Here is a 263793-nt window from a genome sequence, read left to right as displayed (position 1 = left end):
AGACATGATAGAACTCACAAGAAGGTTCATGGTTAGTCAATACTGAACAAGTATCAGAACCTGTGTCTTTTCAAAATAACAGAATGCCACTCTAACTGAAAGTCCTCTTCCAATTCCTTTCTTGTGAATCGTTTCAAATATTGAAAAGAAAACCTCCAAAAACCAGTGCAATAGCTGCCACAAGACAGAATAATTAGTGGTAAGAGCCAAGCTAGTGGCCCAAGTAATAACAGCTCTGTGTTCTGACATTGGAGAAATAACTTTGGGCAAGGGATGCAGCTGGCCTCTTTATAAACTAGTTTATGAACTCCGCACTTGGTGTTACATTGTCAGGAGGAGAAAGAAGGACTTCAAATTGCTTCAGAAGGAAACAGATCAATGCTGAGTCCCTGGGAATGGTATTTGATTTGCTGCATCTTCACAAAAAGAAATGCCCACGTGAAGAGTTGTTATCCCTGGGTATTGAAAGGACTTCTTAGGCAGAACTCACACAGCTGAAGAGCAAGCTTGAATGCTTGAGCAAGCTGCCATCAAGCAAATGTTGGAGAGGATGTAAAGCAAATGTGGCATTTTATCACCTCCTGGCATGACCACAACCCTCCTAGCCAATGAACACATTTCAGTCTGCTGCTTTATATTAATAGGAGGAACAAATGATTTGACCTATTGCTATTAAAGCAAGACTCCAACGAAACAGCATGTTCAGTCATGGGCATAAGCAAGGCTCTGCATATACCTCCTGTTGTGTTAGTTTGGGTTCTTCAAGAAGTAGATGCCAAAATGGGACTGGACATGAAAGAGATTTATTGGGGAAAATGTCCATGAGGGAAAATGGAAAGGAAGCAGGTGAAGGCTGAGAAAGCTGTCATAACACAATGCAGGTCTGACACTTTTGAAGGAGGATTTAGGTGAAATGTCCTCAACTGCCATGCAGTCTAAGGAAGTTTCCATCAGGCTGTCAGGAAGTCCTTGAGCCAAAGTTGCCCACCAGAGGAGTTATACATCTTGCAGTAATAGGACTATATCTGTGTCCCAGCTGTGCTTGACTATTGGCTGAGAACAGCCCAGAGAAAGCATGGAGAAATGACAACTAAGGCAGCCTATGGAGACTGTGGGCCACTGTGAGCCAGAGTTTATCTAGGATATGATTTATTAACTGCCCCACTTAGGCCCTCTCTCTAACAAGGGGCCAGGGTCTCTGGGTAGCATTGTCAACTCAGACCATATGTCTAATTGTCCTCAAAATGTCTAGATCTGCCACTTTCCCCACTCTACAGTCATTCAAGCAAATGGCCCCAGGATCCTTCAGGAAAGAGCTAGAGAAATCATCATGCTGAATACTTACCATGGTCAAACGGTTCTAGATCTGAAAATTGACTCAGATCTGGAAACTTCGAAAAAGACTGGGACTTTTTCAGAGGTGAGCACATTTAGCCTCTTTCTTCTGCATTTCTGCCATGTTGTTCTTGTTGATGATGATGGCCTTAGGTAGCATCCTTGCTGGTTGCTCATGTATTTTGCCCTAGAAATGCCAAGTTATTTACCAGCTGCCCCTGTGGCTGCCTCTCAGACCTTGCCATGGTCACTGTGGCTTGCTGGCTTCCAGGGATTAAGCACTGTACCCTGAACTTCACGATTCCATCAAGACCATGGAGATTAGTAAGCCCATCTCTGTGGCCATCTCTCTTGCCATCATTCTTGGCCTGCATAGGAACCAGTACCCAAATTCTTGGTGATGTTGGCACTCATCTTGCCGGCACTTTCCTGATGACTTTGGTGAAAGCTGTGACCTTTTTATCCTCCCAAGGAACAAGTCATTTGGTAGGTTGTCTGCACATAACTCACACCTATACACATTCCAGCAAACCTGCCTCCTTCAGCCTCTTTATTCCTTCCCCAACCTACTACCAGGATAGCTCAGACATTTGACTTTGTTCAACATTGATAATTATTTTCTGTAGGATTCTATGAGCTATACTAGCTATACTAGCCATGAATTTGCTCCTGGGGTTCTAACCAGTCTTGTCTGTGCCCCAAGAAAGTCAATGAATTTCTCTGCTCAGCTAGTCTTATATTTTGACCCCTCGATTAAATATATTCAAAGCTCAACCCCAGGAATATTTCTCTGGCTCCTGACAGTAACTTCTAGCTAATTCTTGCCACTTTTTTGGGATATAATGATTTTGCTCTCTCATTAGACTCAGCATGTCCCCAACCAGATTATGATTAGACTTGGCCTTAGTTATCAGCCTGACAGTCAAAGTGTGGAGGCAGCTTTTAGGAGGGGGAGGCTGGTTGCCTTGTGAAGGAAGGGCCTCAGCAGGCACTGTCAGCACAGAGAATGGATCATCTCTGCGAGTTCAGGAGGGATATCTGCAGAGCCAACATTCTCAAGAGCACCCATTGAGATGGTCTCATCCCACATTTCAGGGTCTCAGGTTTTCCCATCAAGGATCTGACCTTAGCAAGAAAAGACCTACCTTGATTGAGCATTCAAACACCTCTGGAGCTTGCATGTCTGACTGTTTCAGAGCTTCAGTCTGATGCTCAGCTGTGTCCACTCCTCCCACAAAGGAGATAAAGAACTCTTTTGTAAAGTATCAAGGAAGCATTCTAGCACTCACACTTAATGTTTAACTCCCTGTTAATGGCCTTCAATTTCTCATCCCCTTGCAGGGCATCAATGCAACTTAGCAGCTAACGCTTCTGTCTTTGTAGGCATTATCCCCTATGTCTTTCAACTACCTGAGCCATCACGCTTGCAAGGGAATTCCTCTCCAACAGGTGGTCTTCTCATATCACTTCAGTGAAACTTTTAGCGACTGGGCCACCTCCTTGTGCCAGACACTAGCCATGCCCTGCAATCCACTCAGAATGACATGCCATTGCCCGTCAGGCAGGGAGACAGTCCCAGAACCCCATCTTACTGCCTGTTTCTTGAGATTACTCCTGGTGCCACTTGCGTCAGTTCAGATTTGCCAACAAGCAGATATCAAGACAGGATTAAATGTGCAAGAGATTTATTGGGAAAAATGACTATGAGGAAAATGGGGGTGGTCGGAGGGCAGGCAGAGAAGGCAGGGAAAGTTATCAGACTGAAGGACAGGTCTTATCTGCCAGGTGAAGGAGAGAGGGAAAGAAGGGGATTTAAGAGGGAAGTCTCAGATCAGACTGCAGTGCAGCTCTGAAAAACTTCAACCAGGCCAACAGGGAGTCTCAAGCCAAAGTAGCCCATCATTAGTCATTGCCTGAGGTCAGTCATTGGCTGGAGCAGTCCATGGAAAATGAGGCTCTGTATGAAGTCGGTGATGGATTCAGAGAGAAGGCTTTAGTCATTGAGCTTCTCTGCAGCATCAACTCTGAATAGTACATCGTGGATGATCACCAAACCTATCTGCTACAGAGATTTAATAGAAAACATAGGAAAGTTCCAGGATCAAGCAGAAAACCAGGGGACAACCAGAACTAAAACCAGGCAAAGAAGATACTGGTTCTCATTAAAGGGACTGCTAAAAACATCTACCCCTTGTGGTAGGCAGAGTTCTAAGATGACTCATTCTTGTGTAATCTTCTCCCCCTGAGTGTAGGTGGAACCTGTGAATATGATATCACTCCTTGTGACTAAGTTGCATTATATGGCAAAAGGCATTCTTGCAGATGCAATTAAGGTTACCAGTAGACTCCGGGTTAATCGAAAGGGAGATATCTGAGTGGGCCTAACCTAATCATTGTCCAGGTGGGCCAGAGAATTTTCTTAGTCTGTAGCAGAGGAGAGAGTAATTCAAGGTATGAAGGAGATTCATCCACTGTGATGATGTGAGCAGTCTTGTGACAAGGTCCGTGGTAAGGAACTGCAAGTAGCCTCCAGTAGCTGAGAACAGCCTCCAGTAGGCAGCCCGAAAATGGGGACTTCAGTCCTACGCCACAAAGAACTGAATTCTATCAACAACCTGCGTGAACTTAGATGCAGATTCTTCCCCAGAGCCTCAGGGGAGATTGCAACCACCTTGAGATACCTTGAATGTGAGACCCTGGGCAGAGAAGCCAGTGAAGCCACACTGAACTTCTAATCTAAGAAACTATGGGATAATAAGTTGGTATTGTTTTAGGGCACTATGTTTATGGTAGTTTGTTACAGAGGAGTGGAAAATTAATACACCCCTTCTTCATTCCTCCCCCAAACACACCAATTAGTTATGTAGGATGATTGAATAAATAAGACAGACAGAGAGATAGACTGTGCATGTGACAATGCTCTCAAAAGCTTGTGTCCTCAAATAAATAGCTCAAGCTGTCTTAGAACCTAGTTTCTTCTCCTTATTCCTCTTTTTCTTCTTCTTCCTCTTCTTTTTCTTCCATCTTCTTCCATCTTCTTCCTTCTTCTTCCTTCTTCTTCTTCTTCCATCTTCTTCTTCCTTCTTCCTTCTTCTTTCTTCTTTATTCTTCTTTCAGACAGAGTCTTGCTCTGTTGCCCAGGCTGGAGTACAATGGCACAATCTTGGCTCACTGCAATCTCTGCCTCTTGGGTTCAAGTGATTCTCATGCCTCAGCCTCCCAAGTAGCTGGAACAACAGGCATGCATGATCAAGCCTGGCTAATTTTTGTATTTTTAGTAGAGATGGGTTTTTGTCATGTTGGCCAGGCTGGTCTCAAACCCGTGGCCTCCAGCAATTCACCCACCTTGGCCTCCTGAAGTGTTGGGATTACAGGTGTGAGCCACCATGCACAGCCCCTAGATTTTTTTATATGCAAAAGGTGAGTATGAACCAAAGCAAAAGAATCTATCTTAATAACTCCCCTCTATATATTTTTCCAATTCTAAGATCACTAAGACTCTGCTATTCTCATGATGGCATAACTTAATATATCCCATTTATTATTTTATGATTTATGAATCCCCCTTTCCTAATGTGTATTCATAACAAAAATCACCTTTCTTAACTTTTTATCTTTGTACCTAGCATATGTATCATTTCATTTAAAACTCACCAAAATCCTGTAATGAATAAATCCCATAAGAGAAAAGCCATTCATTCTTACTCTTTAACTCATTTGTTCACAAATATTTATTGAGCATTTACTATGTGCTGGATACTGTTCTAGGCCATAGGGATACAACAGTAAATAAGGTTTTTAAACAATCTTTTCACTTCCATGAAGATTATTCTAGCAGGAGAGCCAGACAATAAATGAATAAACAAGTAAATGAATAACACAGTTTCAGAATTAATTAATGCTAAGAGGGGAATAAAAGAAGATAATAGGATAGTGAGTGACCGAGGTAGAGGATGGCTCCTTTAGGCAGCGAGAGACTTGATTCATGAAAAGATACTATGACCCAAAGTCCCAAGGAAACTGCATTCCAAACAGAAGCTATCACAAGGACACGTGTGAAGACCTGCAGCAGGAAAGGGCCAGGCACACTCACAAACCAGGACCAACGTAACACTTAGGCTCAGAGGAGCTGAAGAAGTTACCCAGGGTTATTCAGCCAGTAATTTGTAAAACTGGGATTCAAATGTAGGTCTAGGTCCTGCATTCAAATACAGGGATATCTGTGGGATAGGTCCTGATCCTGGGGTAAAACCCACAAAGCTCTTCAGCAATGGTTTGTATATTAGTCTGTCTTCATGCTGTTAATAAAGACATACCAGAGACTGGGTAATTTATAAAGGAAAGAGATTTAATGGACTCACAGTTTCACATGACTGGGGAGGCGTCACAGTCATGGCAGAAGGCAAAGGAGAAGCAAAGTCACATCTTACATGGTGGTAGGCAAAAGAGCTTGTGCAGGGGAACTCCCATTTATAAAACCATTGGATCTCATGAGACTTATTCACTGTCACGAGAATAGCACAGGAAACACCCGCCCGCATGATTCAATTAACTCACACCAGGTCCCTCCATGACATATGGGAATTATGGGAGCTACAGTTCAAGATGAGATTTGGTGGTGACACAGCCAAACCATATCAGTGGGAAACTATGGTCCACAGACCAGACTCAGCCCACCAACTGGGCTTGTATGGCCCACGTGCTAAGAATGGCTTTTCTATTTTAACAACGGTTGAGAAAGTCAAAAAAAAAAACAATATTACATGACTTGTGAAAATTATATGAAATTCAAATTTTAACATTCATAAATAAAGTTTTATTGGTACATAGCCACACCCCTCTGTTCAGGAATTGTCTATGGTGACTTTTGGGATGCAACCTCAGAATAGAATAGTTATGATGGAGGCCATAGGATCCATAAAGCCTAATATATTTGTTCCTGGCTCATTACAGAAAAAGTCTGAAGACCCCCTGCTCTGTATCCCCTTATCACACCACCTAAATGAGTAGGAAATATTGTTCACAGTGAATCACTATGGCTTCTGCCATAAAACCTAATGGAAGGAGGTCTAGAAGCCAAGTTTTCCCACTGCTGGAGCTTACAGGCAGGTAAGAGTAGCTGAAGATCAATAAAAAGGGTTCCTCTCTCTTTGTTCTGTGTTTAGGGTTATTTATGCTACTTTGATTATTATTACTGTATCTTCAGACCCAAAGATGAAATTAGGAGAAGAGAGAAGTAGGATCACAGAACTAGAGAATAAAATGCACAAGATAAAAAGAGACGTGATCACACTTCAGAAACGGGGGGAGACGAGGCACAATGTGAGCACAAGGAAGAGAGTTAGAAAACAGCATTTTCAATGATTCCTTGGGGACCCTCTGAGAGATGTGAAATCACACAAATGGCAGGGGATCCCGCCCTCACTACTCATTACTAGTTAGCCCAATCATTTTAATGACACTAAGCCCCAATTTTCTCAACTGTAATATCTTAAAGGAGGGGTCATTCCTATAAGGTGAGGTGCTCCTACTATTTATTGTCAAAACACCCTATACATTTACAGGATGGCACATTTAAGTAGATATCCATGTGCCTATTTTCCTCACCAGCTCTGTGTGCTCACCCGGAAAACCCAGCACTTTACCTAGTATCTGCTCATCGGTAGGCAGGTGATAAATATTAGCTGAATGAATACATAAATAACTGAAGGCTATGACAAATTACATGTGTGTGAAATTAGATGTAAGTGAAAGTACCTAGTCCAGGACCTAGAACATTCAAAAACCCTAAGAAATAACTTCTTTCATCTATGAAGAAGCAAAATCAACTTGTTCCTCCATTTGCTAGCTGTTGCAATTTCACAAGCTTGTCATGCTAAATACCAAAATGCCACCTGCTGAAGTTTCATAAACCCGAGGGAAAAGGATAGAGTCAAAAGCTGTTTCCTTGATAAATTACCCTGGGTGTTTCTTTCAAAAGCTGTTTGCAGATGACATAATCATACACAAAAATAGACTTGTATTCTTGGGCTACCATTCTCAGATACAATCACTTATTTCCTGGAGAAAATCGAAGAGGGAAAATATGTGCCATTCTTTACTGCAATTCCTCATGGAGAACAGACAGTCTCCTTTTTGTTGTTGTTGTTTTTTTTATTTTTAACGATAAAGATGTTGAACACAATGATCAAAAATCTGTAGCTTGCAGTGTCGTCTCAGTGTAGGGCAGCTGAAAGTATAAGTGCAGCCACTAAACGATATTTCAAAATAACTCCTTTTCTTCGTGTGCATTTCCAGACCCCCTGTAGACCGTGGCGAACTTCTTTAAAATCCCCCTCTACCTCCTTGTATCCACATTCTTTTCCAATTGCAGCTGCTCCCACAGCCTACATGGCTGAGACAGGAGGTATGTGGTTTGTGCTTGGTTTAAAGGACACAAGAAGGTCCTGAACGACTAGGGACTTATCTTCCCATTTACCCACTGGGAGACATTGGGAAGCTACATAACTTTCCCAAACCCCAGTTTTCTCATCTACAAAATGGGGGTGGCAGTAGCACAGAACTCTTGTAAGAAAGATGCATTAATAAAAAATGTATATAAAGCACTTAATACATGGCACTCACTAACTAGGGGCTTATCATTGTCATTACAAGTTATATTAATGATGTGATTTTAGAAGCAGTCTCATGTCCTCCAGAAATTGCTATCATTGATTGAGAGCTTATGATGTGCTAAGCACTGTTCTAAGTGGTTTTTTTTTTTTTCTTCTTCCATTTTCTGGGTTATCCTTACAATAGCCCTAAGAGAGAAGAAGGCTTATAAATCCCTCTTTACAGATAAGGAAACTTGCCCAACGTTACTCCATGGGTGTCCAGAAAGCAGAGCTGGGATTTGAACCAGGCTGCCTGGCTCCAGAATGTGACCATTAGCCTGGACAGCTCACCTTTGAATCACTGTGATGATTTCACAATCCAGACACATTCACAGAGACACAAACATCCAATCAGGAAGGAAAGAATGTTCTAGCAGTAATAACAGATTTCCTTTTCAAGTTTTTACAGTATTTTTCTCTGATTTCCAAGAAAGTTAGCTCCTCTCCTTTGACAATTTGGTCACATTTCATACATTTTTAATAAATGGTCACTTTACATAAAGAGGAAAAAAGAATTATTACAAATTACTTTGTGTATTCCAACATAATACAATTAAGTAAAAACCAAATGCTAAGAAAAGGCACAGAATGAAACACTGAAAGAAAATACTTCAAAAGTTGATAATAATCATCTTTTAAAAGTGATTCTTGATCTACTTCTCTTTGCAAATTGTCTGTCTTTTCCTATATATACATCATTTTTTTGCAGGAAAAATATTATTTCATAGAATGAATATCACGCATTTTATCAGTTTTTTTGCAGAAACCAGCATTTCCCTTATCTGCTGAACTATACAGCAGAGGCCAATTGTGCTTGTTTAAACACTTCGAAGTTCCCTTAAACACATAAGAAAGTAACATTTTTTCCTATTTAAATTCAATAGGCTATTCTCTTCCACTTTTCATACGTGCTAGTTTAAGCCTAACATTTAGAAACTGCTTAAAACCGATTCTGTCTCAGGACATAGGCGTGGGCAAGGACTTCATGTCTAAAACACCAAAAGCAATGGCTACAAAAGCCAAAATTGACAAATGGGATCTAATTAAACTAAAGAGCTTCTGCACAGCAAAAGAAACTACCATCAGAGTGAACAGGCAACCTGCAGAATGGGAGAAAATTTCTGCAACCTACTCATCTGACAAAGGGCTAATATCCAGAATCTACAATGAACTCAAACAAATTTACAAGAAAAAAACAAACAACCCCATCAAAAAGTGGGCAAAGGACATGAACAGACACTTCTCAAAAGAAGACATTTATGCAGCCAAAAAACACATGAAAAAATGCTCATCATCACTGGCCATCAGAGAAACGCAAATCAAAACCACAATGAGATACCATCTCACACCAGTTAGAATGGCCATCATTAAAAAGTCAGGAAGCAACAGGTGCTGGAGAGGATGTGGAGAAATAGGAACACTTTTACACTGTTGGTGGGACTGTAAACTAGTTCAACCATAGTGGAAGTCAGTGTGGCGATTCCTCAGGGATTTAGAACTAGAAATACCATTTGACCCAGCCATCCCATTACTGGGTATATACCCAAAGGACTATAAATCATGCTGCTATAAAGACACTTGCACACATATGTTTGTTGTGGCACTATTCACAATAGCAAAGACTTGGAACCAAGCCAAATGTCCAACAAGGATAGCCTGGATTAAGAAAATGTGGCACATATACAACATGGAATACTATGCAGCCATAAAAATGATGAGTTCATGTCCTTTGTAGAGACATGGATGAAACTGGAAAACATCATTCTCAGTAAACTATCGCAAGGACAAAAAACCAAACACTGCATGTTCTCACTCATAGGTGGGAATTGAACAATGAGAACTCATGGACACAGGAAGGGGAACATCACACTCCAGGGACTGTTGTGGGTTGGGGGGAGGGGGGAGGGACAGCATTAGGAGATATACCTAATGCTAAATGACGAGTTAATGGATGCAACAAACCAACACGGCACATGGATACATATGTAGCAAACCTGTACATTGTGCACATGTACCCTAAAACCTAAAGTATAATAATAAAAATAAATAAATAAATAAATAAATAAATATTTTATACTGAAATCAGAGAAAAAAAATTACTTGTGAAGATATCTGGAGCTAAAATTTTCTTCAAATGCAAGATTTTGTTTTTTGTTAGAAGAATAATTTTTTCACTGTATTAATTTTCACTGTATCAATTAACACACGGCACTTCAGACTTCTTCTTCTTATGTCAGTATGATAATTCATGTATTTTATAAAGTGTTATACATTTCTTCTAAGATGTAAAATTAGTAATTATAAAATTATATATATTTTCTCTCTATTACCTTTTAATGTCCATCATAAGATCTGTATTAATGCCCCCTCTTTTACTTGTAATATTGATAATTCTACCAACAATCCTTGAACTTGAATGGGACAGAAAAAACTCAAATGAAATTGCAATTCGAAATAATCACTGTGACTTTTTTGTTAAGTCTGCCAGGATTTTATCAGTTTTATGAACCTTTTCAAATAACTTGCTTTTAGTTTTATTGATGTTTCTCTTAAGATTTTTCTTTTATTATTTTCAGCTTTTATGTCTATTTATTCCATATTTTATTTTAGGTTTAATTTACTCCTCTTTTCCCAGCATCTAGTGATGAAAACTTTGTCCATTGATCATAAAGACTTGAAGCTCTAAAAATTTCTTTAAGCATCACACAAATTCTGATTATGTTCATATGAAGTTCCAAATATTTTTATATCCTTGTAATTTATCTATTCAGCTATTCATGATCATATGGAATGGTATTAAACAGTTTTTGACTATTTGAAAAAAAAAAAAAACCATTTCTGTGAATGGAAGCCTGCCAAAAAATAAAAGTTTATTTTCTGTCTGATTTTATGCCACTGGGCTATTTTGCCCTCTCTTGTCCAGGTATTCTACAAAATTTTTTCATATGTTTACTAACTATTACCATGGTGCTAAATTCTATAAAAACATCAAACTGATAATAAAGACAAATAAACTACATTAAATATCATTCTGCATCAGACCTAAAAGCTGGCCAACTCACGGCACTTCCAAAGCTTTAAACAATCATTTTCTAAAATGTGCCAAGCACAGTGCTAGGTACTTTCTCAAACAGTTAATATTCTGAGAAGCCTGTTGTATTAGTCAGGGTTCTCCAGACAAATAGAACCAACAGGATACATGGAAGGAGAGAGAAATTTGTTTTAAGGAATTGACCCACACAATTGTAGGGGTACAAGTTCAAAATCTGCAGGGTAGGCTAGCAGGCTGGAGACCCAGGAAGAGTTGCAGTTTGAGTCCAAAAGCAGCCTACTGGCAGAATTCCTTCTTGCACAGGGGAAGGCCAGTCTCCAGTCTCCATTCGATCAAGGCCTCCAACTGATGGGATGATGAGGTCCACTCACATCATGGAGGGTAATCTGCTTTACTCAAAGTCCACCAATTTAAACGTTAATCTCACCCGAAATAACAACTTCATAGGAACACCCAGAATAATGTTAAACCAGATAGCTGGGCACCATGGCCCACCCAAGTTGGACACATAAAATTAATCATCACAGCTGTGACGCCAGCCAAGGTTAATAAATGAGCCTCAAAGCAACTTCACCTCTCCTTACTAAACTCTCATACAGTTGCCGTTTGTTAATATTTTCAAGAGCCCCTGTTTAATCTGTTTTTCTCAGAATAAAATTCCTGAATGTAAAATTCAAGCATTTGAAAAGAAAGCTGTCAACAGTAAAATACAGAAAAATCTCATTAGCTAAATTAATTCTGCCCAAGATCAGTCATTTTTTTAGAATCCTGAATTATTAGATATTCAAAGATATACTAGATTATTAAGTACTGCTACATGTTTTAGCTAAAACAGAATCACTGCAAATTAGCAAGCCAATGTCCTTCTTTCTGAATCTGTTTTAATAATCAGATTTAAATGATCAGTAAATAGCACATTGATTATTGATATGGAAATAGACACCAAATGAATTTTTAAATAATGTGTTCTTGGGGGAGGTCAAGCCTGGCTCATGCAGTCTGGCGTTTGTTATTAATGAATGTAATTTATCAAGCCCAAGTCTGGCTTGGAGTAAATTCTGCATTAATGATGTCCAAATTATTGTGGTTCTTCTAAGTAGTTATTCAAAACGGCAGTGTTTGTCTAACAATTTCACAAGGCTTTGGGTTTTTTGGTTTTTTTTTTTTTTTACTTTTTAAGACACAATACTTTCCATTAATGTAATTCCAGAGAAGAGGTTGGAAAATGTCCCTTGTCTTCCACAGTGAGAGATGCTGCTTTTAATGTGGTCAATAGAAGCCTGGAAAGGAGTAATATTTCAGAAGAACATATAAGCGAATGCCTAGCACAGGCCCTGAATAAATGCCTGCTGGATCGGACTCTGAGTCTCATACAAGGCCAAGCTGAGGAACAATTTGCAGGTCGATTCAAGTGCAATACTGTTTCCTGATGGGCTCCAGAGAGACAGGACACATTAGGTAGGTTTATCAACTGTGGAGTGAAGAGTTATTCCAACAATAAAACTAGATTGATGGAGTCTCCTTCTAATTCGTTACTAAAATTCCAAAATTCTTCCACAAACATGACTTTGTTCATGTGTAGTTTTGAGGTCTCCCTTTTTTATCATCAGAGAGATAGTCAAAAAATTTTTTGAAATCCTCTAGTGCATTTTACATAGGGGACCTGTCCAGTCTTACTGCTGCTTCTCTTTGACGTGTCACCGTGCTTACTGCTTCTATCTGATGGCCACTCATCTTCCATTTAAGATTCTGTTTTTTAAAAAGCTACAAATTAGCCAGGCACAGTGGCTTACACCTGTAATCCCAGCACTTTGGGAGGCCAAGGCAAGTGGATCACTTCAGCTCAGGAGTGAACAACATGGTGGGCAACATGGTGAAACTCTATCTCTACAAAAAATGCTTCCATCTTAAATGGAAGATGAATGGCCATCAGATAGAAGCAGTAAGCATGGTGACACGTCAAAGAGAAGCAGCAGTAAGACTGGACAGGTCCCCTATGTAAAATGCACTAGAAGATTCCAAAAACTTTTTTATTTGACTATCTCTCTGATGATAAAAAAGGGAGACCTCAAAACTACACATGAACAAAGTCATGTCTGTGGAAGAATTAGCTGGGCATGATGGCACATGCCTATAGTCTCAGCTACTCAGGAGGCTGAGGTGGGAGGATCACTTGAGCCCTGGAAGTCAAGGCGGCAGTGAGTCAAGATCACACCACTGCACTCCAGCCTGGGTGATAGAGTGAGACTCTGTCTCAAAAATAAATAAATAAATACTTCTCCAAATAAATTGCATGTAACACAATCTTTGTAGGTGATTAAGCTCATTGCAATTTCAGCATACCCATTCTTCATCCTTTTTGCCTGTAGCCACATTATTTGATGATTCACCTTGCATCCTCCCCATAACTTGTGTTGGATGAGAACCTGGGATTCTGGTTGCTAAGAGAAGAATCTAGAAAAACTGAAGGTGTGGCTTGAAACCCTCTGCAGTGATTCCACCTCTGGATAGGGATCAAAGCTGAACACCTTTGAACATATGGACCAGACATTTATATTTGTTCAGAAAGGTCCCAAAATTCAGGAGCAAGTATTTCCTGGGTCCCTCTGAGGTGAGGAGCAGAAACCTCAATAAGCCTTAATAAGTGGGTTTGGAGGCCAGGAAAGCTTGGTTTCCAGCACTTGCTTTGGCACTTAGCAGAACAGGTTTCTTTTTTTTTTCTTTTAAGATGAAGTCTCACTCTGTTGCCCAGGTTGGAGTGCAGTGGCGTGATCTCTGCTCACTGAAACCTCCGCCTCCCAGGTTCAAGCACTTCTCCTACCTCAGCCTCCCAAGTAGCTAGGATTACAGGTGTTTGCCACCACACCTGGCTGTTTTTTTGTTTTTGTTTTTGTTTTTTTCAGTAGAGACAGGGTTTCGCCATGTTGGCCAGGCTGGTCTTGAACTCCTGACCTCAGGTGATCCACCTACCTCGGCCTCCCAAAATGCTGGGATTACAGACATGAGCTACCATGCCCAGCCCAGACAAGGTTTCTTAAGCAAATTGGAGCCTCAGTTTCATCACTTGTAAAATAGGGATAACTAATTCCACATGCCTCAAAGACATAACTAGAAATAACGTGAACAAGTCACTGAGCACAGTGGCCCTCACGTAGTAGGCACTCTGTAAACGCTGGCTTCTAAATATGAGAGAAAGAAAGCAGGTTGGCTATAGAATTGAGATAGTTTGAAACAATGACTATAGGTCTAGATATCAAAAAGAAAATAAATAATTTATTTCCCATATAGACACAGCTTTTTCATAAGAAGTTTAACACATGCACTTCTGGTTTTAATAAAGAGGAGAAAAATGGCTATTCAAACTACATGCCCATGAAGTCAGCTCTGCTCAGCTTAGTCCCAGCCATGATGACTCAGAAAGGCCAGGGCCCCTCAGGGGGCTTTCTGCACAAGGAGCATGGAGAAAGATGCACATGTTCTCCCAGGCAGGGGACAGAGGGGTCTTGGAGATCCCTGTTAATGCTGGCGGCCAAGGCTCAGTTCTTCACGGTTTTCTTTCAGGGCACCCACCTCTCTACTTTAACTGATGTTCCTTCACTCCACAAGGGATTGCTAAAGAGCCCTAGCAACTCAGTACCATGTAACACTAAAAGACTTCCAGCAAGAGAGCTAAGAACATTAACGACCATGCCTACTTGAGCCTCTGCTGATCACAGGGATAGACACACCTGCCCACCTACTTCTGACATCATAGATAAAAGAATCATCTGGCAAAGGAACTCCCAAGAGGGAAGTTTCCTGCACACTCTCAAATGCTGGACGGTTGATTATGCAGAGGTGAATGCTGAAATTTGTTTGATATATTTATGGCACCTACTTGTGTGATGCCTTCAAAGAATGCGATGAGCAAATTGCCACAGGCTTCCTCAAAAATGCATGATGGACCCAGTAAATAATTTTATATTTCTTTGACATGTATTGGCTTCCCAGAGGCTTACAGTATACGAAAGACAGGCCACCTGAATTTGAAACAGTATCCTATTGACATAGTTTGAGTTATTGCTTAAAAATAGTTTTAGCCATGTGCTATCCCCCCAGTGCAAGTCAAATAAAAGAAATGGGTATGGAGGAACTACACACCTGGATTTTGGCAAGTGCTTGAGGATTGATGGAGACAAATACCCATTTCTTCCTTGTGAGACAGAGAAGCAGCATTGCAGAAGGGAACTGCTCTTCCAGAAGTCTGACCTTCCATCTTGTAAGAAGGGTCCCACTGCTCTAAAGGTTTAATGGCATCCAATTCATTTAGGGTGAATTTAACACACTGTATTAGCCACTACATAAAGGCCCTACTTTGATATAGGTGATGGTTATGCAATGGATGAGTAACATCACTTCAGAACACACATCAAGTTTTTCCATTGGAACCACCTGCACCAATAGTTAACATAAAATTCTGAAAAGGAAGCACCAGGCTGAGGCATAGATGTGCTTCCTCTTGACATCTTGTACCAATATGCTACGACCAATTGAGGAAGCCGTACCTCATCTTCAAATGGCTGAGCTGTCTACTGCAGATCTTAAAAAACACTATTTGTAATTGTAACCAGATTGTCCCCCCACCAAACACACCATAGAATCTGGTAATAAAGGTAACGTTCTTCTATAAAACAACGGTTTCATAAAATGATCAGAGCCTGGCTCAGGGTCCTAAACACTTACCTACTCCTTAAAGTGTTGAATTAGATTAAAGTGCTATGGGGACATAACTGATGTAATGTTTCAAAATCATAAATGCAGGAGGAGGGATTTTAAAGCTGGATCATGGAGAGAATGGAATAATGCAATAAAAGCTGGCTCAAATGCTGAGTCTGTGATACTTGATTTATTGTTTTAATATAATGCTGTAAAGGCCATGCTTGAATATACAGCAGTATTTTATTTATCTAATAGTTGTGATCCTAACGATGGGTGTTTAACAACGGCTTTAGACTGAGATGGTGGCACACACAGATGAAGCTGGTTTCAGGATGCTCCCCAAGAAAGGTAACACAGCAGGAGGGAGGAGAGATTAAGAGGCTGTGTTTCAGGGGTACCTGAAAGGCCCTCTGAAAATATAATTCCTCACCCCTCCAGCATAGCTCCACAGCATTAAGAACTGCCCCAGCCCTACAAAGCTCAGCAAATTGGACATAAGATGAAGGCCCTGGAGAAAAATCACAGCACACAGGACTGAACTGAACTGACGACTCTGGGTCCTCTCTGAAGCTACCTCCCCACCAGTGGGGGAAAGAGGGTCACAGGAACGGAGGAAGAGATCAGCACCTACGGGTGCCCTGTCTCCCTGAAGACCCAGCTTCCCATTCCTGAAATATGCCAGAGACAATGCTATGAACCACAAAGCTGAAGTTCAACTTCATTCTGGGGATATTTTCAAGTTGTTCTATATTGAGAAATTAGGAATTAGGCTTGATACATTGAGTGACATCCTTCTTTTTTACAAAAATCAAAATCTACCATCCATGAGCTGTTTCCACCATCAGCCTGACCAATGGTGGGGTCCTTCACTGCTTCCTTAGCAGCATAACACAGTGGCTAGGAGAAGTTCTGGGTCCAAACCCTCTTCTATTCCCTACAAGTCTTGTGACCTCATGCTGATTAGTGGCAACTCTCTAAGCCTTAGCGTCTTCATCCTTACAATGAGATTAAGAATAGTACCCACTTCGTGGAGGATTAAATAAAATATTATATATAAGTAGCAATGTTGGAACAAGAGTGGCTCAGGATTTATAATCAACATTCAATGCTTTGCTTTAAAATCGATTCGGTGGGAGAAATTTTTGCTTTGCACTTGGTAGAAGTCCTGTCTGAAGTATGGCTCACAACTCAAGGGCCTCAGATAATAAAAAGTCCTCCAGTCACACCTCAAATGCAGCCTCAACTCAGAAATGTAAAGGACCTTTCCAGCAAATAATCACATATGACTTGACTTCAAATCTTCTCCCTTCCCCAAGCCAGGATCCATTCCATGGTGAACCTGATTTTTCTAGAAGGTCCTCTTGGGCAGAGCCCTTTCAAAATGACCCCAGACACAACATTCCAGCCACAATACGCACTTCTAACTCAACGTTCATATACTCTGACCTGCTTCCCCACTTCCTCCTCCCTCACTGCTCTCCTTCCCTCTTCCTTCACACTCTTCCTTTTCAGACCCAATCTCAATGTGCCCTCAAAATGTCAGCACATAACCCTCCAGGTCGTCTCACTGAAGTTAGAGGAGGAGAGGAGGGGAAGGAATTTGGCAGCGGCTCTTCACAAAGAAATCCTTTTCACAAATCCATTCTTTCTATTCTTTTATATCTTCTTGGTGGCTTTTCATGCCTTGTAACCCCTGTTCCTTTGAAAATCTGCCATTTGTTTTGGGATCTCCTTTAGAATTTCATATCTACAGTATCCTGCTACTGCTGTTGAAATTTTCAGTTTACCTCCTATCACATGTGCACAGAGTAATTAGCACATGTCTGGCATACAGTAAGCTTCTAATAAATTCCAGAGTTATAAATAATATTAGTAAATCAATGAGTACTTAGTTTAAAAAGACTATTTTTAAATATATCAATAAATCCAGAGTAATCATGTCAATACTAAATGACAGTACATAGAAAGCATAATAATGTCAAGTTTTAAACACTAATCAGGGCATGTCTTCTCCTTGCTTAAAGCCCTCCAATGGCTTCCCACTGCACTTAGAATGAAAATCTCCTCCTTGTCATTCTCACCCTGGCCCCTGCTCACTTCTCCTACCAGTCACTTTTTCCTGTATTTCCTCTAACCTCATTGGGCTTTTTATATTGTTATTTCTCCAACACCTCAAGCTCTTGCCCATCTCTGGGTCTTTGCCCTCCCTGCTCCCACTCACTTAAACACTCCTCCCTGATCTTTGCTCTCACTTAGATCCCAGCCCAGAGAGGTCCAACCTGACCACCCAGTTGGAATAGATTTTGATGCCCCAACCCAATCCCAGGTACACACAACCTCATTCTTTTGAAACATTCTCTTCATAGTATGTATGACAATCTGAAAAATCTTCTCAATTTTTCTGTTTGCTAATGTTATGGACTGAATGTTCATGCCTCCCTCAAATTCATATGTTGAAGCCCTAACCACCAATATGATGGTATTTTGAGGTAGAGCCTTTGGGAGATAATTAGGGTTCTATGAGGTCATGATGGTGGGGCCCTTATAATGGGATTAGTGTCCTTATAAAGAGTAGAGGAAGAAAGGCGAGAGCTTTCTCTCTCTCCACCTGCCACATGAGACCACAGCAAGCAGGTAGCTGTCTACAATCTACAAGCCTGAAAGAGAGACCTCACCAGGAGCTAAATCTGCTGGTGCCTTGATGTTGGAATTCCCAGGCTCCAGATTTTTGAGAAATAAATGTTTGGTTTTTAAGCAACCCAGTATTTAGTATTTTATTATAACAGCCTGAGCTGACGTAAGCAGGTTATTATCTGTCTCTTTTTCTCCCTCAGACAATGAGTGCATCCTCTATAATATCTATCTAAAGAAAAACTCCTTCTCAAATGTGTAGTAATCTCCTAAGCATATTAGATATGATAAGATGATAATTGTAACTATTAACATATACTGAGTACTTACATGAGAGGCATAATGATCTTATGGGTATTAACCCCATTTAACACAACCCTACTAAGAAGATATTATTATGCCCATTTTCTCCTGAGAAAACTAAGGCACAAAAAAGGTTAAGTAAACTAGGCCAAGGTCATATAGCCAGTAAGTTGTGGCATCAGAATTTGAACACAGAGGGTCTTGCCTCAGAACCTGGACTCATAACCACCATGCAGCCTACCATCTTGTATTTCCAACACTCTCTGAGCACAGCAGAGCTTCTGCCAATGGAAAGCCCATTGTCTCTAACTACCCAGGCATAATCACCTCTTGCCACTCTACCCTCTCCCTGCCTTTACAAATTTGCAGCAAAGCTACAGATTTAAGACTGAATTTTTACATAAATGCACAGAGTAGTCATAAATCTATAAATTTAAGACTCTAAATTTTTACCATTCCAATTCCTTTTAGCTTAATCATCATTTTATGATGTTCCTCTGAAATATCTCTATCAACATCTGCTTGGCACTGGCTTAAATGCTAGACTACAAAATCTGCTAATTGCTTACTTGTGGAATCATTCACACATGTGTTGCTCACCCATGGGATGTGACTTCTGTACCAAGTCAACATGAACTTCTCTTGCTTTCTTTGTCCTTTCTTTCCTCTTACTATACTTTTCTTTTTATTTTTTTTTTTAGAGACATGAAGGGGAGACAAGGACAGAACCGTAGGAGGTGGGCTCCAAAACATTTATTTCTGAGCCTTCTAAAAATAATAATAAACAGCACTTATTAAGGACTTCTTGAAGAGATACAGTATAGTGTATTGGTTAAAACTATGGGCTGTGGAGACAGACATACTTTGAACACTCACTTGAGACCTTGAGCTTGTTACTTCTCCTCTCAGTGCCTCGGCTTCCTCATCTGAAAAATGAAGATACATTCATACTAGAATATTTGAATATTAAGTGAGTACATATATATATATATATATATATATATATACACACACACACACATATATACTATTTAGAACAGTGCTGGCATAAAAATATTATATAAATGTGATGGCTCTGCCAGGTTGGAGCAAAAGATTGCAAAAAAGGGGATGCCAGAAGAAGGGGTGTCAAAATAATTGCACTGAGAGAGGGGGTCAATTAACCTCTGGACCAGTACAAAGTGTATGAAACATAATCCTAAGAAAATGCATTTATAGCCACGCATGGTGTAGTCCCAGCTACTCAGGAGGCTGAGGCAGGAGAATCACTTGAACCTGGGAGGTAGAGGTCGCAGTGAGCTGAGATTGTACAACTGCACTCCAGCGTAGGTGACACAGTGAGACTCTGTCAAAAAACATGCAATTATAGATAAAAAGATTTGCCTAGTTGAAATGAAACATCACAGTGCGGGGCACAGAGAAAGAGAAGTACAGCATTTTCATTTTGAGGTGGTACAATATTCCTATTGTCTCCCAATTACAATCATGGATTCTAAGTGTCCATAGGTTGTTGCTATTACGCATATAGCCAATACAGGAATCACGCTCTACCATGGCTGACACAAGGTCCCAGCTTTTGCCTGAACAACTCGGGCCATGTGGTAGGCTGAATAATGAGCCCTCCTGAAGTCCATGTCTGAATCTCCAGAACCTGTGAACGTTGCCTCAAATGGCAAAAGGCACTTTGTAAATGCAATTAAGTTAAGAATTTTAGAGACAGAGAATAGCCTGGATTATACAAGTGAATCTAAATGAATTACAAGTGTATTAATCTCACGCTGATATAAGGACATACCTGAGACTGGGTAATTTATAAAGGAAAGAAGTTTAATTGACTCACAGTTCCACAGGGCTGGGGAGGACTCGGGAAACAATCATGGTGGAAAGGGAAGCAAACATATCCCTTCTTCACATGGTGGCAGGAGAGAGAAATGAGTGCAAGGGCAAGGAAACTAGAGCCCCCAGAAGGAATGATCCCTGTCGATGTCTTGAATTTAGTCCAGTGAGACCAATTTTGAACTTCTAGCCTCCAGGACTTCAGGAGAATAAATCTGCATTAAATCACTAAGTTTGTGGTAATGCATTACTACAGCAAGAGAAAATTCATACACACCAAAACTCCGTTGTGATTGCTGTTGACACAGTGGTCCTCCAACTGTGCACCTTAGATATGGTTATGCCTCATAACCTAGATATTCAATAGCTAAATTTGAACCATGAATAAAGTTATTGTAGGAAAAAATATAGTAGCTATCAGTTTTTGAGAACATATTACCATTATATTTTTCCATGTATCATCTCATTAAATTTAATCCTCACAACAATTCTCTTATGATAGGTGAGCAGACAGGTTTAAAGAGGCTGAATAATTTGTTCAAAGTCAGAAAGCTAACTAAGTAGCCAAACGGGGGTTCAGTCCCAATTTGAGTCCAAAAATAATGACATTGAATTTAACATATAAAAATATATCAAATTTGAGTTTTCTCCCAGTGGTTTTTCTTATATTTGGAAGGGTCTACTATCATTTGTTTGCCAGCATAGGCTAGTGGCCATAGAAATGAATGAGAAACAACAAACAATACTAACAGAAAAATTCAAAATTGTCAATGCCTATGATCAAACCCCTTCTTTAAAAACACTCAGGATTTGGATTTGTAATTGTGATGTTATATTGTTTTGTAGAACATGCCATTCAGTTATATTCATATTTCTAAGGGTAGTAAACTTGAAACAATTAAATATAGAGTGTCTTTTGAGGTTGCCTCTTATGTGTCTGTTATTATTATCAGATGCCAGGCCATGATAAGCATTTAATTTTCACAACTATCCTGTGATACTGGTAATTTTTATTTTTGCATTTTACAAATAAAAAAATTAAGAACATTTAAATAATTTGCCTAAGGTCACCCAGTTTATGAGCAGCAGAGACAGGGCTGGAACTAACGGCAGTCTGATTTCAAAAACTATGCTTTTCTGCACCCCACTGAGAGGAGAATGCCCAAACTTTAACCCCCCCACCGCCACCAAAGCATCATGCAGAACATTCCATTCCATCCATACACAACCTTTATGACCCCTTTTGAAGTAACATAACAACCTATTTTATGGAGAGCATGGAGAAAGGCTCTCCATAAAAAGGCAAAAGAAGAGAACCATTTGGTTAAATTTTGTGATGTTGTGCAAAGAACACAGTATCTTCTAGATATGAGATATCTAAATGGCTAAAATGTTGTCCAATTGTATTGAACCCAAGTGTGTTTATATGTGACCTCAACTCCCTTCCTTGGATCTGTCTTCTGGAGTCACAGAGAACAAGTGTACTCTCCTTTCATCCAACAGGCCTTTTATGTCTTCCCAAGTTTATGTTTGTTTCTGAGCTAAACGTATTCCTGTTCTTCAATTGCCCTTGATGTGACGTTTGTTTTAGGATATGCCAGAATCAGAGATGACTCCCTAACTGATTTTAGTTGTGTCATCTCAGCAAGATGAAAGCCTCAGGACATGGAGAGAGTGAGAAGGAGACAGGTCAGAGATCTTGTTTTTGGTTTTATTTTCCTTTAGTTATACTATTCAAGGTAGTGCAAGGTAATATTTAGCTCTTCCAGCTCCTGCTTCTAGCCCTGGGCTGGAAGTGGCCGAAGGAGTGATTCGTTGAATGAAGGGGAGTCATGGCCTCCTAAACTGACACTGATCACTTACACATAGGGGATGACACAGAGGGGTGTCACACCCCACAGCCAATTTGGTGGGCATGACCAGGAAACAGATTTAATATGAGGAGGAGTACCTTGAAACGTTTCTACCTCATTTAAGTCATTAACATTTATGTCTAGTGTTCCAAATGCTAAGTATGTGGGAGTTATTTATATCCTACTGCTCAAGGTCGTGGCCGAGGTCTGATTGCAAAACTTCAAAAAATTGCAACTTCAGGAATAAAGGGTTAAGGGGCAGATCTTCACAAACTCCACAGAAGCCAGCGAGCACAGTACCCGGGCAAACAAGTGCTACTTAGCATGGAACTGCCATAATCTTCCTGTGGGAAAAGGCACACAAACCTCATCATGAGTCCCCTAAGCACACAGACAACGGTCATACTCAGTTAAATCAATTTGTTCCCATGAAAAAGGAAAGATCATTCATTTTTATTGAGCCTCAGTGGGGCCTTCAGGCCTCCCAAAGGAATCTGACCCTATGATCCACTGTAGCCGTTTCTGTCTTCACCATTTTGGTTCTCTTCTAGTTAATTCCACTTAGAATGGCCTGATCACAAAAGCAATAAAGTCAATATATTTATTATAAAATAATAAATGACTAACAGCACACCCTTTCCCAGGAAAGACAGCACAACAGAAAGACATCCCCCTCAAAGTCCCGTAAAACATATTTGTGCTAAAAGGGAGAAAAGGCCATTCTATGGCTCTGTATTTTACCACAAAATAGCCTATTTAAACACATCTGGGCCCAGGATGAAGAATAACACTCTTCGAGCCAGTCATAAGGCTCCTGATGAGAAATTCAGGACTTCTGAGAATATGCTTTGGGTTCCTGGTGGATTTTGGTGCCCTTACCCCTTCCGACCACATGATGGCGCTCTGTGCTCCGGTGGAGCAAGTAGAGTCAGGAAAGCAGGGTTCAGAGTCAGCCTCCGCTTATTTTCAATCTGGGATTTGGCACAAACTCTTTACCCTTCTGAGCTTTGATGACATCATCTGTGGAAGGGTTATTATTATTCCTCAGGATAATAGTTACCTACCGCGGCTGTTGTGAGAATAATGAGGTAACCACTAGGACGCACAGCATAGCTCGTGAAACAGGACCAAGGAGCTGCTTCCACTCTGTCTTCCACGGGCCCTTCCAGTTCATGCCACGGGACTGGATTTTTCTTGTCCCTGGATCCGATTAGAGCAAGTTTTATAACTCTTATGGATACTTTCAAGTAATCAAAGAAGGCTTGATTCGGAAATTCCTATCTTCTATCCAATGGAATAAATAAAACTTTCCGTTTTTCCGTTCTCACTCGGAGCCTCTCCATGCTCACCGCTGGCCCAAGCAGGCTGGCTGCCTGCCCAGGAGAAAGTGGTGTCTGACCTCTCTTTCTCCACCTTGCACATTCATCCTTTCTCCTCAAACTTGTTAATCGTGGTTTCTTACCCTTCTGGATCAGAAAGCATGGAGACGAGAGTAGAAAAGGGGTCTCCTCTCAGGATGATGGGGGCATGCACCCTCAGGTTCTCTCCCCGGCTGCTCCTTGAGTTTCTGAGACGTGCTCCCTCACCCAGTCGCTTGGCTTTTTTTTTCTTTTTTTCCTCTAGTTTCACTGACTTGGGCAAATGCTTCTCTTCTGCCTGACACTTTGGGATCCTTCTTCAGCTCTGTAAACCTGGAACCCCGCCCCCTCTCCTAAGGAGGCTGCCATCTTGCTCAGGATCTAAGATGTCCAGCACTGGCTCAGACATGGCCTCCATCTTCTCCATGGAACCCACTTGCTTTGCCTGGAGAAACGCCGGGAGTGTAGCCCATCCCAAGGCAGCAACATCTCTTCTTCACTCCATTCTCTTAGCAACCACACAGCCTCCTTCACTCTGGATTTCTGGAGCTGAGTCAAGTGCTGGTCTGTGGAGCCCACCAAACAGCCAGAGACACATGCTAGGTTCTCTGGGTAGTTTCCTCACACCCCTCAACATGGACCCGAGGTGAAGGAACCCACTCTTCAACTTACGGGAGAGATTCGCCATAAAACCGCCACCTTTTTGTCCATCTTTCTAACCTACTAGAGGCTGGAGGTCAGTGCTCGGGTATGGGGCAATATCCAGTTTTGGCTCAGCTCCTTTTGCAAGTCTCAGTTGTGGTTTTGCACCTCACTTTGGACTGTAGGCTCTGTTAACTTGAGTGCACAGCTGAAAATGTGAAATTATAAAATAATAAATGACTAATGGCATGCCCTTTCCTAGGAAAGATAGCACAACAGAAAGACATCCCCTCAAACAAAGTCTCCTAAAACATATTTTAGGGGACTGGAAGACCCTCGCGTTAATATCTCTTTACCATAATAGTAGCAATGGTAATAGTGGCAGCGAGTGTTTATCTGTCATTCAGACACATCGGGCACTGTACTGAGTGGTTTATGGGCATTTTCTTATTGAATCCTCACTACAATCCTCTGAGGAAACTCTGATGGTTGCATTTAACGCAGGAGGAAACTGAGGCTCAAGGAAGGTCTTGATTAAGCTTGGGTCACAGACTTCACAAGGGGCAATAGTAGGATAAGAAAGTAGGTTAGTCTGATTCTAAGGCCAGCGTCAGAATCTCTGTCCACACACCAGAATGCTTGTGCAACCATCAAATCAGTCATTTATTTGATAGGCTATGAAAAAGCCTTTTGTAAAACTATAAAGTATTCTTCAATTATTTATATTGTTATTGTAGTTATAAAAAAAATCATTTTTATTATTCCATTCCATTAGTATGGCTTTAGGCTGCTTATATAAGATACATTAAACACGCTAAAAAGATTTAAATTGAGGCTGGGGATTGGGAGGTGACAGAGTAAGTGTTACAGTGGCCATTAAAATGTCTTAAACATTAAGGTACCTAAAAATGTAATATTTAACTGAATTAAGATCGCCAAATTAAATTGGCTGTTTTCCCAAGCGTGATCTCTGGTAAATGCCACTTGATTGAATAGGGAACCAAATGGACAGAATTGTAGACAATGCAATGATGTTCAAGCCCTCCCGCTACCCACCACCACCCTCATTAGGTACAAGTAGCTTTACCAATTGCTCAGAAAACAGAACATCCCTGCTTTGCTTTAGAGTCATACAAATATCAGGAATGTTTGCATACGTTTCCCCACCACTTACAAGGATTTAAAGAGAAACTTTTCCATAAGAACATAACATGGATGAAACCAGTCATATTATTAACAGGTAACATGTAATGAAATGTTACTCTGTGCCAGGCACTGGGTTGAGTACTCCACAAGAATGACTTATTTTATTTTATTAATTTATTTTTTTTTGAGACAGAGTCTCACTCCGTTGCCCAGGCTGGAGTGCAGTCACTCAGCTCACTGCAACCTCCCAGGTTCAAGCAATTCACTTGTCTCAGCCTCCTGAGTAGCTGGGACTACAGTTGCCTGCCATCATGCCCAGCTAATTTTTGTATTTTTAATACAGATGAGGTTTCACCTTGTTGGTCAGGCTGGTCTTGAACTCCTGACCTCAGGTGATCCACCCACCTTGGCCTCCCAAAGTGCTGGGATTACAGGCATGAGCCACCACGCCCGGCCTAGAATAACTTATTTTAACAACATTTTTTTTTTTGAGACAGAGTCTCACTCTGTTGCCCAGATTGGAGTAAAGTGGTGCAATCTGTGCTCACTGCAACCTTCACCTCCCAGGTTCAAGCGATTCTCCTGCCTCAGCCTTCCCAGTAGCTGGGACTACAGGCACGTGCCACCATGCCTGGCTAATTTTTGTATCTTCAAGAGAGACAGGGTTTCACCATGTTGGTCAGGCTGATCTCGAACTCCTGACCTCAAGTGATCCGCCTTCCTAGGCCTCGCAAAGTGCTGGGATCACAGGCATGAGCCACTGCACCTGGCTTTTCAACAACACTTTGAAATAACAACACTAAATCTTCTGATTTACAGAGGGGGCTTAGGACAGTCACTGTGGTAGGAAGAATAATTCCCCCCAAAGATGTCCAAGTCCTAATCCCTGGAACCTATAAATATGTTTCTTACATGGCAAAAACACTTTGCAGATGTGATTATATTTAGCCTCTTGACATGGGAATATTATACTGTATTATACAGATGGGCCCAATGTAATCATAAGGATCCTTAAAAGATAGAAGAGGGAGGAAGAGAGACAAAAGAGGGAAGAAGGTCAGAGTAGAATTCAGAGAGAGATTTGAAGGTATTACACTGCTGGCTCTGAAGACAGAGAAAGGGACCATGAGCCAAGAAATGCAGGTGGCCTCAAAAAGCTGGAAAAGGCAAGGAAACAAGATTCTCCGTTAGAACCTCCATAAGGAATACATCTCTTCTGACACCTTGATTTCAGCCCAGTAGAACACCTAGAACTGTAAGACACTAAATTTCTTGATGTTTTAAGCCACTATATGTGCGTAATTTGTTACAGTCGCAATAGGAAACTAATAGTCACCATGCATTAGTAAATGGTGGAGGTTGGATTTGAACATGGTGTGTCTGACTCCAAATTGCATCCCATGTTTACCAGTGTTTTGGGTTGAATTGTGCCCCCATTAAGTATTGGCCCCTTAGTCCCCAATATCTGTAAATGTGATCTTATTTGGAAATAGAGTCTTCACAGATTATCAAGATAAGATGAGGTACATCTTAATCCACTGTGATTGGTGTCATTATAAAAGGGGGAAATTTGGACACAGACTGGCACAGCGAGAAGACATTGTGATGAGACACAGAGAGAAGGTGGCCATCTACAGCTAAGGAATGACTGAGACTCCCAGAAAGTTAGGAAAGATGTCTGATTACATCCTCAGCCTTTAGAGGGAGCATGGCTCCACCAACTCCTTGATTTCAAATTTCTGGCCTCCAGAACAGAGACAATAAAATTCAGTTGTTCTAAGTCACCCAGTTTGTGGTTTGTTGCAAAAGCCCTAGCAAACTAATATACCCACTCAGTGAAGTAACCTCATAGCTGCTTGAGTCTACAATCTTGGATAGACACTCTGCACATCTAATATTAAGATGTCTTAGTTTGTTTTTGCTACTGTAACAAAATACCTGAGACTGAGTAATTTATAAGTAATAGAACTCTATTTCTCACAGTCCTCGAGGCTGGGAAGTCCAAGATCAAGAAGTTGCAGATTTAGTGTCTGTTGAGAGCCTGGTCTCTACCTCCAGGATGGCACCTTGAACACCATGCATGTCCTCACAAGGCAAAGAGACGGAAGGGCAAAAAGCCTATGCTACTTCCCTCCAGCCCTTTTATAAGGCACCAAACCATTCATGAGGGATTTGATTTAATCACATCCCAAAAGCCGCACCTCTTAATACCACCACAATGGGGATTAATTTTCAATATGAGTTTATAAAGAGATGCCATCACTCAAACCACAGCAGGAGGCTTTTAGTAATCAATTAAAAACTACATTCCCTTACATCCATGTGGGTTTTTTTTTATAGAACACTTTTTACAAATATTAACTTATCTTATTCATACCACGTTCATGTAAGCAAGCCAAGGATCATCTCTCCAGAGTGGTTCTATGGTATGGTAGTCCTGTGGTATGTATATAGTGGTTTCACACACCAGTCTTAGGCTATGTCCAAATTCTGCCCCCATCAGTGGCTCAGGAAAGTTACCAACTTTCTACATGATTCAGTTTCTTCATCTGAGTAATAAGAGTATTAATAATAATAGTACCTACCTCATAATTTAACCTACCTCATAATTGAGAGGGTTACATTAGATAGCACTGGCTAGGTGTGGTGGTTCACGCCTGTAATCTCAGCAGTCTGGGAGGCCAAGGCGGGCAGATCACATGAGGTCAGAAGTTTGAGACCAGCCTGACCAACATGGTGAAACCTCATCTCTACTAAAAATACAAAAATTAGCCAGGCGTGGTGGCACATGCCTGTAATCCCAGCTACTGAGGAGGCTACGGCAGGAGAATCACTTGAACCCAGGAGGCAGAGGTTGCAGTGAGCTGAGATGGAGCCAATGCACTCCAGCCTGGGTGACAGAGCGAGACTCTGTCAAGAAAGAAAGAAAGAAGGAGAGAAAGAGAGAAAGAGAGAGAGAGGGAGAGAGGGAGGGAGGGAGGGAAGCAATTAGATAACACATATGAAGTGCTTAGCCTAGCCCATTGTATGCCTGCAGAAGACCCTATTTTATAGATAGAAAAACTGAAGTTCAGAGAAGTCAAGTGATTCACCTAAGGACATATGACTACTAAGCATAACCAGGACTAAAACCCAAGTCTTCTAAATCCCAGGACCACACTCTTCACTGTAATATCTTGTCTCTCCCTTTCCTTTCATAATCATGATTCTTTCATTTTCTGGGTTTAAATCAAGCTGAACCTTTTTGTCCTTTAAGCAATTATAAATGTAATTCCTCTTGCCATGCCCACCCCAGTCATTCAGTAAAGATTACAATTTCTATAAACCACAAAGTCTTCTTGTCCAAATTCTTTTATGAGAACCTTTATCCCAAGAAGTAACTCATCTTACTGCCTAACAGCAAAGCAGTTCTGTCAAGATAATGCCTTCCCTAACTAAAACACCAAGGACGTTTAAAGACAGAAGACACAGCAGCCCCCACCAGCAGCCACCAAACTGCTGACTCCCCCAAGTCTACTGTGTTTTGTTCCTGGGTTATCTTTGCTTAGTGAGACAGACCCTAATAGCTTACAGTGTTTTTAAATAAGTAAACCGAGTGCCCTGTAGATTGCAAAGCTGCCTTGGGACCTCACTTCCGCCTCATTATATTTGTTGCATTTATCCAACCATCTCGGAAAGTAGTTCTCCTTAAAATTATGGGATGCAGAATAAAAAACCCAACAGGATTTAATGACCATTTTTCAGTGTCTTATTCCTTAAAGGAACTTGGCTTTTTCAGCATTTTTGCAATCATTCGAACTAGGAGGAGATTGAAAAGGTAGAGCAAGTTTTGTTTTACTAAAAAAACTACCACAAACCATCCATCAATGTTAAACTATTGATAGGGAGAATGGAGAAGGGATGGACAACCATGAGTGAGGAGGTTTGGAGAATATTAAAAAAGACAATCTCTCAGTCTAACAAAATACAATTAACTGAATTTCGTGAAGGCTTCTATAAAAAATACACAAAGAATCAATATTAGGCATAAAACCCAAAAGTGGGTTGTTATCTCTAAACCAGAAAAAGCATTTCATTAGTCTGAAGGATTTTATACACCCATTGGGAAAATTGCTTTTTCTTCACACCCCTCTTTTGCTCACTACAGAAACTCAGTTGAAAAGTCAATCATCAAAGTCACTTAGCAAATGTCAAAAGGTGCTGCCTCTTTCTAAATATATTTGCTTCCTGGTGGAAAATTCAGGCCCTAGAAACCCTGGCACCTTTCCTCCATGTTGGCTCACAATTTTCCATCATTGTGCTATTTTTACTCTTTATGGTTTGTTGTTGTTGTTGTTGTTTGTCTATTTTTGTTGTTGTTGGAAACAGAAAGCCCATTTTATAAGATTGTGGGCAACAGCTTTTCTCTTTAACATTTCAGTGTTCTTTCACAGTCACTGCACCAGTGAGAGCACCCGTTGCCCAGGTTATAAGCAAGCATCACACTCCAAACCCACTCATGGCAGCAAGAAAGGCCTTCTCACATTTTATCCTTGGACATGCCTGTTGCTTAATTTACACTCTGCCCGGTAACAATGGTGGTTTCATTTATGATTTTACCAACCACAGATCAACAAGGCATACCCCCTCCTTCCTCAACTCGCTAAAACACAAGTCGAGCAGATACACACAGTGCACAAAGGCCCCGGGAGCAGAATTTGAAGATCAGGCACAAACAGTTGAAGTGGGAGCTTACAGAAGCATCTGATAACCTCAAGTCACAAATGACTGAACTGGAAAGAGCATGATGTAAGACTACTGTCTGGGTGCCAAACCAGACTTCTAGTAAACAGTAGCCACAGTAAAATGGCAATTTACTGGACCTCTGATGTGCATTTGATATATGCTTTACCACTCTACCTCTGGATTCTTTTTTTTACTGGCTAGCTATGTAAGCTGGGGCAGACTGCCTCTTTTTGAACATAGGGTTGTGAAATTCACATGTGATATATCTGAACATGCTTTATTAACCAAGTACTTTAAAAAGGAAAGAATTACCTTGCCAAATCTAGGAGGGTGACTTGTGCTGCTGGTTGTCCAGTCTGAGTGTATATCCAATTATCTAACTAATAAATTAACCAGATTGACTGTCTACAATTTCTCATTTACTCTATCTTGGCTATGGGGATGTGTCCTAAAGATGACAGATGGTGACAATAGCAGACAGCTGCAGTGGGGACCTGGTTCCCTTGTGAACATGGCTGGCTTCAGTCTTCTCTGAATAATCCTTAAACTTGGAAAGTCGACACTATTGCTTTCCAGTCCAAACTTTTTGGCTGTTTGTAGATCACCCAGCTATTTTCAAAAGAACTTTCCATAATCAATAGGATAGATATCTCAACCTTGAAAGGACTTGTGAAGCATTTACTTTGTACTAAGGTGTGCACTTCATATATGAGTCATGATATATTCCACTAGAGTGCAACCTCCATCAAATTCTTGTTCTGCGTTCCCAACAGCTCACACATGACCTGCACTCAGTAAAAACATAATTATTTAACATATTGCACCCATGAAATATCAAAAATTGGGGGTTGTCACTAATATTAAATTATAGAAGAAGAAACTGCCGACTGCCTATAACTGAGTGAAAATCGTGATAGAAGGATAATTAGTAGGATCACCACCGTGTGGCTGATGATTTAGATTAGAGCCATTTAATAAGTCAACATTCCCTGCCCTTTGAAGAATGCAGTTTTAGTTTAGCCAGGCAAAAGCTGAGATAGGCCAAAAAGCGGTGATGGTAGACAACAAAGGACTTTCAGCTGTACATTAAACCTGCTTAAATCACATACGATTTAAGTAACGATAGTAAGAATGACAGTATGATACTGTACACAATAGTATTCAGAATTCTATATTAGTTTTATATACACCTATATATAGAGAGATATATATTCTATAGTTTATAATTCTTTAATAATATATTTGTATCCATAAAATCTTTTGAGTTCCAATCTCCACTCAGTATAATAAATCCTGTTTTCTGTGCCTGAGAATGTGGGATAGTTTAATCGTAGTCATGCTGCCATCTAGTGGACATATCTTAGACCTGAGGGTCTTCTATCTTCTGGAAATTGTCAGGAAAGAATTAGAAGTTTTAAGGTTCATGTCTGACATCTATTTTTCTGTAGGAGACTAATTTTTTGAATAGCTCTATAGATTTCTCTTAGCTTAGATCAGAGTATTTTTCACACTATTCCTCCTGTCTTAATAGAAAGATATTTTCAAATGTGTCAGTCACACTCAGTGAGCTGGAAGAGAATTTCTGTTTTTCTGCTTTTGTCTAAAAATGAGAAGAGTGTGACAAGAGAAAATGTGTCCCCCTGGAAAAAAGTGCCATCAGACCAGCAATAGCCTGCCTCCTTTTTTTAGATCCATGCTGCATATCTTTGAGGGACGAGGCCTCAAACAAACACACTGACAGGTCACTTCCTTTTATTTTTTTCTTTTTGTTGTTTTCCTGAGATGATTATGAACACCCCTGTGTGACAAACACACTCCTATTTGGACAGGGACATTTTACTTTAGTCCTTCACCAGCAAGTGCGACAGAGGAAGGACAAAGCAAAGAATCTGGCTTCTTTCTCAGCTGTGAGGCCTGAATAAATCATTTCTTTTCTCTGACCTCGGTTTCTCCCTCTGCTCAATGAATAGCGGCATTAGGCAATCTTTAAAGCACTTCCTTGACCAAAAGCACATTAAGATATATTCTATGTGAGTTAATCACCCTATAAACAAAGCCCGCCCTATGCAAAGCACGTACAAACAAAACACAATTGCAAGATTTCCCTCACTTTACCCTTCTCTGTTGGTTATCAGGTCCTCAATGCCATCTGAAAAGTCTCGGAGAGAAGGGTTGCCTCTGTCTATTCAGTGGGCAGTTGACAGGTAGGATTCATAATTCTGAGCCCTTCCTTCACTGGAGGGCATGGATCTTAATTTTGGAGGGCACATTGGAATCACCTGGAGAGCTTTTAAAATACTGACGTTTGGGATCCACCCAGGTTTAATTGGTAGGTGGTGTTTCTGGGACTCTTAAGTAGTCTTAAAGTTCTCCAAGTGATTGCAATTTGCAGTAAAGCTTGAGGCCCACTGGTCTAGAGAAAATAAAACACGGAGGCCTTGGATAATGAAATAAGTCTTTCCAGGGAAAAGCAGGAGAGCAAGGCACCTGCACCAAGTCGCTCATCCTCATATGACCCACTTCTGGCTCCTTTAACCCTTTTGCTTCCACGGGTAAATTTCAAACACTGTTACTTGGTTGCTTAATCTATCTGCATGTGCTCCAATAACTCATTTTTTGCTAAAGGAGGAAAAATAGAAGCTAAAGGGAATATTAAATTCTCCTTGCTAAAGGCTTTTTAAGTGCCATAGATATTTTAAAGAGAAAAGGGAATTTAGAGATCATCTATTCCAAGTCCTTGATTTGACAGGCAAAGACATAAGCCAGGAAAGATCAATAGCTGGATATGGGCTATGATATGCTCTGTATAATCAGGACTCCTTGCTACCACTTTTATGTACATCATATCATTAACTCTTCACTATACTCTTACAAGATGGCCATTTTACAACCATGTGGAGATTTCATGAGATTAAGCCAACATTGGTAACTTGAAACCTGAACTTGAATCTAGGCCCTTCCAGCTCCTCTGTACATGCAAAGTCCTGGTCCCACAGGTCATGGATGGCCAGGTGAGACCAGAAGACTACAAGCTTACAAAATAGCTATCATTTTTTGAGAACGTACTAGATACCAGACTTGAGCTAAGCACTTTGCATGCATTATCTCATTTAACCCAAACAATAATATTCATAGGATTAATTAACCTACCTACTTTTACACACAAGCAATCTGCAGCCCAGAGAAGTAATTTGCCCAAGATCAGAGAGCTAACAAGAAACAGAGCTGAGGGCCCGTTCAGCCTTCAAAGCCCATGGAGGAATTTTCCCTTATATTATATGACTCATTCCTAACACAGCGAAGCCCATAAGGAGTATCAGTAACACAAAAGTTTGGTAAAGTTTTCTTCCTCATTTAGCAGTGCAAGCATGCCTAAATACTTCATTTGGATAATTTATATTAGTGGAAAGTGCTTAAAACCAGATTACACTTTTCACTTTGCCTATCTCTAAAATGCATTTAATAGGCCACAGGTAAACTATGTGATACTTATTAAAATGTACTTTTAGTGCATTCTAAATAGCTGTGATAGCTCCACTGTGAATTTTAAATTTGCACTGCATTTATTTTTACCCTGGAAATACAATTTATATGATTCTTCTCTAATATAGTTCTTGCCTGATTTGTATTTGATGGCTCAGTCTCAGCAACTGATACATACTAATGATGACATATACTACAGTGGACTAGGGAAAGGGTAGTGTCGATCCCCTCCAAAGAGAATGTGGGGTGTGACAAGATTAATTCACTTCTGCAAAGCCTTTTAAGACTCAGGAAAACACTGTACTAGTGTTTTGTTGTTTGGCACTTCAGAAACTTACATGAAGATAGAATATGTCTTATACAACTAGCGTCCTAGTACTTTTATGTAAACCAAGTTGCTTTATTAAATTACACTTTTAATGCCCTAAGTGAAAATCCTATTAAAAGGGCCAGATATCCCAAGCCATTGCATAAAACCACACACTTACCTCTCACCATTTTGTCTGCTAGAATTAGATTGAAGTGTCTCTGACAAAGGAAGAGATGAAAAGTTGTCATAAAATGGCAACTGGAGAGGAATAAAGGCAAAGGAACAATCTGGATTATTTGCTTTGTTGAGAGTGGAGGACAGCTATGGTTGGATATAAATCTATTAGCCTTAGGCATGTGTGTTTTACCAAGAGTTAATGGAGCTTGCAGAATGTGTAACCGGCGTCACCATGCCCTTTATGATCTAGATAAGATTGGCTCTAACTCCCATTTCATCTCAACTCCCCCCACAAGATTTCTGTGTATTCATGCCTTTCTACCGCCTCTGATTTAGAATCCTGCTTCTGCAAAATTCACTCTATTTCTGTATTATCTCCTCATCCATTCCCTGTTCTGCACTGCAGCGACCCTCCTAAGGAGAAGCTCAGGTCTCTCCATCTACACAAACCATTCTCTGTCTCTCTGTTTCTGTCTCTGTCTCTTTCTGTGTGTCTCCCTCTCTCACACACACACATATACATATTCACCACATGTACACACACATGCTTACATTCACACACATCCATGCACACATACGTGCACACATACACATGCACATCACTTACAGAAGCCGCGCATTTGGGTGAGCAATGTACTTGACTGAGAATTTCAGAAAACCGCAAGAGGTGGAAGAGTTATATGACTAAAATGCAGGTCCTTCAAATTGACCATTTATCATCTCCAGGCACATTCCTTGGCCCTCCTTTCCACTAACAGGAGCACTTCACTAGCCCCTGGCCACCACACTAGCTCCTCTCTCTTTTCTCCTTGTTCCTAAGCCTCAAGATCTAATGCACAACAATTTTGAAATTCCTTTGGTTGTCTTAACTCCTGCAAGCCCTCAGTTCTCCCCATCACATCCCCAAATGACTTGTCAAGATCGTTTCCTAAAATAGTTCCCATCTTGAGAATAATTCTGGTAGCAGGTGTGAAAATAGTACATTATTCTACCACCTACAATACTCTTTCTTCCCTACCTACTTTTTTTGCGACTAGATATCTAGTAGCTAGGACAATAAACAAATGCTATACTCTGATTTGATGAAGCCCAGTAACAAAAATAGTCATTAAATAATTTTAAAAGCAATCCATCTTTATGAGCATCTCCCTAATCTAAATACTTTCCTGGCCTGAGCTGTGTTGAACACACACAAGGCATACTTGTATATTCTTTGGCTCGGAACCCAAACCACCTAGAGGCCCCATCAATTCTGCGGCCCTCAGTTGTACTCAGGGACAGCCGACCATCCACCAACTGCAAGATTTGAAGCCTAGAACACAGATAGATGTTCAATAATCCAAGAAGACTGTTGACAGGAGGTGCCAAGAGCATAAGTACATGTCAAAACAGGGGCCTGCCAAAAACTGTCCTTGGCGGGAACTGGAGAAAGCCAAGCCAAATGATGGGGATTTCAAGATAATTCAGCAGAAGTGGCATGGAGGGAACAGCTGGAGTGTCACTTTCAAACTTTCGTCTCTCACACCAACACCCAAATCGAATAGGGCAGGAAAAAATAGAACAAAGGCATCAGCAGATGCAAGCCCAAAGAGCTAAATGTCATCTTTGCTGTGGCAAAAAGGGAAGAGAGGAAGGAGGGGATGGATTTCCTGGATCCATAATCTTAAACATGGGGCCAATTCTGGGTTAAAAACACTCAAGGTGATGCACAAAAAAAGCCTGCTGCCTCCATCACCACCGTCTTCTGCTTTGATCTTTCCTTGGCCAGGTCATTCTCTCTCGCCTCTGCCCACTCTCCTCTCACCCCACATTTGCCCATAAATACACACACTCACACACTCAGGGAAGACCAGTCCCATAACTTTTACCTCCATATGAAAGCCAGGATGCTTCCTACACCTCTCAGGCGTACCTGTGCTTTTACCCTGCGAGAGGAAAAATGCCATATTGGCAGAGACTTCAAGATTTCATCCCACCTGCCCAGGGAATAGGGTAAAGGGGTGTGCAGGTTTGTGATGTGCCCACGTTTTTCTCAGTAAATGTTCTTGTTCATTCTAAAAATCATCCTGTGACTCTGCCGGCTTCCTTTTTCAGTACAAAGGGAGAAACTTAGCCAAGGATTATGAGCAATTTGGGAGGTATCATTTCCCTGCCAAGTTGCCAAGTCACAAAGGAAATGCAACTTGTCTAGTGACAAGGCATCTGGAAAGAGTGATGGCTTGGGAGATCTCTGAAAGCAGTGGCTGGAAACTGCAGAGGGAAATGAAACGCATATTCCTGGAGGAAACCTTCAGAGCTCTCCTGCTGAGCTCTAGCGTCCACTCACAGAAAGCCCAGTGCAAGGTCTGAGAAGTAGACATTCTCAGCCCTCATCCTGGTCACCTCACTGGTAGCATTAGATGCCCCAATAAGCTCTTCCCCTCGATTCCTCCTCCTTTGCCTCTCTTCTACCATCATGACCACCTCTCTCTGTTTCCTCTCCCTGACCTCTAAACACCAGAACATCCCAGGGCTCAATCCTTGGGGCTCTCTTCTACATCAAATTTCATCCATACTTCCAAGAACCATCCATAGGCTGATAGCACTCAAATTTGTAATACCAAAGAGACTCCTTACCTTAATCTCAAATTAGGATATCCAACTGCCTACTCAGCATATTATTTGGATGTCTAATAGGCATCTTAGACTTCACATGTCCCAAACAGAACCCTTGGTCTCTGCCCAAAGCATGCTCCTCCTTGCTCTTGTACATCTCAGTAGATGGAAAAGCCATTCTTCCAACTGCTCAGGCTAAAATCTCAGAGTCATCCTTGAACTTAGCTCTTTCTCATATACCTTATATCTGGACCATCAGCAAAGCCTGCTGGTTCTACCATCTAAATTGTATCTAGAATCCAACCACTTTTTACCACTCATTCATCACTACCATTTTGGCACCAACCACCATCTCTTGGCAAGCGGATCATTGCAGTCACCTCCCAGCTCGTCTCCAAGTGTCCATACCTTCTGCAGTGTGCTCCACACAGCAGCCACATCTTCTGTGAGTCAAATCAAACCACTTCCCTGTTCAAAACCTTCCAAGGATTTCTTATCTTACTCAGCATAAATTCCTACACAATCTGGCCCTTGCTATTCATCATTGTCTTTTTTTTATTCTTAGCACTTAGTCATATCTGCCATATTATGTATCTGTTGTATAGTCCAGAACAGGAGTCAGCACACTGCAGCCCCTAAGCTCAGCACCTGTGTTATAAATAAAATTCTACTGGAAGACATACATGCCGCTTAACAAAGACTGTCTCCCTGGCCAAACTTCAGTTTCTTCTGAGCCCACTTCTCAACCAGGGCTTAACCTTAGCCTGCCTCCCTGCCCTCAGCCCCCAGAGCCCAGTTTTAGTAAGAATCCTGCTAAGTCAGTTTAACAAAAATCCTCCCATCCTTGATACCTGGTCAAATTCCTCACCCTTCACCCTTGATATCTAAGTCCTAAGAATTCTGTTCTGTTAGGTTTGTTTAGCAAGAATCCTTCTTCCCCTGATGTCTAATCAAGTTTCTCTTAGTGATTTTCCATCCCCTAACCCCTCATTGTGCTATATTTGGAACTGAGCAAAATAGGGACTTCTTATACTGAAGTCTCTCTCACTTACTACAGTAGCTTGAATAAAATCTGTCTTGCCATTTTTAACAAGCATGCAGTGCAAGATTTTTCTCTTGCACCACTCATTTGCAGATTGTCTCTCTCTGCATTAGGGCTATAATGGCAGAGTTGAGTAGCTGCAACACAGATTGTATGGCCAGTAAAATCTAAAATATTTACTATCTGGTATTTACAGAAAAAGTTGGCCAATTGATCCCTGTTCTCAAATGTAAATTCCATGAAAACAGGGACTTCAGAAATGTTCAATAAATATTTGTTAAACAAATAATAAATGAATATGAGATAAAAGTACAAAATAGTGACTGGATTTCTAACAAAAGTGTTAGAATTTGACATCCAACTGAATGTCCTGCAAAATACAAGGATTGTAATAATAATAATAATAAGGTAATGGAATGGTTTTCGTTGAAAATGGATTAAACACTTTTGATGCCACAAATGATTTCTGCCTTCTAAGGGAGGAGGTTTGAATTTATTTGCAGGGAAGACCATATCTTGGTTTAGGAAAACTACCCACATAAGCAGTTTCCACGTGTTACCCCCGGGGAAGAGCTGTGTGGAGGAACTGGAACGCTGAAGTTCCAGACTGTTTCATTTAATAATGCACATAGGGGGTTTTTTTCAGCAGAGCTACAGGCTCTAAATTAAGGAAAGGAAAAAAATAAGAACCACAAAACCGCCCACAAACTCTTGCTTCTCTCTGGGTGCTAAGGGAAGTGTGTTCTGAGCCTAAGGAAGGAAGCTGCCTGGGGTCTTCCCAGTGCTGGACGAGGAGCTGTCCTTCACTTGTGGCGTCTGGTCTGGAGGTAGGCAGGGAAGTGGACCTAAGACAGACTGCATGAGATAGTCCTAAGCTTTGGAGTTTGTGTATAGTGACTAGTGGAGGCTTTAAGTTGTTCTCTGTGGTTTTGGGGTCTGTAAAGTGCTACTAGGAATTACAGGACAAACTTGGTCCAGGCTAGAGATGAAAGGACAAAGGGGAGAATGCAGCTCATGCTCACCCCGAAGCCAGAATGGGTGTACTGGAGAGGGACATGAGCACAGGGCAGGCTTGCTCCTGGAGAGGCACCCCCTGAAACCCACCAGGAAGTGGGGCAGCAGTGTGGGCATGTCACAGGCAGGCTGGAGAACAATAGAGAGAACTGGTCTTGAGCACAGTTGAGAGACAGCCCTTCAGACAACTCTTAGAATTTCTCTGGGGACTGGAATTCTACAGTCAAGACAGTGTGGAGCTTACAATATGGATACTTAGAAAAGTGATCTTATTTTGGATCATAGCCTACTGAAACTAGGACATTTAGCTTACAATAAAGCTAGCAATTTAAAGAACATTATTTTAATGACCTGGATTAAGTGTTCATTTATCCATTCAATTAATAAATATTGATTGAGTGCCTGCCACACACCAATCACTGGGCTGGGGATGGAGAGCTAGTGAGGAGCCCAAGAGACATGGCTGTGTTCTGGGGAGCATACAGTCTAATGCAGGAGGCAGACAGTAAGCCAGAGTTACACAAGTATTTATGCATGTGTGATAAATGCTGCAAAAGAGAAACACAGGGTGGGAGGCACATGGGTGGATGGATGGATGAATGAACAGGCTTTCCAACTTTCCTATAATCCTAAGTTCATCCAAATGGTTATTGTTTCAGGGACACGTCTCATCCTAGCTGCTTGGATGGGTAATTCCATCGTACACTCTTGGCGAATCTCCTTCCCTTAGTCAGATCCTGCCTCTTCCACACCATCGCTATGCCTCATACCTGCAGTAAGGAGGGAGCTGTCACTTCTCAACCTCATTCACCAGACTGGTGACTCCCAGGGAACTTTCTAAAAATGGGGAGGTGACCAGCCTCCCAGCAGCCTTCCATGAGGGCACAGTTCTGTGGGCTCCTGGATTGTTTATAGACATACCTGATGTGGTTTCGATGTTTGCCCCCTCCAAATCTCATGTTGAAATGTGATCCCCAATGTTGGAGGTGGGGCTTAGTGGGAGGTATTAGGGTCATGGCTTGGTGCCACCCTGATGGTAATGAGTGAGTTCTTGCTCTGAGTTCATGTGAAACAAGTTGTTTAAAAGACCCCGGCACCTCTCCCCACCTCCTCTTGCTCCATCTCTTGCCATGTGACATGCTGGCTCCCCCATCACCTTTGACTATGATTGGAAGCTTCCTGAGGTCTCACCAGGAGCAAATGCCAGCACAATACTTCCTATAAGTCCTGCAGAACTATGAGCCAACTAAACCTTTTTTCTGTATAAATTACCCAACCTCAGGTATTTCTTTACAGCAGCACAAGAATGGCCTAATACAATACCCAAAGAAGCTGATTCTCTGGTGGTCTCACTCATTGGTATAAAAATAAAATGGTCTTACTTTCCCCAGTGACTTTCCTGCAGCAAAAAGTCTGCTCTGCAAACATCTCCCTACTGGAAGAAAGGGGATTTTAGTAATATCTCAACCCAGTTCCATCACTTCTTGGTCACTTTCAATGATTAAAACAGTGTAATTCCAGTTCTTAAAGACCTGTCTTCATTGCAGCTTTGCAAACTCATGTTTGATTCAAATCCCTCCCCACAGGCAGACTAGACTTGGGACAGAGGGACTTGGCCCACTCTCTCTCCCTTTCTGTTTCTGGTTCTCACAGCTGTGGTGCTGGGGCAGGAGGATGGAGAGTGTTGGCCTGGATTCCAACTCTCGAGCTGTCTCTGGTCAAGCTGCCAGTTCCATTTTGTTGGTTGCCTCTATTTGTTTGTTTACCCCTGTCTGGACATCAGTCCACTTTATGTGTAAGGGATTCAAATGGGCCCTCGGGAACACATTTGTGGATTCTCAGAGGGAGAGGGGTCTGCAGAGCCTCCTTGCTGCACAGTTCCCCTGACATAAGCCCTGCTGGATTTGTGCTTCCCTACCTCCTCAGCAACCCCAGAGACCTCAGGGACCCCTCTCCCAGGCAACTCTTTTTGGGGGAGACCTATAAGACAGATAGCTGCACCTCCTGGGCATCCACTAGAACCACAGGATGCTCACAGGTCCTGACCATGCCTGCGTGCAACGTAAACAGCTTCTCCAGGGCCATGTCTGGGCTCCATCTTCTCTCTCCAGTCCCTGCCTCTACACTCCAGAAGCTTCGTGCTTGGGTGAGGAGACAACAGGTGACACCTAGTTCCCAAGCTAGTGTAGTTAAGAATGGTTCAGGCACCCTCTGTGGATTTGGAGCCTCCCACCCTTATTTCGAGGAGGAGAGAAAAGGAATAGTCACTTTTCATCAATAATACCTTCCCCATCAGAGGCTACTTTTCTCTCCATGAGGGAGATCAGCCGTCTTTCACCTGGAGAGAATTATGGCAACAGGGATAGGGCCAGTTCTCTAACTGGTGTATCTCATAAAAACACGCCTAAATGGGACAGGTCCAACTGCTGACACTTCTTTGAACTCAGGACATCGGGTGCTTAGCACCTTTGGGTCTCAGCTGTGGGGCTTTGCAGGCAATTGTAGGGGCAAGTAGCCCCACTTCACATGTTACCCCAGCCTGTTACACTATTCTTTTTTTTTTTAGAAGGAGTTTTCCAGGCTGGAGTGCAATGGCATGATCTCTGCTCACTACAACCTCTGCCTCCCAGGTTCAAGCAATTCTCCTGCCTCACCCTCCCAAGTAGCTGGGATTACAGGCGCCCGCCACCACGCCTGGCTAATTTTTGTATTTTTAGTAGAGACGGGGTTTCACCATTTTGGCCAGGCAAGTCTCAAACTCCTGACCTCAGGTGATCTGCCCTCCTTGGCCTCCCAAAGTGTTGGGATTACAGGCGTAAGCCACCTTGCCTGGCTTTGTTACACTGTTCCTAACAGGTTAAGACCAAACCAGATGGGAGTATTAAAATTCAAAAACATTACACTGAAAATCTGGGTAAAGCCAACAGGAGGCCCCTGTGTGTCTCTGGTTGGAGCTCTCAAAGGTCCATGACATTTCACTGGGTAATAAAAGAGGACAACTCAGGTCTGTCAGCAGCTGAACCACATTCTCACTGTGACAGAATGAAAGTGCCCCCTCCTCCAATTCCTTTTTTCTTTTTTTTTTTTTAGATGGAGTCTTGCTCTGTCACCAGGCTGGAGTGCAGTGGCACAATCTCGGCTTACTGCAACTTCCGCCTCTCTGGTTCAAGCAATTCTCCTGCCTCAGCCTCCCAAGTAACTGGGACTACAGGCGCCCCCCACCATGCCTGGCTAATTTTTGTATTTTTAGTAGAAACCGGGTTTCACCATGTTGGCCAGGATGGTCTCGATCTCTTGACCTCATGATCCGCCCGCCTTGGACTCCCAAAGTACTGGGATTACAGGCACGAGCCACTGCACCCGGCCCCCTCCCCCAATTCTTATACTGAAACCCTAACCCCCCAGTGTGATGGTATTTGGAAGCAGGGCCTTTGAGAGGCGATTAGGACTAGCTGAGGCCATGTGGGTAGGACCTCATGGTGGGATTAGTGCCCTTATAAGAAGAGACACCAGAGAGCTTGCTCTCTCTGTTCAGCTTGTGAGGATGCAGGGAGAAGGCAGTTTTCTACAAGCCAGCAAGACAGCCCACGCCAGACACAGGAGCTGCCAGTGCCTCCATAGAGGACTTCCCCGTTCCAGTGCTGTAAGAAATAAACGTCTCTTGTTTAAGCCACCTTGTGTATGGCATTTTGTTATAGCAGCCCAAACGGACTAAGACACTAGCAGATCAGGAAATGAATGTCATCTTGGGCTGCACTGGCAGAGATGCCGGATATGAGGGCCTTGTCTCCCTGCCCTTTGTGCCAGCAGCACCATACATTTGACATCCCAGAGCAAGCCAGGCACTGGAGAATCAGAGGTGGATGCTGCGCCCATCCCCCCTTGAGTGACTGTTGGTTTAAGGAAGGAGATAGATCTGGGAACAAATCCTCACACCGCAGGGGGAATGAGCAGCAACAGAGCAAACAGCTCTCTTCAGAGAACTGGAAACACAGAGGCATGACATTTTTCCTGTCTTTTGAAGACAAATTAGATCAAAAGGACAATGTTAGGGGAGGGGTGAGGAGAGACTACATTAGTTCTTCAAACAAGACTATAAATGGAGGTGTCTGATTTATTTTTATATCACTAGTACCTAAGAGCCCCTAAAATCGCCTGTCAGAGAGAATACAGACTTCTCCCCACATAGTCCTGAGCAGTGGCCTTTATCTATTTGAAGGACTTTGGAGTGGGATAAGAATTAGACCTTCTCAGAGTTGATTCTGATCTGGAATCAGAATTAGTTGATGAAAGTTTTATAAAAGCATATTTTGGGCTCAAAACAAATGCTTCCTAATGATTATAACTATATAGTCAGCTTTCTATATGGTTATAATCATTAGGAAGCATTTGTTATCTCTCTTTAGCTTCTGTCTGAGGGATGCTTCATTCATCTTCTGGATGAGGACAGACACCTATCAGGAGAGCAGTCAGACAGGAGCTAAACCATCACCCATGAGAGATGCAGAAGCAGGGGTTCCCCCTCATCCAGGCTTCAAGTCAACTTTCAAGTTACTCAAAGGTTTCCTAATTCTGTTTTGAAGAGGGGACCATTCATTTGGATTGCTCATTTCCAACGTGCTTATTAAACAATAATCTCCGTAGAGCCCACAGGTCATCAGAACAAGAAAAGCCTGCCAAAGAGGACTGTTTATAAAAGGATCTCATATGCCAAATCATCCATTTGTTGTTTGGACCTATGGTCAAAGGATTGGAATTCTTGCTCTGGGACTCTGGGGATGGAGTTAAGAGGGTTGCTGTCAAAAAATATAAAGTTAAAATTAAAAGCTTCTTATTTTTATGTGATTAATGATAAAGAGAGGCACTTTCTTTCTTCAAAACTTCTTAACTTTCCATGTGGTTGCCATGGTAATCTGAGCTGGTGCCTGACTCCCACTAGGAGAGCCCAGGCTCCCTGCCATAGTGCAGTGAGTTTCCAGGCTTGGCTGACACTCTCAGCTTCTCTTCAGGGACCTGGGAGCCCTGTCTGCCAGTGGAGGCTGTATCTTACTTTAGTCCAAATAATAAAAGGAGAGAATTCCAACCCTGGCCTTTTGTCTTTTAAATAACTTTTAAAATAGCTTTTTAGAAATGCTACATTACACATCGTAAACACACGTACTTATACATATACAAATACAGGACAGTGCAAATAATGTAAAATCACTTGAAATTCCATTCAAAGAGGACCTCTGTTAGGATTCTGAACACACTTATTTATGTGTGCGTGCTCATACATACACTGCTTTCTATATCAAATAGGATCATACTGTATTTGATCTTTTGAAACTATATTACTCAACATTGCTATGGTCATTAATCGTTAGCAATAAACATAATAAAAATTAATATTCATTGAAAGTTAAAAAGAAAATATTGTATTACTTCATTTAATTCACATAATACTCCAGCCAAGTAAGTTACTATCTGTTATGATTATGCCTATTTTACTGTTACTATCTCTGGTTTACAAATAGCAAAAGTGATGCATTAAAAGATTAATTCCCAAGATCACACAGCTACTAAGTGGTAGAATCAACTGCACTCTGCTTCCAAAGTTTATGTACTTAACTGACCCATGATACCATCTCTGAACGCTACTTTTCTTCAAAGGCAGTATAATATTTTGTGGTGTACATGTGCTATAATTTATTTACTCAGTCCCTTTTTGATAAGCAATTAGATTGGTTGCAAAACTTTGCAACTACAACCAATATTCTCATAGATATGCTTGCATATACCTCCTCTCAACCTGATGGGGTTATCTCCTTCCTTAGCAGACACTCCTTGTAGTGGGATTATTCAATCAGAGGCTGGCACCCTGCCAGGCTTTACAAAGGTTGTCTGACTTTACAGTGGTATGAAAGTGCCTGATCTTCTGCATCTTGGACAATACCAGATTTGTTGTTGCTGATTTCAGTTGCAGTTCTTGCACTATGTACATGCTAGTTTGCACAATTATGGGAAGTAGAGTAAATTAGCTCCTTCAGCACCTGTCCTAACCTCCTATTTCAGAAGAGGTAAAACCCACATTTTCCAGACTCCCTTGCAGCTAACATTTCAAATGTGATGTCATTCCACCACTTGGACATGATGGCAGGAGGCTTGAGAGAGTCAGTCCATGAGGCACATACGTTATTCACTTTTGCTGCTGTGGAGTCAGAGGGCTTGGTGTGGTCCAGGATCCAACAGTTCTGGCCACAACTTCCTGATCTGTGGCTTACAGCTGTGGGTCTGTGACCCAATGACCAGCAGAAGAGATCACAGCCTCTTCAGCAGCCTTCTGGGTGAACCAGAGAAGCAGTTGGGTTGGCAAGCCAGTTTGAAAATTTTCTCCTTTGGCCCTTACAATGATTTAATAATCGCCTAATTCTGTACATTAAATTCTTTCCTGCATAAAGAACCAGAGTGGATCCCATAATCCATAACTGAACCCTGAACACTAAATGTTAAACCATGCTAAACATATCTTATGAATATTTTCCAGGTTTGTCTCTATCAATACTGTTTTCACTGCTTCTCTGCCATTTAAATAATTGTTTGTAGTAATATTTTGAAACTCTTTATGGTTCCTGGTTTATAGCATTCCTGAAAAAACTTGTAATTCCCAAGTTTACAAAAGCACTGTTTTCTCTTATTACTATTATTACTTACTAATTGCAATCTGCATGCACTGGAGAATAAGACAGCTACCATAATCAACAGTCTCGCTTATTTTTTATTTATTTATTTAAACTTTTAAGTTCAGTGTTACATGTGCAGGTTTGTTACATAGGTAAACGCGTGTCACAGGGGTTTGTTGTACAGATTATTTCATTACCCAGGTATTAAACCTAGTATCTGTTAGTTATTTTTCCTGATCCACTTCCTCCTCCCTCCTCTACCCTCAGGTAGGCCCCAGCATTTATTGTTCCCCACTGGGTGTCCCTGTATTCTCATCATTTACCTCCTACTTATAAATGAAAACATGTGGTATTTGGTTTTCTGTCCCTGCATTAGATTGCTAAGGATAATGGTCTCCAGCTTCATTCATGTTCCTGCAAAGAACATGATATTGTTCTTTTCATGGCTGCATAGTATTCTGTGGTGTATATGTACCACAATTTTTAATCCAGTCTACCATTGATGGGCATTTAGGTTAATTCCATGTCTTTGCTATTGTGAATATTGCTTTGTGAATAGCAAAGACATGGAATCATGTGCTGCAATAAACGTGTATATGCATGCATCTTTATGATAGAATGATTTATATTCCTTTGGGTATGTACCCAGGAATGGGATTGCGAGGTCAAATGGTAGTTCTGTTTTCAGCTCTTTGAGGAATTGCCACACTGCTTTCCACAGTGGCTGAACCAATTTATACTCCCACCATCAGTGTGTAAGTGTTCCTTTTTCACTACAACCTCTCCAGCATCTGTTATTTTTTGACTTTTTAATAATAGCCATTCTGACTGGTGTGAGAGGGTATCTCTTTGTGGTTTTGATTTGCATTTCTCTAATGATCAGTGATCTTGAGCATTTTTTCATATGCTTGTTGGCTGCATGTGTGTCTTCTTTTGAAAAGTATCTGTTTATGTCCCTCACCCACTTTTTAATGGGGTTGTTCTGTCTTGTAAATTTGCTTAAATTCCTTATAGATGCTAGATGTTAGACCTTTGTCAGATGCATAATTTGCAAAAATTTTCTTCCATCTTGTAGGTTGTCTGTTTACCATGTTGATAGTTTCTTTTGCTGTGCAGAAGCTCTTTAGTTTTATTAGATCCCAATGGTCAATTTTTGCTTTTGTTGCAATTGCTTGTGGCATCTTCATCACAAAATATTTGCCTATTGCTATTTCAGAATGGTATTGCCTTCCAGAGTTTGCCTTCAGGGCTTTTATAGTTTTGGGTTTTACATTTTAGTCTTTAATCCATCTTGATCTGATTTTTGTATTTGGTGTAAGGAAGGGGCCCAGTTTCAATCTTCTATATGTGGCTAGCCAGTTATCCCAGCACCATTTATTGTATAGGGATTCCTTTCCTCATCGCTTGTTTTTGTCAAGTTTTTTGATGATCAGATGGTTGTAGGTGTGCAGCCTTATTTCTGGGCTTTCTATTTTGTTCCATTGGTCTATGTGTCTGTTTTTGTACTGGTACCATGCTATTTTGATTACTGCAGCTTTGTAGTATAGTTGGAAGTTGGGTAGTGTGATTTGTTCATTTTCTTAGGATTGCCTTGTCTATTCAGGCTGTTTTTTGGTTCCATATGAATTCTAAAATATTTTTTCTAGTTCTGTGAAGAATGTCAATGGTAGTTTGATAGGAGTAGCATTGATCAATAAATTGCTTTGGGCATTTTAATAATGTTGATTCTTCCTATCCATGAGCCTGGAATGTTTTTCCATTTGTTTGCGTCATCTCTGATTTCTTTGAGCAGTGTTTTGTAATTCTCATCGTAGACATCTTTCACCTCGCTGGTTAGCTGTATTCCTAGGTATTTTATTCTTTTCGTGGCAATCCTGGATGAGATTGCATTCCTGATTTTGCTCTCACCTTGGCAGTTGTTGATGTATAAAGATGCTAGCATTTTTTACATTGATTTTGTATTGTGAGACTTTGCTGAAGTTGTTTATCAGGTTAAGGAGGTTTTGGGCCAAGATTATGGGGCATTCTAGATAGAATCATGTCGTCTGCAAACAGTGATAGTTTGACTTCCTCTCTCTCTATTTGAGTGCCCTTTATTTCTTTCTCTTGCCTGATTTCTCTGGCCAGGATTTCTAATACTATATTGAATAGGAGTGGTAAGAGAGGGCATCCTTGTCTTGCACCAGTTTTCAAAGGGGATGCTTCCAGCTTTTGCCTATTTATTGTAATGTTGGTTGTGGGTTTTTAATAGATGGCTCTTATTATTTTGAGGACTGTTTCTTCAATTCTTAGTTTATTGAAAGTTTTTAACATGAAGGGGTGTTGAATTTTATCTAAAGCCTTTTCTGCATCTACTGAGATAATCATGTGGCTTTTGTCTTTACTTCTATTTATGTAATGAATCACATTTATTGATTTGCATATGTTGAACCAACCTTGCATCCTAGGGCTAAAGCCTACTTGATCGTGGTGGATAAGCTTTTTTTGATGTGCTGCTGAATTTGGTTTGCCAGTATTTTGTTGGAAGATTTTTGCATCAATGTTCATCAAGGATATTGGCCTGAAGTTTTCTTTCTTTGTTGTATCTCTTCCAGATTTTTGTATCAGGATGATGCTGGCCTCATAGAATGAATTCGGGAGGAGTCCCTGCTCCTTAATTTTTTGGAATAGTTTCAATAGGAATGGTACCAGCTCTTCTCTGTACATCTGGTAGAATTTGACTTTGAATCTATCTGGTCCTGGGCTATTTTTGGTTGGCAGGCTGTTTATTACTGATTTAATTTCAGAGCTTGTTACTGGTCTGTTCAGGGATTCAATTTCTTCCCAGTTCCACAAGCAGATTTCCACGATTGATCCATCTTTGAATTGTTAAAATTCTCACTTGGCTGTGGTGCTATCCTTTTATTCATTGCTAGGTTGTTTTTGCTTGTACTTTATTTGGGATTTTCATATCAATATTCTCATAAAAGATTGTTTTTAAGTGCCACTCTCACTCATCTTTTATACTAATGTTATGCTTGCTTCATAAAGATAATTCAGAAGGTTCACTTTCTGTGTTCTGAAATACTTTTAAACTGCCTAGGAGCCATCTGACCCTTCATAATTTAAAATTATCCAACCAGAAACTGTTTGTGCCTGATTTTTTATGATAACTGGCTCAATTTCTTCTGCAATAATTGGTCAGATTCATTTTTTCAGTTCTTTTTGAGACCTTTTTTTATTAAGGCCTTTTTAAAGAAAAGCATTCATTTATCCTAATTTTTCTGTTTCTTGACAGATTATCTGTGTTTGGATCTACTGATTACAGAAAATCTATAACATTTTTCTAGTTCATACTGGTTTCATTTTTATTCTTTCCTTGTTTATTCATTGATTTTTAATTAAAAAGACAAATCATTATTGTATACATCTCACTCTCTGCTCATCATAGAAACTTTACCTTACCTGTCCTCCTGACTTCAATCTAATGCACAGCCTTTAATGGTAATTAGAAATGCCATCGAGCAGAAGCAGAAGCCCTAATGCTTGATGACACAAGATACAGAACAGGAGAAAAAGGCAAATAAAAATCATGATTTTGGGACAGGGAGCTTGTTAGGCTACAAGAATGGCTCCCAACTCTGACTACACAATTAAATTCACCTGGGGAGCTTCTAAAATAAATATGAATGTCTTGACCCCTCACCAAACTAATCAACTCAGACTCTTTGGCAGAACCCAGGAATCAAAATTTTAAGCCTCCTCAGATTATTCTAACACACATCCAGAGTTGAAAACAACTAGGTTCTGGAAATACAACAGGACGGGGAAAAACAAAGCCTTCAGAGGAATATGGCCACATGGTCTCCAGCCCACACCCACCATTCAAAGACAAGGGCCCTAAGCTATGCCTGACCCACAAGCCTGCTTTGGGGATTCTATTCCAGACACAAGGACTTGGATCTCTCTGTAGGGGCCTAAGATACAAGGTCACACCATCATCACTTCCAAAGACAGGCTTATGACATTAGAAATACCTTAGGAACAACAACAGCAAATAACAAAAACATGTACACGGAAATAGACAAACTCTCTCCCAGTAGATATAGAAAAGCAGGGTCAGGGCCGAGAAACCACAGAAAGGAAATCCCTGCAGCTCTCTGCTCTACTCTGTTCTACACAGAGTCACCATTTCCTTTAAAAAAACACTTAGAACCATGGAAATAAATCCTGGGATCCTGGGAGTAAGACTCAATGTCTCTCATCCATGATCGAGATTTGATAACACTTCAGGACAGCATTTTCAAATTTAATGCATGGCTCAAAAGAAAGTCTCTCAAACAAGATAGGGTGAAAACTTTATGGAATAACGCTTCTCCACTCAACCCTATCCCATCTCCCCAAAATACTCAAGAATCTTTCACTAACCTAACAGGTCAGCCTTTTCCTATCTTTTTCTTCCATTTTTTGTTAAGCTAATTAACGTATCTTTGGTGCTAGATAACCCATCAACTAGTCAGGCTTTTTACATTCTTCATAATTAATCTAAGAGTAGTTTTATTTATTTCATATGATAAACCCAAAACCTCCAGCTTCCCTAGTAATTTAGGATGGAGTCAGACAGACTAGCCCAAGTCCCAACACTCACTAGATTTTTATCTATGGGCATGTTTTCCAATTTTAGTTTCAAATATTATCTACCTCATAGGGTTGTTACAAGGATGAAATGAGATGACTCATGAAGAGTGCTTAACACCATGTCTGCCACCTCATAAACACTACATCTACTCAACCAACAGCTATTTATTTGTTGGATTATGTATTGTGCATCCAGGGGTAAGTTAGGCACTACAGATACAGTGGCGCATGAAATCAAACTTGATCCCTGCTTTCATGGAGCTTATAAACTAATTCTCAATAAATTCCCGCTGTTATTATTTCAAGATGCTAAGAATGGGAACAATCCATTCACTGCTAAAAATACATAGTTTAAGTGGTGCAGCAAGAATTCACAAACTTTTACTTGAGCATGTTGATTCCCAAATGGCAGGTATTTGTACAGTGAAGTTTCATAGGCAGAAACCATGCAGCACTGAAGGGCTGGATAACTTTGATTAAACTTGAAATAACAAGGCCTATGAGCGTGCAGATGGAGCCTACAAAGACCATCTTTCTGCTCTCAGGAAGTCTTCCCAGGCATTCCATTTCCCCTTCAGCCACTTTATCTCTCTGTGCTTTAGTTTCTCCCCTGCAAAATGAAGTAGCTGTGCCCCAGTTAGTTCTAAGATCTCTGCCAGCTCTCACACTTCTCAATAATTTAAATTCTGTGGTTTTTGTTTGTTCCCTAAAAGCAATGATGATTCAGGTCTGCCAGCTTTAGTGTATTAATATTAACAACAACTAGGCAAAATGCTTGTCCACTGATTGAGATTTTAAATAACATTAACAAAAATAGCACCCTATGGCAGGGGCTGCTAGTTGCCTACCCCAACATCCATTTTCCTCTCCCTCCTTAGTAACTGAGCCCAAGTTTTATTTGAAGTGTTGATGTGCCCAGCTGAAAAGCCATATTTCTCAGCCTCCCATGTGACTTTCTGGCTAGAATTCTACTAAGTTCTGGTCAATGACATATAAATTGGTCTTTCCCAGCAAGTCTCCTTAAATGGGAAGGGTCAAGTCCTTTTCCCCTAATGAGCAGCAATTTAAAAAATAAATATGTTGAAGGTAAAATGCTACTGAAACATGCAAAAGAGAAATGTTCAAAAGTCAGTATTTGTTTTAAAAATTTAGTTAAATATCACTATAACCCGGCAAGCCATAAGCATCTTCTTTAGACAACTAAATTAATGGATCTTTACACCTTTTACACTGCTAGGGAAAAAACGTCATCAGTTAGAATAATTGTAAGTTTTTTATTCAACATTCATTCAACAAATATTTATGATCATTGAAGATTTCCGAAGCATTCTTCTACCCTCTACAAAAACAGCCAAAAATTCCTGTGCTCTAAGATAGTTATATTTTTTATCATAAAATGTAATGCAGTGCTCCAAATAGATTTTACCTTTCATTTAAGAATTTCAAGATGAATCTGTAGTAGTCAGAGTTCTAGGATAAAGGCATCTGTAGTAGTCAGGGTTCGCCAGACAAAACAGAACCAACAGGGGGTGTGTGTGTGTGTGTGTGTGTGTGTGTGTGTGTGTGTGTGTGTGTGTAGAGAGAGAGAGAGAGAGATTTACTTTAAGAAATTGGCTCATAGAATCGTAAAGGCGTAGTGATATGGTTTGGCTGTGTTCCCACCAAAATCTCATCTTGAACTGTAGCTCCCATAATTCCCACATCGTGGGAGGGACCCGGTGGAAGGTAGTAGAATCATGGGGGTGGGTATTGCCCATGCTGTTTTCATGATACTGAATAAGTCTCATGAGATCTGATGGTTTCATAAATAGGAGTTCCCCTGCACACGCTCTCTTCCCTGCCACCACGTAAGACATGACTTTGCTTCACCTTTGCCTTCTGCCATGATTGTGAGGCCTTTCCAGCCACGTGGAACTGTGAGTCAATTAAACCTCTTTCCTTTATAAATTACCTGGTCTCGGGCATGTCTTTATTAGCAGCGTGAAAACAGACAAATGCACGTAGCAAATTCAAAATCTACAGGGTAGGCCAGCAGGCTGGACATCAGATTGCAGTCCAAATCCAAAAACTGTCTGCTTGCAGAATTCCTCCATAGAGAAGTCAGTCTTTTTCTATTAAAGCCTCCAACTGATTGGAGGAGGTCCACCCACAATATGAAGAGTAATCTGCTTTACCCAAAGTCTACTGATTTAAATATTCATCTTAAAAAGACACCTTCACAGAAACATCTATGATAATTGTCTAAATATCTGAGTACTGTGGCTTAGGCAAGTTGACACAAGATTAACCATCACATCATCTTAGTTTTATTTGCAAACCTTAATTATTTGCAAACATAATCACAAGCTATGTAACAGGAAGGAAACTTCTTGAGGCTCTGTGGCCTGGACCTACAAGAGGAAAAGAGGACTCTCAGTCACTTTTGGGTTACTATAAAGGAATATGTGAGGCTGGATAATTCAGAAAGAAAAGAGATTTGGCCCATGGTTCTGCAGGCTGTACAAGAATCATGGCACGGTCATCTGCTCTGCTTCTAGTAAGGGCTTTTATGATGTGTGAAAAGATGGTGAAGAAGGTCCAAGGGGAAGTGGGTACATGTGAAGAGAGATCAAACCTGAGGGGCATCCTGACTTATAAAAACCCAAATGAAGCCATTTCTTGGGAACCAATCAGTCTCACATGAGGAAGAACTCACTCACTACTGCAAGAACAGCACCAAGCCATCCCTGATGGATCCCCCACTCATGACCCAAATACCTCCCACTAGGCCTCACCTCCCAACACTGCCAAACTAGTGGTCGAATTTCAATGTGAGCTTTGGTGAAGACAAATAAACCATAACCAAACTATAGCAGGGGCTTCACCTGAGAAAGTGACCTTCAACTCACTCAGTCTTGCAGTAAATTTTCAAATTATTCTGGGCTTGTTACTAGTTCCACCTAAGGAGTAGTCAAGCATATAGCTAGTCTCCAGAGTCATTAGAAACAGGGAGGTGAGGAGAGACACCTTGAGACCTTCCATTTGCAAAATTCCTGACCATATTCCCACCACTATCAGATCGTATCATAAGTAGTTAAGAACCCTTGTGAATCTTCAGGGCCAGAAATTGTGCAATGCTACCTAGGGGGATGCCACTGGGATCCCCACACTGAAGTCCCATCTATACACCAGTAAGTTATTATTTACCTACATTAAAGGAACTTGTATCCTCTCCCTGTGTCTAGTAGGGTCTCTAATTGAGTGGCAGACAGCCTGTTTATCAAACAGAGTAGTAAATGCATTGTAATGAAATCAGAGATGCCAAAGCCTATGCTGATTTCCAAAGGACAAGGGACCACCTCACATATAAAATCTTTAATATGGTCTTAAATACTACCCACATCCTGTTAAATATATACCACACAATGCAAAAACATTACTTAGTGCAATCTGTTAAACAGATGCAGAAAGTAATAAACTGTCTCTTCAATATAATTTTCAAATCACTTAATTCTATATTTCTCTCCCCTAGTGAATGTGAAAACTATAAATAACCTGGTGGAACAAAATCACTTCAAATATCTTGTCCAACAATCACTCACAATCCCTCAAAGTGTTTGCATTTTTCCTAGTTGAATAGCAATTATCAATTCTATGGAGCATCAAGTTCAGTTTTATTGGAGAAGGAAGAAGATGGAGGAGGAGACAGAGGAGAAGGAGTGGGAGGAAACACTTCAGAACAATTTCAAATTATCTATGGACTTAAACAGAAGAGCTGTTTTCAGTATAATATGATCAAACTATAATACTCCTGACAAAAAAAGCCAGGCATTCTTTCAAGTGAATGTAAAATACTAATGAAACAGAAGAAAAATCAAGTATAAGGAAGAAATCTACCTATGAGCAAAGACTGTAGAACACTGTGATTTCTAAATCATGCCTTCGTGATTTGGAGCGGTGTAAATCACATCACAATGCTTGGACCCCCCCGGCCCCCATAGTTTAAAATACTACCAATAGACCTGTGAGGATAATAAAAGATGGTCCTTTTTAAGCAGGTCACATGTATAGAGGAAAGGAATCTGCCATAAAGCGCATATATATACGTATATATATACGTATATATATGTATGTGTATATATATACACATATATATGTATGTATATATACATATATACATATATGTATGTATATATAGGTATGTATATATATACATACATATGTATATACACACATATATACATATATGTATATACACACATATATACATATATGTATATACACACATATATACATATATGTATATATACACATATATACATATATGTATATATACATATATATGTATATATGTATGTACATATATACATATATGTATGTATATATACATATATGTATATATGTATGTACATATATACATATATGTATGTATATATACATATATATCTATGTACATATACATATATATGTATGTATATATATACGTGTGTGTGTGTGTGTGTGTGTATATATATATATATATGTATAATGAAGTTAAATCCATTTGCAAAATAATTTCATTTGTTGAAGCCATTTGGCCAAGGTGTAAACATACAAGGCACTGTCTGGTCATCTTCCAGTGTGGGAAACAATAGGCAGCAAATCTTACTAAGAAAAAACCTCTTCTGGTAAGCAACTCTAGCCTAGTTAAATATTTGAATTAAATTCCAAAAATACAAATGTTTAAATCAGCATTACAGAGTAAGAGCTGGAAGGTGTCTCAGTGATTATCCAGCCTAATTTCTTTGTTTTACAGAAAGAGCAGCTTCAGTGATTCAACCAAAGGCAGATAAATAAGCAGCAGGTCTGGCATTCAACCTAGATCTTAGGACTCAAGTTCAGTACTTTTACCATAGTGCTTTTCCAGGTGTTGCTGTTGGTGTGTAAAGTAACTTTGGCCACTTACAAAGTGGTTTCACTTAGAGGCTCTGATGAGTCTACTTAATTAATATAATTCATGGTTACTGGTAGCCATCTACCAGTATAGCCTGTCTAATCAAACCTGATCAAAAATCAAGTCCTTGATGACCACCTATTAATACGTGTGCAGCAACTCAGGGAATGTAGAAGTATAAGATATTCTTTATATCCAAATACTTCAAAGCTACTTGAGATTAAGCTAACAGCTGAAACAGGGTCTAAATCATGATGATGAATATGTGGTGCAAATCACAGATGATCCTCGACGTACCATCATAAGCTGAAAAATCCATCATAAGCTGAAATATCAAGTTGAAAATGCATTTAATACACCTAACCTACTGAATGAACATCATAGCTTAGCCTAGCCTACCTTAAATGTGCTAAGAATAGTTACATTAGCCTGTAGTTGGGCAAAATCATTTCTAAAAACACAGGCAACACAGCACACTATAGAATATCTGTTGTTCACCCTCAGGATCACATGGCTGATAGGAGATACTGCTTGCTGCCACTGCCCAGTGTCAGGAGAGAGTATTGTACCATATATCACTAGCCCAGGAAAAGGTCAAAATTTGAAGTATAGTTTCTACTGAATGTGTATCATTTTTGCAGCATCATAAAGTTGAAAAATCATTAAGTTGAACCATCATAAGTTGGGGATTATCTGTCTTAGTGTCAAAATATTGCAGAAAAGGACACCATCTCTACAAAAAAAAAAAATTAAAAATTAGCCAGGTGTGGTGGCACATGCATGTAATTCCTAGCTACTCAGGAGGCTGAGGCAGGATAACTGCTTGAGCCTAGGGATTCGAGGCTGCAGTGAGCTATGATAGTGCCATTCCACTCCAGCCTAGGTGACAGAGTGAGACTCTGTCTCTAAAAAATAAAAAAATCAAAAAAAGCTCATGATGGCCAGATATTCAAGTAAATGAATGGAGAGTTCCATTTCCAGCCTTGAGAGAATAAAAACTAAAACTGAACCAGTCCTCCCACTGTAAACAACAGTTTCAGAGAGTAGACAGCAGGAAGCCCAGAACTGTGATCAGAGAAAAACAGAGAAATCAATGAGGTGCATTTTGTGATCTCCCATTTCTGTCTGGAGCCACTTACCAGATTCCAGGGCAGAGAGGGGAAATACAGAGGATATGGGTCTGTGCAGCTGTGGAGATAAAGATCAGAGTTCAAAGAGGCTGCAGCACCTGAAATTTGCAGTGCAGAGTATCTGAGAGAAGGGTGCTATGCAGAAAAAGAGGTTCAGAAATCTCAGAGGGAGTCTATTTGTGTCTTTAGCTCTAAACTAAGCTAAACATTCACAGTGTGAAAGCCCTTGGGCCAGACAAAGAATAATCAGGAAAGTGTTAGCTGAACAACTATCAAAATTATCACAGGGCTAGAAGATATTTAAGATGTGAACAAATATAGTGGAGAGAACTCATTCAGCTCCCAGGAAATTCCATGCCTTAAGAACAGGGCTAGACTAGAGCTAGAATGCCCCAAGAGAATCAGCCTCTCAGATTGAACCTGAACAGGGAAATAGAAAACACGCATTTTCTGTATTTGGAGATCTTAACTCTTCTCACTCAGTAATTAACAGTAAACGTAGAGAGAAAATCAGTAAGTCATAGACATCAACACAATCAACTAACATGACCTAATTAATATTTGTAAAACATTACAGCCAGTCACTGCAGAAGGCAAATTATTTTCAAGGGTACACTAAGATAAACTGGGTCATAAAACAAGTCTAAATACATTTAAGATAGCTGAAATGAAACACAACATATTTTCTAATCACAACAGAATTAAGTTTAAATATGAGTGACAAAAAGTTATCTGGAAAATCTTCAAATACTTAGAAATTAAACACTGAACTTCTACAATAATTAACACAAAGGTCAAAAAAGTATAAGATAACTTAGAAAACATTCTGAACTGAATGAAAATGAAAACATGGATATTGAAATATGTGAGATGCAACTAAATAAATGTTTAAATTTTAGTGTTAAATGCTTACATATTTAAAAAAAGATGATCTAAAATCAAAGATCTAAGCTTGCATCTTAAGAAGCTAGAATAAGAGTAAATTTAATCTGAAAGTAGACTAAATAATAAAGGTACAAGCAGCAATTAGTGAAACAGAAAAAAATCTAAGAAATTTAGAACTGGTTCTTTGAAAGATAAATAAAATTGACAAAGTATTAATTAGACCAACAAAGATAAAAAGAAAGCACAAATTGGCCATATCAAGAATGTCTTATTGATATTAAAATAAGGGAATATTTTAAACAATGTTATGCCAATAAATTAGACAATTTAGATGAAGTTGACAAATTCCTTAAAAGACAAATTGTCAAAACTGACATAAGAAATAGAAAAATTGGTCGGGCGCAGTGACTCACGCCTGTAATCCCAGCACTTTGGGAGGCCAAGGAGGGTGGATCACGAGGTCAGGAGATTGAGACCATCCTGGCCAACACGGTGAAACTCCGTCTCTACTAAAAATACAAAAATTAGCTGGGCATGGTGGCGCGCGCCTGTAATCCCAGCTACTTGGGAGGCTGAGGCAGGAGAATCACTTGAACCTGGGAGGCAAAGGTTGCAGTGAGCCAAGACTGCACCACTGCACTCCAGCCTGGCAACAGAGTGAGACTCTATCTCAAAAAAAAAGAAAAAAAAAAGAAAAATTGGAATAGCCCTGTATCTGTTAAAGCTTCTCAGCCTCAAACCCACTCGTTTGACCTGCTTTATGATACTGGAGCTGGGTCCTGCCAACATTTCTCCTGTGTCAGATGGCATACTTAAGCTTTATCAGTGGAGGTTATAAAGGGACACTGCAGGAGGAAGTAGCTTCTCTTCTCTGTCCCAGTGTGCTTTTTCCTTCCTGCTTCTGTGGCATGTGGCTACTAGCAAGCAGCATTTGGGACACCCAGTGAAGCATCTCTTCCAGTAGGAGTTGGAACAACCAGTGGTACTTACTCTGCAGGGATTTTCACCAACAACCCTGCAGGTGGTTTCCCAGAAAGTTTCATCAGCACCACAAAGGGTGGCTTCCTAGTGAGTTTCAGTAGCACCTTAGGAGGAGCTTCCCAATGAGTCTGACACATACCCTAGAAGACAGTTTCCCACTTGCCAGCACCAGCACACAGCATCTCAGCAAACTCTAGGCCATTCCAGGGTCATGCTATATCAACACTATATCATCTGCAGTGAGATCTGAGCCTCAGCCATGTAAAGAGGATCTCTTCCGAGTTTGTTCCCGCTGTGAGTACTCTGCCCCAGCCTAGGAAGTGGCTGGTCTCTACATCTGCTCTTCCTGTATTCTTTGGAGTTCTCTCTACCCCTTAGTTGCTAATCTCATTACCAGTTAATAATTCTTAACATTAGATTGGTCCTGGCATGGTTTCTGTCTCCTGACTGGACCCTGACTGATAAAACTGATTAATTCTAAGATTTAAGAACCTCACAAACTTTCAGAGAATAAAGAAGGAGGCAGCATTCCCAAACTGAATTTATGAGGTATCACCCTGCCACCAAACCAGATAAAGACATTAGGAGAAAATAAAACTAGATCGATATTCCACAGGAACACAGACACGAATACTTTTGGCCAAATATTGGCAGATTGAATTCACCAGTACATAAACAGAGTAATAAACCCCACTTGGTCATGACATATCTCACAAATGCAAAGTTGCTTTAATATTTGAAAATCAAACCATGTGATATATCACATTAACAGAATAAAGAAGAAAGATAGTGTAACTATCTCATTAGATGTAGAAAAAAAGCATTTAACAAATTCAGTACTCATTCATAAGCAAGCAGGAAGTAGAAAAAAAAATCCCTAAAGGGAATCTAAAAAAGAAAAAAAAAAGAAAACTCTAGAACTAACTTCACACTTAATGGTGAAAGAGACTCTTCCTAAGATGAGGAACAAGGCTGATACATCTGCTCTTACCACTTCTCAACATTGCACTTGAAGTCCTGGTCAGTGCAATAAGGCAACAAAAGCATCAGAAACACAGCAGAAATATTGAAAAGGAAGAAGCAGAATTGTCTATATTCACAGATGACATAATTATATATGTAGAAAATTGTAAAGAATTTACCCAAAAAAAGCTAAACTAAAAAGTGAATTTAGCAAGGCAGCAGGACTACAGTTCAATATACAAATATACAAAAACCAACTGTATTTCTATGCATGAGTAACAAATAATAAACACTATTTACAATAGTACCAAAAACAAACTATTTAAGGATACATTTAATAAAAAACATCTTCAAGATCTGTATGCTGAAAACTACAGAAACTACTGAGAGAAATTACAGACTTAATATATGAAAAGGTGTCACTGCTCGTCAGCAAATGCCAAAGAACTGAAGTCATAGTCTCTCAGACCACAGTGCAATCAAATTAGAGCTCAGGATTATGAAACTCACTCAAAACCACACAATTACATGGAAATTGAACAACCTGCTCCTGAATGACTCCTAGGTAAATAATGTAATTAAGGCAAAAATCAAGAAGTTCTTTGAAACCAATGAGAACGAAGAGAACATACCAGAATCTCAGGGACACAGCTAAAGCAGTGTTAAGAGGGAAATGTATACCACTAAATGCCCACATCAGAAAGTGAGAAAGATCTCAAATTGACACTCTAGCATCACAATTAAAAGAGCTAGAGAAGCAAGAGCAAACTAATCCAAAAATTAGCAGAAGACAAGAAATGACATCAGAGAAGAATTGAAGGAGATAGAGACACGAAAAGCCCTACAAAAAAACCAATGAATCGAGGAGCTATTTTTTTGAAAAAATTAACAAAATGGATAGACCACTAGCTAGCCTAATAAAGAAGAGGGAAGAATCAAACAGACACAATAAAAAATGATAAAAGGGTATCACCACTGACCCCGCAGAAATAAAAAATACCATCACAGAATACTACAAACATTTCTATGCAAATATAAACTAGAAAATCTAGAAGAAACAGATAAATTTCTGGACACATATACCCTCCCAAGACTAAACTAGGAGGAAGTCAAATCCCTGAATAGACCAATAACAAGTTCTGAAATTGAGGCAGTAATTAATAGCCTACCAACAAAAAAAGCCCAGGACAAGATGGATTCACAGCCAAATTCTACCAGAGGTATAAAGAGGAGCTGGTATCATTCCTTCTGAAACTATTCCAAACAATTGAAAAGGAGAGACTCCTCCCTAACTCACTGTACAATGCATCATCCTGATACCAAAAACTGGGAGGAGACATAACAAAAAAAGAAAACTTCAGGCCAATAATCCTGATGAACATCAACATGAAAATCCTCGATAAAATACTGGCAAACCGAATCCAGCAGCACATCTAAAAATTCATCCACCACAATCAAGTTGGCTTCATCCCTGGGATGCGAGGCTGGTTCAACCTATGCAAATCAATAAACATAATCCATCACATAAACAGAACCAAAGACAAAAACCACATGACAATAGATGCAGAAAAGGACTTTGACAAAATTCAACATCCCTTTATGTTAAAAACTGTCAATAAACTAGGTATTGATGGAACATATCTCAAAATAAGAACAGCTATTTATGACAAACCCACAGCCAATATCATATTAAATGGGAAAAAGCTGAAAGCATTCCCTTTGAAAACCGGCACCAAGGCAAGGATACCTTCTCTCAACACTCCCATTCAACATAGTATCAGAAGTTCTGGCCAGGGCAATCAGGCAAGAGAAAGAAATAAAGCATATTCAGATAGGAAGAGAGGAAGTCTAATTGTCTCTGTTTGCAGATAACATGATTCTAAATTTAGAAAACCCCATCATCTCAGTCCAAAAACTCCTTAAGCTGATAAGCAACTTCAGCAAAGTCTCAGGATACAAAATAAATGTGGAAAAATCACAAGCATTCCTTTACACCAACAATAGACAAGCAGAGAGCCAAATCATGAATGAACTCTCATTCACAATTGCTACACAGAGAATAAAATACCTACGAATACAGCTAACAAGGGATGTGAAGGACCTCTTCAAGGACAACTACAAACCACTGCTCAAGGAAATAAGAGAGGACACAAACAAATGGAAAAACATTCCATCCTCATGGATGGGAAGAATCAATATCATGAAGATGGCCATACTGCCCAAAGTAATTTATAGACTCAGTGCTATTCCCATCAAACTACCCTTGACATTTTTCACAGAATTAGAAAAAACTACTTTAAATTTCATATGAAATCAAAGAAGACCCCGTATAGCCAAGAAAATCCTAAGCAAAAAGAACAAAGCTGGAAGCATCATGTCAAAGTATACCACAAGGCTACAGTAACCAAAACAACATGGTACTGGTACCAAAACAGACATATAGACCAATGGAACAGCACAGAGACTTCAGAAATAACACCACACATCTACAATCATCTGCTCTTCGACAAACCTGACAAAAAAGAGCAGTGGGAAAAGGATCTCCTATTCAATAAATGGTGCTGGGAAAACTGGCTAGCCATATGCAGAAAACTGAAACTGGACCCCTTCCTTACACCTTATAGAAAAATTAACTCAAGATGAATTAAAGACTTAAATGTAAAACCCAAACCATAAAAACCCTAGAAGAAAATCTAGGCAATACCACCGAGGACATACGCATGGGCAAAGACTTCATGATGAAAATGCCAAAAGCAATTGCAAAACAGCCAAAATTGACAAACGGGATCTAATTAAACTAAAGAGCTTCTGCACAGCAAAAGAAACTATCATCACAGTGAACAGGCAACCTACAGAATGAGAGAACATTTTTGCAGTCTACCCATCTGACAAAGGTCTAATATCCAGAATTTACAAAGTACTTAAATGTACAAGAAAAAAACAACTCCATCAAAAAGTGGGCAAAGAATATGAACAGACACTACTCAAAAGAAGACATTTACGCACCCAGCACACATGGAAAAAAAGCTCAACATCACTAATCATTAGAGAAATGCAGATCAAAACCACAATGAGATACCATCTCATGCCGGTCAGAATGGCAATTATTAAAAAGTCAAGAAAGAACAGATGCAGGTGAGGCTGCGGAGAAATAGAAGTGCTTTTACACTGTTGGTGGGAATGTAAATTAGTTCAACCATTGTGGAAGACAGTGTGGTGATTCCTCAAGGATCTAGAACCAGAAATACCATTTGACCCAGCAATCCCATTACTGGGTATACACCCAAAGGAATATAAATCATTCTGCTATAAAGACACATGCACACACAAGTTTATTGCAGCACCATTTACAATAGCAAAGTTATGGAACCAACCCAAATACCCATCAACCATAGACTAGATAAAGAAAACATGATACATATACACCATAGAATACTATGCAGCCACAAAAAAGAATAAGATCATTTCCTTTGCAGGGACATGGATGAAGCTGGAAGCCATTATCCTCAGCAAACTAATACAGGAAGAGAAAACCAAACACTGCATGTTCTCACTCATAAGTGGGAGTTGAACAATGAGAACACATGGACACAGGGAGGGGAACAACACATACCAGGGCCTGTTGCGGGGTGGGGGGCGAGGGGAGGGAACTTAAAAGGATGGGTCAATAGGTGCAGCAAACCACCATGGCACACGTATACCTATGTAACAAACCTGCACCTTCTGCACATGTATCCTGGAACTTAAAGTAAAATAAAATTTTTAAAAAAGGTGTAACTGCTCATGGATTCGAAGGGTCCATATTAGTTAGATATCAGTTATTTCCAGATTTATCTATAATTTAAATGCAATCACAATGAAAATTCCATCAGGCTCTTTGTAGAAATAGAGAAAATAATTTTCAAAACTTAAAAAAAAAAAAAAAAACGTATCTGGAAGACGCAAAGAGCTCTTAAAACTCAATGGAAAAGACAACAGAATTTTTTAGATGAGCAAAAGATTTGAATAGATATTACATAAAACAAAGTACATAAATGCCCATTAAGTCCATGACATCTGCTCAATAGCTTTAGTCATGAGAGAAATGTACATACTACACACCCACAATTAAGGGTTAAAATTAAAAAGAATGAAAACATGAAGCACTGACAAGAATGCAGAGTAACTGGAACTTTTAAACCTTGTTGATGGAAGTGTAAAACCATACAATCATTTTGGAAAGCAGTTTGGTAGTTTCTTATAAAGTTAAACATACAATTAACGTAAGACCCAGGAATTTCACTCCTCAGTATTCATCCAGAAGAAATAAACATATATTTGACACAAAGACTGTAAGTGTAGACAGTTTTAATTGTAGTATCAGAAACTGGTGGGGAGGAAACAAATTGTGATATATTCATATAATGGAAAACTCTTCAGAAATAAGAAGGAACAAACCACTGAATCACACAACATGGACAAATCTCAAATCATTATGCTGACAGAAAGAAACCAACCATTCATAAGAATACATAGTACATGATGCCACTTTCATGATGTTCTGGAACAAAGAAAACTAACCTATAGTGATAGAATTCATATCAATGGCTGCCAACAATTGGGAGTGAAAGGAACTGACTGGGCAGGTATATAAGAGAACTTTCTGGGGTGATGGAAATATTCTGAAGCTCGACTGGAGTGTTGGTTACATGGGTATATCCATTTATCAAAACTCACTAAATTGTATATTTAAAGTAGGAACATTTTATTGTAAATAAATTACACCTCTATAAAAATATTTAAAAAATATTAGATACGTCAGCTGGAAATCACTTGGTTTTAAAGAAAAATTTTCTCTGTAATCTTATTTATTCTAGTACTTATCTTCTTGTCTTCAAAAGCAATGCAAAACTTCACTGTAGCTAAGCCTATGTTAGACTCTTACAAATTCCTAAATAGTAGAATTAGTTCAATGAGTAATTCTTATAAATAATTCTAGATTTACTTTACCCACATGAATAACTGATTTGCTACTTAGAGCCACATTAATGCTTAGTATAAATCATACAACATGATAAACATGCTCATGTATATTTAAATATAAACATATTTGGACTTTAAAAAGTAAGTACATCTTAGGAGATGATCCAATTCTGGGAGTTAGCAAATGGCTAAGTGCTCCCCTCCTTCCACACATAAGGAGAGAAAAGCATTCATCAGCTGTGTGAGTCTGTTACCAGTGCCACATGTGAGGACAGACCACAGCACAGTGAGATGAGGCAGAAGAAACGGCTACAACAGCATTGGCTAGATCAGGTTTTCTTCCTTCTTCCAGCCACCTGGAAAAACGTTCACAGAGAGTTATAGTGGTTACAAGACCAAAACTTGGAATCAAAAAAATTAAATAATGCAAATAACCCAATTAATCTGCTAATATCTATTACTGCAGAAATAGTGTTAGAGGTAGTTTATTAAAGAGGCATTTTTTAAATCATCCCACTCATCATATCCTGCATTTCAAAAGTATCATCTTAAAAAGGAAAATAAAAAAATACTTTTTAGAGCATAAAGCATAACAGGTTGAAGTGGTTTTCAAAAAGCCACTTCCAGTGTTCTTCAGCTTTCTATTATGGCAGCATCATCTTGTGATGAAGACACTGGCTCACGTGGACACATGGTCAGCATGCATAAATACATCTCAGTGATGATCAAGTTACTGCCATCTACAGGACCGCTTGCAAATAAGATGAAGAGAGCTACCTCAGTGTTAGCAGCAAGGCTTCGAGGTCTGTACTACTCAAACCACTCCTAAGGGTATGGCCAATGCACAGTTTGAATGTTAGGGAACACACCAGATAATGTTAAAGATTCACCAGTTTTCCCCTTGGAATTAATTCTATTGAAATCTTCCACAGGATAAATTAAAAATAAATTTCTCTCCCCTTTTACTCTTCATTATTTTTAGCCTCGAAAGGTTCATATACCGTTCCAATGAAACAAGAATTGGCTCTGAACCAAAACCAAAAAGAAGGGAAGAAAATCCAGAGTATTCTATGATGCCCTGTAAGTATTAGCGTGTGGCTTCCACAAGAAAGTTGTCAAACTGTGCAAATTCAAAGGAGTGAGTTCCAATTGCAGCCCAGCCATTCTTTGGAAAATTCACAGGGATGTCTGTCCACAGAGACTTGTCATTCAGCATACCAGAGGCGAAATGACCCTAGAGTAGAAAGAAACACATTCCTTGAAACCATATGAAAATGGTCCTCTGAAGTCTGTTTCTTGATATGTATGGCCCACTACTTAGTGGAGCAAATGTACTACTCATTCAAGACTTAACCACAGCAAAACACAATTCCACAAGTTTGAGCAAATTTTAAAACACAGAAAAAAACTCTAGGAAGAAATTCTTATCTACCTACTTAAATTGTTCCCAACGTACAAGGAATATCTCAATATTTCCTGTGCTCCACCAAAATTTAAAACCAACAAAATGCAAAACTTTTCATGCATTATTATAAAGTTTTAGAAAAAAGCTGATTAAAATTTAAAAAATGTTATTTATAAGTAGTCACATGTACAAGTGGTGTGGCTAACAGCCACCAGCTCTTCAGACATGACTGCTGAAGTCAAAACATCTGCTTCTACCTCATTGCTTCTTTAAGGTTTTCATTAAGGAGCCTCTGCCCAGCCAGAAGAAAAATAATTAACCTTAGTTTTTGTGTTTTGTTGCCATGAATAGAATATCACTTCAAAGCCACATGAAGCTCCTACCCTTAAGTTGGAAAAACAGCAACCATCAGTTAAAGTGATGATGGAGTAGCGTGCAGTGGGTGGAAGAAGGGAGGCAGCTATAAGGTGTGACTTACTGGTCACTGACAGTGAAAGAAAAAATTACACCTTCCTCAGAACGTTGCCATTCTACTTAGCTCAGTGCCTGGCACATGGTAAACAATAAATCTCAGCTCTTATTATCTTTATGATAGTACATTTATGAGCACATATTCACAGCATACTAACTACAGCCAATCATATAAAACTAGCTACTCTCAAAAGCTAAAGAGCTCAAAACTCAAAGCAGTGGGCCAAGAACCAGAATAAATCTGCTTTTAAGTCTTGGAAGTATAATGTAATGGGCCTTAATTTAGTTCTTTTATTTTATGCATGGAAACACTGAGGCTTAATAGATTAAAGCTCAAAGTCACAGGTTTTTACTCCCAGTCAACTAGCTCCAAATTCAGAGCAACATTCCTATTACTACAGACTTGCACAGCTATCTTCAGCTCTGGAAGTGCTTACTGAACATCTGCTGCCATCAAACATTCAATATTAACACTGAGCCAAGGGACTCAAATCACAGAACACATTAAGCACAAAACCTGTCTAACAGGACCTCATCTCTCCTGACTCCCCAGGCTTCAGCCACCCCAGCCTCCAGGCTGCTCTTCACACAATGTCAGCTACACCTGCCTTTTGCACCAGCCACTTGGTCTGCTCAAATTGTTCTTCCCAGCATTCAGGTCTGCTGGGAAGACCCACTCAGTGAGGTCTTTCCTCACCTCCCTGGTTAGAGAATCAGGGTAACAGAGCTACTTAATCTCATGACTCTATTTTTTCTTCATAATCATTTATAAACTTATTTACAAGTTTATTGTCTCAGGATAGGGCTCAGCAAACTATGACCTACATGCCAACCACCCTTTTTTTAATAAATAAAATCTTACTGAAACACAGCCACATCCATTCATCTACCTATCGTCTGTGGCTTTTTTTCTCATTACAATAGCCGAACTGGGTAGCAGCAGCAGAGACCACATGGCCCACAAAGTCTAAAATATTTACTATCTGGCCCTTTACAGAAAAAGTTGCCAACCCCTGTCCTAGAAGAATATATGCTCTAAGAGAGCAGGAATCTTGTCTGTTTCATTCACTGCTGTATCCCTAGGACTTAGTGAAGTGCATACAATAGGGGCTTAATAAAAATGTGTTGAATATAAGAATGAAACACATTTAACCCTCAAAACAACCTCACAGAAGTTATCTCCATTTTACAGATAAGGAAATGGATACTCAAAGAGGTGGAAAAACTCGCTAGAAGTCTCAGTATGTGTTAGTGAGGAAATATGAATGCTGGTCTGTCTGGTTCCAAACACTCCTACTCCTAAGAATATTAACTTGACTCATTAAGTGCTTACCACATATCAGGTACTATATATATATATATTTATTTATTTTTTTTTTCATTGAATCTTCATAAGAAAAGTGTTCTTCATGATATCATGGATGGGAAAATTGAAGCTGTGCAATATAAAATACTTGCAAGTAGAATATAGTAGACTTCAAAGTCCATTGTGCTACCCACCATGCAACAGAGCTGGGACAAGTCACCTGACAAGTGCTGAGAAGAATTCAACAGGTGGCTGATAGTCAGTAACAAAATCCTCACATTAGCTGTAATTTGGAATATGGGCAACATAGAAGATGATGTTTTGTTTTTTTATTTATGCAAAGAAGATTTATGTGTCAAATACTGTTTAATGCACTGGGAATTTAAGATGAACAAGAAAGACAAAGTCCCTGCTCTTATGGAGATTATATTCTAGTAGAAGGAGATGGACAGATATGCACACACACACAAAATGAGAGCTAAAGGATAAGTAGCATGTAAAAATTGAGCCAGGTCAAGGTGACAATGGGTGCCTGACAGACTACTTTAGTGCAGATAGTTGGAGAAGACCCTTAGAGTATGTGGCAAAAGCTGAGATTCAGGAGGAAACAGAATGCCCATAGTTGATGAAACACAAAATAACAGGAGTAGGGGAGTGAGGTGGGTGCAAGCCAGCAAAGTCCTATCCATCCTAGTACCAAGACAAGAGCCAATTTCTAAAAGTAATGAATCACATTATATTAAAGACACACCAGAAGAAACAGCTGAAATAGTGAAGAGTGGCTGTATCAGAAGTACAGAACACAGAATGGGGTCAAGAAGAAGGAACAGGATGTGAGGCAGGAGGCAGCTGTTTTCAGTAAGTCCTACTGATATTTTAACCATGTATGCAAAGTACCTGAAGAAAATTAAGAAAATTTTTAAAATCTCCTTCATGATTTCAAAAAAACTCATAAAATTACTAAAACAAACCTAATCAAAAGTTTGCAAAAATAAAACTAAAGGACATAGTGGCAAATCTTAATAAATGGTGAAATATAGCATGCTTTTGTTCCTGTGTTCTCTCATGGGGAAACACATTACTGTAAAAAAAAAATGTCATTTTTTTCCTAAATTGATGTATAAATTTAATGTAATACCAGCACCACTTTTTAAGTAATTGAAAGTTTGTTTTTTAAAAGTCAAATCGAATAATACATATAGTGGAATAGCAAAGATAATTTTGAAAAAGAAACAATGAGGAAGTTGCCCCACCAGATATCCATTCATTCATTTACCAAGTACTATTTGGACTCTTGCTCTGCCTGGCTGTCAGGCACTTTTCTAGGTGCTACAGAGCCAGCAGTGAGGAATATGGAGAAAAGCCTGTCACTAAAGGAGCTATGTGCTAGTGAAGGGAGTAGGAAAACACAAAAAAATTAACAGAATATGTGTGATGTCAGCTTGGGATAAAACCTCTGGAGAAAAATAAAGCAATAGAAAGGAGTTAGAGAGTGAGATGGGGCGCTGTTTTCTATCAAGTGGTCAGGTAAGAAAACTCTGAAGGAAGCAAGGGAGTAACTGTATCATCAAAGCTTTTAGAATGTGAACACCTATTAAAAGTGTGATTTTGGGTAATAATAGACAAACATCAATATGGAGAACAGAAAAAAGTTCAGATACAAGCATATGCACATGGGCTGATTTGTTACATCAAAAAGGTAGCCTTTAAATTATGGGTAAAAGGATAGTCTATTGTGATAAATGATGGCTATCCACTTAAAAAAAATTATATTCAATACTTCCCCTTACAACGCACAAGTAAATTTCTGATGTATTAAAGACTTACACATAAAAATAAATCCTAAACTTTGTTTAGTTTGGGGGATAAACGTTCCTAACCTTGAGAAACAAGAAGGCCTTATTTAAAACATGAAACATAAAAGCAATGAATAAAAAGTGAAATATTTGACAGTATCAAAATTTAAAACTTATAATCATCAAAAATGCCATAAGCAAAATTAAAATACACATGAGGGAAGAGCATAGTTGTGACATATGTAACAGACAATGGGTTACTATCCAGAATACATATTAAATTCACACAAATTTGTCAAAAAAAGACAACATGATAGAAAAATGAAGAAAGAAGTAAACAGAAGACTTCAGAGAAGAGAAACTACAAATAGCCAGTAAACATTAGATTTGCAAGCTCCCTAATTATCAAGGAAATACAAATCATATCTATGAGTTCGGAAAAGATCTTCAAATTCAATAATAGTGAATATTATTATAATTGCTATAAAATGACTACAATTTGGCTAGTGTGGTATAGTTAAATAATCTATGCTACATCCAAACCAAATCTTCAATATACATATTGTTAATGCTAAAAAAAAAAAAAACAGTGCTGTCATTTTTGGTGGTTAAGAGGAGAGAACAAATTCCAAAGTTATTGGGATCTGATTTTCAATTTCTACTGCACTCTAAACAAAATTGTGAGAGAGCTATCTTGGGAGAGACCAGCACATTATACACAAAAAATTTATCTGCACAGCGTCCCTTGGAAGCACTGTCGAGCACTAACTCATGATCACCCAGTGATTCTGAGGAACATTTTTATACTTCTATTATACTAAAATTAATCTGGTATTTTCTGTGACAAAAATATTCATGGAAACCAATTTCTAAAAACTATGCTTATAACTGAAAACCAAATTATTCTTAACCATCAAAAATAAACGTATATGGCTTTGCTTACATCTATAAGCTCCATGCACAGTCTTGGTTCAAGCAAACTTGAAAAAAATAGTTCAATTATTGACTCTATCAACTATGCCTCAGTTTAAAAAACAAAACAAAATTAAAAAAAAAAATAGTGACCTGATAAAGTCAACTGCTGATGGTTCTCACATAGCTTACCCTCACACACGTAACTATCCTAGGGATGAGTGGCTTCCCAGCACCAAGGCAGATTCCTTGTCTCTCTTCATTATATGTCACACTTTCCCCCTCCTATTTTATAACAGAAAATTCTAGAAAGGCACAACAAAAGAGCATTTTACCTCCAGACTCCAATCAGCAATACTTACCTTAATAGTTAACGTGAGTGTATACCATTTTTTTGCTGTAACTTCAACACGTCCTAAAGCATATATAATCCATCCAGCTGTAACACAAAAATATTATCCTAATAGATATAATTTTGAGATCTTAATCACAGAATCATATAATTCAATGGGGTTTGTGAGTGGCATCTGTATGTAGTAAAGTCAGCCTCAACAGACAGCTATGTCCCTTCATTCCCAGATCTACAACTGAGTTAAGCCAAAACATTTTCCATTTAGCCATGCATTTAATAGCATATACTGACATCATACTCTGAGCCATATACTATATGTGAGCTCACAACAGAACCAGTGAAATAAACTTAAAAGCCAGTGATAGTATGAGGTGTTAGCATCTGTAGTTCAAGTACACATTTATACATGCCTGGATTGAATATGGAAGACAAGAGAGAGAGAATATAAAATTTCCAGCCAGTCTAACTGGTCACATGGTAATAGTATTAACTTGGAGAAAATAATAAGTTAACTTTTGGAATTAGTGTTATTCGAATGCCTATGAGAACCCCAGGACAAAATTTCAAGTACGCAGTTTAAAACGGACAATAGGGACTGCAGACACAGATTTAAATTCCTAGTCCCATTTCTGCCACTAACTAGATTTGAGTCATTAGGCAAGTCAATTAACCTCACTGGTTGTCTGTTTTCGATTTCAATATCACTGAGGTAACTTCAGATTGGTAATGCCATGAATATGTAACTCTTGTTCTAATATCCTTCCTACATACTTCCTCTTTAAGTTTTATTTTATTTATGGAGTCAAAGCAAAGAGCAGCAAACTATAAAAGAGATATTTTTAAATTAAGGTAAGAGGAAAGTCAAGAGACTGAGAATCAAGAAAAGTCACTACCAGTAAGGTCTAGTTTCAAAGGAGTGGTGTGTACCAAAACCAATCTGAAGTGGACACAGTTCAATCTGAACATATTTGAAGCACCTATTCTGGATAAAATATTATCCTATCTAACACAAGGGCTGTAAAGATGACTGAGAAAAGTCAAGCTATTTTCAAGTATTAACTAATTTCAAAAATGAGATTTTTCCATTTTAAGCTGATCAATCCCCCTCCTTATATTTCTGTAAGTACAGCAGCAACATTCTTATACTCTTGCTTTTATTTATGGTGCCTCCTGAGCATTCTCTCCCTACCACCACTACCTCAGATGGTTTTGATACTATCTATGCAAATCCTATCCTCACAGCCCACTTCAACTCTACAATACCCTTAAAAGCTTTGTACAATTATTTTCCCTTCCACAGAGCTGCCCCCATCTCTAGGAATTAAATAACTTTCTATGATTATAAACTATTTGGTATTTGCTTACATCCCTTCCCAATTAGATGTCCAAACACCTTGGGTTGAACTCTTTTTATCATTCCCACAAATAACAAGTAGGTGCTCAAAGTAACATAGCCCGTAAGTCATATGCTATTAAAAAAAAGTCACTTACCTAAATCACCTGTAACCCTGTAAGATCCATTTGCAAAAATCCAGAAGAAAACTCCTCTGGCACTTCTAATCAAAATACCACCTTTGTTTACTCTTCCTGCAATGAACACACCTCCTGTGTCAGGGGTCTCTATGTAAACATCACACTTTATAGTCAGATTGGTCCTGCAAAATAAAACGGTTGATTAGTACTCTTAAAATATGCCCTTTGTAACATAGTACAGATATGTCATTTCACAGCACATGCTTCCAAACTTCTAATTGAGGTGAGAATGTGATTTGCTAAGTCTGAGCCTGTAGCAGAGATGGACTTCAAGAATCTTTATTGACAACAGTTTTAAATGTTACATGACTGAAGTCATTTCATTGCCTCTTTAAATGATTACTGGACAATAATAGTTATGATTTTTAAGTTTCCTGAGAAAATATTTTTTTCTACAATAAAACAACTTCTCATCTTAAGAATACAATATTTTAAAAAGCCACTATTGTCTATGAACACATTAAAAAGTAAAAAGTTCCACATAATTCTGAGGGAGAATGTTTATTCAAATTTCCATCAACAAAGAGAGGCAATGAAGGCAATGCTAGGAGCCTTTGGGAGAATATAAGCTATTCTGGAGCCAATTTTTACATCTAAATCTAACAAAACTTTAAAACTCCAGAAGAAAAGATCTAAAATTATTTCTCTGCAAAGACCATAGAGTTGACTCTCTAGGAGGGCTTCTCACACCTGAACAGCACTGAAGTCACCTGGAGGGCTTCTTAAACTCAGTTCACTGGCCCTACCCCACAGCGTGATTCAGTAAATCTGGGGCAGCCCGTTGAATTTGCATGTCTAACAAGTTCCCAGGTGATACTGATGCTGCTCGTCCAGGAATGCCACTTTGGGGACCATTTTACCATATGAAGTATCTGTCTATAAGGAAGCAATAAAATCCTGGTTCTAGGCTCACTGATCCACAGCAGTCTATCAAAGATGGGTAAAGATTCAGCTGTCTAGGGACTAACAGAGCTGTTACAGTGAGCTCTCCTCCAGGTTTCCTCTTACAAATGCTACCAGGTACAACACTTTCCTTCTGGGATGCTACAACCACCCCAAACCAACATGATCTCTGAAAATATTTCACTTCCTACTCAGTATCTAACTGCAAGTGGGAAGAAAAAAGAAAGCCTGCACACAACCAAGTCATAAATCAAGCAATATATCTCACATAAAACTGGAAACACCAAGAAATCCATCCCGGAAATGGGTTGGGGGGAATGAGATCTAGAATTATGTGGCTTTTACATTTCTGTGTCTTATCAGTGAATTTTGCACAGTGAAATTTTACTACATAAAGGAAAATATTACAAAAGTACCTACATCAGGTACACAGGGAGGACAATTCACACTTAATTATCTAAGCAGAGCTGGACTACTTTACGGGAAGATAAATGCTAAGCAACTCAAGCCCAGTCTCTCTTGTATGTCCTCTGATATCAGAGGGAGTTTTCTCTCCATAGATTATCACCAGCATGAAACCACTGGCAATCAACACTGGTACTTACATCCCTTACCTCCTTTCTGGTTCATCAGAATTTTGAAAGTGCTACAAATACCATCAGCACCATAAAATTATTCTATTTAGAGTTGGAATGAGAGAAGATCAAACTTTCCTTTTCTATATACCACATTCCAGAATAAGTGATTCTTGCATCAGAACTTGCCAGGCAATTTCATAGATAATGAATGAAATGGAATAAAAGTGTGGTTTATTCTTCCACAGCCACAATCTCTCAGTAGTGCTGAAAGAACAAAAACTAGCCAATATATAAGGCAAATTTGATCAAAGAGAGAGTTCAGCTGTGTGCAGGGAAAGGTAATTTTGTGATTGTCTTTAAAGGATTCCAACCAATGCTCACTATCAAGATAGAAGTAGCCAGTTATAGTACAATCTATCCCGTATAATCAAATTACTGCGCTGGTAAATTACTAAATCTAGATATAAGAGAGGAAGTTCTACTCAAAACACAACTCTAAAAACTGTGAGTAGTGTGCACACATTGAGGTCAGATTTACTAAAATAGCACTACAGATAAAGTAAACAAATTTCCCATTTCCTACCTTTAGGAAGAAGACAATTAAAATGAGGCTGTGAGATGTCCTCCAAAGAGAATGGGCTACTGAGTCATACAGACCCGGCTTCTAGCCCTGGTTCTGCCACTTACAAGTGAAATCTTGGGTAAATCTTACTCCAAAGATATAGTTTCTCAGTCTGCAAGGTGGGGACGATGATATCTCACCAGAAAGTGGTTGTGTGGGAAATCCATCAGAGTGCCTACTATTACCCAATTTTTATTCCCTCCTTTTCCCACAATAAGTGGGCACAGCAGCCAGACAACAGAAATGAACAAGGGATTTGTGTGGATCTCTGAGCAGATCTGGCTGCCTCAAATACAGGGTGGAGTACCGGAAAATAACACATAACAGATGAGACCAAATTATAAAGGGTCTTGGAAATCAAGCCTAGAAGTGGAAAACACAGGTAGCAGGAGAGAGTCACTGCATCTTCCTGAGCAGGGGAATAACATAATGAAAACAGGGCTTCAGAAAGATGAAGGCAGTCCTTTCTTGACACGCAAAATTGCGACTACCTGGTTCCTTTCCTTTCAGAATGTGTCACTCTCTTCCCTTCTACACCCTTCCGCATCCCTTGTCCCCACCTCCTTACCCACTGCAATAGATCCTACTAAAAATTGAGTAGTGCTATTTAAATTGTGAAGATTTATATGGAGATTCAAATATATGAAGATTTGGGGGAGTAAATCTTTGGATGGTGCTGTATCTCATTTCTATACTACAATTAAGGGGCTTCTCAATCTTTTTGGAGTCCCAGCCAGAAATAAGATTGAGTTTGAGTTTAGAAAGTGCCCTCTATAGTATTCAAGTGCATGGGGTATAGGGGATGTCACAGAAAAAAAAGTTTCCTATACGGTGACTTCAAAACTGGAGATCAAAACAATGAGACCCATGCCTTGGACACTTAAACCCAGCCACTGGACTTACAATAAGACCATCAGTCACAAATGAGGATGCCACGAACTCCACTGCCATAATCAGAAAATCTAAGTAAAGTGTCCACCTCAGAGACAATGGGACAAGCAGAAATTCTGCTGTGTAAAAACACAAGCCACAAATGTCATCCTAAATTAGGAAAGAATTCTTCACTGCACCTCAATAACTCTTCATAGTGTTATAAGGGTTCCAGGGGCTCTGGATAACTGAAAGTTTCTTGAGACTTACATCAGAGCTTAGGACTAGAATCAGGATTTCTAACTGGGAGTAAGGCACTTCAGGAGGGATAAACACTTTCTGCACACTCCACAGACAGGCAATTCAAGGCTCTTTTCAGAATTCTTTTCTCTTCCCTCTCCAGTTTCCAAGCTTTGGATATGGCTTTTTGGTGGCTTGGTATTATTAGTACTAGCTCTAAACATGGAATGTCTGTGTGTTTTTTTTCCCACAGTGGAATCATACTAGTTATAGGAAAAAATGAAAAAGAAACATATAAGACAGGTGGAATAAGTCAGCACATAGAAATTCTGTAACTAAACTAAAGAGGAAGGGAAAGTTTTAGTTTGGCATTATATTTGATGTGAATAATATAACTTGTCTCTTTACCAGATGACTAAATAAAAAGTTAAATTCACTAGGCAACTAAAGCGGATTTGCTTTTTACTATTGCCATCTACTGTCCCCTGGTAAATAGATTTTTTAATAAGGCTAAGACGGTGTAATTCTAAGATTGGTCCACTAGATGGCAACACCAGATCAACAAATCAACTCTCCAGCAAAACAAAAACTTAAAAATACCTCACAAATCCGTCTATATATAAACAAATGTTAAATTATAATTGGGTCCAAAAGTCCTCAGTTTTTATACTGAAATCATATTGTTCCTGTAATAATCACTATTAAATAGGGCAAAGATGAGGGAAGGACACTGGGGCAGCAAAACAATTTGCAGCTTTGTGGTCATCACCATAACATTCAACAACCCTTAATATTACATATTACACATCTATTAGGTTCTTGAACAAGGAGGACTATTGAAAACTCTTCACTTCAAAATGTACCTGACAATATTACAAGGGTATTTCAGCCAGATCCACATTGAGAACATCAATCTTACCAGTTGTAGTCTCCTATAATACTGATTGTGTTGGATGCATCGGCAGCCCACGTAATGGGTCTCTGGTTGAGAACTTGGCGTAGCGTGAAGTGATGCTCACCAGGGTCTTCAATATTTGTAAAATATTCAAATACACCAGTTTGATCGGCAAAGTTTGGAGCTTCACTAAAAAATGGGTAATCTGTTCAGAAAATAAGAAATTCTCTGTTTAGTATCAAATCCTTCAGAAGCTCTCCTTGCTGATATTTTACAGTATGTCTGAAACACTTCTGAAAGTTTTTAAATAAATAAATAAAATCTAAACCACAGTTTAGGGCCTAGGTCTAATAAAGATATGTTAATTTTTGTGTCATCATTACTAAATATCAAGATGATGAGTTCGACCTATAGATACTGCATAATATTTAATCCAGGCATCTGGTGTAGGGGAAAGGTCATGAGTTTTGAAGTAAGACCTAGATTCAAATTTGAGCTCAGTCTGTCGCCCTGGACAAGTTATTTAACTGCCCTGCATCTAAAGTTTCTTCATTTCTAGGTTTACAGGAGGACAAGAGAATTAAAGAAAAGATAACATGTACATAAGCCAGCACCTGGCAAGGGCTCAATAAGGGATAGCTTTATTATTTCTAATATCTGTCAAGCAAGGTTCCAAATCATGGGTCACAATCATCTGCCAAAAGAGCATAAGAAAGGTTTACTATATCAAGCATAAAATTTACAAATTTTCTTCTACTTCTAAACTGCAGCAAAAACCAGTTTTGGGCCTAAGTTATCAATCTCTTTTTAGTTTTACTAAATTAAATTATAGTCTTACAATAATGAATGCTGTAGAGGAGAAATTTTATATATCTTACAGCTCTTATACCTCATCATTTTCCAAGTGTTTTTGCATCCATTACCTCATTTGAGACATTTAGAACCCTAACAAGTATCTCCAGAGCCTAGCTTATAGTATTTAACTTTAGTTTTAAATTTATATTGTAGCTCATAAAGTATTACATTTTATATTTGAAGGTTTGGAATTGCCTCTTAGTCTTCAGGGTCACAAAATATTGGTCTTGGTGCTGGCAGAAGTTCGTCAATCTCATTATCTAGGCCATATCCCACACAGATTCCTCACTTACTGAAGGCAAAAGTCACCTTTGCTAACAGAACCAACCGAGCAACAGATTTTAAAGACCCTGTGTTTCACAAAATTAATGGGCTTATCTAAGAGGCCATTTCAAAGAGTTGCAGAAAAACAAACCACCAAGCTCCCCTTGAGGATCACTGTTGTCTGTGTTATAGTTGAGAGGACTCCACTACACAGTCCAAAAGGCCTTATACTCCAGCCAACTAGATCATTTCCTGAGAAAGGGAGGTGAGATCCTGTAGCAGTGACTGGGAAAGGGTGATAGGAGTGTCCATCTTTGGTGGAACAAGCAGCTCTGCAGCAAACAGGAGGTTCAAGTGATGCTCCAGCAATGCCAGTTCCCTCCCTATTACTCTCCTGCTGCTACAGATTTTAGGAGCAGATTACAAAGCCACCTGACCCTGTCTGTGAGACCCATAAACCTATAGACCACCACCAACCAGTCAAAAAATTTTGTTACTTACTCACTAGGAATATAACTACAATGACCATGTCTTCTAACTTTTTTCCAAGTGGTTTTCCTAAATCACCTATAACTAAAAACTTTTCTAACAACTTTAGGACAGATCTTCCTAGAAAACCAAGAAAGCTCAATTTAAAAAAAGCACAGGATGGTATATAATGAGTTGGATCACCCAAGGACAACATAACTGCCCATAAGCACTCAGTTCACTAGCACTGCGGAAAGACAGATATGAATGTGTCTTAACCTCCACACAGAAGGAAGATGTCAACAATGGCTAATGCGGCAGTAGCAAAGTTACAAAGTTTAAGTTTCACCAAAAACAAATTAGAATTATAACTTTCATTCTAACAATGAACTCTGTATTTTTTTCTGAAACTGACAAATACCAGGTCCTCAAATTTAGACTTACCATAAAGTAATACAAAAAATTAGCCCTCCTTTTACCACATATGAGATGTAGGAGCTAAATGAATGTGCTTTTGACAGCCACTCCATCATGCACCCAGTTTGACAGGTAGAAATCAACACACTACTGTTAAATATAGAGATCAAGTTAAGTTTTAGTGAAAAATACTCACCAACATCAAAATCATCCTTATAGGTACTTGGGAAGGGCTGGGATTTGGGAGGAAGCGGGTAGCTGCCTTTGCGACCACTGGTGAGAGTGGTGAGTGTGAACAGCTCATCTTCATGCAGGTTCAGTGTGAAACTGCCACCGCTGTCGAGGAGCTGAAAAAGAAGACACTACTGTATTCAAGACCAGGTACTACAGCTCATCTCATGTGGACAAAATAGCTTTAAAAAAATTAGCTTAAAGAAAAGTCCAAATCATTTGTCAGAACTTCCTAAACATTTGTGGAAAACTCACCAATATCAAGGCCCTTGGAATCTTTTTTTCCTAAGTATTGTAGAAAACTTTATAAAATTATGCTTTATAATTTTAAACAACCTTACTTCATGGAAGGAAGGACTAAACAATCTCAAAATCTATTTCTATTAGTCTATTCTTTTCCACTACACAGTAAGCTCCTTAAAGCTTGGATATATTCAATACATGCAACTAAGAGACCTGCTTTTTTCTCTCAGTAGTTTACTAACGTAGAAAAATCCATAAAATATCACTGTCGACCCAGCTGTTAATCACAGAAATCCTTTTACAATTAAGAGAGAAAAATCCTGCTCATTTTATGATCAATATATATTTCAACTAGCAAGTTAGGCTTATGTCACACTTACGATCTTGGCAACTTAATCTCTTTAAGCCACAATCTCCTCATCTACAAAATGAGGAAAAAATACATACCTCATAGACTGTTGTGAGGATTAAACCAGATAATGCTTTTAAAGTGCTAAGCCCAGTGTGTGACCAATGGGAAACGCTCCCAGTATCAAAGCTGTTCTATGCTAAATGTAGACCTCTGAAGACACTGGAATCCTTTGCATAATCACTGAAGGCATTAAATCTATGCCCAAAATTTGAACAGTTTTTTTCTACTTTGAATTAAAGGAGTTACTATCCTTGTTTTAATGATAAATTGATGATCAGATCTATGAAATACCTGATGTTATATTCAGGTTGAAGAATAACCCCAAATGACATTATTTTTCTTATGGGGAAAATCAATTTTATTATGCCATTCCTAGCAATTTGTTACACAAAAAGCAGGAACTTTTTTTTCAGAACTTAATATATAATAAGGTGTTTTATCACTGTTAGTGACTAGTTGATTACCAGAACATTAAGAATAACCAGAAAAAGTGGTAGACTTGTGTCAATTAAGTGAAATAATGCGCTTGTTTGGGCCAATTCGTTCTTGAAACCTTTCCCCAGAAACCACCATGGATGAAGCACTGTGGGAAGCACCTGGGATATAAAGCTAAGGCAAGGCTCAGTCTTCAAGGTGTCCAGGTGGCTCAGGAAAAGCATTTACTAGGTAAGCACATGGCCCTAGGTGAATATGAGCTAAGACTGGTGAGGAAGCTTCAGAGGAAGAGACACTTGAATTGAGTCTCAAAAGATGACAAAGATGAGGAGAAGCCATTCTAGCTGAAGAACACAGTATGTGCAAATCACAGAGGTAAATAAACAGGCATGCTATGCTTTGAAAAATGTTAAGTTTAGTCTGTGAAGAGCGGCCAGTTTAGTAGGACACACATCTAGGAAGAAGACCAGTTTTCTACCTCCTGGGAGGATAATGAGGGCCATGTGCTACACTAAGGAATGTGAACTTCTAAGAAAATAATCACTGAGGTACTCTAAGCACGGTGGTCACAAAAATCAGATCTGCATTTTTGACATTTCACTCTGTAGCAGTGTGATGGGTGACCTGGAAAGTCAGACTGGAAAAACAAGAGGCAGTTTCTGAAATCCAGGAGAGAGATAATAAAGAACTGAAACAAGAAGTAATGGTGGTAATGGAGAATAAGGAGTGAGTAAGAGAAACGTGTGGATACAATCGTCTATACTTGACCACTGGCGGGATACAGAGGGTGAATGGGAAAGACAGAGAGTCTCAAATGGGACTTAAATTTCCAACCTGGGAAGCCAGGTGATGGCATCACTATCCACCAAGGTAAACTAAATGTCTAAGAGCTAAACACATCTATAAACACACAAACTTATAAAAATAAAAATTCTTAATTAATGACATTTCTGTGCCCTTTTACTGTTTTACTGTTGGAATACCCAAAATATAAGAATTTACTTTAAAATTACCCACAGAGAATCCAGCTGCTTAAAAAGAAATCTTTCGGATGTTTTTCCAAGTTTGGTATACCATACCTGTAGCTCTGGTATTTCACTCTGTAAAGAAAAGACAAAAAAACATGGCTGAGTAATTAATCACATCCTCTTTGAGGATTTCCAAAATCAGTACCAGCAAGAATGTACCAATGACAATATTATCTCTATTTATCGGGAGAACCACCTCAAATATTAAATAATAATATTTTTAAAAATAGGAAAACATTGTTCAAGCAAATACTTTATTCTCTAAACACTAAAGAATTTTGGCAAATGATAAAAAATTACAGTGTCTTTGCTTCAAAAACATTCATTACTGTACCTGTGTAATAACTTCTAAATTAAAATAACTTTCTGGTATTAAAAAACAATTCTTATGCCATTAGTAAGCAGAAAGGGTACTGCAGTTTCTCAATTCAAACGTAACAATTCACAGAAATAGCAAGTATCTGGTACTTTTAAAAAACATTTTTGGCATAGTATACTGTAAATATCAATGCTTGAAAGTTCCCTGGACCATACAATGCTTCTACCACCAAGAACAACTTTCTTGCAAGTGACTTTTGTAAGTGTTCCTCGAAGTCACAGAGCATTTTACCTCCTACTGGCTTCTATCCTGTTAGATTAAAGCAAGTCAGAAGATAGAAGACACCAGGGCCTCTGTCAATTCATATGCAAACTGTTAAAAGTTCATAATATAAGGCTTCACTTAAGAACTACTGGCCTGTGATAGAATATATAAATTCTTAAATCAAAACCAAAATAAAGTTAAACATATTTACTTACAAAAGATCCCTTAAGAACAAAAGTGGCAAATTGTTGTGACACATTGAAATAAGGAAGAAATGGCCGTATGCACTTAGAATGTTTATGACTCTGAAAAAAAAATCACATACATTATCCAAATGATGTATAAGCTACCTTAGGGGAAAATAGTTAATGCCCAAGATTAACAGAAATTAACATACACTAGATAACAAATATGAGTTTATTTCACATTTTTAAAGACTTTTTTATAATATAATCTTTACTGAATGTGTATGGTATGTTCCTAGTCAAATGCAAAGGTCAACGGCATTTCAACTGGATCAAATTTTGAATTCATAGCTAAACTGTAGAGACATATATGGCACACAGATTTCTTGTTATAACTATTTTCCAACTAAAATACATCAAATAAAAAGCAAAAGTAAGGATGTTTTCACTGAAAAGACATCTCATCTAAATATAACTTTCGTTCTCATGTAAGAAGTAAAATATATATACATATGTATGGGTGTGTATATATATAGTATATATAGATATCAAATACACACTAAGGTCAGCTAAATATGTGTAACATAGTTCTCACATTGCCATCACTGTTTACTAAATAGTCACAACTATGGGCTGGGATCAAAAGAAGTATGAGACATAATCCCTACTTTAAGAGATTCCACAGTCACAGAATACTTACAGTACACAGTTCTATTTCAGGCTTTGCAGACAATTAAAAAATTACTTTCATAATCAGAGATTTTAATGCCCATCTCTTAGTAATTGATAGTACAACTAGATGGACAATCAGCAAGGATATAAGAGATTTGAACAACACTACCAAACAACATGCCACCTATAAATGCCTCCATCTAGCAACAGCAGGATGCACATTCTTTTCAAGCGCACATGGAACACTGACCAAACTACACAATACTCTGATCCATAAAGCAAGTCCTCATAAATACAGGAAGATTCAAGTCACACAAAGTACTTTTTTAACCACAATAGAATTAAATCAGAAATGAATAACTGAAAACCTTCTGGAAAAGTCAAAAATATTTACAAACTATCAAATTTCTAAATAATCAATAGATCAAAGGAAAAATAAAAAGAGAAATTAGAATTTTCAGCTTTATGAAAATGAAAACACAACATATCACAATTTGTGGTATGCCAATAAAGCAATACTTAGGAGGACATCTACAGCGCTAAATACCTAGATTAGAAACCAAGAAAGGATTTGAGAGTTCAGCTTCTGTCTTGAGATACTAGAAAAATAGGAGCAAATTTTAAAAGATTACAAATTGGGTTCAGTGTATACTGCTTGGGGGATGGGTGAACCAAAATCTCACAAATCACCACTGAAGAACTTATGTAACCAAATACCACTTGTTCCCCAAAAAACTGTGGAAATAAAATTTTTTTAAAAAGTAAAAATAAACATAAAGAAAAAACCAAAATAGGCAAAGAAAATAATAACGAGCAAAGAAGAATCAATTAAACAAAAACAAATTTAAAAACCACAGGAAAATAATAAAACCAAAAGCTGATTCTTCGAGAAGATCAATACAGTTGAAAAACTTCTAGCCAGACTAATAAAAAATCAGGTTAAGAGAAAACATACATTTCAACAATAAGAAAGGTGACATCAGTAGAGATTAGAGATTTACCCAGGGGGAGAGGCAAGGCATGAAACAGCTTCAAACCTTGTCTTAAAGGAATTGATATTTGACACAGAGCATAGAGAGGTTTAAGACTCATGTTGTTCTAAAAAATAATGGAGGTTTTGGTGAAAAGAAAGTAAGAGACCAGTAGCTTCACTATAGGCATAAGCTAAACCACAGCCCAGCCTAATATCCTGTTGAGAACCACCCAGCCTAGTATCCTGTTGCTCCACTAAAAATGACAGTATCATAAGACACAGCTTCTTTAATGTCCATTGCTGACCCCTGGAAAAAAATTCATTTTTATACAGTCAACATTCTTCATATCTGAAGGATGAAAAACAGCACAAAAATCTTGAAAACTATGAAGTCCCAGAATCTATTGGTTCTCCAGATCTCAGCGGTCATTTCTTAGAAACTGTATGAATAGACATGTTCATGTGAAAGATAACTTTGTACACTCTGTTTCTGAAACACAGAATATAGAATCCCAGAAGATTCACTCATCGAAACTGAGTGATGTAACTAGCTCTAATATGCAAATATGTGGATTTAAAAGCACAGTTCCACATTTAACTGAAAAGTATCAAAAGCTTCTCAGTGAAAATAAAATTATAGATGAACAGCCTAAACATCAGTCAGATATATGTGGTCAGAACTTCAACACAAATTTGTTTCAGTTAGGCCATAAATGTGCAGCTATGTTGGATTTGGTTTGTAGTACTAAACAAATTAATATAGGGCCTGAAGTGGTACAAAGAGAGTGTGTGCCAACAGAATATCATGAAATACAAAACCGGTGTTTGGGATTATTTTCCTTGAACACAGTAGATAAGCCAAGGTCTGAAGCAGCAGTTAGGAAGGTCTCCGACCTTAAAATATCAACTGATACCGAATTTCTCAGTATAATTACCTCCAGCCAGGTTGCTTTTTTAGCTCAAAAGAAAGATAAAGGGCGGAGTCCTATAAATAAAGGGAATGTAAACATGGAGACTGAACCAAAGGCAAGTTACGGGGAGATAAGAATACCTGAAGAGAATTCGATTCAACTTGATGATTTTACAGAAGCATACGAAAAACCAAGCATATTCCCTTGAACATTTTGGTCCTGTTTGTCCTAAAACAGAAAATAGCCACATTCACATAAACTCTGATAAAGGTCTTGAAGAAAATACAGGATCTCAAGAACTTTTCAGTTCTGAAGATGAACTGCCACCAAATGAGATACGTATTGAGTTGTGTAGCTCAGGAATACTGTGTTCAGAACTAAATACCTTCCACAAAAGTGCTATTAAAAGAAGCTGCACCTCTGAAGATAAAGTAGGCCAGTCTGAAGCTCTATCTAGAGTCCTTCAAGGAGCTAAGAAAATGAAGTTGATTTCTAATGCAGGAGATTCTGCTGTAGAAATGGATCAGAGGAATGTGTCTGAATTCAAGGGTATTAAAAAAGTCATTAATAAAAAACTGTGATTCTAAAAGCCAGAAGTATAATTGTTTAGTCATGGTGCTATCTCCATGCCATGTGAAGGAAATAAACATAAAATTCAGACCAAATTCTGGCTTTAAAGTGCCTTTAGCAACAGTTACAGTAATTGATCAATCAGAAACTAAGAAGGTTTTTCTGTGGAGGACTGCAGCATTTTGGGCATTTACAGTGTTTCTTGGAGATATAATTTTACTCGCAGATGTTGTTATTCATGAGGACCAATGGGTTGGCGAGACAGTACTACAATCAACATTTAGCAGTCAGTTATTAAATCTTGGGAGTTATTCATCTATTCAGCCTGAAGAATATTCCAGTGTAGTTAGTGATGTTGTACTTCAAGACTTACTGGTACATGTGTCCTCAAAACATTCCTACCTCAGAGATCTTCCTCCGAGGCAGCCTCAGAGGGTGAACAGTATAGACTTTGTAGAATTGGAGCACCTTCAGCCTGATGTATTAGTCCACACAATACTAAGAGTTGTTGATTTCACTATACTGACAGACGCAGTATACAGTTATAGAGGACAGAAGCAGAAAAAAGTTATGTTAACAGTGGAACAGGCCCAAGATCAACATTATGTGCTTGTATTATGGGGTCCTGGAGCAGCCTGGTACCCTCAACTTCAAAGGAAAAAAGGTTATATTTGGGAATTCAAATATATTTTTGTTCAGCGCAATTACATACTAGAAAACCTAAAATTGCATACAACGCCTTGGTCATCCTGTGAGTGCTTGTTTGATGATGATATAAGGGCAATTACATTTAAAGCAAAATTTCAAAAAAGTGCACCCTCCTTTGGGAAGATATCAGACTTAGCAACCCACCTATACGATAAATGTTCAGGAGTGGTTCTAATTAAAGCCCAGATTTCAGAGCTGTTATTTCCTATTACGGCAGCTCAGAAGATAGCTCTAAATGCTCACAGTTCTCTGAAGAGTATTTTTTCTTCTCTTCCCAACATCGTATATACTGGCTGCGCAAAATGTGGATTGGAACTAGAAACAGATGAGAACAGGATCTACAAACAATGTTTTAGCTGCTTGCCATTTACTATGAAGAAAATATACTATAGGCCATCCTTAATGACTGTAGTTGATGGAAGACATGATGTTTGCATCATGTAGAATCAAAGCTGATAGAGAAGATTCTTCTCAACATTTCTGCAGACTGCCTCAACAGAGTGATAGTTCCTTCCTCAGGGATCACCTATGGGATGGTCGTGGCAGACCTGTTGCACTCCTTGTTGGCAGTCAGCGCAGAACCTTGTGTATTAAAGATTCAGAGCTTTTTTGTGTTAGATGAAAACAGCTATCCATTACAACAAGATTTCTCCCTCCTGGATTTTTATCCTAACATTCTAAAGCATGGAGCCGATGCCCTTCTCTGAGGCCAGAGGAAGAAATTGCAAGCATTTCAAGGAAGAAGTACTGAAATGATTTGTCTTTTGAAGTAAATAAATGATAGGGCTTTTGCTTTGGATTTTTTATTAAATATATTTTATAAAGAGAATTGCAATTAAAACTTTTTTCTAAGAAAATCCTGTGAGGTTTAAAAAGATTATTTTTGTTTTTTGGTTTCTTCCTTTCTTCTGGAGAAATGATCTACCAGTCAAGGCAATATGTAGCAGATCCCTGGGAATTAAAGGTTTGCCCATTTGTTCACTGTATTTAGTCCCTGCTACGTTCGAGGCATTGTACTAAGTATGAGGAACCACAGGGAAGACATTCCCTCAGAAACTGCTGCAGTGCTTTCGCTTATCCCTACCTAAAAAACCGTCAATGTGAAATCATTTCCTTGATTACAACTGTACACGATAATGGATTAGTTTATATAAACCTATGTTTAGACAAGTTCAAGACAAGCGTGTCTTTCTATAAAAAGCATTGAAAACTAAGGAAATGAGATCATGTTTCAATTTATTAAAGCGGGGAAGAGCGTTCTGTGGTTAGTTCGTGTCTAGGATTTGAGTGCCTTACTGAATGTATTTACCAGCAAACACGTAGCAATCTGTTCTCTCATTGTGATTGTAGAAAAAGCTCATGTAAAATGATAGTCATTAACGAGGAAGTATAGAGTGGTACTTATTCTGTAAGTTCAGAGTATGCCGAGTGTTAACAGATTATCATATTGCCTGAAAATAAATTTATGATGACATGAAAAAAAAAAAGTGACAGTTAAAAAAAAAAAATCTCCAGTGGTCAGAAGAAAACTAAAACACTAACCTCAAACCACCCCTGAAAATGAGCTGGAATTTAATTGGATCAGTCTTTGGAACAATTTAAGTCCCCAGGGCATTGTTTAAAACAATACAGAAATCCACCAGCAATTAGTGTAACTTACAGTGAGGTGTGATCAAGGAACCAGACAGAGTTTTGGAAAAACAAATGTCATCCCAGGGTGACTGTGGATATGCCCAAAGCCACATTCTCCAAGGAGCAACATTTCAGGCTTTACAGTGTGTGGAGGGGAAGAGGGAGGGAACAGAGTTAACTAAAATACTCCAGCAAATCACTAAGTAAATAAATAAACAACAACAAGCCTCAAGGGGGAGAGGATCAATGCCCAGAGTTGCTAGTGTATATTATATATGAGTTGCTACCATATATTATATATAAGGTCCAGTTTCCAACAACACACACAAAAAAATGAGACATTCAAAGAAATAGGCATTATTTCATTCTTTCTATGGCTGAAGAGTATTTCATGGTATATATATATATACACACACACCATATATATATATACACACACACACACACACCATATATATATACATATATATACATATATATACACACACACTCCATATATATATACACACATACCATATATATATATACACCATATACACCATATATATATATATAAAAATACATACACACACACACCATATATATGGTATATATATATATTTCCTTTATCCACTCATCAGTTGATAGGCACTTAGGTTGATTCCATATGCTTCAATTGTGAATTGTGCTACACAAACATATGTGTGCAGGTGACTTTATGATACAGTGACTTCTTTTCTTTTGGGTAGATATCCAGTAGTGGGATTGCAGGAATGAACGGTAGATCAATCAGTTTAGTTCTTATCAATCTCCACATTGTTTTCCATATAGGTTGTACTAACTTACATTCTCACCAGCAGTGGATAAGCATTCTCTTTTCACCACATGTATGCCAACATCTATTGTTTTTTGATGTTTCTTAATGGCCATTCTGGCTGCGAGAAAGGTGGTATCTCATTGTGGTTCTAATTTGCATTTCCCTGATGATTAGTGACGTTGAGCATTTTTTTCATCTGTTTTTTGGCTATTGATATATCTTGTTTTAAGAAATGTCTATTCATGTCACCTGCCACTTTTTAATGGGATTTGTGTTTTTCTTGCTGGTTTGAGTTCCTTACAGATTCTGGATGCTAGTCTTTTGTCAGATGCATAATTTTTAAATGTCTTCTCCCATTCTGTAGGTTGTCTGTTTACTCCAATGATTCTTTGCTTTGCAGAAGCTTTTTAGTTTAATTAAGTCCCATTTATTTATTTTTGTTTTGTTGCATTGCTTTTCGGGTCTTAGTCATAAATTATTTGCCTAGGCCAATATACAGAAAAATTTTTCCTAGATTTTCTTCTAGAATTGTTATGGTTTCAGGTCTTAGATTGAAGCCTTTAATCCATCTTGAGTTAATTTCTGTATATGGTGAGGTGAGAGGTAGGGATGCAGTTTCATTATTCTATATGTTGCTATCAAATTTTCCCAGAACCATTTATTAAATAGGATGTCCTTTCCCCAAATTTATATTTTTGAATGCTTTGTCAAAGATCAGTTGGTTTTAAGTATTTGGCATTATTTTTGGGTCTCTATTCTGCTCTGTTGGTATATGACTGCTAGATCTGATAAATGAATTCAGTAAAGTTTCAAGTTACAAAATCAATGTACACAAATAATCTACATAAATCAGCAGCACTGCTATATACCAATAATGACAAAACTGAGAATCAAATCAATAACTCAATCTCTTTTAGAATAGCTACAAAAATATATAAGAATATACTTAACCAAGAACCAACAGTTCTAAAAGGAGAACTATTATACAAAACACTGCTGAAAGAAATAATAGATGATGCAAACAAATGGAAATACATCCCATGCTCATGGATTGGAAGAATCACTACTGCAAAAATGAGACCACAATGCCCAAAGCAATCTACATATTCAGGGTAATTCCTATCAAAATACCAATATCATCTTTCATAGAATTAGAAAAAACAATCCTAAAATTCATATGGAACCAAAAAAGAGTCCAAACAGCCAAAGCAATCCTAAACAAAAAGAACAATCTGGAGGTATCACATTATCTGACTTCAAATTATACTACAAGACTATAGTAACCGAAACAGCATGTTACTGGTTTAAAAACATATAAATTTATGTATAAAGTAACAACGTCCTATTGAGTTTGCAGCACAAAAGCAGTGTTGTGATATATGTGCTAATAATAGAACAAAAGGAGAAAGAGAACAGAGCAACAAGGGAATTCAGCATAATCTACTGGAATTCAGTTAGTTTAAATCTGAAGTGAGTCCAGTAAGTTAAGATGTATATGGTAAGCCCTAGAATAATCACTAAAAAATAACTGACAAAAATATAGTGAATAATTAATATTGTTAACACGGCCATACTACCCAAAGCAATCTACAGATTTAATGCAATCTGTATCAAAATGCCAAGGACATTCTTCACATAAATAGAAAACACAACCATAAAATTTATATAGGAACACAAAAGACCACAAACAGCCAATGCAACCCTGAGCAAGAAGAACAAAGCTGAAGGCATCACACTACCTGACTTGAACATATACTAAAAGGCTATAGTAACGATTAATAAAACAGCATGGTTTTGGCATAAAAGCAGACACACAGACCAATGGAACAGAATAGAAGGCCCAGAAATAAATTCATGCCCTATGACCAACTAATTTTCAACAAAGGTGCCAAGAAAACACACTGGGAAAAAGGACAGTCTCTTCAATAAACAGCGCTGGGAAAAATGGATAGCCACATGCAGAACAATGAAACTGGACCCCTATCTCTCACAATATACACAAGTCAACTCAAAATTGATTACATACTTAAATACAAAACCTAAAACTATGAAACTAGAAAAAAACAAAGGGAAAGTGCTTTATGACAATGAGCTGGGCAAGAATTTTTTAAATAAGACCTCAAAAGCACAGACAAAGCAAAAATAGACAAAGGGGATTACATCAAACTAAAAAGCTTTTGCACAGCAAAAGAAACAAAGTAAAACAGCCTACAAAATGGGAGGAAATATTTGCGAATTATACATGAGACAAAGGGTTAATATCTAGACTATATAAAGAACTTAAACAACAAGAACAACAACAAAATAGCCCAATTTAAAATTGGGCAAAAGACTGTAATAGACATTTCTCAGAAGACATACAAATGGCCAACGGGTACATGAAAAAATACTCAACATCACTAATCATCAGGGAAATGCAAATCAAAACCACAATGGGATACCACTTCCCTCTACTTAGAATGGCTATTACCAAAAAAAAACAAAAACAAAACAAAACAAAAAAAAACAAAAGAAAACAAGTGTTGGTGAGGATGTGGAAAAAAAGAAATACTTAATGTTGGTGGGGTTGTAAATCAGTACAGCCACTATGAAAAACAGTGTGGAGATTCCTAAAAAATTAAAAATAGGTGGGGCACATGGTGGCTCACGCCCATAATCCCAGCACTTTGGGAGGCTGAGGCGGGCAGATCACTTGAGGTCAGGAGTTTAAGACCAGCCTGGCCAACATGGTGAAACCCCGTCTCTACTAAAAATACAAAAATGAGCCAGATGTTGTGGCAGACGCCTGTAATCCCAGCCACTCAGGAGGCTGAGGCAGAAGAATCACTTGAACCCAGGGGGCAGAGGTTGCAGTGAGCCGAGATTGCACCACTGTACTCCAGCCTGGAAGTGCAGAGTAAGATTCTGCCAAAAAAAAAAAAAAAAAAAAAAAAAAAAAATTAAAAGTAGAACTACCATATGATCCAGTAATCCCACTACTGTGTATATATCCGCCCAAAATAAAATATGTATGTTGAAGAGGTATCTGCACTCCCATGTTTATTAAAACACTATTTACAATAGCCAAGATATGGAATCAACCTGAGTGTTCAACAATGAATACATGAATAAAGAAAATGTGATATATAAACACAATGGAGTATTATTAGTCATCGAATGAAATCCTGATATTTGCAACAACATGGAGAAATATGGAGGATATCATGTTAAGTGAAATAAGCCAGACACAGTAAGACAAATACCTCATGATCACACTTACATGTAGAATTAAAAAAAAAAAGAAGAGTTGATATCACAGATGCAGAGAGTGGAACAGCGGTTACCAGACACTGGGGTGGGGCTGGGAAGGGAAGGACAGGAAGAGGTCGGTTAACGGGTACAAAGTAACTATCGGACAGGAAGTATAAGTTCTGGTGTTTTATTACACACTAGGGTGAAGATGGTTAACAGTAAGGTTTTGTATATTACAAAACAGCTAGAAGAGAGGCTTTTGAATGCTTTCATCACAAAGAAATGATAAATTCATGAGGTGATGGGCATACCCTGATTTGATCATTATACCACATGTATGTATCAAAACATCAAATTGTACCCTGTGTCAATAAAAAATAAAAATATGACAAAATTGAAGTACTCACATTCCCTCACTTCAAAATTTACCAGATAGCTACAGTACTTAAGATAGTGTGGTGCTCACATTAGGACAGATATATAGGTCAAAAGAAAAAAATTGAGATTCTAGAAATAAACCCTCAAATTTATTGCCAATTGATTTTCAACAAGGGTGCCAAGACAATTCAATGAAAAAGGAACAGGCTTTTCAAAAGTTAGTGCAGGGACAACTGGATATCAAAATGCAAGAGAATCAAGTTGGACACACATATAACCCCAGTTAAGAAAGAAAATGGACCAAAAACCTAAATTTAAGATTTAAAACTCTCAAACTCTTAAAGGAATACATAAATATAAATCTTCAGAACCTTGAATTAGGCAATAGCTTCTTAGATATGACACCAAAAGCACAAGAAACAAAAGAGAAAACAAAGTGGGCTTCATCACAATTTAAAACTTTTTTTAATTCAAAGGATACCATTAAGAAAATGGAAAGACAACCCATACAAAGGGAGAAAATATCTGCGAATTATATTTCTGATAAGGAATTTTTATATAGAATAAAGAACACTTATGACTCAATAATAATAAAAACACAAATATCCCAATTTAAAAATGGGCAGAGTTTAAATAGACATTTCTCCAAAGAAGATATACTACTAGCCAATAAACACATGAAAAGATCCCAACATCATTAGTCACTAGGAAAATGCAAATTGAACTACAATAACATAGCACTTCACATTCACTAGGATGGCTATAATCAAAGGCATGGACAATAAGAACTGTTGGGGAGGATGTGGAGAATTGTAAGCTTCATAAACTGCTGGTGGCAATGTAAAATGGTGCAGTAACTTTGGAAAACAATTTGGTAGTTCCTCAAAATCCTAAAGACAAAGTTACCATGTGACCCAGCAATTCCACTCCTACATACATACCCAAGAGAACTGAAAACACGTCCACAGAAAAACTTGTACACATATGCTAATCCACACCATTAGTCATAACAGCCATGATGGGGTTCAAGACACACTCCCCCCAAATATTTTAAAGTGAAATAATTTGAGAAAAATGCAGAAGCAGGAAGTTTACTCTCTGACCTTCTCCTTTCTCCTCTGAAGCAGGTCGTAAGAGCCTCATTCAGCAGGTGCTCTCCCTATATTCCTTATCTCTGAAGACAGTTTCTGGTGAAGAAGATGAGATGCCTACTCACTCTAAGAGCCTGCAGATGAGATCCTGAGACACTGACAAAAAGCTGACAGAAAGGTAAGAATTCTCACCAAGGCCTGCTCTTCTGGATCTCTACCTGAAGTACCCGATCGAGAGAAGACAATTAAAAAAAAAAAAAACCTCCTCATCCCTTCCTCTCCAAATTCAGATTAGCAGAAGAAAAACATTTGTTTGGTTTGTGACTCTTGTATAAATTTAGTTTTGGGTACTCATTACCTGTAGATCCCTTCCCTCCCAGGGTCAGCTATTGCTTTCCTATTTGTCTCATTTTGTGTACTGAGAACCTGGCTTGACTTCCCACCTGTAAGGGATGTGTGAGCTGTCAGTTTTGTGTATGCAGGCAGCCAACTTCAAGTTGGGGGCCCCAAGAATATAACCGGACAAAAATGTGATTTGCACCCTATTTGCATCTAGTTTACCAACTATCGCCAGCTCTGACAGGGAGTGGGGAGTAGGGAGGTTATCTGGGTCTTTCTTTTGACTATCCTTGGGAGTGGTTCTAGGTCTTTGGAGGATCACTTCTCAGCCTTTTGACTATGATCAAGTGTAGATTTTGGGAGGGCTGCATCTTTTTACACCCTTTTGAGGATCCTCTTCATCCACAGTAAGACATAAAAGGCTTATTGGTTTGTGGTGTGAGTCACTTAATAGATACCTTTAGTTTAAAAAGGTCAGTACTGCCAAGAATATTTACTGTTTCTCCTGGCTCAAACCTGATAGTAGGATATTTGAAAGAATTTGTTTTTTAGGAGTCTATGGTCAGGAGTTGGCCAAACCATAGGCTGACATTCAGAACCTGATATGATACACACACACAGACACACACACACACACACACACACACTTTTTTAAGGCTACTCTGTTTTCTGTTTTGGATCTTGCTTCTCCCATGGGAACTTAGTTGCTAGAAATACTTCTTCACAAAGCCCTGCTGACTATATGCACTTCCTATTCTGTCTACCTCCTTCTTGTTGGAACTTCATTGACCTCTTTGGGAAGCCTGAGATCTCCCCACACTGGCACCTCTAAGACGTCTTCTCTCCATTAGCTTCTGCTTCTCCTTCCACGTTTTTTCACCTTCATTCTTTCATTCAGTTCCCTTGAATCCTTGATATGTCTGCTTTCAAGCCCCTACCTCCTCCCATGCCTCTGTCCACCTGTCAGACCTATTCCCTTCCTACTCAAGCCCCTCAATCACCTGAATTTTAAGCTCCTTGCCCTCAACAGACTTAAGATCTCCCCAAAACAACCTTAGGATGAAAAAGAAAAAAGCCACAGCCTCCATAAGGTTACACATCAGGGCAAGGGAAGGTCGTGAAGGTCTTCTCCACAAATATTGGTACACAGGTAACCTTAATTTTGTCCCAATTGCCAGGAACAAAGTGAAGAAAAGATAAGAGAAAATTATTTTGTACAAATCAGTGAGTTGTGTGCTATGATTTACAACTCATGGCTAAAATTTTTTAAATGAAAGCCATAAGATCTTGGCATCTGTCTGTATGCTTATGTATTTACATGTAAAACAAAAGTATTTAGTTTTGTATAATGTTATTTTTCCAATAGTAAAGAAATGAGTTAATCCAATAGCAACAACAAAAGTTTACCATGGTTTCAATGATGATGGTGAGGTTCCCTAAGCCATCAGTCAGAGCTACGTAGCTTCCTCCTCTCTCTAAATGGCCAACCGTCTTCAGGTAATACCAGCCAGGTTGAGTAAACTGAGTGGTATGAGCTATAGAAAAACAGAAAGTTCCAAATAAGACAAAAATTGTAATAACAGTATTTCTTTTGGGAAAAAAAAGCTGTATATCAATTTGAGTCTGATTGATTCAAACAAGTTATTTTCTATTTTGGAGGAATATATCTGTCAACCTCATGTTTAAATTTTTAAATAATTAATCTAGATAAATGGTACAACTGCAAGAAGATTCCTGGAATGATGGGTAAAAATAAATGAAGCTGTCAGTTCAAGAATATGATCAGTCTTTTTTTTAAGAACAAAATAGTTATTCCCCCCCAACCCTGGTTCATCACTATTTAACCCATCCTAAAATAGCTACCAAAAAAAGGTTTAAAAAGTTAATAATGAATTTCAGAAACTAACTTTATGGTTTCAAACATATTTATTTCCACCACATGTACATTTATTGGTCACCTCCTAAGCTCGTCCTGAAAATGCACTAAGCAATATACCATGTCCCAACCCTTGGAAAAGTCACAAAATTAAGAGTACATTAGTTCATCTAGATAATGTGGGGCCAACAATTTCAACATTCAAGGGTCTGATATACAAGTCTAACCTTAATTTTCTCACATAATTCTCAATATTAGAATATACAAGTCTAATATACAAGTCTAACCTTAATTTTCTCATATTTTTGGGAGGACAACTTAAGGAGTTTAGAATAATATCATGATTACATGATTAATATGATTACAAATCTGTCTTAGGAGAGCACAACTAAAAGGGAAAACCACCAAATTTAAGTTTATAATAAAAACAAATTCACTCCAAATTCATAATTCTCTTCTGAAAGCATTTTACCTTTAAAGAAATTAGCTTTTTAGAAAGATTCTTAGGATTTTAAAACAAAATGGTAATAAATGTTTAATTTTTTACAAAAAAAACTGCAGAAAAAATTTCAACACTATTCAGCAATAGATTTTGTTATTTTGTTTAAAATATAATCACTATTAGTATGGTTATATCTCTTCATGAAAAAGTGACACTATGCCATCCATCCCTGCATAATCTCAATTTCCCCTGTGACTAATGAATGATACTGTAGTAAAACTTTTGTGTTTCAATAAAAATGGATGTATTATCTATAGCCCTGTTCATTGTTTCTGAGCTACGTAAATTATGTCTTGTCTGGTAGAAATTTAATTTATTTCTTCCCTGTTGTGGGAAACCTAATTTGCCTCCATTGACAATTCATCTCCAATTCCCTTACATCACAAAAATTTGTGCTATGTTGACTTTTCATTTGAACTGTTTCTAACATCTGCCATCTGCCAGGATCCTTCGTATCATATGAGTAACATAAAATCTTCAGTATGTGCTCATTTTTAAAATCCTTATGAGCTTTACATTGTTACCTATTTTGAAATTTACCTTTTCACAACCCACATTTCACAGATTTAGGGGGCAATATAAAGCCATATTTCACATAACTTTCATATTTACTTATTCGATGATTCAATAAATACAGTATTTTTAATCATCTACCTTTGATTTTGCTAGCATATCATTCTAATTGAAACTATATTAACATAAAAGAACAAAGTGTCTTCAAAGCTAATCTTAAGACTTCTAGATACTCTATTTACAAATACATAATTTATTAGCAATTATCGTTTGTAATTACATCCTTAGATGATTATTTATTTCTGTCTCTATCCCTACACAGCTCCTCCTTTCCCTCTCTCTCCCTCCCTCTCCTACACTTTTCTAAAAGCCTGGTCTTAGAATAATCAGAGAGTAGTCTAGTTACCCAAAATATTCTTATAAAACACTAGCAAATCTTGCTTAGAGACACATACTTAAAACACGCATAGACACACAGTTTATATAATCTTCTCTAAGTGTTTTTCTGCTTTGTCTCTTAGAGAAGACTTTAGGGAGTGAGAGATGGAACTGAACTATACCTGATACCCAGACGGGAGATTCTACCACGTAGTGCCCACTCCATGGCTCCTGGGCTGTCATTAACCCGCATCTCCCATAAGGCAACTGTTCATAGTAACTAGCCACTAAATTCCATGCGATTGTGCTAAAAGATTTGTTTGATAAAAAAGAAACACCAAGACACCTTGTGATAAAAATGTAAATGTCTAAAAACCTGTAGTAAAAAGACTTTATCATAGTAATACACATATACATAAATGACAATAAAAGGATCACACAAAATAAGAAAATATAAGTTGTCTAAATTTATTCACATTTTGAAAAGTCCAGTGTTAGGTACATTTTAACATTTTTAATGATGAATCACATGATGAAAAATACAAATGTATTATGTGCAAGATTTTTACTGAACAGTGGTATAGCCAGAAGATGAATCATGTCTTACCAACACCCAACACACCACAAATTTGAGCCAAATACAAATAAAGGCTTTGTGCATACCTACTTTCCTTTCGACAGTCAGCCTTCTTAATGCCCCAGTTTCATGACATGATTTTTATGAACTTGACTCTGAACTGTTCCAAAGTTTTACAATGGAGAATTATTAGAGTCAGACTGCATGGGTTTAAACCATGGTTTCACCACTTAACCTCTCTGTAAAATGAGGATAATAATTATATCTCTCTCATGTGAGTTTGTAAGGATTAAATGTACTAATGCATATGAAGAGTATGGAACAAGGTCTGGACTGTAGTATTGCTATTAAATATGATTCCACTTCATCTATAAGTAGTAATTGGATCCGATTGCTGATCTGCTTTGTGGCCCATTCTTTCTTAGATGATCAGGCCCTAACAGTCCAGAGCAGGTGCTAAACCCTAAAACTTTGACTCTCTGCTTCTCAGGAAATCCAAGGACAAAAGGGAAGTTCTTGAACTTGGTATTGTTGGGTCCCTCACAGATTAAAAAAACAAAGCTTACCCACAGAATTTTATTTTTCCTATCAAGTCCTCCTCCAGTATAAAAAAAGAGACTGACATTCTTAGCAAATCAAAGCCTTCTAATTCTATCAATACAAAGTAGAAATAATAGTCGTAATTTTCAAAACACCTTACTGCTAGTGGATATTTTAAGTTCTTGTAATTTTGCCCATGGTTTGCAAGACATGTGGTATCCTTTCTGACTAGTGATAGATGTATAACTCAAGACAAGCTTTCTGGAGGGCATTTTGTAAAATACATACAAAATCCTTCAAAATCTATCTATTTCTGACCATTCCATTTCTAAGAATACAGCCTAAGAAAACAGTCATGGGCATGTACAAAGATATTTGTATACAATTGATCATTTCAGTTTGTACAAAGCTATTAATTAAAACAGAGACAACTTCCAATTCTAAAAGAGGAGAATATTCAATAAGCAATAATATATTTTCCACATCAGTGTTTCCCAACTTGTGTGGCATCATAATCACCTGGGGGCACTGACTAGATGGACAGAACCCCAGGAGGCTTCGCTGTAGATTCTGATTCACAATGTCTGGGCAGCTGCCAAGGAGAAGGTATCACAACAAGTGTCTCAGGTGCTTCTTAAGGTAAGTTTGGGAAATGATGCTTTATGTGACAGAATATTTTAAAATGCATTAAAAACGATGAAGTAGAAATATAGGTAAATATGAGGAAAAGTTCCTAATGTCGTGTCAAGTGAAAAGCAGTTTTTTAAACAGATTCTACAGTATGGTCTCAATTTTGTATTTAAAATGTATACATGCCAATATAAAATAGGAGGACATTCACTAAAATTGTTAAGGATGGTTAGCTCTGGATCATAAGACTGTAGGTGATTTTGCTTCTTTCTTTGTACCTATATTCAGTTTTCTAAATTCTCTGCCATGAAGATGCCTTACCCTTAAGACCAAATTAAGTTATAACCAAACTCTCCTAAGTGTCTTTTCTTTGACAAAGAGAAGAACAAACACAATATATAGCAACCCACATTAATATCACAACAAATATATAAATATTGGTTTGCTTTTGTTCTATTTATCACTGTTTAAGAAAGCTAATTGGAATCTATTCACAATTAAAGTGTTTTTCAAAGCATTTAAGAAATGCTTCCCTTAGGAACAAAAAAAGTTGTGTTCTCCCTTAAGAACATCTGTTTTTTAAACAAACAATTACACATATTAAGTGATGCCATGAGGAATCAATCAGACAGGCTGGGAAGCAGACAGTCCACAAGACAACCAGCCTGGTCTCTTCAACAGATCACTGTCATCAAAAATGAGGAATAAAGAAACTACTCTAGATTAAACGAGACTTGAAGGGCATAACTTTTAAATGCAATATGTGTGTGCTTGACTATTCCTTTTCTTAAAAAAAGCTACAAATGACATTTTTGGGGAACAATTAGGAAAATCTGAATATAGACTGAGAATTAAAAACACTCTCATGTATGAAATATGATACTGTGATCATGTAAAAGAGTATCCTTATGCTTTGGAGACACATGCTAAAATATTTAGAGATAAAGTGTCCTTACATATACTATTTACTTTATAATTATTTATTAAAAATATATGTAGCTTGTCAAAAATCAGAGAGCTGCATGTATTTTGCTACATATAAATTATACCTCAATAAATCTGACTTTATTTAATATAGACTATATTTAAATATAGAAAATTAGATATAGATTAAGTATAGGTATAAAAATAGAAGACGCTAATAAGGCAAAATGTCTACAATCATTGAATCTAGGCTGGAAGAATAAGGAATTCCATTTTTTTCTAACTCTTATGTTTTTAAATTTTTTATGATAAAAACTCTAAAAGGGTTTTTAATAACTTACGAAGTCATATAGCCATTGATATAATTCTGATTTAAAATGCGACCCCAGCAGCCTGCACCCGTGTCACTATTTAAAGTGCTAAAGTCTTCAGAAGACCAAAGCTTCTTCCCAGTCAACTTTGCATCTTTTGCTGAATGGGTTCCAGGATAATGAGCCCTAGAAAAAAAAGGTGGGAGTCAATGAAAAAAGTCACAATGTGGCACTTATATACATATATATTTGTTTAGTGTATATATATACACACATATATTTGTATACGTATATATACATATATATACACATATATTTGTATACGTATATATACATATATATACACATATATTTGTATACGTATATATACATATATATACACATATATTTGTATACGTATATATACATACATACACATATATTTGTATACGTATATATACATACATACACATATATTTGTATACGTATATATACATACATACACATATATTTGTATACGTATATATACATATATACATATATACACATATATTTGTATACGTATATATACATATATACACATATATTTGTATATATACACATATATTTGTTGAGTGTATATATATACACATATATATTTGTTGAGTCTTCTCCAAGGTTTTCAATTTTAGAACAGTTGAGTAGCTTCCAGGTAGATAATGAATGTAAGCATCTGCTTTATGCCCTTTTGTCTCAGCATGCCATTAAAATGACAGCAAAGAAAACAAAAGGAGATAAACCTACAACATCATACAGGATAGGAAGGAAAATCATCAATAGATAAGAAATTTCAATCTATTTCTGGAGCTCACAAGATGGATGGAAGTATGTTGAAGGATGGAGGGAGCAGAGAGGGCCACAGCCTAGAACACTCCAAGAGGAGAATGAAGTAAAGATAAGATTCAGACTTCCCAGCGGAAGCTAAGGAGCTTGGGGCAATAGCAAACGAGTGAGGAGGAGGCCAAAAATAAGACTAGTGAAACCTTTATATAAAGTAGTACTCTCCCCATTACTCCACTCCTGTCCTTAGAACACAGAAAGATAGCTTGGCATTTACTCTCAGGCCAAAAACAAAAAACAAAATCCACACATGGTTATTTCTTGAATAAAAAGAATAAGCTACCTTGGGAAAACTAAATTACTGTATCAGAGCAGGGCGGTTCTCAACCCAGATGATTTTTGTCCCTGGAGGGAATATTTGGCACTATCTGTAGACATTTTTTTCAACTGTCCCACCTGGGGTCGGGGATATTTGCTACTGGCATCTAGTGAAGAGAGGCCAAAAATGCTGCTAAACATCCTACAATGCACAGGACCAACCCCTACAACAAAAAAATTATCCATTGAAAATATCAATAGTGCAGCAGGTGAGAAACTGCCCCAGAAAATGAATGCCTCCTTCATTTTATCATTTGATGGGAGGGGAGTCAGTCAGTAGAAGTATAAATACATATTCATTACTGCAAGAGTAAAATACTCCCATAATGATGATTGTGGAAGACACTGATTATAGGAATAAAAACAATTAATAAATTTTAAATGTAAAATAGAAAATAGATTGACAATCCAATAAGAGAGCACACTAGCTAAATAACTGTAGGAATAAGAGCATCTACTTTTTAGTTTAAAAATTATTTACAAAAAACAATGCAAGCAAAATAATGGAGATTAAGTTATATCATAATTCTAATCTTTGTAGTTTGGTGTAGTAGTATTTATAACATCAAAAGAATGATTGTGAATACTTGTTCTACCCTTTAGTTATTTAATTCCCTTTTAGGTCACAAATCTTTAAGGAAAAAATCCTATTTGGTAATTCTTTATACCTAGTGAAGATGAATTAGGGCACAATATCAATTTGGCATCCCAGGATTTCATGAGTAAGAAAATAATATACAATATATACTGGAGAACATAAAAAGAAGTATTAGAGAAAAATGAGGTTCCACTAAGATTTTACGGAGTCACTAAACTCAAGTGAAAGCAGGCATCTATTCAATATTGCAAATCTACACCTCAAAGATACCAACAGAAATCTAGCATCTAACAGGGTTAAGCAATCATTGTTCTGGCACTATAACGCCCAACCTGAAAAATCTGGCTACTAGTCTTTTAAATAATATAAATTCAAAAAATTACATTTTAGATTTATTCTTCTATCCCACAACTCCATTCTATTTCCATGAAATTCAGCTTTGGTACCTCAGCCAAATGTTAATTTTTAATACTCATCTAGTTGTCATCCAGTTGTCTAGTTGCCAAATGCATGTTTGGTGTATTTGGTTAAAATATATTTCTATATTAAAGTAAACGCTGTAAAGTAATAGGCTAGCATGTTACCAATAATCAGTAGATGTTAGGATTCTAAGTAAATTCTATCTTTATACTTTTCTACATTTTCCAAATTTTCTATAATGAGCATATTATATTTATAAAATGAAAAAGTAACTTTATTGAAGTTATAGGAATAGGTGATATGTCCTTTATTCAGAAAATGATGAAACTGTTACTATATTCAAAACCCAAATGATTACATGATCTGAGCAAAGAAAGGCAAAACTAATACTAAAATCTGGGTCTTTCTTAATGTATAGATTTATTACTAGTGCAACAAAATGTAAAGGCTCTTTAAGAATATAAATTTTTATTGGGAAGCCAAGGCGGGCGGATCACGAGGTCAGGAGATCGAGACCATCCTGGCTAACATGGTGAAACTCCGTCTCTACTAAAAATACAAAAAAAAAAATTAGCCGGGCATGGTGGCATGTGCCTGTAGTCCTAGCTACTTGGGAGGCTGAGGCAGGAGAATGGCATGAACCTGGGAGGCAGAGCTTGCAGTGAGCCGAGATTGCACCACTGCACTCCAGCCTGGGTGACAGAGTGAGACTCCGTCTCAAAAAAAAAAAAAAAGAATATAAATTTTTAATGTATATATAAGAAGGCAAACATTCTCTATCATTTCACAGCATTATTTTTCAAACTTCAATAACAGACAAAATTAAGATCATTGAAAGTAAACCAACTTTACAGTTTATCCTAACAGAGGAACATATTTGTACTTTAAAAAATTAGAATTTCTGGCCAAGGCAGAACATGACAGCAGCCCAGTTTCTGAAGCTCCTCAGTACTCCTCCTGAAACCAAACTGACCAACCAGATGAGGGAAAGGAAAAACTCACAGGTAACACTGCCATTAAACCAGGTGACAGGGACTCTCCCCAGGAGCCTCACAGCATCAGAAATGTCCCAGGATCAGCAGATGGTATATGGAAACTGGAAGTGAAAGGGGACTGGCTGGTACTCACACAAAAGGAGTAGACCCTACCCTAAGGGGGAGCATAGAAGACCAACTCAGGAAGATGGGAACATCTTCACAGGCTTGAAGTTAGGGGTCAATGCTCAAAACAGTGAATTCATTAGGAGATCAAACCCAATACTGTAACAGTTCAAACCAGATTTGTCCGGTAGAAATATGATATGAACCACACATACAATTTTAAATTGTCTAGCAGCCACATTAAAAACCAGCAAAGGTCGCGGGCGCCTGTAGTCCCAGCTACTCGGAGAGGCTGAGGCAGGAGAATGGCGTGAACCTGGGAGGCGGAGCTTGCAGTGAGCCGAGATTGCGCCACTGCACTCCAGCCTGGGCGACAGAGCGAGACTCCGTCTCAAAAAAAAAAAAAAAAAACCAGCAAAGGTCTTTACCACAATAAAACACATAAATGGAAAAAATTTAATTGAATTTACAAGGCAGAAAAACATGGAGAACATAATTTTAATGATATATTTAACCCAATATACCCAAAATATTATCACTTAACATGTAATCAGTGTAAAACAATCGTAAATAATATTTTTATGTTCAATTTCCAAAACCCAGTGTATATTTTACACTTATAACACACCTGAACTCAAACTAGCCACATTTCAAGTGCTTCCTAAACATATGTGTCTAGTGGCTACTGTATTGAACAATACAGGTTTAAGCAATAACAATTTCAGGAGAAGGTAGCAAATAATCAGGAATGGTAGAGCTTCAACATGAAAATAAGCTGTTTGAAGTAGAATCCAAGTTGAATAAGGCAAGAACACTTTGTTTGAGGCAGAACAACTTTCAGTCAGTAAGAAGAATGGGGCCCAGCAGAAACAGACCCTAGAAAGTACTGTAACTGTAAAACAAAAATCTGCAGATATAGCACAGGCCAAGCACAACATGAATGAGGCAGGGAGGCATAGTCTTCCTATGAAGATGTGAGCCAAGAAATATCTCCTGAACAAAATTCCAATAGCCAAAAATTGGAAACAGTCTAAATGACCATTACAAAATAATACACAGATAAGTTGTGGTATGCCACATTTCGTATCCAACAACTGGATGCTAAACAATAAATATGAACTACCTCTATATATAACAACATGCATTAATCTCACAAATTTATATAATATTGGCTGAAATAACAGCTAGTATAAGATGCCATTTAAATAAAGTTTTTAAACCAGCAAAATTAGTCCATGGTGTTAGAGGTCAGATTAGTAGTTATCTTTAAGGCAAAAAGAGAGCTTAATTATTGGAAAGATTTCCAAGGAAAAATCTTTCCAAGAGGGCATATCCGTAACCAAGCTTCTTGGGCACTGATAATTTTCTGGGTGGTGGTTACATAGGTACGTTCACTTTGTGATAATTCATTAAGCTATTATCCGATGATTTTTGTACTTTTATATATGTATGTATGTATGCTGTATTTCAATTAAAAATTTTAAAGATGAATTGTTAGTGATATAGGAAATTAAAATGAGAGAATTATAGAAGAATTATTTTTAAAAACACATTTTGGAAATGAAGGCTAAACTAGAAGGAACATAAGACAGAACAGACACTGTGGAAAACACAGTGAGGAATATAGAATAGTAAGGATAAAATAATAGAAAACATAAATAAAGAGATAGAGAAAAATTCAGAGAAATACAAAATAAAGGCATATGCAAATAAGACCAAAGTATAACTAGGGCTTCTAAAAAGAAAACCAAAGTAATGGAATGGAATAATGATTTAACTTATAACTTAAGTAAACCTTATTGAAATAAGAAAATACTTAAATATAGACATTAAGAGAGCATATACTATATATCTGGAAATGGTAAAGTGTATACAACAACTAAACTTTAAAGATGAATAAAAATATTCTTTGGGCATAAAGGAATTGTGTCAAGTTACTTATAAGGAAAAGGAAATATCTCTGGAGTCAAAATTCTCAATAGCAACATTTTATATAAATAACTAATGGAGCAAATTTTATGATATATTTACACATATTTGAGGATTAAAAAAGGATTATATCCAGTTAAACTGTCCTTCAAGTATAAAGGTCATAGATAAACAACAATAAACATCTGAACACATCAAGAAATATTGTTTCCATTAGCACTTTCCGAGACATTTAATAGATAATTACACTTCTGACATCCAAGAAATTGAGGGAGAAACTTCGGCAAAAGACTTAAGGTGAGCATTTAATATGTTTAATGGTAGAGCTAGATTAAAAGAAATAGTAATTAAATTATATATAAATATTACATACTTGGCTAAAGTACAACTAATATAGCTACATGAAATAGGACAAGAGGGAAAGAAGGTGAAACGTAAACTAAGTTTGCAGATTATTTGGGAGTAAACAGTTAAAACTTGTAGCTGTCAAATCAATATAGTATAAGCTTAAGTTCACGTAAGAGTACAAAAATTAAAACTAAGATATTTCTGGTAATTAAAATTCCACAGTAGGGGAGAAAAAGGGAGGAAGAAGTTATCAAATAATTTTAGTATTGCTCATAGTAAACCAATAGACAATAACTAAACGAAGAAGAAACCAAGAGTATTAGTATGAAGCAGTTCCTCAACTTCAGCACTATTAATATTTTGGGCTGGATCATTTTTTGTTATGGGAAAACTATCCTGTGTACTAAAGGATGTTTAGAAACATTCGTGGCCTCCGTCCATCGGATTCCAGTGGCACCGCCCTACCTATTTGTGGCAATTAAAAATATTTCCAGGCATTGCCAAATGTCCCTCTGGGAGGCAAAACTATTCTCAGTTGAAAATACTCGTATAAATCAGTATAAATATAATTGATAGAACAAAAACCAAACCTTGCTAAATAACAAAAGAAACACCTCCTTAAATAAGTGCAAAGTAAACAAATCACATAGCAGAACAGCTTGTATTAGTACATGGATAGTATAAATCATTCAATAACAAAAGACAATACAGTAGTATAGAAAACACAAACATCAGTTATATTTAAAAATGAGTTTAACTCATTCATTAAAATATAAAGATTTTCAGAGGAACTTTAAAAAAGCAAAATCTAACTCTATGCTATATGCAAGCAATGCACATAAAAGAGAACGGCCTGGGCCAGGCGCGGTGGCTCACGCTTGTAATCCCAGCACTTTGGGAGGCCGAGGCGGGAGGATCATGAGGTCAGGAGATCGAGACCACGGTGAAACCCCATCTCTACTAAAAATACAAAAAAATTAGCCGGGTATGGTGGCGGGCGCCTGTAGTCCCAGCTACTCGGAGAGGCTGAGGCAGGAGAATGGCGTGAACCCAGGAGGCGGAGCTTGCAGTGAGCCGAGATTGCGCCACTGCACTCCAGCCTGGGTGACAGAGCGAGACTCCGTCTCAAAAAAAAAAAGAGAACAGCCTTGAGAGGTGAAGAATAAAAGGGCAAAAATATATTAGGCAAATCCTGATGAAAAGAAAGCACGGATCTCTTAGTCACACAGAAGGCAGAATTCAGGCCAAGAAGCTTTAAACGAGACAAAGAATGGCATGTTCTAATGATAAGAAATAAATCATAATGAAGATAAAACATTCATCAGTATTTACGTACCAAATAACAAAGCAGAAGCTTCCACGCAGCAAAAACTGCCTAAGATTGAAAGGAGAAACAGACCCTACTAACATAAGGAAACAAACACACCTGGTAGCCCTGAGTAGTTCAAGTGGACAAAATCATTAAGATACAAAATACCTGAACAATATAATCAAAAAGGTAGATGTTATAAACTCGATTCTGTATCCTAATAAAGAATACATCTTAATAAGTCAAAATATGCTCTTGAGATACTCAAGAAAAATGCGAAGGTATTTTTTCAGATTTTTTTTTAATAATCTCCTGAGAAATTTCCCCAAAAAATGTAAATAATACACTTGGTATTAAATGGCCACAATGCAATAAAATTAGAAATTAATGATAAAACAGCCCTATGAGATAAAACTAAAGCAGTACTCAGAGGAAAATTCATTACATTAAAATACCTATATCAATAAAAAATGAAGTACATATCCAAGTCCTTCATGAGGATACAGTAAAGCCCATATTTTCATTTAATATTTTTATAAGAAAATATATTTAAGATGAACACAACTTTGTTTTCCTTCAAGACTTCAACTATTTATGAACGCTTTAACAACAGCAAAACTTTCATTTTAATTTCAATGTAGAAAATGTTTAAACATAATTAAGAAATTTTATCTTTCAAAAAAAAATTAAGCCTAAATCTAACCTAACCTAAATCTAACCTAAACTACCAATTTCAAACACCATTGAAAAAGGATAGATGAGCAAGTTATATTAAACTGCAGGGGTGAAATCAGTAAAATCCAGACTGACACAAAGTTTATAAGACAAACAACCCCGTTCTTCAACAAATTAAAAGAAAGAAAAAGAGCAAGAACCTAAAGATTAGAACAGATTTAAATATCAACCAATCACAATGCATGAATTTTAAATGGATCCAGATTCAATCAAATAAAACTATAAGATAATAATGGATATTTAATATCAAAAAACTATTACGTTTTAGGTATAATAATGGTATTGTTTATGGTAAGTAGAAAAATAATCCTTATCTTTGGAGACACATACACAGTAATATTTTTATGGAAGAAATAATGTCTGGGATTTCTTTCAAAGTAATGTAGGCAGGAAGGGAAGAGGAGTAGATAGATGCATGGATGAAGAATTGGCCATGGGTTCACAGTTCAAGAGGCTGAGTGATAAGAACATAGATATTCATTGTATTATTCTGCCTATTTTTGTGTACATTCAAAATTCTTCATTAAAAAAATAAAGCACATGGAGAGATCAATCAATCTTCACACTGGATAAAGAACAAATTCTACACACATACATACACACACACACACAAACATACATATACTATTTTTCAAATGTTTATATCCTGTGTCATGGTAGAAAAAATGTAAATTCACTTTTTAAAAAAAATGAACCCAATGAGGTCAGGGCCCAGAGTGCTAAAAGGCAGAAATGGAATAAAGAGAAGGGGTCAAAACTATACTACTAAGGAGGCATGACAAAAGTTATTGTCAGTGACCATAATGAACCATTTACAAAAGTGTTCATGCAAGAACTTCCAGCCACAGAATATCTGAGAGTTCGAAACTAATTTCACAACTTTGCCTTTATAATTTCTAAAATTAAATACAGGTATTACTCTGCCCCTTAATCTAAAACAAAGCCCTGTTTTATTATTCCAAACATCAACATGCTTTTTAAAAGCTATTAATACATGTTTGTCATAGAAAGATCCTAAAATACATTTAAAAGAGAAAGTAATGAACTATGAGCCATGCATGCTTCAGGTAAGTAAATGCAGGAGAGCTACCTTCTGAGAATGTAATCAAATGGAGAGAAGGCAAGAAAAAGATAGTCAATACACAGAGCAAGCAATCAGAAACTGCTAGTTTTCCAAGTAAAACATGCCTTACCCTATAACATCAACCACCTTGAAGAGTTCGGCATCAAGGAGCACGGATGCAGAGATGGACTCCCAGAGATTATCACTTGCTATGATTTTCACTCGCTGGAGACCTTGATAGTTCAGCATTTTTCTTAATATCTTTTGGAGTAATAAACAGAACATATGAAAGGATACAAATGAATTTTTAGCTGTTGAATTTATGACCAAGATAGATAAAGTTATCTTTACAAATCAGCATTCTGGATAATAGCTTTTTTTGTTTGTTTGTTTTTCTCAGAGGCTTGCTCTGTCGCCCAGGCTGGAGTGCAGTGGCAGGATCTCGGCTCACTGCAACCTCTGCCTCCCGGGCTCAAATGATTCTCCTGCCTCAGCCTCCTGAGTAGCTGGGATTACAGGCACACGCCACCACGTCCAGCTAATTTTTGTATTTTTTAAGCAGAGACAGGGTTTCATCATATTGGCCAGGCTGGTCTTGAACTCCTGACCTCATGGACGATAATTTCAATACTATATTTTCTTAATAGAAATATCCCTCCTATGGAAAATGAAAGCATTACCATTAAGATAACCTACTGCAGTAGGAATATAAAAAGAAAAAACAACACAAGGGGTAAAATGCTTTAGAGGATTTTCACTTTGACTTTAAAATTACGTTTAACCATAGAAATACGGGGGGGGGGGGGGGAGTGAAACAAAAATAATCAAATGGTACTACCCTGAAATAACCACTATTATTTTGCTATGCATTCTTCTAGGAAGTCTCCTATGCAGACACAATAATAAAATGGGTAACATATTAGTCATACCATTTGGCAAAATGCTTTATCATTTTAAGTATTTTCCACAGTCTTCAAATATTCTGCCATTATTAAACAGGAGAGGAAATAAAATTTACCTGTAGGACTGTCTACCCACGAAAATTAAAAGTAACAAGCTAAATTCTAACAGGAAATAAATCAAACAAAGCACAAACAGTACCTACTTTAATACTCAGTACTATGCTTGGGCCCCATGAGGACTTTAAAAGAAGTATGAGATGGAGCCCTCACCCTTAGGTGGCAAACACACTCAACAGGACACCAAAACTAACAGGGCATACTAGAAAATCAAAGGGCAGGTACATATCAAAACGTATGGATTGCCTATATGTAAATGAAGAGCAGAGAAAAGCAGATATCATTTTACTCAGGATCAGGAAGATCAGATTTCCTACCATAAGCAGTTCTTGATGAATGGATACAAATAAGCCCACTACTATACCCCCAAGGACTCGGAAATCTCTGGCACATAGCAGCAGATGCTCAATACTACTGGTTGAAGAAATTAAGAAAGACCAAAGAATTTCACAAGCTCTCTCTTCACATTCCAACTTCTCTGAACTAGGGCAATTTCCAATTAATGTGCCCTTTTAGGACGCAAATAATAAAAGCTCCAATTAAATCCACGGTATACTTTTCAACAGACGGTTTCTTAAAACAGATATAGGATTTTAGGAAACAGGGTGAAAATTACAGGTGGCAGTCTAAGTTCATCTTTCAAACTGGATCAGTTGAGTCCTAGGACACCCTAGAAGTCTACAGCATGAACAGATCCTTTGTAGCAAACCGAGACCAACTCTCAAGATTCAGTAGGATTGAGAATCCCTATCCCTCTAGCAGGAGGATCAATCCTGAATCTCATCACCCTGAAGTTCTTCCTTTTCTTTGAGACAGAGTTTCACTCTTGTTGCCCAGGCTGGAGTGTAATGGCGTGATATCGGCTCACTGCAACCTCTGCCTCCCAGGATCAGCAATTCTCCTGCCTCAGCCTCTCGAGTAGCTGGGATTACAGGCATGTGGCACCATGCCTGGCTAATTTTGTATTTTTAGTAGAGACGGGGTTTCTCCACGTTGGTCAGGCTGATCTCGAACTCCTGACCTCAGGTGATCCGGCACCTTGGGCTCCCAAAGCACTGGGATTACAGGCGTGGGCCACTGCACCCGGCCTCTTTATTCTTACAGAGAAGAGGAAGAGCAACTTAGTCAAATTTGCATTTTTCACTACGGATGGATCTAGTCTTTCTAGTCCTAGTCCTAGAAAATCCCAGTAAGACTGCTTGCTTTTTTATACAGTGTATTTGAATAACATTCCAAAATTTACAAGTCTACATGCTATGATTTCTAAATAAGTTTCCATCCAAAAGTCATTATGAACAACAGCATTCTTTTGAGCAGTTTTATCCAACATATTTTCAGATTATGTTTTTGTTTTGGAAATTTCTCATCCAGAAAGAGCTTAAATAGAAGCTCTATTTATAAGATAAATGGAAATGAACTCGTTCTGGTTGAAGTGAATGTAGGTCCAAAGACCCACACTTCCATTTCCATCCACCATCCTCAGATCCTAGATGAGATTTTCCAGACACAATTTAGAAAACTTCAGAACACCACTGAAAACCACGATAAATCATACATATCAGTAGCAAAAAAAAAAAAAAGCTTTAAAGAAACAATACCCTTGTCATCTTTATATAAATTGCTCCTTTGTATTATATTTATTTCTACTATTAAAAACAAATCCTTATTCTTTCCAGGGGTCATCTTATTATCCCATAAAGAATATACATTCGTTAAGGTTATCCAATCTGAGCACCCATATTATTATTGAACTCATCATTATTGAACTCTTTGTGATAGGCATTTCTTTTTTGTTTCTTTTCTTTTCTTTTCTTTTCTTTTGAGACAGAGTCTCGCTCTTTTTGCCCAGGCTGGAGTGCTCACTGAAACCTCTGCCTCCCAGGTTCAAGTGATTTTTCTGCCTCAGCCTCCCAAGTAGATGGGATTACGGGCATCTGCCACCACACCCGGCTAATTTTTTTGTATTTTTAGCAGAGATGGGGTTTCACCATGTTGGTCAGGCTGGTCTCAAACTCCTGACTTCAGGTGATCCACCTGCCTCAGCCTCCCAAAGTGCTGGGATTACAGGTGTGAGCCACTGAGCCTGGCCTGCAATAGGCATTTCAACAAACGGAACACAGATCCCAATAAAATCTTGCTGGAAAAAAATGGCAAACACAAAGTAAAAAGTTTTTGTATCCTGAGAGATTTTACTGCAGGAAAACTCAAGGTTCAGAGAAAAGGAAATGAAGTCTGAACTGTCTGAAACACTGAAAATATGTCTTAGAGCAACAATTAGTCTTTCAAATTAGGTTAGTTGAATTAGAATGCACTGGAGTCAGCAACAGACTCTTAATAGTAAAAAAGTTAAAATAAAATAAAATAAAATATAGCCCTGTCTTATTTCATTAGTTTAAAAGAAAATTGAAACTATAATACTTTTAATGTTTCCCTCAAATGAAATGAACACAAGAGAGACATGTATAATCACAAGAAAATAAAACTTAAGCTTTGAAATGTCAAATTTAGGTATTTAAAAAGTTCATCACCTTTCACTATGAAGATGCTGTAGCAATGCCGTCCACCTGATTACAGAGTTATCCACTATACATGCACCAACTTGGCTACTGCTCTGTCCCCTTACTGCTCTTATAAGACCTGTGTTCATAGCAGGCACGACTTTCCACTTACAATCCCTGTGCTCCAATCTTATTAAAAGCTTCACTGCCCCACCTCCCCCACCCATCCTGCTCCCACCACACCCCCATCAGCATACTTCAACCTGGAATTGATCTTGAGTTACCTAGCTCTGGCTGCAATAAATCTTCTCAATCTATGCCTTCTCCACCCCTACAACTACAGATTAATTAAAATATGCCATTATTGGCTGGGCACAGTGGCTCATGCCTGTAATCCCAGCACTTTGGGAGGCCGAAGCAGGCGGACCACAAGGTCAGGAATTCAAGACCAGCCTGGCCAAGATGGTGAATCCCCGTCTCTACTAAAAATACAAAAAAAGTAGCCGGGTGTGATGGTGGGCGCCTGTAATCCCAGCTACTCAGGAGACTGAGGCAGAGAATTGCTTGAATCCAGGAGGCAGAGGTTGCAGTGAGCTGAGATGGCATCATTGCACTCCAGCCTGGGCAACAGAGTGAGCCTCTGTCAAAAAAAAAAAAAAGCCATTATTCCAGTGAATACATTAGCTTACTGATGGGGGTCAGTACCCCCACTCTTCCTCCATTGTCTAATCCATCTTTCATGACTTGTTTTCCCCCATATCCCTTTACCTCTCAATCTTCAGTTCTTTGCACATGCTATGCCCCTGCCTTAGCAACGTGGAGAGTTCCTATCCATCCCTTCTTGAAGATTCAAATTACACATCACCTCCTCTAAAAGACTTCCCTAATCAACCCAGGCAGAGGTGTCATCTCCTCTGTGCACCTTCTAAGAACCCTGTAGGTGTATTATTCCATTATTTGACACATTCCAAATTATGACACATTTTAATTGTCTATATCTGAATCTATACCACCCTCCCCAATACAAAAAACCTTTTAGGCAGAAAACAGTATTCTCTATCCTTATATTACAACCATATGCACAATGCCTGACAAACCAGTGTTGAGCAAATAAATGCTCTATATTAACTGAATGAAGAGATGAAAGAAATGTATTGAACCTTATCTACTTAAGAACATAAAACACCCAATTTAAAGAAAATTTTTTTCTATAAACACGCATGTGCAAGTATCTTTTTTGTATAATGACTTCTTTTCCTCTGGGTAGATACCCAGTAGCAGGATTGATGGATTTGTGAAAATATGGAACTAGCCCAAATACCCATCAATCAATGAGGGGATAAAGAAACTGCAGTATATGTATATGATGGAATACCACTCAGCCACAAAAAGGAATGCATTAATGGCATCTGCAGCAAGCTGGATGGGATTGGAGACTTGTTATTCTAAGTGAAGCAACTCAGGAATGGAAAACCAAACATCATATGTTCTCACTCATAAGTGGGAGCTAAGTTATGAGGATGCAAAGGCATAAGAATGATACAATGGACTTTAGGGACTCAGGGGCAAAGGATAGGAAGGAGGTGAGGGATAAAAGACTACAAATTTGGTTCAGTGTATGCTGCTCCAGTGATGGGTGCACCAAAATCTCACAAATAACCACTAAGGAACTTACTCATGCAAGCAAATACCACCTATTCTCCAAAAACCTATGGAAATAAAAAAAAAATTTAATATAAAAATTTTTTAAAACTTGAAATAAAATATTGTCCCAAAATTATATTTCTTGGAGAAAAGATACATACAAGACAAAAGGAAGTGAAAAGTAAACTAGAGAATAGCTCCACCTGAAAAGTGAAACTGTCATTTTTTTCCAATGGTAGAAGTTATTATTCTGTTTTTCCTTTCCCGGAAAATAGCAATTATAGTAGTTACCTCATAGGTAAGGCTGTGAGAATTAAATGGAGATAAATAGGAAAAGTGGCACAAAAATAACAAAATTGGCAGATGTTATTGCTACCTCTTTGCTTGTCACAAAGAGAAACACGTACTATAACACACTCCAATAGAAAACAAGAATTATAATATATGCCATAAGTTTTGACAAAAGACAAAGAAAAAGCAGCTACATTTCTTGAAGTCCTAAAAGTCTAAAATGATATAATTGTTTCATAAAATTTATCAGAATTCCAAAACTAATGAGTTTTAAAATAGAAAAATTCAACACAACTCTTTAGACAAAGGTAATTCGGGGCTCACAAAGAATTACACATGCTTTAATATCAGGAATATAAACATTGTTAAGATTTTGCTTGAATTTTATGTCACAACCAGCAAAATAAATAACTGTAGTATAAAAGATATGGTGTTTCCAACACAAATTTCCTACTAATTTCTGTGTTTGGAACCACAAGGAATTATTCACTAAAAAGTTAAAAACAGAAAGATACTAAAGTTGTACACACCTTAATATAATTGGCATTATATGACCTCTCATTCCAAATCTGCAAAACAAAAAGTCAAAAAAGTATGAATTGAAAGTTACAAAATGTCAGAAAGTAGATTATCGTTAAGACACCATTTCTCTGATCATCTTTCATATGATCTGATAAGCCATTTTTTAACTTTATGGGATATCCTGCAATAGAATTTATAGATAGTTATAAGATAGCACAACTTTTTAAAAATTAAAATATTATTTTTAAAAACCTTAAAATATTTAGTGGGTATTTTTCAAAAAGTAATTTATTCCAAAGATTTTCAACAATGGAATATTCATTAATTCATTCAACACATATTGACACTGCAATGTGTGCCAGAGACTATACTAGGCGTTGGAGAACTAATAGATAGGGAAACTGTTACAACAATTATGACAAGATCCCTATAGGCATTCCTGAAAGCCAAGTATTAATATTATACTGTATAGAAGGCATACTTTTAAGCATACACAGAGAATCACAGTAATACACTAGTCACAAAAGCAAACTCTGAATGAGGATGGATAAAAGGAACATATATACATCCATTAGGTTTAGAGTCATGACGCATGGGGTTTTAGAATTGAAAGAACTTCCGTAACTCCACAGTTGAGAAAACTGTTAATAACAAGAGATGATTCTAGAATCCAGGTGCAGGTCTTTTTACTCCAATGATACAGGAAAGAGTTTATCAGTGAAACTCCTCACCATAGCATGTTATCATGAGTCTAAACAAGATGTGAATCACCCATTACTTGTGACTGTACCATAAGAGAAAGCTATTAGACCAAACCTACATTTAGTCTCATTATGGGTTATAAATGTCCTGACATTTAAGAAAGTTCTCCGGCCAGGCGTGGTGGCTCATTCCTGTAATCCCAGCATTTTGGGAGGCCGAGGCGGGCAGATCGCGAGGTCAGGAGTTTGAGACCAGCCTGGCCAACATAGTGAAACTCCGTCTCTAATAAAAAGAAAAAAAATTAGCTGGGTGTGGTGGCAGGTGCCTGTAATCCCAGCTACTTGATGCAGGAGAATCACTTGAACCCAGGAGTCAGAGGTTGCAGTGAGCCGAGATCACAATACTGCACTCCAATCCAGGCAACAGTGCCAAAAAAAAAAAAGGAAAGTTCTCAAATGTAAACTAATTTTTCAGTCATAATTGGAAAAGGATAGCATAAACTAGTATATTCTTTCTTCTGACTTCCTCCAGCCCTTGGCTCATCCTCATGCCCTGTATCATCATGTAGTATTGCAGTTTATATGTTCCAGCGTCTACTTCTCTTACTGAACACTAGAGCTTATTAATCTTAGTAGCCCTAAAATATTACAGTCATGGTTCCTGCAACACAGTAGGAGCTCAACAATTGTTTGCTGATAATCTAAGTCATGATTGCATGAAAATGTTTCAGTATTAGTTTTAACTGATGGTATATTAATAAGCAAATGATTATGGAGACCCACTATGTGTATGTTAAGGCTCTGTGGGGTATGATGCAGCCTGAGGCATACCTCCACCTAGCCAACAGAAAAGCTGGACATGATATCATTTTTCATACTTTTTAAATCCTTAAAAGGTGCTAACTAACAGTTTGTGACAGGTGAACGCAGATTTCAGCCAGCCTGCCAAATCTGGCCCATCATCTGTAATTTTACAACTTGAGAGCTAAAACCGCTTTTAGTTTTAAATAGTTACATTTTAAATAGCTATATATTTACCTCAAGATCCTCAACATTGCCTTTTGGCCCACAAACCCAAAACTATTTATGCTCTGGCCCTTCAATAAAAAGTTTGCCAATCTTTGGCTTAAGACAACAATAGGATAAAATGAGACTAACCCATAAGCTGTAGAGGAAACACAACATTGTTGTAGGAACCAGAGAAAGTAGGGAAAGCTTTGAAGGAGAATTTGAGTTGGGTTGATCCAAAAAAAAAAAAAAAGAAAACCCAGCTCAGAGGAAGGAGGTACACACTTAGCACAGTTTTCAAAAGTGGGAACACTGGGATGGGCAAAAGGGAGCAATTCAAAGTCACCTGTACTTAGTTTGTGTTATTATCAGACACCATTAGAACAAATTAGTCTCATGACATAAAATGATTAGTCAAAAAGTACCACAGAATCAAATTATTTTTTAAATTACAAATAAATGTCCAAAACTGAATCATATTTTAAATATATTACTAACTCCAATATAATCAATGTCCAAATCATGATAACGCTTGGCGCCCACAATCCAGGTCACGACATAATAGGCAGTCAGCTGAAGATTGACATAAGGCCAGTTGAAACCTTTTCCCAGCCATCCAGGGAATGACCATGGCAACCCTGCACAGAGAAGGGAGGAGGCAAAAGTAGAGGAGGTGTAACAGTGCTGACGCTGTTGAAAATAAATTTTTTTTTAAGAAAAGCATTCAACTAGCAAAAAACCAATACAGATCTGACTAAAGGAAAGTTTATATACCATATAAAAATTACTGAAATCCTTTCCAATCTATAGACACTATAATTCCTTATTGATCCCTAGAGTCAGGTCCCATAATTTCAAATGTTCTTTCCAAGAAAAAGAAAAATAACAAATAGAAACACCTCTCTCCAAGACCCTTACCAATCGAAAGAAATGTACCATATGTTTTAACTTAACGTCTCCACTCACTGTTGGAATGTTCAATATTCAACTTCTGTTCTTTGAGGTCAAACCAAAGAATTCTAAAAGGCTTATGCCTAACTACTCCTTTGAGTTATGTATAACACAAATTTATCATTCACTTGTATATCTTCTTACAATTTAGGGTCCTTAAAATATTAATCAGGCAATCTAATTTAGCAAAACTAGTTTGTTCTTAGATCAATATAAATTACAATGACTCCATAGAGAAATATACCCTTGTTAAGTGATACACATCAAATAAGTCCATATTCTTCCAATAACCCTGATTATGTTTAAGTAAAAAAATGAGAAGAGTAGAAAAGTACTTATTACAATTCTAAATTTAACTTGCTACTAATATATTAAAATAAGCTCAACAGTTAAGCTCCTCAGCAATAAATGTATTACCAAACTAGTTCACCACTGAAAAAAATAAAAATCAAAATGATAAAATGCTCATTTTCTAAACTCAGGAGGAACACCCAAGTGTATTACGTAAGAAATGTGACATTAAAGTAATAGAATTCTTGAAAATAATGAAATGTTAAATGCAATCTGAAGGCCTACCAAGTCTTTGTTAGGACATGGTTTAGCATGCCATATTTTCTACATTTAAATGAGGTCTGACCTTGGAAGCAGTCTAGTGGATATGTGCTGAATTCAGTGATGCTTTTACTGCTTACAGCATTTCTGGAATCTCTTACAAAAGCTCATTTATAAAGAACATATTACTCCTAATTTCTGTTAACTTAGAAAATATCTTCTTCTCCTTTGATTGTTGAGAAAATTATTTTTTAAATAAATAGAAATCAGGTCTTTAAAATGAATCATTAATTTCATTTAACTTAGTTTGAATTTAAGCCTGTTTCAAAAAATCAAATTCATTTCAAATGACGAAAGTATCCCATCACTCTGGATGTTTGAAATACTTCACAGGCTCTGTATGCATTCCCACAGAACTGTGAAATGTACATAGTTCCATTTAAGCAACTAGCCAATGATCCTCCCAATAGAACATAAGCCCCACAGGTGCAGGAATTGGGGATGGGATTGGCTTCCCGAGTCCCAGAACAGTAACCAGCACATTATTGAAGTTCAAAAACTACCAAACAAACAAAAAACACTTTTGTGTGTAACTTTTCTAAAAATGGGATTTACTACTACATGCAACATACAATTTTGTAACTAGTTAGGTGTACTACTGCATGTAATATACAGTTTTGTGAATAGTATATTCACAAACACTGATGACAGATTTTGTGAAGAAAAGTAGTTTAGCATCATAGAAACATGGAATTAGGTGCTAAAACCGATTTTGCCATTTACTAACTGTCTATGACTTTAGGTCAGTAGCATAATCTTTCTAAGCTTCTACTGCTTCTTCCTGTAAAATGGAAAGAGTCATGCCTTACTCCACAGGTATTATAAGGATTCAACATAATATACAAGGGCAAAGAAAGGATCACCCCTGGCACATGCTTTGCTGCTGGTAGCATACTGGTAGTATTAATGACATTATGAGTACTTCCATATTAATAGAGATTCCAACATGATTCAGAATTTAAAAGTTAAAGGAAAAGAGACTGAAGAAGCATTGCAAACTTCATTTCTTACCAATGAGTGTAATATTGGGATTCCTCTTCTTAGCTTCCTTCATTAACCACCACTCATATCCTCGGAAATAATTCTCATCTAGTGCATAGTGCATGTGGGAGGGCTCAGTGCCATCTGAATAGAGAGCAAAAACGGAAGTAATGATCCATGAATGGTACTTCCTAGGACCATTTCACTCCCCACCCCCACCCCAGACACACACTTCAGAAAAGCAGTATTCCAGTTCTAATCCTGAAGTTGGGCAAATCATAATCTTATACAACTTAAGGATGGATGATAAAAGCGTATTATTTCATCCTTTTTTCATTATCTTAAGCATTGTAAAAGTCTTAATAAAACCACAACCTTCTATTATAAGCAGTACTGAGAGAAATGTTATCACCTCATATAACTAAAAATTCCCAGTAGTCATTCTTCTGGGCTTTTGATCTCTCTGTGGTTTTCAAATCCCCATGTCCAACTTTAAGTTCTCATTATCTCAACTTTTAGCTTATCAATGCTGGATATGAATCCTTGGGCTCGTGAGCCCTGTTCTCAGAACCCACACTTTAGCCTATAATATGTCTTGATATAGGAAGAGTTTTGAGAAAAAAAGAAGGAATGAGTATACATATCCACTCTAAAAATAACAAAATTCTATACTAACATCTGCAGTTAGTAGAGGTTACATTATCTTAGCACTGAGGTAGGTAACTGCTATCAAAGTCCTCCTATATTCCCACAGTTCACAAACATCTGCCCTTGCTAAGCAGGGCCTTTCGAGAGGCCCTTGCCCATTTCTTCTTAAAGGTAAACATCAGAATTCACAAGAACTGCCTGTTTATGTATCTCTACCTATAATTTAGCTTCAGCAAGTGAAATTAGCCCATCATTGTCAATTCTGCCTAAAAGGTTTTAACAGTAAAATGCAATAGCTTGAAGAAAGTTTCTGTTATGGGGGTTTCTTTTGTTTTTGGTTTGCACTTTTTCTTTCAACATAAACACTAATACCACCATATAGACATATCTGTCCAACAAAGAATTACTTCGAAATCACTAGGAGGAATACAAGTATGCAGGAGATACTCTAGAGTTCATTATAATGGAATCTGATCTGTAAATAATAAGCTATATCTAATCATAGAGAGAATTTTTTTTCTTCTTCCTGGAAACAAAAGGCCTATAAACTGCCAATTGATAACATGGACTACACAAAGCCTATCAAAATAGTGACAATGAAGATTGAAGATTTAGTGATTAAAGATAAGTTTTGTTTTTAAAAGAAAAAAAAGCTGTATCTCTGAAACACTGGTTACATACGTTTTTACCACATATTTTAAGTTAATAACACTTTATATGTTCTATATGAAATTAAAATCTTTCTAACTGCTCAATAAAATTCAAAACTGTCCCTATGTATGCTCTGTCCTGTATATATAGGTTTTAGAAAACTGTGGATTTGTTTACTACTTATTACTTCAACTAAATAAGCAATTTGAAGTCTGAATATTGTTTTTGATGGACCAGTCATATTCTATAAGATATTTTACAATAATTACATTTAAAAAATGAGGAACACTCTAATAAGCAACAATCAATCTCAAAAGTGTTGGTATTGTTTACACATATTCTGAAATCATAGTCCATATGGTGAGGTACAGATTAAAATGTTGATGGGAGAAATCCTATCTCCCAAATTCTCCTACCTGTTGTCTGCCCATCACCACCTATTTCCACTTTTAGAATATGCAAAGAGGCACCAAAATTCGGCTGTGTAAAGAAGTAACAGTATTAACATAGTGCTGTATTGCATGAAACTTCAAGACAATTACTAATTACTGCCTTAGGTTTTACAGACGCAAAAACAAAAGCAAAACTTCAAATAGCAATTTATTCCAAAAGTAATGTGCCATATAAATTCTATGGTGAAATTCACCGTACAATTTTTAAATATCACAGGTGCCATGAAATAATTATTTTTTCATTACCTTGAAGAGATAATCCAATATCTGAGAACGATAAGGCTCTGGATAATTTACTAGAAGTCGGGAGGTTGCCTAAAAAAAAGTTTTCAAAAGTATGAATAAAAGAAATCCAATCATGAATATTTGTCTACAGTGTTCACGCACACCACCTGGTATACACATATTTAGCCTCAGGCAAGGTCAGGCTGAGGAAAAGCACCTCACAAATTGTCTGTCTGCCCTTTCTGTGCCAATCATTGGGCAAGTAGGGCTGCTGTTTGTCTGACAGCTAAAAGGTTCTCTTCTTCTGGCATGAGGGTTAACTGGGAGGTAAGCTTGCTAACCTCATGATCACAAACTTATCTTGAAACTCAGGTTTTCTATCTTGAGACCACTTGGCAACAATATCTCAGGGCTAAAATGAGAGGGATGAATGTCAGGTAATTTTTCCCCTTAACATCTTCTGGAAAAACATTACAAGCAGTAATGCTGAAAGGAAGCACTACTTTCCCCACCCTCATAAGGATGTAAACATGCTAAGACCTGTTACTATAAAGAATAACTAGCAATAATCTCCAGACCAGGCTGTACTAAGAAAATTTAACATAAGAGTGGCATCAGAATGCATGGAAAGACAAGGGTGGACAGTGCGGGGACCAATACTGGATCACGCCTGGACCACGGCATAGAACTATTTGAAAAAAGAAACCACAAAACCAATAATTGACCCAAAATCTATCCTTTGGGAGGCAATATAAGCAAAAAATAAATAAAAAGAGGCCGGCTTTCAGCATGAAACGGTAGCCTCAGGCTTGTAAACCAGACAGTCCTAGGTTCAAACTGCTGACACTTTGCCAGGTGTATGTATGATGGTTGGGACAAAATACTTTTATGGGGTTCAACTTTCTATTTTATATTCTCATACATGCTACCACTGACATTCTGGTAAGTGCCCATATCTACTCTCTCACACCCAAAACATCCCCAGTCCCTACCAGTGGGGCAAAGACCCATGGAGCTGCTCTCTAGCCACTCTTCCCATCTACCTCAATATACCCCAAACCAAATATAGCACTTTTGCATGTATCTGCTCCTTTTCCTGAACTTGCTGTCTCAGTAACCAACATTTGCTGAAACTATAAACTTGGGCCACCTTTTGTCCAAACTTCCCATGTACCCTCAGTCTCCAAGATATCCTTAATAGCTCTCAAATCCTTCCTGTACTCTTCAACCCCACTGACTTACCTAGGCCCTCCTCACTTACGAGAACAGCATAAGTGGTCTCAGGACATCCCCTCTGCCTCTCCCTGTATTCTATCTTCCATGCTACTTACGAGAGTAACCTTCCCAAAACACAAATGTAATCACGAAACTCTTCTGTGTAAACATGCTAAGACCTTCCCTTCCTCACAAGCTTTCACGATAAAGCTCAAATTGCTCAATTTTGCACCCAAATCCCTTAATTATTTGGCTCCTAACCCTGATACTTTATCCCTTATCACTCTCACACCTTCTATCTAGATGCATCAAACAACGTTTTCTATTCTTATGCCTGGAATGCACCCCACATCCTCTCTTGGACAACTCCAATTCACCTTTCAGCTCAAATTCCACCTCTTCAAGGAAGGATGCCTTCTGGCCCTGCTCACTGATTTGACGTAAGTGCCTCTCCTTTGGCACCAGGTCCATATCTTTATTACAACACTTCGAACCCTGCACTCCTTTACTTTTCTGACTCACCTCTTAGTTCCTTAAGGACATGGACTGTATCTTATTCAAGTTTGTATCCTCATTCTTTGTTATTCAATAAACACTTATTAAATATTTTATGGGTCTTTTGTTGCACTGGTACTGGCAACATAAATAGGAGTCTTTGAGTCAAATGGAGTTTGTATCCTGATTTCATCATTAATAAGCTATGTAATCAGGCAAATTATTGTAAAGTGGGCTATCTTATTCATTCAGCTGTTGTAAGACTAAAATTAGATGTATGTAAAGGACTTGGCGCATTACCTGGCACATAGTAAGTTCTCAATAAAAGCAAGTGTTATATATACAAATTTTTTTAAGTACATATGTCTCAAAGAGCCTACAACCTAGCAGGGGCTCCGATATTAAAATAGGCACTCTTTAAATGAACACTGTACAGGCACACTAATATATCCTTGACCCTACGTAAACAATGCTTCCTGTCCTACACTACGCCATTAAAACTGTGCGTTTTGCTGTCTAGGGTTTCTTTTGCCCTCTATGCACTCCCACATTTAACAGAGAAAGTATCGGCTTTAGGCAAACACACCAATTATGCTATTGCAAACCTATAGCCACACCTAACACAACAGCATAAGTCAAAGGCAATATAACCAAATGTTAAAATGCACCATCAAGCAATAACAAATCATGGGATTACTAACCACACTGCCTGAATGAGGCCTGGAACTGTTTACAGGCCCAGAAAAAAGCCTTGGGGACATTTCATCATTCAGTGGCCTTGAAATAACTTCCTCCTCCCTAATCCCTGAAACTGGTTATTAACCAAAATTAGTAATGTGCAAGACATCATCCTAAGCACTTTAGGTCTATCCTCACGGTGCTCCTACCATGCAGGTATAACTGTATCCCAAAAAAAGAAAGTGAGGCAGAGAGGAGTTATAATAGATAACCCGCCAAGGCCATACAGTGAGGTGGCAGAACCCAGAATACACTCTTGGCAATCTTCTCTTTAGTCTACATTCTTTTTGTTTTGTTTTGGTTTTGCGTTTTTTTGTTTGTTTGTTTTTTGAACGGAGTCTCACTCTGTCGCCCAGGCTGGAGTGCAGTGGTGTGATCCCGGCTCACTGCAACCTCCGCCTCCCGGGTTCAAGCGATTCTCCTGCCTCAGCCTCCCAAGTAGCTGGGACTACAAGCGCGTGCCACCAAGACTGGCTAATTTTTTGTATTTTTAGTAAAGACGGGGTTTCACTGTGTTACACAGGATAGTCTTGATCTCCTGACCTCATGATCCCCCCGCCTCCGCCTCCCAAAGTGCTGGGATTACAGGCGTGAGCCACCGCGCCCGGCCCTACATTCTTAACTACTTACTGTACCATACTGCTTTCCCTCTCTGACATGAAGATTAAATGACAGCACTCTAAACACTTACTGCCACAACCTGGGCTACGGACCAAGGACTCCACAAAGAAGTTTAAAGTAGTATGCAAATATAATGTTGCAAGAATTTTCATTATTTAGTGAGTTCCTATGAGGAGTAATGCACTATATAGAGATACTAATAATTGTTGTATATTCTATCAGATTAGATAGGAGTTTCCTACTCTGAATTATGAAATGATTCTTCTCATCTTAGTAATTTTAAACTGGGCTTAATAAACCTAATGGAAACAAAGACTTCCACTTTTCGGTAAGCTCTTACACTAGATTTAGTATCACAAGTAAAGCTATAAAAAAGATGGGGCCTCATTTCATGAAATATTGGCTGTTTCAGGTTTAGCCCAAAAACATAAAAAGGAGAATAGTAGTAGCAAAGAATAAATGCATTAACTCATCGGCCCACAGGTTTCCCCTGAAATACACATCAGCACTGCTGGAGAGATTGCAAATTAGGGAATGAAAACATAAAAGTCAAAAAGGATCAGCTAACTCCAGGGGAAAAAAAATTTCCCCTAGCAGAAGGTTATATCACGTGGTCACACTACAGACCAGGTCATCCTTGCAGCAGGCATTCAAGCTTGTTCTGAGTTGAATGTCAGGATGCAAGCTCCATCCAACTCAACCCCAAAAATCCGAGTTCAACCTTAACCATTTTCAAGAAACATTAGCCCTAGATGTAATTTCGGATACAAAACCAAAAACAAAAACCTTCTCACCCAAAGGTCGGCCACCATGTAGCCCATGGGCCCAGAGGGAGTACCCGGTAGTTTCAGGCCGCTCGCTTATCTTCCTTTTAAAGAGACCTTGAGGCACCAGCCCTGCCTCCAAACGAAATCCTATTCGGCGCTACCCTCTCTGGAGGAGCCCATCCTTACCCTGCACTAACAACTGCCCGGACTTAACGACTCCACCACCCACCAACTCCCCCAAAAGGAAGAGACACAGCCAAAGCATCCCACTGGGGCGTTCTCTTTCGCACACGGACGCTCCTGCACTCCCTGGCCCTTTCTGGAGCGACGCTCCCCGACTGCCATCTCCGCGATGAAGACAGCCTGTGCCCCACTGCCTGGGACGAGAGTTCCAGCCCCGGCTTCTTCACTACTTAGACCTGTCACTTTACTCTCTGGACCTATACTCTCTGGACCTACGGATCCTCATTTGTTCAAACCTAACTGCCTCTCTGGTTCGTGTTAAACGAGAAAGCACCCGCCCCAGACCCGCAGCGGGCCCGCCCCAACCGCCTGATGACTGGCACCCTAGGGGAATGCGGCGGAGAGTGGAGCGGGTGGAAACGCAGGGCAACGCCGCGGGGGCTTGTGGGGCGGGCCCCACGGGGAGGGCTCTTGCCGCCCCCCGCGTATCTCCGCAGCTCGCCGCTCACCCCGCCGCCGCTGACCCCGCCGATGCCGTCGAACTCCCGGCCCAGCCCGTCGGAGTCGTCCAGCACGTACGCGCCGCCGGGCGCCAGCAGCGCACACAGCAGCAAAGGCACCACGGCGCGGCCCGCCGAACCCGCAGCGGCCGTCATAGCTTTCACTCGGCGTTGCCAGGAAGTCGAGAGTAGCCACTCAGCCATTGTGTGGGTCACATGACTCCGGCGCCCAGGGAGGCGGGTCCCGTCGCCGCCACGGTAGATACGAGCAGGAGGCCGCTGACGCTGACGCTGACGCCGCCGCCGCCATTTTGAGTGCGGGTCAAGGGCCACTGACGCAGCTGGCGGAGTGTTGAGGAAAGAAGCAGCGAGCTTTTTTTTTATCGCTCGCCTGTCTGTGGTCAGCCACGGGATTTCACTTGTACTTACTTCTGGCTTCTCTTCCGGCGTCACCTGGTGGAGCACTTTAACGCAGGGAAGGTGGATGTCCAAGGTCCGCCAAAGGAAGAGGGCCATGAGTGGCCCTACCCATGGCTCTTCCGCAGCATCTCAGGGAGTATCTACTTCGTGCGAGGACCAGGCTTGGACCCCAGGTCCCAATTCCATTGTCATCTTGGTGGAATCAGTTTGCTTTTGGAGCCTGAGTTTTCCCTTATGTGAGATGAGGCTAGAAGAGCAGCAGAGTGAGGGACTGAGAGAAAAGTTAATAAACACTCAGTACATTGAATGCATTCCACAAGTGGCAAATAGCTGAGAAGGTTCTCCAGTCTGGTAACTACCCGGCATATTCAAGGCTTTTAGTCTTGAAGGAGTTAATAATATACCACCTCAAAATATGCTGCTGTGGCATACTGACTATTTTAAATTAAAGGCACTTAAAAACAGCAGGTGCAAGATCACTCTCATGGATATTATGTGTCTTATAAGGAGGAGATGAAATTCCCATGTGAAAGATGTCTTCCCTATAAAATAACATTCTTATCTTCAAGGACAGAAAGTCGAAGTCGAGGGAAATCTGTCCAAACAAAATTTGTTAATCCCTATCTTTCTAGTCGCTTCTCCACCCCAAGCCCCTTCCCCTTATCATGTTTCACAACTTACTATTTTTTGTCCATTTCGCTCTGTAAGCAATTGGCTCGTAACTGCTGCTTTAGGTCCTTTTTTTTTTAATGAGGGCCCCCGTGCCATGTAAAATAAACAAATTTGTGTGGTTCTCTCCTGTCAGTCTATTAATATCTTAAATCAATTTAATACTAGGGCCATGCTGGGACCCTACAGGGACGAAGGTGAAATTTTGCCTCCCCTACAATTTTGTAAACTGTCTTCCACTGTCAGTTGAAGTGATTCTAGACAGGTAAATAAATTGGTAGGAAAGTTGTGAATTGCCCTGGAATTTCTGCCACATCCAGCACTGTCCTGAGATTTCTGATTTCCTTGTTGTTGAAGTAAATTAAAGAGACTCTGAAGAGCTGCAGAGAAAGATTTTCTGATCCCCAAATTTCTCTTAGCAGAAGTATGGAACGGGTTATCAATGCCTACACAAGCCCCTGAGATACCACAGTGGCAAGGAAAAGACCCAGAGACTTTAGGACCTGTGGGATTTGTCTGCAGAACCCTATTTGGAATCTGATTATTTTGCTCCTTAACCACAAACCTAAATCTAAGTTTCAAGAACTCAATTATACTTGAAGGTCAAAGCTCTGGGCAATCCAATAAATATGCACATCAGGTCCTCCGATATCCCTAGGTTCTTAATGTGCATTAGCTATGTTTGTTCTTTCTTTCTTTTTAAATTACTCTATGTCTATCCTGGTTTACTAAGGACAGTCACAACTTTTGTCTGAACATAATTATTGATAATGCTCCTTTCACCCTCAGTAGTCTTCTGGCTTGGATCAGTTAAATGTGTATGAACCACTTATTTTCTTTGGTTTCTTCTTTTCCCAGTACAACACGAATCTGAACTCTCTGCCTTGCCACTGCAACCAGTTTAAGATGCAAGTCAGTAATTTTCAGTTACGTCGATTTACAGTTACAGAATTCACTTTGATCCATTTGTTCTAACACAGTATTTTCAGCATGAGCTGGAGCTCCTGTGGATACAAGCCATAGTAACCATTCCATCAAGTGAATGTTAAGCCTCTCTTACCAGCTGTTAACAAGCACATAAGACCCACTTAATACTGTGACTAGATGGGAAATACCAAGGTGATAACGGAAGAAACTACCTTACACGTAAAACTAGGAAGTTGCATGATGATGTATGAATACCCAGCATACGCCATCCTGTAGTACATCATTATGAAACGGGTCAGTGGTCTCGTTGTCTGAGGTGTTATCCAAGCTTGTTGTCTCACAACCAAGAGAATTAAGCAGTGTGGACACCAGAGTGAGGTTGAAGAGAAAGTTTATTATATGAAAGAAGAAAGCTTCCTTTCTTTGCCACTTTGCCACTTTTACAGTTGAATCCAAAAGCTTTTATAAGAAACTCCTCTCATCTCTGTAGCTGTTTGTGTAACTTACTTGTAAAGCTATCTGTGCAACTCCCCTTATTTATGCAGCTGTGGGTATGTCCTGGGTAAGGATAAAGTTCAGCTTCTCTTGTTTGTGTAACTGTGAGTTCTAGGTAAGCACCCTCTCCACCCCCATGCAAGTTCCCACAGAGCCCACCATGTATGTGCCTGAAAAGGGGAAGAAACTTTTTCCTGGGAACCTGCTAATCACACAAAGAACAAAAGGCTTCTATGTTGGGCCTTCCTTTCTTATCAGTGCAGCTGTTGCCTGAGTTTTCCCCAGGCCATTCTATGTGTGCCTGTAGCTCGATTTTTCAGGATGTCTTTCTGTTTAAAAGAATTTTACCAAAGACCAACTTTAGCTGTCTGCCCAACTAAGTTTTCCCTTTTCTCCTCCCTCAATTGCACCTTGTAGTTGGAATGCATGCCACAAATATTTGAGCAATGTGTGAAATCTACAAAAGAGGAAACATAAACTCTAATAGAAAAGGTAGCCTCCCTTCCAGGAAGTCCCAGTAGTTCCTATTAGTTCAGTTACCAAAGAAATTGCTTACCAGATAAATATTTTTTGTTTCTAATTTCTGATCTATATTCATGAGAGCAGACATGAGGTAAGAAAGTTTCTAATAAAAGGCCAATCAATACATGCCGACAGAGATCCTTGGAGTGCTGGGCACAGCACTCAAATGTGCTCAAGATGTGAGATAAAGAAAAATGACAGTTACCCCACAAGTGATCATATGCTTAGCTTCCCTTGCGTCTGTGGATCAGGGTCAGTGAGATAAGACGGTAAGAAAGGAAGGTCCCAGTTTTCAGATTTTGAATGAGTTTAAAAAGTAATGACAGTGTTTCTCTCTCTGTCTTTTTAGTCTGAAACACTTCAAGAATTTACATGTCATCCTTGCTCAGGGGCCACACTGATCTCTGTAACATTCCAGTGTTTGTAAATGTGCTGCCAAAGGAAACACGATGATTTTTCTCTTAAATAACGGGAGTTTCTAAGTATCACAACTATACTTGAGCCACCCCAAATCTCTCCTTTTTCTAAATAAAATAATGTGATCAAAATCAAATAGTCTTTTGAGAAGGATCAGAGATCTTGCCTTTTAATGAAAATGTATTGATAAACTCTAATAGCAGTCTGGATTTTTTTCTTTTTTATTTCCCCAAGACTATCATAAAACAGTATGATAGCAGTCTGTTGTCTCACTTCAGGAAAAGGCTTTACTTTTATAAATCAGTCTACCTCCCCTTCAGTCTACCATTGATGGACATTTAGGTTGATTCCATGTTTTTGCTATTAAGCTGTCAGAAATTCCAGGGCAGAAGCCAAGCTTATTTCTTCTTTGTACGTCTTAAGCACAGTGCCCAAACTGTGCTAAGTACTCAATAAATATTAGTTGAATTGAACTAAAAGACAAATCACTGAATGGTCACATAAGGGGATACGAAGAAAGAATTATTTACAAAAGGAGTTGGAAACATTTGGTTAAAGTAGGAATCCCCTGGGACATAAGAGTGTAGAGTGTTTTCTTGAACTGTCCTGTAACATCTGCTATATTTTTTAACTTTTATTTTAGGTTCAGGGTGCATGTGCAGGTTTGTTACAAAGGTAAATTGTATGTCCTAGGGTTGATACACAGATTATTTCATTACCCAGGTAATAAGCACAGTACTCGATAGGTAGTTTTTTGATCCTCCGCCGCCCCCCACCCTCCACCCTCCACCCTTAAGTTGGCCCCAGTGCCTGTTGTTTTGTTGTTGTTTGTGTCCATATGTACTCGATGTTTAGCTCTGACTTATAAGTGAGAATATGCAGTATTTGGTTTTCTATTCCTGTGTTAGTCTTCTTAGGGTAATGCCCTCCAGCTCCATTCATGTTGCTACAAAGAACATGATCTCATTCTTTTTTTTCTTTTTTTTTTTTTGAGACAGAGTCTTGCTCTGTCATCCAAGCTAGAGTGCAGTGGTGGGATCTCGGCTCACTGCACTCTCTGCCTCCCAGGTTCAAGCGATTCTCCTGACTCAGCCTCCTGAGTAGCTGGGATTACAGGTGTGTGCCACCACACCTGGCTAATTTTTGTATTTTTAATAGAGATGGGGTTTCACCATGTTGGTCAGGCTGGTCTCGAACTCCTGACCTCGTGATCTGCCCGCCTCGGCTTTCCAAAGTGCTGGGATTACAGGCATGAGCCACAGCACCCAGCCTCTCATTCTTTTTTATAGCTGCATGGTATTCCATGTTGTATATGTGACACACTTTCTTTATCCATTGATAGACCACTGATGGAGATTTAGGTTGATTCCATGTCTTTGCTATTGCAAATAGTGCTGAAATGACCATCCACTTGCATGTGTCTTTATGGGAGAATGACTTACATTCCTTTCAGTATATATCCAACATCTGCCATTTGTCTGGTCTTTCAACTCTGGACATGTTTCTTGATGGCAACTGTTAGTTACACTGCCCTATTCAGTGACTTCTCTTTAAAATATGTTATAAGACTCTATTCATTCAATATTTTATATAAACAAAATGAAAATAAGTCAGAGGATAGAATCCACCTAATGAAATAAATTATAAATTGCTTACTGAACATTTTCTTAAGTATAACTACAAATAAAAACTTCTATAGCAAAGAGCAGTGTAGTATAGTATTTAGAATATTGGCTCTGGAGCCCCAGGTTGCCTGGCTTCAAATCTTTCTCCTATTGCTTAGTAGCAGTGTAATTTTGGTTAAGTTATGTGACTTCTTTGGGCTTCAGTTTACCCATCCATAAAATAGAGATAATGATGGCAATACATTAATGTGAACGTTGGACAAGCTAATATTTTTACAGCACTTAGAAGAGTGGCCCACACATCCTATGTGTTATATGAGTGCTTATTATATAAATAATAACATAAATGACATACCTATGTAACTATCATACAACTTTTGAGTTTACTGCTTTACCCACAATTAATTCTGCAAAAACAGATTATTCCTGTCTTTGTATTGGTCTCAATTTTTCTTTTTGCTGGGTTTCGTCCACAGTCATCCAAATCCGTGTCGTGTGTGGCTGATTCCTCATAGTGAGAGTCTTGGTGTGAAGGAGAATTCTGCCTCCTTCAGAAGTAAAAGAACCAGATCCTCTCTCTAACTGTCCCTATCAGTACAGGCTCTGACAATGACCAGGCTTTCTCAATCAGTTTCTTGAACCTGCAAATTTGACCTTGGAAGAGTAACTAGATGTATGCACAGTTGAGAAATCGCACAAGAGCCATATCAGAGTCCAGAGGAGGCAGCTGCATAGAGGCTCCATCAGAGGTGGCCTCAGATACCTAAAGCAGTGGGATCAAGCAGTGCCATTCTCACCTGAATGCTCAGACAGAGTGACCTGGCTGTCTTTTTGGTCCTTTGACTCTAGCCCATTTTACAAGTCTTATTCTGAAGTTTCTGCATCAATTTGTTCCATATCCTCATTTCTTTCTTTCTAAGTCATTCATTTTCTGCTCAGGTAACCCACAGATGGTTTCTGTTACCTGCAGCAAGGAACCCTGATAGACACCCCAGGTTATAATCCAAAGCTGATGTGATAATTGCAAAGAATTATCCGGCTCCATGTCTGCATTTCTCCACTGTAAAAACTGCCTTCACCACCTGTAGTCCTTTTGCTGGTAATTGTTACAGCATAGATTTGCTCAAATAAAGGAATTCCAGGAAATTGTACTGTCCTCCTATGCTTTACCTGTGATATTTCTACTCTTCCTTGTATTGCAAATACCCACTCTATTGCACTCCTGCCAGGAAAAAAATTTTAGAGTCCACCTAGCCCCAGGTCCCAGACATGAAGAAAATGTCAGTACGAGAGGTTCTCACCACTCAAAATATTTTTGAAACATCTATTACAATGCTCTTCAACAGAAATATACCCAGTAGTGAGATTGCTGAATCACATGGTAGTTCCATTTTTAATTTTTTGAGGAACTGCCAGTTTTCCACAATGGCTAAACTAATTTACATTCTCACCACCAGTGTGCATGGGTTCCCGTTCGTCTACATCCTTGACAACAACATCTTCCTCTTTTTGATCACAGCCATTCTAACAAGTGTGAGGTGATATCTCATTATGTTTTCAATTTGCATTTCCCTTATGATTAGTGATTTTGAGCATTTTTTAATATACCTGTTGGCCTTTTGTACGTATTCTTCTGAGAAATGTCTATTCAGCTCCTTTGCCCATTTTTAATCAGGTTACTTATTTTCTTGCTATTGAGCTGAGTTCCTTATTTATTTTAGATACTAACCCCTGAGATGTGTGGCTTGCAAATATTTTCTCTCATTGTGTAGGTTGTCTCTTCACCCTGTTGACTGTTTCTTTGGGTATGCAGAAGCTTTTTAGTTTAATGTAATTCCATTTGTCTATTTTCACTTTTGTTGCCTGTGCTTTGGGGGCCATATCCAAAACATCATTGCCCAGACCAATATCATGGAGTTTTCTTCTGTGATTTCTTCTACCAGTTTTACAGTTTCAGGTCTTACATTGAAGTCTTAACCCATTTTGAGTTAATTTTTGCATATGGTGTGAGATAAAGGTCTTATTTCATTCCCCTGGATGTGAATATCCAGTTGTCCCAACACCATTTAAGGAAGAGACTGCCTTTCCCCATGTGTTCTTGGCACCTTTATCAAAAATAATCAATTAACTGTTAATGTGTGTATTTATTTCTGAGCTTTTTATTCTGCTCCATTGATCTATGTTTCTGTTTTAATGCCAGTACTCTTTTGATTACTGTAACTTTGTAGTAGATTTTGGAGTCAAGTAGTGTGATGCCTCCAGCTTTGTTCTTTTTGCCCAAGATTGCTTTGGCAATTCGGAGTTATTTTTTATTCCATATGAATTTTATGGTTGCATTATCTGTTTCTGTGAAAAATAGCATTGGAATTTTGATAGGAATTGCATTGCATCTGTAGGACATTTTGATAATATGGACATTGTCATTTTGGACATTTTGACAATAGTAATTCTAATCCATGAGCATGGGACATATTTCCATTTATTTGTGCCTTCTTCAATTTCTTTCATCAGTGTTTTATAGTTTTCAGCATACAGGTCTTTCATGTCCTTGGTTAAATTTATTTCTACATATTTTTGTAGCTCTTATAAATGGCATTGTTTCTTTGATTTACTTTTAGGGATAGTTCATTGTTAGTGTATAGAAATGCTATTCATATGTGTGTTGATTTTGTATCCTATGACTTTACTGAATTTGTTTATTCTAATGATTTTTTGGTAGAGCCTTTATGATTTCTTATATATAAAATTATGTCATTTGCAAACAATTTAACTTCTTCCTTTTTAATTTGGATCTCTTTTATTTCTTTCTCTTGCCTAATTGCTCTGGCTAGGACTTCCAGTACTATGTTAAATACAAGTGGCAAGAGTGGACATTCTGTCTTGTTCTGATCTTAAAGGGAAAGCTTTCAACTTTTCACCATTTAATATGATGTGAGCTGTGAGTTTGTCATATATGGCCTTTATTATGTTGAGGTACATTCCTTCTACACCTAATTTGTTGAGAGTTCTTGTGAAAGGCTGTTAAATTTTGTCAAATGCTTTTTATGCATGTATTGAGATGATCAAATGGTTTTTGTCCTTCATTCTGTTAAAGTGATGTATGGTGAAAGATGCTGTTAATGTGCTATTATATTCAGTTTGCTAGTATTTTGTTGAGGATTTTTGTATCTTACGTTCATCAGAACATTCGTGTGTAACCTTTTATCTTGTAGTGTTCTTGTCTGGCTTTGGTATCTAGGTAATGCTGGCCTCATAAAATAAATTGGGAAGTATTCCCACTTCTCCAAATTTTTCAGAAGAGTTTGAGAAGGATTGGTATGACTTCTTTAAATGTTTGGTAGAATTCAGCAGTGAAGACTTCAGGTCCCGGGCTTTTCTTCAGTGGTAAAATTTTTATTACTGATCAGATTTCCTTACTTTTTATTGCTCTGTTCAGACTTTCTGTTTTTTTCATGTTTCAGTCTTGGTTAGTTGTATGTGCCTAGGAACTTCTCCATTTCTTCTAGGCTATCAAATTTCTTCTTCCTATAAGGACAGCAGTCAGATTGGATTAGGGCCTATCTTTGGGGCTTTATTTTAATTTAATTACCTCTTTAAAGGCTCTATATCCAAATGCAGCCACGTTCTGAAGTATTGAGGATTAGGGCTTCAGCATATGAATTTTGGGAAAGGACACAATTCAATTCATAACACCCGCTAAGATTTAGGGACTTTTCATGTTGCCAGGGCTGGAAGGTAGCTTGACCCTGGGTTCTCAGAACTGCTCTCTATCAATGCTGGCATCTCCTGAGACACCCCCTTTCCCTTCTGGTCTTTGGTAGTTAGCCCAGGTAGTATTAACCTGAGTTGTCCCTCATTGGTGACTACAAAGTGCCACACTGGGCCACTGAAAGTGCTGTGAGATGGGCTGAGGCTTCCCATCACTTCTTTGTGCCCCTCATTCTACTCCACCTGTGCTATATGGGCACAGAGGGACTTGATGAGTGTCTTAGTTTGTTTTGTGTTGCTATAAAACAATACCTGAGACTGAATAATTTATAAAGAAAAGAGGTTTATTTAGCTTATGATTCTGTAGGCCAAGAAATTCAAGGATGTGGTCCTGGCTTCTGGCAAGGGATTTCATGCTGCATCACAGCACGGCAAAGAAAGTCCAAAGGAAAGTGGACACATGCAAAGAGGGCTAGAGAGGTATCCAGGCTCTTATAACAGCCCACTGTCTGGAGAACTAATCCATTCCTGGGAGAACTAATCCAGAGAGAGAACTCACTACCTCAGAACAGCACCAAGCCATTAAGGAGGGATCTACCCCCATTGCCCAAACATCTCCCACTGGGCCCCACCTCCCACTACTGCCACACCGGGAATCAAATCAACACCAGCTTTGTAAAGACAAACCATAACCAACTATGACAGTGAGGTCTCTCCGGTACATACTCCTGAGTCTCTCCTTGGAAATGAGGCACAGGTTCACTCTCCTCCCCAGATCACACAACTAATCTAGGGTGTTTGTCACCCACCCCTACCTCAGGGCTTGCTTGGAAGTGAGTACAGCAATCAGGATGCAGGGCCCCTTTCTCAAGCACTGACCACATCTAACTCTTGAACATACTTCCTGTCTCACAACGGTAAACCCAACCCCCACCAAGCAGGACAATCTTTTTCAGTTTTGGGGGCTGGGAAGCTTTACTTTATTTGAACACATATTCTCCCAAGCATAGTGTCTGTGCCTCAGTCTTTTCCATGGCCTTGAATCTTTTGAAACTCAAAACTCACATTGTCTTCTTTTTTTTCCCCTGCTTGTGCCAGAAATTTCCTCAAGGCAATAAATGCAAAATGGTTCACTGATTGTGTAAGAGTAGGGCTAGAGTGAAAAGAAATGTGGCTGGGAAAATACAGCATTATTTCAAAATCTTACCCTGCCATATTTAGTTGCTGCTTTACCTAGTGAAATTACACCTAGCAGATAGTGTGGCCTCACAAAGGATCCCTTCATCAGTAGAACACACTCTTGCGCTGTCTGCCCAGTGGAGAAGTTGGAACCAGGTAGATCCACAATCTCCTCCCCATTACCCCATGAGTAGCCCAACTGGCCAGTGTTGGGTCCCCAGATTGTGACCACAGAAGACCAAATAATTGACTGGTCAGAAATGCCAACCCCCTTAAGGCAGTGTTCTGAATAACTACTAATTGTCTTCATCTCATCGTTATGTTGTTAAAATGTCACAGTGACTCAATGATTTAAAATTTCTAACCGTTCATTATAAAAGATAGCCCTATAGTTGAAAATACAGTATTGCCATATTTTCCATATTAAGAGGCAAATTTCTTAAAAGCTGGTAAATTTCTTATTGTGTAGAGTTGGCAAGGTTTTAGCATAGGTCAGCTCCAGCTTTTTCTCCTGTTTAATCAGAAGTGAAAGTTTGTGTTTCTTATGTTTCTTAACTATAACCTTTTTTTTTTTGAAAAGCAAAATACATGAATATTTGATATGGACATGAAAATACCCTTTCCCTAAAAGCAGAAGTATAGTCTATTCAGACAAAGTAAGAGATCATGAGAGTAATGAAATACCTACATAACAATGCACTTGTACCGTGAACTTAAATAAGATATATCGTGTATAGAAACCACAGATAAGCAGATGTACGAAACCAAGCAAAAATGAGAATTTTGAATTAGAGTCACGAGTAAACTGAAATCATTACTTTTCATTTTTGTAAAACTTCAAGACATTTATTATTAATTTTTTACTTTATACTTAATTTTTTTATTTCAGTAACAATATATTCTGATTTATAATTTACTATATGCTAAATTACTTTATAAACTTTCCTGTACTTTATAAATGTAAGGTATTAGTTTTATTATTCTCAAAGAAAGACCTACAACGGAAGTATTGAAAATCTTTACATTCCTGATATACCGTGATCAACTTCAATATGAAAAGCCTTGCTTATATACAGGCTAATCTTTTCTATCTCTGGGCAGGGAGAAAAAAACAACAACAAAAAACACCAACAACAACCCTTAATGTCCTTTAACAAACACAGATTCAAAATGTCCTGATTACATTTTTAAAATTAAGTCAAATGTTTTCATCCCAAATCAATTCTGTTCTTTTAAATAATATTTTCCCTTCATTTCTAATAAAAGTTTATAAGGGCAAGATTCAAAAGTGATGTTTCTGACCTTTTTATATATCAATAGTAAGAAAGTTATAGGAGCTAATTTCACTTCATATTAAACCACTTATAGATTTGGCATTAATTTTAACTTGCTAAAGTACAAGAGTTTTTATAATAACGATGTAAGTCTTTCTCAAATAAAATTTTCAAGTTTCATAAAATTATTTGTCTCAGCTAGTTAATTCAACTGGTTTTAGCCATCTCTGTTTCCAAGAGGAGAGAATCAAAGGAGAAAATAGTTCTACAATCAAATACTATATATCCAATCCCATTAGCCTCTCAAAAAAAAAAAAAAAGACTGTATGAAGTTGGCTACCTTAACCCCTGCCTTAAACAGCACAATATCCATCATTAAACCCCTCAGCCTCAATTCTCCCTTTTCTGTTTTTGTCCCAGGAACTTTATCACCCTGAATCTATCTACAATATCCTCCCCTATCTCACACATCCAAATGGTTCATTGTATTTTATCTGTACCCCTCTTGAAGTACTTCTTCATTTTGCCGTTGCATTACAATCATTATTAAACATGCCTTTCTCCTTTACTAGGTAAAAAAAAGCTCCTTTTGGTTGATAGCCAGTTCGAATACATCTCCCCGCACACTGCTGGCATGATGAGTGAATGAATGATTGAATGAATGAATGAATAAATAAATAAATAAAATATTTAACATATATTCCATTAAGTAAAGGGCATATAATATAATATCAGTACACACTTGTAATTAAGATGCAATGAGACGAGTGAGTTATAAAAATTACAGTACAGTAAACAATAAATAAAAACATCTTTAAAAGTATTTAAGAGACTTTTTTTGTTCAAACTTGGATAACGCACGTCCTTCTCATTGAGATGCTGCTTCCTCATTGGTTTGTGCTAAAATATGAGTGCAATTTCCTGTCCCCTCAGCAGTGTTGGTTTCTCTTCTTGACTTGATGCAGGCACAGATTTATCAAGCTCCTCGGTCAACGAACACATCACCAGAAGAAACATGGGTAAGTATAAGATTAAAAAATAAAATAAGATTTTGAAGTAGGTAACATGCTTTAGCATAATTGTCAGCGATGTTCGCAACATTCTACCTGGTTTAGGCTGTATAAATGTAGTAATGCAAACCATTATAAGAGAGAAAGAAATGAGGAAGACACATGGTTTCCTCTACTTTGAGCAGTGGTAAAGGGCCAAACTTTAAATTTAGAACTAATTAGGTAAAACTATAGATATAGGAAAAGGGGGTTGTTCATACTTTATTTTCTTTTCAGGAAACAGTGCTTTGGCAAACTTCATTCAGTATTTAGGAAGAAACCTACCAGCCCCTGGCTTTAGAGCTATCTGGCACCAATCCCTCATCTGTACAATGGTCCAGTAAATACTTTTTATATCCATCAGAAAAAAAGTGATATTAGGAAGGAATATTTCCAGTATTAATAAATGTCAAGTAATAATTATTAGTTAATAAGTCACTACCACAGTGCCTGAAATATATAGTAGAGTCTTAATAAGTAACTATTAAACTGATAAATGAAAGCAAGCATTTTCTGTAACACTGTAGGAAAATATTGTACTTTTGGTCATCGTCATCAATGATTTGTACTATTTTTAGAGCTGTTCAAGAATAGATGTACTTTAATATACTGTACATTGTCTTTTTTGACATCTGGTAAAAATTTAAAAATTAAAAACTCATCAAAATTTCTCAGTGCTGGTTCTAAAAATATTTTTCTCAAAATTTGATTAAAGGAGCCAAAATAATATCTGAAAAGATATATGAATACTGTAATAGGAATTATATACAGTATTCCACTAAAGTCTCAGATCTACTCAAATTAAATGAACAACTATTATCTGCAGAGCCTAGTATTATACGTGAAGTGTTACCATACAAATTACACTCTGAGCACCTCCAGCTTTTCTGCTATGCTCTGGCTAGATGGCTAAAGATGATTTCTTTTCAGGAAATGTAGGGGACAGCACACAGATTGGTGCAGACTACCAGTGTCATTAGAACAATATTACTAGCTAACGTACAGTGAATGCCTCCCATGTGCTAGGAACTTTGCTTCATATGTCATTTCATTTAACCCTTACAACAATGTTAGAAACTGGGTACTAACTTACACATGTGAAAACTGGAACTTAGGTGAAGAAACACAAATGGGCCCAGAGTGCTATTGAGAGGCATTCGAATTGTCTCCAGAGCCCACACTCATAACCACAAGCCTGCACTGCCTCTGCGTCACTACAGAGAAGAGTGCCTCTGTCTGCTTCATCAACCCATCCTGTCTTGTGGTTAAGTCGAGGCAGGAAATGCGTTTACAGCTAGAGAAATGTATTCCATTGAAAACTTTATAAACCTTTCTAAAAATCATTTTTTTCATTTAATCTATCATACCATTTTTAAAGAAAATGATGCCTATGTATTGAGTAACACGGACAAAGGAGGAAGAGGTACACGCTGCCCATTACCCAACTTTCTAGGTCCTGGTCTTAAGGGAGAATGTTTTCATGGTTCAGGTGTTCTCCCCAAGACACATGAGCCTGGTGTTGGACATGTTGTGTGTGCATCAGAGTCCCAACCGCGGGGATTCAATCCTTCCTGCATCTCAGACATTACTGTAGTGTCCTTTTCCTACTTCAATTATATCCTTTAGAAGTTTCTTTAGTGGGGATTTTGGATGTAAATGTTCTCAGTGGTAGTTTATCTGAAAATGTCATAATTCTTGCTCTGGTCCTTGAAATTTAGTTCTGTTGAGCTTGTAACTATAGGATGACATTTATTTTCTTAGCAATTTGGAACTTTTAATCTTCTGCTGTCTGTTATCGCTGTTAAGAAGTCTTTTGTCCGTCTAAATTCCATTCTTCATAGGTAGTCCATGTTTCCTCTCTGGCTGTTTTTTCCTTAATCTTTGGTGAACTGCAATTTTATTGCGATGTGTCTAAGTATAGGTTTCCATTTTTGTGTTTTTAATCCTATTTGGGATTTTCTAAGCTTCATAAATCTGCCGATTCCATGAGGATTGAAGATACGTGAGGATTCTTCATCCATCCTCAGGATTCCTTCATCAGTTCTAGAAAGCTCATTATCTTTGTGAATATTGCCGTTTCAACATTCTCTCTTTTCAATCTTTATGGAATTCCAATTATGTATATGCTACCCTTTTTGCCTTTTCTCCATATCTCTTTTATATTTTCCCATGTCTTTAATATGCTGATAATTCTGTGTTATTTCTTTATCTCTATCTTGCAATGTACTAATTTTCTCTTCAGCTGGATCTAATCGGTTGGTTAGTCCCTGTGTTTATTTTTAAGTTTAAATTATTATATTTTATATTTTTAGAAAGTCTTTTTCAATCTTTCTACAAATATGGCTTGGCATTTTTTAATCTCTTTCTTCTTACTCATGTGTTTAAATCCCTCCTTTTGTTTCTTTAAACATATTAAACATACTTATTTTGTGTTATATATATATTAATTTTATCTCTAAAGTTTAGTGGATCTGGTTTACTTTGTTGTTTCTGCTCAATCTCACACATAGTTGCTTATTTCTCTCTGTGTGTGTACGTGTGTGTGTGTGTGTGTGTGTGTGTGTGTGTGAAGGTCATATTTGTTAGAACTCTATCTGTAGGATTCTTTGAGGCCCGAGTTAAAGAGGACTTGTTCAAGGGGGAATCTGTGTCTACTTCTTCCAGGAGCCTAGAATTTATTTTTTCATATATAGTTAACCTTTATTTTTGGTGAAGGTATTTTCATAATTAGGTAAATTATTTATTTATTATTTTGTTTTTCTCAATTACATTTTATATATGAGGATAGAAATAAAATCAAATTTCTTAGGAAGGCATATGCGTTCCATCTGCAGGTAAAACAGATGTTTGTTTGTCAAGATGCTCTACATGCCATCTCACACAGCCTTTCTATTCCACTCTTTAATGTTTTCATTGCAATACAATACACATGCAGCAACATGCACATATCCTAAGTGTACAGCTTGATGCATTTCTACAAACTGAGAATGCTCATGGAACCAGCCACCCCTATCAAGAAACAGAACATTACCAAATCTCAGAAGTCCTCCTCATGCCCTCTTCCAGCAGTACCCAGCCTTTCCCCAGAGGTAGCCACTACCCAGACTCCTAACAGCATAGATTAACTTTGCCTGGTTTGTATCAGATAATACATACTCTTTTGTGTCTTTTTTTAATCGCTCAGCATTAGTGATCTCCAAACCATGTGATTGAAGCAATAATGCATGTTATTAATAATAATAATTATAATTATATAATAAATATAATAATCATTATATAATAAATAATAATATTATTAATTATAATAATGTGATTATAGCAATAATTTATTCATCTTCATTGAGGTGTAGATTTCAATGGTGTTACTATATCCCAATTTACTCATCTATTATACTGCTAGTGGGCATTCCAGTTAGGGGATATTACAAGTAGTGTTACTGTGAATAGCCTAATTCTAGCACCTGTCTTTTGGTTAACATACGTATGTATTTATGTTGAACAAATACCTAGAGGTGGAATTGCTGGATCATATGGCATGCATAAGTGCCTAATGGTTTTTTAATCAACAGCATATGAGTCAAGGTGTTCTATTTCCTTCCTAACACTTGGTATTTTGTCTTATTTTCATTTTATTTATTCTGTTGGGTGTGTAGTGGTATATCATTTTAATTTTAGTTTGAATTCCTCTGATAACTAATGAAGGTGAGCATGTAGGTTGGCCTGAAGTTTGCAGGATCAAACTAATAATGTAGACCCAGACCTAGTTTCCAAGTGAGGACCCCACAGGCCACAACTACTTAGGGTAGAATTTTTTATTGTAACTCCTCACAGAAACCAAGCAGAGGTAGGGAAATTGCCATCTTTTCTCTACTGTCTGCAAGTGTCTGTGGAATTTATTTTATTTAGTTTATTTTCTAGTTCACCCTTTCCCTGACAGCAGAGGTTCCTGGATCCCATGTGTTTGGGATGGTCAAGGACCCCTTCTTACCTGCATAGGCCCAAGTTTTGTCTCTAGTTTCTCTGATCCCTAGTGAGTTCCTCCAGATCTACATATGTCTTCAGACCATCCAGAGCTCCAGGGCTCACTCACCTCCCTGATAGCAGCTCCCACCTCCTTTCTTCCAACACAAAATTTTCCCTCCTTTGGAAGCTTCCCTATTTATTTAAAAGGCTGTTTCTCATATTTTATTCCTGTTTTTTTAGGTTGATAAAGCTAAAAGGTTTCAGGAGTTTTAGTTACCTGTTTAAGAGTGAAATATGATATATTCTCCCATATGGTTTACTCTGCTAGTAGAATTCTTGTGACTGGTGATGGCAGGTCTTTTTGTGCTCAGGATTCATCAACAGTTGGGAGGGAGTGATTCTGGTGCCCTGAATGGTGTTTCTAGAAAGCTTTCTGTGAAGGTATTTACCACGTAAATAATCTCAGCCACCAGTAGGCCTCAGCAGCAAACGGATATAGACGAAGTATTTCTCTACTCCAGTATGGAGAGAAGGATGGAACCTTTACTCTTATGTGAATCTATGACATCATAGCTTTAAAAAGACACTAACCTCTTAAACTATCAGATATAAAGGTGGAAATTAATGATTCCAAGATTTCACCCAGAATGAGAACATTCTGTCCTCTCATTTATAAAAGTATAAGAAAAATACAGTGAGTTAGTCTACAAAGGAAATAAAAAGATAAACAGAAGTAGGATTGTCTAATTGTATGCCAAGGCTTAACAAACTGCTACATTTTAAAATTCTAAAACTTTATTGTATTTCTATTATAGTATTTCTTTGGATTATAAGGTGATTTTTGAAAGTGCCATACACCTATATTGCATATGAAATTAGAAATTTGAAATCATATAACCATACAGTTGATCACACATGCAAAAGTATTTACCAATCACAGACAAATAACAGAATTTTTTATCTTTAGCTGCTAAAATGACTTTTTAACTTGAGTTTTGTGTTCTTGGGTTATGTCCATTGAGAAATATAATTCGCTGTAATCTAACATGCCTCAGGTAATTCTTACCTGATATAAGTAAAATATCTTGACTTGATTTTATTTACTGAAGTCAGTAAGATAATTTTCCCATTTTAAACACCTTCACTGTAACTTAATGCCTTTTCTTATTTTATTTTATTTTATTTTATTTTATTATTATTATACTTTAAGTTTTAGGGTGCATGTGCACAATGTGCAGGTTTGTTACATATGTATACATGTGCCATGTTGGTGTGCTGCACCCATTAACTCATCATTTAGCATTAGGTATATCTCCTAATGCTGTCCCTCCCCCATCCCCCCACCCCACAACAGTCCCCAGAGTGTGATGTTCTCCTTCCTGTGTCCATGTGTTCTCATTGTTCAATTCCCACCTATGAGTGAGAACATGCGGTGTTTGGTTTTTTTGTCCTTGCGATAGTTTACTGAGAATGAAAATTTCCAGTTTCATCCATGTCCCTACAAAGGACATGAACTCATCATTTTTTATGGCTGCATAGTATTCCATGGTGTATATGTGCCACATTTTCTTAATCCAGTCTATTGTTATTGGACATTTGGGTTGGTTCCAAGTCTTTGCTATTGTGAATAGTGCTGCAATAAACATAACGTGTGCATGTGTCTTTATAGCAGCATGATTTGTAGTCCTTTGGGTATATACCCAGTAATGGGAAGTGTGGCGATTCCTCAGGGATCTAGAACTTAATGCATTTTCAATATCTTCAGTAAATTAAACAAAAAGGGATTATTTCAAAATCATGATTGTAATGAAGTCATGCATCTTAAACATCTAAACAATTTTAATTCATCTTTCATTACAGAAGGAAAGGAATTTTAAAAGGAAATACCAATCTCCATGAAAACAAAGCCTTGTATATTCATGTTTGCACCATTCTACTGAGATTTATGAAGAAAAACAAATTGCGGACAACTCTCTATGTACACTTACAAATGCCTCAGTTGATTCTTGTGGGCTGTTTGTCAGCGTTCTGTGATAATGAACACATGGACTTCTGTTTATTAAATTCAGTTGACCCCTTTAGCCAATTGCCAGGAGCCTGGATTTTTACTTCCAACTGCTGATATCTGTAAAAATTGATCTACATCCACCCTTTAAAAGCATTGATGAATTAATTAGAACTTTAGACACCAACAAAAAATTGAAAAAGAATTCTCAGTAAAAGAGAATTCGATGTTCAAAACAAACTACAACGAGACAAGACTTTTCTGTTTACTTTCTAAGAACTAATATAATTGCTACCTTAAAAAGAAAAAAATGAACAGCACATGTATTGAAGAACAGCATGACCTGGATCACTATTTGTTTCCCATTGTTTACATCTTTGTGATTATAGTCAGCATTCCAGCCAATATTGGATCTCTGTGTGTGTCTTTCCTGCAAGCAAAGAAGGAAAGTGAACTAGGAATTTACCTCTTCAGTTTGTCACTATCAGATTTACTCTATGCATTAACTCTCCCTTTATGGATTGATTATACTTGGAATAAAGACAACTGGACTTTCTCTCCTGCCTTGTGCAAAGGGAGTGCTTTTCTCATGTACATGAATTTTTACAGCAGCACAGCATTCCTCACCTGCATTGCTGTTGATCGGTATTTGGCTGTTGTCTACCCTTTGAAGTTTTTTTTCCTAAGGACAAGAAGATTTGCACTCATGGTCAGCCTGTCCATCTGGATATTGGAAACCATCTTCAATGCTGTCATGTTGTGGGAAGATGAAACAGTTGTTGAATATTGCGATGCCAAGAAGTCTAATTTTACTTTATGCTATGACAAATACCCTTTAGAGAAATGGCAAATCAACCTCAACTTGTTCAGGACGTGTACAGGCTATGCAATACCTCTGGTCACCATCCTGATCTGCAACCGGAAAGTCTACCAAGCTGTGCGGCACAATAAAGCCACGGAAAACAAGGAAAAGAAGAGAATCATAAAACTACTTGTCAGCATCACAGTTACTTTTGTCTTATGCTTTACTCCCTTTCATGTGATGTTGCTGATTCGCTGCATTTTAGAGCATGCTGTGAACTTCGAAGACCACAGCAAGTCTGGGAAGCGAACTTACACAATGTATAGAATCACGGTTGCATTAACAAGTTTAAATTGTGTTGCTGATCCAATTCTGTACTGTTTTGTAACCGAAACAGGAAGATATGATATGTGGAATATATTAAAATTCTGCACTGGGAGGTGTAATACATCACAAAGACAAAGAAAACGCATACTTTCTGTGTCTACAAAAGATACTGTGGAATTAGAGGTCCTTGAGTAGAACCAAGGATGTTTTGAAGGGAAGGGAGGTTTAAGTTATGCATTATTATATCATCAAGATTACATTTTGAAAAGGAAATCTAGCATGTGAGGGGACTAAGTGTTCTCAGGGTGATATTTTAATCCAGTCCAATAAAAATATCTTAAAACTGCATTGTACAGTTCCCTCCCTGAGTTTTATTAAATGATGTATATTAAACAAAGATCAATATTTTCTTAATGACTCAGGGTCTTTATTGTTAATGCCAATTGTTTTTGTATCTGTGCTATAATCCCTTAGAGTCAGTAAAGTATGTAGGACTGTTTCTTCCTTTGTGTCTGGGTTTTATGATTTTTCTCACTCTTTCTTTGGACTCCAGGGTATCAGCCATCAGTTCTCCTAATTTTGTGTACCGGTCTCCAACAACCCCAGCTACTGAATACTGCTTCTAATCTCCTCATTCATTAACAAATATTTATTTTTTATCTTGTATAAAATAACTGCTTTATTGACACAAAATTTACGTAAGTTAAAATTCAACTTTGTAATGTGTACAATTCAGTGATTTTTTGTATATTCACAGAGCTGTGCAACCATCACCACACTCAAAAAATTTTCATCACCCACCAAACAAATCTTATACTCTTAGAAGTCGCTCCCTGTTCTCCCGTCCATGCCAGTTACTAATTTACTTTCTGTCTCTAAGGATTTTCATATTCTGAACATTTCATATAAACAGAATTATACAATATGTGGCCTATTGTGACGTATTTCACTTAGTATAATGGTTTAAAGTTTTATCCATGTGTAGAATGTATCAGCACTTCATTTCTTTTTATGGCCTGATAGTATTCTGTTGCATGGTTGTACTACATTTTGTTTGTCTAATCACTTGGCTTCATTAACAAATATTTATTGAATCCATTCCATACACTAGGTTTTGAGTTAAGTACTGGGGCTGTGAAAGAAATGGTCTCATGAAGCCTCATGAAGTTTACATTAGTTCAAAAGCCTAGTCACTGAGCTTGAAAGATTTCTATATAGAGGAAAAGGAAATAGGCTCTGAGTTTTATTTTGATCTCTTTTTAATTTATAACTGAGTATAACATAGCTGACATTACCAGAAGTTTAACGCATAGACAAATAAATAGTTCTATTATATCTTTCTTTTTGGACTTAGAATCTTAGAATATTTTGAGAGTTCTTTTTTTTGAGTCAGAGTCTCGCTCTGTCATCCAGGCTGGAGTGTAGTGGTGCCATCTCCACTCACTGCAACCTCCACCTCCCAGGTTCAAGCGATTCTCCTGCCTCAGCCTCCCAAGTAGCTGGGATTACAGGCACCCACCACCACGCCCAGCTAATTTTTGTATTTTTAGTAGAGACGGGGTTTCACCATATTGCACAGGCTGGTCTCGATCGAACTGCTGACCTCAACTGATCATCCTACCTAGGCCTCCCACAGTACTGAGATTACAGGCGTAAGCCACCATGCCTGGCCAAGAGAGTCTTGATACAACACATTCTTTTGAATCCTCATTGTGGAAATTGCCTAGTTGTAAGTAGACACTCAGTAAACATTTTCCTCACCAAAATATTTTTAAGGATTTTTCTACCCTTCTCCTTTTCTCTTTGCTTTCCTTTTCTTGCCTGTTCTTTCCACTCCCCCCAAAATGATCAGATAGCAAATGTCTTGATAACATGTGGTGCCCTCACATTAAAAAATAAAATATTGAACCGGGCGCGGTGGCTCATGCCTGTAATCCCAGCACTTCGGGAGGCTGAGGTGGGCAGATCACCTTAGGTCAGGAGTTGGAGACCAGGCTGACCAATATGATGAAACCCCATCTCTACTAAAAATTCAAAAATTAGCCGGGCCTGGCCTGGTGGCATGTGCCTGTAATCCCAGCTACTTGGGAGGCTGAGGCATAAGCCTGCAATGGGAAAATGGATCGAATCTGGGGTGAGGGGGAAGTGATGTGGGGGTTAAGATACCTCCTTTCTCTTCCAAAGATGCTGTTCTTACTGCATCACTCGTAGCTGGCCAGGAAAAGCCATGCAGGAGTTTTGTATGTGGCCACTAGGTGACGATCGTATTCTGTACGGGACCTCTTATTAATAGTTCACCACAGCCGCCACTCCAGGAGAGCAGAGGAACCCAGGATAATATTTTGTCAACCAAGAAACAAGAAGTACCTCCCAGGAACTGGAAATGAATGGGGAACATGCTGAAATCTCATTTGCACTATTCATTTCTCTTCTCTCTGGAAAGCTCGGCAATCATCAGGTCATTTCATTTGGCTTAAATTCCGTATGTCTTTCCAAACTTTTAAAAGTTGGTGAAAATTGTTCCGCCCATATGTAAGAGAACATAGGCTAAGTTGTCTAATTCTTGCAGGAATGTGGATATAGCATTAAAAATATGTCTTTGTATAGTTATCTTACCCATGTAAGAAAAGAGTGGCCAACTTTCATATAAATAGAAATAGAACATTTAAGCTATATGCAGTTTGCATTTTTGTCTACTATTATGAAATTATTATCTATGAAATTCAAGATGTAACTCAACATATGTATAATTTTAATTTCTAATTTATTGTTAGATCTCAGCACTTAAAAATTACATCTTGTATTTGAATTGTTTAAATCTGTTCCCTGCAAAGAACAGTAATACAATCATGTTCTAATTTACTAGCATTTGCATATCTTAGAAATATAATGGCCTGTAATTTACTTTTCTTTTGACTGTAATTTTCTGAAGCTCTTTATGAAGCACCAGTGCATTTTTATTTAAAAAATAGGTTGTGACTCCTCAAATAATGTTACAAATCGATGTTCAAAAAGCAATCCATGTACATAGCCATAAAGGGATGAGCTAGAGAGGTCTCCATATGATCATTCAGTGTGAGCTCTAGAATAAAAATATAAATTTCTTTATCTAGGAAATATGTGTTGATTGAACTTCAAATCTAACACAAGCAAGAAACCTTACTCTGCAATGACTTGATTTGCCAATACTGTTAAAAATATTAACTTCAGTTCTCAGCATTTCATTGAAAGCTCTTAGATATTTGCTTGAGCTTGTAAACATCCTTTTAAAAGAATTATTTTCAGAATTACTCTAAAATTTCTGGTATTGCCTCCAAGACTGTTGACACTAACAAAAAATTTAACTTGGAAACCTCGATTGAAAATATAGAAACAATTCTTGTTCTGATGCCCAGAAAAGACAATTTTAAGGGTATTCTCACTGGTAATCACAATTGTTTGTTGGATAAATAAATAATAAGTTAATTAATCAAACAAACTAAAAATGCTGCAATTTTACAGTTTGTCCTAACCTCAGGATTCAGTTCCTAAAACCCTTAGGGATATTTGTATTCCTGGTTGAAAAACTTTAAGCTTATATGGGAAAGTAAAGTTAAAGAGAAAGAGTCTCCCTTTAGGAAAGCCGTTATTAATAATTTTTACATTTGCTGAACTAAAATAATAGGAACAAACATTAGCAAATGACATTTTATTCATCTTAAATTAGTAGTAACAAAAATTGTCATGTTAATTTCCAGCTATCATTCCTTGCTCATGAGAAATGATTTTAGGATATCCCTTCCCTAAATTTTTAGTAAGCTGTTCATCAGTTGACTTACTTTTGTTGCAGACTACACGGTGGCATGAATCTCTGTTCATGGAATCAGTGCTGTGAGAAAACATTGCTACATTTTCTTTGTCAGCTTAATTGTAACTCCCAGCCCACATACCACCAAGCTATAGGAAATTCCATCTCAGGCATTATGGGATTGTCTTCCTCTTTTTGGTTTACACCAGAATCGGTGTAATTACATGATGCTAAGAAAATGAAAGGGGCCTTTGATTTATAGTCACCAGTGATGGTAATATTGCCTAACCTTTTAGTGGTTGCTTGATTCCTTTATGGCCTCCCTGAATCTCTTGGGGCACAGGGCAGGACTTGGTAGGAGCCCAGTTAATGGCCCAGATTCTTGTGCATCAGGTAGAGGTTCCTTCAAAATGTTGTATATCCTCATGAGAACTAAAAATAAAATCCTAAAATTCGAAGCCCCCCAAACTGACTGAAAACACCTCTCTTGGCCAGGGGACCCCAGAGAAACCTTAAAAACTGAGTTCCTAGCCATGACAGAATGGGAGCTTGTACACACCTCATTGTACTCTGTTTTACAACTTAGACACAACAACTGACCAGTGTTAATGTTAAAATGGAGATCATAAGACTGACAAAATTGACTCTTTATGGCAATAAGATACTAAATTGTAAACAAGACCTAAGGCCACGCCAAGCAAGAGTTAAGTCACGTACCCCCTGTACTTAAAGAATAAACTGTGTTCCACCTGCCACAAGATTTTTCTTTTTCTCTAGCAGCTAAACAAGCACTGGCCTCCAGATAGGAAATATTGAAACAATTACAGCTCACCAATTGCCAGATGCAGCCTGATTTCACCCCTCTGTTCCACAAGCCATCACTACAGTTGTGATGAGACAAGAGGTTGATTTTGGTAACTTTCTCTTGATGAAAGACCACCAACCGTGGACTGCTTCTGGCTGGTTTACAGAGGCTGTGCACTTGAGTGCCTCTGTGTCTCTGCTTCACCTTTTGACATACAAGGCCTAATTGCAATGCATTTATATGTTAAGTCTCCACACCAAAGTGTACAGGCAACATGCATGTTTATTCAGTGCACATGCGTTAGGATACTCTTCATGAATATTTATAGCTACTCTTATAACCTGCTAAATATGTATACTTGGCCAACCTGTTCAGCATAAATCCCTGTTCCATCCTCCCCTCCCTCAACGCACCTGCCTTCTGGCTTCTACCAGAGGCTACGTTTCCCAGCCTGTCAAAATGACCACCCTGCAGGCTGTAACCCTTTATGAGAAATCAAGTCTCCATTCTAAATGTAACATCTCATGATGTTTCAGCTGACACTTCAGAGCTGCCTCTTTTTAGGAATGCCTGACTTCCAGACCTGCGTGGTTCTTGGCTTTAGGAATGGAGCATATAGTACCTAAATAAGTCAGTCAAAGCCACAATGATTGGTTCAGTGGTGGGCATGTGACCAAACCTGCTTAGATTCTGGGACAAAGGCCCTTTCTTTTAATCTGGATGTGGTAGTATGTGAATGAGATGCCTGGAATCTTTGTGGCCATTTTGTTAACATGAAATAGCCAATGCATGGGAAAAAGGAGAGCTCAGGGAATCACACAACACTGGAGCTGTGTCCTAAAGATACAGAGAGTCTTGAATATTGCAGGTACATGAACCAAATATACTTCCTTATTATTTTAGTGTGAATCTCGTATTTTTGTTCCTTGAGTCCTAAAGGATCCTAATGGAATTTGGAACATGGAAGTGAGGGTGATGTTACAGACTCCAGACTGTTGAATAGGCAGAGCTGAAGAGTTACAGTGGAGAAGGCAATGAAGATAGAGCTAGCTTGTGATGTTAGCAGCCCATGTTAAGTGGTAGCAAAATCGCTGGTTAAACTATTTCCTGCTATATCCCGAGACTCAGATAATGTCCACCAAGAGTCAGGAATCAAGACTTTGGAACGAAAAATTCAAAATGTTGGTGGTTTTTGGCTTCTTCTTATAGTTTTCAATAAAGTCCCACAAGAGACAGATACAATAATACAATTTTTGTGAGAGCTTTGCTGTTAAATTTTCAAATCCAGAAAACACTGCTGCCCCGTGAGGCCTACACACAAAAACAGTGTGTTTTATGCTTCAGGAAAAGGGTAAATTTTAGCTAGAAAAAGCAAGTCAGCATTGTTTGTGAGTCACTAGTGAGGGAGTCTCAAAAGCCAGACATTATGGGGAAATAAAAGAACTTTTTAAACCTCTTAGGCTCCCATCTCATATCAAGAAGCAGGACTGGCTGACTTAAAATTGGAGTTTTCTGTATGCCAGGGGGTAGTGAGAACCAATCATGATGTAAACGAAGCTTCTATTATTCAGGGAAATGAAAAAGCCTGGGCTCCTGACCCCATTGGTCTAAGGGGAGGAGGCAAAGAAGAGTTAAAATGAGGACGTCAGAGACAGATGTTGATCCTCATAGCCTGAGAGCAATAGAATTTCCAGAGTGGCCAGGATGGTCAATGCCAATAATCTGCTTTTCCTGAAGATAGCTGCAAGCCTCTGAGGAAAACCCCATATTCAGCCTTATGCATGAACTTTACTGTGGTACAAAAATAGAGACTGGCATACAGTTGTGCAGGTTGAGTATTGCACAAGAAATCCATGTCTAAGAGGGCACCATTCATTTAACAGACATTGAAGATTTGCACATTTATTATGTCCATTTTAAAGCATATGGCAACAAGATGCTTGCTCTAATAAAAGCAGCACGACAACTTTCCAACATCTGGAAGGAAGGTATCATAAGGAAGACACATCTTACTTTTACAGAATGCCCAATGAGCAGCATAGCCCTGCCTCTGCCCTGTTACTACAAGGTCATGTAAGCCTCTCCAACCCCGGAACCACCATGGGAGGAGCTAGGGTAAGTGGAATATATCTGAAAGACTGAATGTTTAGCCCAGAGTAGCTGAGCTAACCTAAAAAGATAGTTTAAGCAAGAAAAGGTGGTGATATCATTAATTCGCAAGTAAAATAATTTTTAGCACCGATACCCAGTAGGTTCGTAAATCAGAAAGAAGAATAATACTAAGAAGAATAAACAGAGAAAATAAGCTACTGTTTTAGGTGTGCATGCAGTTGAGTTGTAGTGTGACCACTGTCTCTCAGATGTCCTAGCTTTGACAGGAGGTGGCCTCCCTGGAAAAGAGAAGAAAACATATCTTTTAAAAAAGGATGAGTTCATGTCCTTTGCAGGGACATAGATGAAGCTGGAAACCATCATTCTCAGCAAACTAACACAAGAACAGAAAACCAAACACTGCATGTTCTCACTCATAAGTGGGAGTTGAACAATGAGAACACATGGACACAGGGAGGGGAACATTACATACCGGGGCCTGTCGGGGGTTGGAGGGCTAGGGAAGGGATAGCATTAGGAGAAATAGCTAATGTAGATGATGGGTTGAGGGTGCAACAAACCACCATGGCATGTGTATACCTGTGTAACAAACCTGCACGTTCTGCACATGTACCCCAGAACTTAAAATATAATAATAATTTAAAAAATGATACTGTCCACCTATGATCTAGAATCCAGGTTGAATATAGGTCCAATCACCTAGTGCAATGGTTCTCAAACTTTAATGTTTATAAGAATTAACTAGGAATCTTAGTTTAAAAGATTCTTATTCAGTACATCTGAAGTGGGGCCTGAGATTCTACATTTCTAAGAAATTCTCAGGTAATGCCAGTGCTGCTTGGCCCTGGGTGTGGGTGTGGAGATACATAATTTTACAGTCTAGAGAAGAGGTTCTCAAACTTTAGCATGGATGAGAATCACCTGGAGAGCTTGTTAAGACAGAGTGCTCAGACTGTAGTCTACTCTTGTGTCATCACTGAGTCTTGGCCAATCAAAGGTGACCAACTGTTCAAACTGTGTTCAAATGATGCAAACATCAAGTAGTAACCCATCTAGTTGTTTCTGTACCTCACACCATTTTCTGTATGTCACTTTCTTTCTTCTATCTATAAATCTTCCACCATTTGGCTGTGCTGGAGTCCCTGAGCCTACTCTGGCTCAGGAGGCTGCTCAATTTGCAAATTGTTCTTTGCCCAATTAAACTCTCTTAAATTTAATTCGGCTAAAGTTTTTCTTTTAACAACAGAAAGATGAAGTAGGATGCCTTCTGATTCTACGAAGAAGGCATGAGGTACAGAAAGCGAGAGCAAGAGATAGGACAGATTTCCGGATTCGTATCAAGAGAGATCAGCAAGGAAACCCAGAAGCAGAGCAGCAGAGGGGACTCATGCCTTGTTTGGGGTTCAAGGAGGAGATCACTTTTTAGGGCACCCCTGCATTAGTAAAACTGCAAGAGAACAGAAAAATCGACATGGTGGTATACCATGGTGGTGATACTTAAGAAGAAAAGATAACTGGGAATGGTCCTCTGCTGTGGGATAGGGAAGGAATCCAAACATTGTCACTTGCTCCCAGAGGAAGAAGAGTAAGGAAGAGAGATGAGGGCCAGTGGGCCTCCCATGGATCCCTTTGGGAGGGAAACTTGACCCCATGGCAGAGGCTGCTTGGTGGACAACCAAGGCCCAGGGTGGATGGAGGAGGTAGCTGAGACCATGGGGAGCTGCTGCTCTAGCAAGAACCAAGGTAAGGGAGTATAACAGGAGGGGACACAGTAGACCCCCAGCAGGCCACCAGATCACCAATTATACTGGCTGTGGTCTCAGCAGCTTCTGTCAGGGGGATGCCTAATGGACAGACAGGACATCATCTCAAAGGCCAGAGGGGACCAGAAGACAGTATGAGGAGCAGCAGGTGGACATCCTCACAGCAAAGAGGACAGGTAAGCTTTCCTCTCCATCCAGTTGCCATCTTATGGAAGACTACATCTTGTGAGAGGCAACTCTCGTGGAAAGTGCCTTCTAGTGAGTGGCTCTCCAAGACGAGAAACAGTACTAAGAGGGGCATGGACCTTAAACTTGAGTCTTTATCCAGAAGACATAAACAAGTCTTTAAAAGACTATTTAAGCCAGCAGACATGGAGATATCTTCTATGCACAAATTTAGGGGGTTTTTTCCCCCCACCAATGGTGGGAATGAGGTTTTCAGGGCACAATGATAATAGTTTCTTTCCCACATCTAAATGTAGTGTGCAAATATGTGGCCTTTCAACTCATCAAATGCTTGGCAAATTATGCAGGATTGTGCTATTACATTGATTTTACGTAAGCCTAGTTTATTTAAGCTAGGCTTATTTTCATCAACTAAAAAACTGTGAACAGCCCAGAAACAGTGCCTTGGTCATTGGATAGTGGAACAATGAATGGATGAATAATGAGGAAATTAAGTACTGTTCAAAATTTTCCTTCATCTTTACTTTAAAACTCATTTGTTTTTCTGGCATCCTTTGATGAAAATAATTTTCATCAAATGGATGCCAGAGGAAAGTATCAAAAAGCCACAGTGCGCGAAGGAGGATATTACTTGGTGGAAACTTGGAGGGCTTGGAAGGGTTTTTTGAGTCCCTTTCAAGGACGATAGACATAAAGATGGAATGCTAACAATCACAATAACTAGCACCACATTTTACTTTTGGTAGACATTGAATATTTCTTTGGACATTTGGTGTGCTGATTAGATTTTAAGAGAGGTATCATGAAAATTATATAGTGTATTTGGTTAATTGGATTGAAGTGGGAAGATGGAATGAAATCTCCTGGGAGTTATCAATAGGGCTGACCAGGGCTGGGTAGGGCCCTTATTTGTAATGATGTCTGTCCTTTATTGGATGGACAGCAGTGCTGCGGTGAATGTGCCGGGAACAGAGAATGAGCTCACATGGAGGCATAACTTTTCCCTCAGTTCTAGCTGACCTGGAAGATTGGCTACTGTTGATCCTTCTCCATGTTCAGCTCTAGAAAGGCATTTGAAGAACATCCAGTACAAAACCCTCATTTTATAGGTGAGGGATCTAAGCCCAATTCCAAGTCTCCCAGTTCAGAAATTTTTTCTTTACTGTAGACTTTTCTGGATAAAGGTGACAACAGATCACATACACACACACACACACACATACACACACACACATACACACACACACACACACACACACACACACACACACACACACACAAAGACTATTGGTCCAGGGGAGAAAAGTGCAGGGACACTTTCAGGCATGGCTGAATTCAAATGCTCAACCTCTGTGGCCAGGAGGACATTTTCACCAACTTTCAGTTCCACCTTTTGCTATTTTATTTTGGCGTTTATATGATGTCAAAGATAGTTAACAGCATCTCCAGGCCTAGGTTCCACAGATTAGAAAATCCATAGGGAAGAGAGCCTCTTTCTTGGTATCTCTGGAAAATTTCAAGGTTCCCCTGCCCTTGTCCCTTCCCATCTTTAAACCGATCACTGTGGTTAGGGGTGTATAGTTTTCTCATAAGCCAGGGCGGGGCCCCACGCCTGCCCTGGAGAGTAGGGTCAGTCCCATCATAACAACAGAGACTGTAAGGAGAAGAGAGGATGGTTTCTCAAGGGAAAATCAAGATGCTGTTACCAAACAAAGAGAGAAAAGAGTCTGTTTCTATGACTACATCTTTCTGGGCTGTGTGGTCCAAACACACCTGTGACACCAGACATGTCCCCTACATTATTTTCCATTGAAAACAATGTTTATTTCCTTTTATACATGGTAAGAAATTGAGTTTCTTTGCATAGAGAATAGACTCCTTCAGAAATATTCATTCTGGATGGTAATGTCAGGAAGGATCCTGGCAGGCAATGGAGAGATCACTCAAATTCAGGTATTCTGAGGAAAGTTTAGTAAAGAGATAGTTACAAAGGATGGGCAGGGTACAGGGAAGCCACAAGGATGATGCGGGAACTGGGGATAAGAACATCTGGGCACCCTGAGGCCCCTGGCTCTGAGAGGGCAAGCAGAGGGGGTGGTTACCAAAGCTGGAGGCACAGAAGTCTGTCTGCAGACCCCCAGGCATAGCCAGCCTATGGCCAGGCATTAAAATGAGAACTAGGGAAAGAAACAAAAACCCACCCCTGCTTCTCCTCCCTCCCTCCAACTTGCTGCAGGAATTCCCTATTGAATGAACCACCAGGAAGCCAGTGAGAAATCTCTTTGTTGTAGGTCCTAAGATCAGCCTCCCAGAGCACAACAGGAGAAGGACAAAAAGTGGGAGCAGTTTCATCCATGTCCCTACAAAGGACACGAACTCATCATTTTTTATGGCTGCATAGTATTCCATGGTGTATACGTGCCACATTTTCTTAATCCAGTCTATTGTTGTTGGACATTTGGGTTGGTTCCAAGTCTTTGCTATTGTGAATAGTGCCGCAATAAACCTACATGGACACAGGAAGCGGAACATCACATTCCGGGTACTGTTGTGGGGTGGGGGGTGCGGGGGGCGGGGACAGCATTAGGAGATATACCTAATGCTAAATGACGAGCTAATGGGTGCAGGAAATCAACATGGCACATGGATACATATGTAACAAACCTGCACATTGTGCACATGTACCCTAAAACCTAAAGTATAATAAAAAAAAAAAAAAAGTGGGAGCAGAGAAACAAACAGGAAGTCGGTTTCTTATCTATTTTTACACTCTATTCATGGGCCCGTTCAGGGAAATATCCATAAGATGTCTAAACACATGCCCTGGTCTGATTTCCTGTGGCATTGACTGCTAAACATGTATGTTAAAAATGGTCTGTGCAAACATCAAAATACATAAGACTGTGAACATATCTAACAGCAGTATCAGTGTGGTCCCTTGAGGCTTCCTCTTTTTTTTTTTTTTTTTTTTTTGAGACGAAGTCTCATTGTCTTCCAGGCTGGAGTGCAGTGGTGCGATCTCTGCTTACTGCAAGCTCCGCCTCCCGGGTTCACGCCATTCTCCTGCCTCAGCCTCCCGAGTAGCTGGGACTACAGGCGCCCGCCAATACGCCCGGCTAATTTTTTTTTTGTATTTTTAGTAGAGACAGGGTTTCACCGTGTTAGCCAGGATGGTCTCAATCTCCTGACCTCGTGATCCACCCGCCTCTGCCTCCCAAAGTGTTGGGATTACAGGCGTGAGCCACCGCGCCCGGCCGAGGCTTCCTCTTGATTTGGAGGCATGAGGTTTGTTTGAACTTTTGTTCTTTCATTTACAGGCTACGTGACCTTTAACAAATGAGATAATCTCTCAGAGACTGTGTCCTTGTCTTTAATAGGAGGATATTTCCCCTGCCCACTGAATGGCATCTGTTATTCAGTGCAAATGAAATATTGGACATAAAAGTATTTGAGAGTGATAAAGTACTAATGTTATATTGATCTTTTCAACCTTAAAATATGAGCATAAGAAATGCAGACTAATATTTTTATGGGTATGATTTTTTGCAATGTTTATTTCAGAGTTCTATCGCGGGGAAAAGAAAGAGAGATCAGACTGTTACTGTGTCTATGTAGAAAGAAGTAGACATAAGAAACTCCATTTTGTTCTGTACTAAGAGAAATTCTTCTGCCTTGAGATGCTGTTAATCTGTAACCCCAGCCCCAACCCTGTGCTTGGAGAGACATGTGCTGTGTTGACTCAAGGTTTAATGGATCTAGGGTTGTGCAGGGTGTGCTTTGTTAAAAATGTGTTTGAAGGCAGTATGCTCGGTAAAAGTCATCGCCATTCTCTAATCTCAAGTACCCAGGGACACAATACACTGCGGAAGGCCACAGGGACCTCTGCCCAGGAAAGCCAGGTATTGTCCAAGGTTTCTCCCCATGTGATAGCCTGAGATATGGCCTCATGGGAAGGGAAAGACCTGACCGTCCCCCAGCCAGATACCCGTAAAGAGTCTGTGCTGAGGAGGATTAGTGAAAGAGGAAGGCCTCTTTGCAGTTGAGAGAAGAGGAAGGCATCTGTCTCCTGCTTATCCCTGGGAATGAAATGTCTCAATGTAAAACCTGATTATATGTTCTATTTACTTAGATAGGAGGAAACCACCTTGTAGCTGGAGGTGAGACATGCTGGCAGCAATACTGCTCTTTAATGCACCAAGATGTTTGTGGACATGCACATCAAGGTACAGTACCTTTCCTTAAACTTATTTATCACACAGAGACCTTTGCTCACATGTTTTCCTGCTGACCCTCTCCCCACTATTACCCTATTGTCCTGCCACATCCCCCTCTCCGAGATGGTAGAGATAGTGATCAATAAATACTGAGGAAACTCAGAGACCAGTGCTGGCGCCCATCCTCCGTATGCTAGGTGCTGGTCCCCTGGGCCCACTGTTCTTTCTCTATACTTTATCTCTGTGTCTTATTTCTTTTCTCAGTCTCTCGTCCCACCTGACGAAAAACACCCACAGGTGTGGAGGGGCTGGTCCCCTTCAGTTCTAAAGCCCGCTTGGCTCATTCCACATGTGGCAGTATTTTTTTATCACGTGAACGCCGAAATGGATTCGTGACAAATGAACCTCCCGTTTATTCCAGGCTTGCGTTAAGGAAATGATTTCCTATGATTCTGCTTACTGCTTAAAAAAATTAATCAAGTTTTCTGCCTGACAAGTAAGTCACTGTGTTTATTTTCTGTTCATGACTAGGCAAAAGCACATAACATCCCTGTGTGTCCAGTGAGTTACGAAAGTCCTTTAAAAGCAGTGCATTAGCCATGGATCTTCCCGCTATCTCTCCCCTGCAGTTTGCCGAGAATGTTTTCCATAATAGAACCAGGCTTATCACAATTTATTCCTGCCTTACTGACTACTAGGTCATTGCCTAGAGTTCTGAACCCCAGGTTGGAAGCTGTTAAAGTTTAATAAAAACTACTTTAGAGAAAATGGTCACTCTCCCTTCATCCTCTCTCACCTCCCTCTGGCTCCTTGACCCCCATCCCTCCGTGAAGATGCTGGTTCCTAAGGCTCTTTTAATAGATTTCCTTGTTGTCCCAGGTTTCCGGAAATTCATCAGTGATAGCGGCCATGGGTATGTTGAGAGGATACTATGTGCTGAGAACTCCACATCTGATATTTTACTTAATTTCCCCACAATATTATGAAGTAGATGTTATTTTCCCCATTGTACAATAAGAGATGGAAAGCTAGAGAGGCTAAAAGCAGAACAAGAATTTGAACCCAAATGCCTGTGACTGTAACCACCATACATATAGCCTACCTGTTTCCATGTTGTTCTAGCAGGATCCTTGTTTTCTTCCTTCTTACAGTAAAATCTGACCGATCACTGTTGAATAACGGATCTTAATTAGGTCGAGATGCGGAAGGAGTTTGCTCCTGTAATTTCAGGAGGTCTTTGCATATACCTATTATTACAAATAGATTTCGCTTTATTGGAAAAAGGCTATCAGTATTCCCTGGGGACTCTATTTTTACAGCTGAGGCTGCTGCTCTCTATCAGTCACTATGAAGTAGAAATTCTGATAATGATATCATATAAGATTCAAGGCCACTAGTGATAAATGTTCAAGAGGAGGTGTGTTCAGCTTTGTGATGCACTATTGTGATAAAAATATGGCACAGGATTTTAAAAATATGAAAATGTAAAAGGAATACGAATATGATACATGATTACAAGTCTACGTATGGAATTTAATCTATCTGTCCTAAATGCTGACTGTAAGAGGTTTAGCCCAGTGATATAAACTGTGCCTGAGAAAGGTCCCAGTCAATTTCATGCTGTTCATATGCCATTTATTTTTACTTTTTAAGTACATTGGGAAAATACATAAGAAAAAATGTACATTCATCTTTTTAATGATATTACAAAAGATGGTGAACAAGTTAATCGGAAGAAAAGAAAAACAATTCATCTAGACATTCTTGCAATGAATTTTTGCCAAATGCTTAAATTTTACTAGATGCTAGGAGAATTGGGAAGCCTTAGGTCTGACAGAGGATCCAGAGACAAAAATTACAAAGTAGCGAGTGCTACAGCAAGAGTTAAGTAAGAAGGTTGGATAAGATGTGTGCTACTAGCTCAATCTTGAAAGGGTCCAGGACACTTGCCTCTGAGACCTAAGTGGCTGAGTGGGCATTGATCAAGAGTGGGAGGTTGTTTCAGGGTCAGCACATGCAAAGGACAGGCTCCATTTTAGGAAAATGAAAGTAGTTCAGTGTTATTGAAGCTGATGGTGAGGGAGGAAGTGGCAGAAGATAAAGGCTGGAAAGAAACAAGTCAATAAGTAGCCACAAAAAAGTTTTAAGTAGATGAATGACAATCCAATTTGTGCTTTAGGAAGATTACTTTTGTCTCAGTGTCCAAAATAGGTGGAGGGAGGCAAAATGAGAAGCAGAGAGTTATTTGATGGTGGAAAGAGAGAGCTGTTCAAACAAACAGGCAAGATTCAGTGGAGACCTGAACTAGGCAGGTGGCATCTTGGGTTGCAAGAAATGGACAGATACAAAAGATATTTAGAAGGACAAGAAGGTATTTTAGTTGGATGACATACATTTCAAAGGAACAAGGAAGAAGAATGGTCTGGGAATAGTATTGGTGAGCCAGGAGTCTTCATTTGAGCGGGCTGCAGGGAAAGTTGTGTCCTCAGAAGATGCCACATTTCAGTTATGGTACAATGAGAGGGAATGTTCACTGTGGCAGTGGAATCACCAGAGGGCCACAAGTGGATCAGATTGGGAAGTGGGATAATATTTCAGCCTGAATTAGATTGTACAATCCCAGGGAGCAGGAATGAGGAACAAGGGAGTAGAATAGAGAAAGAGGGGGAGTAATATGAGGATGCATTATAGGTCTAACTGCTGCCAGGTGTGACTGATTGCTCAATCCCATAGGACCATCTTCTAAGAAGTTGTAATAATTTCATCACAGAGAAAAGTGAAGAATTTAGCCACTGGCTGCAGCCTCCAATTGGTCAAAGGTTTGTCTCACAGAGCATGAACCTCCCTGCACCTCCATATTACACATATTTGAATGCAACAAGGTTCTTATGTAAGTATCATCAGGGTGGCCCCAGGGAAGGAGGTGAGAAGTTGCAACAATGTCAGGTTGCGCTTGCATGCAAGTGATCAGAATATACCCTAAGAGCAAGTTATCTCAGTGGCAGCTTGAATGAAATCGGTGAGCCAAAGCATATAAATTAGCACATAAAAGGTGCATAATACAGTCCACCTTCTGCACTATTCAGGGCCACTATCCCCCATCATTATATCCAAATCGCATACTACAATATAGGTCCCCATTTTTGTGAGAATAAGTTGTCCTTATCTATTCTACAAGAGGGGAAGCACTCATCCAATCTGTCACAAGGTCCCCTTCAAGGGGATGGTCCACCAGAGTCTGGTGGAGGATAAGCAAGACAAACTTCTGTTCCATAGCTGGACCTGGATCTGAAGTCATAAGTAATATTTATCTCCAACCTCTTCCAGCAATTCTATATTTCCCTCACTATGGGCCAGCACGTTAGCTATCTGTGTTGGTCTCCTGGTGGGATGACACAAACATTCATCCTTGAGGGGCTTGAACCTTTGTTTTCCTTATCCTTTTTGGGCCATAGTTGTTGCAATACAATTACACATCAACTTTTGACAATACAATTATGTAGGTACAATACAAACTATGTACAAATCTGTTATCACTGGACCCAGGAGCACCAAGAGACCCTTGTGAAACCCTTGGGTTCCAGATGTGTTTCTTCTTGTCCTCACTGGGAACAGCAACTCTAGCTATTCAGCAGAGTCAGGGGCTATTGCTTTTCATGATGTGCTAACTTTTTATTCCCTGCTGGTCCATAAGCATGAGGAGTTCAACTGATATTTTCAGCTTCAAATTCAGGGGACCCTTACATTTTATCTGGCAGAATTATTCTCTTTCCCATCCACAGTCACAATTAAGATTTCTAATCCAATAGAGGCTAAAGTTGCAAGATGGAAGATGGTAAACACAAATTCTGTAAACACTTGGTTCCCAGTTTTATATAATTGAGCTACTGGGGATTCAAAACCATATATGGGTCATTGGCTTAATGTATATGCCATATCCTGGAGGATCACATTCAAACCTGCTAGATGTTGTCCCCAAGCTGGGATCTTAATGAACCTTTAATATGATTTCTACCATTCTCTTAGGATGGCTGCTTCTGGGTGATGGGGTACAAGGAACAATTATTAGATTCTGTTTCATGCACTCATTACCTTGATTCTTATAAAACAGTTCCCTTGGTGTGTAGCAATGCTGTGTGAAATATGTGTTGACAAGTCAAGCATTCTAAAAACTTTTGGATGGTAAGCCAGTGGAGGTACTACAGACAAGGAGGGCAAACCCAGGGTCTATTCACATTAAGGATCAATTCCTACGAGGACAAATTTCTGTCCTCCCCAGCCCCCAGGGTAGAAGATGTCTAATTGTAATCTACCTGATACCGAGAGACTGGCTGATCTCCTCAATCTCTGCTGTTGACAAATCGAGCATTCAAGAGTATCATTAGCTAGACTAGAAGGAGTTCATGCAAACCTTTATCTCTGCCATGAGACCACCCTTTTCTTGGGCTCACTGTCCAGCATAGAAGCAGTCAATGAGAGAGAGATGAAGTGACATACATGATGAGGTAGCCTTCCCCACTGGTTGCTGAGAGACCTGTTGGTGGTAGATGTTCTCTGGTAGGTAGTAATAGCTGCAAAATTTGTGTCCATTTTTATAGGTCAATCTATATGCCTCATCCTGTGACATCATCATTCCCCAATTTTCTAATTTGATTCCTTCCAGACTCCTCACCAGTCATTCATGTCAAGTGGATGACAAATTTACTGCTCACCACTTTCCCGCTGGCTAATTTACTTTTACCGCTGCTCTTTAGAGATACCACTGAGTGGATCTATAATATGTCAACAGTGTATTTTTGACTAGCATCTGTTGACACACTTGTGAGCCAGGCGTGAAGTTTTTTTTTCAATCTTCTATCAGTTGGTCATAGGGAATCCCCTATAAACCATAAGTGCAAGATGAGATAAAAGGTATCAGAGTGATAGAAACAGATGACATGCAAATTTGTGCCACCTCTTCGTGCAATTTACTCTTGCCTTTTGGACCTGCCTCAGTCCCATTTCCAGGCATGACATTCCATAATGTAGATTGCTGCTGTGCTAACCCAATCTATGATTTAGTGGATCTAATCATACACAGCTTGCTGTAGTTCAGATATTTGCTCCTTTCAAATCTCATCTTGAAATTTGATTTCCAGTGTTGGAGGTGGGCCCTAGTGGGAGGTATTTGGGCCACGAGGAGTGGATCCCACATGAATAGCTTGGTACCATTCTCTCATTAGTGAGTGAGCTCTTGCTCTTTTAGTTTCAATGACAGCTGCTTGTTAAAGAGTCTGGCACCTCCACTTCTCTCTCTCTCTCTCTCTCTCACTTCCTTTCTTGCCATGTGATCTCTGCACATACTGGCTCCCCTTAGCCTTCCACCATGAGTGGAAGTAGCCTGGGGCCCTCTGCAGAAACAGAAGCTAGCACCATGTTTCTTGTACAGTTTGCAGAACAGTGAGCCAAATAAACTTCTTTCCTTTATAAATTACTCAGCCTCAGGTATTCCTTTATAGCAATACTAAATGGACTCAGAAACAGCTCACACTTGGTGTCTTGTGATGTTATAACTAGACGTTCAATCTCTACAAATATCCGGTAGCAGGCCAGGAGCTGTAAAAGAAATTGCAGTCTGCAAAAGCCAGATAACTCTTTGTCAACTTTGAAGGAGATTCTCATTTCCTACAGTTCCTTCATCATGGAGAGCTCTATCAAGATTAGATCTACTGAGTTTTATAGTTCAATAGTCTGGCGCTGCAGAAGGCTCCTGCAGAGCCTTCTGTTAAATGTGGCCCAGGCAAAACTTCCATATCTCCCAGAATATAGACCAAAGCAGTATTTTTAAATGCAGTCTATTCTTCCACCAAAATTCAAAAAGGCTCACCAAGCAGTGTACCTCTTTCTTAGTGGTAGGAGTTGCAAGTAGAACAATGTGCTTATTTCTTTGGAAGAATGTCCTAGCATATTCTGGATTGCTGGATATCTACTACGTTGACCAATATCATGGGAACCTGAACTTCATTGGGTTTATCACCTACCGTCTGATATGAATGTATCTTACTGCGTCACCTAGGGTATTAACATTTCCAATAAGCATGGTATCATCAATGCAGTAGACAAGTGTGACACCATGACATTCTGCAGAAGGTTAAGGTGATGGAAATATCTAGCTATTATATTGTGACAGGGAACAGGAGAGTTAACACAACAGTGAATATGTAGAGTTGCCCCTCTAAATGTAAAGTCAAATTCCTTTTGATCATTTTTGCTGATGGAAATCTAGTCAACAAACATTTTCTGTAAAGGGTCATATAATAAATATTTTTAGCCACATGGTTCTGTTATAATTATTCAACTCTGCTTTTGTAGTCTGTGGTCATGTTTGGCCCATGAGCTGTAGTTTGCCTACCCCTGACTTAAACACAAAGTGTTTTCCAGATTAGTAGCTGCATATAAAATGCCAAAGACTGTGTTGATCTTTTTCATGAAAGGTACCACATTTTGTCTGCCATGACCCATATGTTTTTTCAGGATACAGATAAACCAACTGAATAGGGATGTGATGAGACCACCACACCTTCATCCTTTAAATCTTTAATGTGTAACAAAGATTTACACATTAAAAGAATTACACATTGTATAATTCCTTTTAGGATGCGGATTGCTTATTTTCCATATAGGGCATGGATGTGTACATAGGGGTGTGTGTGTGTGTGTGTGTGTGTGTGTGTGTGTGTGCATTTGTGTATCTGTGTATATGTAGGAGGAGAAGGAATTGCAGAAATTTCAGGGGTTTCCACAGAGCCCTTGCTACCATAATGGCCCTTAATCTACAAGTCAGAGAAACAATGGGAGGGTTCTGCCAGATGCTTAAAATAACTGTGTATTTGGAGACTAGAAAAATAACTGAGATTTTTTGTCCTTGCGATTGAACAATGAGAACACATGGACACAGAAAGGGGAACATCACACACTGGGGATTGTTGTGGGGTGGGGGGAGGGGAGATATACCTAATGCTATATAACGAATTAATGGGTGCAGCACATCAACATGGCACACGTGTACATATGTAACAAACCTGCATGTTGTGCACATGTACCCTAAAGATTAAAGTATAATCATAAAAAAAGAAAAATAACTGAGATAAACTTGAGATAACATTCCATTTATCACCTAGCTTCCATATACCTACTCTAACTGGAATTCCATGATAAAGCTTTGAGTCCACTAGCATCAGAAAACTCGGATCCCATATTTAACGGTGCTCAAAAACAAATATATGTACTTCCTTCCCCAGTGTACAATAGTCTATCAATGGCCACAGGTCCCTTTTGGGAAGGATTATAAGAAATATTTCATATTTACATATATTTTTTCAATAGCATTTCAATGTTATTCCTTAAGGGAACTCAGCCTCCCTTTCAACTAGTGGGTTCTAGGTCTACAAAATAACTTAAATTTTGAAACTGGAAGAAAGACTACAGATTTCATTGTGGTGACTGATGTTAACACTTCTATTCTGTAGTTCTCCATTTTTTAAAATAAAATAGTGCAAGTCAGCAATCCTTGTCAGCAGTCTAGCTGTCTCACACCTAAGAACACCATGGTCTATTAGCCAACACCAAAGATCCCCATTAGGGCATTTTGATTGACAGCCTGACCTTAGAGCTCATTATAGACATTATGTCCACCATGTTCCTTATAGTTCAACTATCAGAATCCCAAGCTCTGCCACTCTGGAATCCTGTCATCCCCGCTGATAATATACAGCCCAATTTTATGGCAGCATCTCCAACCCTCAGTCCTTTTACAAAGACAATTTCCATTAAACTTCTAAACAATTGTCTGTACCCTCTGACCACTGCATTCCTTATTTCTTTGGTTAATGGAAGATATTCTGTGTTCCTTCAATGAACACAGCCGGGTGATATGTTTTTAGATGTTACATAATAAATTAATTCTAACAGCCCCATCTTTATTATTCTTCTGATCCTTTCTTCAATACTATACATCAAGAAAGTCCTAGCATCTCTACCTCATTTACTGAAGGCCATCATCCTGTATAAGCTTAAAGAATCCATCCAAACAGATTTTCAGAATCATCTTGAGATATTTCCAAAGCATTGAAATCCAAGTCATGAATGAGCTCTCCCTTGTTGAAAATGCTCCCTACACAGCCTTATATGTGTCTTCCCACTCCAGGACAATGCCCTCTTAGATCTACTTCGACATGTGTTCCAGGTCCTGAAAATCCTTTTCAGTATAGACTATTCCTCCTGGGGCAGAGGTTGTACTTCCCTGATCAGACTGTGCTGAGACCTGACTCTGGTCATTGGCCTGAAACTAATGAGAATTGGATCTGGAAGAGAACTAGTACCATATTGCAAAGCACCTGCCTTAAATGGTGTCATTTCATTGCCTCCAGAAAAGGGGAGACTGTTCCCCTCAGGCAAGTTGGAATCAGTTGCTTCTGCCATCCTGGGGAGTTCAGGGACATCTTGGAGTTCAGAATTCTCAGGATAATATATCTAAATATCCCTAATACAAGTTAGGGGTCCCGCTCTTTTCCCATCAGGGCATTAACTTTGACAGATGAGATCTGTTGGGGCTATGCATTGAGTCACCTGTGCAGCTCTGCTACACTGAAAACTAGATGCTGGGCCTGCTTTTCAGCAGTCTGCAGAAAATAAGAGTCTCCTTCAAAGTTGCCATAGAACACTTCGACTTTTTAAGGGTGTCTTTACTTGGCAGTTGGCTGTCATGAGCTTCTCGTTTTCTTGTGCCAAGTCTTTCAATGCAGTTAAGAAACATCCCACTCAAAATTTTGTGTAATTATCATTGCCCTCATAACATTCAATTACAACATATCCCAGTGCCACATCTTCTGCCTGCACCTCACTCCCAATTACTCTTGGGTCAAGGGCAAATATTACATAGAGGTATGGGGTAGGAATGCAGGAAAGGAAAATGGCCATATGCAAATTGAAAACTTAGGCCTTCTGAATAAATTGGCCTAGAGGTGTATTTTGTTTGGCAGGCTCAACTTCCAGAAAAATTATGAACTTAAATATCTTTAGGCAGAGCATGCATTTTTCCCATTTGCCACAGTTCCTACCAATCACGACGGTGTTACTCCACATATTCTCCTTCCCTGCCTGACTTCTGAGGGCATTTGGGCTTAGCATCTCTGGGTGTCAGGATCACATCTGGTAAGAAAGCATAGTGGATTTAGCTAGCTGCAAATTTTCAAGAGGAGTTACTCTCAGCAGCCTCCAGATAGGAATGCCCCATGCCTCCTGAAAACAAGTGAGCAAAGGCCCAGATTCCCTGAGCGCCTTTGAGATTTCCAGCACAGGCAAGCAGGGAAGCAACAGGGCTAGTTGATTCCCAGAACCCTGGGCACATGTTAGAAACAGCAGCAATCTCTTTTTAAGAAAATGCTTAACATTTTCAGGGGATGAGAAGGCACTGAAGTATCTTTATGCAGATGAGGTTTCATCTCGGTTCTGATTAAACAAAATGATGTTGTACCTGGTTCTCTTCCCTACCATTTTTTAGTGGCCTTCAATTCAGTCATCATTTTCCCCCATTCTCAAGTGAGATAAGAGTTAGAGTTGTTATATATCATCGAAGCAGAACTTGAGGTTGATTGTCTGTGCATACTGATAATATGGTAACGCCATTCTGTTAAGTGAATGATCTAGATTTGTAAGAGATGTTGAATTTCTTAAATTCACTCTGAGATAGACAATAGATACCATAGACATTTTATTAGAAAATTTATATCATAGACATATTTATTGAGGCTCACTCTGTGCCAGGCATTGTATTGGGCTCTGTTGATGCAAAGAGAATTAAGATATGGGTTGCTGCTCTCGGGAAGTTCAGAACCTAGTAGGAAAACACATGATATCATGTGGAGTCTAAGCAGAGTGTTATGGAGACACCAAGGAGGGAGAGAAGGCTTCACTGAGGAAGTGACATTTGTCCTGAATCTTGAAGGATAACTTGCTCCTGAGGCAGAAGTGGGAAGACGGGATGGCAGTTCAGAACAGTGAGTTAGGGACAAGATGTGGGACTTCTTGTCCCTGTCTTACTGAGCTGCCTGTACCCCCATCACTCCTGTTCAGCACCTCACTTTGGTACTACTGCAGCTACCTTCATGAACAATCTCTGATAGACTCTGCCTCCCCACACCTCTGAGATGAGCAAATTGTACCAACTGCCTACAAGTAGCAAGCCAGTCACTAGTGCCCTCAACTGGGCACATGGGAGCTGGCTGAAAATCCATTCCCAGCTGTAAATTTTAAGTGTAACATTATACCAAGGACATCTATCAGTAAAGTGCCTAGACATTCCTTATTTTCCCATTTTCACGAGCTTGGAGATCAACGGGCAGGAGCAGGAATAAATTACTATGTTATCACACTTTTCTGAGCATCTGGAAGAAAAGCTGTATCTGAAGAGCTGTGGGTGACCAGAATAGCTGAGTGGGTACTTGGGTGATCAGGTGTATTATCAGTGGAATAGCTGTTTCATCTTTATGATGATTTGATAATGAATGGCATTTTCTACTTCCATTGACTCCATGTTCTCAATCAGTTATATTGTACTCTGATATGCATACAATGGGATTGCCTTGGTGCTTAAAAAATGGATGCATGGACTCCACCGTTTAAATCAGAATCTCGGAAATTGGGGCCCAGATATCTGTATTTTGAAGGCTGCTCACAAGGTTGTCATGTGCAGCCAGGGTTGCTTACCACACTTCTAGACCAACAGAGAGATAAAAGATAGGGGAGCTTACACTCCAGGAGCAAGGACCCTTATTGGCATCTTCCCACTTTATATAGATATAGCTTCCATAACAACGACATGGGAAAATGCAATCAGAATTCTTGGAGCAGCATTCCACTAGTTTGACAGAAATACAGAAATTCTTTGATAAGTTGCTGGGGGTAAGGGGTGAGTCCTCTCAGAGGCATGCTTAGGAAACAGAGTAGTTCCTAAAATCTATGCATATGACAGAGAAGAATTAGATGGCCTTTGAGAGACCCAGAAGAAAAGGCAAAAAGGAATAGGGAAAAAAAGGGCAAAGCAACCTGCTGTGAGCATCCTAATCTTCCATGGCCTGAATTCCCAGTGCTTGAGGTAAGGATTTCAGTGCTGAGGGTGACATGAGCAATGTGAAGCAGGAGCTGGAGGATCAAGATTGTCTCTGCAGATGTCTGGGTCTCAACCATGGTGATGGCTAATATGCATTGAGAGTTCTTTAGACATTCAGGAGTAGGGGGAAAGTTGAAAGATACTGTTACATTGTGACAAAAGAGAATTTGCTGATGTCGGTGGTCACCTTGGTGACAGGCTCACAGCTAGAACTGCATTTATGAGGTTCTACAGAGAGCCATTGTGACCAAAAATCCCCCTCCAGGGTGTTAAACTCCTGGAGGATACTCATAAGCCAGGACTTCCCAAGAGTGTCCCGTGGAACCTGAGTTCTAAGCAGGGTACAAGAAAAAAATCAACATGGGTTCCATGATCAAAGAAGTTTGGGAAATGGGCTAAATGAAAGGACTTCCAAGGCCTTTTATCTGCTAATGAGAAAGGTGATGTTTCTAGAGGCAAGATATAGACTGCAGCTCTCTCTGCATGCTCTCATGAAATATCTCAAAGAAACAGAATTCCTTAAGGGTCACTTTGGGAAACACTACTGCCAGTCTATGTATGAATGACTGGAGCCACATAGAATGTTTTGCAAGAAATAACCAGGAGACACAAATGTATAAGAGTACATACCAATGCATTTTAAATTTGCCCACTTTTTCAATCAAAAACAAACAAGTATAAGTTGTTTTCCCTTTCCATGTCCATTTCTAGAAACAAGCCCTGTGAAAAACAAGCTGCTGTCCCTGCTAGAGGCATCCTGCAATCCGTGGATGTTTATCACCAAGCCATTGTTAACATGAGGTAATGGCTATACAGGATTTATTTCACTCATACCTTGAAACTCAAATTCCCTGTGGAGAGTTGGAGTAACATATATGAGGACAATAGGGAGCCTGAAAGTTAAGGATTCATCCTGTTGTATTTCTCCAATGGCACATTCATGATGTGGCTCCATAGTTTAATGCAGACTGAAAAGCAGTTGGCATTTCACAGCAGGAGGTTAGAAATAGAGTGTGCTACTGGGCCAGGGTAGCTTGACTGGATAGAAGTGTGTGCCACGGATTCTGTAATGAGGTGGGAAGCAGGTGACCTGAATTTTAGTCCCAAAGATATCACACTAAACTCTTGCAATGTGACCTTAGCCAAATTCTTAGTTTTCTTATCTGTAAAATGAGGTTTAGATGGTCCTGAAACCTCCCACTCATGGTCCTCCTCCTCCTCATCTTTCCTGGCTGACTGGGATGATGACCATGAGGCGATGTTGGCAGCCAGGAGTAGAAAATGGCAGACTCCCTAGCACACCTGAATCCCTGAAAAACAATATCACTGTTGCTGCTGATTAAACCTCCTCCTTGAGAAAGGAATACATTTTTTGTAAGCTACTGGATGTTATGGGTCCCCGTGTTTGCCATCTTCCTTATTTCATATGAGAACTAGTACTGAAAAGTAAGCACTATAATATCTAAAATGGAAGGTATTAGCTTAGCATTCAGACTGAAGGCAGGAATAAAATGGTTATGAGAGGCTAGAAAGCGAAAGCCTCATGTTATCCATGGATAACTTTAAAAATTATCATCTATGATTATTTGGAAGGTAGACCAAGAACCTATTGAGTCTGTGGCTTTAGGGAAAGCAGGTGAAAAGAGTAGGAATATTAGTGTATGTCAACTGCTATTTGTTGTTTTTAATCAAGTGCTACAAGAAACAGATAAACTCGAGCAATAATTGGTTAGTTTGCCAGCGAAAGTGGAACTGGAAAAAAAATACAAAGCTTCTTGGGGCTGAAAAAACTCATGGGTTCTGTATCTCAAATACTAAAACATAAGATTTGCAGATCAAAAAAAAAAAAAGAAGAAGAAGAAGAGAGAGCGAGAGATCCAGCCAAGTGGCAAAGATAATATCAGTAAAGTTGCTTTGCCACCCAGGCTATTTTAGACTTCAATGTGGATTCCATGATGGTGGAATAGGTGGTATGATCCAGGAAGACAAATCTTAGATCAGGTCTAGAAAAGAATTTGGGAGTTATTTACAAACACATGAAACTGACTGGAAACAAGTAGGTCAGATACCTAACAAGTTTTTGAGAAAACTGTAATGCCCAAGAAACCACAAGCTTGAATCTGTAAAATTACCCTTATGTAACAGCAGAAAGTGGGCTCTGGAAGGTGTGCAACTCCTAGTAACATACTCCTCAATAGTCACCATTTAAGGGTCCATGGAGGCTAATGGACAAAAATATTTTCCAGGAGGTCAGAGCCAAGAGACAGAGGAAAATGAGGAAGAAAGTTCCTTGCAGAGAACAGACCCAGGGTCTATCAAAACATTTTCTTCCAGGGCTTGGGGATCTTTGCAATACCTACCCTACAGGATTCCATTATTGCTCTGAACCAGGGAATTCTTTAGGCATTTTTATTGTGGTTAGCCAGTCCACTTTTGTGTATTGAATAGGCAGACGGAGCAAAGATAACTGGTCTGTTAGTCCAAAGGATGCTGAACTTTAAGGAACAGTATCTGGACTTCCAGAAGAGGCCAGAGCATCATTTGGAGATCCTAGACTTTGATATCAATAAGTGGACAATTCAATAAGTGGACAAAATTTTGGGTTTTCTCCCCAGAGTAGTAGGTACGTATGTTTAATGTAAAGGATGATAGCAGCAAAAGGGGCTAACTGTGATAGAGGTTGCTAGCTATCTACTAAAAATCCATTCCCCACTTCTTTCCGGCACAGAGCTAAACTGCATTTCTCAGCCTCCCTCGCAGTGAAGTGGCCAAGTTTTCTTCAGTGAAATATGATTGCAGTGACATATGTCACCTCTACGTTTGGCCCATACAAACCTCACACTTATCCCAATATGTCCTTTCTTTCTACTGGTTGATTGGTGTGGCAAAGCTTTGTATAACTTCTAGATGCCACATATTGAGGATGGCAGAGCTATCCCCAAATGGCTCTATAGGGACCACTAAGTGACTGTGGAGGAGAGCTGACATCAATCCAAATCCTATTATAAAAACTGTTTGTTTTTAAGCCACTGGAATTCAGGTTTTATTTCAACTGCAGTTCAGAATACTCTAATACATCACTGTAAAAGTAATAATGCCTATTTATGCAGAATTTGCCAACTTTTCCAAGGAAGTCTACAGTTGATCTATTGAATCTAAGAGCTTTACACTGTCTAATCTGATCATCACTCTTGGTCAGATTAGATTACAGGGTTCCTTCTTATGACTATTTTAAATAAATACACTCAATCTCTTCTCTCTCATCCTCTCCTCTCCTCTCTTTATCTCTCTTCCCCGACTCCCCTGTTGCACTCTCCTGGCAAAACCCCAGCTCTGGTTTCATCCAACTCTACCTATGCCCACACTTACAAGCTTCCTGTGGCTAGTTTCACTTTAAACTCATAACTGCTGATGCAAAATAAATCCATAGTGCTGCCCAGTAATCTCACTACATTTCCATAGTTCATTCATTCATTCATTCATTCAGTCTCATGCACAGCTATTTCATACTTTCTCTCCACAACTGTCCAGTTCCTCCCCACTCCTCTTCTTTCTCAGCTGATGAGCTAGAATTCTACTTAAATAAGAAAAAAGAAGCAATCAGGGAGAAATTTCCATTGGTTCACAACATTTCCTCCACTGCCTACCTGCATCTGTTCCTATGTAATTTGCCATCCCTCCTGGGTGAATTGTCTGTGCTTCTTTCTAAAGCCAAAACTTCCATATGTGCACTGGGCACACTTCCTCTTATCTACTTAAGAATCCTACTCCAACAATTGTCTCCTCTTCTGCATCGTCAAAATTTCCCTCTATGCTGGATCTTTCCCTTAACACACAGAACATCTTAATATATATCCCATCTTTCAAAACATCAACAACAAAAAACCCCAAAAAAATTGACTTTGCATTATCTTGCAACTACCATCCTATTTTGTTGCTAGCTTTTTTTTTTTTTTTTTTTTTTTGAGACGGAGTCTCGCTCTGTCGCCCAGGCTGGAGTGCAGTGGCGCAATCTCGGCTCACTGCAAGCTCCGTCTCCCGGGTTCACGCCATTCTCCTGCCTCAGCCTCTCCGAGTAGCTGGGACTACAGGCGCCCGCCACCACGCCCGGCTAATTTTTTGTATTTTTTAGTAGAGACGGGGTTTCACCGTGGTCTCGATCTCCTGACCTCGTGATCCGCCCGCCTCGGCCTCCCAAAGTGCTGGGATTACAAGCGTGAGCCACCGCGCCCGGCCTGTTGCTAGCTTTTATACATATATTCCTGAAAATAACTGTCTACATTCACTGTCTTCCTTTCTCTAATTTCATTCCCTTTTGAGCCCACTCCAGGCAGGTTTTCATACTCACCATTTCACTGTGTGGACCTATGATCCCAGCTACTGGGAAGGCTGAGGCAGAAGGATCTCCTAAGCCCAAGAGCTTAAAGCTTCAATGAGCTGTGTTCGTGCCACTGCACTCCAGTCTGGACAACAGCGCGAGGCTCTGTCTCAAAAAAAATTTTTTTAAACCAACTTACATTGAGATCACCAGTGATCCTCATCTTACCAAATCTGGTGGGTAATTACTAATCTTCAACTTAGTCATCCTGTCAGTAGTATTTGATAGAGTGTATCCTTCACTTCTTGAAATACTTTTTTCTCCATGGACTATTCTTTCTTGGTTCTTTGCTTTCCTTACTGGTCTCTCCTCCTCATCTCCCCAACGCTTAAATGTTGGAGTGCCCCAAGCTCAGTTCCTTATGTTGATTCTTTCCCATCTGCACTCATTCTCCAGATGATTTTGTCAAATTTTATAGGTTTTCATACCAAATCTATGCAGATGGATCCAAAATTTCTAGTTCTAAGCCAGATGTCTCTGTTGAACTCTGGGCTTGCATATCCAACTGCCTTCTTGACATCTCTACTTGGGTGTCTCATTATTATCTTGAAGTTAACATTCCTCAAAATCAAACTCTTGATTATCTTTACCCTCAAGGTTGCTCCATAAAAGTAGCTCCACTTCTCATTTGTTTAAGCCTGAACCTTCATTATCTCCAGCTGTACTCTTTTCCTTACATCCTACAGCCAGTGCATCATCATATCCTGTTGTCTCCACCTCAAACCATATCCAGAATCTGAACACTTCTCGTGACCCCCTTACCATCACCTCCTACCTAGATTACTGCAATAGTAGCCTGTGGATAACACTATTTGTTCCCTCACTATATCCTGTGCAAATACAATTTTCATCTGGGTACTTGGTCTTCCAGAATGTATATTATATTTCCTAACATTTCCTGTAGTTTAGTGTGACCAAGAGGATGTAATCTGAAATATCTATAGAATCTTCCTTAAGAGAAAGCTCCAAGGTATCCTTTCTTCTTTTTTTTTTCATCTGTTCTTCCACCCTGTTTTTAAGTACAGAGATGACCACTCAGACCACAGGGATACATCCTTATGTTTATTCTTTTCTATTGTACTCATGGCAGTGAATTGGAAGGTCTTGGGGTCCCTGAGGACTTGGTGAAACAGATCTGTCATCTACTTTTGGATTTCGATGTCTGAATCTATAAGTAAGATAGAAACTAATTTCTACTTAAAGCCACTGTAATTTGGGTTTTCCTCTCACCACTGAACTTCAACCAAATCAATACACTTTCTAACTGGTTCTCTTCCTGCTACTTTATAAATGATTCTCCCCACAGCATCAGCAAGAGTAGACCCTTTAAGACTCAGATTGGCTCATGCTACTCTTGTCCTCAAAGCCCTCTGGTAGCTCCTCTTATTTCTCCCATTGTGCTCTCACCAAAGCCATTACTGGAAATCTCTGTTCTTCTATGCTCTGTTGCCTGCTCCTCCTCTCCTCTCATCTATGTCCACTCTTCATCCCATTCCTTCCATTCCAGGGCAATAACCTATGCACTGCCTTGCGAGCACACTCCTGCTGCAGGGCTATGTACTCCTTTCTTTTTCCTGAAAGCCTCTTGGCCCTATTATGGTATGACCCACTCACTCACTTTCCACAAGACTGTACCCAAACATTATCTTATCAAACAGGCTGTTTCCACCCACTCAGTCTAAACTATCACCACCACCATGAGAACATATTCTGTAAAAATCAGAATGCTCAGCTTCTTTAGAGAAAGCAACCACTATGACAAAACTGGGCCCAAATTCTCAAAGGGCAGCAATGGACTTGATCCAGGGAACACCAAGGTGAGGCTTAAGGCAGCTCTAGTTATTCTTTCCACATAATTTCCATCAGGACTCTGTCCTCATTCCTTGATATGGAGAATGGGTGTTGTGTTATATTTTTTTAATGTAAGCTTCTATGCAAAGTTAGCTTCGAACACCAGTACCCCATCCCATTCTCTCCATTCCTCTTCTGCCAACCCATTCCCATTCCTGCCCAGCTAGATGGCCATCTTTCTAAATGAAAAGCATAAAGTTGCTACTGCTAGAAATTGGATGGCACAGGTACTTGACAGTTTACAGTACCCCAAACTCCCTGTTTTCATGTACCTCTCTGCTTCACTAATTCATCTTTGTCTAGTTTCTAAAGGCATATGATTAGCAGATAACACATTAGGATATTTCAGTCCTCCCAGGTTCATAGGAGAAAATCGAAAGATTAAAAGGCACTTCGAGACCCCAAGGAATGACTCATCAATATGGAATTCCAGATATCAAGAGACAATCATTCCACATAGTAACTTTCTTTTTTATTATTATTATTATACTTTAAGTTTTAGGGTACTTGTGCACAACATGCAGATTTGTTACATATGTCTACATGTGCCATGTTGGTGTGCTGCACCCATTAACTTGTCATTTACATTAGGTATATCTCCTAATGCTATCCCTCCCCTCTCCCCCAACCCCACAACAGGCCCCGGTGTGTGATATTCCCCTTCCTGTGTCCATGTGTTCTCATGGTTCAATTCCCACCTATGAGTGAGAACATGCGGTGTTTGGTTTTTTGACCTTGCGATAGTTTGCTGAGAATGATGGTTTCCAGCTTCATCCATGTCCCTACAAAGGACATGAACTCATCATTTTTTATGGCTGCATAGTATTCCATGGTGTATCTGTGCCACATTTTCTTAATCCAGTCTATCATTGTTGGACATTTGGGTTGGTTCCAAGTCTTTGCTATTGTGAATAGTGCCACAATAAACATATGTGTGCATGTGTCTTTATAGCAGCATGATTTATAATCCTTTGGGTATATACCCAGTAATGGCATGGCTGGATCAAATGGTATTTCTAGCTCTAGATCCCTGAAGAATCGCCACACTGACTTTCTATACTTTCTACTCTTAAGACTGAATTCTTTCTACCAGATTATTTTACAAAGCCAAATGGCTCATTCCTGGAGAGTTGTTTCATTTGGTTCAGAATCCAAGTCTGTTTTCTTTTGAAATGTCAATACAGGCCAACCAGGTTTTGAACACGTGCAAAGATTATTGAAAACAGATTAATTTTCCTAGGCAAGGATCTAGCCTGGTACCAAGGAACTACTATTTTAAATGACTAAAAGAAGAATTACATTATTTAGCTTGCAAATACTATATTTAAAAGTTACTAAAGATATAAATTCGAACCATTGCCAGGTCAAGTGAAGTTCAAATCTGCAAAGTGAATAGCTTCTAAAAGGTTTATACAGAGCTTGGTAGTTCCCTGTTACATATTTATGTTGCATTTTTATTAAAGAAAAGTGTTGGTAAAATTAGCATGGTTCCATGTTAATTTTACTACGTCTTTATAAGTTCTCTCAAAACCAGATTCTTGGAAAATGGTAATAAAAACTGCTTTGAATGGAGTTTATGGACTTTTCTTTTTAGCAGTTTGTCCAGGATTAAGCAATTATTGTGAAAATAATCTCATCTGAATGGAGTTTGTGGACTTTTCTTTTTAGCAGTTTGTCCAGGAGTAAGCAATTTTTGTGAAATAATCTCATTAATTAATTCTTTCAGCAAAATCATGCAACAAATATTTATCTATCAATGCTAGTCACTGTTCTGTGCTCCGTGTTCACAGGGGTAAACAAAAGGGCAAAGTCTGTGCTCTTATGGAGATTATGGTCTGATTGAGAGGAGAGGTGATTAACAATTGTGTAATATGTATGGACTATGAGAACGTGTTAGCAAAGCAAACAGGGATGGAGTTTTATTCACATTTGCATCACCAGCATCTGGGGCTTGGAAAGGGGCTTAAGGGATGAATGGATTAATGACTCAATATAAACTGTACCTGCAGAATCTCTGATCAGACAGAACATCTGCTCCAAAGCCATTGAATGGACTGGGGTGGAGCATGCATGGTTTTAGCTTCATCTCCCACAACTGTGGCTTTGTTATGTGTTGGTGGCAGGTGGTTTCCAAAAGGAAAAGCTTTGGGAGATAGAAGTCCTCGTTTTGACCTCTGCCCTCCTTGTACACCAGGAGCCAGAAAAACTTCATCTCTTTTACAAGAAACATTGAGATTCCTGTAAAATTAAGAAATCATACAATTTGATGCTCTACATCATCTAAAGCAAATGAGACTTCTATTTGGAACAAAGACTACCTTGTTGGGAAATGAGTCTGCAAGCTGAAGTGTTTTCTGATAAGTTTCTTTGGTCCTTAGCTTCCTTAAAGGGGAAGTAATCATTGCCCATGGGCCCCTTTTAATTTCCCCAAGTTAGTTTATCTATTGAGTCATTTATGGTAGTTTCGAATTGCCTCATAGAACAAAGTCAGCACTTCTTGTTTACGCACGCTGTGCCACATTGGCAGAGTTATCTGGGTCTTCTCTCTCTCAACATTTCCAGAAAGATGGTATCTCTACCATCTAGACTGTGTTTACCCTGAGGAGAAACTAAGACAGACATGCCCAAAGGCTGAACTCAATATCTTTGTAGAAATTATTAAAAACAATATCACCTTTAGCCTTGTCAAGAGCCTCTAAGAAGACCTTTTCAGACCAAAGTGCCCTCAATATTAGAGCATGTAGTCACCCACCCCAGGTTGACCCCGGAAGTATGAGAGAGCTAAGGTGGGAGCCAGAGGCTGAGAGAAGAAAGGGGGTGACCTAGTTCATGCCAAATGAATCTCACAAGCAGGACTAGATTGTAAAATCAGCAAAGTCACTCACAGCTGCATTATGTCCTCCCTGAGCTCTGGGCACTTTTGCCTTTGTGACCTCCTTCCTCCAACAATTAACAATAAAAATTGTATTTTATTATAAAGACAAACATAATCATGACAGAATTTATTATTACAGATATGTTATGATTAGAGTAATTTTTGTTCTAACTTTAAGAGAAATGAAAATTAAACATTTTTGTGGGCCCCAGGCACTGTACCTCCTGTGGCTTATGGAAAAGTATGCCTTAAAGTTGGTGCCTTAGCATCTTTGCCTCCTCTTATTTTTCCTGTGCATGTCAACTGTCACTTTGCCCTTCTTTGGGACACCACTTTTTACAAATGAATGTCTCAGGTATCTAATATATTTGCGTTTCCATTGCCTCTCCTGCCCGCTGACCCCATTGAAATATTTTGGCCAGCAACAGAGTTAGGAGGGGTGTGATCCCCAATGCACTTCCCATTTCTACTTCCTCATTGCCCAGTTGGCACTAGCTTTTGCTGCCACTTCTCCACTGAAACTGCCCCTGTAAGGTCATCAGAGTCCACTAGATTGCCAAACTCATAGATGATGGGCAATCTCTATACTTTAGACCTTCCTGTTGCATTTGACACTATTCTTCATTTAACTAGTTTTTACTGAGTACCCACAATGTTTCAGGCCGTGTGCCAATTTGGGAGGCATAATTATCAAGTAATCAGACAAGATTCTGGCCCTCATAAGGCTTTTTGGCTAGTAGGAGACACAGATAAATAAACAGCAAGTACAATACATTTGGGGATACTATAGAATCACCTAATTGGAACTTGAGAAATCAAGAAATGCCTCCTGGAGGAGATTACCCTTAACCTAAGACCTGAAATATGAATAGAAGCTAGCCTGGTAAGGGGAGGAAGAGTGTCCTAGGTGGAAAAAGCAACATGCACAGAGCCCTAGTGATAAAAGGAATAGCTGCACACTCTGGTAATAGAAAGTAATTCCACATGGCTAAGGCCTAGATATATATGCATGAGAGGGGAGTTTGTGCTGGGTAATGTCATGAGCATATTGACATTATATGAAGACGGCTCTAGTGTCAGTGTAGAGAATGAATTGGGTTGGAGGCGACACTGGGGTCAGTGAGAGCCACCAGAGAGCTGCCAAAGGGATGCGGTGACTGTGATGTGGACAGGACACGGTAGGGTTCTGAACCAGGGAAGCAGCAGAGGAGAAGGAGAGAAGTGAACAGATTGAAAAGATCTGTCTTAGTAATAAATTGGATTTGGGGGTGCAGGGGAAATAGGAATCAAGGATAGCATCTGTATCTGGGCTGTTAGTGGCAAAAAAAAAAAAAAAGAATCCCTTTGCTGATTAGTCAGAAAGGAGTTTGAGAAGTTGAGTTAAGAGGCAACTCAATCTTTGGGAAAGGCAGAAAAAAAGAAAAACACCCAGTTAGGAAAGCTCACATCCAGGACCAACGTAGCCAAGAGCAAGCCTGGCTGAACACCACACCACTGAGCAGAATTATGCTTCTTGTTCGTTGGCTCCCATAATACTAGGAACTGGACACCAAAAGCTTTCCTGCAGCTACCCCAGAAGAGCCTAATTCCTCCACATTAGCCATTGTCACAAGAGGCTACTTCCCCCTCACTCAACAGCAGTCCTGTTGCTCACTTCTGCCTCCTATATTTGTGCAGGTGCAAATGCTTGACCAAACCTGGGTCCCATGTTGAGCCAAGTGGTAAAGAAGCTTGGAAAACATGGTTCCTAGCTAGTTCCTCCAGGGAGGCAACTACAGAGGAGTTGAGATGGATGCTGAATTCTTTATTGTATCAGCCATGATTGGTGGCTCTAGGGCCAGGCACATATTTTCTGGGGTTCTTCCCTGAGTCACTTCAATCATATACCATCTGGGCCATCTAAACTTGAAGCTCTCTCTGCTTCTGGCCCTATGTTAATTTTTGAATTGTCACCAAGTAGTATTTTTGAACAGAAGTTCAAGATGTTCAGACTCACTGAGTAATCCATGTTCACAAGGCTCTCAACCTCACCAGCATATGAACCTTCCACAGTTAACCTGCCCTGCATACTTTTCTATTTATTATTAAAAGTTGCACACATGCACAAAGCAGAGAGAATGGTGTGATGAGCCCCTGTGCACAGCAATGCACAGCTTTGACAATGATTTGCATTTTGCCATTCTTGGTGTCCAGCATTCTTTCTTCTGCCTAGATCCAGACTCCTTCCATGCTGGGCTTTGTTCAATCCCAGTTCTCTGTTCTGTCAACTTCATCCTCCAACTCAGAAATCCTCTCAAGCTGATGATACCATGTGTACACAAAGTCCTCCTACCCCAGCTTTTTCACAAGCAGCTGAAATACATTCTACTTTGACTGTGGCTCCCATCCTACCAACCTCATCTTTCTCATTTATTAAGTAAAGTGGTATTGTTGGACCAGATGATCCTTTTCCACAACAAAATTCTAGGATGGAGTGTGAACTTTCATTTTTTGGCTTTAGACTCAATAACAATGTTGAATGATTTTATTTGGATCCTTGAGAGTCAGGACTCATTCTTTTACAATTAAGACTCCTCCCCATCCCCTTCTTCTGGGAGCCTCTACCAACTGTGTCAAGCAGCCCCCCCACTTGGCCACGCACCCTGTGTCCACCTCTTCCACAATATTTAGTACTCTCATTTGCATTCATATTTGTTTCCCACCAAAGGCACCTGTGCAATTGTTTCCTACTACCCTGCATGCTGCTTAAGTCTGATGAAGCCATTCTTCTTTGGAGTCTGACAATAGGTAATAAGGACACATAAGGTGACTTGAGTCCCTAACTGGACTCAAAAATGAGATGGCTTTTGTTTGGGAAATGCTTTCACTTCACACCAACCAATCTACTTACAACAAATGATATATAGCAGAGAGCACGTGAGCCGGAATCCACTAATCCTATCATACACCACACCACTTAGAGCAATGGGACAGCTCTTTAAATGTGCAGCTGAAGCACCAGATTGGAGATGATACCCTGCCAAGTGGGTGCCATCCTCCAAGATGTGGTATTCTCCCTAAATCAGTGACCATTAAATGGCACCATATCCTCAGTAGCTAGAACACACAGGTTTGGGTACCAACAAAGAGAAGCAGGAATGCCCTTGCCTTACTATAACATCTGGGGAAATGTTTGCTCTTGGCCTTGGTTGCCCAGGGCAGTACTCAGTCATTATCGTATTCCTCCTTGGCTTCCTCCCTCCTCTGTGTCACTTCCTAGTACCTCGCCATACTCTCCTGACATTCCCTCCAAAATAAGCTACTTGCCCCTGAATGTATGTCTCAGAATGTGTTTTGGGGAGATCCATGCTGAGGTGTGGGGTTAATGCTAATATTCATCTCACAGATTTGTTAGGAGGAACAAATGGAGAATGTACCAAGCACCACATCTGGCTTTGAGTAAGTGCTTGGTAAATGACAGTTATCATTGTTGGTGACATCATTATCACTATTCTCTCGCAAAGAGAGCTGAGGCTGGCTTATTCAAAGTTCTAAGAGAGGCAACATTAACACACCGGCTTATTCCTTCCATATCTTCCCTCCAATAAGTAAATTATTGATCATATTAGTAGCTATCTTTTGTCTACTCTGCAGCTAGGTACTGGGCTAATTGCTTTGTATGAATTACTGCAGTACAATGTTGTCTCAATGGCCTTACCAGATTACAATAATCAGGAGTATAATTATAATCCTAATAATAATAGACAACATGTGTTGAGATTTTTCTATAAACTAGAAGAATCTTCTGAGTGTTTCACGTGTATGTAGCACTGCAGTATCTTTCGATTTTACATGTGTAGCAATAGGCTCAGAGAGGAGAAATGGTTTGCCCTTGGCCACACAACCTGGACAAGGAGGAATCTGAATCAGAACCCAGACATAACTGGCTCCAGAGAGCTTGCTCTTTTTAGAAGACCACAGTCTTATAATAACTTCTTGTGTTTCTCTAGATAGGACTGTATATTTGTGTGATTTAAACTTTTCAGGGTAATAAAACATTGTCCTTCACAGGAGCTAAAAAGAAAACTACCACTCAACATAGACAAGCAAAGTTCACAGGAAATCTGACCCTGTGACAATAATTTTAAGGAACAAGAAGGCATAAGTCACAATCCAAAATAGCAAGAATAAAGCATAGGATTCTGCTTATGCCAAAATATTCCTCTGTGATTTAAACAGATGCAGGGACTTTGTTTCAACCATAGTGGATATGGGAGGGAGAACGTCTACTGTTAACTTGGGATGTCTACAGAAGAAATGGATATCCAAGACACAAATACCTATTTTTAAACAAGTACATAAAAGACAGGGATGTGTCTATTTAATAAATTCTTATCATTTTCTACCCTTAGAAAAGTTTCACTTAATCAATAATTTATGCTAATGTGAAATCATTGTTAGAAAATTAAAATTCAGCCTTATGAAATAATCCACTGAAATCTTCCAAGTTAAGATTACACATAATACAAAAACATTCTTACTAACTACAATTAGAGGAGGAAAATGGAGTCATTTTACCAGCTCTTCAAGCTATAAAAAGTACATTTGATAGATTCTCCCTGCCCCTGTCTTATTTTCAATCATCACAATGGCTACTATTTTTCAGAGGCTTGTCGTTTGCTGAGAACTGAGTTAAGACCTTTACATTATTTCATTTAATTCCTATAATAACCCTAAGAGGAATATGCTATCATTATTTTCATTTTACACAAAAGGGAACTATGGATTAGAGAAGTTAAAATCTTGCACAACATCACTCAACTAGTATGCGGAGGAATCAAGACTCAAAATATGATTAACCAATGTTATTGACTGAAAGTATTATTCCCTCAGTGTTCTTTCTACGTAGACCCAAACATCTAAGTTCCACAATGGCTGGAATCATGGTAGACAAAAGTACAATGACAAAAGACACTGTATTACTGAGTTCTGAAAATAAAGACTCAAGGCCCTTCTAAAAGTGACATCGTAATAAATTGCTCCAAGAATTGGCTTTTCTTGGGGACATGCAAAGAGCTCACTTTTTGGCACTGTGATTTACAGATAAGTAGCCTCATTGTCAGGCTGTGACAGCCATCACAACAAGTCAAAAACACAGGCTCAAAAATGTATACTTCTCCAAAAACAGAGTCAGAATCCACACTCACAGTACAAAATTATAAACATCCTGCACCACCCAGTGACCCTAAGCCAACTTGGTGATCACAGGTGATTCTGAATTCAGTAGGAACCAAGAAGTAAACTCTATTAAATACTATAATTTCCTTAGTCCATCTGTTACATGCAAATACTAATAGTAGTTTCCAGGTTGATTGTTGAAAACCAAAATGAAAATTTGAAGAAGTAGAGGCAAGGGACATATAACGAATGTGTCTTCATCATAAAGATCTTCAATTCAGCCTGATCTATGACAATGATCTTAGATCATTATATTGAGATATAATTCACATACCATAAATTCACCCATTTAAAGTGTACAATTCAATGGTTGTTAGCATATTCTCAGAGTCGCACATCCATTACCACAATCAATTGTTGAAATTTTCACCACTCCAAAAAGAAACCCCATACCCTTTAGCAGTCACCTCCCATTCTCCACATGCCTTCAGCCCTAGGCAGTCTGCATCCCATCTATATAGATTTGCCTATTCTGGATATTTTATATAAATGGAATCATATATGTAGTATTTTGTGGCAGGCTTCTTTTACTTAGCACAATGTTTTCAACGTTCACATATGTGTTGCAGCAGGTATCACTACTTCATTCCTTTTTATAGCTGAATAACATTCCATTGTACGGATATGCCAGATTTTGTTTGTCCACTCATCAGGTGATGAACATTTCAGTTGTTTCCACCTTTTGGCTGTTAGGAATAATGCTGTAATAAACTTTTTGTGTACTAGGTTTTGTGTAAATATGTGTTTTCAGTTCTCATCAGTATATACCTAGGAGCGGAATTACTGGGTCACAAGGTAACTCTTATCTTTACCTGTTTGAGGAAACACCAAATTGTTTCACATTTCTGCCAGCAACATATTAAAGGTTCTTATTTTTGCACATCCTCATCAACATTTGTTATTATCTATCTTTTTAAATTTTATTTTTTATTTCAATATGTTTTTAAGGAACAGGTGGTGCTTGATTACATAAATACGTTCTTTAGTGGTGATTTCTGAGATTTTGGTGCACCCATCACCCAAGCAATGTACACTGTACCCAAAGTGTAGTCTTTTGTCCCTCATAGTTTAGCTCCCACTTATGAGTGAGAATATACAATGTTTGGTTTTCCATTCCTGAGTTACTTCACCTAAAATAATAATCTCCAATTCCATCCAGGTTGCTGCAAATGCCATTATTTAATTGCTTTTTATGGCTGAGTAATATTCCATGGTATGTGTGTATATATATATATCACATTTTCTTTATCCACTCATTGATTGATGGACATTTGGGCTGGTTTCATATTTTTGCAATTGCCAATTCTGTTGCTAGAAACATGTGTATGTGAGTATCTACTTCGTATAATGACTTCTTTTCCTCTGGGTAGATACCTAGCAGTGGAATTGCTGGATCAAATGGTAGATCTACTTTTAGATCTTTAAGGAATCTCCACACTGTTTTCCATAGTGGTTGTGCCAGTTTACATTCCCACCAACAGTGTAAAAGTGTTCCCTTTTTACCATATTCACGCCACCATCTATTATTTTTTGACTATGATCATTCTTGCAGGGGTAAGGTGGTATCACATTGTGGGTTTAATTTGCATTTCCCTAATAATTAGTGATGTTGAGCATTTTTCCATATGCTTGTTGCCCATTTATACATCTTATTTTGAGAACTGTCTATTCATGTCCTTAGCCCACTTTTTGATGGGATTGTTTGTTTTTTTCTTGCTGATTTGTTTGAATTCTTTGTAGATACTGGATTTTAGTCCTTTGTTGGATGTACAGATTGTCAAGATTTTCTCCCACTCTGTGGGTTTTCTGTTAACTCTGCTGATTATTTATATTGCTGTGCAGAAGCTTTTTAGTCTAATTAAGTCTGATTTTTTATTTTTGTTTTTGTTGCATTTGCTTTCTAGTACTTGGTTATGAAGTCTTTGCCTAAGCCAATGTCTAAAAGGGTTTTTCCAATGTTATCTTCTAGAATTTTTATGGTTTCGGGTCTTAGATTTAAGTCTTTGATCCATCTTGAGTTGATTTTTGGATTTTTGAATAAGGTGAGAGACGAGGATACAGTTTCATTCTTCTACACGTGGCTTGCCAGTCATCCCAGCACCATTTGTTGAATAGGGTGTTCTTTTCCAACTTTATGTTTTTGTTTCCTTTGTCAAACATCAGTCGGCTATAAATACTTGGCTTTATTTCTCAGTTCCTATTCTGTTCCATTGGTCTATGTGCCTATTTTTATGCCAGTACCATACTATTTTGGTGACTATGGCCTTATAGTACAGTTTGAAGTTGGGTAACGTAATGCCTCCAGATTTGTTCTTTTTGCTTAGTCTTGCTTGGCTATGCGGGCTCTTTTTTGGTTTTATATGAATTTTAGGATTGTTTTTTTCTAGTTCTGTGAAGAATGATGGTGGGTTTTTTGGTTTTTTTGTTTTGTTTTGTTTTTGTTTGTTTGTTTGTTTGAGACTTAGTCTTGCTCTGTTGCCAGGCTGGAGTGCAGTGGCGTGATCTCAGCTCACTGCAAGCTCCGCCTCCCGGGCTCATGCCATTCTGCTGCCTCAGCCTCCTGAGTAGCTGGGACTACAGGTGCCTGCCACCACACCTGGCTAATTTTTTTGTCTTTTTAGTGGAGACGGGGTTTCACCGTGTTAGCCAGGATGATCTTTATCCGCCCGCCTCAGCCTCCCAAAGTGTGATGGTGATATTCTGATGGGCAGTGAACTGAATTTGTAGATTGCTTTTGGCAGTATGGTCATTTTCACAATATTGATTCTACCCATCCATGGTCATGGGATATGTTTCCTTTTGTTTGTGTTGTCTATGATTTCTTTTAGCAGTGTTTTGTAGTTTTCCTTGTAGAGGTCTTTCACTTCTTGGTTAGGTATATTCCTAAGATTTTACACTTTTTGCAGCTATTGTAAAAGGAGTTGAGCTCTTGATTTGATTCTCAGCTTGGTCGCTGTTGGTGTATAGCAGAACTACTGATTTGTGTACATTAATTTTGTATCCTGAAACTTTGTTGAATTCCTTTACCAGTTCTAGGAGCTTCTTGGATGAGTCTTTAGGTTTTCTAGACACGCAATTATATAATCAGCAAACCGTGACAGTTTGAATTCCTCTTTACCAGTTTGGATGTCCTTTCTTTCTTTCTCTTGTCTTATTGCTCCAGCTAGGACTTCAAGTATCATGTTTAACAGAAGTGTAAGTGGGCATCCTTGTCATGTTCCAGTTCTCAGGGGGAATGTTTTCAACTTTTCTCCATGCAGTATGATGTTGGCTGTGGGTTTGTCATAGATGGATTTTATTACCTCAAAGTATTTCCCTTCTATGCCAGTTTCACTGAGGGTTTTAATCAAAAAGGGATGCTGCATTTTGTTAAATGTTCTTCTGCATCCATTGAGATGATCACGGGATTTTTGTTTTTAATTATGTTTATGTAGTGTACCACATTTATTGACTTGCATATGTTAAGCCATCCTTGCATCCGTGGTGTGAAACACACTTCATCATGGTGGATTATCTTTTTGATATGCTGTTGGATTCAGTTAGCTAGTAATTTGTTGAAGATTTTTGCATCTATGTTCATCAGGGATATTGGACTGTGGTTTTCTTCTTTCGTTATGTCCTTCCCTGGTTTTGGTATTAGGGTGATACTGACTTCATAAAACGATTTAGGGAGGATTCCCTCTTTCTATATCCTGTGGAATAGTGTCTATAGGATTGATATCAATTCTTCTTTGAATGTCTGATAGAATTCAGCAGTGATTTTTGTCTGGTCCTGAACTTTTTTTGGTTGGCAATTTTTTTACTACCATTTCAACCTTGCTGCTCCTTATTTGTCTGTCCAGAGTTTCTGTATCTTCATGTTTTAATCTAGGAGGGTTGTATATTTCCAGCAATTTGTCTATTTCCTCTAAGTTTTCTAGTTTATATGTGTAAAGGTGTTCATAGTAGCCTTCAATAATCTTTTGTATTGCTCTGGTATCAGTAGTAATATCTCCCTTTTCATTTCTAATTTATTTAACTCCTCTCTTCCTTTCTTGGTTAATCTCATTAATGGTCTACCAATTTTATTTATCTTTTCAAACAACCAGCTTTTTGCTTCATTTATCTTTTGTGTTTTATTGTTTGTTTGTTTGTTTCAATTTCATTTAGTTCTCCTCTGATCTTCGTTATTTCTTTTCTTCTGCTGGGTTTGGATTTGGATTTTTCTTACTTCTCCAGTTCCATGAGATGTGACCATAGATTGTCTGTTTGTGCTCTTTCAGACTTTTTGATGTAGGCATTTAATGATATGAACTTTCCTCTTGGCACTGCTTTTTCTGTATCCCTGAGGTTTTGATAGGTTGTATAACTATTCTCGTTCAGTTCAAATAATCTTTAATTTCCATCTTGATCTTATTGTTTACCCAATGATCATTCAGGAGCAGGTTATTTAATTTCCATGTATTTGCATGGTTTTGAGGGTACCTTGTAAAGTTGATTTCCAATATTATTTCACTGTGATCAGAGAGAGCACTTGATATAATTTTGATTTGCTTAAATTTGCTGAGACTTGTTTTGTGGCCTATCTTATGGTCTATCTTGGAGAATGTTCCATGTGCTGATGAATAGAATGTATATTCTGCAGTTGTTAGGTAGGATGTTATGTAATCATCTGTTAAGTACATTTGTCCTAGGGTATAGTTTAAATCAATTGTATCTTTGTTGACTTTATGTCTTGATGACCAATCTAGTGCCGTCAGTGGAGTATTGAAGTCCCCCACTGTTATTGTGTTGCTGTCTATCTCATTTCTTAGGCCTAGTAATAATTGTTTTGGAAATTTGGGGGCTCCAGTGTTAGGTGCATATATATTTAAGATTGTAATATTTTCCTGTTAGACTAGTCCTTTTATCATTATATAATGTTCCCCTTTGTCTTTTTTAACTGCTGTTGCTTTAAAGTTTGTTTTGTCTGATACAAGAATAGCTACTCCTGCTTGCTTTTGGTGTCCATTTACATGGAATATCTTTTTTATCCCCTTACCTTAAGTTTATGTGTGTCCTTATGTGTTAGGTAAGTCTCCTGAAGACAGAAGAAACTTTGTTGGAAAATTCTTACCCATTCTGCCATTCTGTATTTTTTAAGGGGAGCATTTAGGCCATTTACATTCAACATTAGTATTGAGATGTGAAGTACTATTCTATTCGTCATGTTATTTGTTGCCTGAATACCTTGTTGTTGTTTTTTCATTGTGTTATTGTTATATAGGTCCTGTGAGATTTATCCTTTAAGAAGGTTCTATTTTGGTGTAGTTTTAGGATTTGTTTCAAGATTTGCAGTTCCTTTTAGCAGTTCTTGCAGTGTTGGTTTGGTAGGGGCAAATCTCTCAGCATTTGTTTGTCTGGAAAACACTGTATCTTTCCTTCATTTATGAAGCTTAGTTTTGCTGGATACAAAATTCATGGCAGATAATTGTTTTGTTTAAGGAGGCTAAAAATATGACCCTAATTCCTTCTAGCTTATAGGGTTTCTGCTGAGAAATCTGCTGTTACACTGACAGGTTTTCCTTTACAGGTTTCCTGATGCTTTTGCCTCACAGCTCTTAACTTTAGATAACCTTCATCTTGACTTTAGGTAACCTGATGACTATGTGACTAAGCAATGATCTTTTTGTGCTGAATTTTCCAGGTGTTCTTTGAGCTTCTTGTATTTGCGTGTCCAGATCTCTAACATGGCCAGGGAAGTTTTCCTCAATTATTCCCTCAAATATGTTTTCCAAACTTTTAGATTTCTCTTCTTTCTTAGGAACACCAATTATTCTTAGATTTGGACACTTAACATAGTTGCAAACTTCTTAGAGGCTTTGTTCATTTTTAAAATTATTTTATCTTTGTCTTTGATGGATTGGGTTAATTTAAAAACCTTGTCTTCGAAGTTCTTACTTCTGCTTGTTCGATGCCATTGCTGAGACTTTCCAGTGCATTTTGCATTTCTCTAAGTGTGTCCTTGATTTCCAGAAGTGTGATTGTTTTTTATTTATGCCATCTATTTCACCAAAGATTTTTCCTTTCATATCCTGTATCATGTTTTTTATTTATTTAAGTTGTACTTCACCTTTCCCTGGTGCCTCCTTGATTAGCTTAGTAATTGATCTTCTGCATTCTTTTTCTGACAATTCACAGATTTTGTCATGGTTTGGACCCATTTTTGTTGAGCTGGTATGATCTTTTGGGGGCATTAAAGAAACTTTTTTTGTCATAGTACCAGGATTCTTTTTCTTGTTTCTTCTCATTTGGATAGACTATGTCAGAGGGAAGATCTGGGACTCAAGGGCTGCTGTTCAGATTATTTTGTCCAACAGGATGCTCCCTTGATGTAGTGCTCTCCCCCTTCCCCTAGGGATGGGGCTTCATGAGAGGTGAACTGCAGTGATTGTTTTTGCTCTTCTGGGTCTAGCCACCCAGTGGAGCTACCAGCCTCCGGGCTGGTACGGGGGAGTGTCTGCAAACAGTCCTGTGATGTGATCCATCTTCAGGTCTTGCAGCCATGGATACCACCATGTGCTCCGGTGGAGGTAGCAGGGGCGTGAAGTGAACTTCATGAGGTCCTTGGTTGTATTTTTGTTTAGTGCACTGGTTTTGTGTTGGTTGGCCTCTAGCCAGGAAGTGGTGCTTTCAAGAGCACATCACCTTCAGTACTATAGGGAGGATGCAAACTTGCCCTAGGGTCACCTGGTTAAGCATCCACATTTCTCAGGTGGTGGGCAGGGCCATAGAGCTCCCAAGAAATTATGTCCTTCATCTTTGGCAACCAAAATTGGTAGAGAAAGACCACAAGATTGGGGCAGGGATAGGCATGTCTGAGCTCAGACTCCGCTGGGGTGGGGCTTGCTGCGGCTGTGGTCGGGGGGTGGGGGTGTTGTTCCCAGGCCAATGGAGTTATGTTCCCCAGGGGATTATGGCTGCCTCTGCTGAGTCATACAGGTCCCCAGGGAAGTGGGAGAAAGCTGGTAGTCACAGACCTCACCCCACTCCCATGGAACCTGCAGTCCTATAGGCTGTATGGAGATCAATCTATACATCTACAATGAACTCATTTTTGACAAAGTCACTCATTTCTACCATGCCCCGAAATGAGGGAGCACCGAGTCTATTTCCAGGCATCCAGTGACCAGGGAAAAGAACTTGCCCCAGACCACCAGCCTCCCCACTGAGAAAGCAAGCAGACTCACGGTTTTTCGGCATCTCAGGGAGCCTGCAGTGGCGATCCAGTTTCTTCAAAGGGTCTGTAGATTATCTCAGCTTTCCTTGTAGGTTCCTTTAGTAGTCCTTGAAGCAAAAGATCACAGTGTGAGTCTCCACATGCTGGCTGCTCTTTCTGTCCAAGCAGGATCTGCAAGCTAGTCCTGCCTCCTATCCACCATCTTAAACCTATCTCTCACCACTGTTATTCAACATAGTACCAGAGGTCCTAGGTAGACCAATCAGGCAAAAGAAAGAAATAAAGGGTATCTGGATTGTAAAGGAAGTAGTCAAATTATCCTTGTTTGCAAATAATATGATGTTATATTTGAAGAAACTTTAAAACTCTACCAAAAAACTATTAGAACTGACAAATTCAGTAAAGTTGCAGGATATAAAATCAACATACAAAAATTAGTTGCATTTGGCCAGATGCGGTGGCTCACACCTGTAGTCCTAACACTTTGGGAGGCCGAGGCAGGCCAATCACCTGAGGTCAGGGGTTCGAGACCAGCCTGGCCAACATGGCAAAACCCCGTCTCTACTAGAAACACAAAAATTAGCCGGACGTGGTGGCTCATGCTTATAATCCCAGCTGCTCGAGAGGCTCAGGCAGGAGAATCTCTTGAACCCGGGAGGCAGAGGTTGCAGTGAGCCAAGATCGTGCCACTGCACTCAAGCCTGGGTGACAGAATAAGACTCTGTTAAAAAAAAAAAAATTAGTAGCATTTCCGTATGCCAATAACAAACAAGCTGATAAAGAAATGAAGAAAAAAGCTCATTTAAAATAGCTACAAATAAAATAAAATATCTGGAAATTAACTTAAAAGAAGTAAAAGATCTTTGCAATGAAAACTTTAAAATACTGATGGAAGAAATTGAAGAGGACACAAAAAAATGGAAATATATTCCATGTTCATGTATTCAAAAAATTAATATTGTTCAAATGTCCATACTACTCAAAGCAATTACAGGTTCAATGGAATCCCAATCAAAATACCAATGACACTCTTCATAGAAACAGAAAATCCTAAAATGTATACGGAATGACACAAGACCCAGAATTGCCAAAGACATCCTGAGCAAAAATAACAAAACTGAAGGAATCATATTACCTGACTTCAAATCATACTATAGACTATAGTAACCAAAACAGCATGGTTCTGGCATAAAAGCAGGCACATAGACCAGTGGAATGGAATAAAAAACCCAAAAATAAATCCATACATCTAAAATGAACTCATTTTTGACAAAGTTGCCAAGAACATGCATTAGGGAAAGGGTAGTCTGTTCAATAAATGCTGCTAGGAAAACTGGATACTCATATGCAGAAGAATAAAACCAGACCCTATGTCTCACCATATAAAAAAACCAAATCAAAATAGGTTAAAAACATAAATCTAAAACCTGAGACTATGAAATGACTAAAAACAAACACTGAGGAACCTTTCTGGGGACATCGGTCTGAGCAAAGATTTCTTAGGTAATACTGCACAAGCACAGGCAACCGAAGCAAAAATGGATAAACAGGATCACATCAAGTTAAAAAGCTTCTACACGGCAAAGGAGACAATCAACAAAGTGAAGAGACAACCCACAGAATGGGAGAAAATATTTGCAAACTATCCATTTGACAAAGGATTAATAACCAGAATATATAAGGAACTCAAATCTATAGGAAAAAAATCTAATAATCCAATTTGAAAATTAGCAAAAGATCTGAATAGATACTTCCCAAAAGAAGACATGGAAATGGCAAACAGGTATATGAAAAGATGCTCAACATCATTGATCATCAGAGAAATGCAAATCAAAACTACAATGAGATATCATCTCACTTCAGTTAAAATGGCTTATATCCTAAAGACAGGCAATAATGAGTGCTGTTGAGGATGTGGAGAAAAGGGAAACCTTGTACACTGTTCATGAGAATGTAAATTAGTACAACCCCTATGGATAACAGTATGGAGGTTCCTCAGAAAATGACAAATAGAGCTACCATGTAATCTGGCAATCCCACTGCTAGGTATATACCCCAAAGAAAGGAAATCAGTATATCAAAGAAGTGTCCACAATCCCATGTTTATTAAAGCACTATTCACCACAGCCAAGATTTGGAGGCAACCTAAGTGTCCATCAACAGATGAATGGATAAACAAAATGTGGTACATACACACAATGGAGTACTATTCAGTTGTTAAAAAAATGAGATCCTGTCATCTGCAACTACGTAGACGGAACTGGAGGACATATCATGTGTAATAAGTCAAGCACAGAAAGACAAACTTCACATGTTCTCACTCATTTGTGGGAGCTAAAAATTAAAACAATTGAGCTCATGGAGATAGAGTAGGAGGATGGTTACCAGAGGCTGGGAAGGGTAGTGAGGGGAGGGGAGTGGCGATGGTTAATGAGTACGAAAATATAGTTAGATAGAATGAATAAGATCTAGTATTTGCTAGCACAACAGGATGATTACAGTCAACAAAAATTTATTGTACATTTTAAAATAAATAAAAGAGTATAACTGGAATGTTTGTAACACAAAGAAATGATAAATACTTGAGGTGCTGGATACCCCATTTACCCTGATGTGATTATTACATCTTGTATGCCTGCATCAAAATATCTCATGTACCCCATAAAATAATGTACCCATAACTATTTTCAATTTTTTAAAAAAAGAAGTTGTTTGTGGAAATCCAGGGAGTGTTTTGTCCCCTCCCTTTTTTCCTTCTTAAATTGTTAATTAATAACTTGATCCCATTCATAGATTTGCCACCTTCTAAGAAACAAAAAAAAAAAAGGGAAAATAAGCATCCTTTCAAATATGTATGATATGGTTCTTAAGATGTATGAGTCTTAAACCGGAGGGACTTTAACAGATGATCTCATGAGATAGTACTTACCAGAAATAGGCTGCTGACCAGCTGGCCACCACCTGAGTTCTATTCCTTGGTTGAGTGCCTTCTCTAAGAGCTGTCTTGTTGTCTTACTAAATCATCAAAAACACCTGGGCTACATAAGCTTTATTCTGGCAGAAATACTTCCCTTAGGTTTTGATTTTTTGTGAGGTCCTTGGCCATAAGGAGAATTTTTCTACAAGTTGTAAAAAAGTAAAACTGTTGTTGACAACCCTTTCAATGTCCTTCATTTAAGAATGCATGTTTTAAATTTCTCTTACGATTTAGGGAGAGAAAATCATTTAATACAATGAAACCAAAGTGTTTCTCTTGGTTTTCAGAAAGATGAGAAACAAAAATCAGTAAGCATTTTCTTCTTCTTAAAATAATTATTTGCGGCCAGACGCGGTGTCTCACGCCTGTAATCCCAGCACTTTGGGAGGGCGGATTACGAGGTCGGGAGATCAAGACCATCCTGGCTAACACAGTGAAACCCCGTCTCTACTAAATACACAAAAAATTAGCTGGGCGTGGTGACGGGCGCCTGCAGTCCCACCTACTTGGGAGGCTGAGGCAGGAGAATGGCGTAAACCCAGGGGGCGGAGCTTGCAGTGAGCTGGATCGTGCCACTGCACTCCAGCCTGGTGACAGAGTGAGACTCCGTCTCAAAAAATATATACATTATTATTATTATTATTATTATTATTATTATTATTATTATTTGCCTGTTCTCCTGAATGATTTCCAATTTTCCTTTTATTTCTATTTAACTGTCTTGTGTGTATTTCACATATAAGGTACATGTTTCTATGGCATACATATATTTTTTATAAGTCTTTACAAATCCTTCTACAAATGATAAATAAATACATATCTATATACCATATGTAGAAGATAGTTCACCGTAAAAACTCCAGAGGTGATAGAAGCAACGACTATTCATCCAGGTCTCTTGAGCTAATCCAGCTCTTAAGCTCGTGTCAGGTAAACTTGTGAAGGAGGTGAAGATATTCTGAATCCTAGCCTCTCCCAGGCCCCTTGATTATCTATTGCTGTATATCAAATCACACCCAAACAGTGGTTTAAAAACAATAGCCTATCACTCATTTCATTCATGAATCTGGAGGTTCACTGGGATCAGCTAGCCAATAGTTCTCAAATATGAAAAACCACTTTTTCCTTGGAGGACATTTGGAAATGTCTAGAGACATTAGCTGGTGTTAATGAAGTGGCACCATCAGATAGGTGAAAGCCAGCTAAAACACAAGATTTAAATAACATGTGGTCTTAAAGCAAAATATCCCATATGTCCAAGTTCCAATCAAAAATCTCGTATACCAAGAACTATTAGGAAGATCTCAAATCAAATGAGAAAAGACAACTGACAGAGGACAACACCCAGATGACACAGATGTTAGAATTTTACAATAAGGATAACAAATCATCCATCACAAAAATGTTTCAACATGCAATTATGAAAATGAGAAAAATATAGAAAGTCTCAGCAAAGACTTAAGAAGATATCAAGAAGAACAAAATATATATTTTAGAACTACCAAAAAATACAAAAACCAAAATTAAAAAACTAAATGTATGACCACAACAGAAGAATGACTGGAACAGAGGAAAGAATCAGTAAACTTAAAGATACCTAATTTGAACAACAGAGAGAAAATTGATTGAAGAAATGAGCAGAGCCTTGGAGACGTGGGACTATAACAAGTTTCAGGAGAGCAAAAGAAGGTGGGACTGAAAAAATATTTCAAGAAATAATGGCTGAAAAAGTCTCAAATCTGGCAAAAAAACAAACAAACTACAGGTTCAAGAAGCAAAGTGAATCCCACAGAGGAAAAATTCAGAGAAACCCACAGCAAGACACATCAGAGTCAAACTTCTGAAAACTAAAAACAAGAAAAAATCTTGAAAATAGCCAGAGAAAAACAATACATTATCAACAAGGGAAAAAAACAACTGGAAGGACAGTGGATTTCTCACTGAAAAGCAAGGAGGCCAGAAGAAAGTGGCACATTTTTCAAGTGCTGGAAGAAAAGAATTGTCAACACAGAATTTTACATCTAGCAACAATATCCTTCAAAAATGAAGGAGAAATCAAGATATTCTCAGTTAAAAGAAAACTAAGTGAATTTGCCTTGCCCCCAGCACACATATATTAAAGAATGGCCAAAGGAAGTTCTCTAAACACAAATTATAAAAGAAAGAGTCATGGGGACGTCTGGAAGTAAGAAAGAATATTATAATAGTAAAAATATGGTAAATAAAATTTCCTTCTCCTCTTGAGATTTCCAAATTATGTTTGATGACTGAAGCAAAAATTTTAACACTGTCCAATGTGGTTCTCAGTGCATGTAGATAAAATATTTATATCATTAATGAGAGAGGGTAAAGGGATATAAATGAAGGCAAGGTTTCTAAACTTTACTTGAATTGATAAAATATCGATGCCAGTAGACTTTGATAAGTTATGTATGTAATACCTAAAGCAACTACTTAAAAAGCTGCTCGAAGATACATACTGAAAAAGGCTAGAAATAAAAATGGGATTCTAAAAATGTTCAACAAACCTACATAGAGCCAGAAAGAAAAAAAAAACTGAATTTATTGCTCACTATGGTAAGGGAGAGGTAAACCGGTTAGACACAGTTCCTCTGAGCAAAACAAAGCATTGATTTCATATTGGGTTTTTGAGAAACATGGAGTTCAAGGATCGGCAGACTTTAAGACGTGTGAGGGGTTAATATCATTTGTAGAAGCACGATTACTGGGGTGACACCCTTGTTGATTGGTGTGCTGTCCCTGGCGTGTTTACAGGAATGAGTCCATCACTGATTGGCGAACTTTTGGAGGCAAAAGACTGACACTGATTGGTTGGCTATATGCGTGTTCAGTGAGATGAGTTGTCTTGTCTATGGAACAGGTTTAAAACTGGCCCTGGTAGCTACTTCTTACCACGGCTAAAGAAAAATCCATCTTTTCCTAACTTTGCAGCAAATTTTAAATTGTCGCTGGTATTGCTATTTGAAAGTATGTATTTTAAACTTTATTTCTATTATTTCAGCTTTTTGTCCCTCACATCTGGTAGGGTGGGGAATGTTTGTGAAAAAAGATTAAAGCATATCTTTTCTTCTTGCCTATTCATAACCAACTTTTCCCCTTCTGATAACTATTCATCCCTCCACCCACACTCATCTGACATATCTTTGGGGAATTCTTCCTTTCCTACATCAACCACGTGGTTCTGATGAGGGCTGTCATTGTCCCAGCCACATAAATGGACATGTGATCCAGACCTAGCCAATCAGAATACCACATTTCCTTGATTACAGTGATTGGTCCAGAAATAAGCATATAACTCAGGTTGGGCCAATCAGTACTTTACCCTTGGAATTTTAAGTAAAGTTTCCTTTTACTCTTGAATCACTAGGCAGAAATACAGTAAGACCCAGGCTATTTCTCCTGCAGAAAGAAAGCACATCTGCAGGAGAAAAAAATGAAGTTACCAGCAGAGAAAAACGGAGATGAGAAATGGGGTGGGGAGAGGTGGGTGGAGAGAAGTGGGTGGAGAACAGCGTCCACAGCATTCTAGACCCTGTTTCCAAATGTCAGAGGTCAGCTCCACCCATGCCCTTCTCAATTTCATGGGCCAATAAAGTCATTATTTGATTAAACTAGTTTAAAGTAAAGGAATAAGGAAAGGCTGGAAAAAGAGAAACCTTCAAGGGTGCCTTGAAATAGAGGAGGAGAGGCTGGGGACAGTGGCTCACGCCTGGAATCCCAGCACTTTGGGAGGCCAAGGCGGGCAGATCACTTGAGGTTAGGAATTTGAGACCAGCCTGGCCAACATGGTGAAACCCCGTCTCTACTAAAAATGCAGAAATTATCTGCGCGTGGTGGCACATGCCTGCAATCCCAGCTACTTGGGAGGCTGAGGCAGGAGAATCGCTTGAACCCAGGAGGTTGCAGTGAGCTGAGATCAGGCCATTGCACTCCAGCCTGGGTAACAGAGTGAGACTCGGTCTCAACAACAACAACAACAAAAGAAATAGAAAAGGACAAAGCCAGCACTTTGGTCCAAGTGAACTTGCCATCCACATAGAACTAAAATAGCTTTTAAAAGGATACTTTGGGCAGCAGTAATGAGAAAGCTATTGCTTCAGTAGGTAGTTGCCTTGGTGAGAAAGGTCATTGCAAAGAATTTAAACCACTGACTCTCTAGATGACAAGATTATCATGGTTTTTGCTGTGTGCAGACTTTCCTGTCAGATTATCTCTCTCACACTCAGCTATCCCTATGAGAAGAACCTTTAGAAGCAATATTTATTAGCGGTCATGTAATAAATGAGTCATAAGCGGGTGAGACCATTGACCTCATTCATCTTCGACCACATGGTAGGGTTTTCTGAATAAAACCAGTCCTCCCTGCTCTAGAATGCTCTGTATTTTTCTCTATCATATCACCCTGTGACACTTCATTGCATGGATATTGTTCTGTGACTGCCTCCCCCAGTAGACTGATTTCCTGGAGGGCAGCGACCATGTCTGACTCATTGGTGTATATCTAGAGCTTATCATCATGCTATTAGGTGCTCAATAAACATTTCTTGATTGCATGAATAAAGGCATGAATGGACAATGGGTCAATAATTGGGTGAATACTCAGCTATTATTTGTGAAATAAACAACAGATGTAGAAACGCTTAGAAAATCTAGGGTAAGAAGATATTTAGGAGGGCTCATCACCCAATAACCAGTATTGCAGAGATTGTAGCCCACAAGTGATTAGGTTCAGGAGCTGACCATTTATAGTTTTTCTCTCTAAAAGGAACCACCAAAGTCCTTCTCTCCTATCGGGCATGGAGCAGGCAGGGGAATAGTGCTTAGCTGCCACAATCAGATAGCCTCACATTTGTACAGAATTTTCTAACTTTCACAATGTGTTTTACTTTGCAGTCCTTCATTTGATAGCTTGTGCAATTGGAAGGACATTCCTAATTCTTCTGATACAGCCACTTCGGCAGCTTGCTCACACTCATGCAACTAGCACAAGGAGATCAAGTCTCAAAGTGGCTTTCAACAAGTCCTTCTGGGGGTTCACTGTGTACCATGCATGGTGCTAAGCCCAGTGTGTTTCGTTTTCGTTGTTGCTGCTGTAACAATTACTATAAACCTAGTGGCCTAAAACAGCACAAATGTATTCTCTTACATTTCTGGAGATGGGAGGTCTGAAATCACTTTCACAGGGCTAAAGTGAAGAAATCATCAGGGTTCCATTTTATCTGGAGGCTCTGATGGGGAGAATTCATTTCCTTGTCTTTTACAGGTCATAGTGTCTGCCTGTGTTCCTCAGCTTATGACCCCTTCCTTCATCTTCAAAGCTCCTCACTCCAATATCTGCTGCTGTCATCACATTTCCTTTTCCTCTGACTTTGACTCCTCTGTGTCCCTCTTATATGGATTCTTGTGGTTACACCGGGCCCACCAGGATAATCCTGGATAACATCTCCATCTCAAGATCCTTCACTTAGTCACATCTGCAAAATCCCCTTACCAGGCAAAGTAACATATTCAGAGGTTCTGGGGATTCTAAAATGAACATATTTAGGGGCCATTATTCAGCCTACCACATCCAGTAAGCAAGTAAGTCTGCCCATCCTGAAGCCCATACGTGGGCTCCTCTGTGACGCCTAACTAGATACCAAGGGCTTGGGTCCTCATCTCAGCAGTTGACTTATTTCCTCTTTATGTGCCACACGCAGGTTTGCCAAAATCAAAAGTAACGATCCCAATTGGTGGTCTCTTAAACACAAGGGGATGCACCATTAGGGTAAAATACCAAAGGTACCAGAAGAAGAGACAGCTCTCACTGCAAGTATTACCAGAGCCTTTCCCACCCTCCCCATGGACCCCCATTCTGTTGCAGTTGCTAGAATGGTGAGGCCAGTGTGTCACCCAAGGAGGGATATTGGGGCTGCTGAGTCAAGTGGATGTCAGCCAGCTGTGTCATGTGGGACAGCTCTGTACTTTCTGCAGACATTAGGGCCAGTGCTCAGACTGCCCTCTATTCATATCCCTTAGTAATTCTGAGCATGGGGTACAATTGCTTCTCTAAGAACTCTTGAGCAAATAAAGAGGTAGTAACATCAATGACCAACTGGACAGACCTCAAGTGTCAGCAAAACTTTGTAACTGGCTGCTACTCGTGCCATATTGGTGTGTCCCAGGAAGGCTGAGGGAAGACAGCTAAGATTAGATATAACTTTCTAGGATCTAATCCCTACTGAAAACTCAGAGTAAGGATTGCAAAGTTAGGCTAACAAGAGTCCAGTAACTTAGGTCCTAGTAACCTTGAGCAAGTCATTTAAATTCTGTGGTCCGCAGTGCCTCCTTCTGATAAAGAGTCAGTCCTTTTCGTCTCTAAAACCCACCATTGTACTGCCTCTAAGTTTCAAGATGGGAAAGCAGGTCCAGTATCCAAGGCTGGTGCCATGGCCAAAAGGTCACCCCAAGTCTGAGTAAGGCGGAGTTCCTTTCCTGCAGGCTTCTGTTTCCCCTCCTACCTTTAGCCTCTTTTAACAGAATGTTCAAGGGTTATGGCATGAATTGAGTAAAACCTCCCAATAATTCAGGATCTGTCCACTTTGGACAACATCGACTCCAAAGTCCTTGAGTGTGAGAGGTGCTACTTTAGAATTGATTGACTACATCAGTGACTGCCTGGCTTCCACAGGAAAACGTCTCTGTATTCAGGATGTTTCCTTCAGATTCTTTCTCATGAATTTTGTGTGTTTTCCTGAAGGTACTACACAACGGTATTACTGGAAGTGTAATGATAGAGGATTTGGACAGTCTTTGATGATGTATTCCAATGAATGATGATGATACATAATAATAAGGTTCATGTTTGATGACATTGGCTGAAGATATAATTATGATGAGGAATTAATAATGCTGACAGAAATTATTCTCTCTGATAACTCTCTAGAAGTTATTAAAAATGTTATTTTTGGAAAGCATGCTGAGTTTAAAGTCTTGCCTTCTGTACTTCCTTCAAACACATAAAATATAATTCAAATTTAGTTTTCATCCCTGATAAGAGATTGGTTTGTTGGGAAAAGAAGTGCAATGTCACAAAATCTTGGAGCAAAAGAATTCTCAGGAAAAATTAAATTCAATATTTAATTTTGCAAATGAGAAGACTTGTTCATAATGGACATTATGTGAGTTGCTCAAAGTCACAGTATAGCTGTCAGGACTAAACATGACTCTCTCTATACACAATATGTCTCCATATCTATGTCTACCTATATCCAGGCTTTGTATCTACCCTGATACCCACTATCTATTACGTATCTATATTCATTGCACCAGTATTTTCCAGATTTCAGTACTTCATAATTCTCAATCTGTACCATATGTACTCACCATCTTACTATTATTTTTTTCCTTCAAATCAACTCAAATTTTCCCTCAAGTTTATTTAAAAACAACATTTGTAACACCAGTGTAAATAAAAAACCAGTTTACTTGCCATAAAAGACTGGCAATCAATTTGTGTCTATGTATTAGAAGAAGTTTACTTTCCAAACCTTGTGAAAATCTGTCTCCTCCCAGGATACCTTGCCTATGAAATAAATAGAATATTGAAATTCTTAAAAGATTAGGAATCACTGGCCTAAGATAAAAGTAATCAACAAATAAACTTGCAGGCTTGAAACAGTTCTAATGTACTGAAACATCACAGAAAATTGCTATTTGTTTTATTACAATATCTTGCCTTACCAGTCCACACAATTTTCACTTGGCTTATAGGGATGATATTGAAACACTTCACTGTGTGCAACAGGGAAAAGTAGGTCTTAGGGAGAGGTAGATATTTCACAAAAGAAAGCTGAAGCTAGTAAAACATCTCCAGTTGGAACAATTATGCTATCTGTGTGATATTAGACTCACTTTAATATCTCAGAGCCTTGGATTTTTCTCATTTTAAAAATGTGAACAATTGGTACTTTTCAGAGTTATTGTAAGGATTAATGAGAAAATATAAATAAACACAAAATAATTAGCACACATAAAACATAAACACAAATAAAATAATTAGCCTGTATAAAGAACAAAATGGAACTTCAATACATATATTTACATGGCAAGTTGGGTCTTTTTCTCTGTTCTCCCTTTTCTGGAGTCTGATGCCTTTTATGGTTTTTGTAATGTAATTCAAGAATGAGAAGCAGAGAAATATTGTTTTAACATCATAAGGTATAGTCATTTTTATTTCATTTTTCAGACAAAGAAACTGAGATGTAGAATTAGTTTAAGTAATGTGTCTATCCAGGTAGTAAGTTCTGAAGCCAAAATACTCTCCATCTTCAGAGCTTAAGCTCCTAACAATCTATACTATCTATTGCATAGTATCCAATCTATACTATGAGTCATGGAAGATTAAGATGACCACAGATTCTTTTGACACTCCTCCCACTGAAAGATGGATTCTATATCTCCTTCTCTTAAATCCAGGTTGGTTCTCTGATTATCTAATGGAATATAAACTGATGTTGTACCAGTTTCCTGGCCCAGGTCTTAAGAGACTGGTAGCTTCAGTGTTCTATTTCTGTAATTACTTATTCTTAGAGTTCTGAGGATGCATGTAAGAAATCAGACTATCCTGCTAGACAGACTACCTGTTCTCCAGTTCAGTGCACAGGCTTACCAAAAGACTGAGACCTAGCCATAGGACTGTGGAATGCTTCCCACTCCCCAATACCTTGCCAATGCATTACTAAAGGCCTATTTACCACAATTCCTCTTACCCAGTACACATCATGTTCACCTGCTATGGTTTTCATGTTTGTCCTCTCCAAAGCTCATGTTAACATTTGATCCCCAATGTAGCAGTGTTGGGAGGCAGAGCCTGGTAGGAGGTGTTTGAGTCATAAGGGAGGATGCTTCATGAGTAGATGAATGGCCTTCCTTGGGGCTGACTGTGTTTTCCTTCTATTAGTTCCCAAAACAGCTGGTTATTAAAGAGGCTAGCACCTTTTACCACTCCTTCACCCCAGCTTCCTCTTTTACCATGTAATATCCTAGCATACACTAGCTCTCCTTCCATTTTTCACTGTTAGTTGAAGTAGCCTGAGGCCCTCACCAGATGTAGTTGCCCAATTTTGAACTTCCAGCCACCAGAATTATGAGCCAAATAAACCTCTTTTCAAAATAAACTACCCCATCTCAGGTGTTCTGTAACAACAATGCAAAATGAACAAAGACACCACCTTTCAATGAAAAATTACAAGGCTAAAGAAAACATAGTTTGAAGAGTCTGAACAAGCATCAGAACTAGAGTCAGATGTACAGAAATACTGGCATTATCAGACTAGGAAATTAAAATAACTATGATTAATATGCTAAGGGCTTTAATGCAAAAGTAGACAACACGGAAAAACAGATGGATGATGTAAGTAAAAAGATAAAAATTCCAAGAAGGAATGAAACAAAATGCTGGAGATTAAATACAATGTAACAGAAATAAAAAATGTCTTTGATGAGTTCATTAGAAACCTGAACATGACTGAGGAAAGAATCTCTGCTCTTAAACTGTGGGTATACATGGACATAAAGACAGGAAAAATAGATACTGGGAACTACCAGAGAGGGGAGAGAGGGAGGGAGGCAAGGGCTGAAAAACTACCTGTTGCATACTATGCTCACTACCTGGAGTACATTCATACTCTAATCCTCAGCATCATACAATATATCTTTGTAACAAACCTGCTCAAGTACCCCCAATTCCAAAATAAAAGGTGAAAAAATAATGAAAAAAGGATCTCCAAGTTTGAGGATATGGCAGTAGAAACTTTTAAAACTAAAAAGCAAAGAGAAAAAGAGATTGAGAAAAAATAGAACCAAATAGCCAAGAACTGTGAGAAAACTACAAATGTTATAAACTACACATAGTGGCAACACCAGAAGGAGAATAAATACAGAAAGGTACAGAAAAAAGTATTTGAAGCGATAATGACTGAGAAATTCCCAGATTAATGTCAGACACCTAATCAACGGATACAGAAAGTGCAGAGACTATCAAGCTGGATAAATGCCAAAATAAAGTACACCTTGGTACATCATATTCAAACTTCAGAAAATCAAAGATGAAGAAAAAATCATGAAAGAAGTCAGAGGAAAAAAAATCTTACCTATAAAGAGCAAAAATAAGAATTATATTTGACTTCTTTTCAGAAACCTTGCAAGCAAGAGAGTGGAAGGAAATATTTAAAGCGTTTAGAACTAAAAAAAAAAAAAAAAAAAAAAAAAATCCAACTTAGAATTCTGTATCCCATGAAATTATCCTTCAAAAGTGAATGAGAAATAAAGACTTTCTCAGGCAAACAAAATTTGAGGGAATTTTTTCCAGTAGATCTGCTTGCAAGAAATGTTAGAAGTTTTTCAGAGAGAAGGAAAATAATATAAGTCAGAAACTCAGACCTACACAAAAAAGCATCAGAGAAGAAATAAGTTTAGATAAAACGAAAACATTTATGTTTCTTAATATTAATGGATCTAATAGATAGCAGTTTGTTCAAAATAATAACAAAAATTTATTTGATTACATATGGTCATGTGTGTATGTTTATGTTAAGTGAAATGAATGACAAGTTACAAAGAACAGGAGAGAGGAATTAGGAATATTTTGTTGTCGTTATTATAAGGTACTTGCACTACCTGTGAAGGAGTGCAGTGTTACTTGAAAGTGGGGTTGGATTATATATGTACATTGCAAACTTCAGGGCAAGTACTAAAAATAGTTTTTTTAAAAAAGCATAGGGGCCAGGTAGGATGGCTCACACCTGTAATCCTAGTGTTTTGGGAGGCCAAGGTGAGAGGAACACTTGAGCCCAGGAGTTCAAGGCTGCAGTGAGCTATAATCACACCACTGCACTCCAGCCTGGGGGAGCACAAAGTCAAACAAACAAACAAAAGCCATAATTGACCATAAGTGATATGCTAAGAAAGGAGATAAAATTGAATCTTATACAACACTCAATTAAAACCACAAAAGGCAGAAAAAGTGTGGAAGGCAAACTAGGAAGAAAGAACAAAAACACAAATAAAAATATTAATGAATATGATAGATATTAATCAAATTATATCAATAATCATTTTAAATGTTAATGATCAAAATATACCAATTAAAAGACAGAGATTGTTAGAGTGGATCAAAAACAAGACCAAACTATATGCTGTCTAGAAGAAACCCACTTTAAATATAAAGACACATGGAGATTAAAAGTAATGAGGAAAAATATAATATGCTAACGCTAATTTAAAAAAAGAGGAAGTAACTATACTAATTTCAGACAGAGCAGGCTTCGGAGCAAGGAATGTTATCAAGAATGGATAGAGGTATTACATAATTATAAAGGAGGTAAATACTTCATGGAAACATAATAATCCTCAATATGCATGCACTTAACAACAGAGTATCAAAATATATGAGGTAAAAACTGATGAAACTATAAGGAGAAATGGGTGAATCCACTGTTAGGGTTAGACATTTTAACATGTCTTATTAGAAATGGAGTGATTCAGGCAGAAAATCAGTAAGCACATTGTTGAACTCAACAGCACCATCAAACAACTGGATATAATTGAAATTTATAGACTACTTCATCCAACAGCAGCAGGTTATGCGTTCTTCTCAAGCTGACATGGAACATTAACCAGGATAGACCACATTCGGGGTCATAAAACATGCCTTAACAAATTTTTGAAGATAAATATCATAAAACATCTACTCCCAGACTACAGTGAAATTAAACTTGAAATCAGTAACAGAAAGATAGCTGTAAATCCCAAGATAACCAAACTGCACTTCTAAATAACACATGCCTCAAAAAAGAAATCTCAAGATAATTTTTTAATTTGGAACTAAATGAATATACAACTTATCAAAATTTGTGGGATGCAGCAAAAGCAGTGCTTAGAGAGAAATTTGTGGCATTGAATGCATATATTAGAAAATAAAAAGTATCAAAAAAAGAAAATAAAAAGTATCTAAAATCAATTGTTTATGCTTCCACCTTAAGATACCAAAATAAGAAGAGCAGCTTAAATTCAAATTAAGCGGAAATAAATAAAAGAGCAGAAATCAATAAAATTGAAAACAGGAACTCAATAGAGAAAATCAATAAAACTAAAACTAGTTCTTTAGAAAGATAAATATAAAATTGATAAGCCTCTAGCCAGGCACCAAGAGTAGAAGAGAAGACACAAATTACTAATATCAGGAATGAAAGTGGGAACATCACTACAGAACTCATAGACTTTAAAAAGATAATAAGGAATATTATAAACAACCCTATGGCCACTACGGTGATACCTAGATAAAATTGACCAATTCCTTGAAAAATAGAATATACCAAAACGCAAACAAGAAAATAAAAGACAATCTAAATAAACCTACATCTGTTAAAGAAATTAAATCAATGAAAATAACCCTATATCTGTTAAAGAAATTAAATCAATGATCAATAACTTCCCAAAACAGAAAGCACCAGTCCCGGAGCAATCACTGGTAAAATCTACCAAACATTTAAAGAAGATATTATGCCAATTCTCTACAATCTCTTCCCAAAAAAGGAGAAGGGATCCATCCTAATTCGTTCTACAAGGCCAGCATTACGCTAATATCAAAACCAGACACATTTTAAGAAAATAAACTATAGATAAATGTATTTTATGTACATGAGAGATGAGATGCAAAAATCTTCAGCAAAGACTTAGTAAGTCAAATCCAAAAATGTGTTAAAATAATTGTATACCACTACCAAGTGGAATTTATCTCAAGTATGTTAGGCTAGTTCAACATTTGAAAATGAATTAATATAATCCATCACATCAATAGGCTAAAGAAGAAAAATCACATTATCATATCAATAGATGTAGAAAAAGCATTTAACAAAATCCAACATCCATTTATGATTTTTTAAAAATCTCAGCATGCTAGAAATAGAGGAGGACTTCCTCAATTTGATAAAGAAAATCTACAAAAAAAAAAAAAAAAAAAAGCCTACAGCTAACATCATGTTTAATGGTGAGAAACTCAAAGCTTTCCTGATAAGATCAGAATCATGACAAGGATGTCCCTGCTGACTACTGCTTTTCAACATGATACCAGAAGTTCTAGCTAATGTAATAAGACAAGAAAATAAAATAAAAGTTATATCGATGAGGAAGGAAGAAATAAAACTGCTTCTATTTACAGGTGAAATGATTGTCTATAGAGAAAATTCAAAAGAATTGACAAAACTAATAAACAATTATATAAAGGTTGCAGGATAGAAGCTAATATACAAAAGCCAGTCACTTTCCTTTATACCAGCAATGAATGAGTGAAATTTGAAATTAAAAACATATTACCATTTACATCAGCATCCTCACAAAAATTCTTAGATATAAATATAGCAAAATATATACAATATCTGTCTGAGGAAAACTATAAAACTCTAATGAAAGATATCAAAGCAGAACTAAGCAAATAAAGACATATTCTATGTTCATGGATAGAAGACTTAATATTGTCAGTATGTCAATTTTACCCAAGTTGATTTAGAGATTTAATGCAATCTCAATTAAAATCTCAGCAAGATATTTTATAAATATCAACAAATTGAATCTAAAATGTATACAGAGAGTCAAAAGACTCAGAAGAGCCAACTCAATATTGTAGAAGCAAAACAAAGTCAGAAGACTGACAGTACCTGACTTCTATATTTACTACAGTAATTAAAACACAGTAATTAAAGCTACAGTAATAAAGACCATGTGGTATTGATGAAAAATTAGAGCAAAACAACAACAACAACCATTAATGGGACGAGTAGAGAGCCCCAAATTGAAATGCATGAGTATAACCAACTAGCTTTAACAAAGGAGCAATGGCTATTCAATGGGAACAAATATTGCATTTCAATGAATGGTATTAGAACAACTAGACACCCACATAAAAAAACAGAGACACAGAACTTACACTCTTCTCAAAATGTAATTCAAAATATATAAAAGACTTAAATCCAAAACTGTAGAATTCCTAGAAGATAACATAGGAGAAAATCTAGGCGACCTTGAATGTGACAATGACTTTTTAAATACAACACAAAAGGCATGAGCCATAAAATAAATATTTGATAAGCTGGACTTCTTTGAAATTGAGAACTTCTGCTCCGCAAAAGACAGTATCAAGAGAATGAAGAGACTAGCCACAGACTAGGAGAAAATATTTGTGAGACACACATCTTATAAACGACTAGTATCCAAAATATAGAAAGAGCTAAATTCAGCAATAAGAAAAAAAAACAAGTTGATTTTAAAATAAGCAAAATACCTGAACAGATACCTCACCAAAGAAGATATCAAAGTAAACATATGAAAAAATGTTCAACATCAAATGCCATTAGGGAATTGCAAATTAAAACAATGAGATACCACTGCACACCTATCAAATGCTGACAACATTAAATGCTGGGGAGGATGTGAAAGAACAGGAACTCCCACTCATTGCTGGTGAAAATGCAAAATAATACAACCACTTTGGAAGACAATTTGGCAGTTTCTTACAAAACTAAACATATTCTTACTATACAATCCATCAATCATTATTTTTTTGCCCAAATTATTGAAGGCTTATGTTCACACAAAAACCTGCACTTGGATATTTATAGCAGCTTTGTTAATGATTGCCAAACCTTGGGAGCAACCAAGATGTCCTTCAGTAGGTGAATAAACAAATAAGCTACGATACCTCTAGACAATGGAATACTATTCAGAGCTAAAAACAAATTAGCTATCAAACCATAAAAAGACATGGAGGAAATTTAAATGCATATTACTAAGTGAAAGAACACAATCTAAAAAGGCTATAAACTGTGTGATTCCAACCATATGACATTCTGGAAAAGGCAAAACCATGGAGGCAGTAAAAATATTAGTGGTCACCAGGAGCTACAGGGAGGGAGGGATGAATACGTAAAGCACAGAAAATTTTTATAGTAGTGAAACTATTCTGTATGATACCACAATGAGGAATACATGTCATTATACATTTGTCCGAACCCATAAAATGTACAAAACCAAAAGTAAATGCTAATGTAATCTATGGACTTTGGGTGACAATGATATGGCAATATAGTTTGGTCAACTGTAACAAAGGTACCACTGTGGTGTAGGATGTCCACAGTGGGGGAGCTTGTGAATGTGTGGAGGTAATGGGGTATGTGGGAACTCTCTGTACTTTCTACACAAATTTTCTGTGAACCTAAAACTACTCTTTGAAAAAAAAGTTTATTAACTTGAAAAACATTTAATAAAAAGACTTTTAAATTCATTCATTACGGTCATTCATTTCTTGAATACTTTTATTAAACATCTTCTATGTGCCAGTGTATCAGTTTGGGTCCTCCAAGAAGCAGGCATCAAGACAAGACTAAATGTGCAAGAAAGTTATTAGGGAAATGTCTATGAGAGAAAATTGGAGACTGCCAGGAAAGGCTGAGAGAACCATTAGAGTGTGATGTAGGTCTGACTCTGAGTAAAGAAGAGAGAGAAGGAAGGAAGGCTAGGTAGAAGCTTGCTAGATTGCTATGCAGTCTAAGGAAAGTTGGACAAGGCCATTGCAGAGTTCTCGAGCCAAAATTGCCCATCAGTGGAGTCTTGCATCTCTCAGAAATGGGTCTGCTCCAATGTCGCTGCTGGGCACAGCTAATAGCTGGGAAACACGGATTTGACACAAACTCAGTGACGGATTTCACAGCTAAGCAGCTGGAGCCCTTGGTCCCTACAGTTGGAGATCTGAGGGGCACATTCTCATGGCCACCACAGAGAGGAACTTTTTAATCCACCAAAAAATGAGAAGAGAGGTTCTAGTGTGGAAAGGAGGGGAGGAGTTAGCCTAACTCTGCTTCTAACCCAGTAGCTATCCCCCAGAAGCCATTCTGGTGAGACAGCAAAAGCCTGGGCCTTTACACCAATACTCCCAAATATGGAGAGATGCAAACAAAGTGAGAGGATTTTTGTCTAAGTTTATTCAATCAAATTGTTGATATATTTTTGGCTGGTTTGTACTCTCTCCTGCCCACTATTTATTAAATATTGGAGAATAGAGATTCTATGAGTTTATTTCAATTCACTATTTTAAGTTGTAAGTCCTCCATTAGTTTTCTAGTATCACTTCAGCTACTATTAGGGGAATGGATTGAAGCAAAGAGACAATTAGGAGCCCAGACTAAAGTAGTGGCAATGGGGGTAAAGATAAAAGAATTGGGCCAGACACAGTGGCTTATGCCTGTAAACCCAGCACTTTGGGACGCTGAGGCAGGTGGATCACTTGATGTCAGTAGTTCAAGACCAGCCTGACCAACAAGGTGAAAACTCGTCTCTACTAAAAATACAAAAATTAGCCAGGCATGGTGGCACACGCCTGTAATCCCAGCTACTTGGGAGGCTGAGGTAGGAGAATTGCTTGAACCTGGGAAGCGGATGTTGCAGTGAGCTGAGATCGTGCCACTGCACTCCAGCCTGGGCAACAAGAGCCAAACTCCATCTCAAAAAAAAAAAAAAAAAGAGAGCGAGAAGAGAATTGATTGAAAATATACTTTAGAGACGTAATCAACAGGATTGCAGGTAGATTAAATGTCCCTGCCTTCAAAATTGGCACACTTGGACAGACTGCTGAAGTATAGACTCTCAAAAGGCCACTACAATGTAGAAATATTAAGTGCTGTCACTCCTTAGCTTCTACTACAATCTTACCATGGAAGAGCCATCTCCAAGGATGCTTTTAATTCCATCATTTCCTATCTTCTTATGATTCCCACAAAATAAAAGACCTATCACTGTCATTTTCATTTGTTAATATTTTGTTTAAATTTTCTTTTTTAAATGAACTCATCTCCTAAAAGAAAATGAGAACTCAAAACCATTTTATAAAACCATCTGGGTAATAATGTAAGAGCTCAGCAATTTTCAATTAGGTGGAGACGATGTCCCCAAATAGGAAATTCACCTAAATGTTGGAAACAGGGTATTAAACAGCACATACCAAACATCTTGTGAGTCTTCCATATCTAACACCCAAGAGATCCCACTGCATTTTTCAGTGAGAACCCAGGATTACTCTAAGAAGTTGTCTTTGATTTCTTTGCTGAGCACAATACCTGCTTTAATTAGCCTAAATGAAAGTGTCTTCTATTAGACCACGCTCAATCTCTAAACCTAGCTACTGACATTGTTCTTGGAAGAAGGAAGTCTAGGGTGAGTGTATATGAATGTAAGCTGCCTTCCTATGCAGAGTGACCGCAATGCCATGCCCTTCACATGGGGTCTCACTAAAATGCCTTCTGAGGAGGGGTATGCAAGTTTGCATCCAGAGAGTAGAGAATGAGCAACATGAGGGAGAGTAACCCACCAGCTCCACAGAGCTGGTGAGATTCAGAAAGGAAAAGCACATCTAATGAGGTTGCTGAGGTGTGATGTAAGCGGGCCCTGGGTGATGTAAGTCCCACTTCCATATCACCTATGAATTCTTCAGTGACATCTACATCGTACATGGAAGCATTTTAATGAATAGTCTGAACTTAGTAAGAATACAAACAGTAATAGTTTTAGTTTTCTCTTTCCACTGCTTTCTGCATATTCTGATGGATTGCCTTTCTCTACCTTTTAATGACATCCCAGGTAGATGCAGTGATTATCTAATCCCTTTTGTTTTTTTACAAACAATCTCCTTTCTAAAGGAGATTTTTACATACTCTAACATTCTGTCTAATCTAAAATAAAACTTGAACCTCACATCTAATTTCAGGCCCCTTCCTTTTCTTTTCTCCTCACTACCTGCCTCCACCGCCTACTCCTTCTCCAGTCAGGCTTGAACTTGGCTTGGGGACTTGCAGTAGAGGTTGAGCATGACCTGTTCTTCCACCTTCTTCCCTCTCTTCTGCCCTTTTCAGGGTCAGTACATGAAGAGGGATTAGAGGAAGTGGCAAAAGTCTCTTTTCCCCCTTAGATAGTCACTGTTATCTTTCTCCCTTGGCCGACACTAGGTGGCCCTTCTGTGTTGCCCACTTTCAAATGCTGGCTTCTTGTGAGATGTGTCTGAGTTCTCAGAGTCACAGTGGGAACTGCCATACTGTTCAGGTCCTGGAGGGGGTGGCGTGCTCTCCAGTTGCTCTCTTTGGACCATCTATTAGCTCCTGCCCCCCCACTATGGTACTTTCCACAGTTGAGTCCCCTCCCACATGTGCTGCCCTCTTAGGAAGATGCCTTCTAGATGACTTAAGCCTGGGCAGCTCCCATGGCAAGGAAAATGCTTGCCAAATGCTGACTCTCTTATCCTTTTTCTCAACTCAGCCATTGCAAGCTGCACCATCCACCCTCATACCTCCACAATCGTCCAGGTTGTAATTATGCCCCATTCTCTATATTCAGGGATCACTCTAAGCTCCAGTGTCAAGGAGTCAAGTCCTTCGGGAATTCTCTGCCTCCACTCCCTGTGGCAGAGCTAGAATGACTGCATGCTTCTGAGCTCAGCCAGCATCCAGGCAGAGAGTGAGATACCAGCCTCCCCTTTTTGAAGCACCCACTTCTAAACTCTATGACAGTTTTCTTGGAACTCTGTTACATGGGTCTGGAGATGACAATGTCACAGCACTCCCCTCTAAGCCAAAATTCCCCCACATCGATGAACTATTGGGTGAGTTTCCTTCAAATGTCATGGCTTCACTTTATATAGGATAGTTAGGATGTGGTGGGAGGTAGTGATAGTCAGAGTATCAGTAGATTACCCAGAAAGCCATAGAGGGCACCTGTGCCAGCTTCCTGACACTCTTGTAAAAATATGGGGGACCTTGTCTGCTCTTTTCAGCCTTGGGGCTTTACAGGAAACTCTGAGAAAATAGGGAAAGTCTCATGCATAAGCAGGTTATGCACACTATTGCATTGGTGTGAATGGGTCATTCACTGTAAATATAAGAGCTGTGGAGGATGTGCATTCAAGATTGGTACTAGGTGAGAACCAAAGCCTCTGGGGTGAGGGGGCACATATAATGCATATACACAAAAAGGTAATGTTATAAGCAGTTTCTGAGCATCCCTGTGCTGGGTGGACAAAAGCACATCAGAGGCTGCATAATGAGGGAATGTCTAATGAATCTGCAAATGTTAACAAAAACCATCAATGTGCCAGGCAACTGTGACAGGTGCTAGAGATATAGAAATGAATAGAACCCAAAGGTGGTGGAGGAGTCTCACTTGAAAAACATTGTCCAGGCACCTAATGGTTAGGTGAATACAAACAAACATCCCAATCACACTCTTTCCTAAATGGATTTGTAATTGCCTGCATTGGGAGCAGATTGCAATATCAATAACTACAGTATAATGAACTGACTTGCTATTCCATTTTCATGGGGAACTTTGCAGTTTCTCCATTAAGCCATGAATCATGTTTATTTGAAGACCAATTTCGTCCCCACCCAGTATCCACAGGAAGAAGTGCACTCATCCCAGAGGCTCAATTACTCCCTCCCGCTTCCCATCACTAGCCTGGAGAAAGCTCCAAGAATCATACATTATTGCCTCTGAACTGTGGCTAATTTCTTAGAGTGTTTAAGAATTTGTATAAATGGTTATCTTTAAAGATGCATCAAATTAGAGGAAAAAATAAATAATATCCTGAAGTTTAGAACTTCATCAACTCAATCAGTGAGCATTTCCTTTTGCCAGTTAACTCTTCACTTACTATGATTTGTACCTTCCAATTTGTATACATAATGACTAAGTTTCATTGGCTTGCATAAGTAAATGCTTTTTTTGGGGGGTTCTTAATCTACATACAATTGCTATGTATTAAAATCTTCCAGGATGCTGGGAACTTTGTACAGATTAGTTCTTACAACAACTGTAGAAATAAGTAGTGTTATCCCCATTTAATAGGTGATTAAATGAGGCCCAGAACCATTAAATAATTTGCTGACACTCATGCAATTAGCAATGTGGACAGAGAATTTCAAGCTAGGTTTCTCTAATCCAGATCTTAGAGTCTTACCCTACTGCATATCTCTAAAGAAGATTAAAGAAAAATATTCTGAGAAATGTAGCCAGGAAGTGAAAAGAAAAGCTTATGCATCTCTACGAAATAGGTCAACAGTAGCAACACACCACCTTGGATATGCTATGTGCCAAATACTCTGGAGTCCTTGTCTGAAGAGCTTCAAGAAGAGTGACATAACTGTTAATTTTATCTACCTTAGTGGTGTAACACCAAAATGAGAATATCCACCGCTCTCATTACTGCCACATTTCCCCAAATCTCCAAAGGACATCTAAGTGTCATCTAGTCCCACGATCCCTCCCTAGACCCACCACATTTGCTCTGAGAGGTCCTCTAGTCCCTACTGGAACACGGTCGGAGATGGGAACTCACGGCCTCCCCAGGCAGCCCCTTCCATCTTTGCATGGCTCAAAGATAAAATTATTCTGAGCCTGGATCTCATGCCCTGTGGTTTCCGCTCATGGTTCTGCCTTTTGAAATTCAGAATAATTTTAATCCATCTTTTACATGACAGCTGTCATATATTTGAAGGCATCTCTCATATTCCCAGGTGAAACATCTAAGTATCTCCTGGCTTTTTAAGTATAAATATGATATGATTTTAAATTCCTTCATTATTCTAGTCATTCACCTCTGGTCTTGACTGCTACCTGTATGTCCCACCTGGGCAATTGCAGTAGCTTCTTGGCTAGTCTTCTTCTTTCATCCATAAACTACAGTCTAAACTCCACTCAGCACCTGGGATATTTCTTTAAAATGTATGATCCTGTCTTTCTCCAACTGAAAAACTTCCAATAGCTTCATTTAAAACAAAATCCATACTCCTTACTTCAGTGCATTAGGTGCTCACTGTTTTATTCTCAGAGTGACGGTCAACTGACCTGAAACAATAAAGCTTCATCCTTGCTGGATGATTTTGCAACTGCTCTATATTTTATTGACATTCAGATAAATACTCATGTGAAATATGTTCAGAGCAGATTCAAGGGTACGTTTAGTTTGTCATGAAATGGAAGCATGATCTGAAATGCAAACAGGTCCTAAAGTAAAATACCCTCTGACCCTGATGCTTAGAATATTTTATGAACTTTTCAACCTCTTATAGATGCTAGCTCTTCTGACACAAACTCTAGCTTTTATGTTATTATAAACATCTAGGATGTAGAAGGTTTTTTATCTTCTCATCAAAGAAGGACATTCCATAGCCATTCTAAATAAATCCAAAATAATATAACTAAAAATATAAGTGCAGTATGTTTTATGCTGTAACACCTAAACTAGGTGTTCTTGATCTGGAATCCATGAGGCTCTGAAATTCTCTCTCTCGGTAAATTTTGATTTTAAAACGTAACCAATGAATGAAAGGGAGACTCCTCTTTGTAGAAATCTCTGCGCGAACCATAGAAGCTGGTTGGCAAGATCAGATATGTTGATGTTAACCACTCACCTATGTCTTCATTCCACTAAAACTGTTGCCTGTTGTCTTACTGAGAGCCAGCACCAAGCTAAGTGCAGGGAATCAGTGGGGAGCAGGCAGAGCAGAGCACCTGTCCTCAGAGAGTTCAGTCCAGTGTTGGAGACATATGTTAAATCAATAATCATAGAAATATGTCATTACAAACTGTGATAAATGCTATAAAACAAAAATGCTGGAAAACCTAATTTAATCACAGAGCCTTGGACAGCCATCCTAGGGAAAGTAATGTTTTAGCTGAAAGCTAAAGGTTGAAAAGTAGTTCACCAGTAAGGAATTCCTGCTAGGCCCAGCACTAAAGGTCTCCAGTGTTTCTCTGTGGGTATGTTTCCTGGGAAACTTCCCAAGGGGTGGGTACCTGTGTAGCAGTTTGTCTCCAAAGACAGCCCCCATCCTATTCCTAATGGGTTCCTCTTAGTACCCACAGGTGACTCCATTCTCTGGGTGAATTTGAATTAGCCTTTCGCTGTTTAGAACAATAGAACGTGGCAGAGGTGATGCTGTGCCATATTTGTCACATGGAAGGGCATTAGGGACTGGACCTGTGAGTACTGAGGCCAGGCTGATATCTAGTTCATTTGGGCCTTCTGATGATGCCAGCACCTGCAGCTATCTAAGTGCAACCTTGTGAGAGAGCCCAACAAGAACTGCCAAGCCAAGCCCATCAACCATCAACAGAGAATCATAAGTCATTATGTCAAGCCAACAAGTTTTGGGATATTTGGTTACACAGGAAAAGATAACCAGAATACCTGTCCATGATCTCGAAAGACTCTTTTGGGGGACTTAGCCTAAGAGAACTAAGTTTAGATCAGCTGACAGGGCCTCCTGAAAAATGTTTATTCAGACTTTCTTACTCCAATGGCAGGAAAAAAGAGTTTGTCCTCCCAGTGGACCCAACCCTTACCTCTCCGCATGCCAAGCCTCCCCTTGTTCAGGTCTAGAGGGAAGTAACCCAGGACGTCTCTGACAAGACCCTACCCTAACACTTGACTGGACTCTCCGTGAGAGCCTTTACCAGTTTTAATTTCTTCCAGTTTCTGCACTGCCATGGTTTCCAAACCTTTCATAAAAATCCAGCTCCGAGACAGATAAAAATAGTGTTTCTCTTTCTCAGGATGGGTAATTTTATTGTCATTGTCATCTCTTGCTTTTTTAGGATCCAGTATCTGCTGGAGGAGCCCCACCTTCTGCTACTATTATGTTCTTCAGATGAGTAGAAGAGAGTGGGGAGGGAGAGAGCAGGAAGAGGAAAGGAAGAATAATGTCTTGAAATTGGTAAGAGTGTTTTTGTTTGCACATCCTGCATTATTAATATTTCTTGTTTAGCATAATTAGCTACCCTCTCAAGCTTACACACAACTTGCAGTGTTTATGCCTTCCGTTGATAGCTAAACCATCCGCAAAGCAGTCCAGGTCCCTGAAGGCTGAATGCAGGTGGTTCTGAATGCTGCAGGATGCATTCGAAAAGCAGGATACATAAGCTTTAATTGTTGCTAAAAATACATTCACTAGAAGAATCGGACTCCTTCTATCTGTCTGGAGCGGATAAAAGCCATCTATGGATTCAGTAGTCTTCAGAAAGTCACAGAAGAACAAAGAAAAGGTAGAAAAATGGGCCCAAATGAACTTCATTAATGAGAGAAAAAGATAACTAATATAAGACAATACCACTTCTCTTTATTCAAATAATTGGCAGTCCATTTTACTTGGACAATAACTATGGCCTCAAATATGATTTCAGGCTCAACAAAGCAGTGCAATTTAAGGTCTATCATGCCTTGTTGTCATGCTTCACGCAGCCCGGGATAAGTAATTCAATACCCCTTACAGGATCACAGGCTATTAAACCAGGATAAGAGCTTAGAGGCAGAATTACGCATTCTATGATATATTATTATTATATAATATACTATTTGTATTCTATTATTACATGTATACTTCAGTGGCCTGAGTTAATATTTTTCCACCAGCCACTAATTCCATACTCGAGTTATTCATGAAAGAAAAAAATAAACTATTTTGACCTGTTAGAAATGGGTCAATATGAAAAGAATGTACACATATGGGAGTGTGTGGAAGTACCTATCCTCAATTTGATTAGCAGAACATTCAGCAGGAACTGTGGAAATCCAAGTCAAGTAATATTCTCAACAGGTATTAATATAGTGCTTATTATTTGCTAGATACTGTTCTCAATCTTGTCTATGTATTAATTCATTCAATCCTATAAAAAATCTCTTTGAACTAGAGACTATGACTATCTCTCATTTGTTAGATAAGGAAATTGGGACATGGAGGTTAAATAAATCACCTAAGTTCCTAAGTTCACATCATTAGTATCTGCTGGAGTGAGGATATTTGGACCCAGGCAATCTGGTGCAACCATCTGTGTGTTTAATCACCACACTAAATTGCCTCCCAATTCAAAGTTGAATGTTTCCATATTTACAAGTTATCAGGTTTATTTACCCTAAAACAAGTCATTCCTTCCTTTTTAGTGTACAGAGTGCTTTCACATATATTTTTTCATTTGATCTTTGCATCAGCTTTGAAAAGTAAGCATGGCAAGAACGATTATCCCAATTTACAGATGAAGGAACTTAACAAGCATCTTCCCCAATTCCTTTATACTTCTGGCAAGAAAAGTAAAGCTGGATGTCTAAATAATGCCTACACATAAATATTAAAATAAGACAATTCAAAGAGAAATAGGGAAATCCATGGGCAGATGTTCTGCAGATGAAACACATGGCTTGCAAACATTCAAAGAGGTGTTGAACGTTATCAGGGAGCCGGAAATGCAATTAAGGCTAGAATGGGGTACCAATTCCCATGGCTTTTTCAGGCAAAAATGTAAAAATCAATCTATGCCAAGAGATAAAATAGAGCCATAGGATCTATATGTTGCTGATAGAAATGTGAATTTAGAAAAACTTGACATTCTCTACCAAAGTTGAAATTAATATATCCTGTGACCCAGAAATTTCACTCCTACATATATCCTCAAAATATATCCTTATACATCAACAAGAGACATGTGCAAAAATGTTTGCATCAGCATTTTCACAGTAGCAAAAAATCTAGAAACAATTCAACTGTCCATCAACATGAGAGTGAATTAATTCATCATATAAAAATTCACTTAATGGAATATTAAGTAGAGTTTAAATGAATGGATTATAAAAACATATGTCAATATGGGTGAATCTTAGCAATATCATACTGACTTAAACGCAAATCTCAAGGTAAATAAGTTGATAGAGAAAGGAAAGCTAAGGAATGATGAGATTTGGAGGGAGAGAGTCAGGAGTGTGGGAATTTGGAGGAATTCCATAGGGGTAACGTGGCAGGCAGAATTCTTAGATGACCCCCAGTGACCCACACTCTTGTATAATCTCTTCCTCTTAAGTGTAGGTGGGATCTGTAACTTTCTCCTAACCAATACAATGTGGCAAAGGTGATGGGATATCCCTTCTATAATTAAGTCCTGTTATATGGTAAGGATGAAGGAATTTTGAAGACGTAATTAAAGTCCCTAACAGTTGGATTTAAATAATCAAAAGATAAATTATCCTGGGTGGGGCTTACCTAATCAGGAGAGCCCTTAAAATGAGTTTAGAAGTCACGTACTTAAAGCAGCAGAAACTCTTTCTCTTCATTGCTGATTTTTTTTTTTTACTTTTAATTTAAGTTCAGGGGTATATATGCAGGGGTGTGATATAGGTAAAATCGTGTCACAGAGGTTTGTTGTACAGATTCTTTCATCACCTAGGTATTAAGCCTAGTATCTTTTAGTTATTTTTCCTGACCCTCTCCCTCCTCCCATTCTCCATCCTCCAGAAGGCCTCAGTGTCTGTTGTTCCCCTCTATGAGTCCATGTGTTCTCATCATTTGGCTCCCACTTGCAAGTGAGAACATGCAATATTGGTTTTCTGTTCCTGTGTTAGTTTTCTAAGGATAATGGTCTTCAGCTTCATCCATGTTCCTGCAAAGGACATGATGCTGACTTTGAAGATGTAAGCTTCCACATCTACAGCCTCAAGGAAACAAATTCAGCCAACCACCTGAGGGAGCTTTCCTTGTCCTGCCTCAAGATGAGATCACAGTCTGCCCAACACTATGATTTAAGCCTTGTGACACCTGGTATGGAAAACCCAGTTAAACTCTCTCCAAACTCTTGACCCACAGAACCTGTGAGAAAATATATGGATATTATTTTAAACTGCTAAATTTGTGGTAATTTGTTATGCAGCAATAAAAAAGCTAATGCAAGGAGATATAGATTATTGTAAAAATCTTAGCTTTTGTTTTAAAATATAGTTCACCAGTAGTAAGTTACTAATAAGTAACTAAACAAATAAAAGCAAGCCGTTTACAAATCAATAATAAGAGTAAGTCATGAACTAAAATTGTAATTAATCAATTTCTGTACTCCTGTAATGAAAATAAAGGAGGAAAAGAAAATGAAAGAAAAGACAAGAGACCAGGGACTCGCTCTCTTCCTTTGTCAGGGAGCTCAGATTAGAAATTCCAGTCCAGTGCTCTTTTCTACTATAATTGGTTACCTCCTAATTCAAATTCTAAACACCTAGAGTCACTAAAAAGTGTTCAGAAATCAATGGTTATGCAAAAATTATATTCAACCCATGAAACCTTGAGTGAATCAACCCATCTTTCCCCACGCCAAACCTTCCTATGCCCTGTCTTCTGCTACTATTCTTAGAGAAGAATCTATGAAGAAGACTACAGTCTCCATACTTGTTCATAACCAATACTCTGGTCACAGCAGATTGAACCAGAGTAGCCACTGATCCAAAGGCATTTAGTGATAGGCTGGCCAACCACTTATGAAGAAGACTGTGCAATGTTTAGACTAGATGTGAGAGTTGAAAGATATCTTTGGGTACATGTCCAAACCTTATTCCATTTTCTTTTGATGATATATAGGAAAAGAAAAGGCATACATTGAATATCCCATTCAAACACTGAATATCCCATGTCTTTTGTTATTATGAAAACAATTCAGACTTCCCCTCACACTCATAGGATATAAAGAGAAAGAATAATGAGGAGAAAATAATAGGGACAGCATATCTAAACTCCCTGCTGGCCATGGCTCCTGCTTAAAGAAACTGAGTGAGAAACTATATGGCAAAGAGTCTTTGAAGGTGAGACATATCCTGCAGCACTCTTGGTGACCTTGAGAGGCTGGGCAGACTATCCAAAAATGGTGACTGGCTCAAAAGCCTTACCCAACTGGGCATTCAGTACTGGAAGACAACTGGCTGATTTCATCAGTTCTCTGTTTAGAGAAGACTATTGTTAATGGAAAATAAGATAGGCAGAAATGTGTACACGTTGAGAAGACAAAATTAGGAAGCCACGGGTAGCAGAAGACATGTATAAGATGTCATATGGTAACTGAGTAGAAACAGCCAGTAATTGAGAGAAATAAAGGCGAGAAGCCTGAGAAGTGGTAATTGGCAGTAGTAGGAAGTGACTGAGTCACCATATTGGTGCCACAAAAGTAGCTACCAGCGCATGCAGCTGAGAAGATGACCAGACACCAGGGCATCTCAGGTGATCACTAAGACATTTTTCTCATTTTTCTGACCTCTCCATTGATTCTAAATACAGTCTTCCCTTACTTGAGGTAACACAAGAGTGTCTGTTCCTGTCTCTCACAAGACACTGCATAAGGTAGCAATGAAAAGCAGGAGCTCTGGAGGTAGACAGCCCAGGCTTTTACCCAAGCTCCATTAGTTCCAAGCAATGTCACCTGGGGCAAGTTCCCTACCCTGCCTGTGCCTCTGCTTCCTCATCTGTGAGATGATAATATTATTAGTGCCTAGCTTATAGGATCACTATGAGGATTAAATTAATTATTGTAAAGTGCTTAGAGCAGTATTTTGCACATAGCAAGTGGCATATAATAATTTGTTGAATGAATAAACTTGTCAGAGAGGGAACTCTCCTTCCCTACTCCCAACTCTCCCTTCTGTGTGGAGGGATATCAATTAGTGTAACATTCTGTCTGGAGGAGATGGAATAATTCATTTGATTGGAGAGTATATAGGTTACAATAGGACCCAGCCTTAAGGGACAGGAAACTCCAAATAATAGTGACTTAAACAAGATAAAGGTCTTCTCTGGCCAGGCACAGTGGCTCACACTTGTAATCCCAGCACTTTGGGAGGCCACAGTGGATCACTTGAGATCAGGAGTTCGAGACCAACCTGGCCGACACTATGAAACCCCATCTCTATTAAAAATACAAAAATTAGCCAGGTGTGGTGGCAAACACCTGTAATCCCAGGTACTTGGGAGGCTGAGGCAGGAGAATCACTTGAATCCGGGAGATGGAGGTTGCAGTGAGCTAAGATCATGCCACTACACTCCAGCCTGGGCGACAGCAGTGAAATTCCATCTCAAAAATAACCTAAAAACAAAAAACAAAAAAAGGTCATCTCTCTCCCATAAATAAACTTTGAGGTAAGCCATCTAGGGATAGCACGATGTCTCCAGGGCCGCAGGTTCTTTCCCGTTTGCTTGTCATTCACAAATTCCAGTTTCCATTTCATGATCCAGAATGGACACCCCAGATCCACATTCTTGTCAGAAGAAAGAAGAAAAACTAGGGAGAAAAGCATATGTCTTTACTCTGCCTAAAAATTGGGCACAACACTTCCCTTACTTGTGTCTGCTTAAACTAAGCCATATGGCCACAGCGAACTGCAAAGGAGACTGGGAAATGTAGTCTTTATTCTGGGGAGCTGGCATGCCCCACTAAAAAATGGAAGAGGAAGAGGAAGAAAGAAGAAGAAGAAGAAGGAGGAGGAGGAGGAGGAGGAGGAGGAGGAGGAAGAAGAAGAAGAAGAAGAAGAAGAAGAAGAAGAAGAAGAAGAAGAGAAGAAGAAGAAGAAGAAGAAGAAGAAGAAGAAGAAGAAGAAGAAGAAGAAGAAGAAGAAGAAGAAGAAGAAGAAGAGGAGGAGGAAGATTTCAGGGAAGAGGTAGCAGGGTGCCATGCTGAATTTGTAAGGAGAAACTGAGCGTGCTTAATTCATGCACTTGCTAGGGAACAAGCTTATCCTAATCTAGCCTGGCTGGGGGATGTCTGTCTAATTCTAGGGCTCAGTACTAGGAAGCTGCCTTGGCCACAAATGTAAGTCATACTTTTCCATATTATCTTTCACACCAATAAAGATGATAGGCTTATCTCCATCTGCTAAACAACTTTGTCTTCTTTTCAATTGTTTGAGAGCTCAGATGGAAAAGAATGGTGTTACTGAGACCCTTCGAGATTCCCCGTGTAATTCGATAAAGAAAAGGCAACACAAAGGAGTTGTATAGAATTTCCCACATTATGGACCCATGTCATAGAGAGAATCCATGGTGCATTTGTTAGCTGAATTTAAATTACAACTCTTTCAGATCCAAGATTTATTTGGTAGGCAAATATATCTGGATGCAGACTTTTAAACAATGCCATTTCACATCTTCCATTCTGGAATGGTTTTATACTGAGTGGGATCCAAAGCTTTAGTGTTTATCCTTTAGCAGAGTGAGGATTTTTGGATCTAAATTGACTATTCTCTAACATGTACTGTTTTAACATTTAGAAAGTGTCCATTTTTAGCAAAATCACAGCTGTGTGAATGTAACATACTGGTGTGGAGGAGGGTTACATTTCAACTTGCTATATTAGAAAAATAAGAAAATTACTAACTTTTAGATCTGGAAGAAACTTACGGATTATTGAGCCAACCCTTCCTATTAAGGATGAGAAAGCTGAAGCCCAGAGAGGGAATGTGATATGTCATTGGTCACTCAGGCTAATAAATTATAGGATGGCATGAAAGCCCAGTAACTGCTGGTCCAATATTCTTTCTAGCATATGACACCATGCAAAACTCTACTTTCTTCTCTTTCACTGTCCACTGCTCGGTAGCAAGCACCGTACTGAGCTCTGAGGATATCTGAGTTGAATCTGATAATGTTCATGATGTGAAAGAGATGATAAGTGCGTGAACAGATAAATGACTACATAACATATTAAAGGCAAAAATAGGCAAATGCACCTATGAGGTGGCAATGAGTGACCAATTAATTATCTTGGTTAGTGGTGGGAGATGGAAGGTTAACAAAGACTTCCTGATGGAAATGACTCTGAGCTCAGCTTTTTAAGTCAACTAGAAATTCATCAGGTGGAATACCATCCCTAAAGAAGCAGTAGCATGTACTAAGGTGCTGAAGAAAGAAACCCCATTTTATTCACTAAAAAATACCAGAGTGCAGTTAGAAAGTAAGGTACCAAAGGGACAGAAATAGGAGGCAACTTGGGCAAGAACCAGAACATATAGACCATTCAGTCCACCCTGGGAGCTAAAAGTTTATCTGTCAATAGAGAGGAGCTTGTTGAATCTTTTTGAGCAGACAAAGGTATGACCAGATTGCCTTTGTTATGAGTTGAGGAAAAGGGCAAATTAGTTGAGGCCAGGAGCAGGGAAGCCAGTTAGGAGATAAGGTTGAGGGTTCAGGCTGCCCACCAATATCCATTCTCTCTTCTTCCATAGGGATAAAAATTTACCTGGATGCAAGGCTATTCAGAATGAAGATTAATGATATGGTTTGGCTGTGTCCCCACCCAAATCTCATCTTGAATTCCCACGTGTTGTGGGAGGGACCTGGTGGAAGATAATTGAACCATGGGGGCAGGTCTTTCTCATGCTGTTCTCATGAGAGTGAATAAGTCTCATGAAACCTGATGGTTTTATAAGGGGGAGTTTCCCTGCACAACTCTCTCTCAGCCTTTTGCCATCCATGTAAGATGTGACTTGGTCATCCTTGCCCTCTTCCATGATTATGAGGCCTCCCCAGCCACGTGAAACTGTGAGTCCATTAAATCTCTTTCTTTTGTAAATTTCCCAGTCTCTGGTATGTCTTTATCAGCAGCATGAAAACAGACTAACACAATTACATTTCCCAGCTATCCCCTTGCACTGAGATGAGCCATGTTACTAACCCTGGCAAATGGGATGTGAGTTTAAATTACATGTGAAATCTCTGGGTTTCACAGGAGGAATCTGAACCCCTGCAAAGAAAGAGACCACAAACATTCCTGGATCATTATGTGACAAGGAGAATCACTTCTATCTTGTGTTTTAAAATATTGTTATGTTTAATCTCTGTCATGGCAGTAAAACCTATATTGGAACAAATCCCTGAGGCTGCCTAGGTGAAAAGCGATGGTCTGAGGCAGGAACAAGGTGAATGAATTAGTGGGGATAATAGATCTGAGAAAAGTTGTTGGACTTATTGACAGGAGGTAGGAAATGAGAGAAGAAGGTGTTAATTGCACCCTCCCGCCCCATATGCTTTCACTCCAACACTGGGTAAATGGATGGTGAAGTCATCAATGAAAAAAAGAGGATGTGGGAGAAGTAAGATTACTTCCAAGCATTTTAGAGGAGTTGGAAGTTTGCTGGGAAAAACCTGTTTTCAGTTCATTTGTTCATCAATTCAAAAAATTGTTACTGACCTCTTACTATGTGTAAGGAACAAAGGATTTTTTTACAAAAAAAAAAAATGTTCATTAGCAACAGCATAGGTTTTTATTACAAAAACAATAAAGATGGGAACCTCAGCTGTAAAAGTAGTAAAAATGCAGAACTCTATGGATTATGCATAGATTTGTCAGGCCCTTCACTGCTTGAGCTGTTTACAGATCATCTAACATCTCACTTAGTGTTGTCTCAGGTTTGCACAAGCAGCCAGCCTGGAAAAGGGAAGTGTGTGAGGCACACTTTTAGCTTTAAGATTTTATAAAAGTCCACCTGTTTGGAACTGAGGTTCATATAAGAAAGAGAAGGCCCCTACAGTGAAAAGAATTTCATATAGCCACTCATGTAGTTGTACTGTAATCCCAAATATCCTTAGGAGAGTCATTCCAAATAAACATATGTACATGTACATTCAGGGCAAAGAGTATGTGTATGTACATTCCATACACTTCAAAACACAGTCCTGTTTAAATCATCTCTGCACATTTTCACAGCAGACTTTCTTTTTGCCCTATCTATCCTCCTACATAAGCAGTTTAAATAATCACCCTACATGATATTCTGAACTTCCTGAGTAGAATAGTTTTTCTCGTATTGACTAAAAATTCAAAGTATGTCTATATATCAGGAAAGTCATTTAACATTCATGTTAACATTCACAAATGTTAGGCTGCTTCAAACATATCCTACCATAGATTTCTTAAACATAAAATATATATGAAGGAAATCAAATAAACAAACTTCTTCACTCTCAGTTTTTTAACAAATGGTCTGGGATCATGTTAACTCTTCTGATCTCTGCTTCCTGCAGGGTGGTCTGCTGCTGGTCAAATGAAAGTATTCCCCAGCTAAGTCAGACAACAGGAAAGCATTCATTTAATTAACTGGCATTCAATGCAATTCAATGGGTTATTTCTTAAACACCTACTATGTCACATCCTGTCCTAGGCCTAGGTGGATGCAAAGGTAAGTAAGATTTAACATGGCTCTGACGCAGGTTCATCGAAGAGCCCTAGGACCCTGAAGGGAAAGATTAATTCTTTGTGATTGTGTTGAAAGGAAAAAACACTTCCTAAAGATTCCTATGTAAGAGCTAAACTTAGAAAGAAGGGTGGGAGTGAGGTCTCAGAAGAAACAACTGACACCTTGATCTCCGACTTCTAACTTCCAGAACACTGAGAAAATATATTTCTAATATTGAAACCATCCAGTCTGTGCTACTTTGTCATGGCAGCCTAGCAAACTAAGACAAGGCATAACTCTCCAACATTTGTAAAGGAGTGTCAAATACATCACTGTTAATCTTCACATTAACCCTGCAAGGTACATATTATTATGCACATTTAAGGAAACTGAGGCTCATCGGATAAGTAACTTGCCCAAAATCACACATCTACAAGTAGCAGAAAGATACATAGAGAACTGGGAGCATACTGCACATATTTTTATCTGCCATTTTTTACTCAGTTGTTTTGTCATGGACATCTCCCATATCACTGAAAATCAAAGTATGTCAATTTAGGTTTGCTTATCTCAACTTTGAATAAGCTGCCTAGGGAATCTATGTAACAGAGGAACATCTTGAAAACTAACATTGGGAAAAATAAAAATGAAACATAACTTGTTAAAACCAGCAAGGAATTTAGTGATCACCCAAGAAGGCCAAACACTATGACAGGTGACAACAAGGCTATGGCACATCCTGGATCCTAGAAAGGCTGTCCTAGTTTATGTGAATATTCTGGGAAGGACTTTCTCATCTTCCTTGACCCCAAGAACTATGGAGGGCTGAAGAGGCGGGTTGATCCCTCTCTAGCTCTGAGTCTGACAGAGCAAAGAGGATGATGCTATTAGTGTTCACCTCACAGTGTATTAAAGGAGGGAAAGACTTAAAATGGTTTACAGTGAGATTTGGGAAACATTAGCAATGATTTCTGTGATTTAGTAGATAAAAATAAAAAATTCTGTTCTTGCTTTTTATATATAGATTATCCAGTTTATTCTTGATAACCATTTTCAGAATGACACAGATCATCATTGCAAGACCGTAAGTGTACATCCAGTAGAACTCGGGGAAGAACCAGTATCACAGAAGAAGAAAGAGAAGAAAATCGATGTATTCATTACCTCTAGAAGCTTACTATCCAGCTGGGGATATGATAAATCTTAAAAACAAAAATTGGAAAGAAAAAAGATAAGAATTGCTTAAAGTAGCCTCCAATTGTTTTTAAAAGACCTAGTAAGAATTTATGTGAAAATACTTTATAAATTTTGAAGCACTGTAACAGGTTCTTACTACTACATGTTTTAAAAATACTGATTTTTTTCTGTGTTTCAGGCACTATTTTGTAATTATTAGTAACTAGTGCACGTAAGTTAGCATAGAAGAGTTGAAACTGAGTTAGTAGTTGCCTAGGAGACCTAAAATAAAGAAGCAACTCACAAGGGTTGGAGGTTGCCCTCGCTCACACTGCCACAAACATTTTTAAACACCACCATGGCTTACGGACAAAGTAGACACGGCACAGGTTTAAACTCAGGGCTGGAGTTGGAATCCCAGCTCCACTACTTAGTAGTTATTTGACCTAAGATAAGTCATGAAAATGCCATTGATGATAATAGACCTTGAAGCGCTCTTAAAAGATTTCATGATAATGCATGGAGAGTACCCGGGCCACAGTCAGGGCCCTATAAATGGAAAATTTTATTACTCTTAGGAGCTATTATTAGTTTTCTAGGGCTATCATAACAAAGTTCCACAAACTGGGTGGCTTAAAAGAAGAGAAATTTATTTCTCGCAGTTCTGGAGGCTAGCCATCCAAAATCAAGAGGTCAGCAGCGTTGGTTCTTTCTGAGGGCTCCCAGGGAGCATCTGTTCCATGCCTCTCCTAGCTTCTGGTGATGGCTGTCAATTCTTGGTGTTCCCTGCTTGTAGAAGCATCACTCCAGTTTCTGTCTTCTTCTTCATATGGTGTTCTCCTTGTGCCTCTGTGTCTTCACATAGCCATCTTCCCCCTGTTTCTCTCCTTTTCTTTTAAGGACACCATTTGTATGGATTAAAGGTCCACCCTACTCCAGTATGGCTTCATCTTAACTAATTATATCTGCAATAACCCTATTTCCAAATAAGATCACATTCTATAGTACTGGGAGGACTTGAACATATCTTTATGGTGGCAGGGGGCCACAAGTCAACCCATAACAACAACTTAAGTTCAGCTTCTAGTCCCACAAACCAGCCAAGTGACCTTGAATGAAGCACTGCCTCCGATACTCAGTATACTCAGTATCGTCATTTATAAATTAAGACAATAGTATCTCTTTATAGAATCTCCCATAGAGTCAAAAGAGACTGTAAGTGAGAGTGCTTTGTAAACTATACAGCATTATATAATTTAATTATAAGCATTTCTGTAAAGAATACAGAGTATTTTGATGCCCATTTTATTCTTAGCTCAGCTCTTATAACCCCTCTGAATCATCCATTGCCCCACAGTTCCTTGCTTGCCTTCAACAAACTCAAATAGGACATTTTTTAAATGATTTGTCCTCTTAACTCTAAGTGAACTAAATTATGCCACTGTATTGTTGGGCTGGGGCAATTGAGTTACCTGACCATTTCCATGAAGTCACAGTGCTAACCTAATTCAATGCGACAGCTTTGTCCTGTAGCACATTCTTAAAATTTGATTATTCTAAGAAAATATTCATTGAGAGGCTCACCAGGATTGCACCAGGCCTGTTTAGTATCCATATGTAAAGGTTAAGCTCCAGGAGTGAGGGCCAGAGGGCAGCTGAGCTGCCATCAATCATCTTTCTCAGGCTCCAAATTGAGAAGAATTAATGTGTACCTGCTTCTGTAACCTTCCGCTGCAGAATTAGACCATGAATAATAAAATCCACGATTAGTCATAAATTGGAAGAGATAGTTTTTTTTGTACTGCAATAAAACAATTGAAAAGTAAATAGGCCTTTTATACTTTCATAAAACAGGCACATTAGAGCATCCGAAATAGCCTTCACTTGGGTTCTTCATTACACTGATAATGACTGCATATTGCCAGTATGTGCCCTCTTAGTGAATAATTTTTTAAGGTCGAAAAACAGAGTACATAGGTACTTGGTTCATTCTCATTAAGTTTTGTACTGAAAAATGGAACCTCTTTTTTCTATTTTCAGATGATGCATATCATAAATTATTACTCACCCCATGTTTCCACCCTCGAGAGACCTCCAAACAATCACCATGCCACAGTGAACATTCAGTAACAAAGATTCAGCCAGAGTTTTCACCAGCTTGAATGGCAGTGATTCCAATTAGGAAAATAGAGAGAGGAGAGTTCAGAGCCACCCAGAATGGCTCTTGCAAGACACGAAATAAAGGCAGCAGCAACAGGGCTGAACATTCCTCCTCCTCCCTAACTCTCCCTTCACCAGTAGGAAACCCAGGATAACTGCAATCACTGCAGGCCATCTGGCCTGAAGTTCTACCACTAGCAGCCCTCCATGGGACCTTCTTAAGGAAGCATGTCAACTCAGGTAAGGGATGTAAGGGGATGGATGACCCTTTGAGACCAAAGTTGGAGCAAAAAACACCAGATGTTCCTGTGCACTGCTCCTAAGAGATGGTTCTGAAGATCAGTTCAGGGAGAGGTCAAAATACTGAACAGAATCTCAGCAACATGGAACCTCAAACTAAGTGACAGGCACAGACAACCCTTCCCCAAAGAAAACAAGCACAGACATGGTTTGTGGTAAGCAGAATTATAAAGATGAATTCCCATCTCCCTGTCAGATTACCAATATGGTAAATTACCAGATTACCTGTTATTTATTCAAACACTAATACAGTTATTGCCTTGATGGAACCATAGAGATACAATTAAAATCCCAAGTACCGAATAAATTGACCTTAAGACAAAGACTAAGTAAATCACATGAGCCCTCTACAAGCAGAGAGTTTTTCTCCAGCTGGTAGCAGAAGCCAGGAATTTGAAGCATAGGGAGTATTCAACACATTATTGCTGGCCTGAAAATGGAAGAGGCCACATAACAAGGGAAATTGGTGGCCTCTAGAAGCAGGGAGCAGTCCCCTGCTGACAGACAGCAAGCCAAGACCTCAGTTCTACAACTGCAAGACACTCAATTCTGCTAAGGACAAAAATGAGCTTGGAAGTGGACTCTGAGCTTCAGGTGAGAACACAGCCAAACAACACCTTGATTTCAGCTTAAACAAAGAATGCAGTCACTCCATGCCAGAATTCTGACCTGTAGAAATTTGAGCTAATAAATAGATGTTTTAATAGCTTCATTGATACATACTTCACTTACTATAAAATTCATTAAAGTGTACAATTCAGTGGTTTTCAGTATATCCACAAAATGCAACCATCACCACTATTTGATTTCAGGATTTCTTTTTCTTTTCTTTTTTTTAATCCCATAAAGAAAATCCAAACCAATTAGCAGTCTTTCTTCCTTCTCCCTGCTCCCAGCCCATGAAAACCACTAAATTACTCTCTGTTTCCATGGATATGCCTATTCTGGATATTTTATATAAACCAAATCATGCAATATGTGGCCTTTTGTATTTGGGCCACATATTGCACTTAGCATCATGTTTTCAAAATCTATCCATGTAGCATTTCTCAGTATTTCATTCCTTGTATAGCTGAATAATATACCACACAAATATATCACATTTTGTTTGTCCATTCATCATTTAATAGATGCTTAGGTTTTTCTATTTTTTAACTATTATAAATAATATTGCTTTTAATATTTGTGTACAAGTTTTTCTGTAGGCACAGGTTTTCATTTCTCATGGATATAAACCTAGAGTGAAATTGCTGGGTCAAACAGCAGCTCTATGTTTAATAACTTGAGGAACAGCCAAACTGTTTTTTGAAATGGCTGCATTATTTTACAATTCTGTCAACAATGTATGAGGGTTCCAATTTCCTGACGTCCTTGCCAACACTTGTTAATGTCCGCTTTTGTATTTTAGGCACCCTAGTGGGTATGTCGTAATATTGCATTGTGATTTTGATTTGCATTTCCCTAATGGCTAATGTTGTACATCTTTTATATGTGCTGATTGGCCATTTGTTTATCCTCTTTAGAGAAATTTTCTATTCAAACACTTCGCCCAAGTTTTAACTGGACTAATTATCTTTTTATTGTTGAGCTGCAAGAATTCTACATGTATTCTGGAGTCGTTGTTTATTCAGAAATACAATTTGCAAATATTTTCTGTCACTGTTTAGGTTGTCTTTTCACTTTCTTGATAGTGTTCTTTGAAGCAAAAAAAGTTTTTTTTTATTTTCTTGAACCCCAATTTATCTATTTTTTCTTCTTTTGCTGCTTATACTTTTGGTTTTATAGCTAAGAAACCATTGCTTAAATCAAGGTCACAAAGATTTACACCTCTGTTTTCTTCTGAGAGTTTTACAGCTTTCTTTTTTTTTTCTTTTTTGATAGAGAAAGGATCTCACTGTGTTGGCCAGGCTGTTCTCAAACTCCTGGGCTCAAGTGATCCTCCTGCCTCAGCCTCCCAAAGTGCTGGGATTACAGCAGGCATGAGCCACCACGCCCATCCAAGTTTTACAGCTTTAGATGTTGCATTTAGATCTTTGATCCATTTTGACTTAATTTTTATATGTGGTGTGAGATAGAGGTTCGGCTTTATTCTTTTGCCTGTAGATATCCAGTTGTTTCAAACCACAATGAGATACCACTTCACACCTACTAGGATGGCTACAATTTAAAAAAAAAGACAATAACAAATATTGATGAGAATTTGGAGAAGTTGGAATCCTTCAATTTGCAAATAAGATGTAAATTAGAGGAACCACTTTAGAAAACATTTTGGCAGCTCCTCAAAATGGGTATATACCCAGGAGTGGAATCATTGAGTCAAACTGTTTATTTGTAAATAAACATTACATTTAAATCAGGAACGATGTAAATCAAAAGAAAATTAAACATAAAATTACAGTTTGACTTAACGATTCCACTCCTGGGTATATACCCAAGAGAAATGTAAACAAAGGTTTACATTGAAGCTTGTATAAAAAATGTTAATAGCAGCATTATTTATAATAGCCAAAAAGTGGAAACAAGCTAAATGTTCTTCGACTGATTAATGGATAAAGAAAATGTGGTATATCTATATGATGGAATATCACTCTACCATTCAAAGAAACAAAATACCGAATCATGCTACAGTATGGATGAACTTAAAAACATTATGCTAAGTGAAAGAAGCCAGACACAAAAGGCCACATATTGTGTGATTCCATTTATATGAAATGTTCAGAAAAGGCAAATCTATAGAGACAGAAAGTAAATTCGTGATTGCCTAGCGTGGGGTGCAGAAAAACGTGGGGATTGGAGGGTGATAACTAAGGGGTGCAGGGTTTCTTTGGGGGGTGATGAAAATGTTCTAAAATTAATTATGATGATTACGGTTACACAGCGCTATGGATATACTAAAGACCATTAAATTGTATACTTAAAATGATTGTATTGTGTGGTATATGAATTATAATTCAATAGAATAGTAGAAAAAAACAGGTGATGGAAAGCATTTGCCTGCAGTCTGTAGTTTTTCTACTCCTGGTATAGGAGAACAAGAACAAAGAGGTCACTCTGTTTTAATTGCCTTTGTACTAAGGAGAAAAATAAGACCTATGTCAGGCACATGGGTAGATGGTTCCTCATAAAGGCTTAAGACAAAACCCAAGTAAATAAAAATGAGTTTGTATTTTTCTGATGAACCTTTTTATATATGTTTTATGTGAACTCATGTGAGGCAAAGGCAGAGAATCACTATACATGATTTCTAGATACTGGCCATAAAACTTTCTTTCTCACCGTTGCTAATAGGAGAATTAGACAGCATATAGTTACGAGTTCTTTAATTCAATCTGGCAATCTCTGTAGTTTAATTGAAGTTTTTTATAAAATTTATACTTAAGGCCAGATGCGGTGGCTCACGCTTGGAATCCCAGTACTTTGGGAGGCCGAGGTGGGTGGATCACGAGGTCAGGAGTTCGAGACCAGCCTGGCCAAGACAGTGAAACCCCGTCTCTACTAAAAATACAAAACTTAGCTGGGTGTGGTGGCAGGCAGCTACTCGGAAGGTTGAGGCAGGAGAATCACTTGAACCCGGGAGACGGAAGTGGCAGTGAACCAAAATTGCACCACTGCACTCCAGCTTGGTCAACAGAGCTAGACTCTGTCTCAAAAAAAAAAAATTATAGTTAATGTAATTTTTAACATACTTTTGTTTTAAACCATTATATTTTCACCTAGTTATTTATCCTTTCTATTATTCTTGTGTTTTAAACCACCATATTTCCACCTAGTTTTTATTTAATCTCTATTTTTCCTTCCATTTCGCCTCTTTTTCTGCCTTCATTTGGATGATTATTTTATATGTGATATTAGCTTATTAATGACAATGCGTTCTATTATTTTAAGTGGTTGTTCTAGGTCTTAAAATACATATATTTGACTTAACATAGTCTGTCTCCAAATATTACTTTAACCGCTTCATGTATATTGTAACAACTTTACAAGGGTATAATTCCATTTTCCTTCTCCTGTCCTTTGTCCTAATATGTATACTTCTATATGTGTTATAAATTCCACAACACGTTGTTATTATTGTTGTTTCAAACAGTGAATTTTTTAAAAAAAAATTTAAATTAGGTCAAAAGTCTGTTATACTTAACCAGTATATTTAACTGTTCCAACATTCTTCAATTCTTTGCATAGAGCCAAATTTCTTCCATTATTTTCCTCCTGCCAAAGACCTTTTCATAGCCTTCTTACATTGGAAACCTGCTGCTAGTGAATTCTTCAAGCTCCATTTTTATATTAAAAAATTCCTTTTTAAAATCATTTTTATATTATTACATGTTATTGAATTATCACTTAACAGTATTTTGTTTTGTTCCCTCCACCCCTTTCTCATGAAGTAAAAATGTTTCTCAATTTTCTTTTGATTTACATAGTTTCTGATTTAAAGTGTGGCATCAGTCTTATCTGGTTTGTAATGTTTATTTTTCTCTGGCTGCTTATAAAATTCCCTTTATCACTGATTTTCATCAATTTGATTACAATGTTGTGGTTCTTTTATACTTATTCTGTCTGGGATTCATTTATCTTTTTGAATTGCTTTATAAATTTCATCTCTTATGGAAAATGTTCATTTACTATTTCTTCTCTTTTTTTTTCTTTCCACCCTGGGGCTCCAGTGACACATATTTTAGACCATTTACTGCTTTTATACAGAAAAACGATGCTCTGTTTATTCTGTTTTAAGTATTTTTTTCTCATTATGCTTCTTTTTTGATAATTCCTATTGCTATACCTTTGGGTTCACTTATTTTTTATGGTATCAAATCTGCTGTCAATCTCATCCAGAGTCTTTTTTATTTCTATTACATTTTTCATCGCTAGAAACTCTATTTGGATCTTCTTAAAACTTCCATTTCTAGATACAGTTTCTAGATTGCAGCACAGGATGGAGGAACTCATTTCTCTCCTCATTGTGGTTATGCTTTACTCATTTTTCTTAAATCAATGAATGCGGCATGTTTATAAGCTGGTTTAATTTTTTGTTAATTTCATGTTTTGTATCATTTCTGGGTCTGTTTTACAGACTAGTTTTTTTTCCTTGCTATGGGCCATATTTTCCGAAAATACTTAGTAATTTTTGATTAGTTGATCAACATAAATTTTAGGTTTTGAGGTGTGATATTTTGTTTTATTGCTTAATATTATATTAGACCTTCTTCTGGTTTGCACTTATTTTAAATCAATTTGATCTTTTTCAGACTTGCTATCATACTATGTTTAGGTTGATCCAGAGTAGCCACTATTTTAGAGCTAATTCAGCCCACTACTAATATTACACCCTTCTAAGGATTCTATCCAATGTCCCATGTATTATGATATCTTCCCATTCTCAGTCATAGCAACATAAGCTTTTCTTCACTATGTATGAATTCTAGAAATTGGTTACATTAGTGTTTTCTGGTGTTTTTTTCCTTGACCTAGGGTCATTTCCTCTGCACTTACTCGCAGATTAATACTCAACCAAAGATACAAGTGGACTTCTCTACAGATCTCTGGAGCTCTCTATTGATCTTCCTCGTCTCCAAATTCTAGCCTCGTTGGATTCCCAAATTCTCAGCCCTGTGTCCTTCGCTCAGCAAGACAACCAGGATTTGGGTTTGAGTTCCTCCATCCTGTGCTGCAATCTAGAAACTGTATCTAGAAATTAAACTGAAATGATTATAGGGCTCACTTTATTTGTTTCTTTTTCCTTGGAAGTTCGAGTCTACTGCTGCCTGTTTCCCATTGTCATAAATTATTGTATTACAGAGTTTGTCTTCATTTTTAGTTGCTCGAAGTGGGAAGGTAAATCAAATCTGTTATCCCATTATGACTAGAAGCAGGAGTCCAGTTTTGCCTGTTTTTGAACTTTACAGAAATGGATCTTTGCAGTACGTTTCCTTTTGCCTCTGGCTTTTCTTGCTAAACATGGTGTTTGTGAGTGCTAATCATGTTGTTTCAGGCCGCATTAGTACATTCATTTTTACTGCTGTTTTTTATTCACAGTTCAACAAATATTAATTCATCTTTTGCTATGTGTGCTAGGAACTGTGTCAAGTTCTAAGGATACAAGTTTTATCAAGATAGACATAATTCTCACTATCAAGAAATGTATAATCTAGTGCAGGAGTCAGCAATCTATAGCTCATGAGCCAAATGCAGACTGCTACGTGTTTATTCAGTCAGGTTTTATGAGAACACAGCCACAGCCATTCATTTATGTATTCCCTATGGCTGCTTTCATGCTCCAGTGACAGAACTGAATAGCTGTGACAGGAACAATATGGCTCACAAAATCAAATATATTTACTTTCTGGCTGTTTAAAGAAAAAGTTTGCTACCTGTATTAGTCTGTTTTCATGCTGCTTATAAAGACATCCTTGAGACTGGGCAATTTACAAAAGAAAGAGGTTTATTGCACTTGCAGTTCCACATGGCTGGGGAAGCCACACAATCATGGTGCAAGGTGAAAGACATATCTCACATGGCAGCAGATAAGAGAAGAGAGCTTGTGCAGGGAAAGTCCCATTTTTAATATAACCATCAGCTCTCGTGAGACTTATTCACCATCACAAGAACAGCACAGGAAAGCCCTCCCCCAATGATTCAATTACCTCCCACCGGGTCTTTCCCACAACACATGGGAATTCAGGATGAGATTTCAAACCATACCACTACCCCTTATCTAATAAATAATATTAGTAACTTCTTGCTATAATAGAGTGCAAATGTGGACAGACACTGTGGCTTAGAAAGAATAAATTACTTACTTAAAATTCTTGTAACTTATACCTAGATCTGTCCAGCACTTAAACCTAGATCTGACCTTCTGATCATCTCCTTGCCTGGAATACAGTACTCTGCAGCCAAAGAATCCTCCCCATCCTTCTAGGTCAAAGCTTTATTCAGGCTTCTCATCTTACCTTGCCTGTCTATAAGGATCTCTCTAGCTCTGACTTTCTGTCATTTGATCCCTACTATCATCTGTGCTATGCATGGAAAAATTAGCTTGGACTATTAACTGTATCAACTGTATTAGTTAGGACTCTGTTAAAAATACAACTCAAGCAAGCTTTGACAAAGAAGAATGCTATTTGTTGAAGGAATACCAGGGTAATTTATATTACTAAAGGATTCAATATTCAAATGGCAAGGTCATGGGTGAAGCTGGTCTTCAAAAACAATTTAAACTGAGTATTTCCTGGGCTCTTCTCTGTATCTTGTCTCTGCTTCTCATGGGTGGGCTTGGTTTCCTGTCAAAGCAGATGGCTTCCTCCATGTGCCAGGAAACAGGGCATCCAACAACTGTTGAATACCCCACCTAGTAATGTCTCCTTCACCCAGACTAGAAAAACAAAGTTATTTTTGTATACTTCCAGCTGGAAAAATCCTGGAGAAGGCTTCAAATTGGCCTGACAAAGGTCAGATCTCCATTCCTGAATCACTCAGCTGCAGCCAAAGGAGGAATGTTATTCAGTATACATGTGCCACTGATAAACCATCTCCTATAGAGTAAGAGTTGTTCCCAGAGTAAAAGGATTATTTATGAATGAGACACTAATTCCAAAGTGTGCCTTGTACGTTCTAACCCTTATTTTCCTAGCATTAAATGCATGTTCATACACACACACACACACACACACACACACAAACACACACAGAGACACATTGATTTCAGGAGACCTGAGTGCCATTGCTATAAATGAGGAGGCCAGAGCTCTCGCTGAAGTGCGTGCAAATACAAATACATCCTCTGGAGCTGAGGTAGTTATCAGGATGTTCCGCAATGCCCCAGTGCCATTCCCGTGACGGCATGTGTCACTTTCCTCAGATCCCTGAGAACATAGCCACTGCTGCACACTCCTGCTTCCTCAATCTCTGCGCCCCCTACTCCTATGAAGCTCTAGGACCTTATCCCATGAGCCTTACTGGGGCCATGACTGTCTTTGATCCCATGCTATTCAGAGGTGCTGGATAACCCTCATTTCATCTCCAGGTCTGATCTCCAAGCTGCCCATGCCCTGTGAGACTGCTCTGGATGGATTGAAGAAAAGGATTGCCTTTCCTTCTAGCTTCTAGTTTATTACAGCTAATGGGGGATGCCTGCAGAAGACCACATAAATAAAGAGAAGTCAAGTCAGAGTATCTATTCCCCAGCTCCCTTCCTATGGGATTGCCATAGGCTGACTGCATTTGTTGGCTGAAGGACGCAGTTCCTTTCTGTCCACAAAACCTCTTTCTCTTCAAGTTCTGCTAACCTGTCATAGTTCTATTCTCCATTTCCCAACTCTTGTCTTGGGTCATGCCATGTAACAAAGCTAGAATAATATAGTAGCTTTTGGCAATTCCACTCAAGGTAGTAGGGGAATCAAAGACTCTTTGACCATAATTCATTGGAATTATTAAAAGAGGAGGTTCATGTTGGCAATGTCAAAGTGCTGCTTATCTTATAGTTCTACCCAAAGGACCTGAAGAGCTCACCTCCTGCTTCACAACCAATCACCATCACCATTTCATTCTCGTCCAGAGGAGAATCAAGTAAAACTGAATGACTAGCCCGTGACTGAAAAGAAGACGGGGTAGTTTCCTGGAACTGAGGAGACTAGCAAGGGAGCAGCAGGGGTATAAAGATGAGGGTGGTTTTCCCAATACACTTCAAAGGGAATGAACATCAGAGACTGCCTATTGGACTGAGTACATAGGACTCAGGACCATGGAGGAGCCTGGGATGGATTGGATAGAACAGGAACCACCCGAAAATCCTCCCTCTCAGCATAGACCAGGAATAGACTCAAGAATGAGACTCTCAAGAATGAGAGTAAAATGCTCTTTCAAATGTTTTTCTGAACTCTTGTGTTATGATTGACCTGCAAGGAGTTGAGGCTGTTTAATAATGTAGTATTTCATTTCTCCCTTCCATTGCGAAGGACCTAATGCTCAGTTAAATACTGTTGAGTCCAGGGTTAGTGGACTCATTTCCCAGAGCTGTGGCCACTAACCTTCCAGAAAAGTAGCCCATCCCTGAATTTTTAGGCCATTAAAAAATAAATAAGAGGACTTCTAAAATTAATCTCTTTGCATTTTGCTTCATTTCAATTGAATGCTACTAGAGTCATTACAATGATGACACAAGAGGTGCACAGTGTGACTGAAACATGGACAGTTGTGTTTTTCTCTGTAAAGACTACTTTCCTAGGTGGAATGAAATAGAAAGTTAACACACCAACAAGCCAGTTGCAGGAGTGACTCTTTCTTGAAAGCTAGGAGGCATATATTCATTTTTCTATTGCTGCTGCAATAAATTACCACCAATTCAGTGGCTTAACACCACACAAATTTATTATCTCACGAGTCTGTCATTCACAAAACTCACTGTTCTGTAGGACGGGCTCAGCTGGCTTCTTTCCTCCCAATCTCAAGGCCAAAATCTAGGTGCTGCCTGGCCTTGGCTCTTCTGTAGAGGCTCTGGGAGAGAACACGCTGCCAGGCCCACACAAGTTGTTGGCAGAGTTCAGCTCCTTTCAGCAGTGGCACTGAGGTTCCCACTTCCTTGCTGGCTGTCAGTCAGAGGTTGTTATCTGCTCCAAGAGCCTTGATTCTGGATGCTGTCTTCATATTTAAAGCCAACAACAGTGAGTAAAATGCTTCTTATGCTTCAACCCCCTCTATCTTCTGATACATCCTCTGTCAACCAAGCTAGGGAAATTTCATTTCTTTTAAAGGCTCATGGGATAAGTTTGGGCCCACCTGAATAATCAAAGATAATCCCCCTATTTTAAGATTCATAACCTTAATTACATCAACAAAGTCCCCTTTACCATGTAATGTAACATATTCAGTTTCCAGGGATTAGGGCATGGACATATTTGGGGGTCATCCTGCCTGGTGCAAAAGACAATGAAGCCAGATTATGGCCAAGTGCAGAGACGAGATAGCTTAGACCAACTGATGCCATTTTTGCATGTGATTTTTTTTTTTAAGTTATCTTGTTTAATTCAGTGTACTTGGAAAATGCTATGAAAATAAATTGTTTCGATATACTTTTTCTAATTACATATGTAAATATATGATATACTGATATACATGTAGAATATATATATAGTCAAAACCTTGGAGCTACATATTTAGCTCATTCAGTTTATAAAAAAAAAATCTACCACATAGCCTCCTTAGCAAAGCCAATACTCCTTCTCAAGATAATCAATCAGCTGAATCAGTCTGACTCTCAGAAAAAAAGACACTGAGTTAATTGTTTATCCAAAAAAAAATGAATTCTAAAATCCACTGAAAAAGGCATGAATCATATGATAACTTTATAATACCGTAATACAAATTACTAGAAGTTGTTAGGATTAAAATGATATTGATCTAATGTAATTAATTACACATAATTATAAAAATCATTCATTATAATTTTTATGCTATAAAATTAAGAATATATCTATTTGCTGTTTTTCATTAATTAACTTGCAATAGTATAACATTTAATATGTGGTTAAAATGATAAATTCTTTACTAGAGGAGGCCTAGAATGAAAGGGAAGGTACTCATTGTTAGGCTGGTGTGCGTGTGTGTACTAAATGTGGATGTTTGGCTTTGGGGAATGTTGTTGGGAGAATTACCTTGATGCAATGGTACCCTCCAAGTATGCTCTCAAGCAAGCTATCTCAAAGGCCATGGGACAGAAAGACTCACCAACCAAATTTAAATACTTGAATCACATGAGCTATTTAATCAATTTAAAATATAGCAAGAGGCAAGGGAAAGAGATGGGTTAATACACTTAGGATAGGGTATAAGAAGGTTGAACCAGGGTCAGCTTCTCCCCGAGGCACCACAGACACACTGTCCAGAGACCATCCATTTTTAGGAGCCCACAAAATGGTTTTAATTTTTTTTAAGTCAGAAAAAAAGAATGAATGTAATCTACCCTGGATTATACTAGTCTTCATACTAATTCAGTGGTAAATATTTTTAATATTTCTTCATGGAGGAAGAGCCCCAGAAAGGCTAAAATGCCTAGAACCCAGACAAGACATTCCCATACAGACAAGGATTGGAAGACCACACTATCCAAAGTTTGGGGGTCACACAGTTTTCACATAGTGTCTTTTCCTGCTTCAATCTCCCCCATGGATGGTGAGGTTATGAAGACCAGAGCTCAGGTTTGAACTCGGGGTTTAGGCCAGGTGCAGTGGCTTGTGTCTGTAATCCTAGCACTTTGGGGGGCTGAGGCAGGAGGATCACTAGAGAGCAGAAATTTGAGACCAGCCTGGGCAACATGGTGAAACCTCATCTCTATTTAAAACAAAAGAAAAAGAAAAAAAAAGAAGAGTGAACAGAAAGTAACCGGAGCCAAAACAAACACCAGCCCATCTGAGAGACTCAGGGCCACGTGCGCCTGGCCATAGCTAACGCTTGGGAATTAGCCAGCTCAACAGCTTTAGGCTTTGACTGAATGTCTTAGGCAGAGCACATGTGGGGCCAAAATAGGGCCATACTGGGAGTCACCAGTGGATGGACAATTTAAGTATGACATAGTTGTCAGGCCAGAAGTGGCAGCATCATATTTTATGACTTGGTCTTTCCATATCTTTGTATCTGTATGTAAATCTCTTGTTTTTTCCATCATGCATTCCATTTCTTCTGTTTAACTAGAGATGGGGTCTTGCTATTTTGCCCAGGCTAGTCTTGAACTCCTGGCCTCAAACAATCCATATCTTACAGGTTACTACTATTATATTTAACATGTTTATGGATTCTGCCTATGTCTCACAAGATATTTTTTGGCCATTATCTATTCTTAACATGTCCTGTGAATGTTGCCTGCATCTCATAAGCTACTAGCTTATTAGAAAAATTAAATAAGAATAATGTATGAGATTAAGAAATTTCACCATTTACTTCATTAAATGTAATCAAACCTGTTTTATGTAAACAAAGAGAAAGTTATATACCATAAAAAACTGTACTTCATTAATTTTTCCTCATGCTTTCATCATGTTTTTATTTTATATCAAAAAGTAGAAAATAGTAAACATTTTATAAGGTGAAATTAGGTGAGCATTTTAATTTAAATATATGTTTAGTGTTATAAAGTATATTTAAACTAGAAGGAATCACATATAAAAAAATTTATTCATAGGCTTTATCCAAGGTAACTTGAAAATTTGATAGTCCCTAAAAATACTCTAGTTACATATTTTAAATTAATCATCACTAACTTATTCTACCTGCGCTGTTAACAGACGCTTTTCTTTTTAGTTAATGACTTATTCTAGGGATAAGCATTGGGATGTAGATAAAACCAATTTCGTGAAATATGTCTGCAGAGAGGTAGAAAGGGGGAAGCCATTTTTAACTTTCATTATTTCTTAACAATGCTTTTTGCTTTATCTTTGTCAAACTCTCAAGAGCTATGGATTTCTTGATAATGGTGAGGGATGAAAGAGCAGATCATTCAGTGAAAGGCCCATGACTACAGTTAGTATTTCTGACTTCAGAACACACAACAAAGGCCAAAATATCCCCATTTCTAATGCCATACTTCATCTTTAACAGAAACACGTTCAAGATGGTAAAAGAAAGATTTTGAGAATCTTTGATTTCATCAATTAAAAGACCCTTCTTTCGAGTCAGTATTTTAAATTATCTGTGCCCTGGGAGACCTTACCGCCCAGAGCAATGAGTCAGTAAGAATTGGAAAGGTGAAATGTTTACCTTTCTTAGATGAAGAGGTAGGCTACAGAAAAAGGAAAATGGGAAAAGAGAACTCTGTAATGCCAGGAAAGAAGACCCCAGGGATCTAAGCACCCCAGTCATCTGCCCAACTTCTCCAGACTCTGCATATTTTAAACACACAAATTTCCTTTCCCTCCAAAAAAAAAAATCCATGAATTTCTTGAATAATATTTACTGGAGAACAGGCATAGCAAAATATGTATAAATCAGGCTACTAATGTTAATTGTAAAACTGAAATTATAAACTTCCCTGTTTTTGCCATAGTGTTTTGCCACCTTTGAAGCTTTGGTCTGAAATACACATATACACACATATATTTAGTCAGAGTATTTGAATAACCCAAAAGACCAAAGACTGCCAGTGGACAGCAATGTCTCACTAGGGCTATAGAGTGCAACGCCCCTATCAGAGACCGAGGGCCTTGCTCATTCAATTCAGCATTTTGTGGGCATCTCTGGGGTACAATTAAGCCAATTTAGTCTGAAAGGAAAGCTGTTGGATCAATTAAAGGATAAAAATAAAATAACACATAACAAGAGTATTGGACATGGTTTTGATTTTTTGGAAAACACATAAGTGCATAATCTGAGGCTGGCAAGAAAACAGCCACACACGGCAAGAAATAAGAAGGAAGCCAACCGCCACTGGAACCTCAGACATGAAGAGAAATGATATTTCATACCAATTTTGTTTGAATCGATGGGCCAGATTTTATACAGACTCCAAGAACCTGATACTGCTGTTAACAAGCTGCTTGTATCCATGGTTTTCTAAGAAATGCTCTGGCCCTGAGTTTAAATCTCACCCAAAAGATAATTATTATTCTTAGAACTAACTCCCTCTTCCTCATAAGTCACTCATTTGGGCCAGGTATGCAATATTTTGCTCTGAATATTTACATCTTCCTCTGGCAGAGGTTTGACTTTGGCCTTGGAGAAATGCCATTGATGAAGTTATAACCAAGAGCACAATTTGGATCAGAGGTAGGTTTGGCCAAGCTGAGTTCCAGGGTCAAGTGTCTAGGAGAGGCAGGAATAGAGAGATTAAACAGTGGTCAGGATGGGAGGGAACCAAGGATTCAAAGGCCTAATTCTCATACGGCAAAGCTCTGGAGCCAAGTATCAGGCCAGATTGCAAGATGCACAGGGTACAAGTAGAAATGGGCTGTCTGGATGGGATGAGTTGGGGGGACCCAAGGTAAAGAGGCAAACAACTGTGGATCGAAGATAGCCCACCAGCTTCCACTGTCTCCTAGGAGGCGTTCTAACTAGGGAGAGGCAAACAGCAAGGCAGCAAACCCTGGGATCAGATTGGACAGAGGGTTTGCCATTTGTCCAAGTTTGATTGGGTAAACTCTGAAAAGCCTTCCTTTTGCTACTGCTCAACTTTATTATCAACCTCTAAAAATACATCAAGCATCTATCCCTACATGACTGTTTTCATACAGTTTGGCTTTCAACCAGAGAAGTTTCCTGCTTTCCAGAACACTGGTGTGAATAACCTCTCAGTGCATCCACATTCCTATGCCAGCTCTCCATTTCCCCTTCCACACTCAGGCTCTCCAAACCCTAGTCTAGTTCCAAACCAAGCCAGGCCTAAAGGAAGGAAGTGGTTGAATTGCTTCAGTTCACTCTCCTGTCCCTTCTGACCCCATCCCCCATCTGGTAGGGCATAGCGTTAAGCCACCTGCCTGGAGACAGATGGAGGAATGGTGCCCAGGCCACAGCACTGTGCCTGGATCCACGCCGGCTGGTATTCCCTGAATTTCCTTGAATTTCCCTGACCTAGGTACAACCTCATGATAAGAGTTTGCTGAGCCTTCCAGGAAAACTGTGCCCACCTACATAAACCTCAGCTGCAAGGATCTGTGGCTGGACTTACTGGTCCATAGTCTACCCTACCGCAGAGGTGATATTGGTGAAGGATCTACCCCTTCTGACACTCCCTACTGTGACCATGTCTTACAAAGAGTAAATCGCCTGATCGTGCTACCAAATTCTGATGTGTAACCCATCATCCTTTTAAGTCATGGCGTAAACTAGTACCATTTTTATAGAATGGCATTGACATGTGTCTCCTTAAATAATATTCCGATAGCAACTGACTCCTTTTTCAGAAACAACAAGTTCACAGGCTCTGGAAGAGAAGGGAGGAAGAGCAAAGAGGAGTATTGTATAAATCATTCAACTAACAAGTGCCAAAAAGCTTTTTACATTCTTAATCACTGAACAGAAACACATGTATAGAACTTGCATTTAACCATGACTGTAGACAGATTTGGGTGTATTTTGGTGTATTTGTCTCAGTGCCTCATGAGAGTACACAGGTGAATAATCAGGGAACTTACTTTAAAAGAGCACATTTTATTTGGGAGAAATCTGGAAGGGCACCAGGGTCAGGGTATGGGACCCCTCCTCCCATGCTAAGCCTTCCAGAACAGTCTTGATTTCAAATATTCAGTCCTGTTGTATAACCAATTGATACTTCAACACTTTCTCATCCAAACTGCATCTCCTGACCATCTCACATACATAGGAGTCCACGTGTCCTGATTTAGAGAGTTGGAAAAAAAATAGTGCCCATCGATACATTTCAGTAGAGATGTTTCTCCAACTTTGGACTTTTCTAGCTAGAGCTGCACTCTCTGCGTAATACTCTTCACTGCACAGATAAGAAGAGAACTTCTCAAGCTTTTCTGAGAATCCTCAGAGAGCCTGTAGAAAACACCAGCCCTCTGACAGGAGTTGGGAGAGCATTAAAGCAGAAGGCTCTAGCGAGCACTCACACCAGCAGAAGGTGGGCAGAGGATGTGTGCCCTGGCACAAGGCTTGTCCAAGGGGGCAGGAAACTGGAAGAGACTTTGAACACTGGTAAGCTGCAATCTTTGACAACTCAAATGAGACTGCCTTCTAGGGCCACTAAAAGCCTCCTTTTGACAAATTGGAATCAAATTATTTCAAGTGTGAAGTACTAAACTGTCCAATAGGACATATCCACAGAGTTTCCAAGTTGGCTCTCCCAGACACACAGGATACTAAGAGAACCATGTAGAAGGGTGAGATTCCCTGGCTCTTCCTTTACTGACCACTCAGCAAGATCCTTGACCTTGGCATTATCTGTATTATTGCAGTCTATCTTCCCGAGTCATGAATTTGCTACTTTTCTCATTCTGGGTCTGGGTGTAACCTTTTGGAGGTGCTCCTCTCAGCTTTGTAGTCTTCTCTAACTCATCCAGCAGCCACAGGGCCAGGTGAGAGGTGCTCCACTTTCCATCTATTTCTGTTGGAGTTCACTCTGCTGGTAATGTGGCATCAGCCACTGCTACCTAGTTTGACAAGGAACTCTCCAATCTGCATTCACCATACAGCTAGCATATCTCCAACCTTAGCATCCAATAAGTATCAGTTTTTGAGGAGCTATTAAAGGCACCTATCTATCCACTGTCCTCCACACATGGTGCAGAAGACAGATGGTACATGTTCTGGGGAGGGAAGAGTATCTTGCAAACGACAAACCAGGTCTGCCCACGAATAGACTTTTTGCATAACTCGCTGGATTTCTCCACCCAGAACATCCCTTCTGACATCAGCTCTATCACTTCCTAATATTCCCATTAACACTTCAACAACTGGCCAATACCTTAGGGGATTCCTAAACACCTCTGCTGTGCCAAAAAAAGGTGAAAGTCCGTGGTCCTCAAATCAGGACTCATATGTAGGCATCAATGGGTTGCTAAACACACTGAAATGGTATGCCATGTTTTTCATTTTTTTCTGCAAAAATATTCTATAGCTTTCATCAGCTCTTATAGGAATCCATGACCCAAGTGATGTTAAGTTCTACTGCTTATGGTATATTCCAGTCAAGTAGAAATTATCATTTTTCTTTTTATGGAAAATAGGAGATGCACCGTTTTCCTGTGCCTAAACTGGAAAACCACTGCCAGAAGCCTTTTGAAGTAACCAAGGTCATAACCCCATAGCCTTCCACTTCTCTCAACCTTTCTTCACAGGCATGGTCCTGTGACCAGCTGTCCATGGGTGCTGTTGTGCCTGATTCATTTGTTCCTGGCTCTCTGCCCACATCTTCTGGTGACCCAGCTTGGGGTCCTAGATTTCATCACTAGGGAAGCATCTGTCTCCATGGGCACCGTGGCCAACTTTGGTACCTACTTCCACCAGGAATGGCATAGACCACGAATTTCTGGGTGGTCTCTTTCCCATCTCTAGCATACCCTTCCATCAGGGGATACAGGGGCAGCCTGTTGTGATCTTTAAGTAGGAAGTTACTTAAAGGTAAGAGAGGGGTCAACCCTGTCCCTGAACATTTAAATACAGCAAAGTGCACCTGTGCATTCCTCTTAAGAATGCATATAGAAGACCACTGCATGCAAGAAAAATACCCCATTAGTGGATTCACCTGGTAATAGGCTCCTGCTTAATCCTGCCAAGACCTAACTGACTAATCACTTTCCCCTTCTTTCTGTGGCTCTTGAGCTCAGGCAGGGACCCATTTCAATCACCTTATCTGGCTCAACAACCCATTCTGCTCTTGCTTTGCATGTTTCCTAGGTTTAGGCCCTGGCAAAGCACACTCTCTCAAACACTTTACCATATAGGAAATTCCACAGCCCAATCCTTCTAGACTCCCTCACTTCCCTCCCTCTTTCCCCTCAGATCTACCTAGGAAGGTTTTTGAAAGAGTTTTCACATTTATATGTTTTTCAGATACTTAGACTATTTAAGAGGAAAGGAGGGCATTTCAAGCATCAGTCCAGGCAGTAGATTTGCCCTCATTTTGCCATTTCAAATTTTTAAAAGCAAAGAAACTGAATTTCACGCTGACGTGTTTTTTTTTTTTCTTTTTCCCTGATGCAAGATGGGGCTCTGGCTCTCGAGGGGTGGATGTTCAAATGCTTCCTTTTGATCTTGAGTAATGCAATGTCCAGGGAAGGCCTCCCTGTCCCCTGCGTTCTCCAGACCACCTAGCAGGCCAGACCTCATCCTGAAGTTGCTTCTTTCCCATATGGCTTTAGTGGCTCAGGATGACTGGTGGGACACCTATTGAGAGATAATTCCTAGCCATGCAGCTTTGCCCCCACATGACTGCCTGCTCCCTCTCACAGAGCAGAAATCCCCTGTGGGCCTCTGGAGTGCTGTCCCGAGTCCTGGTCTGTAAATTCTCTTGAGGCACTTCACAGCCCTTCCTGGGAATCATCCAAAAGGAGGTGATTCCAGCCAGTTTAAGGTGAGAGCAGCCAGCAATTCAATCTACATACCGTTTCTTTGGAAATTAAACATGCATATAATTCAATGAACTGATCCTGAATAAATAGCATATTCTGATATTTGCTACAGAGACAGAGGTGGAAAAGAAATCTCTGACTTAGCCCTGAGTTTTGATTTTTAGCCATTTGTTCTGCAAATGGAATTGAGTATACCACAAATTCTGTTCCCCCTCAGAGGCACCTTTCCTCACTTCCACCTCACAAAAGGATAACTGGGGCTGCTCTTGATTTTGGCTCTTCCTGGTCAGCTTATGGGGTTATCATTGCTCCAGCCGAGGCTGTCATGGTTTCTAAGAAGTAAACATTTTGCTGAATGAAACCATGGCAGAATTCCGTCTGAGTGTCAAATTAAGCAGCCTGTGCACCCTCAGGGTGGGGGTGGGAGGGTCTAATTTCCATTGGCAATTTATGAAATAGCAGGAAAGAAAGGTTACTGGAAAGTAAGCCTTACAACAGATGCAGAGTTGATGGAGGCTGCAAAAAAGAAAAGGAAAACCACAACTCTCAAGCAGCCTTTTATTCCTTACTTTACTTACTTAGGAAAAGTTACTGTCACTGGCATGCCCAGCACTGGGGCCCTGCTCACACAGTGAACAGGCTCCATAGAGAAGACATTTTGACCGTAACATGTGAGACAGGAGACAGAGAGGAGGCAGGGGTGGGCTTGTGACATATGAAGCCCCATGAATGAGCAGAATCTCTTGGGGAAAGGGTCACACTTATAAAGTGAAGGCTACTGTATTTGAAACACCATTTCCCTTTTTGCTAAGAACTCACTGAAGGTCATGTTGAACAGAAGTCTTGAATGATCAATTCCATGAAATTTCCCAAGTTATCTCTTTGAGTAGCACACTCAACCACCAACACAGAGCAAAGGTGGTAAATCCAGGAGAAAACCTAACAAGAGCAATTCACAGTCTCCTGGGTCCTAGCAGAGCTGGGGGCTGGGTGCACACTCCTCTAACCTTTGTATTCTTTTCATTCTTTCATGCCCACTCTCAATATTTGAAGAAGGAAAAGAAATGCTATTTAAAATAATGGGGGATTACAGCTGCTTGTCTTCAAGGGGACATGGCATGATCCATCTCCCCATAGGTGGTTTTTCTGTACAGCTACCAATTTGGTGGATCTTGATGGAGCTTTTAGGATGTGAGAAGTTAAAGCCACTGAGTTAGTCTAAATGGGTGTTGATGGCAGTGACTGCTGCTGATACGGAAGGGAAGTGCTGGGAAGGGAAGAGCGTGGTCCCTTTAAATGATACAGAAGAAGGGAAAGGAAGTGCTGGCTAGAGGAGAGCATGGTCCTTGGCTAGGGCTCCACCCCTGGGCCTGTGCCCATGGACCTATTTGAGGATAGGAATCTTTGTTTTCCTGCCCAAATGTTGCATTTCCCAAGACCACCCTGGCCTGCCATGACCCCATCCTGTGCCTATAAAAACCCCCGAGACCCTAGCTGGTAGACACACAGGCAGCTGAAGTCAAGAGGAGCACATCAGCGGAGGAACACACAGGCAGCTGCATGTTGAGAGGACCACACTGACAGGCACCAGCATCCCAGCAGGCCACCAACTGGCAGAATGACGGCAGAGTTTGCCTGGGGCAGTCGGAGGAGAGCTCTGGGGAAAACCATCCCCGGAGAGACTCCAGGGGACAATCCATCTCCCTTCTGGCTCCTCCATCTGCTCAGAGCTCTTCCTCCAGTGAAACTTCTCAGTGAAACCCAAGTGATACTCCAAGCCCATGTGTGATCCAATTCTTCCCGTACGCAAAGGCAAGAACCCCAGGATACAGAAAGCCCTCTGTCTGTGTGATAAGGCAGGGGTCTAACTGAGCTGACTAACACAGCCACCTATGGACCCTAAAAGAGCATACTGTAACACACGCCCCCTGGGGTTTCAGTTGTGAACATTCAAGCCCTAGACGTTGTCGTGGAGTCAGAGCCCCACAGCCTGCCCGTCTGTATGCTCCCCTAGAGGCTGGAGCAGCAAGGCACTGAAGAAACAAGTCAAACCCCATCACATGCCCTGCAAGGAGGACAAGGAAACTTTTCCCATTACAACTGGGGCTCGTCTGGGATCGCAGATGTGAAACTGTCAGGTCTGCCTTTCTTTCAAAACCCTGCCACCTCTCTCTCTTTCCTGCAGGTAAGAGGCTCTGTTTTTCTTTCGTCTCTTTCCTCTCTCACACACAATTTGAAATGGCTCTTATCTCTTTCTTTACAACGTTAAGAGTTTCGCTACAGGCTGCAGCAATGTTACTAAGTAAAATGAGTGTTTGGCTCAGCCACAAAGGTGCAAATCAGACCAATTTTTTCTAGAGGTGTCATGTATGCCTCCACCTTGGCAGCTGCAGGCACACACGGCTCAGGGCACCTCTTCTTACTCTTTCCCCTCCCAACTTGGGCACCTGGGTGTGCCCACAACAGGCAAAGGCCGAGTCCAACAACCATGGGCGGGGGGGGCGGGAGGAAGCCGAGGTGATAGCCAGGACCCCACAGGGTGCTTCTTGCCCACTGAGTCAATGGGAACCTTTCCTCCGCTGGCCAAGGAATTCAACCTGGTCTGAACTGGGAAAAGGATGGGAAAGTTATAAGGATTAGAGAGGCCCACTTGCACTAAGCAAGGGGTTCTTCCCCAAGCGTCCTCCCCTTTTTTGCCCCTTTAACTGTTTTTCTCTTTTTTTCCTTTTCTAAGTGACAGGGCCTCCCCCGCGCCCACAACACTCTGTTTCTAATAGGGAAATTAACAGATGAGCAACCCCTGCTGGCTGATAACAGCAAATTCTGCAGGGCTTATTCGAGACACTAAGTGGATACAAACATCCTCCGAAATGACTTTTTAGTCCCAAACTCAATTCCAAGCTTCAGGCTGAGGCCCTAGAAAGAAAAAACAAGTCTGAGGAATCCAAATTCAGGCAAACAGGCACAACGTAAATGAGCAGGACCAATTCCTGCTGACTGAACCCCACCCCACAGAAGAAGGCCATGCTTCATGGCATAAACAAGCCCAGGGAACTCAAAGTTTGCCAACAGCAGGGAGAAAGGAAGGCACAGGTGAGGGTGGTTAATTCCTATTCTCCAGGTCTTCCCTGCTTCGTGGGTACATACTACATTGTTGCCTGGGGCCAGCACCTGCCAAGGTCGCCGGGGCTCAGGGACAAGAGGTGGAAAGTGAAAGGAGGGTGCTCGCATTCTCTCTCCATCACACCCTGAGTTTTCACTGAAAGAAGGAAGGGAAATGAGGGACACTTCTATTCTCTGTCTTTCAGAATGTGCAACCAGTTCTCTTCACCACCCCCGGCTTATACTCCTCTAAAGTGTATCCTGAACAATTGGGACTGCCTTGATCCTCAGAATCTGGAGGAAAATGGCCTCATAGCCCTCTGCACAAAGGTTTGGCCAAATTATGATTTACAGGAAGGACTGGCTTGGGCTCAGGAAGGAACCATTCATTACAATAGGATTCAGCAATTAGAACTCTTCTGTAGATGTGAGGATAGACGGTTCTGAGGCTGATATGTACAGGCTTTCTATACCTTGCAAGGCAATCCAGACCTTTGCCAAAAATGTAGGATTGATCCAGCCCTCCTGTTTGCCATCTCAGGAAAGGCTGCAAGGGGCAAGCCCGGGGAATTAAAGATACTAGTCCCAGAGGCACTCCTGGCAGAGGAGCCAGCTCCTTCAAGCCCTGCTCCTCCGGGTCCACCCCAACCTCCCTATCCAGCCTCAGCCTCTCGCTTGCCCCCTCATAGAAACCCCAAATTATGATTTATAGGAAGGACTGGCTTGGCCTCAGGAAGGAACCATTCATTACAATACCATCCAGGAATTGAAACATTTCTATGGATGTGAGGATAGACGGTTCTGAGACCCATATGTGCAGGCTGTCTATACCTTGCAAGGCAATCCAGGCCTTTGCCAACAATATAGGATTGATCCAGCCCTCCTGCTTGCCATCTCAGGAAAGGCTGCAAGGGGCAAGCCCAGGGAATTAAAGATATGAGTCCCAGAGGCACTCCCAGCAGAGGAGCCAGCTCCCTCAAGCCCTGCTCCTCTGGGTCCACCCCAACCTCCCTATCCAGCTTCAGCCTCTCACTTGCCCACTCCAAGAAATCCTCACCCTAAACAAGCCCCAGTCTCACTCTTGCCCCTACAACAGATGCCCAGTGAATTTAGGCCCAGTGAGGTCCAGGTCCTCTTCTCCCTACAGGACTTAAAGCAAATTAAGGGGGATCTTGACAAGTTTTCAGATGACTCTGATAGCTATATAGAGACTTTAATGGCCACCATGCAAGCCCACAAACCCCAGAAATCCAGGGGGCACCTATTAACTGCTAAAGATATGGAAAGAACAGATATCTCTCTTCTAAAGTTTATCTGTTCTAACACAAGGTTTAATTTCCTTCACCAGAGTGCCTGGGGCACAATGTTGTTGTTATCTCTGTAATCTTTGGCACTAAATTATTTCCTTGTATAATACACATGTTTAACCCATGCATACTTAACCTTATGAAACTTTTTTTCCCCTCACACCTAGAATCCATTGGCTCCCTTTGCTAGGAACCCTTAGATAGACCTCTGGGAGGAATCTGACTGCCGTTCTCCCCAAAAACAAATGCCCCCTGTCTGCAGGAAGCAGCCAAGACCAACCATCATCCATATTCTAATGGCAATTAGATGTACCTCTTCAGAGGGTAGAAATGATCCAGAAGGGAACTGCTGGAAATGGAAGAGCATGGTCCCTTTAAATGATATCGAAGTGGGGGAAGAGAAGTGCTGGGTAGAGGAGGGCATGGTCCCTGGCTAGAGTTCCATCCCCGGATCTGTGCCCATGGACCTAAGTGTGGACAGGAATTTTTGTTTTCCTGCCCTAATGTTGCATTTCCCAAGACCAACCTGGCCTACCATGACCCCATCCTGTGTCTATAAAAACCCCTGAGACCCTAGCTACCTCCACTCAATAAAACCTGACACTCATGCTCCAAGACCCTAGCAGATAGACACACAGTCGCGGGACAACAGGAAGAGCACCACCAGTGAACGAAGACACGCGCACAGGCATCGGGACATTGAGAGGAGCACACCAACAGGCACCAGCACGCCGGCAGGCCACCAACCAGCAGAACAATGTGGAGTTTGGCTGGGGCAGTTGGAGGAGAGCTCGGGCCACCAACTGGCCCAACTCCAGGGAAAAATCATCTCCCTTCTGGCTCCCCCGTCTGCTGAGAGCTACTTCCACTTAATAAAACCTCGCACTCATTCTCCAAGGCCACATGTGATCCGATTCTTCCAGTACACCAAGGCAAGAACCCCAGGATAGAGAAAGCCCTCTGTCCTTGCGAAAAGGCAGGGATCTAATTGTGCTGGTTAACACAGCTGCCTATGGATGGCAAAACTAAAAGAGCATCCTGTAACACACACCCACTGGGGCTTTAGCTTTAAACATTCACCCCTAGACACTGCTGTGGGATCAGAGCCCCACAGCCTGCCTGTCTGTATGCTCCCCTAGAGGTTTGAGCAGCAGGGCATTGAAGAATCAAGTCACACCTGCATCACATGCCTTGCGAGGGGGGACAAGGGAACTTTTCCCATTTCACTACTACCATGCTGGCTGCAGCAGGGAGGCGCGACTCGGCCTGCACACTCCATGGAGCTCCCTGGGCACCACTGCAGCAGTCCAAGCTGCAGCTGCAGACCCAGGCCTCCTGGTCTATGGGCAGCCACCCAAACTACAGCTGTGGGTCCGAGCCTCCTTGTGCTCTTGTGGGGAACCGGAAGCAGGCAGGATCTGCCCTCTGGGGTGCAGCTTCAGGGCCCAACCAGCAGCTGCAGACCTGGGCCTCCCACTCCATGGAGCAGGCAGGAGCCAGGGACAATCGGGAGCTCTGCCCCATCCAAGTTGATGGGGTGGGAACTCCCTGGGTGTAGCTGCAGCTGCCCTTCCAGGCATGACACCTGAGCATTGCTGTAGTCTGCCTCCTTGAGGGTGGGAAGGCCCTCCCCACTGATGGCCTTGCTGGCTCTGGGGTGTCTGCTCCCACTGTCTGGCCTCACTCCTCTCCTGGCACCTGCTTCCATCCTGGAGTGAGGTTGCGGCTGAGCCCTGAGGCCATTAATAGCAGCAGGAGGCAGATTGATTCCTGGGTGGAAAAGGGTTGGTCTCCAGTAAGGCCCCACTTTCAGGCCAGGAGGTTGGGGGCTGGGCTGCCTGTCCCACTGACCAGAGTGGGGTCTCATAGTACCTCTTCTGGACCCACCCATGGCTGCCCATGGATCAATCAGCAGGTACTTTTTCCCCTCTGAGGTCCATAAAAACCCAGGGCTCAGCCAGAGTAGGGCACAGGATGGCCTGAGTCAGAAAGAAAACTGCAGAGGAGGACCAGCTGCAAAGAGGAGGTACCCTCTCTGCTGAGATCAGGAGAGTCATCAGGATGATCGGTGAGCAGAGAGGAGCTACCCTCTCCAGGGCCTCTGCTCTGCTGAGAGCTGAACACTCCACAGGACAACCAGCCTATAGAGAGGAAGTATCCACTCTAGGCCTCCTCTGAGCTGTTCTAACACCTTATAAGGCTCATCTTCATCTTGTTCACCCTTCACTTGTCACTCTTCATTTATCTGTATACCTCATTCTTTCTGGATGTAGGACAAGAACTCAGGCAAAGGCATCACTGGCCACAGAGGTTTCTGGCCAGAAAATTGATGCCCCAAAGATCCCATAACAGTGTGGTTTCTTGTGGAAGCCAAAGAGAGCTAAACTGCTTTACTTAATGGAGCAACTAGAATCTTGGAGCTGTCTGCAGATGCCACCAGTTTGGGGAGTAGTGGGTGGAGTAGGGATCTTAGAAGAAATGGATGAAGTGGACAAGTAGTAAGGAAAACAGGAATGAGGACACCTAGGGAGAGTGCCAGCTAAGTCCCCATAGCCTGAAATAATTTGTGAATTTTGTTTTCTATTCTATGCAGTGACAAAAGCCCTTCTGTTAACCCAAAACCTTCAGCTACAGAAACAGAAGTAGCTTTTTCAGTCTGGGTTGACAAGAGCAAAAGCAAAGAGCTACAAGATGCCAGGAAACTGAAAAAGGGAATTCAGTAGGATCAGGAAAATGGATAAATGAAAGAAGTGGAGAAATTCAAGGCTCATAAGAAGTCCTTGGATGCATTTGGGAAGATGCAACCTCTGCAGGGTCCAAGAATGGAGGCTCCAGCCAGGCAATTTTGTTACTATAGGAGAGAACTGTTGACCTGGAAGACAGGAAGATCCAGGGCCTGAGTTACCAAAAAATGAAAGTTGCTAAGTGTAGTGAAGGTTCTCCCTGCTCCTTTCATCCAATTCTCATATTGCTTCCGCTGCTTCAATCTAATCCCTTACCCTCAACCTTAGTCAGGGGCCCTCTTTCTTTAGTCCATTCTTCTAACATTAAATTGACATGAGGATCATTTCCTAATTTGGGAAAGACAATGATTGGAAATCAGCATTACTCTTTTCATCCCCAAAATATCACATTCTACTCCATCCTTGGATATTAATGCCTTCCTTGCCTTCTGAGGTACTTGTCCTTGCACCATTTCTAATCCACATATTCTCATATTTCTCTCTTCTCCCTTTTCTTCCCTTTCTTCTTTCATTCTACTATCCTATTACTAACTATATTCAGAGCATAGGACCTCAATGTGTCCTTTTGTATGACTTTCCTGTTCAATGCAATGTAATTATAAAGACTTTCATTGACATGAACCTTCTGTCTTCCTGCAGCCCTATTAAATGGTGAAAACAAAAAAAGATTGATCCGGTATCTAATGCTGACTTTCTTTTAGAGTATGTAGGGGAACATTACTGAAACAACCATTTATCTTTTTCATTCTAAGGCTTTGTACCCTGAATACCTGACATTCAGGCCGTCTAATGACTATACAGACTGGATGGGGTGGGGCCATGATGTGCGGGGCCATGTGCTTTGATGTTTCTCCAGTGAGAAGTTAGTGGCCAAGTTCAAGTGTTCAGCAGGAGAGATTCATGACAGCAGCTGTGCTTCTGCAAGGCTCTCTGGCATATCTTACAGTCATACAGTCCCAGGCTTTCAGAACCACCCAAAATGAATGCAGAGAATAAGAGATAGTAAGTCATCTTTACCAACTGAGATAAGAACTAATTTACATAGTTTAGTCTTTGTACCTGTATTCTTTAGGTACTTCTAGAGGCAGACAGAGAGCAGGAGGTAGAGAGACCTCTAGTATTCTTTAGGTACTAGGGGGTCTCTCTAAAATACCCCTCTATTCTTTAGGTACTTCTAGAGGCAGACAGACAGCAGGAGGTAGAGAGTCTTAGAACAAGAAAACGTTCACAGCCCAAAAGCATTTTCAAATGAGACGGATGGAAGTAGCAGGAGGTGATAGTAAGAGACCACACAAAGACCACATTAAGAGTAGGGTTTACATGTGCATTCACAAGATACTAAACAAGAAACGCAATTGCCATTCAGTCATATGATTTCCCAATGGAAATGAAATGTATTTAGTGAAATTCAGTGTTCCTGGAACTAGGGGATTTTTTAATTCTTCTTCCCTATTTTAATTAGATCCATGCCTACAGTTACTCTCATTTTTTTTAGCAGATCCAAACGACATAAGGTAGTTTAAAATCTAGTTAAAAATCATCTAGAGATCTGCCTGAGCAATATAGCAAGACCCTGTCTCTACCAAAAAAAAAAATTAATTAGCCAGGTGTGGTGGCATGCGCCTATATTCCCAGCTACTCGCGGGGATTGAGGCAGGATCCCTTGAGCCCAGGAGTTCAAGATTACATCACTGCACTCCACCCTGGGGGATACAGTGAGACCCCATCTTTTAAAAAACATCATATAGAAAATGGCATTTATTAATGTGACAACATGCAATGCATCACTAAATGCAAAAGTAAGCAAGAGAACAGTCTACACATAGTGCAGTAACATTACACAGTATTGTAATTATTACATAGTACGGTAATAGTATGGAAAAAATATCTACAAATACTGTATGTGTTTATGTGATCTTTTGAGAGAGAGATGCTATATATAACCCAATATATTGTTATTTTTGGATGGAGGTGACTGCAGGTGATTTTTTGTTGTTTTTCTCCCCTTTAATACTAGTCACATTTTATGTTGAACATGTATTTTAAAACTAATCAAGGACTGTGTTATTTCTCAAAACTGCATAGGAAATTGAGGTGAGACAAGCTCCAAAGATTATAGTTCGGATTACAGGAGATTCCTGAGTCTTTTGCCTTTCTCTTTCTAAGCAATTTGACAATAGAAAGAGTCAAAAGAAATCCCTGGTTGATTTAAACCTGTTATCAGTACTCCACTACTGCCAAGACAAGCATTTTTACAGTTTCTCTCTGGGAGATCAAGAATCCAGGCATTTTCACAAGTGATTAAATGTATCTAGTTAGAGTGAGAGGGAGTGTGATGGATACCAATGGGATAAAAATAGATATTTTTACAAGAAAACAAATGATACATTATTCAAAATATTTAATTCAAGCTTTTTGTATGCTCTCACCTGCCCCCAAACACATAGTCACTTCCAAGGACTAAGTTAATGGCCATCAAAGTGATGTGCGTTTCATTTAAATGGCACATGGATACATATGTAATAAACCTGCACATTGTGCACATGTACCCTAAAACTTAAAGTATAATAATAATAAAAAAAGATAGATCACTTATTCCCCCATTTTCCAAACAGAAGCAGTTGCAATTAATGCATTTCACCACACTATAATGCAATGCAGAAGAGAAGGGCTTCTTGGTGAAAGCCTGTTCTATTTCCATCCTGGGCCATCACCTGTGTGGGCTCTCAGTAGGAGACCACAGACAGATGAGGCACTGCCTGCAGCTAGAATGCCATAAAACACACTAGTGTTATTTCTCTTAATGGCTTCCTCCCATTGCTGTCCAAAATGAACTTGCTAATATATCACAGGAGTTATCAAAACAGGTTTTTGTTTCTTCCTTAGTACTTGAAAATCCATTGGTAATTACCATTATGGGGGTGCATTTTGCATCTGTAAGTCTTCGAATGAAAACTAGATCTCCCTCACATGTTTTCTATCTACACATTTTTCTTTTCTCAGAAAACTGGGCCACATGCATTCACAAGAAGTGGGCAGCAGGATGACCGACTCCACACCAAGCAGATGAGACATATTCCTATAGTCCCATGACCTCCAACAGCGTTTCCCTTTATCTGTAGACTCAGTGATCTCCTTTTCTCTCCCTCTCTGAAAGAATGAAAAGAACCCAACCAAACAATCGCTGAGGTAGTTCAACCCTGGCTATCATAAATCAAATAGGGTGAAGGATAAAACTGTGTACCTGAGCCAATGGGTTTCTTTGGAAACCTGCTAAGATAGAGCTGTTACATATTCGTCATCTAACTGATGCTTTTCAAACTTTAATGTGCTTATGAGTCACCTGGGGATCTTGGTAAAATGCAGATTCTTAGCCCCAGGCTGGGGAGCCTAGGATTAGGGATTTCTAATGAGCTCCCAGATGATGCTCAAGTGATGGCTGGTCCTTTCCAGTCCTGGCATCTTCTGGATACCATGGGTTGAGATAACCCATTAAAACCAATTTTGCCTGATGGTGATCCAAGGTAAGCAAAATTTATTCTGGTGATGAAGGGCTCACCCCTGATCAGGGAATATTATAAAAGAAGCTGAAAAGTGTAAGAAGCTAAAAGGGTTTTAAAAATGACACATTCTTCATTGGAACCAAAGAAAACCAGGCATCAAGACAACCCCAGAGACAGAACCAGAACAAAACTGAAACAGAACTACTGGTTTTATTAACCACTTTGTCTTGGAATCCAAAATGTTGAGAAAATGAGGAAAACTTTTTCGGAGGAAAAACGAGGATCGTGTTGCCACTGCATCTGTAGGTGATTTATGCCTGCTGAAGGCATCAGGAAACCAGTAGCCAGGCTCTCCGTGCACTTAACACTAGAAATGCAATTGTACAAACAAATGAACTACAGGGCAGATCAATTAAGTAGGCTACAGTAGTGAGACTCTTTCCTTTCTAGTTTCCAATGTTTTATGATTCCAGGACATACACAAATTAAGTACACCTGGGAAGATATATTTACCTTTTTTCTAAATGAAGTATTGCATCCACTTGTTTCCTGAGTCGACCAAAGAAGCCAATACTGCCATGGTTTCCATTTATATAAAATGAATAAGAGTGTACAGGTGTGCTCAGATATCCCCATGCTTGCAAGGTTAGAAGGATTATACTCCCAGACTCTCAGGTCCACAGAAGACACCGAGGCCCACAGTGACTTGTCCAAATCCAACTCCCAGTTGGGAGAATATTCGGCCATACTAGGAAGAGGGAGTCATTCATGGAAGAATCACAGAGGCTCCAGACCATCTGGATGTATGGATTCATCTTGACTCAAATTCATAACTCATTTTAATTCCATTGTCTTTCCAAATTGTGAGCTACAGGTAAGGAGCAAAAGGCCAAAAAGAGAAGTTGATCCAAAATCCCTCCGCAATGACTGCTTATAGAAAACAGCAGATTCTCCAAAACAGGTGCAGAGTCTGAGAATACAGATATGTATGATCTCCCAAGACAACACGGGTGCCCAAACTGAGGACCGAACAATATGTCTCCATGGCAGATAAAGAGGCCACTTCCAGTACCTGTGTGAAAGATTGTGCTTTCACTTATAGGATATTCTTTTTATTGTCCAAAATTAGCATAGCCAGAAACAAAATCTTGGACCTGCCTAGTTGGGCAAGAATCTAATAATGAAGGTAGAGGGAAGTATTTGCATATATTCAAGGTCTATAACTTCCTGTAACTATCTTCTTGTAATTATTCAGTATCATAACAGGAAATGAAGAGAGAAAGACAAAGAGACTCATACTCAGAATCCCTAAACGCTAGGGAAGAAAAAGTGTTTTGGGTGCCCTAACCTTCATTATCGTAAGTTCTTGGGGATGTCGATTACTCCATCAAGATTTAGAGAACCGTAGTTACAGTACTGAATTGAACAATAAGCAAGCCCAATAGAGGTGTGCCGGAAAAGTCACAACTCTATTCCTCCAACAGCCATACTCCCCGTGTAGACCTTGCCACTCCCTATCACAGCACTGTCTTGGAAATGTCAGATTCCAAGACCTGGCTACCTCTCATTAACCTCCCAACTCTTATTTCATTCCTCACCTTACAATAGCTCTTCAGGCTCATTGATCCTATACTTCCCTCCATACTTCCCAGCCAATCTCCCTTTTTGTGGCTTCCCTTTTTATTTCAGAAGGACCAGAGTGAGACCCTTTTCCATTCTTGGTGAGATCCTCAATTACCTGGCCCCTTCTATTTCAGGCCCACCAGCTCTATTACCCATCTTGAACAGATCCAAATCTTCTCCCTCCCCAATGCTCCTACACCTGTGCTGCTGAACACTGCTTGAGAAAGTCATACACACGGCCTCCGGCCTCTCCCGGGATCACAGCATCCCATAATAACCCTCACCCATATCCCACCACAGCTATTCCAAACAGTTATCATTCTTACCAAATCCCCATTCCATCCCCACTTCCTGCCTCAGGAAGTTGGCCTTGCCTTCCACCTCATTGAGGAAAACGAAGTCCTCAAAAGGGCCATGAAAGGTTCCCTAAGCCTATGAATGGATCTAATTCTGTGTCTGTCTCCTCCCCATCTCCTTTGGTGAACTTTGTTTACATTCAAACTCAAGTTCAAGGCAATCCCACTACCGATGCTCTGCAAATGTCTCCCTCTCCCCTATTCTTGGCCCAAGACCCTGTTTCCTGCCCAGTGTTTTCTTTCCCTTCTGCGTTCTCACCCTCTCTCGTCAGGCTCTCTTTGTGCAGCTTATGAACATGCCCCAGAGCCTGCCACAGTTCTGGAGGAAGCAAAGGTCTCCCTTGACCTTCCATCGTCTCTAGCAACTGCTCCATCTTCCTAGCCAAGCTTGTTAAAGAAACCTAACTGGGCTTGCTCCCTTCACTGGGAGCCAAGGATCTCACTTCTTCACCACTGAAAATGCTCTGGCAAAGTTTACAGTAGGTCACCTTCTAGATAACAAACCCAGGCTCAGTGAACACCTTTCAGAACTTACCTAATGTGAATGCTCTGCTACTCCTTTCTCAAAAGTCCCTTACCCTGTTCTTAGCCCTGGCCTCTGGCTTCTGCAACGTCAATCTTGCACTCTTCTTCCCTTACCCCTCCTAAGTTAACTTCCTCTGTTTTCCCGGTTTCCCCTCTTCCTTCAGGATCCCCCAAGGTTCTACTATTTTCAGTCCACATGCTCAGATAGAGAGCTCTTCCCCACACTCATGGTCATATCCCATGGATAGACAAAATGGACCCAAAGTAACCAAGTCCTTTTATAGCCATCCACTGGCTGAGTTTGCTAAAGAACCTACCGACACCTCATTTCCTGACTGATTCTCCCTTCCCACAATTTCCAAGTCATGAAAGGAAACTCACTAAGTCTAGGTGCCTTCATACAACAGGATGTTAGAAACTTTGAAGATGAGAGAAAAAGAGGAGAAAAATATCTGTTCTGTGTGTTCAGGCTCAGGTTTGCCTGGTTTGTCTTGGCCACAAGGGACATAGGAGACCTCTTCACCATTTAGCTGAGCCCATTGCATTCTTCAGAGATTCCACACAATTTTCTGGCATTTAGGCTGTCTCTTGAGCCAGGTCCTGCTGTTCATTTGATTTTTGTTTCATTTTTTTCTGTCCACATGCTTTCAACATGCTAAGCTCCTCTCTCCCTCTATCCCTTCCCTCTCTCCTTTCCTTCCCATCCTCCCTTCCTTTCTTCTGTCCATATTCATTGACTGCCTACTATTTGCCAGTGTCCAATGGGGCACTAAGATAAATTAAGTTGCCCATAATCAAGTGGGAGATGAACAGGAAAAATGAGTAGTGACTGTAGAAGAGTCACGTTCACTTGGAGTTTGAGTGTGATCAAAGTCCAAAGCCCCCAAAGACCCTCTCCGAAGATTTGCGGGTTGCTGTGGCACCTTGCCTTTGCCAAGGTTCCATTCAGTTAAACTGCCCTTTGGGCCTTTCCTCTTAACACTGCACTTGAATCCCACTCAGAGACTCAGCACTAGCTTCTCTCTGTTGAATCTCGGGGTTAAGATCTAATTTTTCCAACTCTCTCATCATTTTCGTTTCCTTCACAAGTGATTCTTACGGAGTTTGCTCCATCCTTTAGAGTGAATTTCATTCTTCAGTGTGAATTTCACAATGATTTGGGGCCACAGGTTTTCCCCTCCCTCTCTCCTGCCATTCCTCCTTTCCTTCCCATCCACCCTTCCTTTCTTCTGTCCATATTCATTGACTGCCTACTATTGGCCAGGCTCCACTGGGGCACTAAAATAAATTAAGTTGCCCATAATCAAGTGGGAGATGAATAAGATTTCAGGGGAACAGGTAACCTATTCTCTAATACAAGCTTGGGAGAAAAGTGACTTGAAGAGTTGGCAAAAATGTGGAGTATTTTTAGGCAACTTGTGGGTGGGGTAAGCAGAGCCCGGGGGGATACAGGAATTATAGTTCTTGCCCTGTATATCACCCCAAATTTTCAGATCTAGTTGGAAGCAACCATTAGACAAGGAGAAAAACAGTAGAACATCAATATAGTGTGCCTCAGTTAAATAATTTTTGAACTGTTCTTGCACTGCAAGAGTGTCTGTTGAATAGCTAACAGAACCTAAGTTGGGAAGTAAACTTTAAGAAATTGGACTAATATTGTGATTTTTGATATTATTGGTCAGAATCATTTCCCATTTCTCATTATAATAGTTAAAGCGAGTACTTGATTTCTTAGTTTTTAATTCTCTTATAAGAAGTTAACCTTGCAAGAGAGGTGGTTTTCAGTGGTCATTCCCTGAGGAAAAATGCCTTCAGCCCAACCTCAGTATACACACATGCATGTGCACGCACACACACACACACACACACACCACTCCGCCATATTCCCACCAATTATCCCTGAGCCAGCCAATGTATTTTTTGCTGGTCTATTTCCAAAGCTAAGCAAAAGAAGAAGAGATTGCTCTCCTGGCTGATGGAAAATCTTAGTAAGTTTTGAGAAAAAGCCAAGTAAATAATTTTCTGGAGTTCTTATTCCATCTCCCATCCCAAACCTATCATAAGAATCAAAAAAATTATAGAAATGGCTGGGATTTTTAAATTCAAAAGTCAGTGATGTGAGTGAAAGGCTGTGATCAAGACTAAGCTTCAGAAAAGTATCTCCGAGCTCCCAGAGATTTGCTGTAGTTAGTGCTGAATGTCTATGGCACTAGTACTGGAAAGCAATGTGGAGTGCACAAAATTCCCTCATCACTGTAGACAGCTGAAATGCTCAGAAAATTTTGTGGAATCTCTGAGAAATGCAACAGGCTCAGCCCAATGGTGAAGAGGTCTCGTGAAATTTAACATGCATATTTTTAAACACATCGTTTAGAAGAGAAATACTGCTGAGCCAGATAACTATTGAATTTTATGAGTCCTAATAAAAAAAAGGGAGGAGGTTGGGTATAGGAAAATAAGATTTTTTGTGCTTATTCTATTTTGTGACGGTCCTTCCTTTTTTCCTTCTACTCATATTCATATTCGGAAGTTTGTGAGACTTCTCAATTGCCCTTCTCTCCTTGGCATTTTTCTTCTCTCTAGGATCCTGATGTATTTCTCTTGTGCCTCAGGGACGTTGACTTTGGAGAGAGCTGTTTTGAGTTTGAATCATGATTTTGGCACTTACTGGCTTTGTGACTTGGGAAAATTCTCGTTTGGCATGTGTTTTCTCTTCCATAAAATAAGAATTATCATCCTTACCTCACAGGATGTTTATGAGTATAAAGCAAGCTAATATATGCCAAGTGCTTCATACTTGCTGGCACCTATAGACACTCAATAAATATGAATTTTCTTTCTCAGAAGAATAACTGTTGTTTTTTATATTCAAAGCTATATTCTCTGTCAGTGTCCTCAATAGTCCCAAACTGGGCAAACCTGGGGCTGGACACACAGAACACTGTACCCTATTCTTTGTTTGCCTGAGGGCCAGGGCCAGAAGTTAACACACAGCTTAGCAAACAAGTATTTTCTAAAAAAAATAAAAATAAAAAATAAATAAATAAAATAAAATAAAATAAAAAAATTGTGGAGTGACTGCAAAGCTCATCTCTAAGGCTCTTTTCAGCTGACATTATGACATACAGGACTCTGCTTTCTAAGATCTCCCGTGGCAGGCAAATACCTCTGACACACCTCCACCCGATGCATGCACCTGACAAAACAGAAAAGAATAAAGCTGCAATTTGGAGGCCAAAGCGAGGCAAAATGAAAGGCTGATGTTGAGAAGCAGCCTTACTGTTCCAGCATGGGGGCCTCTCTGCTATTGTTAACCAAATTGATGTTTTCTTTGGAAGACCACTCTGTCAATTAATGGCAGTGGACACTGTGTTGGGAGAAGAGTCAAGATTCGACACATCTACCTCCTGTTTACCTACTTGATTGATGGTCTACACCATAGAAATGTCCCACATTTTTCCCACACCACAGCCCCTCATAACCAAACTCTATAAAGAGGAGGAGTAGCTCCCACCCTCAGGCATATTTTCACTCTTCATCCCATTCTCTTCTGTTCTTACAAAGGAGCCCAGTCTGTTTGGCCTTGCCTAAGTAAGAATGGCATAGAGAAACCTCTAAAAGGTCAGGGGTTCCCTTGGTGGAAAGAATTACTGATGAGTTTTTGCTCACATTGATGAATGAGCAGTTAATCAATATGAAAGGAAGGGAGAGAAGGAGGGGTAAGGAGAAGAGAGAAAGGGAGGAAAGAAGGGCTTGAAGCCACTGAGTGGCTTCACAAAATAACTAGGTTTGCATCTCTGAGAAGCTGTTTTCTAGCTGGGCGAAGAAGTGTCTTTCACCCAATCATATGTATGAACTCTTGCTTTCCTCCCTGACAGGACTGGAAGCTCTTTATACAGTCACAATGTGGCTCTGGTCTGTGGTCCTAGACCAAGTTTTCGTGGGACTCCCCTCTTTGGCCTCACACTTCCTCACAAAACTTCGGTGCTGCCTCATGGCCTGCAGGATAAAGTCCAAGTTCCTCAACGTGGTAGTTGAGTGGCCATGGGCCTGGCTACCCCCGCACCCTTATCTTGATCTTTCCATTATTACAGCTCCCCATGGCTCATAGATCACTGCTGCATCTCTGTGCTTTTTCTCATGGTTCCACTCTGCCTGGAACCCTCACCTACCCATTCTCCTAGGCGAGCTGCTACAAGGCCTCTTTCTGAAGCCTATCATGGCTCCTGCCTCCTTCCTCTGTGTGTGACCTCTGCCCCAACACTTGGCATCCCTCTCTCATTGCACTGGCCACATCCTGTAACATTGATCAGCTTCATGGTTTTACCCTCACTAGACAGTGAGGTCCTTTGGGGAGAAACACTGTCTTACCTCTCTCTCTGAATCTCCACCATGGAGAACCACGACCAGCACACAGTAGGCATTCAGTAAATATGTGTTGGGTGAAGGGGTAAATGAATGAAATGTCCATATTCTCCCTTCGGTTGAAACTCAAATGTCCTTTAGAAGATTGAACACTAAGTTTGAAACCACCCTGACTGTTGCTGCCTCCATCCAACCTCTTGGCAGGTGCATATTTTGTGTCTTTTATCCTCGTAACCTCATTTCTCTTTTTATTCCCCTCTGTCACTTCAATGGCATGCCAACCTCCATGCACTGAGCAGCTGATAAGGCTGGAAGCCTGGCAATGGTAACTACCAGAAAGTTTCAACTCCCAGAGATGGTCATGGACTTTCCCAAAATATGTTCCTGGGGCCCCAAAGTGTGTGGTTGGAAACAATGCTTTCTATTTTACGTAAACCAAGGAGAACTTGGCATGCAAGTGTGGGGGTGCCACAGCAGGAATATGGAATTCCATCCCAGACCCTTCTCACTCAGGTTGGAAATGTGCAAACAGCAGCTAGAGAAATATCCATCTGGATTACTACAGACCCGATCAGGGCTTTGTGTGGAAGGTTAGGCTAAGTGACCTCAACATTCTCTGTCCCTATATGGGCAGGTCTCAGTCTTTGAGTTCAAATTTGATAACCTGCAGTGAGTTTTTGTGGGGACTGGGATTTGGACCCAATTATCTCATTCCCCATTTCTTCCCTCCCCAGTGGAGAC

At 39.1% G+C, this 263793-nt stretch overlaps 2 protein-coding genes, 2 long non-coding RNA genes, 1 other non-coding gene and 1 pseudogene across 21 annotated transcripts; 2 read left to right on the top strand and 4 right to left on the bottom strand.

The window, feature by feature from the left end:
* Positions 1-64059: 64059 nt before the first annotated feature.
* GALC (galactosylceramidase) lies at positions 64060-167405 on the bottom strand. Of its 15 annotated transcripts, none has more exons than XM_058429254.1 (21): positions 167256-167405; positions 157273-157338; positions 142802-142923; positions 140447-140681; positions 119424-119492; positions 119142-119205; positions 117457-117570; positions 115381-115520; positions 113182-113220; positions 107330-107460; positions 105429-105467; positions 98552-98707; positions 95722-95846; positions 93678-93805; positions 81000-81089; positions 80187-80273; positions 78049-78214; positions 75873-76053; positions 71699-71862; positions 70218-70294; positions 64060-65199 (listed from the first exon to the last, which is right to left on the bottom strand). In XM_058429254.1, exons 7-21 carry the CDS (start codon positions 117548-117550, stop codon positions 65053-65055), a joined length of 1764 nt encoding a protein of 587 aa, XP_058285237.1. In that variant the 5' UTR covers positions 117551-117570; positions 119142-119205; positions 119424-119492; positions 140447-140681; positions 142802-142923; positions 157273-157338; positions 167256-167405; the 3' UTR covers positions 64060-65052. The 15 variants fall into 15 exon arrangements, 14 of the variants coding, with proteins under 14 accessions (XP_058285237.1, XP_058285239.1, XP_058285238.1 ...); XM_058429256.1 differs by lacking the exon at positions 157273-157338 and adding an exon at positions 165269-165359 and having other exon boundaries at positions 167256-167397; XM_058429255.1 differs by having other exon boundaries at positions 157273-157417; positions 167256-167341.
* Positions 82890-85510, top strand: LOC116484569 (shieldin complex subunit 2-like; annotated as a pseudogene).
* On the bottom strand, positions 127299-127402 carry LOC116456391 (U6 spliceosomal RNA). Its single transcript, XR_004244628.1, has one exon. It is a non-coding gene; the product is annotated as a U6 spliceosomal RNA (small nuclear RNA).
* Positions 136089-146415, top strand: GPR65 (G protein-coupled receptor 65). 3 transcript variants are annotated; one of them, XM_032180461.2, is made up of 2 exons: positions 136089-136176; positions 142030-146415. In XM_032180461.2, exon 2 carries the CDS (start codon positions 142485-142487, stop codon positions 143496-143498), a length of 1014 nt encoding a protein of 337 aa, XP_032036352.1. In that variant the 5' UTR covers positions 136089-136176; positions 142030-142484; the 3' UTR covers positions 143499-146415. The 3 variants fall into 3 exon arrangements, with proteins under 3 accessions (XP_032036352.1, XP_058285243.1, XP_058285242.1); XM_058429260.1 differs by having other exon boundaries at positions 136101-136176; positions 142033-143792; XM_058429259.1 differs by lacking the exon at positions 136089-136176 and adding an exon at positions 140774-140863 and having other exon boundaries at positions 142033-143792.
* Positions 167406-225751: 58346 nt separating the features above from the next.
* Positions 225752-237414, bottom strand: LOC131381420 (uncharacterized). Its single transcript, XR_009210182.1, has 3 exons — positions 236914-237414; positions 226638-226784; positions 225752-225945 (listed from the first exon to the last, which is right to left on the bottom strand). It is a non-coding gene; the product is annotated as an uncharacterized LOC131381420 (long non-coding RNA).
* An 18960-nt stretch (positions 237415-256374) lies between these two features.
* Positions 256375-258087, bottom strand: LOC131381421 (uncharacterized). The gene is made up of 2 exons (XR_009210183.1): positions 256697-258087; positions 256375-256550 (listed from the first exon to the last, which is right to left on the bottom strand). It is a non-coding gene; the product is annotated as an uncharacterized LOC131381421 (long non-coding RNA).
* Between the last annotated feature and the right edge of the window lie 5706 nt (positions 258088-263793).

This window comes from Hylobates moloch, unplaced genomic scaffold (genome assembly GCF_009828535.3).
Source record: "Hylobates moloch isolate HMO894 unplaced genomic scaffold, HMol_V3 SCAFFOLD_16, whole genome shotgun sequence".
NCBI classification, from domain to species: domain Eukaryota; kingdom Metazoa; phylum Chordata; class Mammalia; order Primates; family Hylobatidae; genus Hylobates; species Hylobates moloch.
Note: the sequence above shows the minus strand (reverse complement) of the source record. Positions and strands in the feature narration are given on the sequence as shown.

Excerpts from the sequence above, each read along its gene's own strand:
- GALC (XM_058429248.1), bottom strand. The coding sequence starts at position 124,125 with ATGGCTGAGTGGCTACTCTCGACTTCCTGGCAACGCCGAGTGAAAGCT. Across the intron at positions 105,468-107,329 it reads AAGGTGGTTGATGTTATAGG|GCAGTTTTTGCTGCGTGGAA; the intron begins GTAAGGCATGTT and ends TTTCAATCTTAG. Across the intron at positions 95,847-98,551 it reads ATCAATGGCTATATGACTTC|CACAATCGCATGGAATTTAG; the intron begins GTAAGTTATTAA and ends CAAATCTTTTAG.
- GPR65 (XM_032180461.2), top strand. The coding sequence starts at position 142,485 with ATGAACAGCACATGTATTGAAGAACAGCATGACCTGGATCACTATTTG.